The 288,358-nt window shown below is 37.4% G+C and overlaps 5 protein-coding genes and 1 long non-coding RNA gene across 7 annotated transcripts; 4 read left to right on the top strand and 2 right to left on the bottom strand.

Annotated features, from left to right (window-relative positions):
* The first annotated feature begins 280 nt into the window (after positions 1-280).
* rgs16 (regulator of G protein signaling 16) lies at positions 281-2,044 on the top strand. The gene is made up of 5 exons (XM_046852867.1): positions 281-391; positions 514-603; positions 726-787; positions 1,031-1,197; positions 1,294-2,044. The coding sequence occupies exons 1-5, from the start codon at positions 348-350 to the stop codon at positions 1,495-1,497; spliced, it is 567 nt and encodes a 188-aa protein (XP_046708823.1). The 5' UTR covers positions 281-347; the 3' UTR covers positions 1,498-2,044.
* A 26,011-nt stretch (positions 2,045-28,055) lies between these two features.
* rgs5a (regulator of G protein signaling 5a) lies at positions 28,056-46,968 on the top strand. The gene is made up of 5 exons (XM_046857909.1): positions 28,056-28,199; positions 32,259-32,372; positions 35,941-36,002; positions 44,567-44,733; positions 45,299-46,968. The coding sequence occupies exons 1-5, from the start codon at positions 28,156-28,158 to the stop codon at positions 45,458-45,460; spliced, it is 549 nt and encodes a 182-aa protein (XP_046713865.1). The 5' UTR covers positions 28,056-28,155; the 3' UTR covers positions 45,461-46,968.
* A 15,549-nt stretch (positions 46,969-62,517) lies between these two features.
* On the bottom strand, positions 62,518-65,672 carry rgs4 (regulator of G protein signaling 4). Its single transcript, XM_046845464.1, has 5 exons — positions 65,531-65,672; positions 65,188-65,292; positions 64,838-64,899; positions 64,157-64,320; positions 62,518-63,588 (listed from the first exon to the last, which is right to left on the bottom strand). The coding sequence occupies exons 1-5, from the start codon at positions 65,572-65,574 to the stop codon at positions 63,343-63,345; spliced, it is 621 nt and encodes a 206-aa protein (XP_046701420.1). The 5' UTR covers positions 65,575-65,672; the 3' UTR covers positions 62,518-63,342.
* A 43,400-nt stretch (positions 65,673-109,072) lies between these two features.
* Positions 109,073-117,441, bottom strand: LOC124402389. The gene is made up of 3 exons (XR_006928718.1): positions 117,307-117,441; positions 114,257-114,349; positions 109,073-109,249 (listed from the first exon to the last, which is right to left on the bottom strand). It is a non-coding gene; the product is annotated as an uncharacterized LOC124402389 (long non-coding RNA).
* nos1apa (nitric oxide synthase 1 (neuronal) adaptor protein a) lies at positions 116,341-250,741 on the top strand. 2 transcript variants are annotated; one of them, XM_046875098.1, is made up of 10 exons: positions 116,341-117,118; positions 117,343-117,414; positions 171,247-171,342; positions 176,558-176,616; positions 215,656-215,764; positions 221,473-221,614; positions 226,467-226,624; positions 244,619-244,780; positions 249,019-249,184; positions 249,968-250,741. In XM_046875098.1, exons 1-10 carry the CDS (start codon positions 117,014-117,016, stop codon positions 250,414-250,416), a joined length of 1,518 nt encoding a protein of 505 aa, XP_046731054.1. In that variant the 5' UTR covers positions 116,341-117,013; the 3' UTR covers positions 250,417-250,741. The 2 variants fall into 2 exon arrangements, with proteins under 2 accessions (XP_046731054.1, XP_046731139.1); XM_046875183.1 differs by having other exon boundaries at positions 116,342-117,118; positions 171,247-171,339.
* Positions 250,742-261,643: 10,902 nt separating this feature from the next.
* On the top strand, positions 261,644-269,379 carry LOC124402320 (uncharacterized protein C1orf226). Its single transcript, XM_046875308.1, has 3 exons — positions 261,644-262,368; positions 262,697-262,964; positions 265,161-269,379. The coding sequence occupies exons 2-3, from the start codon at positions 262,708-262,710 to the stop codon at positions 265,729-265,731; spliced, it is 828 nt and encodes a 275-aa protein (XP_046731264.1). The 5' UTR covers positions 261,644-262,368; positions 262,697-262,707; the 3' UTR covers positions 265,732-269,379.
* Positions 269,380-288,358: the final 18,979 nt, after the last annotated feature.

Genomic DNA, 288,358 nt, shown 5'->3' with positions numbered 1-288,358 from the left:
TTCTTCTTACCCCCAAGAAATGTTAAACAAGTTTGCTACCAGAATCTTAGATGTTGCATTTTTTTCCCATTTTTACAACACACACAAACACATACACACACACACACACACACACACACACACACACACACACACACAGGATACAGTCAGAAAGAAAGATAGAGAGTAAGCAAGCGAGAGAGAGAGAGAAAAAGACAGGCAGTGAGAGCTGCAGTGTGAGTGGTTGAGAGCAAAGATGACGATTTGCTTCCTGCTCTATATAAGCTCCCAGCTGCTCCTCCGTCGTCACACTGCTGATAAACTCGCACAACATTTATCTGGATATTTCAATCATCCTTGGACACACAATGTGCAGAGGACTAGCAGCACTGCCAAATAACTGCCTGGAAAGGTATAGAACTCATCCTCAACTCTCAATATTACACTTTTCTTTTTGTGAATACATCTTGCATAAGTGCAGACGGTGTATGTGTGTTCGTATTATATAACAGAATGTTCATGTCTACCCTGCAGGGCTAAAGGGTTAAAAGCACGCATGAGCAGCTTTCTGCAGAAGCATGACTGGAAGATTCTGTGCTATGCTTACAAGCTTAGAAAACCAAGGTGGGTATCATATTGCATATTGATTGTTGTGTTTCACTTATTATAAGGTGTGTTGTGCATAAACGAGGACGTGAAGGTTGTGTGTGCATGTAGTGACCCGGCTATTATGCCTCTTTCTGCAGACTGACCTTGGAGGAATGCTTGATGTGGAAGGAGTCTTTTGAAAATCTGTTATGTAGCAAACGTAAGTGACCTACAAAAACAGGATTGCTCAAAAAAAGGATTAAATGACCTTCAAGTGAATCAGTAAAATGACAGAGCTAAACAGGACAGGGGGATGATGCTGGGTTTATCGGAGTGTAGATTATTTTAATAATATTACAATCATGGTTGTGGCAGTGTAGTGCACAGATGTGCGTAGTCTGGGTAGGATATTGAAATGTTAATGCAGCATGTTATACAAGTTTTTTTTTTCTCTATTCGACAGATGGACTGTATGCCTTTAGAGCTTTCCTGGTGTCTGAATTTAGCGAGGAGAACATCGCCTTCTACCTGGCTTGCAAGGATTACAAAAACACAAAGTCCGAACCCAAACTACACGCCAAAGCTCAGAGGATTTACAATGAGTTCATTGGAAGTAAAGCTCCAAGAGAGGTGATTATTGTGCAGATTTCTGTATAATGTATATATTATATATAAGATGGCATAATTGTATTCCAATGCACCAGCTCACTATATTCTTTTAATCAGGTGAACATAGACCACGAGACTCGAGACATTACCCAAGCCAACGTCAAATACCCTACAGCAACCTCCTTCGATCAAGCACAGTATCTGATCTACATCCTCATGGAAAAGGACTGCTACCCACGATTCCTGCGCTCCAGTGCTTACCGTGACCTGGTGAGCCAGCTAACCAAAAAGAAAGCCAAAGCTGCTACCAAAAAAGCCTGAGCAGCTTAGAAGCTAAAGGGAAAAAAAGATGAAATGCTGAAACTCTAATGGACAGGAGTCCAGCCCTTTTTTTAGATGGCCCCTGTGCTGTTCCTGATTTAGGAAAGCAGGACTGTGATTGGGGAAGAAGTAAAAGAAGATGGTGGCTTCTGACCATAAATCGTAGCAGCCTAGATTGGGAGAAGACTTTCACATTGTGTCCTGTTATTAGGAAGAAAGAGAAAGCCATGGATAAGGACTTTGGTAGCACCGCCACCATTACCACAAGAAACATTCCAGGAGCAATCATCAACATTTTGGATATGCAAACAAGCATAAGCCCATTAAATATTTTGTATTTTGTATACACTCACATCCCGATAAGAAGGCGAATTCAATGCCGATTATTTATTTATTACTGATGCATTTATTTATTGATCTTCAATCTAATAAAACTGTATTTCATAAAAAAAAAAAATCTGAGGATGTGTGCAATGTTTTTTGTTGTGTTGTTGTTGAATGGCTGTACTTTCTGAAGTGATGATGTAAATAAATATGTACATACAGATCAAGATCCTGTTTTGTCCTGATTCTACAGTATGTGCCTCAAAAATTGCTTTCAAAATAAGTCAATATATATTTTTAAAAGGATTTAATGCTGAAATATGCCTGTATATCAGAATTCTCCCCCTGTGATAAACAAGTCTGTGCTGCTTCTTTCATATTCAATACTTGCTGCTGCTGCTGCTGCAAAAAAAAGAAATGGTGGATTTAAAAAGTCACCAAGGAAACAGAGCAGTTTGTTCCTGACACCAAACCCAAAAAAAAAAAACCACAGACAATTTCCTCACAACTTCTTGTCATCTCTTATGCACTGGGAAAAGATTTACACCCAGCTGTAAACGAATGTTGATTCTTCGAAAAAAAAAAAAAAAAAGGAAATGCGGCCGATAAGGCGTTTGCGTATTTGAATGCGTATCTGCTCTTTCTATGTTTGCTTTAACTATAACTCACATGGAATTAGTGTAATAAAGGTGCCGTTTGCAGGGCTGGTCGAAAGGTAAACATGGCGTAATGAGAGCTGTCTCTGCTACCGGTGTTTGAAAAAAAATGGGTCAAAAACAATCAAACCACAACAGTTGCTCTCATGTTAATGCAACACACTTAATATTCACGTTACTTCTGCCTCCAAGCGACATATCACAAAGGTAAAATGTTTAAGCCATTTTGAATCAGAATTGGTAAATATTTCAATTTCATCAGCTAAGAGGCCAGCGACAGATGGTACAGTAGACGTCTTTGTAATATTCAGGATTCACCACCCTGAGAACACGCAGACTCGGATCTAGATGTGTATTATACGTGGGTTTCAGTCTAAGCCATGTCTACCACAATTCAGATGCTCCAACCGATTAAACTGGGCGCGCACACACACACACACACACACACACACACACACACACACACACACACACACACACACGTTGTAAAGCAGATCATATTCTCTCTGAGAAATTCAATCACTAAAAAAATGCCACTGAATATGAAATGCCTTTGGGATGTATTAGATAAGAGTTAATGGAAGTTATGTAACCCCAGACTTACAGGTGTATTTTATAATCTGATGCCTGGTCTAGAATATAATTATTTCAAAGTTATGACAATGTCGAGAGAATGTTGGGTTCACCCAAGAATGTGACAAGATTAATTACTCTCAATAAGAGCTCAATAGCAGGCAACCACAAATTACATGATTAATCGTGTGTCCATATAGTGTATGATTTTTGACTGGAGATCTTAAAATTATGGCATATAATGCTACTGTATTTCAAAATATCCACTTATATCAATTTTAAAAGCTTTTCAGAAGTTGCAAGAAATCGCTGTTTCACATGCTAATGAGAAATTTCAACAAAACTGACTGAGAAAACATTAACAGAATTGATATTCTATCATTTTTATGGAATAAATAAGTTTATTTAACAGATTAATAGAATAAATATTCTATAAGATTAATAGAATAAATGAGTTTATTTAAATTGATATATTAATTAATATTATATTTAGTTAAAATAACTTCTTAAAATAAAAAGACGAGTAACCAGATGCTACATATAAATAGTCATTATGTCTAAAAACAATCATTTATTGGGTATACATTTTTATTATTGCAGCAATGAAATATCTGGAAACAAAACACGTTTTAAGCGGAAATAATGATGATAAATATAAAAGGCTGCATTTGAAGGATTTTGATTCAAGCCCTTACGAACACTTTTGCATTGTGGAAAAAACCCACTAACTGTTTATTACAAAGCCCTGATATCGGAGACTCCTTCCATAAGTATTAGATTTTTACATAATGTTTAAAATGCTTATTTTGTTTAAATCTCTTCAAACTAAGCCACATTCAGCAGTCCAATAGGACTATAAGAGCTGAGACAAAAAGAGTATGTACAGTTGCATCTGGACAGCCGAATCCTTCACAACCATCCACAAACAACTCAAAATTATTTTTTTTTTCTGTGACCATCTAGCCGCCTCTTATTCTTGATCACTTCCTGTCCTAGTTTTTACTATTTTCAACGATGACTGAAACTTATATAACAGGCACTTCTCGTGTTTATTGCCATCTAATGATGAATCGCTTGTTGTATTCCTCAAATGTAAGTCGCTTTGGACATAAGAGTCAAGTAATGCCTAAAGAATATATTTAAATGTAGTTGTACAAAACAAAACAGTGGGTCAAATTAGTTTTCTTCAAGCACAGTCCAACATCGCCACCTAGTGGGTAAACCGTAAGAAGGCCCCACTATGGACTGTAGTACCAATACAAGTCAGCAGTAGCAACACAGAGCACGTGTATGAATGAAAGGGAAGTTGTGTGGTTGCAAGGAGCAGAGGTGGTGAAGGTGGATCAGTTTAAGTACATGGTGTCAACTGACATTTTTAAATCATATGTTAACACACAGACTGCACAATTCTTAAATTCTTAAAATTCTATTGCATTCAGTATTATTGCATTTTACTTGCACACTACATATCCTTGTGTACTGTATTTTTGCACATATACTGTAAAATATACATTCTATTTACATTCTACATATTTTTTATAAATATGCTCATGCTAATGTCATATGTAAATATTCATATAATTCCTTTAATATGTACAGTATCTCACAAAAGTGAGTGCACCCTCACATTTCAGCAACCATTTTATTATATGTTGTCTATTCAATTCAGTTCAATTCATTTTTATTTGTATAGCGCTTTTAACAATGAACATTGTCTCAAAGCAGCTTTACACAGATAATGTGGTGATTAAATGTAAATATGTTCTTTGTAAGTATGTTTGTCCCTGATGAGCAACTGTGGCAAGGAAAAACTCCCCGAGATGGCATAAGGAAGAAACCTTGAGAGGAACCAGACTCAAGAGGGAACACATCCTCATCTGGGTTGCACCAAATGTCCATTTGAAGCAGATATACAAAGTTGCGGGGTACAGTGAGGACGATCAGAAGCAAACTGCACTCCCGAGTCAGTGCAGCAGACCGCCGACACCAACTACAGTCCAATCCGTCCTCAAAGCACCCGTTCTACTCCAGAATTACATGGAACCACCCAAGGTGTTGATGAGATACCGTCCCAAGCTGCACAGAAGTGTGAAGATCCACGGAGGGAGAGGGGCAGGAACAGTGGTCACTGGAGCCTCAGGAGCATGTTTAACTCGACCGAGAGAGAGAGAGAGAGAGAGAGAGAGAGAGAGAGAGAGAAAGAGAAGGATATGGATTATTAAGTGTCCCTATTGGTGTATGAAAGTTAATGTCACTGTGCAGTTTGGACTCCGGCAAGACTCGCTATGGCAGCATAACTAAAAGGGAGAACCAGAAGGTAACACAGACATGAGGGATCTCTGGGATAAGAGACGACCCACCACACCACCGTCAACAAACCTGAGTGAACGTGTGAATGTGAGGGGACGACAGCATACAAATATACCAGTTCACCAAACACTCTATATCCATGCTCCCTCCAGATCTGAGCCTTTACCTAAGAAAAATCTACTGATAAAAGGCTTGACTAAATAAATAAGTTTTCAACCTCGACTTGAACACTGAGACTGTGTCCGAGTCCCGAACACTGGTTGGAAGGCTGTTCCATAACTGTGGGGCTTTATAAGAGAAAGATCTGCCCCCTGCTGTAGTCTTCATTATTTGAGGAACCAACAGATAGCCAGCACCTTTTGATCTAAGTAGGCGTGGAGGATCATACTGGTACAGAAGTTCACTCAGATACTGCGGTGCGAGACCGTTAAGTGCTTTATACGTCAGCAGTAATATTTTACAATAGTCTACAGGAAGACCCCTCTTATATGGACCATAGCAGACAAACTGGGCAGTTCTGTGGATGTATTAAGCTTCTCCTGGTCAGGGTCCTGAAAGAGGGGAGGATAAAATGCCTGGAGTATGACTGGCTGTGGGGCAACAGAGGGCACATTGGGAACATACCCCGGCCTGGGATAGAGAAAGGCACTGGCCATGCTTTGGGTAAACTCCAGCAGAGAGGGGGCTACAGAAAGGGCCTGAAGGTCTCTTATGCAAGGGCACAAAGGGAGGCTTGGACAGGTCCTCCAGAACCACAGCCAGGTCCCAGGAAGGCACTCTAGGTTGTACCGGAAGCCTCGGTCTCCGGGTACTGCAGAGAAAACCTGTCAGTAACTGGGGTTTTCCCCAGCAATCCCTCAGCAAGTGGAGAATGATATGCTGCAATAGCAGACGTGTAAACCTGTAGGGTGGAGGGAGACAAACCTTTGGCGAACTGTTCTTGAAGAAATTCCAACACTGGACAAACCGGTCAGTTAACTGGATCTAACTGATGGTTCTGACACCATACAGTGAACAGTAGTCATTTTGTGGTATACGACCTCCTTGTGAAGGGAGCTCTGGACTGGAGAACGGTCTCTACAACCTTGACTGCAGGGGTCTCATGTGCAGGAGGCCAAGCGGTGTCACATTGGACGCAGCTGCCATTATACCCAGCAGTCTTTGAAAATGCTTCACAGTGAGTGACTGGCCTTCTCTCACAACCATGCAGATCAATTCAATCCAAGCAGGAGACAAATGCGCCTGAATGTACTTGAGAAAGTGCACTTTTCTTGCTGTTTAGTCTTAACTCCAACTCTTTGATGTTGGCAAGAACAACATTTTGATGTCGAATCGCCAACTGCTCCGACTGAGCTAGTATCAACCAATTGTCGATATAATACATTTACATTACATTTGCGGCATTTAGCAGACGCCCTTATCCAGAGCGACGTACAAAAGTGCTTTAAATCTCTAGTAATTCATAAATCTACACTGGTACGCAAGATTACAAACTTAATATAAATATAACTCCTGAATTCTACAAGTGCTAATTTAGGTATTTCAGGAAGAGGTAGGTCTTTAGTCGTCGCTTAAAGATAATCAGGGACTCTGCTGTACGGACATCTAGGGGAAGTTCATTCCACCACCTCGGTGCCAGAACAGAGAAGAGCCTTGAAGTGTAAGAGTAAGTGTAAATACAGTTTGCGGATGCACTGGAGCCTCAGAGGAGCAGCATCCATACACTCTGTGAAAGTGCAAGGTGAGAGTGCAAGGCCTAACCAAAGAGCCCGATATTGATACGCTTTGCCCTGGAAAGCAAACCTCAGGACATTTCTGTGTAGATGAAGAATGGGTATATGGAAGTATGCATCCCTATCTATTGTGACAAACCGGTCTTTGTACCAGATTTGAGACACAACTTGTTTCAGCGTAAGCATCTTGAACCTGAGCTTAATGAGTAAGCAGTTTAGCTGACACAGATCTACAATGGGATGCAGCCCCTATCATTCTTGGGAACTATGAAGTACCAGCTGTATAACCAGGACTCTCTGTTGGAGGGATGGACAACCTCGATGGCCTCCTTTCTCAAAAGAGTGTTTACTTGTTGTTCCATGACCAGTCAGCTCCCTTTAAAGCAGACCAAGCATGCTCTGCCCCCAGTCACTCGACAAACAAACTATGTGTTTGTCATTTGACATTTTGGCATTGACCAAAAAAAAAATAAGGTGGAGCTGGAGGCTGAAGAGTTATGCTATGATTTTCTTAGGGAGTGAAAAGTATAGACATGATTAGAAAGAAATCTATTAGGACTATACATGTAGGACATTATGGAGATAAGGTGAAAGAGGCATGATTGTGATGGTTTGGTTATGTGCCGAGGAGGGACATGGGGTATATCAGTAGAAAAATGCTGTAATTGGTGCCAAATAGGCGTTGAACAAAGTATTGAGCTAAGGCTGTGAATATTTTTGTACATGTGATTTTTTTTCATTTTTAATTTGTAATAAATCTGCAAAGATTTCAAAAGAGGGAGGGAAGGTTGAATGGGCGCAAAACATTATCTCAAATATCCCTTCAGCTATGTGGTAACGATATATTACACTCATAAAACAAGGACAATATATAATGCAGCTATTATATTATACATTTAATCTGTTGTTAAGATTAATGAAGCTTAATATTATAAATATTTTGCTCTTTTTTTAGCATATCACACCAGAACAGAATACTACTTTTCTTTACCAACAGAGGTCGCCATATCACAATACTTTTATAGCTCCCTCGTTCACTTGTAGTTTATTTCCGGGTTTAAGTGTATATAAACATAATGGTCTTGCAAAATCCTATATTCTAGTGTCATTTTATTATGTGACTGAATTGTAATTCAATGATTGGATCATTTTAATTTAGAGATTGGATTTGGCAAGATGAAGTCTTTAACCGTGCCTTACTGGAGGTTTGACACTATTCACTAGAGGCCTATAATGTTTAGAAATATCCTTCTGTGTAGTATATAAAAGTTATTTAGATAAAAGTCCTCTGTGTGTGTGTGTGTGTGTGTGTAAGGATTCCTCATAATATATGTTACAGTTTCCTGGTGGTAGAGCCTCTAAATTGACGTGTATTGTGCTTTACAATAGACCTTTCTTTAAATGTGTATTAAATGAAGCTTTGAAATTAAATATAAAGACTTTCTCAGAGGGTAATGAAGTACTTGTGTATTTTGGCATAAGTAAAATGCAATCCATCCATCAATTAATTTACATTAATGGCATTTGGCAGCAGTGGTGTAAAGCAGTGGCGGGCCGTGCTTTTGGTATGTGGGCCTTCAGTGGGGACTTACCTGAATAAATCCACCTCTCAATACCAAATCTACACTACCACCGCAACTGTGCACCTACATCATCTGGGGCAGTTCAGAATTAATATTTGTCTAATAACATGACAAAAACAAACATTTTTTAATAAAATCCAACCTACTCATCATTGATGCAGACTCATAATTTGCACCGCTCCTCAGAGGCTGTAATCCAGTGGTATCGCTCGTATTTACTGGTCTGGAAGTGGAGAAGAAACCCTTTCCCGGGCTGAGACAAGCTAGCTAGCTTCGGGGATAGCCGACCTCCTCACGATGTCTAGCTTTTTTTGAAAATGCATTTATCTCTCTCCGTAGACATAAAAAAGTCTAACTCAGATGTATTAATATGTGCAAAGCTACAGACATGTTTTGCCAGTCAAACTTGGCTGTAACTTTTCCCTCTGACCAACCAATCACAGGAAGGAAAAATGCTGACACTACTCTGGGCCAGCTAGCTGCCATGTGAGGGGAATTTGAAATCTGATTGGTTAAAGAAACAGGCTTATTGATAATATTCTCTAAGGTAAAAAGGCCAGCACTACAGACTTTGAAGGCCATGGGCAGATTAGATTTTGACATGGCAGCACATAGAGGCTGAAATCTGATTGGACAGGTTTTTCTTGGCAGTGCAGCCAAGAAAAACGCTACGAAATGAAGATAATAAACTGTTGGAATAAATTAATACAATTTATTGGAATAAATAATAGTATTTAGGTTGTAAATGTTAGTGCTTCTGATGTGTTTAGGCCAGGAGAGAAGGCTTTGCTGGCCCTGACTGCCAGCCATTGGTGTAAAGTATTTGAGTAATTTTTTGACTACTTTCTAGTTCTACTGAGTATTTAAAATATAAGCCACTTTTACTCTCTACTAAACTACATTTATGATACAGTTTATGTACTTTTTTACTCCACTATATTTGAATTGACAATGACCATCACCAATTACATTGTTAAAGATGTCATTAAGACTCTCCCCTAACTCTTAATACTTTGAGAACCAGCTTCTGTTGAAGTTGGATAAATATATTGTCCCTCTCTGTCACTGAGAAGGTTCATCAAATCACAGTCAGCTCTTAATATTTGTTTTTACTTTATCTAAAATGATTTTCTTTCATTTCATTTGTCCACTGAACACTAATATGGGTAAAATCGAGAAGTACGGCTAAAATCAGTTACTCTGAACTTCCATTCAAATCATATTAGAATTGATTGCTTTTAACTTGTAATAGAGTACGTCTTGAAGTAAGGTATCTATACTTTTAAATAATTATGATTTTCAGGTACTTTGTTTGGCAGACACGCTTATCAAGAGTATTATAATTTGTAATTTTAAATAACTGAGCAGGTGAGTGTTAAAGGCCTTGTTTAAGGGCCCATCATGGCATCTTATTGGTGCTGTGATGTGAACTCGAAAACATCTTACCTCAAAAAACTCATCACTCTTCGACTGCACCACGCTGCCTGCGATCGTCTAGCACTAATCGACTGGTCCCACCTTCTCTCAGGGTAAGTGGCAAGTATTCTCCACTCTATTCTGCCACCGTGATGGTGGAATGAACTTCTCCTAGATGTCTGAACAGCTGAGTCTATTGCTATCTTCAAGTGACAGATGAATTACAGATTAACTTAATTAGCACTTTTCAGTTTGTTTTGTTTATTTATGTTTATTTAAAAAAGAAAATTCCCTCAACAGAGTTGTAGGCTGATGGTATCTTAAAGTTTGTGATCTAGTGAATCACTGTTGATTTATTTATTGATAAAGACTCAAAGCACTTTATGTAAATGTAAATCCTAACCACTGAGCTACGCCTTCATTCATTCATCCATTCATACTATGCATCTTTGGGATTAATTGCTCTATAAAGAGTTTCCCTGCCCACCAGTTAAAACCCCCAGTTTAACCTAGACATGGTAGATATCATGTAATTGCAATGGTAGTAATGGTATTATTTATGATTATCATAGGAATGATCATTTCCAGTATTCATCATTAGGGTTGCACAAGCCAGTGCACTCTTAGTGCCGGTCCCAAGCCCGGATAAATAGGGAGGGTTGCGTTAGGAAGGGCATCCAGCGTAAAAACATGTGCCAAATCAAACATGCGGATCATGAATATGGATGATCCGCTGTGGCGACCCCTAATGGGAGAAGCCGAAAGAAAGTTTATTAGAGTTCGGATTAAACTAAAGTACTTGTAATTATGTTTGACACTAGAGGGCGTCACATGCCTGGGAAATATGACTTCAGATCAGACTGAATAGACCTAGTGCAGTATAATAAATATTGCGTGGCCTTAGTCAAACGTGGAGGTCATGTTATATGCATATAAATACACTCCTGAGATCCAATTAAAATAGTCATCACAGAAATCAACCAGGATCTATCATTTCCTTTTTTTTGTCCTATTATATATGCATGAGGTATTTACATATAGAGTGCAACAACTACAACAACAATACATTTCTGATTCCATACAATTGCTTTGGAGATTAAAGTTTAAAAAAGCAGGAAATAAATTGCTAGCTTGAATGCTTGGACCACACACTTTAAAGGATGGACATGTTTCTTAATGACAGTGCTCTTTGGGGACATGATGTCCCAGTGCAGCTGTCCAGGAGTTCATAATAAGGGCTTAAAACACTATAAAACGTATTATCTGCTCATCATTATGGCTTAATCAGATCCATACCTGGTATAACTAGCTTAATGTTATTAAGCTTTAAAGATTTGATTATCTACTCTTTTTGCGTGTGTGTGTGTGTGTGTGTGTGTGTGTGTGTGTGTGTGTGTGTAAAATCAGAGAATTAGGTTTATGATTAAGCCTATAAGCACATATATAAAATGTATGTTCTAATCATATTTCCATGATGATATTAAATACAATGTCAATATGTCAATATACTTATACATATACAAATATATACACAAGGATAACCAAAAATAAGGAAAAATATGTTGTCTTTTTGGTAAAATGTAAAACATTTCAATTCATTTTTGGATGTTTGGATAAAGAGTTCCTAACACTAGATGTCATTAAATGTTTGAGATAAAGTTCAGAACTCAAATTGTGGTTCAGTATCTCATTGGACTTCCACTGATCTACAGTGATTATTACTCTTAGATCAAAATATATACTGTGTGGAAAAAGGTTTTGGGACTTTTCCAACCAAATATGTTTCTTGCCCAAACTCTTACGACAGCGTTGGAGGCAAACGATTGTATAGGATGTCTTTAAACTGGGAGACTAAAATCTGTTCCAGCATGATAATGCCCAATGCACAAAGCAAACTCCATGAAGATATGCTTTATGTGGTTTAAAGTTTCTTTTGGTTTGGTACACGGACTGTCCCCCAGGCCTGCTCACCTCACAGTGAGTCAGTACATGACTTTACCACCAACCTTGTGGCTATATGAGCACAAATCTCCACAATCGCACTCCAAAATCTAGTGGAACATCTTTCAAGAAGAGTGGAGGTCATTAACAGCAAGTGTAGACTCAGTGTTGAATGGTATGTTCAACAAGCACATTGGCCAATCTGATTGGCCAATGTCTACAATTAGTATAAACAATTAAAATTATGCCTTTTATAATAGAACAAAGAAAAAAAGAAGTACTTGCTAGGGTAAGGTTGTCTGTAAGGAGATGTTGGAGTCTTTGCCTGTTATGGTTTCTTGGTATCATTGACACATATAATTTTTTTCCTACTTGTTTGTTAATTTTTCAACCTAGAAACAAAAAAAAGAATAAAACACTGCAGGATAAGCAGTTATTTGGAAACTACTTCCATTTTGGTGGTAGCTTCTTTGCTTCAAGCCACATGGCCAACTATTTCTTGATTATTGATTTAATAGTGTCCAAACAGTAGGAATAACTCCACTATGAATCTAAACACTAGAACTATGCAGAAACCTACAGATGGAGTTTAGCAGAGGGTTGATGATGAATGCATACATGAACAACATCAAACGGTCTCATGGGTGCAAGCTGCGGACCTCATAAGTACATACTGTACAAGTAGCAAAAAGAAGTGCATTCCAGGATGACCTTAGAAATTATACACTCTCTGCTTTATTACGTCACTTCCCGCCGTAACAGTTTGCGTTACAGTATGTGTGTGTCACATCATTATAGTCATCTGCAAATCCCCTCATGGTGACCATGTGTACAAAACAAGGGGGACAAAAGAATCTGTAATTTCAGGGGACAGAGTCTACAGTGTCCTGCACTGGGAAGCGTGGGAAAAGGGCCCACTGTTAGTCCCTTGCGATTGAGAAAAGCTGTGTTAGGCAATGACCCTCGTCCTCAAGGCTTTGGAGGCTCGGTCTCGAGTGGATTATTGTTCACAGTCACATTTCTAACCTTAATTTCCATCTCTCATTGCGATTAGAGCTTCATCGCCCCCTTGTGGTGAGGTGTAAATATTTTGGTTGATTTAAGTGACCAAGTGAAATTTGCATGATGCACATGTCTCAGTTATTCATCAACTTTAGTCAATGACATAATATTCATGAATATCTACACAAGACAGTTCAGAACACAAGTTTAAACTGAATAAGTGTGTTTTGCTGACAAGTGAACACTCCTATACCCAGTGCACGACCTGAGGGTCTGGGGGATCCAGGCATTAGGGACCCCTCATGACAAGTAAAATGGACTTAGGGGTTTTATTTTATAAAAAAATATATGAATTAAACATCAATGGATGGTGAATTAATTACTGTAATTTCCGGACTATAAAGTGCACCATATATAAGCCGCACCCACTGAATTTGACAAAGATTTTTATTTTAAACATAAATAAGCCGCACCTGTCTAAAAGCCGTCTATAAGCGTGTCTACACTGAAACTAATGAACTTTACACAGGCTTTAACAAAAGACAGTGTCTGTTACACGGGTGAAATATGTTGTGACTACTTTAAGAGCAGAGCGGCATTTTGGTACTAGCATGTCACTGAATTTTTCCGGTATTACTGCATGTGTGCAAGACCGAGGATTATGTCCTTATTATTTTCTGATGCTCATTTCTAAGTTTCTTTGACTAACCCACAACGCTGTTGCCAAGAAAAATAAAAAAGCACGAGTTTTGAAAACCTGTCTGTTCTTATATGATTTCTGTTGCAACCAGAGTTAGCTAGGTGCGGTGCGAACACAGGTGAGGTGCGTTTTTTTTGTTTCCGTTCGAAAATTTCATTGGTCTAATGTTATGGGGTTCAGTTTTTTGGCTTGAAGTTTGTGAAACCAGGAAAAACCCAGGAAAAATTCATAAATAAGCCGCTTCGTTGTTTAAGCCGCGGGGTTCAAAACGTGGGAAAAAAGTAGCGGCTTATAGTCCGAAAAATACAGTACTTACAATCATTCATGTGACATAAGCATGTTTAATTAAATAGTTGTCATGTCTCTATATGCAAACACCCCCACATCTAAAAATCACCATACGCGTGATATCATTTACTGCTTGTTAGGCGCTGCTAAGTGAAGCTGGCTATGAATGGAGAGTAATAAACCGCCACTTGGGAAGAGAAAACGTACTGATATGATACCTCATTTTTGAGGGGTAATTTTAACTTTCTGTTTTTCTAATACTCCATACTAATAGTCTAATTTACTCCATGTCATGAATTTTGTATTTAACATTAATTACTAATTTTTCGTTATTAATAGGCTATGGGCTATGGGCTATGGGTGCTCAGACGAAAGTAACCCTCATTTAAAGCTAGTAGCCTATATTTGTAGAAAGAATTTGGCAAAAATCCAAGACATATTTGAGTTTGTACTCAAAAGATGGCCATCGGCTGTCAACTGCAACCAAGACAAGAAGGCGAGCAGAGACAAAACCAGACAGATCACTATGGTCGGTTCTAGGTGGAACAGCTACGCATTAACATGTATTCTTCCCCTGACACTTTGCCTGATACTTTGCCATCCTTTTGATGTTTTAACTAATAAAAAGTTCCTTAAACAGGCCATTGAACACTTTCACAATGTTTTGTGTTACATTGTAAATAGATGAATCTGACAGAAAGACCCCCACCCCAATAACCGTGCACCCCCATAAGACTTGACTCAATTCGAGCACTGTCTATACCTCTCTGTGAGCAGGCTTAATCCTCTACAGTGATGACTTGAATGCTAGGGTGTAACCAATGTACAGTTGTGACAGTAATGCCCTGTTTGGTTTGCTTGATTGCCTGTATTGTCTGGAAGGAATATGTTTACAGAGATGAAGGTTGACAGGAAAAGGGCTTGGACACTGTTTGCATGTCCAAACCAACCAGCTGGTATTGACCCTGCCCTACAAAGCAAACAGAGACATGTGGAAATATCTTAAATATTGTCTTATTTATGTAGTAGTCCCTATTATAAGATTACAGTAAAATACAATCTAAAATGAATTAGAGCCTATTTAAAACCTTGTTATATTGGTTTGAAACATTTGAATTATACAATCATGAATCAAGACAGGTAAAGTGTATATTGAACTGTCTGTTTGATGAGATCCGTTTAGAAATCAGTGCTTTCTGATGGCGCAAAGCAATCTAACGTAAAATCAGTTGTTTCCCAGCTGCGATATTCATGCAGAGTCTCCTGAGTAGGATTCATTCATTATTTCCCATCAATTAGTTGTTTCCAGAATTTTTGTATTTTTATTCATTGTCTCAGCTTCTACATATCTACTTTATAGCATTTTATACTTCTGAATGAACCCAATAATGAACTCTGAATACAGCTAACACAGTGCATCATGTTTGAATTGCCGATCCTACATGAAGAACTGCAGTGAATCAAATAGCAGCATCTTTGATCATTAGATAGTGATAAAATCCAGGAAACATCTGACATTGAGGAATGTTTGACCTGCTGGTTACAGGCAGCTTAATTGAGAACATATGCTATTTGAAAAACACAAGCTTTGAGCGCATGCCTCATTACTATAAAAGGCGTGTTTTCAGGTTGCACAGGACAACCCGAGGGTGAAACCAAGTCAACCACATGTACTGTATGTTCAGAACTCACGTATCTCCAAAGCCAAGGTGGCCTGCTTTTAATTTAATGCTCTGTCTACTGACCTTAAAGAAACAAATACATAATTTCCAAAAATAAACATGCTTCATGATAAATATTTATTTAAACTTTAATGTTCCAAGAAATATACTAGTATGGCATGTATGTAGATTCGTGTGATTCAGAGTAAATAATTAAACCGAAAAAAGTTCAGAAGTAATAACAATCTATTACATCAGCTGAACAACGTGTGCTGTGTGCAGACAATCACAATGCAATCAGCCTCGGACTTGTTTTAGGCTTTTTTTTGTTTTTTAAAAGTGAGTCACTGCTTTTTTTTTACTTCCTTTAATTCCAGCCAAAGATAAAAGATTAGTGAGGTCCATGGGGTGGAGGATATTTATGTTTCCCACAGAAGGGCTGTTGGACAAAGATAAGACCTCTGTCTTCATCTACTCAATCTAATGAAAACCAAACTGGACAGCATCAGATTAGCTTTCGTGTAATTCTTTGAAAGCATCTCTTAATAATAATAATAATAATATTAAATAAAAATTATTATAAAAATGTATTAAATAAAGAAATTATATAATGTTTTATTATATATAAAACATTATATACATTTTTTATTTATTAGTAATTACAAAATATTAATTTCAAGTATATTTCACTGCATATTGTAGGTCTACTATCTAATTTATTAATTAATTAATCAGCAATCAGTTTAAATTATCAAAAGTATTCATGAAAACAGTTACAGAAACAGAAGTTACAGCAAATGTTACTGCAGATATGAAGTATGTATTGTTTAGTTATTTAGAACTGTCTAAGGCAGTGGCAGCTTAGTGGCAGCACAAACCATGTACTTGAGTAAAAGAGATACAGTAGGTAGAATATGATTCCAGTAAAAGTAAAACTTCACTTGTGTAAAATTATAAAAGTATTTGCCTTCAAATGTTATTAAGTATCCAAAGCACTATTATTTATTCTGGCTATAATGTTCCTATTATCATTATGGTCACAAGATTCTTTGCTTAATCAACTCATGTTATGTGAAAAGACTATAAATGTATTCTCAGTGCACAGTCTAGAATGATATTAATGAGTCAAACACTGATTGATATCTATGGCAATTATCATGAGCCCAAAATCTTGTTTTCAATTACTTAAAAAAATCGTGCAAATAAGTCAAGTCAAGTCAAGTTTATTTCTATAGCGCTTTTCACAACAGACATTGTCTCAAAGCAGCTTTACAGAAATCAACAGTCAAGGTGAACGGTGTGCATTTATCCCTGATGAGCAGCCATGGCGACTGTGGCAAGGAAAAACTCCATAAGATGTTATGAGGAAGAAACCTTGAGAGGAACCAGACTCAAAAGGGGAACCTCATCCTCATTTGGGTGACATCAAGAGTTTGATCAAATAAGACCAATAGTGTTGTCGCAAGTTAGAGTCAGACGTTTTTTCCATCATTTATTCCTCTCAAAATGTTCTGCTTGCTATTGAACTGATGCTGAACTGTATGTTTGTGCTAAATAGATAACACCAAGCGGCAATCAAAACAATTTCAAAACAGAGCGCGCGCTCTACCGTGATTGATGGCTTTATGCGTGCTTAAGCAGTTAAAGGTTTTATCCAGTCATAAATAAAAAAGGAACGACTGATTTACCAAATGCGAGTTGAGTTAAGCATAAGATATTTGAAATGTAGTGAAGTTAAAGTATCCCCAAATGGAAATACTTCAGTAATGTACAGATACGTGAAAAGGCTTCTTAAGTACAGTAACAAATTACTTTGTTCTAATTTATTTCATTTCTGTCCACCACTGGATTAGATTTCTGATCAGAAGGATGTGAGTTAAAACTCCTGTAGTCCCAGGTTGTCACTGCTGGAGCCCAGGCCCTTAAACCCATGACTGCTGAGTTGTGTCAATGTAAAGGATGTTAGTTCCTCTAGATAAGGAAAACCACAAAATGCTGTAAATGAGTAGGTTTCTATCCCAACCTGTTGTTTCTTTTACACAACAATTGCATTTTAATACTAATGTTTACTTTTACATTTACAGGACTTTGACCGATAGATAGATTCAGTTTAAGTCATATGTACTTGCCTGGATCATGTTAACAATTTGCACAGTCTTTTGTCAATACTCAGTGTTTACAGTTAGCTACTTTGTTTCAATAGGAGGATGCTCAACATCTTTTTTTCAAACAAAAAGGGCATTTTGTGCATGTATTTTACATTTAAAAAAATGTACATGCAAAATAAAAACAAATGTAAGTTATATAACATTAAATGAATGCCAATAGTAATAATTGTCAGTGTTATTATTAATAACCACTTATGCCACTGTGTTGTTTATGTTGATTAGTTATTAATAATTTGGTTATTAGTAATTTCATTTTGCTGGCTGTAATTCAAATCACACTTACCATGGATGAAGCATTCTTTACAAATGTGTCAACTAAAATGTAAAATCTTAGTGTAGTAGAAGATTCAAAAAGAAAGCATTGTGCTTTGACAATAGGTTCATATACTACACTCTTTATTATACATTAATGTTTATGTAGCGACAATTAACTGAGGTGGACAATCCACATAATCTAAGGCTAATAATATGCAATATAATGATAAAAGTATTGGGACACCTGACTTTTCCAGCCATCATCCGTAAAGTCCGTATCGGACTTTATTAGTACTCAAAAATCTAGATTTTCCCAGAAGAGTGAAGGTAATTATAACAGCAAATAAGGACCAAATATGGAATGGGATGTTCAAAAAGCACATAAGAATCATATGGTCAGGTGTCCAGAAGCATTTGTCTATATTGTGTATTTAATAATTTACATGGTTTCAGGTTTCTCAGTAATATAGCAGTTTTAACATGACACTTTTTTGTGTCATCTCCAGAAAATAGGAAGAAATCGTGAAAAGAAAGCACTTTTAAAGAAAGATTTTTATAGCTGCTGCATAATATGTAATAAATGTAAATGTGTCATTCAATAATAAGTATAATTATATATTATAAAGTATAAATAATTTCATTCAATCATTGGCGAAATTCTATAGAACTCAATGTGAGGCCACAGCACACAACCCTGTTATATGTTTACTTGATGACAGTCATATGTTGTTATTGTCTTTTTACTCTTTTTATTCATTCAGTAGGTTCAATATGTTCTTATCTTGGATATATTTTATACAAATAGAATGCAAAAATACTTTTTTTTAAGTATAGATAACATCCAAACAGATATTTTCAATTAATTTTTTTTTTCCTCTTGTCCCCTTCAATTACAGTAATATTAGTTTGGCTAGACCCAAGCTCATTTCCTCTTTATCCGTTTATTTATTGTTACATAATGTTATTTTAGTACAGAACAAATTATTTATGGACATAATCATTACTTTATTAGTAAAGGATTCACTGAAACAGCCGTAGCAAAATAAACTGCGAAATGGAAGCAATTAACAGCACTGTGGGAAAATATTTTTAATTTCCTCCAAGCGCCTCGTGTGAATACGAGGACTCTGAAACTCATCCTGCAGGGAATCTGGCAATGCGTACGACCATCGTTGTGTACTGTTTATGATCATGGAAATGACAATGGATCATCACAATCTGTTCGCTGACGGAGCTTGATAGATCCACTTAGCTGCTTGACCGAGCGCATGGCCTCTATTAGAGAGCAGCAATCGAAGCAAATGCATCATTTTCACTTAAACCCAATGCTCTTGAGGCCAATAATTCATTTCTCCTTTGTTCAGCGAAGCATGCAGAGACAACATGATTCATTCAGGACTTGACAAGGGGGTCGGATGCAAATGCAGGTTTATCGGCAAAGAGGGCACACGTAAAGGGCAGAGACAATGCGTTAGGGTCAAGGACTGGGCAATGATGGCTCAATAACTCAATAACTTACACAATCACTGTCAATCCTCATGCCAGGATGTGCTTAACAGAACACTTCAAACTGAAAAGGTTTCGGGTGTCTATATTTAGTAAACTGTGATTTGAACCAGATGTATCTGGGTTAAGAGTGGCGTAATGGCTCATGTGATCGATCAAGTCTTCTTTTTTTGTCATTCATTCTTATATACCTTATATACAAAACCATGTCTTCAGGCCTGTAGACAGTATTACAGAACAGAGGACTACATACGAAAGGACTGCATATAAATGGCAGTGAACAACAATTCAAAAATATTTATGGTGCAATAAATACACACGATAATGCACAGTAAATAATACAGCAGGACAGAGCAGGCTTGAGTGGAAGACACCCATGTGAGCTGTTGTCTGGAGCCTGTCGGAGCTCTATATTCAGTACCATTGGTGCCAATTTGAGCAAATAAAAACAAATGAGGAAAATTACATAAATAGTAAAACGTTTCCAATCCAATAATTAACCTTGCAGCAGAGGATTCTGGGAAGTTGATGTTACATGTTGTGAGCAACACGCAACAAAAAAAAAGATTTTTTTTTGGTATGATAGCACTATCTTTTTAGGTTTTCTATTTTTTTTTTTTTTACTTTCATTTATGGTATTTCTGACAATTAACCCTTCAGTATTAGCCAATACCTATCTAATATTGTTTTCTTTAAAAAATCATGATTTTTAAATATTTTATGGTTCTGCACATGATTTCTACTGTAATAAATGATAAATAATCAATACTCAATCCTAAATAAAATATATTGTATGAGGTGTGTGGCAAAGAAGTATGTGATGGTGGTGCAGGACATGTATGAGGACAGTGTGACAGCAGCAAAGTCTTCAGTAGGAACAACAGACTGGTTCAAGGTGGAGGTGGGACTACATCAAGGATCCATTCTGAGCCCTTTCCTGTTTGCAGTGGTGATGCACAGGTTGACGGACAAGGTCAGACAGGAGTCTCCATGGACTATGATCTTTACAGATAATATTGTGATAATATTTGTAGTGAGAGTAGAGAGCAGGTGGAAGAGAGCTTGGAGAGGTGAAGGTGGAGAGAAGGGGAATGAAAGTCAGTAGGAGTAAGGCAGTGTACATGTGTGTGAATGAGAGGGAGGGCAGTGGAGTGGTGCAGTTGCAAGGGGAACAGTGCAAATTAATAAAGAGTGTGTTAGAGAAGTAAAGAAAAAAGTGCAGGCAGGGTGGAGTGGGTGGAGAAGAGTGATTTTGACAGGAGTGATTTGTGATAGAAGGGCATATGATCATAAGTTGATAGAACTGTGGTGAGACCTGCGATGTTGTATGGTTTAGAGACATTGGCATTGAGTAAAATACAGGAGGCGGACCTGTAGGTAGCAGAGCTGAAAATGTTGAGGTTTTTGTTGGGAGGGACGACAATGGACAGGATTAGAAATTAGTTTATTAGAGGGACAGCGCATGTAGGACGTTTTGGAGACAAGGTGAGGGAGGCGAGATTGAGATGGTTTGGACATGTGCAGAGGATGGACATGGGGTATATAAGTAGGAGAATGTTGAGGATGGAGCCACCAGGAAGGAGGAAAAGAGGAAGGCCAAGGAGGAGGTTTATGGATGTGGTAAGGGAAGAGTTGAATGGAGACAGATGATGTTTTTTTCATATACAAACATTTCCTGTCCCAAAACTTTTTCAAATGCAATTGCATTTCAATTTCACCAATCAGATATTGTTTTTTTACTGTATTCTACATTTAAAATTCAAATACATTGAAAATGTAATAATCGTAAAACGATATAAATAAACAATAATAAAAAACAACCATGTCTCTTCTCATGTAAACTTTTCATGATCCAGAAATAAACACATTTTTTCCAAACCAATTCCAAGCTTTGATATTTGTTACTGTGTGAGTTCCTGTGTTTTACTTCAGCTGAATTCCTTCTACCTAAACTATTTGACTGAAGTACTCCTGGACATGCTAAGCAGCAAAGTTTTTTTTTATCTTTTGCTTGTTGGATAACTTGTTGGATAAATTGTTTACAGCTTCTGTTGCTGATTTAATCCACATGGCATTGCCTTGCTTGGTTTCATGGCCAGGTTTTCAGGTCTTGCTTTCAAAGTATTTAAAAAAAAAAGCTGGCTTCATACTTTCATTAGAAATCTGCTTCAAACACATACGTGGGAAAGGCTTTGATTTCTCATTGTCCATTCACATAAATTTGAAAGATTTCTCGCTGTACATATGGAATGTTTTCTAAATGGCAAGTGATTTCAGGGTTTTTTGAAAATAAATGACACTTTTAGGCACAAGAAATAATTTGTCTTGAATAGTTTAACTCTCACATGTAAAGAAAAATCTCATGACCTGGACAGTGAGTAATTCAATAAACTCCCATCATGTTTATGAGTTATGAGGCTGCAGTATTAATAACAAAATGTTTTCATGTTAATAGTTATATGTAGTTTCTTTTTTGTTGTTGTTGTTGTTGTTGTTGTTGTTGTTGTTTTGTTTTTAAGTTAACATTTAACCTGTCATTGATGTTTCCATCACAGTTTTACAAATCTTCTGCAGTTCCAGTAGAAACCCCTTGGAGTTCACAAATCTCTGGATAGGAAGCTTTCTGTTACACAATGCAGTGTCACATGCATATGTATTGATCTTATCAACCCTGTATCAATACTGACGCCATCAAATCAGACTGACGCCATCTCTAGTATTTCTGCATTAAATCCTAAGGAAGCTCTCAAATATAAAGTCCAGAAGAAAAAGCTATTAGCTTTTACAATTTGATAATATTTGCCTTTTTTTTTGTGACAAGTTTTCAGAGATCTTTTCCCAAAGATTTATGTATTGTTTATTTATATATTTACTGTTTGTTTGTTTGTTTGTTTGTTTGTTTGTTTGTTTTCTTTGCTCAACTATTTTACACATGTACGTATATGCTAATAAAAACCTGTTAGCATAACTAAAAATGATTTTTTTTTTTTATGGCTACAAGCTTGGATTGAATTTCACCTCATGTAGTACATTAGACAGATAAAAATGTCTGCCAGATGAATAAATCGTAAAATGCATGGTGCTTATTCACAAAGCCGTGTGTGAATTGTATGTATGTTAACCACTGAAAGAGGAATTTTGTTACTTAGTTTCCTAAATTTAGAGTCAGACCACACAGTAGTTAATTTTGGGTGTGTCTGTATTCATACTTATATTTATGCTATTTGGCATATGCGCTATTCCACCTTATCTAAAAGAGCAGTTGAGGGTTTAGGGCCTTGCTCAAGGGCCCAGCAGTGAAAGCTTAGTTGTGCTTGGATTTTAGATCTCATGACCTTCTGAAAAATTTGATTTCAAAACGTTTTCTATGTTGGAGCTTCTGTTGTCGAATTCACTTTGTGATGTTCTTTAAATGGTGTTCCAAAATTATTTACATTTAATTCCTTTAACCTTATTCCTACTAAAAAGTTCCAATTTTCAGCTTTTTAACTTCTACAAATGTTTAAGGTTTATTTTTACACAATCTTTTTTATAGCATTTCATTAAATTTTTTGAATTTGAGGAGTCATTTACCTGCTTATTTAAATAAGCAGGTAAAACTAACATTTTAATTCAGCAAACATACAGTAAGCCATAGTTATATTACACTTATAGTAAATGTGTTGAAATCTTGGGAAGCCATAATACATAGTATAATATACAATTTTATATATGTACTGTAGTATAGTAGTACTGAGACATATTTCTCTCAACTACTGTACAAACAATTCTTTGACATTTTGTCACAAACTGGTTATAATTTGAGCTTATTTTGATTAGGTTCTCTTCATAGTGTCACATAGATATTTAACAACCTGAACAAAGTCTAAGCTTCATTGTATGAGGAAATCATAGCTAGCTAAACTTTACACATCTTTACACACATATTTTTTACAACTTTTAACTCTTTTGATTAGAAAATTAATAATTTATGTTTTTTTATTGTTTGATGTGTCAGGGTTTTTTGGCTGATTGCCAGAATTTATCCACAGTTTTATCCAATGAGTTTTTTTTCAAGAATACACACATAAAAACCTATATTCGTTTAGAAAGATGTTCCACCAGATTTTTTAGTGTCACAAAGGTGTTAGTAACCTCACGTACTGATGTAGGTGATGTTTGGTGAGGAGGCCTGGTGCGCAGTCATTAAGTCTTGTATTGAAACAAACAGTATGTATTAATTTTATTTTGACAATTAGATACTTTTTGAAGTGTTAATGTCAGTGATATTAGAACCCTGGACCTTGGCTTTCACTTATGGTTGTCATTGCCTTTGTGTTTATATCCTAAAAGTATGCCTGGTATTTTTCTACAGCTAACACTATTAAACAATAGTTCCTATAACAATAACAAGTCTTTATTAAACAGTCCGGTGTTTATGCTTAATTTCTAGAGAAGTTATAGGCCAAGGGATAAACCCTGCGGAGGTGAAGCTGTTGGAAAGGTCTAAAGCTGGAATTCCTGAAGACATTATAATAAAGTTAAAAAATAACGTTTTGGCAGCCGTCCATTTCTGGCCTGGTATCATATCTGATAGGTCTGTGTTTTATTTAGCTGCAGACGAGATGGTAATTTTGGTGCACACTGATGTTTTTTTTGTGTTGCAAATAATTGACATCATTGCTTTAAAATCACAAGTTAACGAAGTCTTGATATCTTAGAGACCATATTTGGGGTTAAGAACAACACTGCAGTTATACAAACAAGATCAAATCTGTAGCAGGTTTAATGAGAATATGTGCTGTCAATGAAACTATATCAGTGCAGAATAATTATATATAACTAATCATAAACATATGGAGGTTGCAGCATAAGATGGTTAAGATGTCAGACTTTTGATTGGATGGTTGAGTTCAAAATGAAGCACCATCAAGCTGATATTTCTGGGACCATAAGCAAGGCTTTTAACCATCAGCTACTTTGTTGTATCAATCGGATAATTGTTGTAAATGTGTGTAATTCATGTGTAAATACATTTTTCTTTAACTATTACAGCACAATTTGTTGTAAATGACATTCAGAGAACTGTACCAACACAGCACACCTTGACATAATAATTTATAATTATAATTTTGATGTAAATGTATACTGTTCAAATGAAATGCTGCAAAGTGATCTCCTGTAAACTGACCTCTTCCCATTGCCACAGGTTTTGGATAGGCTTTGGGTCTGGGATTAAACTCGGCTAATCCAAAATGTTGATCATCTTCATGTAAGGTGTTCTTGCTGACTTGAATGTGTTCTTTAGCTCATTATCTCATACATGAAGTATTGAGTGGAATCTTTCACTGCTTGTTTGCTGATTTAAGCTTCTAAAAAGAAAACTTTACTCCAAATGTTACTCATTATACGATTTTTTACTGTTTCTGTAACTGAAGCTAATAATCTATAGAAGTAAAATCATTAATACAAAATGTTTTTAATTTAAATGTCGCCTCTTTTTTCTACCACCTTAATGTTTTTTTCCTTTAGCTTTGCATTAAACTTCAATATTTCATTATGTTTCAATCCCCATGATTTATACTTTGATTTTCTGGTTCGTCTAGTGTAGCAACCTGTAGCATTCATGGACAATAATGTTGACTCTATTTCCTATGTTTACTCACGTTTTTTTTTTTCTGTGTGTCCTTCGAGTTGTATTTCTGGCCACTAGTGTAAATTCAGGCACTTTTATTACTCTAAGCAGCTCATTAAACAGCTAAAAGCTTGGACTGCATTCTGAAAATTCTCACAGTTCTCACAAAAACAACATTTGCCAAATGAAATCTAAATAGAGCAGCATCCTGTCAAGCAGTGATGTGTGCGACAAAAGCATTTCTAAGGAGAAAACAACTTGTTGATGTTAGTTAAAGTACACCTTTGCACTGCTGGCTCCGTCGCCAAACGAGCTCACGTCACAGATGAGTGGAGCCTCACCAAACGTTTAAACATGCACTCTTGCAAATCGTGCAGTCGTTCAATAGGGCAGAATCCATCAACAGCTCCTTAAATGGTCCATTGTGGCAGGAAGCTGGTTGATATCCTCTGCAATGAGGCAAACAAGCCACTCAGAAGGTAGCTGCTCCATGTTTGTTCAGGCTCCACAACTGCAACTACAGCCTGCTAAACACGGCTTTAGAGTGCAATCATTACTTTCGCCTGGCAAACTTCGACTACTGCTTGATGCTTTTTATACACCTCAATATCATAATGATTTCCCTTTAACCACATTTATATGCGAAACAAAGAGTCGGCTAAGTAGGAAGCTTCTGTTTGTCTATGGCTTAGTGCTCGAGTTTTATCACAACTGTTAGAGACGGGTGGTGCTGCCAGGCATATTGTTCATGTTTCATCAAGATAAACCAAGAGTTACAGCACAGGGAAAGAATGGAACAGGGTTATGGGCAAGTCTAGGATTAGGTTTGTGTCTCGTTTCACGATCAGTCCCACTGATATTTTATTATTAAATATGCATGTAAAAAAATGTTTTATATATACAAATAACTGCATTTTATGCATTTTGGCTGCAAACATCACAAATATCTGTCCTTTTTAATAAGTCGTTCATTATAGTTTAAAGAAAACACATAGTTCTAGAACATGCATTTTTCCATATTAAAATATTGAAAATATATTCCACAATTCACAAAAAAGAGGTTGTACTTCTTGTCTACTTCTTCTCCTCTCTCTTATCCCTTCTTTTTTTGATATGAGATTATATGAGATTAAATGAGATTACTTTTACCCTTACATTTACATTTGTGGCATTTAGCAGACTCCCTTGTCCAGAGCGACGTACAACAGTGCTTTGAGTCTCTAGCAAATGAATAAATCTACACTGGTATGATAGATTACAACTATAGATTAGATTAGATTAGATTAGATTAGATTAGATTAGATTAGATTAGATTTGATTTGATTTGATTAGAGTAGATATGATTAGAGTAGATTAAAGAAATAAAAATGAAAAGCAGTTAGCATCTAACCAGTACTGCATAGGTTATAACAATTTATAACAAACAGCAATGTGGTAAATAAGGGTACGGATGTGAGAGTGATTAATGTACAGAAGGTGCAGTAGGTAATATTATATGGTATATGGTATACATATTCCAGCGATGATAGGAAGCTGGAGTTCAGTGCCCCTGGAATACAGAGTGTTTGAAGGCCTTGCTCAAGGCTTAAGAGAGGCAGCTTGGCAATACAGATTTTAATGCCTATTTTAATGCCTAATTATTTGTTTTATTGTTATTTAGAGATATATATTACAAATACACAAATATGTATAGAAATAGCACATCTTGCTGTATGTCATCAAAAGCAGCACAAACAGCTGCAGTGCAGTATACTGTAGTGTAATGTAAAGCTTATTTTATATTGTTCTACTGATTGACCTATGAGCAGCAAAAGAGCCCCAAAAGAGCCCCAGCTGTCATTTATACCGCTGCTGTCATTTATACCGCTTCATCCCATCTGTTTACATTTAACTGTTTCAGCAGCAAATCCAATGCACTACAAAGCATTCCGTTTTATTTATAGGCTATTCGTCTGATGTTAACAAGGGCCTATGTCTGAATTTGTCTGGTTATATACTTTTTTTTGTGGTTTTGTGGTATCTGACTGTACAGTTATCATCTATTTATCTATCTATCTATCTATCTATCTATCTATCTATCTATCTATCTATCTATCTATCTGTCTGTCTGTCTGTCTGTCTGTCTGTCTGTCTGTCTGTCTGTCTGTCTGCCTGCCTGTCTGTCTGTCTGTCTGTCTGTTATTAATTAGCATAATAATAATCATAATCATGGAAGTTTCAGAATGTAGTCTCTTTTGTGATCTATCTATCTATCTATCTATCTATCTATCTATCTATCTATCTATCTATCTATCTATCTATCTATCTATCTATCTATCTATCTATCTATCTATCTGTCTGTCTATCTGTCTCTCTATCAATAATCTAAATCTATCTTTGGTATCTATATATCCCCTCATTTATGGTCTCTCTCTCTCTCTCTTTCTCTCTCTCTCTCTCTCTTTTTTTTTTTCTCTCTCTCTTTCTTTTACATCATATATATGCACACATTATTAATTATTTATCCAAACATCAGAGTTTATGATGTACACCAATTCCAGGCGGGTTTCTCTCTGTCCAGCTCCAGTATCTTCAATGTAACTTCTACCAGATCTGAACAAACTCTGGCTCTAAAGATGAAACTGAACTGCAAGCCGCTCAATCAGCATCATGTTTCTGATTTGGTATGAACTCAGAAAGTGTTCAGTCAATTTGTCCAGGGGTTTGAGGAAATTCAAGCTGCGCTGCACTTGTTGACATCTCCAGAGCACACGCTCGGCTCTGGCGTAATCGTAAACTGCAAGTCAATTGGCTGTAGAACTGCTGGCTTCGATCCAATAAGTGGTCTCCTTATAACAGAGCGGAGCACAGAGACAAATTCAAAAAGGAAAAGGAAACGCTCATGGTGGTGGATTAACCCTGTGAAGCCAGTACTAAAGAGTCCAAACCATGTGTAAAGGATTAGCTGCCCTGCCTCAGACATGTCTGGAGAGGTAAGCAGATAGATAACTGTGTTAAATGTGCTGGATTATACTTTCTGCTTCAAATTTAGGAAATAAATACAATAAAAAAAATCTATTGCAAATTTATAAGCAATGCTAAACTGTTCTTGTCAGGAAATGAGTTTTTTCAAAGGTTTCTTGAATGCTCCATTGCGTAACACAGCTGAAATAACACTTGATAGAAATGAATCTCAGTAGTGGAATCAGAAATGCAAATAAAACTCTTTACTGTATTCCTCATTACTATAATCTCTGTATAATGCTGTGATTTGGAGTTTTGATTTGATCAAAAGTTGATGCCCTCTGCTTTTGGAAAAAGTTTCATTATAACATTCATTCTAAAGTAGCATTACATTTCTGCACTCTATCATTTAAGACTATATATTTTAATTCTGATGTATAACTTAAAATAAAACTTTTTCTTAAGTAGGACAGTGCATTTTATTTCAACCTACGTTCCAAACCAAATCCTTTCTAGTATCCTGAATCAACATATTGTGCTTCTGCAATCATGTGAAAAGCAGGGATGTCTCAGTTACCATCCAGCATGAATGTTGTGAGAGCTGTAATAAAATTTAAAACTCACGTGTTTAAAATAACTGCCAAGCGTGATCAAAGGGGGAGTTTTCTCCTTCCATCTCCGCAAAGCACAAACTGGTATAGAGGGTCTGTTTTTAATAATGCAAGGTATGGTTTTAATAACACAGAGTGACAGAAACTTAAATTACCAAGTATAAAAAAAGGAATAAGCATGGCGGAGAAAGGAATTTGAACAGTGAAGGTTTCTCGTGTTAGTTTAGAGTGAGACAGAAAGCCTTTTCTGGTGTTTCAGAAATGCTTGACAAAAATGTACTGCTATGTGCTCTGGAAAAACAAAAGTAGTTTCTTCCTCTCATGATTTTTTACTGTTGATGCTTATTGGGATTGTTCAGAATAAAATGTTTCAGATGTTTGGATTAAGCTTAGTATTGGGCAAATGGAACCCTGGGGGTAGCAATAATAATAATAATAATAATAAAAACAATAATAATAATAATAATAAAAAATAATAATAATAATAATAAAAAATAATAATAATAATAATAATAATAATAATAATAATAATAATAATAATAATAATAATATTAATAATATTAATAATTTCTTAAACTTAATGTTGCTTAACAAACTGCAACAATTGTAAGAATGAAACATACAAAAACTGAAAATGTTCTTTCTTTCTCTCTTTCTTTCTTTCTTTCTTTCTTTCTTTCTTTCTTCTTTCTTTCTTTCTTTCTTTCTTTCTTTCTTACTATCATTCTTTGTTTATTTCTTACCATCATTCTATCATTCTTTCTTTCTTTCTTTCTTTCTTTCTTTCTTTCTTTCTTTCTTTCTTTCTTTCTTTTTACCATCATTCTTTGTTTATTTCCAACCATCGTTCTTTCTTTCTTTCTTTCTTTCTTTCTTTCTTTCTTTCTTTCTTTCTTTCTTTCTTTCTTTCTTTCTTTCTTTCTTACCATCATTCTATCTTTCCTCCATTCTTTCTTTTTACCATCATTCTTTGTTTATTTTTTCAACCATCGTTCTTTCTTTCTTTCTTTCTTTCTTACTATCATTCTTTGTTTATTTCTTACCATCATTCTTTCTTTCTTTTCTTTCTTTCTTTCTTTCTTTCTTTCTTTCTTTCTTTTTCTTTCTTTCTTTCTTACCATCATTCTATCTTTCCTCCATACTTTCTTTTTACCATCATTCTTTGTTTATTTCTTACCATCATTCTATCATTCTTTCTTTCTTTCTTTCTTTCTTTCTTTCTTTCTTTCTTTCTTTCTTTCTTTCTTTTTACCATCATTCTTTGTTTATTTTCCAACCATCGTTCTTTCTTTCTTTCTTTCTTTCTTTCTTTCTTTCTTTCTTTCTTTCTTTCTTTCTTTCTTTCTTTCTTTCTTTCTTACCATCATTCTATCTTTCCTCCATTCTTTCTTTTTACCATCATTCTTTGTTTATTTTTTCAACCATCGTTCTTTCTTTCTTTCTTTCTTTCTTACTATCATTCTTTGTTTATTTCTTACCATCATTCTATCTTTCTTTCTTTCTTTCTTTCTTTCTTTCTTTCTTTCTTTCTTTCTTTCTTTCTTTCTTACCATCATTCTATCTTTCCTCCATACTTTCTTTTTACCATCATTCTTTGTTTATTTTCCAACCATCCTTCTTTCTTTCTTTCTTTCTTTCTTTCTTTCTTTCTTTCTTTCTTTCTTTCTTTCTTTCTTTCTTTCTTTCTTTCTTTCTTTTTACCATCATTCTTTGTTTATTTTCCAACCATCCTTCTTTCTTTCTTTCTTTCTTTCTTTCTTTCTCTTTCTTTCTTTCTTTCTTTCTTTCTTTCTTTCTTTCTTTCTTTCTTTCTTTCTTTCTTTCTTTCTTTCTTTCTTTCTTTCTTTCTTTCTTTCTTTGTTTCTTTCTTTCTTTCTTACCATCATTCTATCTTTCCTCCATTCTTTCTTTTTACCATCATTCTTTGTTTATTTTCCAACCATCATTCTTTCTTTCTTTCTTTCTTTCTTTCTTTCTTTCTTTCTTTCTTTCTTTCTTTCTCTCTTTCTTTTTTTTCCTTATTTATTTTCTTCCTTTTGCTTCCTTTTTGTTTTTTCTTCCTTCCTGCCTTCCTTCCATCTACTTTTATTTTCTTTTTCATTTGATTTCTTCCCATTTTTTTCATACTCACTTAAGAACTTTCTTTTCTTCCTTCATTCCCTCGTTCCTTCTTTGATTTTTTATATAAGCACACACAACCAAATGCTTCCTTTCAATTATGAGCTCAAGTTACTCTTAGACTTTCACCTCTTCCCTCTGTACTGTAGGTTTTACCTCAGGTTATCAGGTTTCTTCCCACTTCCCCAAAACCTGCTAAGAGAATTGTGTTGGTGACCCTAAATTGCTTCCTAGGTGTGAATATGTACCCTGAAACCCTGTGCTGGCCTTCATTCCAGAGTGCATCCTGCCTTGCATTCAGTATTCATGAAACAGCCCCAACAGCTTCATTCTCAAGATGAATAAATGAATAAGATCACTTCATCTTGTTCAATATCAATCTGCATCGTCACTGTTGAAGAATTTCAGCCCACACTTCTGAGCAGAATTCTTTTTAGATTAGATAGACTGGCTGGTTTTTAACACCATTTCCTGTCCTATCTCATTATAGCTATTTAGTTCAAGTCAGGATTTCGACTAGGTCATTTCAATTCATTTTTGCCTTGTGGATTTTGTTTTGTCCTTTGGATCATTGTTTTGCTGCATAACATTTAACATTTTTGTGGTACAGCACAGATTTCATGCTCCTTTCAACAATATGAGCACATCCAGCTCTGAGCAATGCATCTGCATCACTGTTTATCTGATGTTCTTAGTTTTAAGACAGTCATAAATGTCTTACATACATGTCATATAAATATCATATTGTCCTAGAATGTTATGGCGAAAGGAATTGGTGTCATCCAGATGGTTTCAATTTTACCCTTGTTGATATTTATCTTGGTTAATTTGGTGGTTTTCCGCCATGCTACTCTCCCATGAATCCAATTTTTGGATCTTGCTCCCTTTCTTTCTGTGGATTCTTCATACTGACCTTGGCTGAGGTTAAAGCAGCCTGAAGTTTCCTTGGGTGCTCTTTTGGGATCTTTGGTCACTTCCTGCATGAGTTGTCACTGCAGCCTTGGAGAAATCTTAGCCTACCAGACAGTCCTGGGAAGATTCATCACTGTTGTCTCTTTAGACACGATCGCTCTCCGTGCAGTTCCAAAACGATTTCATAAACCCTTTCCAGACAATGATTTTGACAGTTTTCTTATCTCATGTGGCTGCTGATAAGGTTCAGCATGAATGACTTCAATCAAGCTCAGATGTGTTCAATCAGCTGTGTTTACTCAGGCTTCCTGTATCTAATATTATTGTGTCTACGCTTCAGAAAGCATTCAATATCTCAAGCAAGCAAGGAGAAAGGAAGTCAGGGAAGAGCAAACAATTTGTACTGTAAATGTCATGTATGTATTTGTGTGTTTGTTATGGATCTAGGGCTAAAGGGATCAAGACTAAGTTGGGAACTCTGCTCCAAAAGCCAGATAATGCCGTTGACCTCATCATCCCATACCCTGAAAAGCCGGAGAAGAAACCAGAAAAGCTTCAGAAGTGAGTCTCTCTTACTCTTTCGCTCCATCACACAGTATTATTACACCTACAATATTAATCTTCCTTCACCTCTACCATTAATGGCCATGAAACAGCTGAATGTCAAATGAATAAACAAAGAAATGCACACATATAAATATTTATAAATAAAATGTTTAGGTTTTTTGTCCCAAAATTTTTTTCATTACAAATACATTAGAATCTATACAAACAATCCAGCTGCATACTAAAATGTCAGAATGATTCATGTCGGAAATAAGAGCCGCGTCGGCAATAATGGCCCTTGCATATTATGTAATTTGTTATATCAACTAGGAATTTCCTCAAGAATAAAAAAAGTTAATTTTACATGCAATCATTAAACACATTTTGTTCACTTCTTGTTATTTTATGCCCGGAGGTTTTCGTGTGAGTTCAGGTCATACACATGAGACAAGGAACAAAATGTATTCATGTAAAGAAATCAAATTGAGTGTGGAAATAAATAAATATATCATGTGAAGTGTCTAAGAAGCACACATAAATTTCATGCAAATGCTTGCAATTATACTTCAGGACTGAACACTGATGATGCAAGATGTACATCTTTCTCCAGTGTCATACTGTAAATTATGATAGTCGGTTGGAAAGCAGGAAATTAAAGCTCTGTCATTATCAATTTAATAAAACTGTATTGCCCCTAAGACATACACACAGCATTTTCACAGAACTAGTGCCTAAAGTCTGCACAATATTGACCCAATTTATCAATGTTCTAAATATTTATGCAAAAAAATAATAATTTGATCGTTTTACCTAAATACATTGGAGTCCAAAAATCTGTGAGCATTGATAAAATTTGATATAATTTTCCATTTTCTTCTTTGATTTAATGTAACAATTTTCGAATTATAATATTCACAAAAACTTGAGTGAAAACTGGAGACTAGAAAGTTTCCATTTATATAGTAGACACATTTTTTGCTCTAATCACAGCAAACATTTGAACTGGCACAACCTCCGAAACTCATTGTCTTCTCTGAACACATCCCAAAATAGAAGAGTTTAGACATGAAGACAATCTGACCTCTTGTACAAAGCAATTAACATTTTACAAGCTTTTGCAAACAAATGTTCTCTTTCTTTGTTTGAAATACGTCAAACTTTTCAAACCTTCTGCTGAATTCAAATGGAAAACCAATCCCAGATTTCCAATGTGGTCTCAGACTTTTCAATCCCGCTGTACATTTGTAATCTATTTCCACATTGCTATCCTTTAAAATACAAATAAAGCATTTGCTCTTCACTATCAATCACAGAATCTGTAACAGTCCTTTTATTAGTACCAGACCTTTGAGAAAACGTGCAGTTCGAGGGACATTAGTTACAGTTGAAGAACAAATGAAAGAGAGATTACGTGTTAGTCCATTCTGCAATAAAGAAGAAGTGCCAAAGAATTGTTTATACCATAAAACCCAAAAGTCAATGAAAAGCCAGGCTGCCCTTATGTAACTCTTAACATTTCCGGATGGATTGAATGTGCCAGGAGTGCTAGAAAGTGTTAATGATGACTTATTTGGGCATCTTGAAATCGACAAGCACCTGTGTATATTCAATTATACAGTGTTTGAAGTGTTTTGTGAAGAAAAATACTACAATTCGAGGTGGTATCAAAAGGTTTTACTAACAAAGGTTTACGCACTATCACCTACAAAACAGTCCCCTTGCATGGCATTACAGCGCTCCCAGCATGATATGTCCGTGAAATATGTCCTTCTTTTTTTGTGCGAGTCAAGCGCCTTCTGCGATTCGTGCTCCATCTCTGCAACATTGTCAAAATGGTGACATTTGAGCTGGATCTTTATATTCAGGAAGAGGGCAAAGTTCGCAGAAGCCAAATCTGGCTAGTAGAGTGAGTGCGGAAGTGAGATCATTTGGATCATTTTCCGATGACCACTATGTGCAAATTACTGAATGGTTTCAACATTTTCGTAAGTTTAGCCATTTGGTCTTCCAGATCACTCTTCGTCTTCCAGTCATGTTCTACCACTGTTGAAGCGTGCATGCTACTCAAAACACCTCAAACAACTTGTCGCAGCATGCCATATGTCAATTGTATGTCATATCCAACGTCTATGTGGCAGATTTGCCAGGTTTCACACAAAATTTCACTTTGTTCTTTGCTCTAACTTGCTGTCCATGAGGACATCACAGATGTGGTAACACACGTAGTCAGAACAGCACCAGTTAGCACCATTAATCTCCAATCTTTTTATTACCACCTTGTTTAATTTCTTTTGTACACAGAAGAGTAACATTCCTTAGTAGCTCTGTATATTCCTTTAACTATAAGTTTAGCTTGGTGGTATATCATAGGTGCAATACTAATTTGTTCCAAATATGCTATATGGACAAATACGGACAAAAAAACAGTGTTAGCACAGACATATGTGGCTGTAGATGTTCTCCCCCAAACTGTTACCATAATGGTGGAGGCACATAATAGGGCGTTGTTAGATGCAGTAGCATTGAATTTTCTCTTTACTTTAATGAGGAGACCCAAACCTGTTCCAGCATGACAATGCACCTGTGAACAAAGCCAGCACCATGAAGTTATGCTTTACACAGGTTAAAGTTGAAGACCACAACCCTACTGACATCGTTCTAGAAAAGTGGCGGTTATTAGAAATATTATAATATTATATTGTATGTGTTATATATGTTCAAAAAACACACATATACTCACACACAAATGTATCCAAAACTTTAAAGTCTTAACGTATCAAAGCATGTCTCGAAAACTTACAGAGCTGATGGTCCACATGTCAACCAGATAGCTGAATCCTAATTACACAAGGAGCATCATGGAATTAAGGAAATCGCTCAGCAAATTGCCATGTACTGAAGTTAAGACTCAACTGATATAATTGTTATGTCCTAGAGGCTCCATGCAGTATATGTTAGTTATATCTATTTTAGTATGAAATCTAATTGTATGTAATTATGGAAATTATAACCTGTGTCACATCCAGCTCCATGCCATCAGTGATCCCCTACTCCTTTTTCATCACCCAAACACTTCTTAGTTACAGACTACAGTATATAACAGCAGTTTAATCTTTCCTTTAGTGCGAAAGTCGTGCCAACTTCAGAGTTCTGAGACGTGTATTCTGGGATTGCTATTTAACCTCATATTAATCAGCTATTTGTTGGATTTCGACGTTTTTTTTTTTTTTTTTGCTTGAGCTTTGAATTTGTCCTTTTTTATTCTGTTTTGAACTTTGTAAAGAAACCTTCTGCACATGGATTCTTACCCCTTCTCTAATTCTTATTATCTTCTCATCTCCTGAGTTCTGATGCGAATCCTTTTGAGAATGTCATTAATCTTCCTTTATTTTCAGAGTCTGTATTATCTCTCTCTCACTCTCTCTCTCTCTCTCTCTCTCTCTCTCTCCCTTTAGTCTAATTAGATGTTTACAAATTGCCTGAGTGTTACTTATCAAAGTCTAAAATAAATGCACAGATTTGTCTAAATGAGATTCTGTGAGCTTTTACACTGTGATAATAACAGCTATTCGTTGTTTTTCAGGCCAACCCCTGAAGAGGCTGCGCAGTGGCGTGAATCTCTGGATCGAGTTCTTAACAACAGCTGTAAGTACACAAGACCTCCATCTCTGTTTCTTCCATTATTTATGTATATATGGATTTTAAAAAATGCTTGTTTAAGGTCGAATGGCTGTCAATAAGGCTTGGTAAGCATCTTGGTTTGCAATTAGTATCACTGAGTGGTCATCAAAGGCATTTTTCCAATTACTTTCATATTACACAAAACCTACCTCCTACCTTCCAATTCTACCAAATCATTTAAACAAATATAGGAGATATCACAGAGAAAACCACAGAGAAAAAACATACACAAGTGAACAGCCAAAACACTGCCATGATTCATTATTAGACTAAAATAAGATAAATGATCATGGGTCAAATGTCAGAAAAACTGAAGAAAAAAAAAAAAAAAGCGAATAAGAAATAGAATGGTGTAATTGGTATTGAAAATATGTCAGCACTTCATTTTTTAACAAGATAGCCATCTCAGTCCAAAGTTCTTGAGTAGAATGTGCCAAGCAGCATGACGGGTTTCAAATAAATTGTACCAGTAATAGTACAAGGCATTTATGTTCTATTCTAGAGAGACTGAATGATGTACGGATCCAATATTGTTTTTTAAATTAAAAATTTCAATCAATTAAATGTTATAAAGTTCAACTGCATGTTGTGGATTTTAAAAATAAGTAGAAAAGCAGTATTGTGGTCCCATCCAATACTTTCAAAGAGAGCAATTATTCTGCCAAAGTTGCACAATGAGATGATGGACATAGTTATTGAGAAAGCATGTACATCAAGGAGAGTGGCTTCTTTACCCAGAAGTGGCAGCCCAGATCTGAGTTAAAAGACCAATGGAGAGTGGACAAAAATACAAATGAAAACAAGAGTGGTGGAGTCAATACCTCTGTAATTGTTGTTCTCCCTGTCAGAATCTGACAGCCTGTTGTAGAAATACAATATAGCCTACAACCGGATGTGAACTTTGGTATAGCCTGTAATCAGCAACATTCTGTTCCAAATAGCAAAGAAAGTACAAAAATCTTAGAATGTATTATTGGCCAGATAATTCTGGGTTGACCTTGGTCCTATTACTCAATTTAGTGAATCAGTCAACTAATCTTATACCATAATTATGTGTTTTTTTAGATAAACATTACAAATCATTTCTGTTTGCCAAATCGCATAAATTTTAATGTAAGATTTAGCAACCCTGCCCAGTCTCCTGTGTCCACGTTTTTGGTTCTTGCACAACAGGCTTGGATGTTAGAATCTAGTTTACTGAACATGGGACATTGCCTGATTCCCAAGATCCTGACTTTTTGTCAAGGACTTTTAAGCAGGAAAAGGTTACCATCTACAAGGAAAGTTGGACAGAATGTGGCAGCCATGGTTGCACACCATAGCACAATGGATTGTATATCTGGGATGTCAAAAGCTTATACCTGCTTTTCTGTAAGAATGAATGTGCTTCTGTGTACAATGATCCCTGAGGAACCCACTATAAATGAGAGCCCCCTATAGATGACTATAAAGGATGCTGAAAAAAAAGTAGTCATTTTGGCTAAACTAGATGGGGAATTATACTGTATGCTTTGACAGAACGTTTGCCTTGCATGCACTGGTGGCCCATTGACTCTGGGATGAGCTTTTGGTTGAATCTGTTCAATTTAATTCAATTTCCATAGCGCTTTTCACAATGGACATTGTCTTGAAGCAGCTTTACAAAATTTAAGAATTATAAAACAAAAACTTTATTGAATGGTATGAGGAAGAAACCTTGAGAAGAACCAAACTTAAAAGGGAAACCCATCCTCATTTGGGTGACACCAGTAGTGTGATTATAAATCATTAAAAACTATAAAAACATTAGAGAGTGAGAAGCATCATGAGCACTTGAGTGTGTGATTATGAGTAATGTCCTTTCTACAGTCTGTTTGAGTTGTAGAACCAGGCAAGGCTGGACAGGGACAAAAAATCTTTGCCCAAGACCGGCCCACTACATACATACGATCACAAATACAACCCATATTTGCACGGCCTTGAATATGAATACCAGATCCTATTACATAAAAGCACTATTATAAAACTATTATCCACGCTGATGACATCCATCTTGTGTGTGCATGTGTTTGAGGGGGAAAGAGAAGAGACATGATAAATTGTTGATAAGTGCCACCACCACCACCACCACTATCATCATCAGCAACGGCAGCTGATGAAGGTCCTGCTGCAGCAGAAAACGTCTGTTATTTGCACACACTTTGCAGCATCTGTCTGATGGGCCTGTTCATTAAATCATGTGATTTGGTCAGCCCAATTTCAATTAGGAAAAGAAATAATGGGCTGCTGATTAAATGTCTCATGGGTTGTTTTGTCTGCAAAAAACCCAAGCTGACTTTTTCCGACAAATACATTACATCGCCGCAAGGACCCCAGCCTTATCAACTAATTAAACAGAAAAAATAATAGACTGAAAAGAGTTTTATGGGCCAATCGACAAAAAGGTAATCAGGCACAGATGGGAAAATGTCCCATCTGCCAAATGACAAGTCCACCCCTAGAACCAGGTGCCCCTGAGCAAAACATTTGCTCAACATCTGAGTTCATTTTAGATTCACCACCAACTCCTCTGTGCTGGAGTCATGTCCAAATGTTTAATGTGGGAGAAACAGCATATGTAGAATGTTATTTTATTTTTTTTAAGAGTTTGTTTAACTCCAATGTCTGAGATATTTCACCAAATTTCTACCAAACAATTTAGGGAATCAATCAAATAACATTCTACCATTCAATAAATGAGACCCTGCAGAGTATTTTACTCCCTATGGTGTTATTTAGACTGGACAGTGGCTATCTAAGTCTGCCTTGTCCTCCTGCCTAAAAGGAAAAGCATTGGGGATTCCTTGTCTAAACAGAGACTAGCCCACTGCATGGCAGATGTCACAACACAAGACTTATAATGGGCTGAACACCCAGAATACTTTGACATGCCACTCCCCTTGGGCACTATTTACAGGAATTATCAGCCCACGCCAGTGTATTGAGAAATAAGCCGCTCACATCTGCATGCATAAATTTGAACACTGTTTGTAGCTTTTGGATGATGATGTTGCTCTTGCCCAAACAGTGTTTTTGCACTGCAAAAAAACCACAAAAAAGTCACAAGGTCATTTCGAACTGATGATCTTCTACTTTACAGACTTTCATGAAAACTTAAAATTTGCATAAACATCTTGCTGTTGCATATATATAAATGGAGTTTTGAATAGGCATAGTGACATTTAAAGGTCATTGTACACAAAGTGTATCTTAAGCTTCTTATTATAAAACCACACAAAATAAGTTATTATTATTCAGGACCGTGGATTCAGCCAAATGTGAAAATTGTAAATGTCAAAAATTCGGACTAAATGGCTATTAGCATCGCTATGGGAGTATGAAGAAATGCATAAAGTTGTTCTGAGGGTTTTAAAGTAAACAACATCGTGAGGAAAACGTTTTAATGTCACATTTATTTTGTTACTTTGCAATAAGCTTCTCAAGACAGTGAGATGGTTGATTATTTTCTAGTACTCTACCTGTGTGAAGTGGGATACAAATGAAAAATTGCAGTTGATTGATGAGTAACAAGCCAGAAGCCTGGAAAGATATAAGAGTGTGATTTCACCAGGCATCACAGACAAACACTTTCAGGTACACATCAACCTTTATTCCTGTAACTGGGGAAGGACATGCAGGGTAGAGAGGTACGTTCAGAGATGTGTAAGGAAAAGCAGTAAAAGAGATGTTTTGATGCGTCACATGAAATAAAAGAGGGAGACAAGGAGACAAGAAGACATTGACATTCGTAGTTTTTTTACTACCGTGTGCAACAAAGTTATAGAATGATCTGAAACAGGAAAACTTTGATTGGCAGATGTGGTATATTTTCAGGATCTGTCAGTATGGCTTAGTTTGAATTCAAAGGGGTCTCTTTTTTTTATTCCTAGCAGGCCCTATAGTCGCATCACTCATCAACTTTATTCCCTCCTGCACTCCTGTAGCATCGTTAAATAGGCTATATTTTTTCCACAGACTGCAAGGTGCACTGCACAATTTGAGCATTTGTCATGTCCATCATCTCATTAAATTGGGGCATTGCAGAGCCTAAAACTTGACATTGAGCCCTGAAATGCAGGTGAGTGGGCAAGGTTGAAAGAAATCCACACTTTAAACTTTTTTTAAGTCAGTGACAAATATTGGAAAAAACTAATTGCACACACACACAAACACTATTATTATTATAATTCACTATACTGCATTCTCCTTGACTCCTGAATGCAATCGAATTGGAATTCCCACCCAGGTGCATTCCTACCTCCTGCCCAGTGTACACAGGATTGGTTCCAGATTCACCACAACTCTGACCAAGATAAATTGGATACTCTTAAAATGATGCTTCAGAAAGATTCCTGTGTGCTCACTTATTATATTGCTTTCAGTTTCAGCTTTTTTCTATTCCTTGGCAAAAGAAGAATGGGAAACAGGATGAACAGGATGTAACTACAGACTTTTATAAGCAAAACAAATGAGGTCAAGGTCACAAAGTGATGACTATGAGTACTCAATGAGGAAAAAGCACAATAGAAAACTACACTAATGTACTAAGTAAACCTTGGTGGTCCACAATATATGGTGCTACAATAAAATATTCCAAATACATATTCAATTTATTTATTTTATTGTTTTGCAGTTGGGGATGTTTTCTCACTTAGATGAATAAAAATACTCTGCATGACTGTTTCCTTTTTATACAGCAGTGCACTTCTAGGACATGGCCCTTGACTGCTATTAATAAAGTAGCAGAAGTCAAACTGTTGAATTCCAGCTGTCATGTCAGTCTCCAGAGAGAATGTTTCACATTACTTTGTGGGAATTGGGATTTGTCTAATTAATCGTTTCTCCATTTTAATGTATCCATGCTTCCTCTATGGACCACCAGGATTTAAAAAGACCTCCTTACTAAGGACCTTGTGCTGTCGAGAAAAGTAGCAAAAATGTGCTTGGTGGGTTGTTTTTATTTGCTGAATCATTGATTTAACCTTTTTAGATTAATAGTAATTGTGGATAAACAGAAGTAAAATTTTTTTTTTATTTAATATTTTAGTAACAAAAAAGGTTTCTGTGTAAACCTTTGATGTCATCACGCGACCCGGCGTTTGACTCCCCTCGCTGTGCCAAGCATTTATATGTGTCTGTCACAGGAGTTTTGCCATTTCTAATTTTTTTCTTATTTTTTGCGTGTTCTTGCAGTAAGCTAATAGGGTTGCATGGTGGCCGTGGGTGTGGCCTATGTCGTCACATGATGGTGAAAATTCACCTGTGGTTCAACTCCCACCACCGAGTGTTTTGACATTTACATTTACATTTGCGGCATTTTGCAGATGCCCTTATCCAGAGCGACGTACAAAAGCGACGTTTCCAGGCGGCTAATGGCCGGGGCATGGCTTTAGGTGACATCACGTGGCGTCACTACATTACCCACAGTGCAACTCCCTATGCTGGGCTGAGTCCGTTGATGTATCACATGTCCCTTTCCTGTATTTTTTCACCCTGCCCACTTTGTTGCCCCTACCCCCCTTCCCCCCTATTCAGTGTGGCATTATAGCATTTCTTATAATGCAATTCTCCCCACCGGCCTGTTCGGATTGATGTATGGCATGCCTGGGGTCTGTGGGCTTTGCCCCGGCTCGTTTACTCTGTGTGTCAGTGTATGTGAATTCTTGCTTTTTCCCATTAATTTCTGTGGGGGTAATTAATTGCCCCCTACCTGTCATTCCCGGGTAATAAATGAATGCAGGCACGATCTGCTCGCCACCCCGGACGAGAGGATACGTTGTACGAGCGTGTGGGGAGAACGCCGGCCAAACCGTGGTGGGTCGGATTTCCTTTTTTATACATTTTCTATGGAGGCCAGCATGATGCAAAATTCCCAGAATTCTGAGAAGGTCCGGGGTTCAAGAGGCATATGATTGTGACCCGCTGCAGACTCCCTACGAGTGGATATGCCATATGTGCATGTCGGACAGTCAAGGGCCGAGATATGACGCACAAACTTTCTGCCCCGTTCATTTTCTATAAGGAAACAAATGCGCTTTTTGGTCACGTAATCGAAAATGGCCAGGGCAAATCCTTAGAAAAAAAATAGCACGCCTCCCCTGAACAGGTCTCTAGATTTGAGACTAGTTACACGCCAAAAACTTGGCGGGAGAAAAAAAAATGTATGCAGGATTGTAATAGTAGTTCTGCTTCACACCACTAAATATAGATTTCTTTGACAGAAGAAGATAAAAGGATAGCAGAGCATTCATAAGAAATTTGTCCAACAGTAAAAACTATCATTAAAAATGAAAGAAACATTTGGAGATGAATGAAATGACTGAAGTGACATTCACAAAATGTCATTATGTCAAAATGTCACTATTAATATAGTCACATAGACCATTCTTTTTTAAAGTAAAGGAACATCTCAAAAACCTAATTAGCATTTAATGATATGTCTTTCAAAGAAATATTGATATCAGACTTCTCACATTGGCTATGAATGTCTATTTTAATTAAGCTTTCAAATGAACCTCCAATGTTCTGGGAAAAAGCTCTGTTATTAACTGACATCAGCACCATCAAAAAACAACAATAATTAATTACAGAATGCTGGTGGATACACGCAGAGGCATCATACAGTCAACATGAATCCAAAGCTTTCATAAAACCTTGGCATATAAGCCTATTAATCATTTTATACTAAAAATTATATTTTCACATTTAAAAACTTCACAACATACAATATATGTGCAAAAAAAATGTTTGGCAACCTGACTATAAGATTCCCATCATCCCATCCATTTCCACAATTAGCCCCATTCCATAATCTTAGATGATGTTCCACTAGATTTTAGAACATTCTTATGGAGATTTGTGCTTATTCAGCAGTCAGCATTCCAATTCATCCCAAAGGTGTTCAATAGGATTGTGAGCAGGTCACTTAAAATCTTTTATTCCACCCCATGTAAAGCATATCTTCATGTAGCTGGCTTTGTGCACAGGGGCATCAGCATGCTGGAACAGTTTTGGGTCTCCTAGTTCAAGTTCAACTCAAGACATCATGCACAGCTCTCTTGTGTGTTTGATTGGACTTTGCTTGTTTTGCCTGTTCCAGTATACTATATCTAATCCACCACTACCTGGCTGATAAAAGTGAATATAACAACACTAAGGGACTCTGGAAAACTCTCTCTTAAACCCACCTTGTTATTTTATCCTATCAAAATATCACTTTATTAATATAAAAGTGAAATCCTTTGACATAACTGAAAAACTGAGTTGTGTGACTGGACTGTACTCTACTCGGTCCGTGGGTCAATTGTTACATAACTTACATTATTTCCATTTTATTTATTTTCTGATTCTGAATAATGTTTAATTTTGGAAAATGACCGGATACTCTCCACCACATCTGTCTATGACTCACTCTTGATGCATGTCATGATTAAAGGGGCTGCTCCGGCCACTAACACATAATACATTACCGCTAAATTAAAACCCCCAAGCTAGCAAAATGAACAACACAGTGGATTTACAATTATTATTATATTTAGAAAATACCAGTTTGTATGCCGGTTGTATCATTTTATTTTGTTGAATTTATCCACCACACCTTAAAGGCCGGTCCGTGAAAATATTGTCTGACATTAAACCGGTCTGTGGCGCAAAAAAAAAAAATAATTGGGGACCACTGATGTAGAACATTTAGTGTATTTTTATGTACAAACTATTGTGAATGCTATTGTTTATGTGTCAATGTAAAAGCAATGGAAAATTATTGACTTTTTTATTCGTTTTTTTTTTTTTTCAATAAAGAAACATTTTTACATTTATTTATACACACCCAACCCTGAGTATAATAATGACATATATTTTAACAATGGACATTTTTACAAAGCAGATTCACAGAAATAATTATAATAATAATAATAATAATAATAATAATAATAATAATAATAATAATAATTTGAATTCAAATGGCATTCTCTAAATGAATTGTAATGTAAAGCTACGTTTGCATGCACATAATATCTGAAAAGTATTTAGAGATCAGCTGGTCTCCTGCAGAACACTGTAATGGAACACGGACATAGTGAACGGGGTTTTGAATGCCTGTGAAGACAAATACATTTAGAAAGACAAAATAAATGCCTTTGCTTGTAGTGTTATTTTTTATGTTGTTATTGCCTGTCAGACCATTTTGTTTTCTGCCTGAATTGTAATTAAATCCGGTGCACTCTGCAGACAAGCATTCAATCTACTTCAAGCAAATTGAAGGTTACAGCCATGGTTTTTAAAGAAAACATCGCAATACAATAAAATCCTTTTTTCCCCCTCATCTAATTGTAGTCAGTCACTCCAAGCAATGATTTTTGCACAGATCACTGAATAGGCACGTGTGCACGGAATTGGAGTGGAGTGTGGCGGGAAATGTGTGAATAAACCCTAATGAGATATTCCTGAAATGTTTAATGCAAGTGCCTACATTAGTATAAAGTGCTTTCTGACATTCTTTTTTCATGCAGATGGACTCGCTACATTCAAGAGTTTCTTGAGATCTGAGTTCAGCGAGGAGAATGTTGAGTTCTGGTTGGCTTGCGAGGATTTTAAGAAGACCAAATCACCACTGAAAATGTCCACCAAGGCCAAGAAGATTTATGAAGACTTTATTCAGACTGGAGGACACAAAGAGGTTGGTAAATTTCATCTCTTGAATGATGAAATGCTTGTGTTTGTGGTCACCTCTGAAAAGTGCAGTCAGAGGTGTAGTGTGAAAAGAATTTGCCCATCTCTTCATCTGTAAACATTTTCATACTCACTAGATGTTCTGGTTTAATTGGCCTCCTATAAGATTAATACAGATAAACATCTGATCCAGTTCTTCTCTGGTCACCTGGGAGTGTGGAAATGTTTTTTTTCTTCTCCTCTCTATTGGCTTCGACATCCAATTTACTCTTATTATTGTCAAAGTCAAAAATTGTTGTAGGTCAAAAGTTGGGAAGACACAAAGAGAGTTTTATTTCCTGTCATTGAAAGTAAGCCAACATTCTATAAATGAATGGAGTTAATTTCATTTTTGTCTAATCCGCTATAATCCTATTCCCATTGTCATTCTGTAAACAACCTGAATTTTAATGAATGTCTGAAACTGCGTTCTGTTTGGAAGTTAATTGCATTAATCTCCTTCCTAATCTTGTAATCATTTTCCCCAAGTGACCCCCCCCGCTATAACATCCTCAATGTTCTTCACTCTGCAGGTGAACATTGATCATTTCACCAAAGACGTGACTCTAAGGAACCTGGTTGACCTTTCTCCTGCCACCTTTGACCTGGCTCAGAGCCGCATCTACAACCTGATGGAGAAGGATTCTTTCGGCCGCTTCCTCAAAACTGAGCAATATCTGGAGCTCATCAAGTAAACCAAAGAAGTTATCCAGCTGTAGGGAGACAACAACTCAAAACATCCTTAGTGGTATTGATTTGGAAACTATTTTTAATCCACTATTAGTCCACGTTTATGAATCCAATTCTTATTCGTTAGTTATTTCATAGATAATGATGGAGCTTCAAAATCTGAGTCGAAAAATCTCATTAAAAAGATACAAAAGCCAAACTGTCTCCCTAACAGCATTGATAAATAACTTGATGATGACAAAAAGACCAGTTATTCCATCAACCAATGTTTTGCCATTAAAATAAAATAAATCGAATTGTTCTTATGCATATTGCTCAAAGTACCATTCACCATTTGTGTTTGCATAACCTGTTAGCTGGGATGGATTTTAAATTCTTTGTCTGCGAAATAAAATGGAAAATCCTTGTCAGCCTAATTCCCACTTGTAATTCATTAGACCTGACAAGTGTCTCATGTTTGTGAAGAGGGGACATCCTGGCCGCAGAGACGCAGATCTGAGCACGGCGTCTGCTGTAAAGTGAGATACGGCTGGTGTGGGGACGGGAGCGAATGACAAGTGCTTTTTCTTGGAAACGTCCACATTAATGTTAACACTCATATATAAAAGCAATGGAGGGTTGGGGATGGGGAGGGGGGATACACTTAAGCCCTAAAAAGGCCCACCATCATTCACAGTAATAGAAAAGAGGGACGTGTTTAAATGCACCGAGTCTCTGGGAAAAGCCAGGAAGCACGCTTGTTGTGGTGTGTACGTTGCTAAGATGGGAAAATCAAGTAAGAGTGGATCTCCATAGAGCATTGGATAACTTACAAAGGGAACGCTTTTCCAAGAACGTATAAAGGATCATGGAGGAAAAAAAGTAAAGCAAAACCCAATGATTAGTCTGTTTAAGTCAAAATCATTAAAATCATGGATATTATTATTATTATTATTATTATTATCATTATTATTATTATTATTATTATTATTATTATTATTATTATTATTAATGACCACATGCCTATTGCCCATTGCATGTTACCTAAATTTGTCCTATGTATGAAATATTTCCCTTATTAAACTTTGCATGTGTGAATCTCACAATATGCACTTACAATATACTATTGCATGTTTTTTGTTGGTTTGTTTTCACCATATTATTGTGCATTTAAAACATATATAGCATATAGTAATATATGCAGCAATAGGTGGTCCATAAGTCCTTATTGTTATGCCACAGAAACAAAACTATTAGAACACTGCAGGTCAGAAAATCATCAATTATTTGACATTCCTTTTAAAAGTTTATAAAAAAAATTCTATTGTTTTTTTTTTTTATTGTTGTTTTGTTTTTTGAACATTGGGAAAGAAAGTTCATTTCCTCAGCCAAAATGAAATCAAATTAAATTGTAATGGCTCCTAAGGACTTATAGTGCACCTTATTTAAAAGTCAATTCAATCCTATACGTTTGTATGTACTAATGTAGCCACACATAAAAATGTATAAGTGCATTAAAAGTTGTGAACACCTATTTATTTTTTCAGAAGTAAATACCTTTTTCTTTCCCAGGATTCACAATTTTATTTTTATTTTTTTTGGTGAATACACATGCTGAGGAGCGTGAAATATATAATATATATATTTAGGATCATTAGTCAAAAAAGTAATGACTTATATCAAGGGCAGCTGAGGCAAATATGCTAGCGGGAATAACACCCTACTGCTATACTACTTATACCAGAACCAAGCAAAACAGAACCAACAATAATCATAACAAAACACTCAGAATGGTAAAAAGATTTAGGCTCGGGCTGATTTCTTTTTAGTCCAGACTGTAGATATACACACTAACAGTTGTGGCAGGAGGTAACACTGAGTGAAAATGCCTTTAAAGGAGAAACTAAAAGTAGAATGACTAAGCACAGATTGTACAATTAAAATAAAAATTAAACCAAAGGACAGATGACAGAAGCTGTTTTGTAAATACAGCCTGAAGTCCAGTAGGGCATTGAGGACATTGCTGCATTGTTGTCAGTAGAAATTTAAGTCATCCAATCTAATTTAATGAGCAGATGTCACTGATTATATAGTTTTTTGTTTTTACGCAATTTACACTCTGGTCTTTAAATAGCTAAAATAATAGCATTTTCAAAATGTCTAAAAAGGTTCTACATCAAACATTTGAGGGGCAAAGCAAACATATAACTAGTGGCACTTATTAAAGACTACGACAAGAATACCCGAAAACATTTTGACCTTCCTGAATCATTAGTACGTGCTTTGCCAAGAGCAAAGTAGATCACAGTCACAGTAGATCCAAAGTTTATTCCAGGAATTCTCACAGTTTTTGTTCTTCAGAAGAAAGTTAAAACTAGAAAACAGGACCTGGACAGAGGTCAAGCCAGTGACCATGGAGCTTAGATGGACAGACTGAGCAACCACAAAGTTATATACAGTAATGTATTAAAAATATAAAACTTTTTTATAAACAGCAGGCTTCAACCAAATTTTCCTCACTGCCTAATCACTGTCCACCAATACCCAGGAAATCACTGGTCCACAAAATCAAGTTTACTGACTAATAGCAGCTTTTTTTTATTAAGTGACCTATAAATGAGGATACTGGTCTTTTCAAGCACTTAAACAATGGAATAATAAAATCCTTAGTGGCAGGATGGACAATATATCTTCTGATCCAGGTCAGACTAAAACGTTCACTACAAGGGGTGTTTAAGTCAATCTGGGATTTTTAATCTTACAGGTATAAAACACACGCAGTAGCAGGTGGCCGACCAGTCCAGAGACTGTTAATGAAGATATCAGACAACAGTGTTAGTGTGTGTGCATGGAACTGCGGGTGGTGATGAAGTTTCTTTTGAATGAAAGCATAAAACTCGTTGATATCCACAAAAGGTTTACGCACAGTACGGTGATGAGACGCTCAATTGCAGTAAAACATTTGAATGGTGTAAACGTTGATGCCTATAACGTCCGCCAGTGAAAATTCAGGTCGTAGTGGTTCACTAGTGATGAAATGAAGCAGGCTGCCTAGGATGGTTCAGGCGTAACGACAAATCTTTCTGTGCCGAATCTTTCCAGGCATTAGATAAACGATGGGATAAGTATATAAATGCAGCAGGGGAGGATGTCAAAAAATTTGTTCCTTTATTTTATAAAAAATAAAAATAAAAAAAGTTTCGCTCCATTGTCTTGAACGCCCCCCTATCGCATTCTATCGTCTTTAAAATGGATATATGTATTTTCTACTTCCAGGAACAATAATGCATGAAATAGGCGTACATGGGTGGCACAATTTTTTTTTCCGATATCACAGTTTATTAAAGAGCACTTTCAGGAAAAGAAACACCATCTCAGCAAGGAACAAACAAGCTACTTTCTGCCTTCCCTTTCACAGCCTGTTCAATTTTCTACACTAACAAGGTGGGCTTTCATTATTTCACCATACAGAAATGACCTAAAGTGGAAGAGAGAAACAGGAGGGAGAGAGTGTGTGAGAGAGAGAGAGAGAGAGAGAGAGAGAGAGAGAGAGAGAGAGAGTGTGAGAGAGAGAAAGAAAAGGGGGATGAGATGAAGCAGAAGGACAGAAGGCGAAAAACGTTGCCAACACAAACATGTCTGAGGTGAATATATTCTCCTCCGTTATATAATGTTTTCGTAAAAGCAAGCTCATATATATGTCTTGTGCATATGAGTTGAGACCCGGGGCATTTTCTTTTTGTGCTAATGGAAATAAATTTTTGCGAATGTAAACATCAGAAAGCGTTTTTGCATTCTGTCTATATAGTAGACTCTGGGGTGTTTTTATCTTCTGAGTTAGCAGCCACGAGCAATGAACAGAAAGCACAAAATGTTTTTCAGTGGCTTAAACAAAAAAAGAAAAAATAAGGAAACACACAGCAAAACACTTAGCTAACCTGGTAAAATGTTTAAATGTGTTCTTAATCCTGTAATAACACTGACTCAAGCCTAAATTTTGTTTTTTTAGGAGTTTATTGGTTGGATAATTCTTGCATCTGACACAAAAGGGGTTTAAGATTGCTCTTGAAAACTGGAATATGTGTAATACAGGAAGCATAACATCAGAGGTCTAACTTTTATGCTATCTATTATTTAGAGATTATCCACAGCAACAGGAAATTAGTCACAACTTCCAAACAAAGAAGCTGGGGAAAAAAAATCTGAAGGATCGATCAAACAGGCAGGGTCAAGAAGAGGCATAGGAGGAGAAATGTGCCCAAAAAAAAACTGAAAGCATGGAAAGAACAAAAAACACACAGCTAAAATCTACTCTTACATACTTTTGGATATATTACATCAGAAACAGTATGAGAAGAAGATAAAGTATGTATGTATGTTAGGGATGTGCATCTCCAGGGCCGATTCAATTCGCATCTTGATGCATAGCTAATTCACCACATTACAATGCAGTGTGATCCGATTTGGATTGGATTCAACACAGTAAATTGCATTTAACACATTAGCATAATTAGCACATTTGGTATGTGATTAAATGCAATACGATACAATGCAAATAATATGATGTTAGGCAATTCAATATGGTACAGATAGTATATTTTTTTCTTAGGTTCAGACAGACAGCAAATCATACATTTATTTAAGTGTCTTCTGACTTCTAAAGCATATAATATATTTTATATAATATATATAAAATGAAACAGACATTCTCTGTTCTGTCTCCAGGAGGATGCAGCTCTACCTCTGCCATGTTAATCTATTCTATGTGACTCTCAGGACATACCTCGGTCTCTGTAGTGTTGTGATACATCATATTTACATAGCAGCAGAAATCAATCTACATATCAAATATTGGTCACAGTTTATTGGTCAATTTCTTCTTCTTATTTCGGCTGCTCCCATTAGGGGTCGTCACAGTGGATCATCCGTCTCCATACTACTCTGTCCTCTACATCTGCCTCTTTTAACCCAACTAACTGCATGTCTTTCTTCACCACATCCATAAACCTCCTCCTTGGTCTTCTTCTTTTCCTCCTTTCTGGTGGCTCCATCCTCAGAATTCTTCTACCGATATACCCCATGTCCCTCCTCTGTACATGCCAAGCCATCTCAATCGCGCCTCCTTCAAGTTGTTTCCAAAACGTCCTACATGCTGCGCTGTTCCTCTAATAAACTTGTTTCTAATCCTGTCCATCGTCGTCACTTCCAATGAAAATCTCGGCATCTTCAGCTCTGCTACCTCCAGCTCCACCTCCTGTCTTTTACTCAATGCCACTGTCTCTAAACCATACAACTTTCTAAATAATAAAAATAAAGTGCATCTACTAATAATTATATATAAATAAATATTTTTTTAACAATGCAAAAATGTTAAATACTAGGCATTGAGATACAAATGGCAACTTGTATCCGATGCACACTTTTATAAATCGAGGAATCACATTGTTAACTTTTATTCCTATGCACCGATGTGAATCAATGAATCCTACCAATCCTACTGTATGTATGCATGTAGTCACGACTGTACACCTGTATATTTATGCAATTATCCAATCAGCCAGTCACATGGCAGCAGGACATTGCATAAAGTCATGAAGAGCTCAACACTGAAGTTAATGTTCATATCTAGTTGAAGTCATTGGGAAAACATTGCCCAGTGGAAGTCAGGCATAAACGCTAATGTGGCTTTCTACTGTTGAAGCTCATCCCTCAAAAGATTCAGCATGTTTGTGTTTTAAATTCTTTTCTGTGCACCACGTCTATAAAGAGCGACTAATTACTGTAGCTTTCTCAATAAATGGAACCAATTCTTCTGTCTCAACATCAAGAGGGTTTCAGTCTGTAAATTTGCTTCTCACTGGATGTTTTGTTTTTTGTATTTTCACACAGTTCTGGGAAACTTCTTTGGAAATTCCAGGAGAGCAGCAGTTTCTGAAACCAGCCTGTCTGGCACTAGTAATCATGCCACCATGGTCAAAGTCACTGAGATCCCAAATGATACCTATTCTAATGTTTGATGTGAACTGAAACGCTCAGCAAATTTGTGCACTGCACATCGACCACATTATCAGCTGATCTGATTCTATTCTGTCCTTTTTCTCTAACACTATTGTCTATTTTTAACCATGATCCTGCAGAGCCTGCTTACTTGGGTGCTTAATCATTTAGGTTTGCTTTTCATATGTCATGACTTCAGTTTCTGTGAATCTCTTGGTACTCAGTTATTATTTCAATTCAATAACATTAAATATAATGAACACGTTAACTAACCCTAAACTAAAACAAATTATGTTCGCTGCCCATTTTTTATCCTAATCTTAATTTAAGTCTTACTAAAAAAGTAAAGAAAAAGATATGGGAATGTCTTCAAACACCTTTAAATATTCATTTGTACAGAGAGCTTGTTATTAATGAATGTATGATCTCTCTAGCGTTACCATGACAGAACGTCATTTCTCCTGTTCGTCCATTTGTTTAGTACAGATGAAAGTGTGTTTTTTTATTTTCAGCACAAATTTATTTGGTTCTTGAAAAACTAAAATACATAGTAAGAGAAGCATGTGGGAATGTGATAGATCTCAAGTGATAGATCTTTTAGTTATTGGTCAATTATATGGCTCGCTTTTCCTTAAAAACAGAGCTCTAATATCATGAATAATAAATCAAAAGAAATATATTGCATTTCAGATATTAATTTAGCAGCTTATAAATATTCTGCAACCCAATATAAATTAAGCTGCCTTTTGGTCTTGTTATGAATGTTTTTTGGCTTACACTCGAGTGCAGAAGCCACAAAAGAATCTACACCCGACTATGAAGCTTCAAACTGCACATGTAAAAGCATCTACTTACTTCCAAACATTCTGAATAATCCTAATGAATAAAAGATTAATGAATACAAATTTAATATGCCACTTTAAGCATGGCACAGACCTGTTTCTGTGGTGCCAGACTTGGTTTGTTGTACGATCCAGACGGAAACTAAGGCATATTTCATAGCCAGAGCAAAAAAACTACTTGTTTATAAAGTCCCATTTCTCCCAAGGACACTCTCTCTGAGCAAGCAGGCGGATTTCCAAAGCAAGTTATACGGAAATGTGTCTGAATCTCGGTGAAAGATTGGGTTTGAGATCTTCTTCCATATGTGTCTGGGTGCAAGAGTGTAAACCCTTGCTGTCAAGCTGAGCACAACAGCGCACTGCCAGCTCATTATGAGACCTCACAAATGAAAACAAATGTGCTCGGGGCACACTCACACAACACACACACACACAAAACAAAACCTGAACCAAACTGCAAACTGTGGATGCACAAAGCCCAGATGTGAGGCTAGATAAATGGTTGTAAACAACCCATTCGTAGAAAGACCTAGACGTCTCAGCATGCAGAAAGAGAGCATCGGGTTCAAATGAATACAATGTTATTATGCACTTTTTATGCCCTTTGTGTAGTCCATTATTGATTTTAACTAATCAATATAAAACATATCCCACCCCATTTAATTGTTATACATGGCATGGGAAGGATGGCACATGGGTTTATTTAGATATACACAGTTAGTAATGTGTTTATAAATCGCTGCATGTAAAGTCGTACAAGTCGCAGGCATCTAATGAGAAGACTGGGCTTTTGTGCCACATGGCAGATAATCAAATTCAGGAGGTCAATAGTGTGTAGCACATCTACACACAGTTGTTCCACCCAAAGGTTCTGAACTCTCAAAAATAAGCGCTAGAAATTTGTCGGTTTGTCGAGATTATGTAACGTGTTTTATATGCTTATGTTAATATAGCACATGAAAAACAAACAAATAAACCTGTACATTTGTATATTCCTGGAATAATCTGATCATAAGGCAGCAGTACGAGATACAGGCTGAAACAGTGAGTCAGATCATGATTGCATGTGCCAGATGGGTTGGTTTAAGCATTTTAGAAACTGCCCATCTCCTGGGACTTTCACACACAACAGTCTTCTAGAGTTTACCCTGAATGGTGTGAAAAGGAAAAAAATTGAGTCCTGCAGTCCTGCAAACAAAACAACCATTTACAACCACAGTAAGCAAAAAAGTAAGTAGTTCACAACACACAATATGACACATCTTAAGGTAGGTACACTACCATCTAACACCACTCCTGCCTACAATAGACTCACAAAAGTGGATAGCTGTATTAACTGTGGATAACTGTAGTAACTATTCTGAATTTCAATATGTTTCTCCTTTGATTGTATATTGTCATCTTTTTTTTGGTCCTTCTTCCATGAATCCTGACTGACCACTTCCCCAATTCATATCCTGAGCTGAGGGTGACGTCACAAGCTAAATGATAGACGTGAGAACAGCAAATGTGGTTTGAGGATCATATTAAGGAGGCCGTATACTACATTAGTATAGACTAGATCATTGGTAAAACCTGGGACAACTAGCAATGATGCAATGATTTAGCTAGCAGATCACATTGTGTCTAGCTCCAACAAAAACGCTTCAGGCCAAATGCTATCGTAATGAGATTATATAAGGGATAATATTGTTAGGGCTGGAAGAAATAGATTTTTTTTTAGCTTTTTCTAAGATCTTGTTCTTGCTCTAGCTCACCAACAGAGTGCTGGCTTTTAATGATTCTGGATTATTTGCTGTTTGTCTTTGCAGCATTAAGATTCGAATGAGTGTGCTCTAGTTAAAGATTATAAACCTTGAGTTGAAATTGCAAATCTTGGATAATTATGAACTAGGCTACGATACCGCATATATATATATAGGGTAGTGAATACGACTTAGCGGTATGTCCATTTAAGTGTGTGTGTGTATGTGTGTGTGTCAGGCTGACATTTCAAAAGCTAACCACTCCAATGTTCCAGCAGGCCCTGTCACACCTAAAGCTACAAGGCAGCTTGTAATTGCATCAAGGCCAGTGTTCCACTATAATGAGTAGCCTGCAGACTGCTTACAACATCCAGCCACGAGAGAAACCAGAGAACAGACAGAGATAAAACATTCAAGAAAAAAAAATCTAGGACTCTGTTCTGCCAGAACCTTATTTATTCATCCACTTAGCCATCCCAGGTTATCCTGTTTCCTTTGAAGCTGTAGAGCACTTGAACTAAAAGCAATCTTCTCACCAAAGATGTCAAAGCCTGATTTAATAAAACCTCCATATGCACTCACAGAGTTAATTGAATTTGGGCTGTTGATTAGAGATACACCCAGTACTAATTAGACATAATTCAATTTTTTGGGGTTAGCGCTTTTTAACAATGGGCATTGTCAAAGCAAAGCTGCTTTACAGGAAAAAATGGTTTACAATTATTAATCTTAAATGTGTGTATTTATGTATATAAGTTTATCACTAATTAGCAAGTCAAGGGCAAGAATGGAAAGGAAAATCTTTTTGAGATGATTCTGGATATTCAGTCATTATATTTTCAACATTGCTGAAATTATCAAGTGTTTAATAAAGGAGAATTGAAGGCAAATTCTTTCATAGTAATTGCAGTCAGAATCTATTTTCAAGAGTGTTAAAGTGGTACAATCCAGGGTAATCTCAAGTGGGGTTTTTTTTTCCGGCTGTCCATTTGGAGGCCATCCTTCGCAATGGTTTTTAATTAATGAGATCTCCATCCAGAAGTAGGTCATTGGGATATATATTGAGCTCTGTGTAGAAGGGGTCCAAATTATGGTACCTCAGTAAATTGTAGAGCAAGACACAGAGCGACAGAGAGAGAGAGAGAGAGAGAGAGAGAGAGAGAGAGAGAGAGAGAAATGGAGAATAAACCAGATTATTAGGTATAGGTGTAAACCAAAAGGATCGAAGATTCAATGCTTCAATACGAGGAGCCTGATTCGACTATCAATCTCACAGTCAATTCTTCGCACGGATGAAACAAGTATCATGTCATTTTGGTTATATGAGGGTGTTCGATGTCTGATTTTACATAGTTTCACTGTTTTTTTCTTAGTAAATTAATATATCTTATTATAATGCTGTACTTAGAGAGCGTTCACACATGCAATGTAGCCGATTTAATTTGATTTGCCAAAATGTAAAATGCAAATCCTGTCTGCAGTGTGGCCTTTCTGCTGTTATAGGGTTATTTATCCAAAAAGTTTGTATACATTTTTTCTCTATATATTTGTGTGATGTTTTGTACATTGTGGCTTAAAAATGTTTTAAGATTTATTCACGAATACCTGGTCGTCCAGTATCCCCGCACTCCCTCCCCCAACCACACCCAAAACACAAACACACACACACACACACACACACACACACACACGATTCAACTATCACTCAACTATATGCAATACTTAATGATTCTAATTTGACTATGTAAATTCTTATTCGGGGACACCCCTTATTAATTATTCTTATTGTAATATAATGAATATGATAATTGCAGATTGCAAACAGAAACTTTGGCAAGACTGGAAAAGGAAAAGGAAAAGAAGGTAACTCAGACATGAAAGATATAAAATTATTTATATTAAGTGTTATCAAATATTAAACTAGTTAGCATGTCCGTTTTGTTTTACTGATGGAGTTCACTCTGAACTTATCAATTATAATATCATATGATTTGGGAAAGTAAATTTGGTAGACATCAGCATAGCACTTATGACTCATTATTTTACAGTCTAAACAGCTCAAGGGCGATTTCCAGTAAAACAGATTTTCAGTATCATAGAATTGTTCGCCTACGCATAATATTAACTAATAACTCTTTTCCATCCACTATGGTTTATAAACTGGAATTGTAGCTGAATCCACTTCATTGTTATTTATACATTCTAAAGATCAACAATTCCCTCTTAGTAACAAGCTGAATCAAATATTTTGGATTGTGCTCAGTGTCCTTTTGAGACCCTGGTAAACCACAAAAATTTGGGAAATTGTGTCTTATTGGGGAAAGATTTTATAAAGAGAAATAAACTTTCATAGAAACACCAGTAAACCAGCATGTTCTTAGAGTTATCAAACCAGCTACTACTCTGTTCCCACATAAATGGAGGAAAAAACACTTGAAGTTCACATCAAACACCCTAATGAAGAAAAAGTGTAATCTTTAACTGTAGTACCAGGAAATGTTGCATGTAATTATACCAACATACCATGTGAAATATCATATTCTGTGTAATATGTTCTTAATTTACAGAGGAACTGAGCTGGGAAGGATGTGCTGCAAGTTAGAGCAATAAAGGATGCAGATGGAAATGTGTTGACTAGTGAAGAGGGTGTGTTGAGAAGATGGAGGGAGTATTTTAAGCAAATGATGAATAAGGAAAAAGAGAGAAAGAGAAGGTTGGATGATATGGAGATGATGAAGCAGGAAGTGGATAGGAATAGCAAGGAGATAATGAAAACAGTTATTATGAGGATGAAGAGTGGAAAGTTGGTAGGACCAGATGACATACCGGTAGAAGAGTGGAGATGTTTAGGAGAGATGGCAGTGGAGTTTTTAAGATTCTGGAAGGTGAGAGGATGCATGAGGAATGGAATAGGAGTCTGCTGATACCATTTTTTAAGAAAAAGGGAGATGTGCAGACCTGCAGTAACTACATTAGAATAAAATTGATCTGTCACACCATGAAGTTATGGGAAAGAGTAGTGGAAGCCAGGCTGAGAGAAGAGGTGACCATCTGTGAGCAACAGTATGGTTTCATGCAGAGGAAAAGCACATTGGATGCATTATTTGCGTTGAGAATGTTGATGGAGAAGTAAAGAGAAGGTCAGAATCAATTGCATTGTGTGTTTGTAGATTTAGAGAAAGTGTACAACAGGGTGCAGAGAGAGGAGTGGTGGTATTGTATGATGAAGTCAGGTGTGTCAGAAAAGTATATGAGGGTGGTGCAGGACATGTATGAGAACAGTGTGACAGCAGTGAAGTGTGTAGTAGGAACAACAGACTGGTAATTCAGACTCCAGAGGGTTAAGGTGAATGTTGGACTGCATCAAGGATTGGCTCTGTGCCTTTTCTTGATTGCAGTGGTGATGGACAGGTTGACGGACAAGGCCAATCAGGAGTCTCCCTGGACTATGATGTTTGTTATTGTGATTTGTGGTGAGAGTAGGGAGCAGGTTTAGAAGATCCTAGAGAGGTAGAGGTACATGCTTGAAAGAAGGGGAATGAAAGTCAGTAAGAGTAAGTCAGAGTACATGTGTGTGAATGAGAGGGAGGGCAGTGGAGTGGTGTGGTTGCATGGAGAAGAGGTGGAGAAGGTGGAGTAGGTGGTACCTGGGGTCAGCAGTGCAAAGTAATGGAGAGTGTGTTAGAGAAGTGAAGAAAAGAGTGCAGGCAGGGTGGAGTGGGTGGAGAAGAGTGGCAGGAGTGATTTGTGATAGAAGAGTATCTTCAAGAGTAAAAGGGAAAGTTTATAGAACTGTGGTGAAACCTGCGATGTTGTATGGTTTAGAGACAGTGGCATTGACTAAAAGACAGGAGGTGAAGCTGGAGGTAGCAGAGCTAAAGATGGTGAGATTTACATTTGGATGGACAGGATTAGCAATGAGTTTATTAGAGGGACAGTGCATGTAGGACGTTTTGAAAACAACTTGAGGGAGGTGTGATTGAGATGGTTTGGACATGTGCAGAGGAGGGACATGGGGTATATTGGTAGAAGAATGCTGAGGATGGAGCCACCAGTAGGGAGGAATTGAGGAAGGCCAAGGAGTAGGTTTATGAATGTGGTGAGAGAAGACATGCAGGTAGTTGGTTTAAAAGAGGCATATGTAGAGGACAGGGGGGTATGGAGACGGATTATCCGCTGTGGCGACCCCTAATGGAACCAGCAGAAGGAAGAAGTAGAGGCTCATGCAAACATTATAGGAAATAAAAAAAGCTAAATGAGGCTTATTGTTAGCTTCCTCCAAATATAAACAGCAGGGAGCAAATAACTTTGAAACCTGAATTATGTGGAAATACGTACTTCCTCTGGAAATTTTAGATTTGAAAAAAAGTCCTAAAACTATAGAGGCCTGCTGGCACAGCAGGTAGCGTTCTCACCTCCGAGGTCCAACTTCCTTTTTAAATTGTCTCGCATTTCTGCCTCTGAACTTGAGCACATTTTTCTTGCATGATTTTAGCTCAAGAGAATATAAAGCCCAGCTCGACTGTCTGAATGCATGACATAACGACATTACGTCTTGTTATAGTTTATTTTCTGTGCTGCAAATATACTCAAAACAATTATAGAAAGCCATCTCAGGCTAATATTAAATACATTAAAAATGATTTGATTAATTCAGGAATTTTTTGGGGGGGAAAACTGAGGAGACAGCAATTAATATGATACAATATTTCACACAATTATATACAATTTAAATGATTATTTAGGTTAAGAAGATGACTGCTTGGTTAGCTGAATCTTTGTTTGGGATTTTTTGGCAATTACAGGGATCATTTAGCACAAACTAATTAAACTGTGCAAAGGGTGAAAGCACTTCACATACAAATCATATGAAATGCATTGGATTCGGGGGTTGTAGGTTGGACTCCCTGCCATACTAGGCTGCCACTCTTGGTCTCTTGAGCAAGACCCTTAACCCCTATGAGTGCTCAGTTGTGGGAATGAGGGTATAGTAATCCGCCATGGCCGGTCCCAAGCCCAGCCGCGAAAGGAGGTAACAAAACTCCTAATACTTTTCCTGCTTCTAACACATCAGCATTAAGGACAAAAGGTTCACTTGCTGCCTGATATATTCCCACCCACTAACAGGTGCCATGATGAAGAGATAATCATTATTCACTTCACCAGTCATAATGTTATAATTTCATAATGTTATGCTTGATCGGTGTATTTATGCATACACGCGTTTTTAAAAAAGTGTACTTTAACACTCTAAAAAGACAATGATATTATCATCAGGTTGTTAATTTACCATTCCAAAACTTAACAGCAAATTAAATAGTGTGACTGAAAACTCATATCACCATCCCTACATGTTATGATGTTATAAACTCAATTGAGATTTATATCAATAAAGTCTCCACACATTGAACAAACATGTAAAAAAGTAGGATTTAGTGTATCCAGTTATCTCATAAGCAATCAAATAACGATTGTTGGAAGCAAGCTTTTTTATGTCAAATAGGTTTTATTGTCATTTCAACCATATACAGTGCAGTGCACAGTGAAACAAAACAACATCAATAAGTTAACAAAAGGAATACATAACTACACAGAACTTTAAACTAACACCACAAAGTGCACATGTCAAACATTAAGAGCAAAAGAACAGACAAGTGACAACACAAGACAAGGAAAAACAGTAACACAGAAGCGCCGAACATTACGGTACAAAAGGGTGTGCAAATGGATTGTCTGTATGTAAATCAAAAATAAATACTGCACATGTCACCATTTGGTTGTAGGTAAACTTTAGGTTCAACTAAAGTGTGCAAACAGCAGTTGTGCAAACATAGAGGTTTTCCCGTTAATTTTGTGTGTGTATCCATCCATTTCCTTTATGTTAAGTAGTCTGATGACTTGTGGAAAGAAACTGTTACACAGTCTGGATGTGAGGCCCGAATGTTTCTGTACCTCTTTCTAGACGGCAGGAGAGTGAAGAAGGTGTGTGAGGGGTGTGTTTGGTCAGCCACAATGCTGGTGGCTTTACAGATGCAGCATGCAGTGTAAATGTCCATGATGGAAGGAAAATCTTCTCAGTCGCTGTCATTATCCGCTGTAGGGTCTTGCGATTGAAGACGATGCAATTCCCAAACCAGGCATTGATGCAGCTGCTCAGGATGCTTTTGATGTTCCCTCTGCAGAAGGTTGTAAGGATGTGTGGTGAAAGCTGTGTCTTACTCAGCTTTCTCAGAAAGTAGAGACCCTGAGGAAGCCGGTGTTGGGGGACCAGGTGAGGTTCTCCGCCAGGTGAACACCAAGCTAGTTGGTGCTCTTCACAATTTCCATGGAGGAGTTGTTGATGTTCAGCGGGAAACGGTCAATTGTGTCCTCCTGAAGTCAACCATCTCTTTTGTTTTGTCTACGTTCAGAGACAGGTTGTTGGCTCTACACCAGTCTGTCAACCTCTGCACCTCCTCTCTGTATGCTGACTCGTCGTTTTTGCTGATGAGACCCACAACAGTCGTATCATCAGCAAACCTAATGATGTGGTTTGAGCTGTGCATTGCTACACAGTCGTGAGTCAGCAGGGTGAACAGCAGGGGATTGAGTACACAGCTCTGAGGGGCCACAGTGCTCAGTGTGATGGGTTTGGAAATGCTGTTCGTGATCTCTACTGCCTGAGGTCATCTTGTTCAATGAAACCAAATGAATCAGAATCCTTTTTATTTCCAGGTATCATGGGTTGCATGTACAAGGAATCTGATGGTGTGCTGGTGCTATAAAATATAAAAAAAAGAAATAAATATAAAAAAAAAAGTAAAGTAGAATAAAGTAATTAATAAAGACAAAGATTTTAATAGTATGTAAAGTGAGGCAGTGCAAGTGTAAATACTTTCCAAATAAGTTCAAGGTTGCAGGATTGTAATATAGTATTCCTTGTTATTTGCGTTAATGTAAAACATGTGAGATGACAGTGAGAGGTATGCAGTAATAGCTTCTTTTGGCAATTTGCAGTGGTTATGCATTAGGATTAGGACTGGATTTTATTTTCAAGCCCATTCATGTACACAATTACTCAAAAATATCCCACTATTTCAGGGGTGTGAACTTTCCCAGTGTGATTTTTCGATTCCATTCACCAAATATGTAGTGAGAAAGTTTTTTTGGTTATTTATCTCTGAAGGATGGAGCATCAAATAATAATCCTCTGAATTGAGATCACTATAACAAATAAAAGAATCATCAACCTCTCAGATATGAAACGCTATTTAGTACTTACTTGTTTCCAATTCCACTTGTGTTTTTTTGATCAGAGATGCGGGTTGCTACGCTTCTGCCTGGAGTCACAATACTGCATCTCTTGTCCTTGTCACATGTCACTTATCACTCACACCTGTTCCTTGTCACCGTTAATTAGTACTTGTATTTATATTGCACTTCGCACCTCACTCACTCCATGTCTCATACTTGTCACCTTGTGATTCTTGTTCCATTGTTCAGGTTATTCTCTTTGACTCATTTATATGAATACATCTGGCACACATTAATATACAGATATACAATATCACAATATTATAGTTATCTCATTCCTTCAACTCGGTTAAGGGTTTTGCTTAAAGGCCTAAATTGGTGCAATTGAGATCTTTCAATTATAAGTCTAACATCTAAACCACTGAACTCTTGCTTCTTACCACTTCCCACTTTTCTGTTGGTTTGTATTTGTTTTTTAATTAAGTTTATTTTGTACTATAGAATAAGTAAATTCTCTACAGTTGTGTTTCATTGTTGTGTTTCCCCATTATTATTTGGCAAAGTTTCCATTTCTTATACAGTCTGTTTCTCTAAATGGATAAAGTAAGTTTAAGTCAATATTTATTAATGTAATATCTGTATTTAGATCTGACTCAATTAAGTGTTTAAGGGTTCTGCTTGATATCCCTGATATTTATTCTGCTTATTTCTTGCTAGCTACACTGGACTAAAGGTTTTGCATGAATGCCTCAATAAATAAAATTACAGAGCCTGCATACATTACACCGAATGGAGAATTCTGTAAAACAGCTTATTACTACATCTGGCTATCAAGTGTAAAGTGTACTGAAGTAGCAGATTTCGGGGCAAACAACAAGTTTGAATCAGGTTTTGGGAATCAGACCTCTGTGTACTTTGGTAATGGTTTGTAAAAAAAAAAGTATAAACCTTGTATGTGTACAAAGCTTGCCTGGAAACAGTCAGTTGTTGCTCTGGAGCAAGGCAAAATATTCTCAGGAGACTAAATGACAAGATCGTTACTGTTAGATTTTTTTTTTTTTTTAAGTGTCTCTTCTTAGGTTAACATTTTAAAAAACTCACATGTGTAGCAGGTGAGGAATAGATTCCTGCTCTGAGTCACAGGTTTCCCCCTGTTCCATAAATGTGAGTACATTATTAAATCCCATTAAAAAAACCCAATAATAATAATAACCAGATGTGAAATGTAAAAAGCTGTAGAGGGAATGGAAATGATACCAGGCATGATGATATAGAATACATTTATTATTTGGTTTTGACATGCATCCCAATGGACACGCTCTCATCCGTCGGATTGTCTGCATGATGTAGTCTCAAAAACTGTGTTGTGTTTGGACATTTTTATTCATAAATATCACAATAAATATGTCATACATGCGAGTAAACAAAATATGTAAACAGCTTGAATCCATTTATTCTAATAAGACTTAAAGTGACATTACAAGAGGACAGACGTATTCGATTCACAGCACTGTACAACAAATGGACAGAGTCACTTTTTTTCGTAAATGAAACTTGTCACATTTGTTTTGTAGTTAATATTCCAGAGTTTTGTTGGTTTATTACTAAGATGATTATTATTGTTATGATTTTAATCTGGTGGCAAAAGGTACATAGAACATATAGAGACAGATTAAATAGTACTGCAGCCCATGGCTTTCTTTATCTTCTGTAACAGGTTTTCACTTATGTCACTGTAAACTTTCTTCCCACAAAAAACATCTGAAAGGGTTTCAAAAGTGGCTTCTTTGATTTTTTTTTGTATTTATTCATTTTTATTTCTTTTGTTTTGCGTACAAAATGCATTAATAGACAAAAATGCTACACTGGAGGTTTCCGAATAATTTTCTCAAATTATTATAAACACATTAAAGCCACGTACACCTAAAAAAAAAAAAAACTGAAAACATCCTCCTTACTTGCTGTTTCTGGTGTTTGACCAATTTGCATTTACATCAGTGACTTAACCCTTTACCTCTAACTCACTTGCTCTTCTCATAGGCGTGACCTCATCACAGTAATCTAAGCATAAGAATGATCTCTATCATAGATTTAAGCACAATGAGACAGGAGACACTGGCTAAACTCAGTGAAAGTCCCTTTCCTCTCCAGACCGCAGTGTTTATTGTCATGGGACGGCAGAGAGAGGTCAAGGAAGAGTTTAGACTTCAGAAAGCGTCTGTAAGAGTCCTTTTCCATCAGGGTGAAAATCTTACTCTGGGCCTCGTCAAAACAGGTCACATCACACTTTTCCAAGTTCCTTCGGGTTTCTTCTCTTGTTGCAGAGTCCAAGTTAACCTGGAAGATTTGAAAATAGTTTATATTTTATTATATTATATTATACCATGTTATTAATATAATATATATTATATAATGGTAATTTATATATATATATATATATATATATATATATATATATATATATATATATATATATATATATATATATATATATGTGTGTGTTTCACGAGTGATATATTTTTCATGTGGATTGTTTTATTCATTAGTTTGAACACATGATTGATTAGTTTCTCTTTCCAGCATTACATTTATATCAATTTGATGGCAGGTGTTGATTTATTTAATACTTTCACATTTTTCTTGATTACATTTCTATACCTGTGCTTTTTTAATATCATTTCCTTTCACGTGTCCATTCTTCACATACAGGGCTTTTGGCTATTATATATAATTCCTGTGATTGAATACAAGCCTGCAGTTTCATAAAGCCTCAGGTGTTGGAATGTCACTTGTGCCTTGTTTGTTACATGTGATTACAAATGACTCACTTAATCACTTGTAGAAAGCTTTTCTACCTCACCCATGTGTTAATAATGTAATGGGTTAGTATTAGGACCTGTCTTACCTCATTCGGGGAATCGACATCGATGTACTGTTTAAAAATCTGCTTGGCTTTGGCTTGCATCTGTGGCGGAGGCGCTCTCTTGAAGTCCTCGCACGCAACCCAGAACTCGATGTTCTCCTGGCTGAACTCAGACTTAAGAAAGGCGGTGAAGGCAGTCCGGCCAACTGGAATAGAAAAAAGGAAAACGTATGATTACCTGGATGATTGATTCAGGTGGAAAATTATCACTATCTCAGTTGTCCTCACAATTACTCAATGCAACTTGCATAACTATGCCATGTATATGGACTTTGCTTCTATCTATCTGACTTCAGTCTCTAGAGAAGGGAGTGGAGGGGGTTGGAAGCCTTTAAGGACATTCAGTATGTAGAGGTCACTGCTCCGTCTCAGAGGAGATTCCCAGAAAGCTCTGCTCTTCAGTTTTGTCCCTGTGGTGCCTGACCCCTAAAAGACTAACAGAGCAGAACACTAGGACTGTTTGGAGGCCACTTAGGGCAGGATGTGGACACGTAGCACACGTCCAATGGCATGAGAATGTAGCCACGAGGTCGGCCCCATCTCAGACGCACTCACACTTGTCAATTAGTCTAAACTTCAATAAGTCTCACTCAAGATCTGACTTTTACTTCTGTTTTCTTGATGGACCATTAATGGTACGTGATAATAAAAAGACTCACTTACCATCATTATTAATCAGGTTGGTAAATGACGCTTTCCATTTCTCAGTGTCAATAGGTGTAGAGCTGCAATTATTAAAAAAATAATATTTGTACATATTGTTTATCATACATTCAGAATTTGTTCATTATTATAAACAATAGTATTTACTATATATATATAATATATAAATAAATTAATTTTAGCATTTGGAAAATTCAAATCATCTGCATTTTAAAACTTTCAATACTATAATAAATTGTATGGATATTTCTTTTAAAAAAAAGGCATTGTTATAGTAAAATAAAGGTTCAGATCCTGGAATAAGCTCATTAAACATTAGACAATGTGACCTTTTTCTTTTCGATTCTCACCTTTTCTCCACAGCAGGCTTTTCCTTCTCCTTGACAGCCTTTTGCTCTTGAACCGGCTCAGCCTTCTGTAGCAGGAACCCAATCTTATGCTTTATGTCTTTTGCGCTGCAAAGGAAATGTGTGTGAAATCATTTGCCAAAAAGGAAATCTTACGAATAAATAAAAAACTAGACTTTTTATCCGGTGTACTTAAACAAATGTCATGTCACCCACTTCATAACCATAATCTCTAGTTCTTTTTTTGTTATAAACACTGATCACATTTTGTTTTTAAATAAAGTGAAATTAATTACATTTACACATAAGCAAGCTCAATGTTTGACAAGGGAAAAAAATGCCATACCTTTTTAAGCAGGTTGCAGGTAGGGCTGCGAGACCCTTACACATGTTGGCAGTGAAGGGAAAACAAATCCAACACACACAGAAAAAAATGTATGATTCGTCAAGGAAAGGATCGCTACGGACTTAGAGCAGTCTCCTCCTCTCTGTCTGGTTTTATACGCCTCAGTCCTGCCTGCAGTGTGACTAACCAATCATGATCGAGTGTGTGTTTACACTCTGACGCAGGCTCACAAAAAAATAAAAAGTCTTTGCACTGAAGTACTTCTAGAATAAAATGGATTGTCCCAAAGGGTTCCCTAAAGAACATGTGATTATCTCTAAGTGAATATAAATGATTTTGGATATGTTACGCAAGCCTTCGGAGATCTTAAAAAATATTTTTTTTGTATCAAATTGAAGGTGAATTATGGTTGTTATGTGATGCAGGAAAAAAAATTATGTAATCATTTATTATAAGAAAAATTACGCATTTTAACATTTTATTCCATCTTTCAAAATTGCATACAGAGACTGCTCACACACACACACACACACACACACACACACACACACACACACATACACACACACAAACAAACACACACACCATTAGAACCATATGCTTCTTTTCCCAGAGTCCAAAAAGTCTAAAGAGGTAAAGTTATAAATCACATCAGCAAATCAATCAATAAATCAAACACAAAATCAGACACTTTATCAAAAGTGACTGATCCTAAAAATTCCATCATCATATATTTACAGCGATTTGTATTTTGTCGATATTTTGATATCTCATTGCTTGTCAATCATTTTATTATATTTAACAGTCATTCAAAGTGTGTGGCTATAATTCATTTAAAAGAGTCAACAAAAGTGATAAAAATAAGGATTATAATATTTTTGTGTAAGTTTTGATCTGTAATTTGTGGTGATTAATTAATAATTAATTATATATAAGACTCAACTATAATAATCATAAATACAGGTTTGCTTTTCATGTTACATGTTGAATCTTTTTGTCTGAATTTTTGTTTGCTGAATGAAATGCATGGTTGGATTTATAACGATTCAGTTTTTGGCAAATCAGTTAATTAGTACTTTAGAATCGTTCAATTATTGCTACATTTGTAGATTTGCATTGCAATACCCCTTTGGTAACACTTTATTTAGATATGCAGACTCATCGAACCATTTAGCAATTGTCCTGAAGAAGCCTATCAGCTGTTAAACAACAGCTCATAAAATAAATCAATATCTAACAAGGATCAGTATTTAACAGTTGTGAGAGCTGTAAGGAGTGCTGACGAGCAGTCTATAGATGAATTACTCAACACCAGGAGCTGTACACTAGATCGTCCATATACTGCATACAAAACTGACACTATATATACTATATAACCATTAGATTGGTATGTACTTCTTGAGCATCCAATTCAACATCTAGTCCCCATCTGCTGTAATAATAACTCTCACTCTTCTTAGATGTTCCACCAGATTGTGTAGAACTTGTGGCGATTTGTGCTCATTCAGCCAGAAGGGCATTAGTAAAGTCAAGTACTGATGTAAGGCGAGGAGAAAGGAGAGCAATTTATCCCAAGAGTGTCCAGTAGGGTTGGTGTCAGAGTTCTATAGCAGCCCACTCAAGATCTTCCACTCCAACCCACGCAATGCATATCTTCATGTTGCTGGCTTTGTGCACGGGGAACAAGGGCATAATTCCACCAAATCCAAAAACATTTTATACAGTTGTGTGCCTCCAACTTTGTGGTACCAATTTGGGAAAGAACCACACATGACTGGAAAAGTCAGATGTCTCAATACCTTTGTCAGTATCTTCTTCGTCTTTCAGCTGCTCCCATTAGTGGTCACCACAGCTGATTAACCGTCTCCATACCCCCCTGTCCTCTACATCTGCCTCTTTAATACCAACTACCTGCATGTCTTCTCTCACCACATCCATAAACCTCTTCCTTGGCCTTCCTCTTTTCCTCCTTTCTGGTGGCTCCATCCTCAGTATTCTCCTACTGATATACCCCATGTCCCTCCTCTGCACATGTCCAAACCATCTCAATCTCACCTCTTTCATCTTGTCTCTTGTCTCCAAAACGTCCTACATGCACTGTCTATCTAATAAATTCATTTCTAAACTATACTATATATATATATATATATATATATATATATATATATATATATATATATATATATATATATATATATATATATATATATATACAGTGGAACCCGGTTATGTCGATGTAAGCAAAAAGCATCGAGGTAACCGATGATCGAGATAAACGAAAACAAAATGGCGGCAGTATATTAATGTGCTTGAAATGTCTTTATGTACATGATGTGCGTTAATAAATGAGAATGTGCATGCACATGTTTTTGGAGGGGTTTTTTACACAACAGCGTTGCCGTGATTTGTTTGATGAAGGCATGCTATAAAAATGTACATACGTTTGTTAACAACAAAAGGCATAAGTGCACCAACTAACAGCAGAGATTTACCAGTATACAATACAAACCACCGTCCATTCTCCATACAAACCTTTATTATATTCTCCAACATTATAAACACACAGATCGCTCAAAAAAAAAAAAAAAACAGCGGCTGCACAGTGCCGTCTCACATTTAGTCCACATGTGGAAAGAAAAAAAAAAACATAACTAAGTGTCTGAAAACTTATGACAATCAGGCTGAAGTAATCCGCACAAACACACAAAGCAAAGTGTCCGAAAAAGCCGACCGACGGCACGGCGCGAAGCCGGAAAAAACCCCAGAAGATCCAAAACCGAACCCGAAACCAAAAACGAGGGACAGAAAAGTCTCAAACGTGAACGGCCGAAGGGGGCGTGGCAGGTGCTTTCTCGGCCGCTTTCTCTGAAGCTCACGGTTTCAACTCCTTACCGAGAGAGCCGTGCTCCTTACCGGCCGCGTCGCTCCTACCGAGAGCCGTGCTCCTTACCCTGCTCGCGCGTGCACTCAGTAAGGAGCACGGCTTTCTCGGTAAGGAGCAGCGCGCGCGCGCTCGGTAAGGAGCTGAAGCCGGGAGCGCCGCGCTCCCGTTCATCGCATAACATTTGACAAAAAAATATGTGCACTTACTAACAGCAGAGATTCACCAGTATACAATACAAACACCTGTAGTATCTGTAAGGTTTGATTTTTCCGCCACTTTCGCGAGTTCTTCTGCGGCTGCACAGTGCCGATCGACATAACTGACGTTAAAATTTCAAATTTTTCCCCCCCTGTGCTCGAGATATTAGGGTTCCGCGACATAAAAAAAGTCGACATAACCGATAAAAAATGCGTAGAAAAAGCCAGAATTTGGCGGTTCCACTACAAAAACGTCGACTTAATAGGGTTGTCGAGTTAACCGAGGGCGAGATAACCGGGTTCCACTGTATATATTCTCTACTAACTTTTATACAACATAGTTCAGTTATCAAATGTCCTCTGTCATCAGGTTCCAGTAATTGGATGTTCTCAGTGGGTATAGACACCTGAATCAGTGAATAAGTTTGGTTTAAGATCAGTCAGGACACTGTTGGGCTTCTGTATGTAGTGTACTGTGACTAAGTTCAGCTGCTGGTGTGTATGGTTATACAGTCGAAGTGTGAGCTCCATTATAGGCAAACAATTCACACCTCCCCAAAGCAGTATTTATATAGCGAAAAAAACAGCACAATTAAAGCTATTGTTAACATCGAAACACTCTATACAACCTAGTAGTCTATGTATAAAAATACTTATGTAAAGCTGCAAAATTCTAAAAGGCCGGAGTGTCTATTCTCATATCAGTATTAATCACTAATGTGGAGTGTGACATCACAAATAAAAGCATTGCAACAACAGGCAGAAATACCCTTTTCTGTAATCTAGTAAAAATAGTTTATTTGCTTGTTTGACTACATTATCATTTATATAGTAACAATATACGCATTTTCAAACATGTCTATAATCATTCATATGGTCAGGATTTTTACATCTCATTTATTAACTTCATGAAAGAGGGATTTGAAAATCATTAGATTACAGATGTTATAATGTCAAATATAACAGGAACTAAGTTAAGTATTTCAATATGAACAGCTGGTGATGTCTAGTATGTCTAGCTAGTATGTTCACACACAACATTCAGACAGAATAGTGGAATATTGGTGAATATTTGGTGAAAAAAGAAACACTTTTAAACAAGAATAAATACATTGTTGATGATGAATTGATAAAGACTTGTTTGAGCTGACGGAGAGAGTAAACTAATGGAAGCACTCTGTACAATCAGGGTGAGCAAAAAATCATCTAATAACAAAATAACACAGATAACAAGAGCACATTAAGGCATATTGGGGCACAGGATGATGAAAAATATGCAAATTAGATGATTAAAAAAAAAGATCAGTTCATTAAGATGTGTTCTTTATGGTGGTAGTTCATGGTGAAGGTGGTAGCTCAGTGGTTAAGGCTTTTAGACTCTGAATGAGAAGGTCATAAGTTCAAATCCCAGCACTTCCAAGGGCCTTTGAACAAGGCCCTTAACTCTCAACTGCTCAGAGTGTGTTCGGTAAAATTTATATACAAGATATAAAAAAGTGCTTCGAAATGTCCAATTGAGCAGGTTTGAGTTTATTGATTTGTTGTCATTGCAACAAGTATGAACAATAGCTTGTCTACACAACATTACATGTGAATGGCACTAAATAAAAAGTGTTGCGTTGAAAAATGTGGTATAAGTGGAATAATTATAGGAAAATACTGTTGATTCTGTATTGAACAAACAGACAGCAAACATTTCAAATAAAGTCAAAGAGAAAGTAAAGATAGTGTCTAGAGTGTGTGCAGATTTTTAGAAACAAATAAAAACCATCAGAACATAAAATTTTGACATTTGATATACAAATGATTTAAAAGTAGGTCATTATTTAGTCATGTGACAGGTTGTAATGTGGGTGGTGTGTAGTTTGACCACTGTTTTGCACAACATTTCGACCTGTTATATGTAGTATATAAACTTGTAGACAATATGATGAGTTCCCTTTTGAGTCTGGTTCCTCTCAAGGTTTCTTCCTGCCATCTCAGTTTTTCCTTGCGACAGTCGCTACTTGCTCAACTTACAATTGGGACATATTTATAGGCAGTAAACTAATACACCCTTTTTACAACTTTATAATCTCTATAAAGCTGCTTTAAGACAATGTCCATTGTTAGAAGCGTTTAACGAATAAAAATGAATTGAGTTAAATTGAAATGTACGGTATATAGGCTGAAAGATGTATTAAAGCAGACAGCACGATTTTACTTTCAGGCTTATTGTACTGTATGTATTTCTGTATTTCCTCTCCTCAATGACCTTTGAAAGCTGGCTTAGTCATTAGTGCAGAATCTGACACCAGTGATTCTCAGAGAACCTGATGGTTGTCCCTTGTCTGTGGCCTTCAGGGAGGGTTAACCTGAGAGCCATTATTTAGGCTCTATGGCACCTGGAGATTATGTCATTATTAGAGAATTAGCATTACCTCAGGGTAGCGTCTATCCAATAAGCGACAATAAATAAGAAGCATTTTGCTATGAATTATCCTACGTGGTGACTCACACGTTACCCCCCTACACACACACACACACACACACACACACACACACACACACACACACACACACACACACACACACCACCACCCCCACCCCACCACTACCTTCTCTCTGCTCTCCTGCTCAATGGTGCTGTTGAATGATAAAACATGTGGGCGGTGATACAGAAAAGCCTGCAGTCCTAATATGACCTGGACAGGGACTTACAATTTTATTTGAGAACATGGTGTCTTTATTGCCCCTTTCTCCAATGTTGATTCCGAGCAAATGAATAGTTGAGACGGCAGGATTGCAAAAAAAGGAGACGTTTAATCACTGACGTGCGTCGTCATTTCCTTATGTCTTTCATAAGGACATAATAAGCAATTTATTGTTTTTATAATTGAATCAGCAGGTGAACAGGTCCAAAGTGTTTCTTGCATATTTTTTTATCATTAAATAATAGAAGGTCCAAAATAAAAATCGTGGCTTTAACGTTATTCGATTTTATCTCCCATTTATTTTTTTATTTCAGAAAGAACATTATAATGCTAAGGTCACAGAATGATATATATCAGATTTGCTGTTTATTTATAACAGGATAATTTGGTTGTTTTTCAGACGCATCTGGAAACTGAATTAGCAGGAGGATGTGACTTGTTTGAGGTAAACGCACACTCCTATTTGTACTGAAAATGACAGATCTATCGAGACACAAAACATTTATCAATGAGTTGGTTAATGCAAATGGTCTGAAAGTCTGGAGCCGTGATTAAAAGTTTATTCTTTTTCCTTTTCATCCACACAAGGCACACAACACTCCAGGTATTGGCTTTGTGGCTACAAGATATATATGATAAATGATTTATTATTAATTATAATAAAATGTATTACATATATACATAATTTATAAATGTCAAGAATATAAATGTAATATATTCTTCTTCTTCTTCTTCTTCTTTCGGCTGCTCCCATTAGGGGTCGCCACAACGGATCATCCGTCTCCATACCACCCTGTCCTCTGCATCTGCCTCTTTCACACCAACTACCTGCATGTCTTCCCTCACCACATCCATGAACCTCCTCCTTGGCCTTCCTCTTTTCCTCCTTCCTGGTGGCTCCATCTTCAGCATTCTTCTACCAATATAATTCATGTCCCTCCTCTGAACATGTCTAAACTATCTCAATCTCGCCTCCCTCACCTTGTCACCAAAACATCCTACATGTGCTGTCCCTCTAATAAACTCATTTCTAATCTTGTCCATCCTCGTCACTCCCAAAGAAAACCTTAACATCTTCAGCTCTGCTACCTCCAGCTCCACCTCCTGTCTTTTACTCAATGCCACTGTCTCTAATCCATACAACATCGCAGGTCTCACCACAGTCCTATAAACTTTCCCTTTCATTCTTGCAGATACCCTACTATCACAAATCACTCCTGTCACTCTTCTCCACCACTCCACCCTGCCTGCACTCTTTTCTTTACTTCTCTAACACACTCTCCATTACTTTGCACTGTTGACCCCAGGTACCTGAACTCCTCCACCTTCTCCACCTCTTCTCCCTGCAACCGCATCACTCCACTGCCCTCCCTCTCATTCACACACATGTACTCTGTCTTACTCCTACTGACTTTCATTCCCCTTCTCTCCAGCGCATATCTCCACCTCTCCAGGCTCTTCTCAACCTGCTCTCTACTCTCACCACAAATCACAATATCATCTGCAAACATCATAGTCCAGGAGACTCCTGTCTGACCTCGTCCGTCAACCTGTCCATCACCACTGCAAACAGGAAAGGGCTCAGGGCCGATCCTTGATGCAGTCCAACCTTCACCCTGAACCAGTCTGTCGTACCTACTGCACACTTCACTGCCGTCACACTGTCCTCATACATGTCCTGCACCACCCTCACATACTTCTCTGACACACCTGACTTCCTCATACAATACCACAACTCCTCTCTTGGCATTCTGTCGACGCTTTCTAAATCCACAAATACACAATGCAATTCCTTCTGTCCTTCTCTATACTTCTCCATCAACATCCTCAAAGCAAATAAGGCATCTGTGGTGCTCTTCCTCGGCATGAAACCATACTGTTGCTCACAGATGGTCACCTCTTCTCTCAGCCTGGCTTCCACTACTCTTTCCCATAACTTCATGGTGTGACTGATCAACTTAATTCCCCTGTAGTTACTGCAGGTCTGCACATCTCCCTTATGCTTAAAGATCGGTACCAGCACACTCCTTCTCCATTCCTCAGGCATCCTCTCCCCTTCCAGAATCCTGTTAAACAATCTGGTTAAAAACTCCACTGCCATCTCTCCTAAACATCTCACGCTTCTACCGGTATGTCATCTGGTCCAACCGACTTTCCATTCTTCATCCTCTTAATCGCTGCTCTCACTTCCTCCTTACTAATCCTATCTACATCCTGCTTCACCAACTCCACATCCTCCAACCTTCTCTCTCTGTGATTTTCCTCATTCATCAGCTGCTCAAAATACTCCCTCCACCTTCTCAACACACTCTCCTCACTAGTCAACACATTTCCCTTTCCATCCTTTATTGCTCTAACTTGCAGTACATCCTTCCCAGCTCGGTCCCCTTCAGTTTCCACCATCTTATTCTTCTTTCAATCCTTACTTTCCTCCTCTTCTTCTTCCCTCCAAAACCATCCTACAGACCACCATCCGATGTTGTCTAGCTACACAGTCCCCCGCCAACACCTTACAGTCTCCAATCTCCTTCAGGTTGCATCTCCTGCATAGCACATAGTCCACCTGTGTGCACCTTCTTCCACTCTTATACGTCACCCTATGATCCTCCTTCTTCTTAAAATACGTGTTCACCACTGCCATGTCCATCCTTTTAGCAAAATCTACCACCATCTGCCCTTCCACATTCCTCTCCTTAAAACCATACCTACCCATCACCTCCTCATCACCTCTGTTCCCTTCACCTACATGCCCATTAAAGTCTGCCCCAATCACCAATTGTTCTTTCCTAGGTACACCATCTACCACTTCATCTAATTCACTCCAGAATCTTTCCTTCTCCTCCATCTCACAGCCAACTTGTGGAGCATAGGCACTGATGACATTTATCATCATCCTTCAACTTCCACCTTCACGATCATCACCCTATCAGAAACTCTCTTCACCTCCACTACACTCTTACTGTACTCTTCCTTCAGAATCACCCCTACACCATTTCTCTTCCCATCCACACCATGATAAAACAGTTTAAACCCACCTTCAATGTTCCTGGCCTTACTCCCTTTCCACTTGGTCTCCTGAACACACAGCATATCTACCTTTCTCCTCTCCATCATATCAGCTACCTCTCTCCCTTTACCGTCATAGTACCAACATTTGAAGTACCAACCCGAACCTCTACTCTCCTACACTGCTCCTTTTCCTGCCGTCTCTGTAGGCGTCTTCCTCCTCTCCTTCTCCTCCTTGACCAACAGTAGCCCAATTTCACGGTACCCTGTCGGCTAACGATACCTGTGGCAGACGTTGTTAACCCGGGCCTCGACCGATCCGGTATGAATGATCCGCATATTTGATTTGGCACATGTTTTACGCTGGATGCCCTTCCTAACGCAACCCTCCATATTTACCCAGGCTTGGGACCGGCACTAAGAGTGCACTGGCTTGTGCCCCCCTAATAGCTGGGTTTAAATGTAATATATTAAAAGTTATAACTATATTTGATTGCACAATTATTATTATATATATATAAAATAGTAATTATATATATTTATTCATTTATCAATGTAATATATGCTAAATGGACAAACGTTTTTGGACATCTGACCATAAAATCTTTGAACATACCATTCCACATTTAGTCCACTCTTCTGGGAAGATGTTTCACTAGATTTTGAAATGTGTTCTTGTGGAAATTTGTGCTGATGTAGTGTGAGGTGATGAGGCCTGGGGTGCAGTCAGCGTTCCAATTAATCCCAAAAGCATTCAATAAGGTTGAGGTCAGAGCTCTAAAGCAGGACATTCACTCCAACCCATGTAAAGCATATCTGCAGGAATCTGCCTTTGTGTACATTGGTATTGTCATGCTGGAATAGATTTTGGTGTTCTAGTTCAAGTGTAGGGAAAACATGCTACTGCAGCCAATGGCCTTCTATATAGCTGTGTGCCTTGAACTTTGTGGTAACAGTTTGGGGAAGAATCACATTCTGTATCACTGGAAATTCAGGTGTCCAAATACTCTATTTCCATATAGTCTATTTCTGCCTAGGGTTCACTTTTTGCTCAGAAATGGTGTGAAAGTCTTATTTAAATATGTAGGGTTTTATCTATATTATTTGATCTAAATCTTTGTACAACTCTGCTTCTCATCTATCATTCTGAAGCTAACATTTTATCCACAATTATAACACCATAGTGGATACAAACTACATTATCTAAACTGATTTGTACAATTATCTCATTTATCTCATTTATCTCAATTATCTCAATTATCTCATTTTCATCCGAACATTTGGGATCAATGCAGTGCATAAACTTCAGGCAGGTCAAGAACGTCAGTTAATGCTCTTATCATTCATCAGAGTGCCAAGAAAGGATGATTTCTTTCATTTGAACTGAGTCTTTCATGATTATGCTGAAATCAGCACGAGTACATTAACCATCAGCTCCTGCCAGGACCAAGTCACCCCTACTTAAGTTCAGGATTTTATCCAGAACTGCTTTTATCTTGGATTTGTGTCTTTGCGTGTTCCACAGCATTGCTCATAGTTTTTGCGCGAAGGTTTTGTTGAATATCCAGTCCTTGTTAATGTTTATTGCTTCATGCTTTTGGTTTTTGGTTTGTTACTGGTTTACTGAAATAAAATCTGCACTTGCATGCACCATGTCCTGAATTATCTGATATTCAGCATGAGCAAGTGCTGATCTCCAGGGATGTTCACATGCAAGAGCTATAGTGAATTGTGGAATATGTTTTTTTTAAAAAAAGCACCATTTATTGAACAGTTTTGCAAGAAGATTATAAACACCTTGGTGAGAGAAGTGAAAGAAAAATGGACAAACTGGTTCAAGCAGAGAGAAAAGCTTTGGCAAATTTAAATAAGAACACTCCTGCTGTGGTGAGCAAAAAGGCATCTCCGAACACATAACACTTGACAATTTATGGGCAACAGAAAAAGACTGCATCAGTTTTCACTCTTGTCACTCAAAAACACACTGCAGAGAAAAGGTTGGGTTGAAAAAAAAAGGTGTTCCTGATAAACATTGTGCAACCGAGTCTTGTTTACATGGATTGCTGTTCCGGAAAAGGTTTCAGTTTACAGACTTGTTGTCTTGGCAACAAGTGCAACAACAGGTTTGAAGATCTGACAAATGGTTAGCAGTTCAGTCCAGCATTCAACATATAGGATGAGCCATTAGAAGCATTAGTATATTATTATGAATTGTATGTAATTATCAGTTTTTACCTCATACAGCTTCAGAAGCTTTATCCAGACATTTGATTCAAATATACGCTTCTACCAAATCAGATGCGTATACACTAAAAATATACGTTTCTTTAAATAAATTCAGCATTAACATGAATCATGTGTCATTCCACTGAGTTAAGGTTTTTAGAATGAAACCGTGTTGAAGCCGAGAGTAGGAAGAGGTGGCAATGAAATTACTGTCACATGTCATGTCACATGTCTCACAGTCAGAGTTCATTCCCTCATCACCTTATCATCTGTCACATGACCAGGAATCCTCAGAGAGTCTTACTGCACTGTAGTATTGAATAATGTGATGGTCTGAGAAATCAATATCAACTCCGTGTAATCAGAAAAGGAAAGATCTCTATCTGTATCTGATCAGGAATTCAGGCTGAAAGGAATGTCTTCGGTTTATTTTACACTTGGAGATTGAAAGCGCCAGGTTTTATGAGTGGAACCGGCATTTTTCATTACGCAGGAAAACATGGTCAAACTGATGAAATCATTTAAAATAGTATTTTTGAACAATTTCTATTAAGAAGGGGAAATTTGTTTATGGATCCGAACATCAGGATCTGAATCTAGATTTGGAAAAAACCTGAAGTGGGTGTGGCCTAGATGTCTGAATACACTGTAGTTCATAACTGGGCTGAATTAGAGTGTGTGCAGAGGTTTCCTTAATTCCACAATTATTATTATTTTGGTTTGTACATACCTACAAAAGTCCTAAGAGCCATGCAGTCCTAAGAGCCCTGTTTTCTTGTGATTTTGACATAATTAGTGTTTTTTTCCCATTATCACAACTTTCTCATGATCTTGACATAACAAACATTGTTTCCTCGTGATCAGTACTTAATTTTTCTGTTTACTCCGCATAAGATCATGTTCTAGAGGCGGCATCATGGATGATCGCATTCGCTGTTGATCAGGGACTCACTCAAGCTGATATAGCTCTGTCTCTGTCAGTGATTGACAACTTACACATTGGTGTCGGATACTTGAGAAGGGCCGAGACATCTGCATGAAACCTAGATTGTGATGAGAAAACCACATCTGTTATGTCAAGATCATGAGAAAAATTTGGTCGTGATCACGAGAAAACAAGAACGAAAAAAGATTATAATGCATGGCCTTTAAGGACTTCCGTACATACCTGTGGTATTTTTTAATAATATTTTGGCTGTAATTCCCAAAATATGAATCAATTTGTATCCTTATTAAAAAAGACCATGACCCACCATACTGTTTTAATGTGTTTATCAGAATCAGAATCAGATCAGAATCAGGTTTATTGGCCAAGTGTGTTGACACACACAAGGAATTTGGTTCCAGCTGTTTGTTACTCTCAAAAGTACAGACATAAATAAAAACCTATACATGACAAAACAGACACAACAAGACAAAAACAGACTATACAAGACAATACAGACAATACAGACAATATGAGACAGTATAGACAGTGTGGGTAATAAATAGGGATACAGACCAGTAATGTACATAAAGTGTGGGAGTGCATGGTAGTGCAAATGACAGTATTGTGTGTCAGGTATGATGAGAGAGGTTACTATAAAACTTTGTACAGTATATAGAAGCAATAGTGTGTGCAACATATACAGATAATGTGATGAGTGACAGTTCTGTGACAGTTCTGTGCAGTACTCATAGATATGAGCATGGAATTTAATTATGGTCAGTTGTTAGTGAGGGTGATTGCTTGGGGAAAGAAACTGTTCCTGTGTCTGGCAGTCTTAGTGAACAAAGTTCTGTAGCGCCTGCCAGAAGGGAGGAGCTGAAAGATGTTGTGTCCAGGGTGTGAAGGGTCATTAATGATTTTTCCTGCCCGGTTTCTGGTTCTTGTATGGTACAAGTCCTGGAGAGTGGGCAGGGGGCACCAATGATTTTTCAGCTGTTTTAACAGTTTTCTGCAGTCTGTTTCTGTCCTGTTTTGTTGCTGCTCCAAACCAGATGGTGATTGATGAGCACAGGACAGATTCAATGACTGCAGTGTAGAACTGTATCAACAGCTCCTGTGGCAGACTGTACTTCCTTAATTGCCTTAGAAAGTACATCCTCTGCTGGGCCTTTTTCAGAATTGAGTTTATGTTTGATTCCCATTTCAGGTCTTGGGAAATGGTAGTGCCCAGAAACTTGAAGTTCTCCACAGGTGACACAGGAATGTTGGATATTGTGAGGGGGAGTAGTGTTGAAGGATGTTTCCTAAAGTCCACTATCATCTCCACAGTTTTGAGTGTGTTTAGCTCAAGGTTGTTCTGACTGCACCATAGCACCAGCTGCTTCACCTCCTGCTTATATGCAGACTCGTCACCATCTTGGATTAGTCCAATGAGCGTGGTGTCATCTGCAAATTTCAGGAGTTTGACAGTTGGGTCACTTGATATGCAGTCATTCGTATAAAGGGAGAATAGCAGTGGGGAAAGGACACACCCCTGAGGAGCACCAGTGCTGACTGTCTGAATACCGGAGGTAACACCTCCCAGTCTCACCTGTTGTTTCCTGCCTGTCAGGAAGCTGGTGATCCATTGACAGATGGCAGGGGTATAGTAAGGTTTAGGAGTTTGAGTGGAGGATTCCCGGAATTATTGTATTGAAAGCCGAACTAAAGTCAACAAACAAAATCCGGGCATATGTTCCTGGGCAGTCAAGGTGTTGCAGAATGTAGTTTAGCCCCATGTTGACTGCGTCATCCACCGATCTGTTTGCTCGGTATGCAAACTGTAGGGGATCCAGCAGCTGTTCTGTCACCTTCTTTAGATGGGCCAATACCAGCTTTTCAAAGGTTTTCATGACGACAGATGTCAGAGCGACAGGCCTGTAGTCATTCAGTCCAGTAATGGAGGGTTTCTTGGGGACTGGGATGATAGTGGAGAGTTTAAAGCAGGAGGGGACCTCACACAACTCCAGTGATCTGTTGAAGATAGAGGTGAAAATGGGAGCCAGTTGGTCAGCACATGCTTTGAGACAGGAGGGGGAGACACCGTCTGGGCCGGGAGCCTTCCTTGTCTTCTGTCTCTGAAAGAGCCGATACACATCCTTTTCACGATTCGTGAGCGCAACTTGAGTGCTGGAAGGAGTTGTAAGAGAGAAATCCAGAGGTGTGATGGGGGCAGACATTGGGCTTTACAGATATTAACACTGAATTCTACAAATCATTCTACCTTAACATTGTTTCAGTTATTAATATCCTATTGGACTACGTTTCGCATCAACTCTGTCACATGATTTTTTTCAGCACCTCACATTTAAGATTAATAGCATTTATATTTAAGTCCCACCCTGCACCTCACTGCCTTTTCCATGGTTGTTTTTTTTTATTGTCCACAATCCTTGTCTTTATGCTCAGGTAATAATTTCTTTTTTTTTTCCCTTTGTTTTCTTTATAAAAAGAATCAACATTTGCAATGTGTAAGTATCCACACTTGCATCTCCTACTCTCTTTATTACATGACACCCATCATAAATTGATGAGCTTCTAGTTATAAAGCTTTCAACATTTCTTTCCAACCAGGTAAAGAAAAAATCAGTCTGTCTTGATTAGATCCCAGTTAAATGCCGTAATACATTTACTATCCTTTTTTCGCATGCACATGAACAGGTAGGTACTTAGGATGAGTAAATGGATGCTGTAAATAAACTATGAATACTTTTCCAGCATGCTTTATTAAAACTTTTTTGTCCTGTTTTTTAAAAAGTGTTTTTGGCCTGCTTTCAAAAAAAAAAAAAAAAGGTGTTTTTGCATCTGTTAAGCATAAACTTCATTATGAATAATGTATTTGTATAAGTTTTCTGCATACAGTCACCAAAAAAGTGCATTCATTTGCGAAATAAAGATTTCCCATGTTACTGGAGTGATATGATTTGTAGCTTTAGTGTGGATCTTTTAAAGGGAATTTTCCATGTTATGGGGTATCCTTCAGAATAATAGCTAAAGATATAACAATTACATCAATTTATACCTTATTTAAATATAACGCATTCATGCGATGTAAGCTAGCATGCTTGTATATCTATGTAACATGTCAACACAGTTTCACAGCATTTCGTGATTATAGTCACAAACTTTGATCTATTGATTCGTGTCCATGGACACAAATGTCTCTTTTTTCGTGTCACTTCGCACCACTGCCTCCTCTGGCTATGTCTCCGCAGCAATTATGGGTAATGCTGACAGAAATGTCAACGGTATTTTTTTTTCTCCCATTTCCCCCATGGCGCATAGTGTTAGGGTTATACTGTAATAAATGTGTGTGTCTCTAATTAACGCAATCTCCTGAATTAATCAGGAGAAAATATTTACTGTATTTTCACTATTTTGACTGATGATTTCTTTTAAGAGTGAGGAGCTTACTGAGTGTAAAGCGATAAAAACAGGGATATAATCTCCTGCTTAAATGTTGAGTTATGGTGCTTGAAGATAAAAAAAAGTCAATAAGAAACAAGAAAAAAACAATACAGCCACTTGGTATCCAGTGGCAGAAAGAAAACTTTAGCAGAGGCACCAAAAACACTTCCTATTGAAATACATTACATAGAAAGTCGTCCTCAGTGACACGAAAAAAAGATGGAAATTCGTGTCTATGAACACAAATCAATAGACTATATCACAAAATGGCGTGAGACTGGGCTAGTATATGCTAATGTTTTTTTCTTGAACGTACCACTGTAGCAACAAGGTAAAGCAAGCAGGGCTGGACCAAAACTGAAGTTGGTGTAGGACCTCAGCTATCTAAATAATAGATTCTTCTCTCTGTTTTAAGGTCAGGTAAACACTTCCGCTGAGTGACGGAGAGAGAATGAGTAGGAGCTTCCTCCCACAGGCCATGTGGGCCCTCAACAAGGACAACACCCATGACTAGACCTTGGACTCGTTGCACAACTTCAACTACCTTGGACTGATTTTGCAACACACACTACATATATAAAGTCATCATTTATCTGCTACACAGCCTTGAATTTTTTTTTTTCAGATTATAGTTTCATCATTTATATTTTCTCTATTTTTCTCCTTTCTCCCTTCAAATTCTGGTTAATGTTTTCAGATAGTCGGAAAAAACTTTATGAAGTATGTCCTCCATTACACTCGACTAATATATTCAGCGAATAGGCGATTATTTAATGTTTATAAAGTTCTAACAAAAGAATTAGGAATCAATCGGAAATGAAAGCATTCAAAATTCATCCGAGGGGAAACAGTTCTGCAAATGGAAATGGAAAAGATTGCATAATACTCTTCTAATGTGTTTACAGCTATTAATAACGAGCTCCACAAATCATTTGCCATTTCTTTGTTACAGCCATTAATATTCTATCATGAACCGGTAAACTTTCAAGCTTTTAACATTTCCGTTCGACCGCCGTGCCATGAAAATCAACCTACCTTGCTTTGATCTCGGAGTAAAAGCTTAATACTGTTGAATACCTTTTTCCTCATACACATGGAGATGTTTAAATGCTGGACATGAGCCCGGTACAAAATGGGAGGTTAAAGAAAATTACGTAAGCCTCCAGAATGGAGCCATTTTGGAAAATTGCACCCTTATGCAACAGGCTGGATCATCAGAGCGAAAGAGGATGAGGTATTGCTGCTTTGCTGATTTCCCTGACCGCCTATTATTAACATTAGTTCCTTGTTTACTTATTCATTATTTTGTTTTGCAGCTAATCCAAAGCTAAAAATAGACAAACAACAAGCACAACGTTGAGATACTGCTCTTTATGAGCAGGGATGTAAATCAGATAAATATATTTACCAAATCGCTGTACAGAATTTCTTGCTTTACATGCTATGAGAAATTAAATAACTGCCTTATAATCTGCTGTTTCATGTGTCCTTTTGGTAATTTGAACAAAGAGTAATTATAAGGGTCATATGAAGCCCTCCTGATTACATATTCTTAACATCTGGTTGATGTCTTTTAATAGCATTACAGTGGTAGTGACTTATTGTATGTTCTATATATGTTATTTGGTTATTATACAGTTATACAGCCATTGGATTGTAAAGATTAATCATACATTATATGGATAAAAGTATTGGGACATATGACCTTTACAGCCATATGTGGTTCTTCCCCAAGTCATTTATAGAGGCACACAATTGTATAGGATGCATGACAATGCCCCTGTAGTGTAGATATGGTTTACATGAGTTGGAGTGGAAGATCTTGAGTGGCCTGCTATAGCTCTGAACTTCAATCTAGTGAACACCTTTGGGATGAATTGAAACACTGATTGCACACCGGGCCTCCTTACAATACATCAGTACCTGACTGTACTAACAATCTTGTGGTTGAATGAGCACATATGTCCACGAGCACACTCTGGCCATGTCCACACTGATACGTTTTTGTTTGGAAACACGTATTTTTTTTGTCATTAGTTTTTTCCTGCCATCCACACTGAGACGGCGTTTTCAGTCAACAAAAACATAGCTTTTTGAAAACGCACTCCGAAGTGAATAAATCTGAAAAAACAGTTTTCGCACTGCAGCGTGGACTGTGAAAACTAAGGCTTTCGAAAACGCTGCTGCATTTTTTGTCTCGTATGCCTTCCCTCGACGTTTCAAAAGGACGGGAAAGTAAATACAAAGCTGGCGGAAATGACAAAGTACAGGGGTGTAATCATTTACAGGGGCGTAATCAGCAACAATTTTGAAATGACTGAAAACGAAAGTGTGGATGCTGTGCGTTTTTAGACGAGAACACTTTTTTCAAATGTATCCAGATTAGCATAGACTCCAAAATCTAGTATAACACTCCCAAAAGAGTGGAACTTATTATAACAGGAAATAGGGACTACATGTAGAAAAAGCACATACGAATCTTGTTGTCAGATGTCCACAAACCTTTGTCTATAAAGGGTTTATACTGTGCATTAAATTGAATTGAATATCAAACTGCATGTAAAAGCTTTTTCTTGAGTCTGATCAGCTGCTTTGATTTGATTTCACTACTATCACCATTCAACCACAAGGTGTTTGGCCTTTTATACAATCAGCCTCAATCCTTTTAAACTAAGTAACTTCCTGAGAACATCACTGATTTGAAGAGAGTCCAACATTAATACCAAAGATCATCATCACTCACATCTTATCTTGTTTTTTTTACCTCACTTCTAAAAATATTTGAAATATCTAAAATAATGTTTCAAGAGCACAAGTGGTGTTTTAAAAGCCAGATTAAAAATAATTATTTTAACATTCTTGTATATATTGTCCAATTCTTTAAAGCATCCACTCGTAGAAAGCTTCTTTTGACATTAAAAAAATATGGTGCACAAATTAAAATGTTAACATTTTTTATCTGATTTATTTCTTTATTCTTATTAAAAAATGTATAATAATAATACAACGTAATAAAAGATCAATTTGGGTGCTGTTGGTGGAAAACTCAATGCAATGCAATGCAACAATGCATATTTATCCAACACACAAATACACATGCTCCTTGTTTCTAAAATAAATGTGTGTTGTGACCATAAAGGGCTCAGTGGTTTGAGAACCCTATGATTTAACATCACTCTCCAGTTTCATCACGTACGTCACAACATAAATTTTAAAATAATAAACTCCATGGTTACAGTAGGTCATCGCAAATTAGCCCTTGATATAAGATATAAGTGCAGGGAAGTTTGTGTCACGTTGCTCATTATTTATGTTCATACTGTAATTACAGCTGTTTATATTCAAGTTTGAGATAAAGTTACTGCTGTGGTGATTAGCATCACGCTCAGAAGGGTCACATGAGAACTGCTGAAAAGAATGAACGCAACACATTGTTGGAAATGTTTCGATAAAATTTGTTTAAATGATGAAAAACAGTATTGTATACAATTTTGTTTGTTTATTTCAAACCATTCTGTGTTTAGTGAATAACAATGGGAGCATTTTTTATCTCGAAATGAATATGCAAATGTTCTGACAGAAGATTTTCCTTTTTGAAGGTTTAGAAAGAGCTTCTACAGCAAGCTTGAGAGATATGGTAAACCCAGTGGAACCCTTATTGATATTATTTATATATATTTATATGCAAATTCATTTTAACTGCACTAATTTTATTAACGCGCCATTAAATAAATAGATAAAAGAGGCAAAATTAACAACTTCAGCGCAACACACATTTATTCAAAGGTCCTTTTTTTACTCAGATATTAAAAACATTTCAACAAAAAAATATTTTTTACCCATTAAACATTTTTTTACTGAGTCTCAAATCAAGCACCAAAATCCAACATGATCCGGCAATTAAATCCGGCCGTGTAGAAACATAGCAAAAGTTTTATTTGGTGTCCTGATGATTTACGTCATTTAAAACACCACAATTACTTTAAAACATTTACAAGAATATTTTGTCTTCATGCTCTATGTTGAGTTTGGTTTCACTGATAATAAACATTAATTTGCATAAAGCATTCATATTTGACAATATTTGACATTTAAGGTACATTTGGAACTGATAAAAATGTGCTATTTCTTGCGATTAATCACGAGCGATAAACCACTTCAATATTTTAATCGATTGACAGCACTAATATATATTTATTTATATTTACCTTATACACTATGTGCTAAGAAAATTCACATGTAGATATTGGTAAATATTTGTACAGTTGCACACACAATTTACATATTTAATGTTTTTATAATGTATATATTCCATATTTCTGCACATTTCTATCATTTTTACTGCTCTTCATATTATTTTGTTGTACATATATTTACATCTATCTATCAATCAGTAAATGTTAGAGTTATGGTAATGGTATGTGCAATTTTATGTTGAGGAACATTATTTTGAAATTGTTCCACATTTTGTAGACACAGATTTTCACAGATTGGTGAACCTCAGCCCATCGTTACTCTCATGATTCTATCAGATGCTCTTTTTTCCTGCTGTCTGACCTGCTGCCGATTAAACGAATTAGTCACAAAATGTTCTTCCAGCTCTTCCTTGATAATAACACACTTTTCCACCCCTTTTGTTTCCTCTGCCCCAACTTTTTTGAGACATGTTGCTGCAATCAATTTGAAATTGACCTTATTTATTTATGAAAATGGCACATTTTCTCAGTTTAAACATGTTCTATTGTAAATAAAATATGGGATTATGCAAATAATTTGATTCTGTTTTTATTTACATTTTACACAGCATTCCAACTTTTTTATAATTGGGGCTATATATTTATTTCTATTTCCAGTATATATTATATACAGAAAATTCATATGTCTGTAGTGTTACATTTTTGTATAGTTGTATATACAATCTATCTATCTATCTATCTATCTATCTATCTATCTATCTATCTATCTATCTATCTATCTATCTATCTATCTATCTATCCATATTTTGGTGAATGTTAGTAAGTAGTTAGAATACAGAGAGTTTTCCCAACAGTCTAAGGGAAGAATCTATAGATATGTATTACAGATGGACAAACAGGCTTCTAAAAATGTGATGGCCAAGACATTATCACACGTGCAATGTTTGTACTCTGGCTTGTTCTCGAAGAATCTCTAAGGAATAGGACCATGTTCCTAGACATATTTCGGCTTCCTGTGTGTATATGTGTGTGTGTGAGACTTTTCCCACTCTCCCAGTGGTTATCCCAAAAGTGAACAAAATTTGGCACAGGGATTAACCATTCAGTCATTGTGTAGAATGATATAAAAAGAGGAATGCTTGTGTCTAAGGCAGCATATTTAAACCCCATTGATCCTCACGTAACACAGCCAACACAACACTCGTTGTACATTCCAGCATTGTGCAAGTAAAACCATCAGGCTGCACGTCGAACTTTGAATTCTGTGAATTCCTATGCTAATTTAGCACTTTATTGATTTCTAACTCTATCCTTTGTCGAATCTGTGCTCTGGTTTTTAAATTGTATGCTCCAGCTTTTTAGTTTTAGACTGGAATAAAATAAAGGTGGAACAGCCCAGAGCCTATATCACTCTTCATTTTCACACATTTCTGAATTTATTGTAGCTCGTAGCGTAGCGAATACCGCGTATAGTATGGTCTCAGGTTACTTAATTAAATCTGACAAACAGCAGCTCTTTGGAAATATCTGAAGGGTCGTTACAATGAACTGCCATCTATATGTGTGCTTCAGTTTCTACTGCTGTTGGCTTGACTGCAGTCTGAATGCAGGCTGTTTGCTGCACATTAAATCATCAAACAATCTTTCGAAATTCAGCAGCTCTCACTTCCATACACTACTGGGCAAAAAAAAATCTCAAAATGGCAAAGTATTGCTGGTAATAACAACAAATTATTGAACAAGATCTGAACAAGAAATGCACCCTCAAGACCACCCTTTGCTCATTTCTTTATTCACGTGTGCAGTCTTTTTGTGTGTGAAGATAAAATCATGATAAAGATTAATTGATGTAAAATAAACACTCAAAGCTTGTCTGGGTGTGCAATTTGTCTTCTATAATAGCTATGGGATGTTTTTGATCATAATTTGGTTATCTGCCACACCTCAGGCAGTCCATCAAGGTTCTGATAACAAGCTCATAAATGGAGCCAAGACTGATAGGAAAAAGGGCAATCTACACTATTTGTTGAATTCATGACCAATGATCGTGACCAGTGATGTGTTTTTAGGACAATTACATGGTTAATATTTTGCCATGTTGGGCTAATTGTTTTTTGTTTGTTTGTTTGTTTTATGTTTTTTGGCTCATACGTGTACTCTATATATATTTATCTCAGAAAGCTGCGTTCTGTAAATACCAGATAATTGTGCCCTTTAATGCTGCCGGTCCACTGTAGGGTTGCCACACTACAAAAACTCCTCACCTACTTATGACTTACACTCTTATTTCTAACCATTAAAATCTTAATTATCTTATTTTTAGAATAAAATACTGAAAGTTTACCCACAAAAAAAAAAAAAAAAACAATAATTACACTTAGGACTTTATTGCTATTATTTTTTCCAAATGCTTGTTTTATGTCAACAACAACAATTTTGAAATGAATAGGAATTTTCTTGATATCAATTATAATTGTATAACTGACAATCTCCTGACTAAAAAAATGCGCTGCAAAAAATGACCATCTAAATATAAGAAACTAGAAACAAGTCAAATTATCTGTAAGATAATTGCTCTTGGTAAGATTTTTGGAATAAGAAAACATCTAGATTTGACAAATAAATAAATAAATAAATAAATAAATAAATAAATAAATAAATAAATAAATAATTTAAATAATTTAAAAAAAGAAGACAAAAGAAAAAAAAATCTTACAAATAAGCATTAAAACACTTATTCCAAACAACCTATTTAGTCTAATAAACTTAAAACAAGCTTGTTTTTTTTAAGTTTGCTTTTCTTAATTTGTTAATTTGTATTTTCCAAAATTGTTGCCAAGTTTGGTGCAAACGCATTCGGTATATTTCAGAATATTGCTTATGTGTTATAATGTGTGGAGGTCTGTGTGAAGAACGCTTCACAAGGTAAAATATTCTATAGTAAATAAAATATAATAGTTCTAAATTTAATGAATTTATAAAATATGCTTTTGATTTCTGTTTTTTTATGAATTTTAACTAAAATTAAAGTCGCATTAAATTTTTTTTTTTAAATCTACAATTCCAGAGCATTTAAAGATTTCACTCCACTGCAAACTTCAAGAACATTTCCACAGCCAATATCTGATTACACACTGAATCGATCAGGCCTGTGTCTGAAGTGTGTGAGGAAATCACACAGCTAACAACCTTATAGAGATTATTATAATCTTTGTCCGATAATATCTGATCCAAGACTTGATTTAAAAGCTTTTCACATCACTTTTTTTAAAATATGCATCTTAAACTTCAGTTGATCAAATATACCATAAAAAATTCATCCACGCAGATAAGTTTTTACAGACCAACATACAGGGAGTGCAGAATTATTAGGCAAGTTGTATTTTTGAGGATTAATTTTATTTGAGGATTTAATTTGAACAACAACCATGTTCTCAATGAACACAAAAAACTCATTAATATCAAAGCTGAATATTTTTGGAAGTAGTTTTTAGTTTTAGCTATTTTAGGGGGATATCTGTGTGTGCAGGTGACTATTACTGTGCATAATTATTAGGCAACAACAAAAACAAATTCATACCCATTTCAATTATTTATTTTACCAGTGAAACCAATATAACATCTCAACATTCACAAATATACATTTCTGACATTCAAAAACCAAACAAAAACAAATCAGTGACCAATATAGCCACCTTTCTTTGCAAGGACACTCAAAAGCCTGCCATCCATGGATTCTGTCAGTGTTTTGATCTGTTCACCATCAACATTGCGTGCAGCAGCAACCACAACCTCCCAGACACTGTTCAGAGAGGTGTACTGTTTTCCTCCTTGTAAATCGCACATTTGATGATGGACCACAGGTTCTCAATGGGGTTCAGATCAGGTGAACAAGGAGGCCATATCATTAGATTTTCTTCTTTTATACCCTTTCTTGCCAGCCACGCTGTGGAGTACTTGGGCGTGTGTGATGGAGCATTGTCCTGCATGAAAATCATGTTTTTCTTGAAGGATGCAGACTTCTTCCTGTACCACTGCTTGAAGAAGGTGTCTTCCAGAAACTGGCAGTAGGACTGGGAGTTCAGCTTGACTCCATCCTCAACCCGAAAAGGCCCCACAAGCTCATCTTTGATGATACCAGCCCAAACCAGTACTCCACCTCCACCTTGCTGGCGTCTGAGTCGGACTGGAGCTCTCTGCCCTTTACCAATCCAGCCACGGGCCCATCCATCTGGCCCATCAAGACTCACTCTCATTTCATCAGTCCATAAAACCTTAGAAAAATCAGTCTTGAGATATTTCTTGGCCCAGTCTTGACGTTTCAGCTTGTGTGTCTTGTTCAGTGGTGGTCGACTTTCTGCCTTTCTTACCTTGGCCATGTCTCTGAGTATTGCACACCTTGTGCTTTTGGGCACTCAGTGATGTTGCAGCTCTGAAATATGGCCAAACTGGTGGCAAGTGGCATCTTGGCAGCTGCACGCTTGACTTTTCTCAGTTCACGGGCAGTTATTTTGCGCCTTGGTTTTTCCACACGCTTCCTGCGACCCTGTCGACTATTTTGAATGAAACGCTTGATTGTTCGATGATCACGCTTCAGAAGCTTGGCTATTTTAAGACTGCTGCATCCCTCTGCAATATATCTCACTATTTTTGACTTTTCTGAGCCTGTCAAGTCCTTCTTTTGACCCATTTTGCCAAAGGAAAGGAAGTTGCCTAATAATTATGCACACCTGATATAGGGTGTTGATGTCATTAGACCACACCCCTTCTCATTACAGAGATGCACATCACCTAATATGCTTAATTTGTAGTAGGCTTTCCAGCCTATACAGCTTGGAGTAAGACAACATGCATAACGAGGATGATGTGGTCAAAATACTCATTTGCCTAATAATTCTGCACTCCCTGTATTACATACTACATGTGCTCATATTTACAACCTAATCTCATGACTAGCACTGAGATATGTAACACTTCATACAGATTGAGCTGTGTGTGAGCCCATGTGGGAAAACTCACAGATATAATCCAGCTGTGCCAAAACAAACTCCTGATAGACTGCAATACAGCAGCTGCTATTAAATGTAATGATGAGCGATACGTGAGCTATGTGGAACAGGGTAAGTTGTAGATTAAAAGAGGAAGTCATAAAAGTCGGTGCAGAGATGCTGCATGAAGATAGCTGAGATAAAGAAGTAATAGCCAGAGTAGTATTTATAATCAGCGTTGTACTAAAAGTTATGAAAGTAATCATTTTATTCTTATCGACGCTCAATCAGAAAAAGAATAGAGCTTTGCAGTTTGTTCTCATCACCCGGGAATAGGAGATACTCTGTACACAGACTGATTAGCAGGTGTTATTCAGGTGCAGGGGCTTATCAGCAGACCATCTTTCTGCATCAGGTTGAAAAAAACACACCGGTGAGAGCGAACTCGATTAATCAAGGCTTTTCAGGGCCATAATGTTCAGTCGTGGCCTCGTTCCTGTCTAGCTACAGCAAGTCTTTTCAGTCCCCTGTGAGTTTATAATAAGTGTGTGCGTACGTGTGTGTGTGTGTGCGCATTTGTCATCTTTAAAATGAAATTTGGAACCAAAATGTCAGCGAGTTCAAACGCTAAAGAATGGAGGTCCATCCATCAGTGTCAGACGTAAATGACATTTTTCTGGCTATATCATTTTAATGGCTACAAGCACACACACACACACACACACACACACTCAGAGCAGTTCACGTTTCTGAACTCCATGACAGCAGAGGTGTAAAGAGTACCAAAAAATCCTGCTTGAGTTAAAGTATCAATACAGTCTGCAAAACTTAATCCATCACAAGTTAAAATTCACCAAAACCAATATGAATTTTGTCAGTCTTAGATTATCTGATTTATACAGTATGTGAGTAATTTAACCATATTTAACATAGACTCAAAGATGCACTAATCCTCATCATGTTAGTGAAAAGCCAAAAACAGTTGATTTGTGAGGTTTTATTCTCTAAAATACAAATAAAATTGTACACTTCAACACTGCATTAACCAAAAGATCAACACAACAGTCTTTTCAACATGCCAGACTGAAACAAGGATCATACAAGACGCTCAAAAAAAAAGACAAAGTAAAGTCAAGTCAAGTCAAGTTTATTTCTATAGCGCTTTTCACAACAGACATTGTCTCAAAGCAGCTTTACAGAATTTTAAGAGTTAAAGTGAATGGTGTGCATTTATCCCTGATGAGCAGCCATGCCGAGTGTGGCAAGAAAACTCCCTTAGATGTTATGAGGAAGAAACCTTGAGAGGAACCAGACTCAAAAGGGAACCCATCCTCATTTGGGTGACATCAAGAGTGTGATTTTAGACTTTAAACAATACAGAACACTGGAGAGTGAGAACTAACATGAGCACTGGAGTGTAAGATTATAAGTAATGTTCTTTCTACAGTCTTATACAGTCATTATGGGTAGAAAACTAGGAGCTTCTGAGCAACTCTGATCATCACAGATCCAACACCAGTTTCTCCATGCCAGAGCCTTTAAACACCTCAGGAGGTCCAATGTTAAAACTCCACACATGTAGTGGGATCCAATTAGCACTGGTACGTCTCTAGATGGTAGGGGAAAGCTATCTTTAAAAAAGGTATCTTTAATTAATAAATAAAAGGACAGTATCATAACACAAAGTAAAAGAACCTTTAGTATTCAATGCACAAATACAATAAAAGTAGATTATTTTAGATAGCGTAAAAACCAAATATTTAGAGCTGAATGTGAATTGATGCAGCTCTCAGTCTTAGAGAAGGGCGCCATTTTTATTCAACTTCAACAACAGCTGGTTCTTAAAGTTTCTGGATTTATTCTAGCTCTTTATGGACTGAAAATGAGAAGCGGGTAGAGGAGTGTTGAGCCGTAATGACATTTTCAACAGAGGTGCAAAATGTAATTGTTAATGCTTACTGTCAATGAAAATATAATGGTGTAAAAAGTATGTCTATTGAATCATAAATGTGGTTGAGTATACAATATATGTTGCTTATATCTTTGATATTTATTAAAACTAGCTAAAAAAATGACTTAAGTACAGTAATGAAGTACTTCTTCTCAAACACTTTACACCACTGATGACACCATTGCCTGAAAGTGAAAGCTGGAACTGAAACACACATTTCAAACACGCCCATTTCCATACTATAGAATGATAGTGGTTCTACGAGAGTTTCCTCATGAGGGCAAAACATTAGCCCGTCTGTTTGGTTGTAAACAAATCCCGGTATATTTGTATCACCTCCCAGAAATTTGACTGCCATATTTCCAGTCGCATGCTATTACAGGGCAAGGCAATCATGTTACAAGCTGATAAAGGAAATCCCCCTAGGATTCCATTGCTGTTCAGGTGCAAAGTTCGTACCTCAGTGAAATATCTGCGCTGTAAAAGTCAGCAGGTGCCAAGCGCCGCTTTCTCCGTATGACGTGACTCTTGATTTACAGCCGAGTCTTTTTTTTTTTCTTTTTTTTCTTACTTTTGCTGTATGCCAAGGACAAATTTAAAAAACGACTTCATGGCAGAACATTGTTTTCCTTTTGCTCAGACAGTAAATTGATGCCAGTTGCGTTACACAGCTTACACTGATTAGCACATCTTGTGTAACTGCACTACTTTATAAAGCAGGAGAGGCTTAAATGAAGCAAAGATCAACACAAGTTGTTGAAAAACAATAGCTGGTGTGTGTGTGTGTGTGTGTGTGTGTGTGTGTGTGTGTGTGTGTGTGTGTGTGTGTGTGTGTCTATATATGAGAGTCTGGAACTACGTGCTTTCCTGTACCCAAGAGAGATTCATATCTAACCAGATGGTGCTTAAAGACACATTGCCTCCTTTCATCTCATATCTGGTGTGTGTGTGTGTGTGTGTGTGTGTGTGTGTGTGTGTGTGTGTGTGTGTGTGTGTGTGTGTGTGTGTCTGCAGCCTATCTAGCCCCCACACTTGTCAATAAAAATCTCAAATGAACAAACCCAGAGCTGGTAGAAGGTTAGTGCTCTCTGTCTCTGGTTATTATGTTCCAGAACGAGGATTAACTTTGTCTTTAGCTATCAAACATGTTTGTTTCTAACTATCAAACATTTGTAAACACCACAACAATGTTGAATTGTTGATTCGTTTTTCTCATGCAGCAGCTCTGATAGAATCGGTGCTTCTGCACGGAGATGTTCAATGTTTGACACGCAACATAATCTTAGAGTAGATTGATATGTAGTTTTGTATGTTATGATAGTTTTAATGACATTTTACTATATGGAGATGTTTATTTTGCATTTTGGGAGTAGTCTCCAGTGTACAGAGGTTGGCAAGCACTTTTGTTTTACTATGGAAGTTTGTCACAATGGGAAGGTCTAAGGCAGCAAACCCCTAATCTTTTAGCATCAACAACCAGTGGACCACACAATACACTTTTATCCGTAGACCAGGGGTTGAAATAATGCAAAAATGTGAATATTATCTTACTAGTGTACATATTCTATAATTTTAATTGTTAAAAATATACTGAAAATGTAGTTTAACTCACCATAATGCAGAATCAGTGGGAGCTTCATTTATTGATGCATTTTCAGTATTTTTGTAATAATAAAAATAATATTGTTGCAAATATTATTAGTAGTAAATTAAATAAATGTAAATATTAATGAATATTAATCAATCTAAAGTTATTTGAATTGATTAATATTCATAAATGTAAATATTAATGAAGATTAATCAATTTGAAACTTTAACATTAAATGTTTTGTGCAGCCTGGTCAGTAAATGGTACCAAATAATTGAGGACTCCTAGTCCAGGTGATTTTGTAATATAACTAGCTGCTTTTTTTTTAATTACTATCTTCATAAGAGAGGAAAACCATGCTGCTGCTGAATAATGAACGTTTCCAGTTTCTCTAACAGCTATATGTAAGTATTTCTCATAAACATCAATTACAAGAACTAACCATTGTCATGACCATCAATCATAACTATATACTTAAAAACTATTGTATAAATTTTAAATATAACACTTCAGGATTTGTCGTAATTGGAAAGTAAGAGGTGGTAAGAGGTGGTAAAAGTAACTCCACCCAGACACTGATCATCTTCCTGTCATGTGTAACTACTGAGAAGTTTTATGCGTGCTTGTAAAATGTTATAAAATCCTAAATGGATTAAAGTCATGATAGTGATTTGAGCAATACATTGTCACTTCATTTCACTCAAATGTATTGTAAACATTAATCACGTTGATGATTTATGGAATGCGGGAAAGCCAGGTGAATCAGACACAGACAGAAAACAGTCAAAACACAAATTGTTTTGGCAACTGAAGCGAGGTCACGTTGAAGACACTTTTGTGTTCACATTTTTGTGTTTATTTCCATCCCTCATTTTCCATAACTGCTCTGAATAGTATAGTATAGTATAGTATAGTATAGTATAGTATAGTATAGTATAGTATAGTATAGTATAGTAAAATACAGTGTAGTATTCTTAACATAGTATTGTAAATCAATGTATAGTACAGTATTGAGTATCACAGCATAGTATAACACAGCATCAAATAATAAAGTATCATACAATACAATACAGTGCTGTACAGCATAGAACAGTGCAGTAAAGCATTACATACAGTGCAGTATAGTGCAGTATAGTATAGTATAATATAGTATAGCATAGCATAGTATAGCATAGTGTAGTATAGTAAAGTATAATATAGTGTTGTGTAGTGAAGCATTACATGCAGTGCAGTGCAGTGCAGTATAGTATAGTATAGTATAGTATAGTATAGTATAGTATAGTATAGTGTAGTAAAGCATTACATTCAGTGCAGTATAGTATAGTATAGTATAGTATAGTATAGTATAGTATAGTATAGTATAGTGTTGTGTAGTGAAGCATTACATACAGTGCAGTATAGTATAGCATAAGATAGTATAGTATAGTAAAGTATTGTATAGTGAAGCATTACATGCAGTGCAGTATAGTATAGTATAGTACTGTGTAGTACATCTTTATATACAGTGCAGTATAGTATAGTATAGTATAGTATAGTATAGTATAGTATAGTATAGTATAGTGCTGTGTAAAAAGCACTACATACAGTATAGTATAGTATAGTATAGTATAGTATAGTATAGTGTTGTGTTGTGTATTAAAGCATTACATACAGTGCAGTATAGTATAGTATAGTATGGTATAGTATAGTATAGTATAGTATAGTATAGTATGATATAGTATAGTATAGTGTTGTGTATTAAGCAGTACATACAGTGCAGTATAGTATAGCATAGTATAGTATAGTATAGTATAGTATAGTATAGCATAGTATAGTATAGTATAGTATAGTATAGCATTACATACAGTGCAGTATAGTATAGTATAGTATGGTATAGTATAGTATAGTATAGTAAAGCATTACATACAGTGCAGTATAGTATAGTATAGTATAGTATAGTATAGTATAGTATAGTATAGTATAGTATAGTATAGTAAAGCATTACATACAGTGCAGTATAGTATAGTATAGTATGGTATAGTATAGTATAGTGTTGTGTATTAAGCAGTACATACAGTGCAGTATAGTAGTATAGTATAGTATAGTATAGTATAGCATAGTATAGTATAGTATAGTAAAGCATTACATACAGTGCAGTATAGTGCAGTATATTATACTATAGTATAGAACAACACAGTATAGTACACTCATAAAAGCATTACATACAGTGCAGTGCAGTATAGTATAGTATAGTATAGTATAGTATAGTATTAGTATAGAACAATAAAGTATAGTATACTTGTAGCATAGTATATATTGTTTAGCACAACATAGTATAGCACAGCATCAAATATTACACTATCGTACAATACAATACAATACAGTATTGTATAGAATTCTTATAGCATAATATTGTATATCATAGTGGAGTATTAATTGTTACAGCATAGTATTCAGGATGGTATTTTTTTTTATAGCATTTTATAGCATAGCATAGTATTCTTGTAGTATCGTAAAAAAAAAAATTAAAGTACAGTATATTATTTTATAGCAGTTCAGTGTAGTAGAACATTGCATTGTATGATACAGTATAGATGACATACAACATCACATAAGACATGGATTGCACTGGAAATTTAATTTATTCTAAACACCATATTGTTTGTGATCATCTTTTAGTACAGTATCATATTGAATACACTTCTGTATAAAATGGTCCAAGCAAATAATGGTAAAATATAAAACTTTTAATGGTTTCGAGAACGAATAATAATTCATCATCAATAACTCATCATAATTCTTAACACAAGTTTATTTTTGCCCTTATTTCACACTAATGTGCCCATTAAAAAAGCCATTTCACATCAAGTAATTGACATTAAATACAGAAACACAATATTGCAGCCAAACAAACTGGGACATCTATTTATATGTTCGTATTTTACCAAACGGTCAGTACACAGTGAAATTAATTCTGACGATGAACCATAGTTCAGGCAAAAACATGAGTCTCTTTATGTATGCTGATTTGAAACTTGTGTAATACTTGCAATGGTGAAAGGGATTTAATACACTATATTAGAAAAGGTTTGTGGACACCGGATCATAAGATGTGCTTTTTGAGCATCCTATTCCACATTTACTCCACAGTCCATATTTGCTGTTATAATATCTGGAAATTTCTAATATCTAGTGGAAAATTTCTGAAACTGTTCCACCAGACTTTGAAATGTGCATGTTGAGATTTGTGCTCATTTAGCCCTAAGGGTGTTCGTAAAATCAAGTACTGATGTAGGTGAGGTGAGGAGACCTTAAATGTGTTCCATCTAATCCCAAAGGTGTTTAATAGCATTGAGGTAAAAGATATATATAGCAGATCACTCAAGATGTTCCATTTCAACCCATCTAAAGCATATGTTAATGGAGCTGGCTTTGTGCACATGGGTATTGTCATGCTGGAACAGGTTTGAGTCTCCTAGTTCAAGTTAAAGGAAAATTTTATCCTGCCGCATCCAAAAACATCCTATACAATGGTGTGTCTCCAACTTTGTGGATGAAGTCCATCTGCCTGGAAGGAGTCTCCAGCGTCATTGTTTTGCAACAGGTATAGACACATCTTTAAGGTTTCTGACACAAAGACTTCAAGATAGAGATTTTTGTACCGTCTTACTTTTTTGGTCTTAATAATTTAAGAGAAAGAAATGAGAAAGAACAGTAATAAAATTAATATTATAGTTATAATGTTAAATTAGTTCAAATGTAGTTAACATTTAGTTTCCAGAAAATAATTTACGCTGCGTATATTTCACAGCATTAAACATAACAATAAACAGAACATAAAATATGAAATTCTTCAGCTTCTGAACAATACAACAGTTTACACTGTGTTGCTATTGTAAAATTATAACTCAAGTGCTCTGCACTATCATGCTGTAGTCAAAAAAAGGTGTATTAAAATAAGCCATAAAATTACAGCTGACCTCTTTTCCTTTCATTTCCATAAAATTTCTTGTAAAGTTGAATCATCTTCTCAGAATGCAGAAAAGCCTGATGAACGAGGCAGCAAACACAAAACAGTCAACATATCACAAATTGTTGTGACAACTAAGCAAGGTTGTAACCAGTCATGTCCCTGTGTATTTTACCGTTATTTTCAGTTTATTACTGTCAGTATAGGGAAATGGGTTATGGGGGAAATTCACATATCGGATATGACAAATATTTTCTGTCAAAATGTGGCTGATTTTTAGTTTGTATGAGTTTTACGTTGAGTTGAGATTAACCCCTGCAATTATTAAATCATGATAAACCAAGTGCAAGTCACAGCTCAAATAAAATCTAATACAGTGTTCAGAAAAAGTTCTGTTCTTTTTATACAACTAAAAACAAAAACGTCAGTCATTCATATCAGTCATTTTGTGAAATTTGTACTTTCACTGGAAAGTGTGTTTTTTCTATGCTTTTATTTTCTCCTTCACTTAAATTTTGATGGGGAAAACAGAAGATAAAGTTGAAAAAAAGAATTGACCTTGTTCATGTTCATCACACCCACGACTGTATTTCCACAACATGTGTCTTCTCAGCCACTGCGGATGACAAGTTAAAGATGTGACAACGAAGCGAGCTGAAAAATGTCAGCCCAAATAGAGATCAAATCTGGGTCACTGTTTCATGGGCACATTTGTACAATATACAACAATAAAACAGTCTGAAGTTGGGCTTTTTAATAGTCTAATTAATTCATCACATTTCCCAGTAATGGTACAAGGTGGCCATTAAAGAGCGGTTTCACATCAAGTAATGGACATTATATAAAGAGAAAAATTTTCCCCACATTAGGTTCAGTGGTTCATATTGCGCTAAATGGCTCTTACACATCGCACTTCATTCGGATGTGATGAACCATAAACAGCAAGGGGGAACACTCATACTCATGGCTGCCATGTGTAGGTCATTCCAAAAAAAAAAGAACCCTTTATTTGTCACATATACTTTATCGCACAGTGAAATTATTTTCTTTGTATATCCCATTGCAGGCTGAGCCATGATACAGTGCCCCCGAAGCATCGAGGGTTGAGGAGCCCAACAGTGTCAGCTTGAAGATGCTGGTGCTTGAATCGTCAATAGTGGAACCCAAAGCCTTAATTATTAAGCCTCTGCTAACAAAGTGAAACACTAATGTACTAAAAAATTAAATAGAACCAACTCATGAACTTTAAGGATGAAATACTAACTTACAATCTTAACAAATGTATTAGCAATTGTAACATGTATGTGCCCATTTTAATAGTGAACTGAATAAGGAATAAAGCAGCCCATAGTATTGTTGCAGCAAATCTTTGTATTATAGGTTGCATGTTTCACTCAGCTGAGTCTGGTGCTCATGCAGCTGTATTTGTTTGTGCTTGTAAATGACAGAACAGGCATGATGAATGGAAACTAACTGGGCGCAGTGTTGCCACATCAGTTACTTTATCACTAGATTTGGTTATTTTTACACCTGAGTTTTGTTTTTACACACTGAGTAATCGATTGGCTATTTTTTAATCTGTGTCTGAGTGTGCTGCACTTGATACGACGAATTATTGACCACCGCTGTTTCCTATTAAAATAATTGTATAAGTTTATCTATAATGAGTGAGTCAGTGCCGACTGTGACAAGGAAACATTCACTGAGATGGCATAGACTCAAAGGGAAGCCCATCCTCATCTGGGTGCCCTTAAATGTCCATTTATTACAGATCCATCATTGTTAACGTGTGCAGTAATAGACAGTTAAATGCAACATGTGTTCCTGGGCCATTGTAGTAGATTGTTGATATTAATTTCAAATTAATCCTCAAAGTTCTCGAGTTGCTCAGTAATTTCATGGGTCTTTGGGCAGTTGATGTGGAACCATCCTCAGCTGCACAGAGTGGACTCTAATTGAAGAGAACTCCATCCAGAGGTAGGATAATAATCAAATAACGCAGCTTGAAACTCAGATCAGAGCACAGGAAAAGACAGTGCCCTAGGGGGACAGAGAGGGTTAGAGCCTCTTGCTCATGGGCATGACAGTTTGGTTAAGATGACGCTGATGCTCTGATATTCCCAACAATTACCGATCACCCCTGTTCCCAAACCAGTTATAAATTACCAGTTTTACAACAAGTGACTCACAACTGGTGAGTAATAATATAATAAAAACTTTTGTTTATTTCCCCAAATACTAACCACCATGGTTACATTTTTCCTCATTCTTTTTATATGAAATGTTACAATCTGTTATGTTCTTCAGATGAACACATTTTAATATGCAAATGATCATGACATTTTAGTTCCTATGGAAATTCGTATAAACAATATTGCTATTTGTGCTTTGAATAGTTTTGTGGGTTTATATCTGTCCTCCCACAGTGGAGTGATGCGGTTGCAGGGAGAAGAGATGGAGAAGGTGGAGGAGTTCAGGTACCTGGGGGTCAACAGTGCAAAGTAATGGAGAGAGTGTTAGAGAAGTGAAGAAAAGAGTGCAGGCAGGGTGGAGTGGGTGGAGAAGAGTGGCATGAGTGATTTGTGATAGAAGAGTATCTGCAAGAAAGAAAGGGAAAGTTTATAGGACTGTGGTGAGACCTGCGATGTTGTTTGGTTTAGAGACAGTGGCATTGACTAAAAGACAGGAGGTGGAGCTGGAGGTAGCAGAGCTGAAGATGTTGAGGTTTTTGGGAGTGACGAAGATGGACAGGATTAGAAATTGAGTTTATTAGAGGGACAGTGCATGTAGGATGTTTTGGTGACAAGGTGAGGAAGGAGAGATTGAGATGGTTTAGACATGTGCAGAGGAGGGACATGAGTTATATTGGTAGGAGAATGCTGAGGATGGAGCCATCAGGAAGGAGGAAAAGGGGAAGACCAAGGAGGAGGTTTATGGATGTGGTGAGGGAAGACATGCAGGTGGTTGGGGTGAAAGAGGCAGATGTAGAGGACAGAGGGGTATGGAAACGGATGATCCGCTGTGGCGACCCCTAATGAGAGAAGCTAAAAGAAGAAGAAGAAGAAGAAGAATGTCTGTCCGCCCACACTGCAGGGGAAGCCATCATCATATTGGGCTGCTGTGTGCTAAAGAGTGGCAGTTCCTGGGAGAGAAAAAAATATATATATATAAAAGAAAATGTCAGGCTCTAATTTTCTGGTGTTACTGTTGCTCTGTTCTCACTGTGGTAAAAATAAAACTTGTGTGTTGATTATATAGTAGAATACATAGTTACTAAATATTGGGAGTTTATATAAATATCTGCATACTTGTTAATGCCACTGCTGGATATAATGTAAGTGATGTGATATACGTTTTAGCTTGTTTCTGCTTTGTTCTGGGAGTTCTTTCTTTTTTGTTTGTGTGTAAATAAGGTGGGGAAGTTTGTTTTGGGATCAGAGAATGAAGGAGTGAATGGGGAGTGGTAGCTTAGTGGCTAAGGTGTTGGGTTGCTTATTGGCAGGTTGAGGGTTGCTGTATCATGGCTAAACCTGCGTTCTGACCTCAGGGTTCAAACAAAGAGAAGAATTTCACTGTACTGTAATGAATATTTGAAAATAAAGACTTTTCAATGACTTCATGTTTCTTAGGTGTATTATTTAAATGGCAGTAAACTTTAAAAAAAAATCTTTCAATAGCTTATAATAGTTTTAAAAACACCCAAAAGAGGTGGATTATTGTGTCACTTAATGTCAAATTGGATAAACACTGGTGTATTCATTCATTAGAAATAAAAGAAACCTGCTTTTTAGTTTTTACATGTACTTTACATCACAGTAAAATTATTTCTTCACATATCCCAGGAATGTTAGGCAGCACAGGGTCAGTGATGATACAGTGCACCTGGAGCAGGTTAAGAACCTTCCTCAAGTGCTCCAAGAGTGACAGATTGGCAATACTGGGCCTTGAACCCCCGAACTTTCAATCAGTACACCAGAGCCTTAAGCACTGATCTACTTGCTATAATACAAACTGGCACAGTCTGAGCAAACAATTTCGCCCAAACATCTTTGCAGTTTCTGTGAACTCTCTTCTTGCATGTATGTCTGCTTATTGATTTATTCATTGGGGGTCACAGGTTGAGCAGTTTGAACGGCCTTCGTGCTAGGAAACATCTTCCGTCTGACGTCTTTCCTCACTACAGGCGGGGGAAACAAATCATGAATAGGAAGAAATGTTGGTACGGTTGGATAGTTACTGCTTACATACAAATAGTCAAGTCATAATAAAAGGTATGAAGGCAAGCTCAAATTCAAAGGTTTTCATAAGTGTGAGTGTGTTTTTATGTATTTATTTTAAAATCCAAGATTACTTGCAAGCAGTCAGAATCTTATCAAAGGCTTTTCAAGGACTTGGCTGTCAATGCACCCACTCACTGACCCAGAAGCAGGTGCAAAACCTTGTAATGAAAATGCAGGATTGGCAAAAGAACAGGAAGTAAATATTGTACATGCATTAAGTGTGAACCCAGAACAGCTCCAGATGTCACACTTCATCATGCACTACATGGCCTAAAGTATGCGGTTGCCTGATTAGCGTAAAAGGTTCGTGTGGTGCACCGCAAGGTGTTTAAAAATAAATAAATAAAAGAGAGAATGTGGTGTGGACACATGCTGTGTATTCAGAAAGTATTCAAACTCTTTTATTCTTTAAAAAGTACTCATTATTATCAGAAAGTATGATTTTCTATCACAATATTTTGCAGCTTTATTTTAAAACATCTTTTTTTTAAAAATGAGAATTGTGAAAAATGTGATAATTTTGTAAATACATCGATCAGGCATAACATTATGACATTATAACATTACCACTGGTGAAGTGAATAACACTGATTATCTTTTCATCATGGCACCTGTTACTGGGTAGGAATATATTAGACAACAAGTGAACATTTTGTCTTTAAAGTTGATGTGATCAAAGCAGGAAAAACTGTGTAAGGATTTGACGAGGGCCAAATTGTGATGTCTAGACGACAGTCAGAGCATCTCCAAAACTACAGCTCTTTTGGGATGTTTCTGGTCTGCAGGGGTCAGAATCTGTCAAAAGTGGTTGAAGGAAGGAACAGTGGTAAACCGGCGACAGGGTCGTGAGCGGCCGAGGCTCAATGGTGCATGTGTGGAGCGAAGGCTGGTCCGTGTGGTCCGATCCAACAGCCAAGCAACTGTAGCTCAAACTGCTGAAAAAGTTCATGCTGTTAATGTTCGACTGGTCAGAACTGTTTGGGCAGATAAAGGGGGACCAACACAATATTAGGCAGGTGGTCATAATGTTATGTCTGATCTGTGTATATTCTAAAAGGGAAAAAAAGAGATATCACACTGACCTTAGTATTCAGAGCCTTTGTTATGACACTTGAAATTTAGTTGTTGTGCATTTTATTTCTCTGGATTGTCTTTGGGATGTTTTTCCACTTTTTTCTTCACTTAATTGCATAAAAATTCTCATATATATATATATATATATATATATATATATATATATATATATATATATATATATATATAAGATTGTTCCCGAGTTACGACGGTTCGACTTACGATTTTTCGATCTTACAATGACGATAGAGATACGACAAAATTGTAATACGACAATACGTTGGACGTGCAGCTGGGATAGGCGTATCTCTCTCTCTTGCTAGCGGTCGACAGAGTAAAGTTGTCTCGTGTGTATTTCTTTCTGTTTCAAACGGTTTCAAACAGCAATTTTAGTTATAAAAGCATGTCTTAAAAGCGCCCAAGTATGTCTCCCTAAAATAGTGAAAAAAAAGAAGAGGAAAACTATAAGTTTGGGGCAGAAAATAAAAATATTATAAATCAGCATGAAGCAGGAAAGACTGTCACAGTCATAGCACCATCTTCGACCTACAATATTTTTGACTTATGGTGGGGTCATCGTAGCGTATGTCCATTATAAGATAGATAGATAGATAGATAGATAGATAGATAGATAGATAGATAGATAGATAGATAGATAGATAGATAGACAGACAGACAGACAGACAGACAGACAGACAGACAGACAGACAGACAGACAGACAGACAGACAGACAGACAGACAGATAGATAGATAGATAGATAGATAGATAGATAGATAGATAGATAGATAGATAGATAGATAGAAGTTGGAATTACATATAAGAGCAAAACCCAAACCATGTGGTCAAAGGAGTTCGGAGGCAAAAATCGTTACTGGACTTAAATTGGTTTTGGTCTTCCTAATGAATTGTCTTCAACAATCCCTAAAGAATTTCTTTGAACACATTTCCAGAAGTACCAAAAACAACTCTTGTTCATAAAATCTACACATGCGAAGTGTCGACTATCTGTTGCAATCTCTAGGAATGTTAGTTTGCTTGAATGCTTTCGTTACTAATTGAAAACGTGAAGAGATGTTAAAACAGTGACTAAACCCAAACAAACAATACAAAAACCAACTCGTTCTAATGCTAACAGAACGCTCCGTTTCAACACTTAAGACACTAAGCAGACTCAAATTACATTTTTACATGCTGAAAGGACGCCACTGCTTTGTGTCACCGTGAGTTTGTTCTGTCGAGTGCGTAAACACAATTCGCTTCAACAGCAGAAACATTATCAGGAGAGGATAAAGTCTTTGATTGCATAAAATTCGCTTGTCTCGGGGACTCGAATACTCGCTTATTCTCCATACTCCTTTAATGATACACCTTATTAGCTTGCCATAGTTTAGTGTTATAAACATTAGCTACAGTACATTAGCGGATGCTTGTTAATCTAGTTAAATGGGCTTCGGTGTAAATAAATAGTGAGGCTGAGCAACACAGTGGAGTTTTGACCTGTCTGGATAGACTGGTGAAGGAATAGGTTCCTCTAAATTACAGATTATAGCTGTGAAAATACATATAGGGCAGTCTACATGAGTATAATTGTTTTATTGTAGTATGGAGAACAGCAGAAACGCCATTGTTTCTTTTGACCCTTTGTGGAATCAGTGACAGTCTCTTAATATATTCATTCTCTCTCTCTCTCTCTCTCTCTCTCTCTCTCTCTCTCTCTCACTCTCTCTCTTTCTTACTCTCTCTTTCTCTCTCTTGGGCTGAGAAATGAGGGATGGATACAGAGTGGAGCCATAGTCCCTGACGGTAAAGAAAAATTGGAGGAATGAGACCACAGGTCAGTGTTCAGTACATATGATTGAGTACACACGTAGACACTGGGACATGACCTATAGAGATTACGCCATCACCCGATAGCAGTCCAGTTTAGTGCTTAATTTCATCGCTGGTAATTTGCAAAGGAGGAAAGTAACGAAGCACAAATACTTCGTTACTGTACTTAAGTAGATTTTTCTGGTATCAGTACTTTATTTCATTTTTTGGACTACTTTTTACTTTCACTCAACACATTTCTTTACACAAATATCTGTATTTTCTACTGTTTACATTTTTACAACAGGCTCATTACTTTGGTTTTAATCTATTTGGTGGCATGATCAAAATTTTTCTTCTCGTTGCACACCGTTTCCAGCCCATCAACCTGTTTCTTGTCATTGCGTGGCTTCTTCAATCTACCACTGGTGTATTATTTCCTGGCTATCAATGTATTCAGTACTTTAACGTTTACCAGTCTTTTAAAACATAAGTATCTGTATTTCTACTTGAGTGAAGGATGTGTATACTTTTGCCATCTCTAATCCTCTGTGATGTAACTGATATAAAGTCATTGTGCATCTTTTGATCGGCGATGTCCTCATTATCCGTCTAGTCCTGGTGTGGCCCTTGCAATTCATGAGACACTGTGGGAAAGTACAGTATATAGTGATTTTGTGGTTGGGGGGGTTTCTGTTTGCTGGGATCTGGGCATTGTTTGGGTTTGAGTGACACCTTGTGGTGAAGCAGACAAATGCAAATCCTTTTTTCATAAAACATGCAAACTAATATATACAACTACATACAAGCAGAATTTACATGTGAAACTTCGGCTGAAAAATCTGAATATTTATTCAGAATTATATACTTTGTATAGTGTGTACCACAACACAACAATGTCATGGCATTTTTATTATAAAAACTCTAAACCCGAGGTGAACAAAGCAAGAAAGGCAGTAGCTACAGGCCTACAGGCAATGTTTACATCTAAGTTATGTAAAATACCTTAGCTAATTTGAAATAAATAGTTAGTTATTCTGCTATATTGTAGTCATTCAATAATAGATTTATCTCTAATTATCATATTTTACCTCAGAAAATCTCTCCTTGAAACAAAGTTTTCTATTTACGTTCCTTTTACTATTGTGTTTGCATTGAAGTACTGTTCCAAAGATTATGCTAAAACATTTTTTGATTGCCATGAAGTCTTTCATCACATCCTTAAGAGATTGTTTTAGCCAGTAAAGTTTAACACGTTTGGGATATTCTGTAATGTTTTGTAAAGCAGTTTGTTGTAATTGGGGTAAAGCATGGTGGTGTTAGTATGATAAAGAGGAATGGTTTTCATCAACAGGGCAAATTAGTTTTAGAAATAAACAGAGGACATTTCAATAAATCATCTTTTGCAGATTTCAATTCAAGAGACTTCAGATTGGTCAAAAGTTTTACTTTCAGAAAGACATTGACAAGACATAATAAACGAGAATAGATAAAAATATCTGGATCCAGATTTACAACACTGAAGGAAATTTATTCTCGCAAAAAGACTTGCAAGAGTAAGTGCCACCCAAGATGTTCACAGCTTTTGGCCTAGAGACATGAATACTTAGGACCAATAAATATAAGATATTTCTTATTTAAATAAGCATTTTGTCATAATAATAAATAAAAGATTGTACCTTCATTTGTTTGTTAAGACATTTTTTAAACCAAGTACTAAAATTCACAATTGCATTCATTCCATACCAAGTTGTAAGACTTGTGGGCACAGTAAATTATAGCCAAATGCCAAAATGTGCATACACTTGCAAGACAAAGAAGAAAATATAAATTGTGACAGCACTATTAATGTGTTGCTTCTTTAAAATTGCTTTATACAAGTTCAAGTTTAATTTTTAGACTGAAATAACATTAAAAAGATTAAAAAAATAAATGAATAAAAGTATTTCATAGATAAGTAGATAGATAGATAGATAGATAGATAGATAGATAGATAGATAGATAGATAGATAGATAGATAGATAGATAGATAGATAGATAGATAGATAGATAGATGATAGATAGATAGTCAAAATGATAGATAGATAGATAGATAGATAGATAGATAGATAGATAGATAGACAGACAGACAGACAGACAGACAGACAGACAGACAGACAGACAGACAGACAGATAGATAGATAGACAGATAGATAGATAGATAGTCAAAATGATAGATAGATAGATAGATAGATAGATAGATAGATAGATAGATAGATAGATAGACAGACAGACAGACAGACAGACAGACAGACAGACAGACAGACAGACAGACAGATAGATAGATAGATAGATAGATAGATAGATAGATAGATGATCAAAATGATAGATAGATAGACAGACAGACAGACAGACAGACAGACAGACAGACAGACAGACAGACAGACAGATAGATAGATAGATAGATAGATAGATAGATAGATAGATAGATAGATAGATAGATAGATAGATAGATAGATAGATAGAACTTTGTCATTGCATCTGCAGCCAAAAGAACAAGAAGTATGCAGTCTAAGTATGTCATTCTCGACACTGCCCTCATGTGGTTAGAGGGCACTTTGCATAAACTCAAATGCACATTACTATCCATTAACCATTGAAGTGTTTGGAACACATGCACGTCATTAAAGTTTGAGCGTATTATAGAATGCTGGTTTCCTAAAAAATATATAAAGATATCGAGAGAGCTTGATGTGTTTAAGCACACCGGTGAAACATGACTGATTATTCAGTGCTGTTCTTAAGCTCACTTTTTGGCCCTTTGGAATGTTTAGCACGCTACTGAAAAAAATAGCAGCCATTTTGATTTTGTGGTGAATGAATTGACTGGAGGAGGCTGTTTGTCATGTTGTGTGTGGGTGGGTGTATATAGAGTTTTTGCTCCTACTTCCTTGTACATATGGCAAAGAAAGGAAGTACATTGTTGATGTGAAACATTTATTCAGTCACTGAAACCATTTCGATGTCGAACAGATCTGTGGTTTGTCGAATATGTCGGCATCTGCACATTGTGAATGTCTGTGTTTGTGCTACTGCAGGCCTTTGAATCTATGTCCATTTTTCACAGGGGCATTTTACACATCTGATACATGACTGCCCCTTTGTGGCTATTGATTGAATTACATAATCTCTAGTAGTAGGTTTGTTGGGAGATGAGTCATTATTGACCTAATGTTAAGTCAATACACCTGGCAGGATGTTCCTGTCTGGTGTTTGTTTCTCATGATCTTACTGTGATCAGATCTTTTCAGGGTGAAGTGCTAGAAGGAAATATTGGACTATTTTGACCTTCAATGATGCACAATACACAACATAAATCACACTTTATCATTATTTTTAAGTCAGATCCTATAGGCTTAGATCATCTGAACTGGAGCTCATGAGCAGGATTTAAACTCCAAAGGGAATTTTAGCTTGACCTACTGGCCTGCATTCTCCTTGCAGGGTAACAACACAGCTACAGCCCAAGCCAGATGAAACCCTCTGTAGGTTTAGTGAAAGAAACTTCCATTTCAGAGGATATTGGCATGTTGGCACATACAATTCAATTCAAAAGCAGTGTATGAGTGTAGACTTGTCTAAACTCTCTATTCTTCATAAACCAAATACTAACTATACTATATAAACTATATAAACAACTTCCCTACGGATCAATATTTGGGTTCTAACACACATATTCTATTAATGTCAGCAAATAATCAGTTTTGCTAATGGAGAAAGAAAGAATGCATTAGTGAATGAATATAACAAGAGCATCAGAAACAGAATCAACAATAATAACAAGAATGGTCTTATTATTATTCATGACTAATAATAATTATAGAAATGAGAAAATTAATAATGATGAATAAAATAATTCAATCAATGAACATAAAGACAGTTTTAGAACATTATATATACTGTGTGTGTGTGTGTGTGTGTGTGTGTGTGTGTGTGTGTGTGTGTGTGTGTGTGTGTGTGTGTATAAATAGATAGATATATGTATATATGTATAAATATGTGTGTGTGTGTGTGTGTGTGTGTATAAATAGATAGATATATGTATATATGTATAAATGTGTGTGTGTGTGTATACAGTGTATATATATATATATATATATATATATATATATATATATATATATATATATATATATATAGTAAACAAACAGTAAAATAAGTCACAGTTACTCCACATATAAATAAAGTTATAAATATTGATTAATAGTCAAATTAATTATTAGTGAGAAACATTTATGTATACAAACTTAAACCACGTGAGACTTTAATTTCTTACACTCTTTATTTGTGTTGTAAGAGGAAGTGAAATTATGGCTGTTGGTGTTCATGTGGTAACGTTGTTTGTACAGAAGCTCATAACTTCACCATGGTGACATGATGCATGGATGGACTGGATATCTGTCAAAGTGCTCAGACAGTGATGAGTTATTGGTAAGCATTTGATCTCCTCCTGTTCTTCTCTCTGGAGACGTAATATGGTAATGCATTATTTAAGTAAAGGGGAATATTTCATTTTTCTGCCTTAATAGTTAGATTTGATATAGTTATAATGATGCTAAATATTTTCCCTTAAGGCAACTCTAATTATTTATTTTCATTTAATATTGCAACAAATAATGAGAAGACCATGTTTATTTCAATGTTTTTATGCTCACATCCACTACATTATTGTAATTAGAATAATATGGAGAAAAGCGTTGCCCACTGGGCACAACCACACATCACATACCACTGAAATGTACTAATGCTGTACTATATTTCAGTTGATGTGTTATAAAGAAATATTAAATGTAGACAAAAATATTGGGTTCCTTCCCAAACTGTTATCATTGAAGCCAAGTTTAAAGAACACAATTGTATAGGTTGTGTTTAGATGTGGTAGCATGAAATTTTCCTTTTGCTTGAACTATAAGACCCAAACCTGTTACTGCATAATAATGCCCGTGTCAGCTCCATGAAGATATACTTTACATGGGTTGGAGTAGAAGATCTTGAGTGGCCTGCTATAGAGTTTTGACCTCAACCCTATTAAAAAACCAGTTGGGATCAGTTGGAACGCTGAATGGACCCAAGGACCCATCACCCTACACCAGTACTTGATTTAAAGGTGACTAAATGAGCACAAATCTACATACCCAGACTTCAAAATCTAGTGCAGTATCTTGCCTGATGACTGGAGGTTATTATATCAGCAAATGGGGACTAAATGTGGAGTAAGATGTTCCAAAATTACATACAAATCTTATTGTCAGGTGTCCACAAACCTTGTGGTTGTTTTTTTTTTAAATAGACTAATTTGAATAAAAATGCATATTACAATATTATTCTTGTTAACTGTCAGTTTTCTTTTTTAAGATTAAAACCCATGATCTTGGATTCCAGATTATGGTCACATGGTCATATGTTAAAGAGCATTTTCTCAAGGTGTAGATATTGAAAAAACCTTCTCTACAAGTTTTTCTTCACAAGCCTCTTGTCAGGCGGAAGAACGTGCCGGAAACTGAAGTGCAACACAACGAAGGTTTTAATGACATGCAAAAAGCAAAGGAACGGTAACTAAACGGAACACCTAGGTTCAGCTAAACCTGGTGAATACTATGAACAGCGAGTTCGTAGAACTTGAAAAGTCCAGCAAACAAAAGTAATCCAACACGAGGCAGGGTATCTGTGGCTTGGGTAGTCCGACTTGGTTCTCCAGCCTAAACTGTAAAACGGACGGTGAGCTAGTTGGAGAAAGGAGGTTATATAGGGTGGAGGCTGATGAGTGCCAGGTGCAGGTGGTTAGTAGGATGGAGAGCTACTTGGAGTAATAGGTGGGTTTGGTGAAGGTGTGGCTGGTGGATCCCTGACACCTCTTCACTTTGACTTTAAATATATAAAAGTATTTATATGTATTTAAATATCAAAAGCTTGATTTGCATAAATACATTTACATTTTTGTAATACATTTTTATTATGTTGCTATACAGGTAGTCCTCGACTTACGACCACGATTGGGACCGACAGACCGGTCGTAACACGATTTGGTCATAAGTAGAGTAGGCTATATGTACAGTACTGTGAAATCATGGCGGAAGCTGGTACGCACTGTCGTACGCCGCTGCTAGCGATTGTGGTCGAATGGTCAGTTGCATAGGTCGTAAGTCGACGACTACCTGTATTTTGTCCAATATTATAAAAAAAAACATATTAATTAGGAGACTTTTGGAAAACCAACTTGTTTACTGTTAACCATTTCGATGTTGAGGTCAGTCTGGGACAATGATATGGCTTGGAGGCAAAAAGAAATCGTGTTTCAGCCTGAAAATGTTTACTAGGCAACCCAAAGGAATTACACAAAACCGGATCAGCACTGCTGTTTTTTTATAAACACTGTGGAAAAAAATTCTTTTAAAATCAGCAGCTGAAGGGTCCAACACACTGCCATGGAATTATTCAATGTTTTTATAATTTAATTTATTATGAGAATACTGAATATTTTTTATAGATGCACTTAATGATGAAGTAAATGTAAATAGGATGATTCTGGGCAGTTAATTATTTAAATTTAACACATTCTGATCATCTCATAAGGTTCCATTCTGAATGTAGAAGATTCTGTGCCAAGAGTTTTATTTCTTTTTTAAATCATAAGTCAACCCTGATAAGTGTTCAGTAGTGACATTATCTTCTAATATGAGAACATTCTAAGGTAAAAGTATTAGCACCTCTAAAAATTGCCATCATACCCCATTATTTTTATACTTTAACTGTCAGGCTGAAGGACTCGTGCAATGTGCCAGTGAACTCTATTGTGGATTAACCACAATGTGGAATTGCTGGGGCAAAACTTTGGGTTTAAAGCTCTTGTTTGTCTTTTCCATGGCAGAATGGTTGAAATCTTCTTCTTCTTCTTCTTTCGGCTGCTCCCATTAGGGGTCCCCACAGCGGATCATCCGTCTCCACCCCCCCCATCCTCCACATCTGCCTCTGTCTCCTCAACTACCTGCATGTCTTCCCTCACCACATCCATTACCCTTCTCCTTGGTCTTCCTCTTTTCCTCCTACCTGGAGGCTCCTCAGCATTCTCCTACCGATATACACCATGTCCCTCCTCTGCACATGTCCAAACCATCTCAATATTACCTCCCTCACCTTGCCTCCAAAATGTCCTACATGCACTACATGCGCTGTCCCTCTAATAAACTCAATTTCTAATCCTGTCGTCACTCCCAACAAAAACCTCAACATCTTCAGCTCTGCTACCTCCAGCTCCACCTCCTTTCTTTTACTCAGTGCCACTGTCTCTAAACCATACAACATCGCAGGTCTCACCACAGCCCTATAAACGTTCCCTTTCACTCTTGCAGATACTCTTCTATCACAAATCACTCCTGCTATCACTCTTCTTCACCCACTCCACCCTGCCTGCACTCTTTTCTTCATGGCAGAATGGTTGAAATGATGTGCTTAAATCTTTACACTAAATATAAAAGTGTTTTGTTTTTTTACTCTTGCTATTAAACATATCTCAATGCATGAATCATATGTTGCATCAAAATTCTGCTTGGTTTGCACAAAAGCATGTGAGAAAAACAATTTACGTGCGAATTGAAATAAAAGGTCATGAATCATTATTGCTTGCTAATGAGGTAATTTGTGCGTGTTTCTTTTTTTGTGACTTTTATTTATTCATTGGTTTCGAATCACTAATATTTCTGTCAAATGTTTTGGAGCATGGAGTGTCTTTTATTTGACCTTGGATGTGTTAAATGTGATTCATTGGTTCAATTATTGAGCATAGTTCTCTCAAGGATACATCTTTTCTACCTTTGTGTGTCTTTTACCTAGAAACATGCGGGCAAAGAACAAAATTTTCGATTTCCACCGAAATCTAACTGTGGTCCATTTATGCACCTTGAATTATTTTGAAAAGTGAGGAATGAATATTAGAGTTTAGTTCTATAAGCCAATCTGATAACATGCAGGCTGAAGTCTAACATCCTGATTAAATGTGGCTGTCTTTATTTTGCTAACAAGTGCACATTGACACGCTGAATGAAATAGCTATAGTTCTGTAAGTTGATGGACATCAAAGCTCACTGAAAGGATCAAATCGTCATCCCTGCTGTTATAATAACTTCCACTCTTCTGGGAAGATGTTCTACTAGATTTGTGCTCATTTAGCCACAAGGTCAGAAGTAAAGACAGGTACTGGTGTAAGGTAAGTTGAGGAGGCCCGGGGTCGCAGTCAGCATTCCAATTCATCCTAAAGGAGTTCGGTAGGGTTTAGATCAAAGCTCAAGGTCAGAGATCAAGATCTTCCTCTCTAATCCATTTACACCATATCTTCACGGAGCTCCCAATGCGCACATTGTCATGCAGGAACATGTTTTGATCTCCTAGTTCAAGTGAAGGGAAAGTCTAATGCTAAATGCATCCTATATAATTGTGATTCCAGAATTGTTGTAATGCTCTGGGGAAGGACCACATGCTCCAGGGACATAAACAGACATTTTTGAGGGGTCAGGAGTTCAAGTGGAAAAATATGTATTACATTTCTTGTCTAACCAAAACGTTAAATGATACTAACACAACTCTGACTTACCAATTTATATTCATTCCGTCACACACACCCAATAGTGTCATGTTGTTCATTTTTTTTAAAAGATGCCTACAAAATAATCAGTTTACATCGCGGCCATGGTACACATTCCATTTACACATCAAGATGTTCGTTTTATGACCCTCGTCTGTTTGCTACTGTAGATTTTTGCTAAATTAACCAAAACAACAAACTGCATATTTAATATAAGATTTCAAGGGAAAAGACTCTTTAACTAAAGTCATTAACTAATAAATAGGAAAGTTCTGTGGTGATATGCTTTAGTTGTTTTGTTTATCTTATTCATTTGCAATGCCTTGTGTCAAATGTATGCAAATTAGCGCATCTTAATTATGCCTGATTTGCATATCAGTGTGCAACAGTAATTTTACTGTATTCGGCTTTCCATTAAGTTAGCCTGTATGCCCATGATATATTGGTTTGGAAAAACTTAAGCTAACTTATTACATGTTATCTCATGTGTCATGGATGTTAGCAGGACAAATTAATTATATTTGTCTTTTGGATAATTAGCTGTAAATTTGAGGCACAGGTAGCTTAGTCTTTTGTTTATCAACACTCATTTACATTTTACATTTACATTTGCGGCATTTACAGACGCTCTTATCCAGAGCGACGTACAAAAAGTGCTTTGAGTCTCTAGTAATGAATAAATCTACACTGGTACGCCAGATTACAAACTTAATATAAATATAACTCTTAAATTCTTCAAACTTGGAAAGTGCTAATTTAAGTGTTTCAGGAAGAGGTAGGTCTTCAGTCATCGCTTGAAGATAGTCAGGGACTCGGCTGTACGGACATCTAGGGGAAGTTCATTCCACCACCTCGGTGCCAGAACAGAGAAGAGCCTTGAAGTGTACTTACCTCTCATTCTGAGAGAAGGTGGTACCAGTCGAGCAGTGCTGGAGCATCTCAGACAGCGACAGACCACTCACCTCCACACCAAGACAAACACAACTGAAAAGGGAGGGAGGCCTTTTACTTCTACTAGTAATGAACATTCTACCGAAATGAACATAACAAGATCATAAAATAACAGCGTGATTACAAAAGTGCACTGAAGTCTCTATCAATAAATATATTGTAATGCTGGTTCATTAGGATACAGACTAATAATAACATCTGCCTAAGGGAGAGAAAATAACACTGACGTACCGAGATCATTCAAAGCAATGAGATCTCTAGAAATTAGTCGATAAATCATAAGGCAATAAGTTCACACACACACAACTTATCTGGAAATAAGAAGTGAAGTCAAACCAACATCCTGAAATAGCATATTACTTTTAAATAATAGCTTCTAACAGATAGATAATACAGCAAAATAACGATACGCTCTCCTGATTAAATATTAATGTCATATTTATTAAGACGATGCATTAAAATGTTGACATTATCATAAAATAACGGATCGTAAATCAAATTATTAGATTAGATTCAACTTTAGTCATCGCACGTGGTTACAGTACAAGGTGACGAAACCAGAAGAGCTTTAGTAGCAGTGTAAAATATTGTACAGGTTTGTAAGGCTATGATATATGTAATAAACAATGATAAATAAATGCAGAATATGATATTAATAATATTAATAAACAGTACATGGAAAGGGGACTATATACAATAAGTACAATGGTTATGGATAGTGCAAATTAGGAGATATTGTATTTAGTGTTTATTAAAATGTTATATACAGTAAATATGTGCAAAATTATATGGAAAGTGCAAAAAAGGAGGCTATTATATACAGGATGTATTGTTTCCTATACATTACAGCTATAATAATAATTTTAACATGGTTCCTTCACTGCTTTTCTCAACACACAATAACCAGTTTAAACAAAAGCAGGGTTTTTTCCTGCTCCCTTGAGATGAGTTGAAGCTGTGTTCCAATGGCAGCAGGTGGGATTCCCCAAACCTAATGATGCTTACCCAGAGTGAGAGAGGGAGAGAGAGCGAGAGAGAGAGAGAGAGAGAGAGAGAGAGAGAGATGGATGTATGCATGCTCCACATATATATTGAGTGTGTAAATGAGGTGTGTGTATTTATGTGAAAGAATGAACGTGAGAAAAAGAGAGAGAGGCAGTGAGTGTGTGTATGCATGTGTCTGTGTGTGTGATAGAGAGAGATCCTAAAAATGTTTGAAAGAAAGATAGAGACACAGTGAGAGTCTGAGTGTAAGAAAGAGAGATACAGTGTGGGGAGAGAGTGCAGGTGTGTGTGTGTGTGTGTGTGATAGAGAGAGAGCTTGTGTGTGTGTGTGTGTGTGTGTGTGTGTGTGAGTGTGAGAAAGAGAGAGGCAAAAGTGAGCTTGTGTGTGTGTGAGAGAGAGATCGAGAGAGAGAGTGAGCTTGTACGTGTGTGTGTGTGTGTGTGTGTGAGTGCAAGAGAGTGGAATGGATGCATGAACGCACATATTGAGTGTGTGTGTGTGTGTGTGTGTGTGTAAGTGAGAGAGAAAGAGAGAGAAAGAGAGAGAGTGGGATGGATGGATAAATGCATGAACGCACGTGTGTGTGTGTGTGTGTGTGTGTGTGTGTGTGTGTGAGAGAGAGAGAGAGAGAGAGAGTGAGCTTGTACGTGTGTGTGTGTGTGTGTGTGTGTGTGTGTGTGTGTGAGTGCGAGAGTGGAATGGATGCATGAACGCACATATTGAGTGTGTGTGTGTGTGTGTAAGTGACAGAGAAATAGAGAGAGAGAGAGAGAGAGAGAGAGAGAGAGAGAGAGAGAGAGAAAGAGTGGGATGGATGGATAAATGCATGAACGCACGTGTGTGTGTGTGAGAGAGAGAGAGAGAGAGAGAGAGAGAGAGAGAGAGAGAGAGAGACGGCGTGAGAGCCTGAGAATTTTGAAAGAAAGATAGAGAGCAGTGAGAGTCTGTGTGTTAAAGAGAGATAGAGGGAGTATGCGCGTGTGTGGGTGAGAGAGAGAGAGAGAGAGAGAGAGAGAGAGAGAGAGAACGTGAGCTTGTATGCGTACTTAAAAGAGATAAATAGTGTGAGAGTCTGTGTGTGTTTGTGCGCGAGAAAAAGAGCTGCAATGTAAAAAAAAAAAAAAAAGATGCACGGATCGAGCGCGTGAAAGAAAGAAAAAGAGACCGAGAGATACCGAGAGTGTGTGTATGAGGGAAACGTGTGTGTGCGCGGAAAAGAGATCCCGAGAGAGGGAGTGCGTGTGCACTGACTGAGTGAGTGAGAGAGAGAGAAATAGAGATAGAGAGGGGGAATAAGTCAGCTCGCGCGGGCGCGCGCGCGCTACACAGAGAAAGAGAAACATTGGCGTGCTATGGCGCTCGGAATGCGCGAGCTCCGCGTTGTCGGCACCGCGCTCGCGCCAGGTTCTTCACGAGCACGACCGCGGAAAGCGTTCAAACCGGAAATAAGCGACAGCCGCCGGTGAGACACTGGAGAAAAAAAAAAACAACAAAAAAATATACAAAGGGAAACGGTGGAGTTCCGGAGAAGGAAAACAGAGACAAGGGGAGGAAACTGGATATAAAGTTGCCGTGACTGTTTAAAGAAACCAGGACCGAGCTAAACCGAGCGTCCCCGTCCTTATCACTGGACTTTCCTCTGATTTATTTTGCTTTATTTTTTAATAATATTATCACTTAAAGGCGCAAACATGCCCGCAAAAACGAAGTATAATCTAGTAGACGACGGACACGACCTGAGAATTCCTCTACACAACGAGGAGGCTTTCCAACACGGCATTAATTTCGAGGCGAAGGTGAGCTGCTTCCAAAAAACACCTACAAGAAAACTTCTTTTCCTGCACTTCATGAAGTCAAGACTAATAGCTTTTGGGTTTAAAGGAGAAAAAAAAAGCATAGTGATACTAAGCAGCTTGTTTACCAACAACGAATTAAACAAACATGTGCAACAAAGTTACATTGAAACATTGTGTTGATTGTTTACATCCTGTTGTTCTTGTTGTTGTGGTGTCTTTGGCAGTATATTGGAAGTCTGGATGTCGCTCGACCCAACAGCCGTGTGGAAATAGTAGCTGCCATGAGAAGGATTCGGGTAAGTTTCCATCCTGGTCGAGTCATTTCCTGTTCCTGTGAATCTGTTGGAGGTACAGCCATGCTTGATTTATTTGACAGATCTTGGAAAACTGAAGGCAACACAGGATCCATATGCGTTCCTTTGCCAGGTTTTAAGATGTGTTACAGGATCTGACCCAGGTTGATCCAAACTGATCTGATCATTACCTTTTTTTTTTACACGTAGTTCTCTGAGATCCCTCACCAATTTCTTAGTTTTTTGCAACGGTTCCATGAACCAAAAAAAACCATCTCTCACCAGATTCATAGCAACACAAGGTGGACTGCTATGGTCCAAGTGTATGATTTGATTCATTATTCCTTCACCAGGTTTGTCCAAACAATGCTTTCTGCAATAGGATCTGACCCAGGTTGTTTCACCGGTCATGGATTCGTATTCATTACATTTTTTTCAGCACACTTACTACTTTTGTGGTGCTTCTCTCCAGAGCTTTCAGCACTTAGGGCGCATTTTCCTCATTCGCAATCCTGAATAGATGTAAGAACCACAAAACAATTCTCATTCTTGCTTCAGGCGGACGTTTCATACTCAGGTTATTGTAGATTTAAACCCAAGAACGTGCTTTTGTCACCAATCTCATCCCAGGACTTTTATTCCTGATTTGCTCACGCTGAAAATTCTCTTCGCATGATTTATAAGTCGTTAAAAAAACGGTACTATGCTGTAATTTAGATGAGTGGTTTCCCTTTTTTCTTTTTTTTTGGATTCTGCTGCATCATGATGTCTCAAGGAGTCTCCTTCGGGGATTTCGGGTTACTGTACATCCATTTTCAAGTAGATGATTTCGGTTGTATCGTATCACAAACGTTGTTTGGAACGTTTTATTTACCTGCTAAAGTTCTATATCCTATGTACATCCGGAGGATTAAATGCAGCCCACTAGATGGCATTGTCAGAGCCAAAACATCTGTCCATCATCTGTCCATCAGCCCCCTGACTCTGAACTTCTATTGTACATTGGAAAATCTGCACATCCACAACTTAAACAGATTTTCAGTAGGTGCAAAAGGGTCAATTCGATACCTTTGACCTGTAATAGCAAAGCCAGTGGTGTTGGTTGTACATAAGCATGTGACTTGTAACATGACATTTGGATTTGGTTGGTTTGAAATGCATCCTAAATCACTAAACTACTTCCCTATTCACACTTTGAAGGCTCCATGCTGATTTGTGTTAGTTTTATTTATTAGCATGGACGAAAGCGACACTCCAAATGGTTACAGGATACATGTCTTTAGATTTCAGTCACAGGAGTTGCTTGTACTTGTGCACTATATTTTTTCAAAGATTTCAACGAGAAGCCGTTCTCTTTGTAGGCTGCACACTAAGAATGATAAGATTCACCGAATTGCAGTGGCATAAAAGTTGAGGATTAAGTGATGCATCAATGAAACAAAAAAGTGCATAAAATACAAGTTGGCAATTGTATTGCGATGTAGAATTTTTTAACATATTAGCATCTGTAAAAAACGTATATTTATAAATAATTATTAGTAGATGCGCTATACTTTGTTTAATGATTTAGAAAGTGACCAAAATTTTACATGTAGATCGATTTTCTCCTCATTTAACAGTTTCTCAATCGCAACACTCCGAGACGTTTCCTGAGAGTCAGAATACAGATTGACATGGCAGAGGTAGAGCTGTATCTTCCTGTAGACAATAGGAAAGTAACATCTGGTTTTATTTCATCTTTTTTTTTTCTTTTCTTTTTTTTATTGCACTACAAAGGCCTGTTTGTGAAAGGGCCATGCGTTAGAAGCCAGATGGCACTAAAGTAAATTTATGATTTGCTGTCTTAGACATAAAAGCAAACGGTACCATATTAAATTGCATAGCAGCATATTTTTTTTCTTCATTGAATCGCATTATGTTGAAGGAGAATGAAATCGTATGAGTCTTTTTAACGTATCGTAACATTGGCCTCAGTAACGGAGATGCACATCCCTAATACAGACTGTTGTGTACTTCTTTGCAAAGTCTTTATAGACATGAAGTAAGAGATCATATTACATGTTTAAACAGTAAATAGGAACTAAATGCGTGTCGAAACAAAAGGCTGTACGAGTGGGGAACCGAAGACAACACAGGCTTGCGAACTTACACAAGGCAATTGTTTTGGATTTACTCTGGCACACCTCATTTGCGTAGAATTGAGGAAATCTCCAACCCACTGACACTTGTTGAGTTGTAGTTTTGTTTCTTGCTGCTAACGCTGGCATTCGAGGACTTTCATATTCGCTTCGATCGTCTCGGCTGTGAGATACAATTTTCTAATTCACCAGAGATAAGTGTGTGATATTTGAAAGGAAATCAGATGGAGCCCTGACTAATCGCAACAAAGGAAATAAAAAACAACAACATTCCCAGCTCTTATAAACTCCAGCTTAGTCATCGGCTGAGTAACAGGGTACAGTGTGTACGCCAGGTGTGGCACTGCGAGGCCACGGGTTTAGAGAATAACCTTTTGGACTGCCGCTGTCATTTAAGAAAATCCTTTCCTGCAGTGTAATGCATGCTGCTTCTGCCAATCTATATTCACACCCAACCTCCCCTTATCAAATATTCATACGAATCTGAGCGAATGACAATATTACAACCAGCTTGTAGGTGAAGCTGATAAAACCATGCCGAGGTTAACCTTTAAAACGCTTAATTAGCTTTTTTTTCTTATTCAGAGAAATAATTTGTTGTATTGATTCACTACATGTGTATTTTGCTTCATGTCTGTATTCAGTATTGCTGGAACACGTCAGCTTTTCATGTGCACATATAACTCAGAGAGAAGAACCCACGGCACAGGCGTAGTCAATCTTTTGCAGTAAATGAAGGAAAACCCCTTCATTTGTGTGTGTCCCCCTCTCGCAAGACTCTCCTTCTTCCCCCCAGTCACTATTCATAGTTTAAGGCAATGTCTTTACAGTTAAACATTGTTCTATGGAGAGGTGTCAGGGTGTAAAAGCTTTGTTTTTTTTCCAGTACCGTGGTTTCCATCACACCGGCACACATTGAGTGCAAATGATCCTATTAACCTTTTCAGCGTGTCGGACCCCCTACAGTGGCGGGGCAGCTGCTGGAGGAGAGCCAGGCGTTCGTAACGCATACATTTAAAGAGCGCTAGTGTTTTTTCCACTGAGAGAAAGTTGTAAAAGCTCCAAAGTAGGACATCTTTTAGACAGATGGTAAACGGACAGCTCGAACTCTTCGTGCGGCGGAGGGGGAAAGGGATCCAGATAGATCCATTTCAACATGAAGAAGCTCTTAAACGGTATAAAAGAAAGAAAAGAAACTTTTTGAAAGTCCGGTGGAATTCCTTTCCGACTGCAGTGCTAACGTAATGTGGTTAGAAAGCGCTTTTTATTGCAGCTATCCAACAACTTTGTGACGTTCATCGAGCGAGTATTAATGCGCTAGCCACCTTGCAGTTTACTCCCAGCGTTATAATGCATCTCTAGTGGCCATGTGTGATTGTATGTCATCCATCTTTTCCACTGGAGAATGACCTTCCAATGAACTTTATAACGTTATTCCTTCACTGCACTCATTTTCAGGCGGAAACCGGGTTGTGATGATTTTGAGTCACGGATCGGATGATTTTACGTATCAGAAAAGGGGAGGAGAAATGATTCGCTTTCGATTTTAGCACAAGAAAAGTTACAGCAAGGAACTGCACCCATACATGCGATTTGAATTATGCGAATTATTTCAAGTTCTTCCGCTCCTCCACAAGCCGTTGTTGCTGACTGATTAACATAACAGGTTTTTTCAAATTACTGGTATTTAAATTTTAATAGTTTAATTAGACTAAATTAATTAAAAAGCCATATAAAACGTAAAACATTTTTACAATTTTGCAATCGCAAGATCGAAACGAAAAATCGTAGGTTGAACCATCGTAACTCAGGGAACATCCGTACTTGGTTTTATCTCGCTGTCCAGGACACATCAAGACACCAGAATGTTAACGCGTACATTTATGCCTCCCAGAACACTTCCAAATACGGTCTGAGTGATCACAAGGCACATTTGACAGCATTGACACCTATACTTAGCACTGTCTACTTACCCCATGTGATCCGATTACCCCGGGTGCATGTTAAAGCCCGGCATTAACATAGCGTTTAAAACGGACGCTCTGCCTAAAGATGTCGATCACTACATGCTTTGTTAAAATCGCTTATCCAGTTTGATACATTTTTTTTAAAAACTTGAGCATTAACCAAATTTGGGGTAAAACAATTTCTTTTTTTGTTTTTGGCTGGTTGCCAGAGCTAAATCAGATGGGTTTTCCCAGCCTGCCACTCACATCTCAACATAATTCAATTTCCTCAATGGTCTTGTTTACTACTTAGAATTTATGGAACCCATGACTTTTCTTGTTAAGAAGCTGTCTTTAAAATATATTGACCAGGCTTTGACTCATGCTTATTGTAAAATGTTTGCAACATCAGTATATTTTCAGCTTTTTCTATAGAAAATCTACTTTAAGTTGCCTGCAAGAAAATCTTTTTCTTCTTCTAGTACTTCATGTAGTTTCTTCTAGTTCTTTATGTAGTACAGAGACTTTGCACTGGGGAGGTCAATAATCTGTATGCAAAGTGTACTTTCATGGATCAAACCGAACACTAAAAAAGTGTAGAAGAAACGATCAATGCGCAGAAGAAAAACGGTCTTCACTTCAGTGACTCGCCGACATCAATCTTCACAGCTTCTGTAGCAGACCTTCGGTTACAGCCAATCACGTGCATTTATCTAAATGATTTAGCTGAAGGCAGATTGTTGAGAAAGTCAAGAAGTTTCACAGATTGTGAGCTGGTGTAATTAGTGAACAAATCACAGGTCTTCACAGAGGAAGATGATATTTTCGAATCGATAGTTATGTGAAGCACCAGTTTGAAAACAAAGCATAAGCACTTTAATGCTTTATACATACAGCCATGAAATACTCACTTAGACTTCAAGCGTCACTGTGGTTCAGTCATTTTAGATGGAAATATATACAATTTAATAAGGCGAATAATTTTATATAGCTGAAGTTTTACAAATGTAAGAGTCCTCTGTGAAATTTTGCTCTTTTTGCTGAATAGTGTAATTTTGATCATGATCTAGAGCTATTTAGATCAGAGATGCTGAAACTATGTGGCATGTGGTGGCCCATGGTATCCTTTCATTTGGCCCACCATGAAAAATATGGAAGGGGCGATTTATTTTTTTTCCAAAAACTATAAACTTTTGGAAGAAAATATGAACCAGCATCATGTATTTCATTAAAGGTCACTGAAAAGCTAATCAATATATTTGATCAGTTTCACTGAACCAGAACTTTAAAATGAGTTTATATCCCAACCGTATGAAGCTGCCACTTCTGGGCCCCTGAGCAAGGCCCTTAACTCCAAAGCTGCTCGATTGTATGGGTGAGAAAAATTTAAAGCTCTCTGGATAAGGGTGTCTGTCAAATGCCATAAATGTGAAGGAAAATAAAACTGCATTAGTTAAACAGAGTCGGATTACAGAGATTTCTGTTTACATATGTTTACAATTTTTATTCAATCATAAATGAAAGCCGCCATGGCAACTTCAATTATAACATGATGGCAATTTTCAGCCCCAGTCAAGTTTTTGGCCCTGCAGTATTTGGGCACCCCTGCTTCAGATGTTCATTGACAGACTAGTCTACTTGTTAGTCTGTTATAGGAATGTAATATTGTGTATCGAGATACACGTCTTGGGTCTGCATGAAACTTATTAAAAGTGTCCTCTGGTAGACTCCCTACTGGTGCAGTTGTCCAGGGTTTTACAATGATTTCAGGAAAAAACGCAGGTTTGGGCCTAGCAGTTATTAAGAGCATAATTGCCGCTACTCTTCGCATAGTAGCCGGTTTTCCTTTTGTTCTTGGACATGCAGTGTTCAAACGAAGCATCTGATGTAACTTTCCATCCAGACGGGCCTTGTGTGTGCACACTGTATGCTGTGAATCAAATGTTATTAAGCTGCTAAAAGAGCAGGCTCCAAAATCATAAATCTTCATAGGAAAAGCAGAAACAAAGTTGTTCTCGTGCTCATTTCTCCTTCCAGAAGCATAACGGACTGAGACCTTTTCCTGGCCTGAAAGATTAATTTCTTGCTAATCAAACATTGCTTTGTTAATTGCCATCGATTTTATGAAACAGTTGAAAAGATAACAGGGAACGAGTGTCTGAAATACGCTAATTGGCTAAATTATGGCAAACTCTCTGATCCAAAATCTCCCTCACAACAATGTCAGTAAGCAGTAGAATCAGAGAGCATAGATCCCCATCATGCATAATTAAATATTGAATATGAAAGCCTAAAGGCGCTGAAGATATCTCAGTATGGGAAATGGGTGTAGAGCCTGTTGGGAAATTAAAGCCTTAAAGGGAAACAATGGCTGGCTGTTTTCATTACACCGCCTTGGATTATATATCAACCACTTTACCACTTCTGTATAAGCGTTGGGTATGTGCACACCTGCGATCTGAAAAGACAATAATTTTTCAGTGCTTGATTAGTGATGCCATGTAAACAATAATAAAAAAAAATGCCCCCAACACCCCTGGACATATTAGTTAAGAATCATGTTCAGTGTTTTTTTTCTTCTTATGCCACAGATGTTTGCATTACACCGACCAGGCATTATGACATTAAAACATTATAACACTGATTAGCTATTTATCATGGCACCTGTTAGTGAGTGAGACAGTAAGTGAAGATTTTGTCCTCAATGTTGACGTGTTAGAAGCAGGAAAAATGGGCAAGCGTAAGGATTTGAGTGAGTTTGACGAGGGCCAAATTGTGACGTCTAGACGACTGGGTCTGAGCATCTCTAAAACGGCAGCTCTAGTGCTCAGTATCTATCAAAAGTGGTCCAAGGAAGGAACAGTGGTGAACCGGCGACAGGGTCATGGCCGACCAAAGCTTTTTGATGCACGTGGGGAGCAAAGCCTGCCCCGTGTGGTGAAATCCAACAGACGCGCTCCTGTAGCTCACATTGCTGAAGTAGTTAAAGCTTTTAATTCTCGATGGGTCAGAACTGTTTATGCAGCAAAAGGGGGACAATGTTAGGCAGGTGGTCATAATGTTAAGCCTGATCAATGGTCAATGTACATCATTCGATTGATCAGCTTTATCAGTTATGCCATAGAAGATCCATTAGACAATTCCTGTAAACCAGAGAGCTCTCTATCCTGAGGGCTTTCTTATGGTGAAAATATTATGGTTACAAAGACCTGACAATGGAGACTGCCTTCCATGAATATTAAACAAACAGAAAGAAATCACTATAAGATGAAATATATTTAGGCTAAATAGCCACATGGTTTTCATTTTCCTAAAGAGAAGCATCTGTGCTACAAGTCCTTGACACCCTCTATTTTTCCTCCTCAAATGTTCTTGGATCCTGTTTGGAACGCGTGCGATTGAGATTATCAGGAGTATATTCTCATTCGTCTAAGCAGCAGTAAAGCTTCGCTGAGCTCCCCGTAGTTTTTTTAAGAGGCAGCTTTGAGAGTAATGATCTTTATTCCTTTTTTTTTTGGAAATAATTAACTCCTGATTCATTTGTGATTCACTGGTTGATTTTCTTGTGAGTAAATAATGCAAAGCAAGAAAAAATTGCCTTAAAGTGTTTATTTCATTGTCAGAAATAAATGGAGTTGTTTTACAATTACAGATGGTTTCCGTTTGCTTTCTTTATCTACTACCTTGTGGGATCGAACATCATAAATGCCTCCACATAGACATTTATTTTTTTTTATCAGCTTCACCCCTAGTTACTGTATCTTAATACCCTTATGAACTTTGGAGGTGGACTTGGACCTTTCCAAGAGTCTGATGATGGCATTGAAACACTCCTTAAGTGAGATCATGAATAACGTTATATCTGAATTGCTGTTCGTGTTGGTTCTTTTCAATAGATAAAGTTTTGCAACTACTTGTCTGGGATTGTGCTGTGTAACAGTTAGTTAGGGCGTATGATTAAAATGCCATGTTTTATGTTTTTTTATCCTGTTTAGTTTTCTGGACTCAAAATGCAGCATTTTTTTTTTTAACATCAGTGCTGTGAACTGTAATGAAAACTCATTTACTGTGGAATCTTTTCTGGGGTTACCTTTGGCCGTCATCGTGTACATGCTTGTAACTTTAACACCCACAATGGCCACCCTGTGAAAACTAGATCATGGATTTGCTGCCAGGCCTGAAAACAAGCAGCTGTTTGGTTTTGGTTATGTAGTAGCTCAGTTTTTGTTGTTGTTGTTGTTGTTGTTGTTATTACGATGGTTTTGGCTCCCTTCCCTGCCTTTTCTCACAAGCGCTCTTTCCACAGATTTGTCCTCAGGGATGAATAGAGTCAGTACATCCATCCACTTAAAACAACAGCATGACAAATACTGATTAATGTCCAGAAAACAACAATAATTTACTGTAAGACTGTGATATACAGATGGTCCCTGAGTTTCAATCTTACGATGACGATAGTGATACTATAAAATTGTACAAATATAACAGGCACAGGCAGCAGCATACGATACGTTGGCCGTGCAGCTGATATGAGCGTATCTCTCCCCTGTGAGATGCCCCACTCTTGCTAGCGGTCAGTGAGTAAAGTTGTATCAGTGTGTGTTTTTTTTTTTTCTGTTTCAAATAGCAATTTTAGTTATAAAAGCATGTCTTCCAACCGCCCAAGTATGTCTCCTGCTGGTAGTGGAAAAAAGAAGAGGAAAACCATCAGTTTGGAGGAGAAAATGAAAATTATAAATCAGCATGAAGCAGGAAAGCCTGTCACAGTCATAGCATCATCTTCAACTTTTGACTTACGATGGGTTCGCCGTAAGGTATCTCCATCATAAGTAGAGGACGACCAGTATTTAGAATACATTGACATACTATACACAGTTTCAACCATAGCACGCCTGGACCTAAGTATTTGTTTAACTTTTTTTGTCTTTTCCCTACAGCTTTTTTTTCTTTATCTGGGGGGAAAAAATTCTTAAAAAAAAAAAAAAAAGAAATTGGGGGAAATGAACTTCCCAACAAAATTTTGGACACCTGACCATAAGATTCGATTAAACATCCCATTCCACATTTAGATTTGTTATCTGGGAAGATGTTCCACTAGATTGTGGAGTGTGTTTGTGGAGATTTGTGCTGGATAAGCCACAAGGACGGTAGTAAAGTCAGGTACTGATGGTGGAGGTGAGGAGGCCTGGGCTGCAACCAAGATTTCCCATTAATTCCTAAGGTATTCAATAGGCACGTCAGTGCTTTATAGTAGGCCACTCGAGCTCTTCCACTCCAACCCATATAAAGCATATCTTCATGGATCTGGCTTTGTGCACAGGAACGTTGTCATGCTACAGCAGGTTTGAATCTTTTGGTTCAAGTAAAAATTAAATTAGATCGCAACCAAAGACGTTGTGTGGAAACAGATTGAGGAACCCATGTGTTTTGGAAAAGAGACTTTTTTTATAGAATAAAAACATACACTTGTTTTAAAGGTGCTGTAGGTATGATTAGTTAAAAAAATCTTTAAAGATTCAATCTCTGAAATCAGCATGGAATGATCCCACCCCTCTTTCTAAAGCCCCACCCACAGATCCGATTATATTCTGTAGAGTACAGTGTATATCAAATTATTGCAGTAGGTGCAGTCAAACTCAACTCAACTTAGCATAGCGGATTGGAAGTCCATTTTCCTAATGTTTTTTCAGCCATTTAATACACGTTTTTTTCTCCTTGTTCCACAGTTTAGTGTGTTTTGAAATATTGGTCTGCAAATGATCTTCCAGGCTATTAAAGAATGAGTCAAGTCAAGTTTATTTCTATAGCGCTTTTCACAACAGACATTGTCTCAAAGCAGCTTTACAGAAATTAACAGTCAAGGTGAATGATGTGTGTTTATCCCTGATGAGCAGCCGTGACGTCTGTGGCAAGAAAAAACTCCCTTAGATGTTATGAGGAAGAAACCTTGAGAGGAACCAGACTCAAAAGGGAACCCATCCTCATTTGGGTGACATCAAGAGTGTGATCATAAATCTTTCAACAATACAGAACACTGGAGAGTGAGAACTAACATGAGCACTGGAGTGTAAGATTATAAGTAAATGTTCTTTCTACAGTCTTTGGTATAAAAGTAGGAGCTACTGAGCTCAACATTTGTGATCATCACAGAGTAAGAATGTATGAGTAAGAATAATAAACTATTTAATGGTCAATTTATACCATGAAACAGTGAAATCATTTAAAAACCAATCAATGGATTATACTTGTGTAATTGAAGCTTGGAAAAAAAGTGTTTTTTAAATGGCGTCTCAAACTTCTGTTTATTGGTCTCATTCTATCTGAGTATGTGATATGTGCTCTGAATCAGAACAGTTTTCTTTTCTTTCAGAAAGTAATGCTGTTTTAGCTACAAGAAATTTCCTGTGGCAAGACTTAGTCCACATGTGGTGAACCGGAGAACGTGTTCACTTTCAGAAATACGGAATTAAACATTCGAGCAGTGGTTGACCTCAATTTTCCTTGCAGCACAACGTGATCTGTATTAGTTATGGGAATCGCAGGGTATCTGATGAACCAATTGAATTTCTTTGTAAGGTTTTTTTTTAACGACTTCTTTATTAAGTACGCCTTTCTTCCTGTGTCTTTTAATAAAATCATTTGACATATACTTACTACAATTCTTATTTTCCTTTTCCTTTTTTTATTTCTTTCCCAGTTTTCCCAGTATGTGGACCAGGTTGTAGATGGGCTTTTACTTCCTGAAGTAGTTATGTTAGACAGATTTGGTGCTTTTTACTTTATTCACAACTCAAATATTTAAATAACCACATTTTTATCCATATTATGCTAATGGTTATGATTTTCTTTTTTTTTGTATATCTTTAATAATACCTTAAGAATGAGATGGATTGGAATGAACGAATGTCATAGAATAAAATAAAATGGACTGGAACAATGAAATCGAACGGAAAGGAACGAGTGGTGTAAAATAGTGAGATGTGGAAAATATGTATATTTTAAACAAATTGTATGGAATAAATTGGAATTTTATGGAATATAATAGACTACAACAAAGAGTAATGGGATGTATAGAATATATTGGAATGGGGTGGAAGTGAATTATTTTTTTAATGGAATATACGGAAACAGGGTTGAATGGAATAAAATTAAATAGTCAGTAATTGATAGAAGGTTCCCTGGTGGTCTAGTGGTTAGGATGTGGCGCTCTCATCGCTGTATCCCGGGTTCGATCTCCGGTCAGGGAACCAACCCCAGCCGTTAGGGTTGCTCAAGCCTTAGTGCCCGGATAAATAGGGAGGGTTGCGTTAGGAAGGGCATCCAGCGTAAAAACGTGCCAAATTAAACATGCGGATGGTCCGCTGTGGCGACCCCTAATGGGAGAAGCCGAAAGAAAGAAAGAAAGTCAGTAATTGATAGAAATGGACTTGGGCAGAACAGAGTGTAGATGGGGATGGACTATGGGATGGAAAGGAATGAAATTAACTAGTCTGGGTTTGGTTGGGGTGGAATAAAAATGAAATGAATAGAGTACAGACAGAGTGAATGGAATTGATTGGAATAGAATGTTGGAGTGGCAAACAAATGGATTGGAAGCAAATGGAGTGAAATGAAATCCAGGTGACTGTAAAGGAATGGGATTTAATAGAATGTTAAGTTTGGCTTCAGATGCTGATGAACTCTGTTGAATTCCTTGGATTTCCTAGTTGTTTCCTTTGTCGTGTGACGCGGTTCCCTGATTTAACTCCGAGAGGAAAAGCTTGTCCATGAAAAGAGTTGAATAGTTCAGTGTCACTGAATGTGGTGATGTCTAGAGAATCAGGAATTCCATGTTTTCTTTTGCTTTTGTAGCCCTAATTATTTACATTTTTTGGCCTTTTCACTTTTTTAGCGCTGTCTTGTTTTTTCTTTTTTGTCTCTTTCCTGTTTTCCTCTCTCACCCTTCCTTCTTTCTCTTCTCCACACACACTTTACTTCTACTGAAGACTGAATAAAAAGCCAAGGGATAGTCCAGGCACTTCCCTGCTTAGCCATAGTAACTGCAATCTCCCTGCACCTAAAATGCGATTATCATAAGTTCTCAGTTTTCTCACGCCACTGCACTGGTGAACAGTCTGCCTCTGCACACCGGCTCCAGCGTTTCCTTCCTTTGCTGTAATAAACGAAGTCCATGTGAATCTAATCTGATTCTCCGTTTTAATTAATTTCCAGAGTCCATAAAATTAAAGCTCGTTTTCTTTGTTCTTGTTTCTCTCTCGGGATCATTAAATAACCCGGAGATAAATATCCAGGAAGCAGACACTGCGGCCCACACACATTTTCTGCTTAACATCCAATCATCAATCAGCCACAACAAATTGGTTAGAAAAATACGCTAATGTTACTTTCCAGTCTGCTGAATTGGACATGCTTAATAGAACTGTGCTTTTTAACATTCTCCATTTTGATTGGTCAGAAGAAGTCAGGAATACTTTTCTTTTATCTGGGTGTTTCCATACTATTGCCCTATTTGGTTTTCTAAAATATAAAAAAAATTTAATGCATTTTTATATTTTTATAAAGCAAAGACTATGTCTACACTAATCCGGATCAATTTGAAAATGGCGCCTAAAAACTCTCCGCCTCCACACATTGTGAAAACACTTTTCAAATTTCCACTGTATCGAACGTTTTTCACAAAGCTGCCTCTTTGTGGACGGAAGACCAAAACAGAGAGAAAAATATATAAGTTTTCATACGCAAACTAAACACGTGGGAAACATCAGAGATTGTAGCCTAACCTGAAGTTTTTGTATATTCTGCATATTTGAGTGTGGAAATGTGTGGAATTTTTTTAATGAAAAATGTGTAGGAACCCTGTATAACAGCTGCTCCGTTTGTAATTCCTACAATGTTTCTGTTTGTGCACTCGTTCTTGTTCTTTTAGTTACTGCTCGGGACTTCTATAGCAAAAACTATTTGTAATATACGAGTAATAATAAACAGATTAATAAAGGTGTCGGCACAAAAAAAATAAATAAGAAAATCGGCATAATTCAACTCAAATTCAACACTGAAATATGGATTCCAGGCTCAGTTTTAAGACTTTCCATTACATTGGATGAAGCTCTGAACTGTCATTTATGTTAGTGAAAATCCTGTACTATGTAAAAGCAATAAATCACTTCATAAAATGCTTTTATAGGAGAATAATCCACTCCGGAGTGGCAGCAGTAGCTCAGCTTTTGCGCCAAACTGCATCACGCGCATTACCACCATAATAATTATTTTCCTATTCCAGGCGAAGTGTTTTATTCCTCACTTATTATAACTGGAATTTTTCCTTTGGTTCTTGAGTGTCTGTGGGATTCAGTTTCAGTCTGTTAACACGGATATGCGCCGGCTTGTCTTTCGACACAGCATTAACGTTTCTCACCGTCTGGATCGCAATGTCGATTTTATATTCTCTCATAAGACCTTCATCCGACGTAGCATTTCATTTCCTAGTGTCCGATTAGTTTTACGAAGGTATTTTCATACTCCTTCATTACTAAGATTTAAGCTTGCTGTGTAAATTTCATTTCCCCCAATGATAAGTGAGGAATTTATTCCATATTTCTCATCAATTCTAATCTACGATCGAATACATACATACATTATTGTCAGAACGTCCAGCTATCGAGATATATTTTTAATCTAGAAGTTGTTTGATGCATATTTTTTTAATATACATCAAGCAGCAGGAACCATCCACCAGTAGCAGTCCTGGTTATTCAGTATCACTCGGTTGTTTACATGAATCAAAAGGATGGTTGAGGATTTTTCTACACCAGCTCCATGAATTCAAGTCTGTTCAATTCAATACATTACATTATTTTTTTTTTAGTGCTTTGCTGTTATGCCTAGAATTAGTTTTTGCAAGTTTTTGGAGCGCAATAAGGATCACACTGTAGTAGCCAGGAGATGCTCTTAGACAGGTAGTGTGATTCAGAGTTACAGTGATGTCCCGAGAGCTATGATTTATAGCTGCAGCAAGGTTTTTTTTTTCCCCCTTCAGCTCACAGCCAGACTTGAGCTCTGTTTGCTTCATGGAACAAGTTATAGGACACTGCACTGTTATTTTGACAATGCTATAAAAGCCATCAGCTCTGCAGAGCTGTAATTAGCATCGGTATGCTCGGCTTGGAGCTTCTGTAGAAGCACGGGTACTACTGCAGGACGATGTTTTGTATTTTCAATGTTCTCCACTTTGTATCGTAGCTCTGTCGGATTCTCATATTCGGCTACTACTTTATTTTCTATTACAGCAGCTTGAAAACAGGTCTGGCTGCAAGGTTTATATCAATGCCGATATCGTTTCTATCCACCCGTTTCCTCCGCCCCATGAGGCTTTTTACGTGCCATTGTAGCAAACCATTTATATTAATTACAGACCAAATCCATCTTCATGGTTCTTGAGTTTAACTCGCCACAGCGATCTTTAGGCTGTTCATGTGGAGCCATGTAGTTCATATGGAGACAGATCAATGTCCGGATTATTGTTGTGCTAAAGAGGGGTAGCTCAGTGGTTAGGATGGTGGACTTTTCCTCAGTAGGTCATGAGTTGAAATTCCACCACCATTAAGCTGCCACTGTTCAGTTGTACGAATTAGATAATTGTAAGTTACTCTTGATAAAGGCACCTGACAAATGACCTACATGTCATTCATGTCCTTGTTTGGGAGGTGGTAGTTTAGTGGTTAAGACATTCATCTTAGAAGAGCACAAGTTCACTTTCCAGCACCACCAAGCTGCTACTGCTGGGCCCTTCAGCAAGGCTCTTAACCCTCAACTGCTTGGTTGTAAGTTGCTCTGGATAAGGGCATTTGCTAAATCTGCAGTGAATGACTTTCCCAGCCACAGAATACTTTTGTCCTGACATTTTGGCTTATACCATTTTATTATTACCGTAAGTTCTACATATTTCAAGGGCTAAAGCGAATAAAAATGCGATGACCACCCCATCATATGTGACTCCTTACATAATGTACATTGAAAATGTATAAAAGAAGTGAAGTTTGGGTTTTCTTGCCCTACCTGATCTTGGTCACATGGCCGTGACAAAGTCTTCAATACACTTTCTGTCCAGCAGTTGTGCCACCTCTGACAGCGTGGGAACTGCATTGCACAAAGAATTATTGTTCGAGAATGACCTTCCAGCTGCAGTCCTGTAAAGATTTGAACACAATGAAATGGACGTCAACTAGCATTAGGTTTTAAAACCAGTTCAGCAGGCACGAGTGGCGTTTCAGGCGCAATTTATTACAGCATTAGAAGCATCAGTGCTTCGCTTTCAAAAGCGTACTTGGCGTCGAGTCGAAGCAGAGTTCTGTCTGACTAGAGGCACTTAATTTTCATAGACTTTGCGCCGTGGGGTTTTCATGTGCGTGTTTTTAACGTCATGGTACTTTAGGGGTTTTTAAACAGCCGAATATTTAGAACAGCGAATTCAATTGTTAATGAATAATATTCAAAAGAAAACTGTGCGGTGGATCTTTTTATATTTAATCTGAGTTTTAAGTGTGGCAGCTTTCATTTCTTTTTGTTCAGTTTTCACCAGTTTGATTTTGCAGTGTTGCTTCTTTGTTCAGGATTCAGCCGTGGTGTGCTTTGATGGATGCTATTTTAGACACATTCTTCGTTAGGATGATGTAATACTGCTCAAATAGTATTTTTAATAACACTATATGGAGGAGAGATTTCTGTGCAATTCTATTCTATGTGCGTTTCAGAAATAATGCATTTTGTTCACCAGTACACAGTGACCTTTATTTATCAGTAACATAATTGTAGTCTCACAGAAATTCAAGATACTCACGGTCACTTGTTCATCATTACTCCACCTACTGCAGTGCACTTATGTGCTTTTTATAGTTTAAAAGTCTTATTTTAGATATGAAAATAAATTTACCTCAGGCAGTTCACACCAGTAAGGATCTAAATCGGGATTAATTAAGAGAAGAAAATAACACCAACAGGAAAGACTGTTTGCTGAGGCTACATTCACATTTCTCTTGATTAATTTAAAAAGGCATAATGCCTACATCTCTCTGTGCCTTTTCGTCCACACTGTTTGTCTTTTCCAAGTGGATACAGGCAATAAATTAATGGCAATTATGTGACCAGTACATGTGACCTGTTCAAGTCCAAACCAAAAGTTTTATATAGAGGCTGACCGCATTTTTGTTTTTTTCCAGATTAATCAGCACCGATTGTTAATAGCTGGACAAAATCGACAAAAATCCAGACCTATAGTTTTTCCGGGTTGGGTTATACAGCTTGAGAGCAGCCTCTAGAGGCCAATCATCGACATCACATGCCGTTTGATTTTTTTAACGTATTTTTTATATATTTTGGATGTAACTGCTTTACTTAGTGTTTCTATTTGTTTGTCTGTATGCATGTTTTTCCCCCCTCCTATTAATTCTTATAATTATATATTATATGTATTTTATTTAGCACATTTGAATGATTGTCCTTTTTTTTATTTTTTGCAATACAGTTTTTTTTGTATCGGTTTTTAATTTATCCATTAAAAAAAAATATAAAATATAAAAAGATTTGATCAGTTGATTCATTAATTACAAGTACAAGGATGATCCAACCTAGCTATTGCTATTGGTAAAATCAACTACCTCTAGTTTTATAGTTTGGGTTACTCACAGTAAGAATTTCACCTCTTTGTTTGTCCGTTGTAAAGTTAATGCTTTTCCTAGTCATTACTGCATCATTTCGAAGAGATGGAAAGTAAATCAGTGCCTTACAACTCTTCTTGATATACATACTCAGTATAGACCTTTTGCAGCATTTGGCAGACTCGCGTTTACACCATTTATGCATGTGACAGTTGAGTTCAGGTGCAATGTTTAAGTACTCAGCAGTGGCAGCTTGGTGTTGTTTGGATTTGAACTCGCAACCATCCAATCCAAAGTCAAACATCTACTGCGTTAATCAGATTTTTTAAAAAGTTGTAGAGCGTTTTTAACCGAAACCACAGTTTTCAGGTCTATCCTGATTAATATAGACGTCGCCTAATCTGCTCTGAGGGTATTCTGTTTAAGAGCCTCTAAACCCCTTTCACATTCCCTCTGGGGTTTCTCAATTCTTACGCATGCCTTAATATCACATCAAACGCATTCTATACTTTAATCGACTCGACACGGCGAGACGTGCTTTCATGTCGGAATCAGAGTCCGGTATCAGAGTATCCGCTGTAAGCCTTTTTTACAGCCTCTGAATGATCCAGTGTCGTCCTGACTGAGTGCTGTTTTTATTCTTTAAATGCCTGCAGCAAATCCTTGTACTCAATGCGATACAGAGAGAGACCCGGCTCCTTCTTTTGAGAGGTTCTGAAGTTTTTCCCTCCTGCACCTATGCTAGAAAGCGAGCCGGCTAAGCAGGGCACTTGAAATCAAGCAGCCATGTCGAGTGCGAGTTCTCGAGGGAGTTCAAGCGTAGCCATTACTCAGCATTGAGTCGTAATTCGGCGATTATGTCTGTCTCTGAGCTGCCCTCTGGTCTGTAGGAAAAAACGCTGGGGTTAGGGTTTGGCTACAAATTGATTTTCATTTCATGGTGCTGCACATGATGAGTAATGACACGCCAGCATCTTGTTTTAGGGAACAGCGCGAGTCTGACAGTCGTGTGCGAATCTACCAAGCCTTTAATAATGTTTAAGGATGACAGCTTTTCTATTGTGTTCAGATTATTTTGCACATGATGATTATTTATACCACAAATTTATTTTTTTGTGGTTTTAATTAAAACATTTTTTCGTTCTCAGTTGTAAAAACATTCCTGTATGCCATTTTTATGAAGTAACTGCTCAGCGGTTGAGGTTTCGATTTCCAAACAAAGGGTTTTTAACCATTCAGGTGGCGCGGACGAATCACAGAGCTAGAAAACATTTAACCCACAACCGCTTGCTTGTATTTTGGATTAGTTGCCACAAACATAACTGAATAGCAAAAGTTGCTTTGGATAAAATTGCCAAAGAAGTGCTACTTAAACAGTCAACGTTTTTTTTTGTCTTTTTTTCTGTCATTTTTACTTTCAACAATTTTACTTTTTCAGTTGTTGGTGGTTGAAATTTTTGTGCTCTAGTTTCAACATCCATTTCTCCATTGTTTACAGAAACACATGTTGACAAGGGAGGAAATAAATAATTTCGTACAAATCCAGATTTCCTTCAGAATGAGTCAGTCAGTGTTAACAATTTCTCTCAGAACAGTGCATCATTGGAAGATTTGTTGGGCTACTGGTGACCATATTATAGAAGACTAAATGAAAGTGATTTGTTGTCTCAAATAACAAATATCAGTACCGTAATTTTCAGACTATAAAGCGCACACATATATAAGCCGCACCCACTGAATTTTACAAATATTTTTATTTTTAACATAAATAAGTCGCACTGATGTCTACACTAATGTACTTTACACAGGCTTTAACGAAAGACACGTTACACACGGTGTAACAGGTGAAATATGTTGCGCTTCCTTTAGGGGGATAGCGGTATTTTGGGAATAGCATGCCACTGCAATTTTTACGCTATTACTGCGTGTGTGGAGACCGAGGAATATGTCCTTATTATTTTCTGATGCTCATTTCTAAGTTTCTTTGACTAACCCGTAACGCTGTTGCCAAGAAAAATAAAAAAGCACGAGTTTTGGAAACCTGTCTGTGCTTATATGATTTCTGTTGCAACTGGAGTTAGCGAGCTCTCCCATGACCCAGACTCAACGTTACAACGGCTTGTATCTAAAGAGTAGCCTTCCAAGAAAGTCATTGTTCACTGTCTTCCTCCTTCCTTTCACAACAATTTCTCTGGGGAGTTTATCTTTTGGCATCGTCGTGCGTTTAAAAATCAACACCGGTGGAAGTTTTTTTCCCGAAGCCATCCAGCTCAGAACACAGGTGAGGTGCGTTTTTTTTCGTTTCGTTTGGAAATTTCATTGGTCTAATGTTATGGGGTTCAGTTTTTTGGCTTGAAGTTTGTGAAACAGGGAAAAACCCAGGAAAAATCCATAAATAAGCCACTTTGTTGTTTAAGCCACGGGGTTCAAAAAGTGGGGAAAAAAGTAGCGGCTTATAGTCCGAAAAATACGGTTATATGATTTTTACGCTGGTGTTGAACCACAGAAACAGATTCAACCCTCTCGTCTTTTATTTTCTGTATAAAACTGTACACAGCTTGTACATTACACCTGGAATGAATCTCTTCAGGACCAATCAACATAACCGCACAGAACTACATGAGACTAGACAGAATAAAGACCTAAAAGGAATAAATAAACTGCACATGTGCAAAACTGTACAATAGTTACTAAATCAGGATAGTAGACACAATAAGAGAAGTTACAACACTGATTGGTACATAGCTCAGTTCAATTCATTCATTTATTTGCATATCGCTTTCAACAATGGACATGGTCTCATAGCAGCTTTACACAGACAAAGAGGTTATAAAGGAATTCACAAGATTAGGGACAATCACTGAGCCAGTGGTGACTGTGGCAAAGAAGAACTCCCTGAGATGGCATGAGAAAGAAACCTTGCGAGGAACCAGACTCAAAACAGAACCCATCTTCGTCCGGGCGGCACCAGACCTGTGGTCTTCAGTTAAATTAATCCTCTTGAGTTGCTCAGTAATTTAATGGATCTTTAAACATGGACCAAACATGGATCATAGTTCTTGTGAGGATATAACAAATAACAATATAACAATATAATGATTATGCGGTGGAGGTAATGAACAAAACAGATTCCACTACATACTGCGGAGGGACTTTTTGAGCGCACGGTATATAAAAAAAAAGATGTATTTAAAAAATCTATTACAAATGACTTATAAAACATTAACCGCACTTCATAGAGTTTTCGTTATCCATTAGTTTAAAATGATAGGACTGTGGTGAGACCTGCGATGTTGTATGGATTAGAGACAGTGGCATTGAGTAAAAGACAGGAGGTGGAGCTGGAGGTAGCAGAGCTGAAGATGTTAAGGTTTTTGTTGGGAGTGACGAGGATGGACAAGATTAGAAATGAGTTTATTAGAGGGACAGCACATGTAGCATGTTTTGGTGATAAGGTGAGGGAGGCGAGATTGAGATGGTTTGGACATGTTCAGAGGAGGGACATGAATTATATTGGTAGAAGAATGCTGAAGATGGAGCCACCAGGTAGGAGGAAAAGAGGAAGGCCAAGGAGGAGGTTCATGGATGTGGTGAGGGAAGACATGCAGGTAGTTGGTGTGAAAGAGGCAGATGTAGAGGACAGGGTGGTATGGAGAAGGATGATCCGCTGTGGCGACCCCTAATGGGAGCAGCCGAAAGAAGAAGAAGAAGATTAGTTTAAAATGATCCCAAACTTTGAAAACTTTCTTGCATTGTCTTTGGTTTGGACCTTCTCCTCAACCCTCTCTGTTTTCTTTCCCCGTTCCTCCCTTTTTCATTTTGCAGCGTCTTCTGTATTTACCTGTCCACAACGCTTCAGAGTTTAGCGGGTGGTGCGTCAGTAATAATGGTCCGTGGGAAACACAATGCTCTGTGTGTAGTTGGACTAAGCGAAGCCTCGATTAGTTTTTGTAATTGAAATTTTGTAATTACAGCCCTGCTATATAGTGTAGTAGTGAAATAAAGTCAATATTTTTTTTATACAATGTCAGGCAGTGATTTTGACAGAAATGTAATTGTGTTTATGAGCTTGATGAATGTGACAGAATTTATATATGGAGTCACCACTATTATCTATATTATATATCATACAATAAGATGTCTACAGCCCTTAACCGACAGGAGAAGTTGATGTCCTCAAGTCAGTAAGGATTAGTAGCACTTTCCTGTACTCTCTCCATGCAGTGCCATCATTCACAAACTCAACCAACTCAGCTTCACTTGCTTGATCCAAGTTACATCAGATATACAGTATGTAAGTTGATTAGACATTGTGCTTTATGTATTTTATAAGATATATGGATTGGCAGGTCTGACTGGCAGCAGGAGATTCCTGGCCTGTAGTCCAGCTTTGTTTTGGGAAAATTTTAGATACCCCTCTCTGAGAGCACACCTTTTTCAGGAAAGACTGATAGGCATTGATTAAAAAGCTGTGTTGGCATAAAAGAGCAGAAAGCAGTGTTGTGTGTGTGCGTGTGTGCGTGCGTGTGTGCGTGCGTGTGTGCGTGTGTGTGTGTGTGTGTGTACACACCACAATATCCCACACTGTCAATCCACTATGCAGACCAGCTTTCAAAGACAACTGATGCTTGGCAGGAGGCCATATCCGGGTCCTGTCAAATCTGAGGTTGTCATGGGAACAGACTCGTCCAAACTGGACAGTTGAAGATTAGAGAAAAGTAAATAAACACTTGGTCTTGTATCAGACTTCAGTTGTCCAGCTGCAGAGTCTTGTTCTTGGCTGATAAGAGTGGAACCTACCACTGTTGTATCTCCTCCAGTTCTGATGTGTATTTCTGCATTATGAAATGAGCTGCTTTAGAGTTCTTGTGACCTTAAACCAGTTCGTTCATTCTTCTCTGATCGTTCTTAACAACAAGAAAGCATGCAGGTCCTCTGTTTACTGGATGTGTCAGTTTTACACACCATTCTGTATAAACTCTAAAGGGTGTTTTGTGTCACAAGCCCAGGAGAGGTTTCTGAAATACTCAAACCAGACTATCTGGTACCAACAAGTGTTCTATGGTTAAAGTCATAGAGATCTACTGTACCTAACCGTAACCTCTTACCTCTTGTTCTATTATACCATACTTGGTCTCAGAAGGGGTTGTAATGAAAAAACGTATTATTTATGGTTGCATTTATGAATTTCTTAGCATTTTTAAACAATTACGTGAACGTGTATTTGTTCACATTTCCTCCATTAGATTTGTGTATTATCAGGCATAACATTGACATTATAATATTATGAATGGTGAAGTTTAAAACACTAATTATCTCTTAATTCTGGCACTTGTTAGTGGGTTAGATATGAATAAGCAGCAAGTAAACATTTTGTCCTTAAATTTGATGTGGTAGAAGCAGGAAAAATGGCCGAGCGTAAGGATTTGACGAGTGCCAAATTGTGATGTCTAGACGTCTGGGTCAGAGCATCTCCAAAAATGCAGCTCCTGTGGGATGTTCTCGGTCTGCAGTGGTCAGAATCTATCAAAAGTGCTCCAAGCAACAAACAGTGGTGAAGCGTGGACGAGCTCGTGTAGCTCAAACTGCTGAAGACGTTTATGATGTTATTGCTCAATGGGTCAGAACGGTTTGAGCAGTCTGTAGTGATTAAGAGTAAACTTGTGTAAGTAGAAATTAAGGCCGTGTTAGAAATGGGAGGAGTTATGTTAATCTGTATGTGTTTTATTTATTTTCTTTGTGACTAAGTGATGTGCAAATTATTCTTTTAGCAGTGTGTCTAGTGCAAAGTCACTTTATAACGCATAGTTAAGATAAGAGTGGCTGTTGTAAGGTATCCGTCAGGCCAGACTCATTCTTAAATTAATACATATTTGAATGACGGATGAAGTTCCAATTTAGGGATCACATTGATCATCATCATCGTGATGCTCCATGCTTAACGTTTCATAAGCTCCTTCATACCTTACTTAACATACTCTCTCAATCTCCTGCATGCTAGCTGTTCTCTTTACAGAACGAACACTTCACTTTGCTGCATTATTCCTTGTTTTCTAGTGCAGCTTGACCTCACTTATACCCTTGAGACTTGAAGGCAGGAACTACTCCACAAATCTCCATGCACACACTTCAGATAGTAAAAGTGAACAGCATGTTTATCTATTTCTGTGAGGGGAAGAAAAAAAAGAAATGCTCTGTGGAAATATGTGCACTATTTCATGATTGCACCTGTAGACTATACACTGACTCATTCAACACATTAAACGGGAGTTCTTGTTGTCGTTGTAGACGGTGTTACATATTCAGCTACTGTATGAGATCGCTGAATGGAACACTGTTAAAGCGCTGAATGACATTATTAAAGGAGACAAGCCTCAAATGAAAACCCAGAAAGCACTCATTTGACTGAATAATATGAATAACCTACATAAATCAGCTTGCTATTTGACTGAGATATATGTACAGCAGTATGTTTTGTTGAATAGTTGTTTAGAGCAGTTTTAGATCTAGAGGACTTTTGTTCGACTTTGACGCTTGAAGCTGCTTGCTGTGGGAACGTCAGAGCGGAAAGTTGTGTTTTATGATCAGGTACAGATCAGTGCGTGGGATTGAATTATCCCTGAACACTTACAGTACTCACAATAAGCCCATGACTTTATGTCCATGCTGCTTATTCACTTATTGTACTTTACACAGATTCAGGTTTTTTACCAAGTTAAAATTTTCTATGGCTTATAATGTGCAAGAGTAAATCTTAATGTATTCAATTCATTTTTTTGTATAGTGATGTTTTTCTCTGGCCGATGCTGATATTTTAAAAATCAGGGCAGCCGATGAATATATGATGCTGATATGTTTGGCCGATTGTTTTTCTTTTTTTCTCCCCTTCATATCAAAAATCTAAAAGTTTATTAACAAGATGTGATACAGAAAATTGCTTAAATTAAACATTTACTGAACAACACACACACTCTCCCATAAATGAGCTTGTTAGCAGTTTTGGTCCTCGTGTCTACCTGTAGCCTAAACTGCATAAAATGGCCAAAATTTCCCTGATCAATTGGTCGACCTCCTGCTTTTTAAGAATGGACGTTGTCTTAAGGCAGTTTAACAGATATAAAGAGTTTATAAAAGAATGTACAAGTTTAGTGTCTATAAGTTTGTTGCTTATGATTGTTTTGTAAGTTTATCTGTAATGAGCGAGCCAAGGTATTAATGTCTAAATAGCTTACATTAAAAAAAATAAACCCTAAGTCTTAAAAGCTGTACGTTGTGTAACTATGCAAAGCCACATGTTCTATGCATCATGTTTTTGTCTGCTTGACACGACCATACAAATTTGTGTATCTTGTATAAGAGCATATAAGATTTGGTGCTTTGAGTACAATTCTCTCATACTGACTACTCAATGTTAAACAAGGCACCTCATGGTAAAGAACTCGCTGAGGATGTGAGAATTAAAATTTTTGCTCTCCACAAAGATGGCCGAGGCTATAAGAAGATAGTTAACACACTTTTTTGGCTGAGATGGCGTCCAGCATGTGTAGCGATGCCCTGGTGAGGTGTACCAAAGGAAATTGTGTCTTGCCTACAGTCAAGCATGGTGGTGGTACCCTAATGGTCTGGGGCTGCATGAGTGCTGCCGCTACTGGTGAATTGCGGTTTATTGAGGGGAAAACATGGATTCCAACATGTACTGTGACATTCTGAAACAGAACATGATGCCCTCCTTTCAGAAACTGGGCCAAACGGCAGTTTTCCAACATGCAAATGACCCCAAACACAACACCAAGATGACAACTGCCTTGCTGAAGGTAAAGGTGATGGATTGACCAAGTATGTTTCCAGACCTTTTGAGCACCTGCGGGGCATCATCTAGTGGAAAGTGTAGAAGCTCCATGTGTCTAACATCCAGCAGCACCATGGTGTCATTATGGAGGAGTGAAAAAGGATCCCAGCAACAACCTGTGCAGCCCTGGTGAATTCCATGTCTAGGAGGATTTAGACAGTGCTGGATAACAATGGTGCTCACACAAAATATTAACAATTTAGACACAATTTTGACATGTTCACTTAGGGTGTACTCACTTTTGTTGCCAGTTATTAAGACAATAATGGCTGTATGTTGAGTTATTTTCAGAGGACAGTAAATCTGTACTGCTACACAAGCTGCACACAAAAATGCGTCAGGCTTATTCCCTTAAAAAACATCTAACGGTCATATTTTGTGAATAGAGAATAATAGTGTTGTTCCTGAAAGCATTGCCCCCTTCCCCTTATCTCACACACACTGGTTCCTTTGCGTTCTGTAAAAATAGACAATGTTATGAGTTTTTGAAGACTGACAGTATACAAGGTGGTATAAAAAATACCACCAACAGATGGCAGCACGAGGCGGCACGCAGAGTCACAGAGAGCACCGACCATCATAAGTCAGTGTGCTGAAAGACATCGTCCTGTGTACTTCGTGAGCTGTGCAACTGGTGCTGTTTTGAACCTGTGCGTAACCACGTCTGCTATTCTGACCACGTGGGCACTCTGTCACCAAGCTCTCCTCACACGTGTGTTTCTCATGATCTCACTTCTGCACCCACCCTACTCGCCAGTTTCGGCTCCTGCAGACTTCGCCCTCTTCCCGAAGATGAAGATCCAGCTCAGCTGAGATTCAGTGCGAATAGCAGAAGGTGCTCGACATGCTCCGAGAAAACTTGCAGGACACGTTCCAGAAGTGGCAGGAACGCTGTGAGGGCTGTATTGCTGTGCAAGGGGACTATTTTGAAAGTGATGGTGTGTAAACGTATTAGCAAACAGAGTGAGTTTTAAAAGTTTGATACCACCTCGTATGTTTATCATTGGTGAACTAGTGCTATTCGAGAGCTGCTATGAAAGATTTTCACCTAAAAAATGTTCCCCATATGTGATAACGCTGACTTTGGTGTCTCTTTGAACTTCTGAATGGTTCAATTATTTAGTATGATATTTTCAAATAGGGAATTGCAAACAGGGAGATAATAATCTCCCACCTGCCTCCCAAATGGGATACAGAACTAAAGATAAATGAGGAATGAATCTGACTAACATTCAGCTGATGTAGGGTGTTGGAGTCCATTTATCATATTCCTGCCCATCATAAGTCGATTAGCCCAGTTGACTGTAAATGATAGTACAGCAGTATATAAGCATTGTTTCAAGAAGCTACAGTCTGCCTGGTTTAATGATTGTCGTGTAATAGAAGCTAATCATTCAGGGTAACTTGGCAGAAAAATGGCTTGCCTAGCAAAAATGTTTAATCTCTCTTCCTTTTTTAAAACTCTTTTTGAGTTTTATTCTTGACGATTTTTGGCATGTTTTAATTAATCGGCATCGACCGATTGTGCTGCAAATTAGGCCAGTTATCAGGCAGGCGCATCTGACATACGTTCTGTGCTTACTTGAGAGACATAACTTTCCCATTCCAGCAGGTGGCAGTAGCCTGTATTCCGCATCCAAACAGGGAAATCGGAAGAACCAGAGCAAGCAGCTTTAATACCTGCCGCGGCTATTACAGATTAAATTGACTTTTTTGTAGTTTTAGTTAAGTTACAAAGACAAGCATAAGCATTTTTTTTTCTATTGTGCTCATTTGCTAAGTTGAATGGCTAATGGTGCGGGGTGAAAAAAGAAACTAAAGCCAACTAAAACCCACCAGACATTCCCAGACGGCCGACTGTCAGCTTGGCGTGTCCCGGGCTCTTATCAGTTCTTATCATTTGTTTTCAATCTAGCCTTATATATCATTGGTTAAATTATGATAGCTTCTTTTGGAGAGAAACTAAAAATTAAATTTAGAGAGAGAAAAGGTAAAGTTTAGGCTACAGGTAGTCACGGGGACCAAAACCCACTAACAAGTGCTCCGATTGGAGAGGCTTGTGTTGTTTAATAAATGTTTAGGCATTTTTCTGTATCACATCTTGTTTATTAACTATTCGATTTTATTAGATGAAGGGGAAGAAAATCGGCTAATTATATCAGCCAAAAAATTCGGCATCATATATCAGTCATTGGCTGCCCTGATTTCTAAATATCGGCCAGAGAAAAACCCGTATCCGCCAAACCCTAAAAAAAGTGAAGCACTTTTTGTGTCTGTAATCGTGCAAACGTAAAAGTGCCATGGAGGCTGTGCCCTGACTTCCTCAAAACTCCCCCAAGCCATCTGTGTACTTCTGTTCAGAGTTTAAAGAACAGGAGCAGAAGTGGGAACATCTGACCAGGACAGGAAACAAAAGGACAATGAGCGAAGATGAAGTGTGTCAAGGGAAGCCGTTTGCATGAATTTACAGTAGATGAGGATGCTTATCAGAGCAGTTAGTTAAGCATCAGGCCAGGAAGGAAGGAAGGAAGGTATGGGCTAAAAGGGCTTGGTGGCTAATTCTCAGTTATCCTAGTCCGCATGGTCATTGTGAAAACAATGGATTTACCTCCTATCCATGATGTGTAATGGCTTCAGTTTGCATACAAATGCAAATTTCCTGGAACTTCTATTTATTTTTAGTTCAAAACCTGTTTTGTAAATGTTATGTAAGATAACATTTTCTAGTCCAATGTAAATGAGGTGAGGGGGAAAATTTAAATCTGGAAGGTCTGCAGTAATTATGAAAGCAGCCGCTAGAGGCCGAATCATTGACTGTACATGCTGATTGTTTTTCATTCGTGACTACGCGCTGCACAGAGAGAGCACAGTGCCTGGAGAGAGAATGGTGCACGAGAGTGCTATATAAACCGTATTATTTATAATTTATTAATATATTTATATTTATTTTATTTTGCACATTTTCATCAGTACTATTTATTTATTTATTTATTTATTTTAAAGATCATGGCACTTTTTAGTGGGTGGGGTATATTATGCAGCAAGTGAGCATTTTGTCCTCAATGTTGATGTGTCAGAAGCAGGAAAAATGGGGGAAAATTTAAGGATTTGAGCGAGTTTTACAAGGGCCAAATTGTGACGGCTAGACGACTGGGTCGGAGCATCTCCAAAACTGCATCTGTTGTGGGATGTTCCTGGTCTGCAGTGGTCAGTATCTATCAGAAGTGTTCCAAGGAAGGAACAGTGATTAACCGGCAACAGGGTCACGGGCAGCCAAGGCTCATTAATGCACGTGAGGAGCGAAGGCTGGACTGTGTGTTGAAATCCAACAGACGAGCTCCTGTAGCTCACATTGCTAAAGAAGTTCATGCTGTTAATGCTCGAAGGGTCAGAACTGTTTTGTCAGCAAAAGGGAAACAACACAATATTAGGCAGGTGGTCATAAATAATAGTTATTACTTAAAAGTTATGCCTGTATAATGCATGCAGTTACCGGGCGCCACAGCGGATCATCCATCTCCATACTACTGTCTTCTACATCTGACTCCTTCAAACCAACTATTTTTCTTTTTCTCCTTCCTCAGCATTCTTCTTCCTATAATACCCCATGTCCCTCCTCTGCACATGACCAAACCATCTCAATCACGCCGTTCTCACCATGTCTCCATAATATATAAATAATTTTCAGATATTAGACTGCTGTATACTTGATTATCACGTTTGATTTGGACTGTCTACCAAAATATAAGTGTGTGGTAGAACATTGCATGCATCAATGTGCTCTTACTTTTATGTATTTATATTTTCCATACAATTCTCTTGGAAATCATTTGCATAAATTGGTATGCAAAGTGTTTGGCCAGGCTAATGACTTCCCTGCCTTTCTGAATCAGCCTCCTTTTTTTGCCATTAGTCATTTGTTGTCCGCTTAAGATCCAATTTATTTAAAAGTCTAAAAATTATTTTGAGACATTTTATACTATACATATAAGGAGAGGTGTAATTGAGTACAGTGTTCTGCCCTGTGAGCGGTAATTTCTAATATATTTACACATTCAGAAGCAAGCAAGGTTACTGTGAAGACATTTGACAGCCTCCGCTGAGTTCCTGTCAGATTTGTAGCACGTTGCCTGCCGTCCCAGAGGCTTTAACTGAATAACGCAGCCTTTGCGCAAAAAAAAAAAAAAAACAAAAACAATCCCATTACTCCTGAGAGTAATACAACATAAACCAATTAGCCTCACTGTCAGCAAAAGATTGGAACTGAAAGCAGATAATAACCATTATAAGTAGCATGAAATTCAACAGAACCTCCTATGTAGTAAGTGCACCTGTTTATGTGAATTGGGGGGGGGTGTCCATTTGCATTTAAGCAGGACTAATGCACTTTTTTATTTAGAAAGAGTTTTTATTATATAAAAAGCAAGCTCAATTGAAATGCTCTGGTGACTTACTTAGAATTAACAAGTAGGCAAGGAAAGGATTTGATTAGATTATAAATGTTATCAAACAATTACATGCTTCCTTATGATGGTATAACATTTTCTATGTCTAGTAAGACAATATTTAAAGAAGGAATAGAAGGATAATAGTGAACAACTTAGTTCTTATTGGTCCTCTTACTGAGAAATCACAGTCAGTGTGAAAAAACAAACTTTCCACTTTACCTCTAACAAAAAAGTATTGACACTTGCTATAGCAACAGGGGAGTAATTATGAGAATAGTATGCAGAAATATAACCCCCGCAACCATAACCAAGTGTCCGAGCTCCTGTGTAACAGAAAATTCATCAACCAGAATCAAGAACTTGACAGCGCTGTAGTATAATAAAGCGAGATTTAAGATATTTCCAAGAAACAGTCTGTTACACTGTACAATACTACACTATTATACTCAGTAAATCCTCCCAGTAGACTATGACATAAATTAAGGACATAAGGAAAGGACATAAGTGCATAAGGATGTACATGTATAAAGTGTACAGTGTGGAATGTAATTATATATTTATTTAAAAAGTTTACAGTGTGCAATGTGAGTCCTGCACACATAGATTGGGTTCATATTGTTGGTAACATTTGTAAAGAGGTGTGTGTGTGTGTGTGTGTGTGTGTGTGTTATAGATTCTGTTTTTGTGTACAAAGCGTTTCTCGCCATTTGGAGCTCTCGGAGGCGGAGCTTGTCGGTAATGAAGGCAACTCTAGCTATTCAGCTATTAAAAAAAAAACGGACCACGCTTGTTGTCATTCTTGCTATTGTCTTTGCATCTTAGCAGACACGATTGAAAAAACCTACACGAATCCTTGGCAGGTGTAAATTCTGCTTGCTTTATATATTCACAGTTGTAACTCTGACGGTTTCCCTGTTTGGATGCTAAATACAGACTACTGCCACCTGCTGGTATGGGAGAGTTATGTTCTCTTACGCAAGTGCCGAACATACATTGCTTTCATACATACGTTGCTTTCATATATGAGCTGTTGTTCTCCTATTGGCCTCTCTTTAAAAATCGCGCTCCCTGTTCAGATTTTCCATGTTATTACGCAAATGTTGTCATACTGCCCTTTGTACAAATGTGCCTTTATGTAAAGCTTTACTGGTAATTTGCTTGCGATGAAATCATTAGAGAAATGGATACCTTAAAAGCATTTCTCATTTCTTCCAGCCAGCAAAAAAAAAAAAAAAAATTTGATTAAAAAATTCCTGCACATAATTTCTCTTTCCTCTGTTGGCAGAGAAAAGCTCGGGAATATGTCACCAACAACACGGAGTACAAGTGTTAAACCGTCAACCTGTATATTCAGCAGATCTTGTGAAAAGCAATTATTTCGATCGCGCTAAACAGAATATTCGCTGTAGTTGTACATTTTTTTATTGGCAGGAGAACGTTTCCTGTTATCAAGTTTCCATAGAGTTTAATTCATAACCCCTTAATCAGTGGAAATGAACTCCTTTAATTTTGCAGTAATTGCACCATGATGCAAAAGGAGTCCCGAATTGGCAATGCCCAGAGTTACTTTAGTGTGAAATGAGGAGATGTTGGCAGAAGCTGTCGAGATGTGATAGTGAAGTAGGTAGTGAACCGTGTTTCCTTGTTGCTGGGGTGCACCATCAAGAGATTGAACTTTGAAGTGTATCTTGTTGCTAAGAACTTTTTCAGGTAAAAGATGTTCCCTTTGGACAAATAGCTACTTAATTTCTGAATTTAGAGCTCTGGTGTTTTCCCTCCTGCACCCAGTCTTCACTTTCAGCCCTCGCACATTAGTAGTTAGCGACACGAATCAGGTGGAGTGCTAAACTGGTTAGCTCACGTGTCACAGTATTTAACCTCAGACCTTTGTTCTGCAAACTGAATCTGGGAAATTGAATCGGGTGTAATTTGAACAATTACTTGGATTCAGGTTATATGTTCAAGAATTGAGTGTAATTTAAGAATGTTGAACCTGTGAGTAATCAGCCTGTACAAGCTGAGAGCTTTTCCTCAGTAGCACGTTTGCAGATGCTAATTATGATATGGAGCCACAGCTAACAATCAAGGACCAAAATTTCATTATATAGGAACATTGTGCTGAAGAAATTTTTTTTTCCTGTGGTTCCTGAAGTACAATTGAAAAAAAAAATTTTCCGGCAGGAAAACATTAAGAAGCAAATACAAGGGAATGAAACATGGGTGGGTGATACTGCCAGATGTCCTGCATTGTGCCTCTTGTCCTGCATAATAATTTTGTATTTAATTTATTATAAGGATATAAATAGTAATTTATTAGTCATTTAAATGAGTATAGTATATTTATAATTTTTTTATTAATTATTTAATTATATTTAATAATTTACAATTGTATTAATTATTTAATTATATTTAATATTTTTTAATAGCAATTATTATTAATTATAAAATGTATTATTATTTATTATTAATAGTTACTTATAATAACTAATAATAAATAATATTTTATTATAAAGATATAAATAGTAATTTATTAGTAATTTAAATTAGTTAATAATAAATAGTATATTTATAATTTTTTATTAATTATTTAATTATATTTAATAATTTACAATTGTTTAAATTATTTAATTATATTTAATATTTTTTATTATAGCAATTATTATTAATTATAAAATGTATTATTTATTATTAATAGTTACTTATAATAACTAATAATAAATAGTAATTTATTATAAAGATATAAATATTAATTTATTAGTAATTTAAATTAGTTAATAGTATATATATTTTTTTATTAATTATTTAATTATTTATTAATTTACAATTGTATTAAAGATTTAATTATATTGAATAATTTTAATAATTATTAATTATTATAAAATGTATTATTTATTATTAATAGTTACTTATAATAACTAATAATAAATAGTATATATTTTTTAGTTATATTTAATCATTTACAATTGTATTAATTATTTAATTATATTGAATAATTTCTAATAGCAATTATTAATTCTAAAATATTTATTAATATTAAGCGTTATTTATAATAACTAATAATAAATAGTAATTTATTATAAGATTATAAATAGTTTTATAACCTAGGTTATATATAAGTTATAAAACCTCACTGTTCCTCACCGGTCTCTCTGTTTATAATATTAGTAATAATACTAACATTAAACTTAGAAGCTTCAGTATCTGTCTTCACTTTCAAACTGTTACAAAGCACTGACAGGGGAGACTCCATCCAAAAATGCTAAATAAACACCATCTCACATTATATCAGTAGAAAATATTTGGGGAAAGAATATGTTCTTTTGGGTTATTACTTAAAATCTTAGAGATATTTAATTACAAGTAGATGCTTCCACTGTAGTTGGGAGTTAGTCAGCATATGAAGCTTCCAGTGCAAATATACTGAGCTAAAAGGGCAAAGCAGCACGTGAGCATGTGTTTTTTTAACACTGGAGGTATTTGATGGAATTACGCAGTAAGAAGGAATGAGCTAATAAGACAGACATCTGTTAATAAAAACGGGCTCCTTTAAAGAGCAGATTTTATGTTTACTGTTATGTGTGTAGTGTATAATCCCATAGATCACTGACATTCACAGCTTATAAAGCCTGTGTGCATTCTTTCTGCATATCTTTCTGCTGGGCAGCTTTCAATACGGACCATTTTTCTTTTTTTTCCACAGAAGAACCCTTGTGCTGTTAGGAGCGAAAAACTGGATCGTATTAGCACTATAACACTCTTTCTGTTTTTTGCTAGATTGACAGGGCTTGTAATGTAAATTCATTAACAGTAATAAAATCACAGATCCCAACATTATCTTTTTTTATATTTATTGTACATACCGTATTTTCCGGACTATAAGCAGCTACTTTTTTCCCACGCTTTGAACCACGCGGCTTAAACAATGAAGCGGCTAATTTATGGATTTTTCCTGGGTTTTTCCGGTTTCACAAACTTCAAGCCAAAAAAACTGAGCCCCATAACATTAGACCAATGAAATTGCAGAATGGGTTCAGGTAAACCAGTGAAACTCTTTATATTAAATCAGATGCGCTCCCACTGAATCGGGCCGCACCACATCATAAATATGGGTGATGTTCCTCTGACGTTTGACCTGCCACTCACTCGGACTGTCTACAGGAAATGCGAATCATTCGTCACGCTGAAAACAACCGGGCATGAAAACACACTTCACCTGTGTTCTGAGCTGCACGGCATCGGGAGAAAAGCTTCACCGATGGTGATTTTTAAACGCACGACGATGCCAAAACAAAGAACCCAAAAGTCTTAACATGTTCCAGCATGACAATATCACTGTGCTCCATGAAGATATGGTTTACATGGGTTGGAGTGGAAGATCTTGAGTGGCCTGCTATTGAGCTCTGATCTCAACCCTATTGAATACCTATGGGATGATCTGGAACACTCACTGCACCTCAGGCCTCCTCATCTCACCTACAACAGTACCTGACTTTATGAACACCCTTGTGGCTGAATGAGCACAAATCTCCACAAAGAACATCATCCCAGAAGTGTAGAGGATAATATAACTTTAAAATCTGGAATATGATGTTTAAACAGCTTCTATATATTGTATTGATTATAACCTTGTGCTATGAAGAAGGTCTGTCTGCACTTCTGTCAGATTAGGTATTAGGGAAAATAAATTCTGACCTGATAGAATCTTGAACGCATCTAAACCATCATTTTTACTGTTCTATTTGTTTTTCCTTAGTGCGTGTGGCTCATTCATAAATCGTGCTCCTCGTTCTCCAACTTCAGTCATGTAGAGCACGGTGCATAAGGGTTCATTAAACAGTTCCCTGTACTTTTTTCCTGCCGTAAAATCACTCAGTAATGTTTAGGCTGTGAACATCGGGGTACCACTGCACATCTTGTTCAAGGATCTGTAATATAAAATTGGTCTCTCGTCAAAAGGGTGCAGTTTTTTCCTTTCTTTTTTTCTTTTCCAACTAAAGGACACTGTTCGGATATCATTCACATTGAGGTCCTGGCACCTTGTCTTCATTTCCACACTCGGGTCTAACGTGAACGTTTTTGGAGGTGGCACCTCATTCATCTTGTCTCTTTTCTCAGTGATATGCAAAAATAGTTTCATGGGAAATGTGGGGGTAAAAAAAGCAGCTAATAAAATAGGAGTTTGCGTTGTAACCATGGCAACTCCAAAATGAATGGGCAGAAACAGTAGGAATGAAGGAGATCTCAGTGATTGAGCATCTTTTGATTAGCTGTAAGTGGTATGTGTGGAGAAAGACAAGCTGTTCAGAGGAGAGCTTGTCTAATATATATGTATATATATATATATATATATATATATATATATATATATATATATATATATATATATATATATATATATATATATATTTTGTGTGTGTGTGTGTGTGTCGTACAAAGCCTATGGAGGGTATGCTGAAATATGAAGAAATATATATAAATATGATCTAAAAGTATTTAATTATATAATTAGCACTCGCTATACTTTCATCATTTAGAAAGACAGCAATAGTTTGTGACCAATATTTTGTATGTAGACGGATTTCTTCTCGCTAAACAGTTTTTGAAGCGCGTTCTCTCAGCTGCTGCTACGTAAATATGACGTATCATAACACTACAGAGACCGAGGCGTGTTCCCTGAGAGTCACATAGAATACAGATTAACATGGCAGAGGTAGAGCTGCATCTTCCTGGAGACGGAAAAGAAAGGTTTGGTTTTATTACATTCTTCAAAGTTCGGTTGTTCTATTCTTTTCTTTCTCCACTACGAAGGTCTGTTTGTGAAAGGGCCATGCGTTAGAAGATAGAAGGCACTTTTCATTTATGATTTGCTGTCTGCCTGAAACAAAGAACTATCTGCACTAAATCAAAATATGAAAATCAATTTCAAATGACTCGCACTGGTAACCGCACTGTACAGTGTTTTCTTTATGTTTTAGTTTGAAATTATTCCAAACTTTGGGAACCTTCTGTTGTTTTCTTTGGCCTGAATTTTCCCTTCGTCCCTCGCTGTTTTCTCTCCGTTCCTCCATTTTTTTTTTTTGTGTGTGTCTTCTGTGTTATCTGTTTAGGGGTCTCTTTATACATAAGAAGTCTAAAAACGTGCGGACGCCATAAAGGCAAGTAATTTTTTGTGCTTTTTTTTTGTATTCGAATTACTCAAGCTACTCGAGGAACTGTTCAGCCCTAATCTGTACCATATTAAATTTCATAGCAGCATATTTTTCCCATTGAATCGTAATGCAGTGAATCGCAGTGTGTCGAATCAAATTGAAATCGGATCACACTGCATCGTGATAGGGGTGAATCTTTTCACGTATCGCTTAAAATCTATCTATAATGTAATCATATCATTGATTGCATCAAATTGCATCTGCCTCAGTTATGGAGATGCACATTCCTTGTCTGCCCTATCTATCTATCTATCTATCTATCTATCTATCTATCTATCTATCTATCTATCTATCTATCTATCTATCTATCTATCGATCGATCGATCGATCGATCGATCGATCGTGAAAAGATTCACCCCTATCACGATGCAGTGTGATCCGATTTCAATTTGATTGATCGATCGATCGATCGTCTCCTTTTTTATTTCGAACTCTTCATGATCACAGAAATCATGCTAACTGACTGCTTTGGTACATCTCTCTCTCTCTCTCTCTCTCTCTCTCTCTCTCTCTCTCTCTCTCTCTCTCACATACACACACAGGAGAAGTGTTTGAAAAGTGATCAGAGGAGCTACGTCTGCTTTGTTCAGAGAATCAAACAGATGAGAACAGATGAATGGCAGCATAAATACATTTAGAGACACTTCTGTCAGCTTTTCAGAGGAACTCGCTTTTTCTTCCACTCAACATGCCATGTATCTTCCACTCATCTCTCTAATAAGTCTGCTGATGCGAGGTTGACATGCGGTTCATGGTATAAATTATGCTTGGGGCTGCAAAAAGCAGTCATTAGGGCAGAGGCCTGACTACAGTGGAGGCTCTGACATGTACTCTGCATCTGTTTTTATTCCCTGACATGGTGTAATAGTCCTTTTTTTTCATTTTGGATTTATATATATATATATATATATATATATATATATATATATATATATATACTTGTGATATCTCTACAGATTTGACCTTCAGACAGGATGTTTAGCCATTACAGGGATTTTCCTGTAATGTGTAGAATGATTTGATTTATCTGTGTGTAATTTTATTTTATTTATGTCCAGGCATCTCAAATTTGTTAGGCCCGTAGTACAGGGCCAATGTAAGTGCAATAAAAGTGCAAATATTAACATATATAAATAAATGTGTATGTATGTGTGTTTATTTATATATATATATATGTGTGTGTGTGTGTGTGTGTGTGTGTGTGTGTGTGTGTGTGTGTGTGTGTGTGTGTGTGTGTGTGTGTGTGTGTATATTAGGGATGCACTGAAATGAAAATTCTTGCCCGAAACCGAAAAAGAGGAAAGCAAGGCCGAAAACCGAAACACCGAAAGAAATAATGCCAATTATTATTAATTATTATTTTTTCAATTGCATAAATTAATATTAAAGCTTCAAAGAATAAATCAATTACAAATTATGAAAATATTTATTTATAGCACATTGCAACAATGCACAGGATAAAATAAAATTCAAACAATGTCTGTCGTGAAACTGATTGCTGAAATATCTGCAGTTATATGCTTATGAACGTGAGTTGCAACAACATTAAACAGCTCAGGTAAACACACCTCTGAAAAATGTCGTCTGCTCGGTATGGCATAACGGGGCTCAATGTGCTCGATCAGCCTGCGAAACCTCACATCTTCTTCGACAGAGAATTGCTGATCATCTAAGGCAATGAATTCCATAATCTTTTTGTGTAATGACCTTTGCCTTGACACTATCACTGGGAAACTTCCTTGCCTTCCTTCCTTGATTAATTACACCCGACGTGCAGACGCACCTCCTCTTGAAATTTCGGCATTACATGTTTTGCAAATCGCTATCCGTGGGTCTTTCTCAGATATACTGAAATACGTCCACACATGTTGCTGCAGGCTCGGTTTCTGTTTGCGTCATCACAACAAGCTGTTTCGGCCGTGTTGTTTCGGTGATCAAAGTGTTTCGGCACTTTTGGGCCATTTTCGGCCGAAAATTTTCGGTGGCCGAATATTCGGTGCATCCCTAATATATATATCATCTTATACACAGGTGCGGCTTATTTATGGTCTCAGTGGTCTCAGTGGCCCTGTAGTAAGTGTGCTGTGTGCATGTGATTGGTGGAGGTACAGGGTAAAAATTCAACTGAAATTGCACTAAATCTGTTTGTTTTAACCAAAATTATCCTGCAAGATTATTATTTTTTTTTCAACTACATTTAATTTTCCTTTTCTGGGCCAACCTTTTTTACATTACCAATTTATTCCTGTTAATTCCCATTAAAAGTTTCAAGTCTTGAAAACTCCTGGAATTTAGCAACCCTAACAGCACACCATGACTTGTACATGCAACCCATGATACATGACCATAAAGATGTTTCCGATTCTTATTTAGTGCGTGTGTGTTTGCTGTTCCTCTGCATTTTCAATTATTTTCCATTACTGAGGTTGTGGGTGTTTGGGAGTGTGTGTGTGTGTGTGTGTGTGTGTGTGTGTGTGTGTGTGTGTTTGGCTAATGTGAAGTTTTTGTGTCTCGGTATCATGTTTCTGCAGTCCTGGCACTGGAATGTTGATCTTCCCGCTGAGAAGGGCCGAGCAGATGAGTGCGAGCGTGTGAGAGAGCAGAGTGTCTCTGCTGCGTACCGCATTTTTCCGTAATAATAACACGCCGCTTACAGCTGCGAAAATAAAAAGATGTATAATGTGAATAATACAGCTGATGTTTGGATTTGAGCAGTGAAACCCTGGACATGAAAACAAATCATTTGTTTTGAAGCCTGAAACTCGTACTGCTTAGCGGGATCGTGATTGGTCAGTGTTAATAAAACAAGCTGAGGCAGGAAGAGGAAGTCATGTTTTGTGTAAGATACAGTAGCGATGTATGGAATTCCATGTTTTGTTGTCGATTACAACCAAAGCTCCATTTAAGAAAGTGAATTTAGATTTGAACAATAGACATTGTTGCAAAGCAGCTTGACAGAAATCCAGATGTAGATTAAGAACGAGAGAACCAGATGTGAGAGTGGCAAGAAAAACTCCCTGAGTGGACATGAGGACATGAAAAAGAAGCACACTCAGAACAGGAGACGTCATCAGGAAAAAAATTGTCTTGATGTTGGACAGATGATATCGGTCATGTTGTTACTCAGTATCTAAATAGTCTCAAGAGTCACGTGAACTGTTTTTCTTTTGTTTGTCTGTATATATTTTGTAAAATTCTATACGACTAATCTGACCCTTCCAGGCCTCTAACTCCTTTAGATCCAAAGTCTATTGCCTAAACCACAAAGCTACTACCTCCTTAGCTACCATGTCAAGTCACAGCTTCACTATGTTCAGCCAAACTTAGGATCTACAATTCAACATTGAAGAAATTGAAGAAAGGAAAAAAGAAAATATCTAAATATATATATCCAGTTTAACTGTCAGTTTCATTTCATCACACTGCAGAGTTGAAGCACCAACCAGTCATGTAACTGACCAGTCACTGCAGAGACTGTGCATCCGTTCCATTTCAGAGAACAGAATCACTTCCTGAACCTGATCCTTCACCTCTGCATGTCCTACATCTTTTTCCAGCCTTCTCACAGAGAGTGTGTTTGACAGAGAGAGCGAGAGGGACATTCTGATCCTGTCATTCTCCTAGGGTTTACACCGATCCCTGTTACCCTCTACGCCTCTTTAGTATTGCGTTTCTGCAGGTTTTACTGAACACATAATACAGCCTGAAATAAACGTTTTTAAATTCTGTTCAAAAGCCTGTAGTGTCAAAGCCGGCTGTATTAAATAAGGGGTTATATGACTTGCATGGTTTTATTTTTATATATAGTCCTGTGCAGTCCTCTGTGATTGTTGCTTGTTGCTCAGACTGTATAAACGTGTTCCCCATGTCACAATAGAATCTCAGTTGTCATAACGTCAGACTGTACGACAGTCAGGAAGTGACGTACACAAGAAAAAGGCTGGTCCGAAAGTTTAACGTCATCAATCCGTGACACGTTCAGACCCGTGTTCTCTCGCTAATGGTAGCAAACAGCAAACAGTGAGATGCCTTGATAATTAAAATATCATACACACACTCCCTACCCCTCCATTAATCAATAAGTTTTTATTCTTGCTGTACTGTCCACCTGACTCGTTTCAACATTTTCCCTGAGCTGGTTTGAAGTTTTGCAGGAAAGAGTCTGAATTCTTCTAATGCTGCAGGAGTTTCATCAGAGGAAAAAAATGATCGTAACGGCTGTTAATCTGGAACATAGAAGATAAATACTGTTTTTTTTTTTGTCTAGGATTACAGGAATCTTTTAGGATTTTCGAAATTTGACGATGAAACGTAGCCAAAACTGCACAGTGTGCACCAGACTTTAGTGACCTGTGAGGAATCAATTATGCAACTTCTTGTCAATTCTAGACTGTGAAGGCGCAAGCGGTGTCTGTCCTACTTATGAGCAACCCACAGCAGATGATTATGTTCTGTGTGGTAGACTAGATTATGGTGGTATTTTTATTCTGGGAAAACCAGCACTCACTGATAAATGTATTCCTTTCGTAAGACAGAACATAATGTTTTTGAAGCTCTAGAGTCAAAGAGCAACAAAATAATGATTATGGGGTAGAGGGTAACTCTCAGGGGTTGACTGTTGCCTTCTAAAAAGAAAAAAGCTTTCCAAATTGTACAAGAAATGTGAAATATCGTAGGGCTGCACGATTTGTTTTTGTGGTGTTTTTGCGATATGCGACTGTGATATAATCGAGTATCACGAGTCCGCTTGATTGGTTATCAAGGAAATTGCACCCAGATTGGTGACAATGCTGAAATGTCTATTTTTTATAAAAAAAAAAAATTCTCAAAGGTACAGCTGAACAACATAAAACAATAAATAAAAACATATACATTTTCACAAAAATAAGATATTTGAAACGTTATCCAAAAAAAACAGGGACTGCCCTGCCGTTGCCCTCAGCCCATTTCAATTATTTACCCATTTTTCATTTTTTTTAAGATACAGTATATGTTTACATACTTCAATTCAGGCAATTTTGCAATAATTTGTAACCGTTTTTTTTAATAATGATTGCTAATGATTTGTATGGCGTGGTAGTGGAGCATTGTGGTGGGAGGGCAGACCCGGGGGGACAATAGGAGTCTTGCCCAGTGTTACAAACAGCCCTGTTTACACAGAATGTAACAGAAACTGGAGAGAGAGAGAGAGAGAGAGAGAGAGAGAGAGAGAGATACCGGGCAGAGCTGACGGCATGTGTGGGGATGTAAAAAACTGCGACCTTTGAGTTGGATCTTTATCTTCAGGAAGAGGGCGAAGTCCACTGGAGACAATTCTGGTAAATAGGGTGGGTGCGGAACTGAGATAGTTTGGATTGTTCGACGATTGTCATGCACAAGTTGCCGAATGGTTCCAAAGTTTTGGGGGGGTTGAGCTCCTTGAAGGTAACACAGGTAGTCAAAACAGCACCAGTTATCGCTATTAGTCCTGAAACTTTTTGATATACTACTAGGAGTCAAAATGGATCTCACAGACACAATCATTATTATCTTTCAGTTATTGTACTTTTAAAATGCCACCTGTTTCCTTTCAGGTAAAAGTAGCACTTGAGACGATGCTTATTTTTGCTTGCTGTCTCAACTCATGTGACCCCCTAATACACTGACATTTTCTATAAGTAGAAGTTTTGAAAGCTTGTTCTACACACAAAGGGACTTTTTTCTCATTTGAATCCCTGTAATTCTTCTGCAAACGGCAAAAAATATTGGCAAAGAAAAAGGAAGCATCCACCCACATACAGAGCATACAAGAAGTAAATAACCAAGCAGTACAACTCCAACACCACTGAAGGAAACTGGGCTGAAGAAAAGCAGGAAGAAGGGGAAAAGGTCATGAAGGTCAAGTCTTTCTAGATTCCTTCCGGTTTATTTTCACTAATATTTCCTTTCAGCAAATGTCATTGAAATGACATAATAGCTACAGTAGCTGCATTTCAAAACTTGTTCCAACAAAGTGCTGAGCCGGAGTCTATTCTACAGGTCTATAAGATCTGTAAACCTCCACTCTTCTGGGAAGATGTTCCGACAGATTTGTTGAATAGGGTTGAGGACTATAGCAAGCCACTCAAGATTTTCCACTCCAACCCATGTAAAGCATATTTTCACGGCTTTGTGCACAGGGACATTGTCATGCTGGAACAGGTTTGGGTTCAAATAAAGGTACAATTTAATGCTCCTGCATTCAGAGACATCTTATATAATTGTGTGCTTCCAACTTTGTGGTAACATTCTGGGTAAGAACCACAAGTGGCTAAAAAAGTAATTTGTCCCAATACTGTTCTCCATCTTCTGTAGATGTGTAAGGGGGTCACATCCTGATTGCATCGAGTAGGCATAACAATATGGTCCCCATTTTGCTGCAAAAACACTGGTCGAGCATTAACAGCATTAACCTCTTTAGCAATTTGAGCTACAGGAGCTCATCTGTTGGATCGGACCACACAGGTCACCCTTCACTCCCCATATGCATTAATCATCCTTGGCTGCCCATGAGCCTGTCACCAGTTCACCACTCTTACTTCTTTGGACCACTTTTAAAAGATACTGCAGACCGGGAACAGCCCACAAGAGCTGCAGCTTTGGAGATGCTCTGACCCAGACGTCTAGCCATCAAAATTTAAAACTCTGTATTGTCCATGATGAAATAGCAATGGTGTGGTAACTCACGTGGTCAGAACAGCACGTTGGCGCCATTAGTCTTGAAACCTTTTGATACCACCTTGTAAGAGTAAAGTTTCACACTCATTGGTGTTTCTCCGGTTTTCTCCAACCTCCCAAAAACCTGATGGTTGGTGGAGGAAATACAAAAATCATAGCTTTGTGTGCGCTCATGTTGAGATGTCATATTCCGCCCTCCCACTCAGGGTGTATTCCCGCCTCTTATCTAGTGTCCCTTGGATAGACTTCAGAACCCCTGGGATCCCTGACCAGGATAAAGCCCCAAAATAAAGATGAATGTAAGACTGATTGATTTGTGTTTAGTCGTGACAGATGCTGTTATCCAGAGCGACTTACAGAATTGCACAGATAGCTGTTAGCATTATTATATAAAGTAGGTTTTGGTAGATTGTGAGGATTCCTGGCCTGAAAGTATAAAGATGAAAGCCACTTTATGTTGGCGTTAGTTCTATAGAGAGTCGAGAACAACTTCAAAGGACAGTTAAGAGGAAAAAAAAAAATACAAAGAAGCGCTGAGAAGCAATGCCTTTATACCTTCTGAAAAAGAAATGAAGACACAGGGCTATTCTGTCAGTAGGCTGAAATCCATTTCAGTGCTGAAGAGCCAGGACACTAAAGCAAAATGATCTCTCCTCAATAGAATGCTCAGATCTCAGGGAAAACATGCTCTCCAGGGGTACTGAGGTTGGTGTGTGGGCGTGCAATTGTGAACCAGATAAAGTGGTGCAGATTCCTCTGAGACCTGAAATGCGAAGGTAAGGGTTTAGAAAGTCTTGTGTGGGAGTCCCATGGGAGAGCGCTTTTGGAGATTATGAAGCAGGTGAGCAGCAGAGCTCTGAACGTACAAGAGATATCTTGAATGGGATGAGACCGAGACGTTGAGAGGTCGCTATATTAGAGCATTTAGAGGTATTTTTTTCTGTTAGGAAACGTGATGTTTAGAAACGTAGATGGACTAGTTTGGGACAAGAAGTGATCATAACCTCTGAAGCAAATATAGTTTAATAAAACTGTTTAGCAAATATTTAACCTGGAAAAATTCACACAGAATATTCACACACTATAGTGACTATAGGACCAAACGCTTGTGAACATCTCAGCACGATGCCAATGTCCTGCAAACGCACAATTGTAAAGGATGTCTTTCCATGTATATAATGTATATAATTCCATATGTGTTAATTCATAGTTTTGATGCTTTCAGTGTGAATCTACAATTTTCATAGTCATGAAAATAAAGAAAACTCTTTGAATGAGGTGTGTCCAAACTTTTGGTCTGTACTGTATATATAATTTATATTATAGGGCTGCAACAACTAAAGTAATTTCCGGACTATAAAGCGCACCCATATATAAGCCGAACTGAATTTTACAAAGATTTTTATTTTAAGCATAAATAAGCCGCACCTGTCTATAAGCACCTGTCTACATTGAAACTAATGAACTTTACACAGGCTTTAACGAAAGACAGTTCGTTGCATACTCAATGAGTGAATATGTTTAAAGGAGAAGTCCCCCATGTACTCCTTAACAAGCAGCCACTATGAAATAAAGATTTAAATTTCAATATGTGGCTTTTGCATTTATTAAGTACAGGTTTATACATAATATACCTGGAATTAGGGGTTTATATATTTATAATATAATATAACAACTAATTTAAAAATGCCATTTTTATTCTTTTAATCAACAAAAAAAAACGGTCTGATTAATCGATTATCAAAATAATCGTTAGTTGCAGCGATGTGTTCTCTCTGCTACTTGAATATGACGTATCTCAACACTACTGAGACCAAGGTGTGTCCTGAGAGTCACGTTGAATACACATTAACATGTTAGAGGTAGAGCTGCATCTTTCTGGAGACAGAGCAGAAAAAGAACGTCTGGATTTTTAAAAATATTTTTTCTTTTCTTTTCTTTTCTTTCCTTTTTTTTTTTTTTTACAATACAAAGGCTTTTTGTGAAAGGGGCCATGCGTTAGAATTTAGAAGGCATTTAAGTAAATTGATGATTTGCTGTCTGTCTGAACCAAAGAAAAAAAAATCTGTACTATATTAAATTGCATATTTTTCCATTGCATTGTATTAAATAAAAACGCATTGTGTTGAATCAAACCGAAATCGGATCACACTGCATTGTGCATCGCATCGCATTGGTAGCTGTTTCATATGTATCTTTAATGTATCGTATCTTTGGTTATGCATCATGATGCGAGTCGCATCGGCCCACTTTTTATACTGGACCATTACCATTCTTCTCTTGAACTAAGAGGCCTAGACTTGTTCTAGCAGAACGGTCCCCATGAAGACTTGGTCCGCCAAAGTTGGTGTGGAAAAACTTGACAATTCTGACCTCAATTTCACCGACTAGATAAACGAGATTTTTTGTTGTTGTTGTTGTTTGGCCAACCACACATTTTGATGATGGCTAATTTAGTTTTATTTCATTTTGCTTTTGAAAATATCCCCAAGAAACAACACAGTAATTTGTTTTTCTATAAGAGTTTTTGGGATTTGCCTCAATTTTCTTTTTATTTATTAAGCGTGTCCATATGTTAAAACTGATCTCCCCAGTCCATCTTAAAGATATGAGTGCGTATTAATACATTACACAGTTTTAACATATAAAACTGTATTAATACATTAATACAGTTTTATATGGTAAAACTGTGTAATGTATTAATACGCACTCATATCTTTAAGATGGACTGGGGAGATCCCCTAGACGCATTTTATTCAGACCCAACTTTCAAAAGTGTGATTGTTCTAATCATGCGAGATTAAGTTGTTTGCTGCCTCTTTTATAGATTGATTGCATCAACAGCGCTCCGTGTTTGGTGTCTCGCGAATCCACGAGATGCGGTGCATGGAGGATTTCATTGAATCGGAATGATGTCAGTTTAAGGCAAATTGCTCTTCCCTCCCTTTGTTCTGGTAGATGTCTCGGGCAGCACTCAACAAGTCGCTATGGAAACACAATCCACTGTTACATCCTTAGTATCCATGGACACGGAAGAAATTTCTGTTTCTTTTTAACCAGATCTCATAACACAGCTGCTTTTATAATTCAGCGAAACATTTGTGTCAGAGAGACGTAGTAGATAAATATCACTACAAGCCCATCTTAATACGGAAGAGGTGTATCAGATGGTTTACACTTAAGAGCGCTCCAGCTTTGAAGGGGGGTGGGGGAGAGTAGGGGGTCTTGGAAGTGCTCCATAAGTCTGTGAACTCTGAGATTCCTCTTTGCTGTTTGTTTCTCTTACTTGATCTGGGAGTTTGCCAAAGAACACTGCTGCCCGTTAAAGCCCAGACGTCGTCACTGTGATTCACTATGTCTGATGATGTGCTGACACAACGTCTGTCTGCATGCCAGCCGCAGATCGTAATCCTAGACAGCTGTACCATTAAAGTCTTATGACTTGGGCGCAGTCTGGTTTAGCAGAGTCCGTCAACACAAGCGTGTGTAAAGTAAACGCAACATGGCATTTGATTTTGAAATAACCAGGAAGTGTTTTTATGTCGGAGCTTGGAAGAAGCAGCGTTTGCCTTCAGAAGGCATGAGCTTCAATAACCTATAAATAATAAAGGAGTGTCTGGGCTCTTGATTGTTATCTATTTGAAGTAACCCAGCGTAAGTAGGTTCAACAACCGGGAAGAAATGGCACTACAACTTTTTATTGACTTTGAGTTTCCGACATCTGTACAGTAAAGTATAGCCTGTGGTGGGCCGTGCATTTCACAACTAGGATTAGGGTTGCAAAGGGGCGGGAACTTTCTGGGAAAATTTCCATGAGAACTTCATAAGGGGGATTTTTAAAATATACCAAGTTGGAAACTTACCAGGAATTTATGAGAATGTACAGAAATTTATGGGAATTGAGTAGAAATAAAAATAAAAAAAAACGGTCTCATATATAAACATATAAACACATAAATATAAACATTTTGTTTGGTCATAAGCTGACATGCACGCAAATACAGATTTAAAACATGAAATATTTTACTTTGATTTAATTTTTAGTTTCATTTAGTTGCACAATAGCTTACACACAGCACAAGAAAGTTTTAAACATAAATGTATGTAGTATTTATGTAATTAGGTGAATTACTCAGTAGCTCTGCAGTAACTGTGCTGTGTGCATGTGACTGATAAATGTGCAGTGTAGAAATGCAACTAATATTGCTTTAAATCTGGTTGTTTTAACCAACAAAAATTACATATACAGACTACATTTAAATTCCCTGTTATAGGCTCACCTGCAATTTTGTAAATTCCCATTAATTCCTGTAATTTCTATTTCTGTTAATTCCCATGACAATTTTCCAGTCTTGAAAAGTCTTTCAGCAGTCCTTCCTTAGCCTTCTGTGGTGTCCTACCTGAATCAATCCCGCTCTTAATACCATCATTATGATGCCACGGCTATAGAAATCATTGATATATATATATATATATATATATATATATATATATATATATATATAGAAACGCAGTATAACCGAGCGCTGCTTCACTTATTCAGTGTGAATGAATGCCATTACTAAAGCAAAATAACCAATAAACACAATTTAACAAGTCTTCGTCTGCATACATCATCTCTAGCAAAAGCATCAATAATATCCTTATAAAATGGCCCTGGGTGTCCTGTGCATTTTTTTTATGTGCATTATGGTTTTCCTGGGGATTTAAAATGAAGGCAAATTGAGCAAATTCTTTAAGAAAGAAAATTCATAAAAAGCTTAAAATCTGTTTTGGCTGATCTGTCAGTCATGTAAATATGCTTGTGATTGAATTTGCGACCAAATCAATTTCTTCTCTGTCATCCATTGTGGGGAAATATATTTGAAAAACTGAATATGTATTCAGTTTTTGCACATTTTTTTCAATGCCATCGCCTTATTCTTTCTATCCATCTATCCATCCATCCATCCATCCATCCATCCATCCATTCATCCATCCATTATAAAGTATAAGTATAAAAAATAGGGCTCAAAAAATAATATATTATATATAGTATATAAAATATACATAAATAAGAGGGTATGTAAATCGCACAGATATTGACAGTCCAGATGCCATTATTGATGCAGTGTCATTGTTATTAAAATGTTCATGTGCTGTGTCACTGACATGTACTACTACTACTACTACTACTACTACTACTACTACTCTACTTTTCAGACAATATCTTGTAATACAAAACAATTTATAAGAATCCAGCAAGACATGATGTGACTGTTGAAATCTGAGTGGGTTGAAACTCGAACCAAAAATTATACTACTCGAAGCAGTGCATCTGAGAGGAAAGCTAAAAACGTCAATTAGGGATAATTTAATACATGTCCATGCAGAGAAATATATAAAAACGTGTTTTTATTGAGTATAGGCCAGCATTGAGGCCTTCCTGACTCTGACGGCCTGACACTGAGGCCACGCCCAAACTAATACGTTTTTGTTCAGTCAACAAAAATGTAGCTTTTTGAAAACGACCTCCAAAGTGGATACATTTGAAAACGCTGTTGTCACGTGACAGTCTTTCGAAAACGATGACTCATTTGTAGTCATTGCTGCGACGTTTCAAAGAGCCAGAAAGTAAATACGGCAGGGATAAATGACGCACATTTTGCTTATATATGCAGTACAGGGACATAAGCGTTTTCAGACGTTTCAGCGCGGATGAGCAACTTTTGGGAAACGATTGAAAACAAGTACAGGTATAACTTTATGTTGGCCAGTAGATTTGCTTATAAATTATTAATAACCAGTCGGCGCGTTTTTTTATTTCGCCTCCTAGCCTTTCCTCAATCCCTGTATTAGCATACGTGTCTCAGGAGCGGTCTGCTCTAAGCTCTGGTCTTTGTTTAATCCCTACATCACAGCGAAACCTCTGAAATGTGGAAATATCACTACGTCCAGGAATGTCATTTCTGACTCCTAGCTACGCTTTTGTTGTTAGGAGTCCATTGTAATGAGTATAATGAACCTGACATTTTCATGTCGATCGAATTGGATGCACATTTCAGGCTGTTTTGGATACAACAAACCCAGCGACCGATATAAAATCTATACACATGCTAATCATGAAATGTTAGCCAATAACTTAAGCGTAATAACACCCCCACCTCTGTTCGGCTGATTCCATTTACGACTATTTTCTAGGAATAAATAACCTGATTACGGTGCTCTGATGGATCAACAGTTGAATTATATGCTGTATTTAAGAATGAAGTGCATAATTGTTGGACAGCAAAATGCTGCAACAGGTTACGGTCATTCCGCTCGCATTGCTATCACTGTTCCGACTCGCTATGCTATAACCGGTATTTACCCCGTATTTACCCAGACTTTTCACCTTGAAATACCCTCCTGGTGTGGTGCACCTTCGTGCTTCTGTTAGCTAATCGCAGTCAGGTTGCAGTGACCTTGTAGGTTGAAGCTTGAAGCAGAATTCGAGGCACGTTCAATGCGTTTATTGTTCGGCCATGGGAAACTCGAGCTCAGCTTTTTCTCACAGCTGTCAGCAAATCTTTATTATTATAGATTTACAGGTAATTAAATGTCTTTTGATAATGCAGAATTTTTTTTTTAAGCCACGCTGCAAATAAGTGTGTGTCTGTGTGAACGTTTCATTTCGCTTAATGTCGCAGATCAGAAATGTATTAGCTAGCCGAACGAGCTAAGTGCAAATTTTTTACTCTGTATCATGTTCTGGTTTTTATATCTTGTATAGAACTTATGAGTTTGAAGTGTGTTCATGATGGGAATTGATTGGAAAAAGTGTTGACAATATTATCACTTTGTTGCAAAGCTGTTGTTGGCAGTTACAGCTTCAGGACGCCTATGATGAGAAGCAATTCACTTATTTATTTTTTTTATTTTTGCACAATTTTGGCCCACTCTTCAACAGATTTCAGTTCCGAAGTTATTTGGGTATCACTAATTAATCATGTTCTTGGTATTTTCTTTTTTTTTTTTTTTTTTTGTACATTTTTGTTTTCCAACCTGTATTGGTATTTGGCTGTTTGGATGTTAAGGTTCTTCAATAGGATTAAATTCTTCTGTAACATGTTCTAGTGCATCGCTCCATCCATGATTTCTTTGACACATAAAGATCCAGAGAAGCACCCACACTGATCTGTATATAACTTTCTGCGAACATGACGGGCTGAATGCTTGCTGGTGTTTTTGTTCCTTCTGGTTTTGGTTTAAATTGGTTCTAAGATTATATAAATTAACCTTTTAACAAAGGAGATGTTCCTGCTGCTTTCAGGTTATCCTGCAACTCTTTTTTTTTTTTTTTTTTTTTTTTTTTTTTTTCAGTGACTCCAGCTTTCAGTCTTAACTTCCTTATAATTATTTAAGAGTCTGTACTTGAATAGAGACAATTAGCTGAGGGTGCATGAACTTTCTATCTGCATAGTAAGTAGCTTTTCCATTCCATGAGAACTTTGTGAATCTACCAAACCAATGGTCTTATCACATAACAGAACATATATCTAGATTTATTTGTAGGTAGCCTTTGTGTCCAAAAGTTTTTTCCCATATCAGTTTAATTGTGTTTAAGCCCATTTTTGGGTCTCATTTTGATTATGCATTCGAACATGAATATTCGGAAGTCGCATCACTTGGCGTGATATTTGAAGGGTTTCATGGAAATTTGGTGAAATTTACATGCAAATGCATCTTGCAAATGTCACTGCATCCTTTCATTTTCTACATAACACTAATCCTGTTTGTTTCCGAATCACTCGACTCCAGTCTTCAGTTCTCTGACTTCTCATCTCTCTTTTGCACCACTGTGCTAATGTATTAAATGAGCTGCCTCAAAAGGTGTCAGCATCCTTTAGAATAAACAATTAAGGCACCCGACTTTTTTCTGATAATGTGTCCAATTTCTGTTCACCCGAATCAAAATCCATTTCCCATTGCCAGGAATTGTGCTCGATTTCTCTGCCAACGTTCCTCACTTGTATTCACACCTAACCCGCTTCCCCATTAATTACAATATAATTTGTTAGACTCGCATGTGGGAAAGAGGAAGAGAGCCGGGCCTGAATCTGCAGCTGAAATTGGACGCTTTTGTTTTGATAGCTCTCTGTATGCATTTAGTGCTCATGCTTCAGACATTAGTCTACTGAGGGTAGATGATAATCTGCTATTGACCTGGACGAGAGCCAAACATAGCGGTGGTCTTTACTGTTTTATATTGTGTTGTTTTTTTCTCCTCATATCTGTGGTATTGCGTTTTTGTATTAATCACCTGCACCACAGAGCCCTGGGCATTACATTGCAGGTAATTGGAAGGATTTGGACAATCCAGCAAGCAAGTAGCATCTCATGATAATGCTACAATAGTAAACAAGAAGCACAATATGTGTTTTGAATGTTGGAGTTTTTTTAATTCTCATAAGGGACATTTTATATTCCTGTTCACCTGCAGAGAGAAATATTACATCAGAAACTTTCTCACACACACACACACACACACACACACACACACACACACACACACACTTACTCGACGTGAGCAGAACAAACGCACATGGTTCTCAGAAGTACGCCTATAACTAATTTAAAGCGAATCCAGTCATATGGCATCCGTGTGTTTTTGCTGTAGCTAACAAATCCTCAACGTCGAGTTTAAACAGATCTGATGATATATATTACTCAGCACTGTTGAATTCTTAGTTCAGATTGTTTCAAAGATCTAAATTTTTTTATAACAGTACCTCTTGACCGTAACTGCAACTGCAAAAATCAGATGGCGTATGAATGGTGTATTCTCTTTCCGGGTTGTACATCACCTCCAGGTTCGCCGATTATGGTGTCTGTGAGCTCATGAATGTGAAAGTGGGCGGATGGTGTCCCTCGCAGCATTAGCAGCAGTTCAGAGTGTTGCAGTTGGCCGTCTTTATGTGACTTGGAGGAAGCCGTTTTCACTCCCTGATGTATGATGGGGAGAGCTGACTCGTAGGAGGAAATCAGCCAAGACTAAATTGAGGCAAAAAATGGTCAACATTTTTCATAAAGCTATGAAGGTATTTCCCCAAAAAATAGAAGGGATTAAACTTAAGAAAATGAAGCATTCCTGTCAGAGCTGAACAGACATAGAGCTCAAACAGACCATTCATGCAACAGGCAAAAATGGTAATATATTACAATCTGATATATTCATAATAGCATTTTATTTATGAGCACCTTTCAGCATGCCTAAGGTCACTGTGCAGACAGATCACAGCACATAAGAGTGGAAAAATATTTAATACATGAAAAGCTAGTGAGAAACTATGAGATAATGTATATGTGTGTGTGAGTTTAGTTCATTTCTTTTTTATATTTTATATGAACATAAAATTGTCAAAAGATGATCATTTAAAACAATATAAAATGATTCGCATTTGTGCATCGGCATGAAGGTTAACCACGTGATGCATCGATTTAGTGTGAATGGGATAGAAGTTGCCGATTGTATCGCGTTGCATCGTTCTTAACACATTTGCATCGGTTTAAAAAACTGTTTATTTAAATAGAATTATTATTAGATGCGCTAAACTTTTATTGTTTAGAAAGTGAAAAATATTTTGTGACTGATATTTGATATGTAGATTGATTTCTCGTAGCTAAACTGTTTCTCGAGCGCGTTCTCTCAGCACCGCTGCTGCTACGTAAATGTGACGTGTCACTACTGAGGCGCGTCCTGAGTCACATAAAATACAGATTAACAGTAGAGCGTTAGAAGTGCATTAGAAGTCAGAAGCCACTTAAGTAAATGTATCATTTGCTGTCAGTCTGAACCAAATACGTAAAAGCGAACTGTCTATACCATCTGTGCCACTATCTGTACCATATTGAGTTGCATAGCATCATATATTTTTTTTCCATTGAATCACATTGTGGATCGCGCTGCATCCTAATAGAGGTGAATCATATTGCAATGCAATAGTAGCTGCTTAATTCGTATCTTTATTGTATCGTATTGTTGCATCGAAATGTGAATCACGTGAGTTAAGGAGATGCACATCCTCCATCTATATGCATGTGCTTTGTGTTGAGTGATGGAAATGAGCTCCACGTGCTCCTAAGGTTCCAGTGATCCTGTCCCTTTTCTCTTTCCTAACCTGCCTAAATCATACTGATATCCTAACTCTGGGTAGATGTTCTCTTCAATCGGAAATCACTCGCTGCTGCTGAGGATTTTCCACATGAACAGCCTAAAGATCCATATGGTTACTGATGAGGGTTAAACTCAAGAACCATGAGGATGGATTTGTACTGCAATTAATGTAAGCAGTTTGCTACAGTGGCTCACAGTGTGCTTTGAACAGCTTTTTAGAAAAAAGTCCAACAGTTTATGGTGTTAACAATGATTAAACTACAGTTCAACCTGGTTATGTCGCCGGCCTAGGGGGTTGCCAAAAAGCGCCGAGATAACCGATGATCGAGATAAACGAAAACCAATATGGAGGCAATATATTAACGTGCTTTATTTTTCCGCCACTTCCGCGAGTTGTTCTGCAGCTGCATGGCACTGTGCCTGAAACTCATGGCCACTAATATAAGACGCACCCTGGGTAAGGGATACGTAAAACTTTGTATAAGACCCGTCTTATATACGCGGTAGTGAGATGGTGAAGTGGCATCGATAACTAACATTTTCAAATGTCGGCGATTGGTCATTGGGATTGGGATAACCGACGTTAAGTGGCAAATTTGTCCCTCTTTTGTGCTCGAGATATCAGGGTTCGGCGACATAAAAGAATCCACATAACCGATGAGAAAATGCTAAGACAAAGCGAGAATTTGGCGGTTCCACTTCAAAAACGTCGACTTAATAGGGTTGGCGAGTTAACCGAGGTCGAGATAAGTGGGTTTGACTGTATAATGAAAGATGAGGATGGATTAACTTTTAACTTTGGTTCCTCCCAATTCCTCCCAGGGAGTTTTTTTTCTGCTTTCACCATTGGTTTGCTAATTATGGATTCATCTATAGGGACTAATTTGTGATGCTAAAATGTGAACCTGTTTAAATCTGTAAGGCTGCTTTGGGACAATGTTTATTTTTCGAAATGCTATGCAAATCAATTTGAATTGAAATGTGATGTGATGTTTATTAGATGCCTTGATACACACATCGATCCATTTCCCTAATTCAGATCATTGTTTATGTCGTAAGGTAATGCGTTCACGGTGTTATATGTTTGGCAGCACATACAAGGGAAGTTAATCTGTATTATTGAAAGGTGTCTAGTTGCGTAGCGAGCATTTCCATGAACAGCTACCAAGTGCAATTAAACAATTAGAATCAACTCCAGACTACTTATCTCCTGAATCTGTCATGAAATAAAGAGGAAGGAAACATGCCAAGAGCTTATCAGTCAAGTGTCCAAGTCCTTTTGAGCATGTGAAAACAGGTGTGTGTGTGTGTGTGTGTGTGTGTGTGTGTGTGTGTGTGTGTGTGTGTGTGTGTGTGTGTGTGTGGTGTGTAAAACCACAGAGCTCCAGATACAAAAAGGGATTTAAACTATACCTCCGATCTACTTTGTCAGGCTTTTTCCCCCTTTTATTTCCAATTAGACTGTAGATACATTTTAATTCAAGTTGGATCACCTATCCTTGCATTTTAATTACCTGAATATTCTCCTCTTGTATAGCACCTTAAAAAAGAGTGTTGGTTAAAGATCTTGTTTTATTCATATTAATTAAAGAAGAATAAGTGATGCAGAGGTAAAACTTTTCTCTTCAAGTGAAGTCTATTCCTGATACCTAATACTGTTTGTATTCTGTTTGTACAATTTCTGTGTCTGCTGAAAAGTATTGTTGTTTTGTAATCTTACTTTTTTCCTTCTTTTCTGTTTTTTTTTTTTTCTTATTCCAGTATGAGTTTAAAGTGAAGAACATCAAGAAGAAGAAAGTCAACATCATGGTCTCTGTGGATGGAGTGAAGGTTGTGCTGCGTAAAAAGAAAAAGGTGGTGAGGCTGTTTATCGGTTAGGATTTCTTTATATATATGGTATATAATGTCATTATTAATGTAATACATAGCTGTGTGTGTGTGTGTGTGTGTGTGTGTGTGTGTGTGTGTATATATATATATATATATATATATATATATATATATATATATATATATATATATACACACACACACAGTACAGACCAAAAGTTTCTCATTCAAAGAGTTTTCTTTATTTTCATGACTATGAAAATTGAAGATTCACACTGAAGGCATCAAAAATATGAATGAACACATGTGGAATTATATATGGAATTATTATACATAACAAAAAAGTGTGAAACAACTGAAAAATGTCATATTCTAGGTTCTTCAAAGTAGCCACCTTTTGCTTTGATTACTGCTTTGCACACTCTTGGCATTCTCTTGATGAGCTTCAAGAGGTAGTCACCTGAAATGGTCTTCCAACAGTCTTGAAGGAGTTCCCCGAGAGATGCTTGGCACTTGTTGGCCCTTTTGCCTTCACTCTGCGGTCCAGCTCACCCCTAAACCATCTCGATTGGGTTCAGGTCCGGTGACTGTGGACGCCAGGTCATCTGGCACAGCACCCCATCACTCTCCTTCTTGGTCAAATATAATATATATATATATATATATAATAAATAATATATATATATATAATATATAAAACAACTTAATGTATATTAAAAAAAATTATGATTGTTATGCTATTTGCATGTCTTTAAATGTTGATTTTTGTCATATTGTCCCAATTCTTGAACATTACAGGCAAGTCTGGGGGGGTTTCCTGGTCAGGAGAGGAAGCAACCATATGTAATTCATTGAATGGGTGGAGACTGGACTGTGTGTGTGTGTGTGTGTGTGTGTGTGTGTGTGTGTGTGAGAGAGCGAGAGAGATTACTATCTGTAACGTCCTTTCGTAAACAAACACTGTTTAACCCAGAACTCATTTTCCTTTTACAAAATATCATTAGAGTGTCTGTGGCTGTGTTTACACTTGGCATTAACATGTGATCACCGTGATTCCATCAAGCAGATTAAATCACTGGTCAGTCAGGACATGGCGCTTTTATACTTGGGAACATCAACTCACTCCTCTATCTGGATGACTGATCTTTCCTGCACAACATTTAAATAAGTCTAAAGAACATGGCCCCGGTGCAGAGTCAACCTGAAGTGGTGGGTTTTCTTTTGAAAACCATTTTCAGTTGTGGGAGATTTTACAAATCACCCAGAATGAGGAGGATGTAGAGGCTACAGTTATTAATAATGCGAATAGATTCCGTTGTGGAAACGGTAAAAAGAAACAAATGGATCCGAGAATGTTGCCAGCTGCGTTGGGGAAAATGCTCATTCTATACAGAGAATGAGTGGTTCTGCAACTAACGGGTGCGAATGGAAAACATAACACTATATTTACAATGTACTCTGCCCTTGATTGTACCGTGGACACGATGAATGCAGACACGATGGCTGGATTGTGTTTACATTACACAGGGATTCGATCACAACGCGTCCTCGACTCTATGTGTATGTGGACAACATCCGGATACAGGTCGCGTTGTTAATGCCAAGTGTAAACGCAGCCTGTATGGTTTTTGGGATGTACCCTTTCAACGGTCACTACTAGCCCGGTCTTCTTCTGGACATGTGAACATGTTTGGTTTTGAAATGTGTCTTAAAGCTTCGATCTTCGCCACAAACCTGGTAGGCTCATACAACAAATTTGGAGCAACAGTCAGGTCATTTTTTGGAAGAGCATCAGCTTTTCAGAACAGCGTCAATTGCCATCAACTCTTTTGTTTGCCTGCTGTCCATATATTATTCATTCTCAGAATAAAAAAATTGCTGGGGGGCTCCCGAGTGGTGCAACAAAAAAAAGCATTTACCCTTCCTATTCATGTTACAATCCTGATGAGTCCTAAATTCTCTCCCCTGTCAATCACACTAACCAGTCATGGGTGTTCGCAATCTCATCTACATGAGTGGGAAAGTGTTATGCTGCCCTGTGACACGGCTTTCTGGTGGATATTGGGGGGAAAAAACATGCTGTTGGGGTTTTGAAAAAAAAATATATTGAGGGTAGGGGAATCTATATGGCAAAACTATTATCAGTACACTGTTAGTAAGAGGCCCAAACTTGTCCTTGCACAATGCCAAGACATCAGACAAGGGTGGAGGAAAAACTTGTAGTGTCCTGCACATAGGCTTGACCCTCATCCTCAACACCTTTGGGATGAATTGAAACACTAAACGCACCCCAGACCTCCTCACGCAGTATCGAAGCCTGACCTCGCTAAAACTTCCTACACTTGCGCTCTATTACCTAGTGGAAAGCCTTCCCAACAAGAGTGGAGGTTATACAACAGTAAAGGAGTAGACCAACTTATTGGCACATATGAGGTGGTATCAAATAGTTTCTAGACTAATGGTGCTAACTGGTGCTGTTCTGACCACATGCATTACCACGTCTGCGATTTCATCATGGACAGCAAGTTAGAACAAAGAGCACACGTGAAATTCTGCGTGAAACTGGGCAAATCTGCCACAGAAACGTTCGAGACGACATATGTTTGACATACGGTGATGCTGCAACGAGTCGTTCGAGGTGTTTCGAGTTCGTCAAGAGTGGATCAACATCACCGGAAGACGACGAGAGATCAGGAAGACCCTCAACGAGCCCAACCTCGGAAAATATTTGCCCACTTGATGGTCGTTGGACTTTGCCCTCTTGATGAAGATCCAGCTCAGAGCTTGCCGTTTTGAGACCATCGCAGAGATACAGCACAAATAGCAGAAGCTGCTTGATGCGCTTCGAAAAAAAGACACTGGGGACGCTGTATTGCTGTGCAATGAAACTGTTAAGATAAAGTACTTTCTTATAAACAGATCTAGTTTCAAAACTTGCTGATGAGGTGTCCACATACTTGTGGTGCTTTTTTTTTTTTTTGCACACAATTGTAGAAAATCTAAATTTCAAACAATTCTAAGAAAACCTTATGTAGAACTGAAAAATTTATTCTTTGTGGTAGCAATCGGTAAACTGTCAGGAAAAAATACACTTCTATATACTAAAAGGGCTTTTCAGGGGAGAAGTAATGGGTTGACGGCAATTGTTACAATCTTCTGCAGCAACAGGAGTAAAATAAGCTTTGAAAGTTGATGCGAACAATCCCTAAAGCTGTTCCAACTTGTTGGCATTACAAAACCTCTGCCTGTATAGAAGCAGGTTTTGGACAGATTTTGTTGCTACACCCTTCTAAACAATATTTAGACGAGATGGCGAGAAAAAGGCAATTAACGTAGACAGAAAGACCATTAATAGCCTTAAAAGTGTAATGCCAGGTGCAAAGTGTACGATTCTTGACCACGATTTGGTCGTCAACTTTTGAAAATCCTGAAAGATTCCTATAACCATGGGGATCATGTTCGTGAAGTCTGACAAGCAACAATTGCAAAGGACTATTAATTAATCTATTAATTAAAGTCTTTCCTTTAGAGAAAAGCAAAAAAAGTTAAGGGGTCAGTGTGTACAGTTCCCTACAGGAAACTCTGACAGGAAGAAATCTGGCAGACTCAAAGCCACAACAGTATCAAAAGACAAGTTTCTAAGATTCAACAGCTTGTGATAGGCAGCTTAGAGTCCAACAGCTTCATGCACAGGTTACCTGCTTTTAAAGTAAGCGAGCTTTAGTCCCAGCTGTGAAGAGATTTCTTGCTGCAGGTTTGACAGGTTGAGTGTCAGTTAGAAAAGCCATTGTTAATACAGCAAAATAAGAAAAAGAGGATTTCTGGACCATGAAACACTGCCAGTGGACTATTAAAGATCAGAGGAAAGTCTTATGGATCATTCAATCAAAATTGAAATCTTCGGTTCATCACGCAGGGTATTTTGTATGCCATAGAGTAGGTGAAAGGATGGGTACTCATTGTCTGAGTCCAGAGTTTTGCCTAAAGTGATTGGCACCATAAAACAAAACCTACTACCTCAGCATTTTTCAGCACCATGCAATAACCACTGGTGTACACCTAGTTGGTCAGAGAATCACACAGCAAGATAATGACTACCTCCAGGCAGTCAGAACACAGGTGGAAGGGGGTGGTAGCTTAGTGGGTAAGGGATTGGACTTCGGCTGTAAAGGTCATGTGTTCAAATCCCAGTTACACCAATCAGCCACTCTAGGGCCCCTGAGCAAGGACTTTAACCCCATAGCTGCTCAGTTGTATGAAAGAGTAACTCACTCTGAATAAGGGTGTCTGCCAAATGCCTTAAATGTAAGATAAAAAAAATACCTTAAAAGAAAAGAACAAAACTGTAGGCAAAATCTGGTGAGTAATGTGGGAGAGGAAGTGAGCTTATGTTTCACGTGTGAGGCGAGCTCTGTAACAGAGCGTGCATGTGGTCAGAATAGCATCATTTACACAGTTCCCGATGTACACAGGACGATGTCTTGGCACACCGATTTATGAAAATCAGTGCTTCTTGTGACTGTGCGTGCAACCTTGTGCTGCCACTTGTTGGCGTGTTACAAAACTACTCTGGAAACTTTTTGATACCACCTCATATTTGTCTTATTAAATCTGCGAAAGATGGCTACTTTAAGTCAACAAATTTCGATTCAAATTTTCTTTTTTTTTTTTTTATGTCTAATTGTTTATTTGTTATTAGCTGAACCTCTTGTAAGGGTCGAAATTATTTGTACTGAAATCACGCCATATGTAAATATGGATCTTGCTCTTAATGCGCACAATAAATTAAACATTATTTGTAGACATTTTCCCCAGAACACTTTTTTCACTCTTTCATGGGCTGGTCCTAGGATGTGACCCAGTGGTTAATGGACCAGTGCTATTTATTTGAACATTAACATAAACGTCAGACAGTATTTTTCAGAACAACATGAAAGACTGCATCCTGATCTCGTTCTGTATGGCTGAGAATGCACAAGGTCATTGAGGGTTTTTATTTTTTTAATAAGTTTATAGTTTTAATACAGTTTAAAACTTAAATCTAAGCATGTCCTCCAGGTGATTGTGATTTGATGCGAAATCATTTACTGGCCCTCACCGGGAACGCCAACTTTTTATTCATGCATGATGTGGACCTTGTGCCTCTGCCATCATTAATCATCTCTTAAAAGCAGTAGAGTTATTAGGAGCATCGGTGGCCGTATTAGTCATTCTCTAAAACTCTTTCCTTCTTTGTCTGTAGAAAAAAGAATGGATGTGGGATGAGAGCAAGATGATGGTGATGCAGGACCCCATTTACAGGCAAGTTTCCAATCATTCAAAAATACACATGCAATTCATGGTTCAGATCTCAGCAGGATTTCTGCCTTTGTACAACAGCAAGGAGCAAATCTTAGTTATTCTTAGTGCTGTGCTGCTTGCAGTTGAAACAAAGGAAATGTCTGGAAATGTCTTTGTGTTGTGGGATTATTTAGTGCCAGGTCTTGGTTTTTAATACCGAACAAACGAAAAGGATGTGACTTTCGCTAGATCATTAGTAGGAAATCTAAAGATTTCTCAGTATATAGTGGTCATGTTTTAATGCCTGGTAGCTGGTTGCATTCCACTAGTATATAACAGTAGATCGCTGTGATGTGACATTACAAGGGGATGCATCCAGCCAGCATCCAGTACCAGCTATTAGAAGAACCTGTCTATAATGTGTAAGCAATGCAATCTGTGATTTTCATTAGGAGCAACTGAGGGAAAAAAAACAAAAACAGGACACAGGAGGGTTAAATAAGCAAAGCAGGATATTTAATTAAGATGCCGTCTTTTCTAAAGTGTGCGGAAAAGGACGTGGGAGATGTAAGCACACGCTTCATTAAGACCTGAAGCAAGCAGAGGGCAATCAGTCAGATTTCCAAAACATGTTCAAGTCAAGCGGCTTTATCATATCAACCCCTATACAGTACAGTACACAGCAAAACGAAACAGCTTTACTCCAGGGCCATGGTGCTACACGATACAGCATACACTTACAAAAGATAACACAAAAATGACAAACAAACCTATACACAGAAGAGCCACTCAAACAACATTTACTGCAACACAATAATTCAATTAATTTTCATTTGTATTGCGCTTTTAGCAATAAACATTGTCTCAAAGCAGCTTTACACAGATAATGTGGTGCTAAAAATAAATATGTTCTTTATAAGTAAGTTTGTCCCTGATGAGTGAGCCGGCGGCGACTGTGGCAAGGAAAAACTCCCCGAGATGACATAAGGAAGAAACCTTGAGAGGAACCAGACTCAAGAGGGAACCCATCCTTATCTGGGTTGCACCAAATGTCCATTTATTACAGATATACGATGTTGAGGGGTGCAGTGATGGTGATCAGATGCAAACTGTAGTCCTGAGTCAGTGTAGCAGACTGTTGACATTAACTACAGTCCAAATCCATCCTCAAAGCTCCTGTTCTTACTCCATAATTTAATGGATCCCAGTATAATAATACAATAACCATATAACAGTGCAGCACTGACCAGTACACAGATCCTAGTTGGTCAGAGAATTACACAGCAAGATAATGACCCAGAATATACCTCCAGGCTGTGTCAGAACTACCTTAAAGAAAAAAGAACAATACTGTAGACTTCAACTCATGAAATGGCCAGAATAGTCTCCAGAAAGCAAAGTAGTCGATAACTACAAGACATTTGTAGAAACTTTTGCAATAGGGTTGGGAAGAACTTTCTGAACAATATTTGATTTTAGGTGTAGAAAGAATGCAATAAATGTATAAGGCTTTTTGGCTATTTGCAAAAGGTCACAGTTTGAGAGAAAAACTTTGATTAATATGTGTTTTTATATTTATGCCCAGTTGTTTGTTTGTTATGAGCCGATTTAAAATCACTATCTTTGTCACCCAAATCAGGATGAGGTTCCCCTTTGAGTCTGGTTCCTCTCCAAGTTTCTTCCTCATAACATCTAAGGGAGTTTTTCCTTGCCACAGTCGCCCCAGGCTGCTCATCAGGGATAAAAACACATCATTCACTTATATTAAAAAGTATTGTTCTATAATTTGTACAGTCTGTAAATCTGCTTTGAGACAATGTCCGCTGTGAAAAGGGCTATAGAAATAAACTTGAACTTGAAGCACAGAGCAGTCCAGATTCTTGTTGAGGAGTCTGCTGATGGCTGTGAGGGTCTGAATGCTTCGGACACACAACCTTAAATACAATGCAAAAGTTCAAGAAACCAGAACAAGCTAATTAAGAAAACAATGCTCAGCGATGCATACATGAAATTAGCAAGAACCTCACAAAGATTAGAGCTCAGAGTCAAAGGGATCGATGGGTTACAATGCAGCATGTGGAAGCACAGTCGTTAAGGCTAGAGGTGGACCTATATGGGTTTGTCTCCTGCCGATATTTCTAATTAAATCATTGGCTCCAGTTGGCTGGCGTCAGCTGTTCTTTTGCCAAATTCTGCATGTTTAATTGGACGTGGAGCTAGTCAGTGAAAGAGAAAACTCTGACTGGCTATTAAGCTTAGTGAATGAGCACACGAGAAAAATACCTAAACAAACAACAGTGGAATAAAGAGGAAACGCACAGACACTTGTCTGTCTTGCTCTTGTGCTTAGGTGACATTGAAAAAAGCTACACAAATCCGTTAGTAATGATCGCGGCAGGTGTAAATGCTGCTTGCTTTATATATTCACCGTTAGAATGCCAAATACTGACTACTGCCACCTGCTGGTTAGGGAGAGTTATGTTCTGTTACAGTGTGTATCGGATGCACCTGCTTAATAATCAGACTAATTTGCAGCACAATCGGTCAAAAATTAGCCTGATCAAACGACCGATCGATCAATCGACCTCTAGTTTTGAGTTCAATCCCAGCAACACTAAGCTGCCACTACTGGGCCCTTGAGTACGGCTCTGAACTGCTTTTAATTCGCTCTGGATAGGGGGCATCTGCCTATTGCCATAAATGTATAAGAATGAGAAGTGGCTTCAGGATCACTGATGAATCTGGAGCACAATGTGTTCAATGTGACCACAAACTCCTAATGGACCTCATAGGGATGATGCGCTCAATTAATTGTATTTTCTATTGGGCTGAAATGGAAGTCCATTGATTCTTTGTGTGACTTTACAACCAAATAAATTCCAAGCCACATATTGAGATTGGATCCGATTTCTCAACAGCGGCTCGCTCTGGACTTAATGTTGTTTCTTGCAACAGGCTAATATCCTACAAGAAAAAACAAAATCTAATTTACTCCAAGGTCAGATTTTCGCATTTTTTACCACAGTTTTGTCTGAGATACGAATACAGATGCGGTCAGGTTGAGCTTTAACTCTTTTACCTCTGAATAAGTCACACTGATTCCAGGTGAGATTAGAACTTATTTCTAGGGTGAATAAAAATGCAAGCAGCTTGTCTCCGAACACTCGCGGCATTTTTATCTGCGCTCACTAGAAACCCAATGCATTCTTAATTTAAAGCTTGCACATTTCACATGCACTTGAGTGTTTAATCTGGTCTGCAGTGGAACAGCTCTACATAAACATCCCACTCACCGGTCAGAGATAAGAATGGAATGTTACCTAGCATTTTTTCTAAGTGCCCACATTACAAACTGTGTTTCTTAGCAACGCTAATTAAAACAAAAGGGATGATGAACTCTCTTTATTTTCGCACGTCAAGATAGCATTGTGAGCTGGCGCACTTTGCAAAATATAATAGGGGTGTCATTATAGCCTTTTTCGGTACGATATGAACTCAATGCCATTTCTCTTTAATGCGGTTCAGTTTGTTTCACATCCATTATACAGCATAATGAAATTTCACTCTGTTCTGATGCCGCCAAGGTTGTTTTTTCTGTACGGCGGTTAAGACTCGAGGAGAGCCACTACAAAATGCTGCAGCACAGGATTACCTAATTTGTTCAGAAAGTCTGGAAAATGAACCGAGCCGCCCCTCCAGTGCCGCATTTTAGCCTCATTTACCATGTACATGTCATTACTGAGACGTACCATTTCTCAAGGTGAACTGAAGCCTGTTGTCAGCTGAGTCAGGCAGTGGGTGGTGTTTACACATCATGTCTGACCATGGGCTCGGTTAATGAGGGATTGTGGTTGGCCTTTAAATGACTGGATTAGCAACAGGGAAACATGAAACTTCAGGGTGACCATGAAGCTTCCAGACAATTAGTTTTTCCTGTTCCCCAGCATGGGACTATACCATATTTAACAAAAAGCAGTCAGTAATAATGCTGGTTCTCGTTATGGATTTGATACACTGTTTGTCCTGATCCTCCATGGTTTTCTTGGCATGGCTGAACGTCCATGGGTTTTTCTGATTGAAATGAACAGTGCGATTGGTGTGATGCAACACTTGCACATCATTTCCAATGAGAATTTAGGGCAAAGCAAGTAATTGCCCTGTGCCACATGTGATGTGGTGTTTGTAGTTTCTGTTGTGCCATTCTTTTTTCCTCTCTTTTCTTTCGCTCTCTCTGTCTCTCTCCGTCCCTTCCCTCAGATCCTATGCTTTGTTTCTATTCCTATAATGTGTTGTCTAGGAATGGATTGGAAATAAATGATATGTTTAATAGGCAAGATGTATTTAACCAGTCATCAATACATCTGTGTGTGTGTGTGTGTGTGTGTGTGTGTGTGTGTGTGTGTGTGTGTAATTGTCAGAATTGTCTTATTTCAGCATACTTTAATAAGTGTGTGCATTTAAGAAGTGTATATATACAAGAATATACAAGTTATTTATTTATTTATTTATTTATTCATTTGTTCATGAATGAGTTTATTCCTTCCGTCCTTCATTCATTCACTCCCTCAATATGCGGATTTTTTCGAGATTTTCTCCTTTTAAGAGAAAAATTGTTGAAGACGGAGAATCCGAAAAAACTTTGGCGATTTCGCACATGCACAGTACAAATCGCGTTTCTGTTTTGGATCGAGAGGTACAGTGACACGAGGCAGAGACCAAACAAACAGCTGTGCAGCACTTAATGTGTAACTACAGTGGTGTGAAAAAGTGTTTGCCCCCTTCCTGATTTCTTTTTTTTTTTGCATGTTTGTCACACTTTAATGTTTCACACTTTTTTCACACAGGGCCATGTAGTTTTGGATTGTGTTTTCCCTCAATAATTAAAACCTTCATTTAAAAACTGCATGTTGTGTTCACTTGTGTTCTCTTTTACTTATATTTGAATTAGTTTGATGATCTGAAAGTGTGATATACATGCAAAAAAAATAAGCAATCAGGAAGGGGGCAAACACTTTTTCACACCACTGTATATTCCACACGTAAAAACAAGGATTGCGTTCCGTGCACACGTGTGCATTGTAGCGAAATTCCGGTATCGAAACGGTACAAATACGTGTACTGTTACATCTCTGCTAGACAGCGATTCAAAACGAAATTATTGGACTTTTAAAGCAATTAAAACACCTGTAACTAGCTGCCATTCACTTATTAAACCTTGCTAGCAGAGCAGTGCTACAAAGGGTAGGGTTCAGACCAGCCACAAACTGTGCTGCTCATTGGGTATTACAGAAATAGGTTTTGCTTAGTTAGAAAAATCAAATTAGAGTGCGCATCGACCAGATTTATTGATGTAGGTAAAATATTTTTATCGATCCAAACAACAACACCGGCTATAAGATTAAGCACTGATTCATCATTAGTGGCTATAAAAATAAACATTCCTTTTATTCTCCAGTAAAGATCTACAGCGCTCCAGCGTCACAGTGCAGATTATCCAAACCTTTTTTGTTTCTTTTAATTACTCACCGCCGGCTAATTGCAACACCTGAAGTGCAGTCAGGGTTCTAATTCATCACAAAGAAAGTGTTCAATAGGGTCGCAATCAAAGTTTTAGAGCAGGTCACTCAAGATCTTCCACACCATAAAGATATATGATACTCCAACCATATCTTTATATTTATCTGTATATTATATTCATAGTACTGTCTATTATGTTAGGTTCCCTGGTGGTTTAGTGGTTAGGATGCGGCGCTCTCACCGCTGCGGCCCGGGTTCGATCCCCGGTCAGGGAACCAACCCCAGCCATTAGGGTTGCACAAGCCCTAAATGGGGAGGGTTGCGTTAGGAAGGGCATCCAGCGTAAAAACATGTGCCAAATCAAACATGCGGATGGTCCGCTGTGGCGCCCCCTAACGGGAGAAGCCGAAAGAAAGTTTAGTACTGTATATTATGTTCACAGTACATACACATCTGTAAATCACTCCTATAATAACATTTTATTTAATTTATGTAACTTATGTAAACACTGTATATCCTGCACTTGCTGTTATTGCACACTGGTTAGACCTAAACTGCATTTCGTTGGCTTGTACTTGTACATGTGTAATGACAATAAAGTTGAATCGAATCGAATCTAATCTATAGCGCCGGCATTGTGCATCGTCATGTTGGAACAGGTTTGGGCCTCCTAGTTCAAGTGAAGGGAACTTTTAATGTTGGCGCATCCAAAGACATCTTGTACTGTTGAACGCCTCTAGTTTGGTGGCAACAATTTAGAAAAGAAGGAAAAAGTTAGGTGAACATCTCGTATATTTTACCTCAGTGTATATCATTTTTCTTTTCATGTCCAAAATTGAAGAAAGAGTCAATCTGTGCTTTACGAATAAGTAACTTTCATACTATTCACTGCCGTACCCAAGTATCACCTGCGTATGAGAACACGATGAAGCGATCAGCACAGGGAATGACATTTGTAGGGTTTAGTAAATTAGCCGCCTGCTGCTACTCGAATATGCGCAAATCTTGTGTGTGATCAGTTTTAACATCTGTGTCAATTAGATGATGATTTTTGTGTTTGCGTTAATGATAGTTGATTAAGCCTTTATTAGATTTTCTATTTAAGTGCTTAATATTGTGCAGATTTTCTCTGCGTGATCCATTTGGTTAAGAATGTGACGTGTATTTTTTATTTTTTTTATTTTTGTCATTGTATAAATTTTCAAGTGTTTTTCAGCCCAATCTTTTCTAATGGGCGTAATTTATGTACGATAAAAAAAAACGAAGAATTTTGACACGTTTAAAGAACGCGAAAGTAATAACATCATTAAATACAAAACATTTTATTTATTTTTTTTTAAAGCTTTTATGAAGTCAGTGTTATTTATAAGTTAAACTGTAAATTTATATCGGAGGGGGGGCTTTTTTTTTCTGGAAGGAAAATTTATTGTTCTGTTTAACCAACATAATCACAGAAGTGCTTTTCAGCTCGATGGTGCATGCATGAAACAAAAGCCTCAGGAAAGCATTAATCTTTCATTCTTTTTTTTTTCTTTTCTTTTTTTCCCTTGATTTTCAAATTTTTTTTTTTTATAAATACACTCATTATTATTGTGCACTTCTGTGTCAGAGAGAGTTTGGAAAAAAAAAAATCAATACGCATTTGTATTATTGCTTGGGATCCGTGTAGAAGCTCACATTAGATATGTAACTGAATGAAGAACATATGTAATAAAATTCTAATGTGTTCTAAATAGATCTATAAACAGGAGCTCGACACGAGGCGTCTGGTTGAGACTAAAGATATGCAAAGAAAAAAAATCTGATCTTGCAAACAAAGCAACAAAAGATTTGTCTGATCGAGACTTTTTTTTGTTTTCATGAGGACACAATTGGTTTGTGAGAACAGGCTTGTTGAATCTGTCCAAGGTTCCAGATCATGGACTAATAAAAATGGGCAGATACTGTAGGAAGCTCACAGGGCAGAGAGAGAGATTACATGCAGTGCTGTAGAATGAATTGATAATAATAATCTTTTTTTTATATAGCATCTTTAAAAGCTGCATCTCAATGCCCTTTCCAAGCCTATACATAAGATATAAATAAATAAAATAATAATTATAATTATAATAATAGTCAAAAGATACAATAAATAGACATCAGATACTTCACCGAAAAAAGAATCACCTTAACGCTATTTTAATAAAGTTTCAAGAGCAGATTTAAAAAACACTAAAAGATTCAGCCTGTCTAATCTCAATCTCAAATTTCGAGGTATTAGTGCACAAGTGGAAAAATCTTGAGCGCTCATAGAACGTAAATGGGTTGGAGGAGCATCTAAAAGATCAGAATTAGAGGTGCAAAGATCACGCCTTGAAGTGTATACAGTTAAAAGCTGCCATACCATGTAGGGGTTTGTACACTTTATTGCCAAAAGTATTAGGTGACCTGGTCATTAGTTTGGTATGTGCTTTTTGAGCTTCGCATTTCACATTTAGTTCCGATGTGCTCTTCTAATTCCCTCCACTTTTCTGGGAAGATGTTCCACTAGATTTTGGAGTTTGCTTGTGGACATTTGTGTTGATCAGCCACAAGGGTTTTAGTAAAGTCAGGTACTGATGTAGGTGAGGAGGCCTGGGGTGCAGTTAGCATTCAAATTTATTACTCCCTTTTCAAAGCATGTATACCAGATCTTCAAGGAGCTCACTTTGTGCACAGGGGCATTGCCATGCTGAAGGTTCGGGTGAATGCTAAATTTTATTACATACAATTGTGTGCCTCCAGCGTTGTGGTAACAGTTTAGAGGAGAACCATATATGGCAGGAAAGGTCAGGTGGCAAATAGTTTTGTCCATATTGTGTGGGTCAGCACGAGAATTTTTAAATCAATCCAAAATCTAACAGTGAACCAATGCAATGACTCCAAAACTGAAGAAATTTGAACAACCTGCAATTTGTTTAAAGCCCCAACAAGCAAAGTGTTACAGTATTTGGTGCATAATATAAGCAAAAGTATTGATAAATCTTTCAGCAGCCACAAAAAGATAACTTAGGGTGCACTTTATAATGTTTCTGAGATGGAGAAACTAAATTTGAACTATTTTTGAACTGTATTTATAATATCCTTAGTAACTGCCTGGGTAGATCACAGTGGTTTAGATTGTTTTTTTTGTTTTATTTCAGCAGATTGTGATTTACAATCCTTTTTTTTTCGTTCTCTTTACACAACCTGGTCATCACACAACATGCCCTCAAGTCCCTGAGGTAGAAAAAGAACTGGGCATGTGCCCATTAGCATAGAAGAGCCATAACCTCTTGGCTGCTCCCAGCTTATTAGGTTGTGTCTGGCACAACATGCTGTAACTCACAAATACCCACACTGTTGTTCCTCCTCGCAGTCTTACTGGAGTGCTCATTAGCACAAGGGCTTAAATAAACCACTGTGTGCAGAATGAGAAATGAAATGCAGTGCACCAGCAGGGAAGCTCGTAATCTGCGAATGATAAATTACAGGTGTGTGTGAGGTTGGGGGGTCATGGGGGTGGGGAGCTGTGGGTTGTAATCCGTGAGGTTCTGAAGCTCTCACGGGCCACGTGCTTTGTATGGTAGGATGCTTCAAATGCTTTTCAAGACAATACTGTGTTCCATCAAAGTGCGGTGTGGAGCGAGTAGGTGTACTTGATTTAACCTTAAGATGGAGGACTAGGAATGATCAATCTCCAGAGCAGCTCCAGCAGGCTTTTTGTTTAGAGAGAATAGGAAAAAAGAGGAGATAAGTCACCCAGTCCTATCTCGCTTACACAAAACACACAGATAGAGGATGCAGAGACACCTGACAGCTTATCAGCATGCCTGAACAATTTGTCTTGTCTCCAGGGAGTCGTGCTGAATCAAAACAACATGGAGCCTGTCACGGTACTGCTGAAACCAGAATTCACAAGTCATGGCAGGATTAACATGACTCCAGCAACACCCCCCCTTTTCTCAATTTCCAAGTTACCGCTCTAATGGATTCCCATGTGTGTTTGCACTTCTTGCACACGCTGTTCATGTCTTGTGCCTGCTTTAGAGGACAGTCTTACCTCTGCACTGTGGGTTTGTCCTGTGCTCTCGCCAGGACGTTTATTCATTTATTTGCTCATACTGAAAATCCTTTCAACACACTTACTGTTCAAAAACAAAGTGGGACATTGTGTTTACATTCATGGCATTTGGCAGATGCCCTTATCCAGATCACCTTATATTTATCTCATTCATACAACTGAGCAGCTATGGGGTTTAAAGGGCCTTGCTCAGGGGCCCAGGAGTTGCATCTTTAGTGTGGCTGGGAACTCATGACCTTTGGATCCAAACTACTAAAAATGTTGGTCATCATCAAGAGGGAGTTTTTAGAGTCAATTGTGCAATATACAATATGTGTATACATTCAATATACTAAGTTTAATTCTTAGACAGTAGTTTGAAGTTTGCTACAATACACTATAATAGATAGACAGATAGACAGACATACATATACATATATTTATATATTTACATATAGGTTGATGGGTATATAGGTTTAATCATCCCATAGGGAAATTCACAATTATAGGATTACAAATTAATAGGATTTTCAAGTTATACAGCAATATCTGACATTAGTTCTATTTACAAAGATCTAGTTGGTATGTGATCAACAGTTTCAAGCTTTTGTGTACATTGATGGCACTTTGTGGATGTTTGTATTCAGATGTTTTTACATTTATCTCATTCATACATATAAATAGGTAAAAGGCCCAGCAGTCGCAGTGTAAGGCTTTTGGTAATTGGTATTTTTGACCAGTATTGGGACTTCTAACCCAATGCTATATTCACTAAACCCCTACTTTCCTCACAGGCTACGTCTGCACCGATCCAGATAAATTCTAAAATCTAAAAACACTCCACGTTCACACTTTGGTATTCACTCATTTCCAATCCACACCGAAACGTCTAAAAACGCTTATGTCCCTGTCGTAAGACGCTTCAACCGGCATCATTTCCGCCTGCGGTTTATTTACTTTACGTTTAAAACGTCGATGCAATGACTAAAACCGCGTCATCGATTTCGAAAGCCTCCGTTTTCACAGTCCACACTGGGACGCAAAAGGACCCGAAAACTCAATTGTGTTGAGATCGTTTTTGAAAATCTACATTTTCGTTGACTGCAAACGGCCAAAACGAAGAGAAAAAATATGCGTTTTCAAACGAAAAACATATGTGGAGATGGCCAGAATTACACACACACACACACACACACACACACGCACACACACACACACACAAAATAACCCAAGCTCAGTTTTCTAAATGAGACCCTGGCACTATGAGACCATCACCTCCTCTGACAGGTATACATTTTGAATAGCAGCTATTTGTAAGAAGTAAGCAACATGTCAGTTCAGCTTTAAATAGTTTTTGCCGGAAGTGTTATACGAGCATGTTAAGTCTTTAAGCTGCAAGAGCAGAGCGCAACCCAGCATAGCAATCTATATGTCTCAATGTAAACACCTCTTTGAGAGCTCCTGTGGCTGTATTCCCACAGAGCCTGGCCTTTTTACGCTTTATCCGATCTTATGCGCTCAGTTTGAAGGCCATCAGCTTCCCTTACTGCACTATTTGTTTAAATCAAACTGGAGAATTCAAAGTTTCCTTCCAAATGCCACGACACACACGTGACCATCTCTCTCTCACACACACACACACACACACACACACACACACACACACACACACACACACACACTTCTTTTTGCACCTAAATCTTTGAGAGAAAAATTTGGACTTTGATTCAGAAGTTTTCAACATTAGTTTTACAGCACGCCTTTATATTACTGCGTACTGTATCATTTTGTGGTGCAAAATAAAAATAAATGTACTGCCTTTTAAGATTTATTTGTCACAAATGTTATATAGTTATATACAGACTTTCAGCTAAATGGAAACCTGATCGGCTGCTCAGAAAATTGTGTGTTGCTTCATGCGAACTATAAATTTCAAATATGAGAAAATATAAGAAAAAAAAATATATATATATATATATATATATATATATTGTACGAAAATATTAGGTAATTAAATATATTCCCCCCTCCCTAGTTTCAGACATGCTCACTATGCACTTCATGTTCCATCAGTTGTGGCACAGAAAAGTGATTTGCTCGATTTTACACTACATGACTCCCTCCATGATGATCCTTCCATATTACAGTAATAAAACAATTTGTCAGCATCGTGCCTTATTTAAAGTTGACCTTTTTTTTTTTACGCTGCCAGCTCTCTCATGTCCCCGCCAGCGCTGACGAGTTTAACTTTCCAAAATTACCACCATTAATCTTGTAAAGCAACAACAAAATCAATACTCTGTTCTTAATAGATTTATTAAGTTGTAGAGTCTCAGTGCTGAATACAATAGAACTGGTTGTTCTAATATATATTTTAGATCTCTTAATACACAAAGGATCTTTTTTATTTTTTATTTTATTTTTTTAAAAGCACTCAAAGATCTCGGTCGCTTTCACCGTCATTATTGTTAATGCCACCCTTTTTTTTTTCTCCTAAATTAGCAAATTATTTTGGATTTTTTCTCACTGAGTGTGTTGTAGATCAGTGGGAAGAAATGCTCTGTTGATGAGAGAGGTCAGAGTTAGAAAGCCCAGGCTGCTTAGAGAAGACTGCAAGGTTACAGCGATTCAAGTAATCCCATTTGTTTAAGCAGAAAAGCTCATTAGGATGCACAACATATTGAGGTGGACGGGTTACAACTGCAGAAAAACACATCAGATTGGACTCCTATTAGCCAGGGACAGGATGCTGAGGTTTGCAGTGAGCACAACTGTTTGAACTGTTGCAGCCTGGAAAAAAAAGAAAAAACAACCAGGTGAAGTTTAACTAATTTTCAGATGTCCACTATTCAGGGTTCAAAGTCCAGCAATACGATATATTAAAGATACAGCTATTACGATGCAGTGCGATTCCGATTTGATTCAACGCAATACGATGCAATGGAACAAATACGACGCTATGCAGATCAGTTTGGTTCGGATAGTTCGCTTGTATTCATTTGGTTCAGACAGACAGCAAATCATACATTTTTCTTAAGTGCTGTAAGAAATGGCAGTCTGCCCTAACCTAGATTCCACCCCAAGATACATCAGAATTAGCTCATCCACAAAAATATCTTAAATATCACAAAGGATAATTATGTAGTTTGTTCATAATATCAGTCGAATCAATTTAATCTAATCAGTCTGGAAGAGGCAGCAAACCATCAGGAACAATGACCATTTTAAACAATACCCTAATCCGACCTGTTGGGGGCAAAGCCAGCAAAAGTGTAAGCACCGGCGATTACCATTTGCAGACCTCCAGCTAGACAGCAGTATCACCCAATTATTTTACCCCTTACTCATTTCCTACAGGTAATTAACATTAAAGCTAAATCCTACTTATATTACAAGAGGAAGAGCAGTATAAAATGTCTGAGCAGTGTTCTTTTTAACTCCGATGAACCCGAAGAACTTTTTGTGTTTTGTGACAGCTACACTGTTATAAACTTCATTACTAACTTTGTCGTCCTCATCATTTTTTCCTTCTGACTTCTAACACATGGCTCTTTTCACACACAGGCCTTTGTGATGCGACAAACAAAAGATTGAATAAAACCTTTATTTTATTTTCCTGTTCTGTCTCCAGGAAAATGCAGCTCTACCTCTGCCATGTTAATCTGTATTCTGTTTGACTCTCAGGACACGCCTCGGTTTTTGTAGAGAACGCGCATTAGAAACCTTTCAGCCTTACCTTCTGCTTCATGTTGTGTATCAGATATACGAAGTGCTTCGGGTCACATATTTACGACGTGCCACAGAGTGGATTTGTATCCCGCTAAGCCCTTTATCACCAGCGCATGTCTTTGTATGCAAAGTGTTCATCAGGGGAAGGGTGTAAAACACCAAACAGGCCAAAAATAGTGGGCAGTAAACACTTTGATCTTTGAGTAAATGTAGTAATTAAGGAGATTTTTTTTTTCATGGCTGAGTGTAGTTTAAATGAGCTCAGTTTAAATCTCCACCTCTGTAGTTAGTCATGGTGACTGCATTCCCAACAGCATTTCCCAATCTTACTGTTCTATGTTTTCTACCTCTCTCTCTCTCTCTCTCTCTCTCTCTCAATCTTTCTCTCTTCCTTTTCACTGATAACACACACAAACCCACATGCTTCAGACCCTGTATGCAACATCTTATATCTTTGAGCACACCCTGATAGTAGAGGCCAGAAATAGAATTGTCTGAGGCTTTATTCCTCCCTACATCCTGCATCAAAGAATGGTGAATAGAATTGCGCTGCAACTGTGCGGCTAAGAAACAAGAAGGATTTTTTTTCTACAGTGATATGAGTTAGAGTTAAATACTGGCAGGTTTCTACATTTCCTTGATTTTCCTGAGCCAAAAGTCTGGTTGTTTTTATTATTATTTTTTTTATTTTGGCTAAGACGAGGATGTTTCACTGACACCGTACTGTAAATGGCAGCCACTTTCACTTGCCGCCCACTCATTGCTGGCAAATTCTCCATTCTGACTGTTCAGAAAGTGTTGTCATTTTCTGTAATATGTTTATATTAATTGGCTTATTTCAATATGATGTTGTTTCATGTATATTCTGGATGCAAGTCAAAAATGGCAGGATTTTGTGAAGGAAAAAAAAATGCTTAAAATGTTAAAATACAGCATGCAAATTTTAAAATACAAATGTATAGTTTTTCCGGGTAGCGTCCGTTGATAGAGCTGCTGAGCAGGTGAAATTTACTATCCCTCAACCTTTATTATAAAGCAATAACCTAGTTGCATAAGTTTGCACATTCCTAAACTTTGTTGAATCTCCTCCTGATTTTTTTATCCACTCAGTCTTTTTGGGGAAGAGTTTTTTGCCATGTAGCACAGCTCTACTTGCCAATATTTTCCAACTCTTTCTTGCCATAGACAAACTTTCTCGATCGATCAAATTATAAGCGCATCTCTTGTGCACAGACCACTTCAGGTCACCCCACAGATTATTGTATTTATTTGTTGGAATCAAAACTGGGTTCTGGCAACATCTTCCACAAACATTGATCTTTTATTGAAACCGTTCCTTTGTTGATTTAAATGTATGCTGTGCGGCATTGTGATGCTAAAATGTGAAATTCCTTTTCATCTCCAGCTTTCTAGCAGACACCTGAAGTTTTTGCACCAAAATTGACTATTAATGATTCCCCACAGTTATGGGTGAAGAGAAGCAGCTCTAAAGCTTGGTTCTGTCACCTTCATAATGCATATTGTGCCATTTTGGTGAGGATTTTTTTTTTTTTGTATAAAAAGACATTGATTTTCTTCATTATTGAATTATTATTTTGGAAATGTTTCACTCAGACCATAATAAATTCTGCCACGTAGTTTGGGGTGATTTATTGTGGATTCTGTCCAGCCACCCTGCTATTATTAAAATCAGCTGGACTTTTTATGCATTTATTTTTTTTTATTTATAGTCTTGGCAGATGCTCTTATCCAGAATGACATGACATAGTATCAAAAAGGTTCGAGACTCACTTTGTTTGTAAGAAAGTACTTTATTTATCTACTTGAACACATTATCACATTCAAAAAAGTCCCCACGCTGGATTTCTGCAATGGTGTCAAAAACTGTGACCTGTGAGCTGGATTTTCATCTTCGTGAAGAAGGCGCAGGAGCCAAATCTGTTGATACCGACTCGTACAATTGTCTCATTTACAACCGAGCAATTAAGGGCCTTGCTCAAGGGCCCAGCAGTTGCAGCTTGATCATACTGGTATTTGAACTCATGACCTTCCGATCAAAAGTCCAACATCTTAACCCTTGAGCTTCCACTACCATTTCGCTCCTGTTGAATAAACGGATGAATGTCAGTATATTAGTGTGGTCAGTTTTTACCCCGTGGCTCAGTCCATGCAGTTATGCTGAACATAAATAAGGTGATGAAAAGAACTGGCTGTTTACCCCCTCTCTCTCTCTCTCTCTCTCTCTTGTGGATAGATTGCATTTTCCCAGCAGGCCCCCCCCAATGTAGTAGCACAAAGGCCCATAGCAATCTCATCTTTTTAAAATTATTCAGCTCGAATTCAAGTTACAAGCTGCAACGAGCTGACCATTTCATCTTGGAAACTACTTCACCGTGAATTTTGATGATTAGCTGTTTGTGTCTGAGATGGATTAATTTTTGCTCGCTTTTTTTTTTTTTTTAATTAAATGAATTAAGCAAAAAGGGGTTATTAACAATAATGCACTCGGATGAGTAAAGAGCGCTATCCATGCTCAAACCAGCAATCCTGGACACATCGCATTTATCTGTTTGTCTGTGAGTGAGAGAGAGTGAGAGACATGGAGATGGAGATAGAAGGAGCACCTTCAACCCCACTATCAAACAAATGCAGGCGTTTTCTTTAACATAATGAACCTAACCGGAGCAGCAAATAAAGTTTGGTCAGATTTGCAATAATGTGCTTGTTTTCTTAAAACCCGAAAAACTGCTTGGCCAAGCGTCATTTTCTTTTTAATACATCCTACATGGTGATGAGATTCGGGGATGTACCTGAACTGATTATCGTGATTGCAACATTTTTGTGTTCATCACATCGTCTCCTTTATTATATACTTCAGTCTCTAATGATAATAAAATATACTTAAAATCATACAATCATTGGAAACATTTTCTATAGTTTCTTACTATTTTATTTGAATCATAAAGTCTGAAGATGCTATCATAGAGCAGCTTATAATTGGATAGAATAATGTTTTTTTTTCTACTGTCTCAAGCCAGATGTGTTATTGAGATGTTTTTGTCTGTAACTTTTTTTTTATGGACACGGTTGTACAGCTTGGTGTTGGGGTTTCTCATGACTGGTGGTTGTGTTATGTCAGTAACAGGTGGATTAAAAGGTCAGGCCACGGAGTACCCAAGCCCATGGCACATGTGTGATCTGTCAGATGTGAATTTGGCTTCTGCCAATTGAATTAATTGACTTTAATCCCTTTGAACTGCTGGGATTAGTCAGCTATACACAGTGTTTGCCTTTTTAGAGGAAAGTAATTAAAAGTAGCAAGAAGTAGCCAGATGATAAAGTGGACTTTATATAAGATTAGAGTTTATACAAATTCTTTTTACAGAGTAGAGATATTCATATTCACAAAATCATTTTTATTAGGAATCCAGATAAAAGAGAAAAAAGACATAAAGGAAGCATGAAGAACTCACTTTTATTACACAATACTGTAATTATTGGTTAGAAATTTGAAACAATGATCTGTGGTTGGTAATTGGGAACAATATTGATTAGTGATTGGCAGTTATTGGCTTTAAGAATAAAAGTGATCAGGGATTGGTTGTTGTGACGATGGTGATTAATGATTGGTCATTGAGAACGATGATGATTAGTGATTAGTCATTTGGGGCCAGCGGTGAATAATAATTGTTTGTTGTTGGCTGTTTTTTTATGGTGATCAATAATTGGCACAATTTGTTATGAACCATGGTGATTAGTGATTGGTCATTGGGGACAATGATGATGTTTAGTGAGTGGTCTTAGAGAAAATGGTCATTGGCTTTGAGAACACTGGTGACCAGTGACTGGTTGGAAACATATGCGGAGAGTTTCAGAAATAGTTTAGAAAGATAAAAAACTAAATAAAATAAAGTAAATAAATCAAAGCTTGTTCCCAAAGATGCAACCGAATTCTGAAACACCGAATAAATGAATAAAAAAACACCTAGATGTGAACCCATTATGTAACTGCCATAATTTGTTATTTGTTGGACACTTTCCTACTATTCCACTACTTTTACTCTTCTTTGCTCCCATTTACTCTGAATTGCTCTCCAAGCATATTTAAAATGTAGCATTGCAGCCGCTATTCACTAAAAGCATAAAAAGAGCTTTCACACAGGACTAGCAAATTAGCCACGGGAGAGTGTACACTGGGGCATGGTTAATGAATTGTGCCGAGCTGGCTCTGTAGCTTTGTGATTATGAACAGAATTCTCTGGAGAACAGATGATAAAGTAGAAGCTTAGGGCAAACCATTTCTCCAAGGAATGGCTTTTCTCCGGTTTGGGTGAAAAACCTATGGACATGAATTTCCAGGAAATTTAGAAAACTACAAGAAGAGTTATGTGGCTTTTTGGTTAGAGGTTTATGATGCTAAATGTAGCGTGTGTCTGACCACGTTCGTGAGCAATATATGTTTATCTTAATGTTTAATTCGAGAGCTACAGCATCTGGTTGTTTATTCCAAGCTGAGTGCAAAATGTCCCAAATAGACATTGTGTTGGACTTGAACTTTACCTGTCTGTTCAGTAGCCTGGGATTAAACTCGTGTATTAACATAATGTTGAAATGTCTATACTGAATTGTTACTATAGCAACAATATATATATTTTTCTGTACTTCTTAACTAGGTTAGGAGTCTTTTTTTTTTTTTTTGAGATTAGCATTATCATAGACACGACCACAATTCACTGATTTAATGTACATTAATTTTTGTGTAGTTGTAAAGTGACTGTCAGGATCAAAAACATTTTAATATGCAACCAGTAATAGTTGACTAATTCACTATTCTCAATCACTAGAAACATTATTGTGACATTAGTTAATTGGTAAAACAATATACCAAAAACGCTATTTTACATGAGTTAACAAGAAGTTTTTTTCCGAGTTTGGCCTTTCCTGATGTCATGAAGGACGGAACTCCTTGTACGGGCACTTTTCCAGAAACTAGAACGACTAATATTTAAAATAACTATAGACTTATACTATATACTGTATTACTATAATATTCAAAGTAACTATAGACTTATACTACCATAATTTTCGGACTATTAAGCGCACCCAAATATAAGCCGTACCACTGAATTTTACAAAGATTTTTATTTTGAACATAAATACGCCGCACCTGTCTATAAGCCTGTCTACACTGAAACTAATGAACTTTACACAGGCTTTAACGAAAGACATTGTCTGTTACATGGCTTGTATCTAAACAGTAGCCTACCAAGAAAGTCATTGTTCACTGTCTTCCTCCTTCCTTTCACAACTATTTCTCTCGGGAGTTTATCTTTTGGCATCGTCGTGCGTTTAAAAATCACCATCGGTGAAGCTTTTCTCCCGATGCCGTGCAGCTCAGAACACAGGTGAAGTGTGTTTTTTCATGCCCGGTTGTTTTCAGCGTGACGAATGATTCACATTTCCTGTAGACAGTCCGAGTGAGCGGCAGGTCAAACGTCAGAGGAACCTCATCCATGTTTATGATGTGGTGCGGCCTGATTCAGTGGGAGCGCATCTGATTTAATATAAAGAATTTCATTGGTTCACCTGAACCCATTCTGCAATTTCATTGGTCTAATGTTATGGTGCTGGGTTTTTTTGGCTTGAAGTTTGTGAAACCGGGAAAAACCCAGGAAAAATCCATTAATTAGCCGCTTCATTGTTTAAGCCACGGGGTTCAAAGCGTGGGAAAAAAGTAGCGGCTTACAGTCCGGAAAATACGGTATATACTGTATTACTATAATATTCAGAGTAACTATAGACTTATACTATATACACACGACTCGTTGAGAACAATGTCTCCAAAGAAGTGTGTTTTCTGTTGAAACTAAAGACTCTTCAGAGATATGAAGGATGTAATACAGAGTAGTAAGTCTCAAGATTACAAGAGAGGCTGTGTGTTATGTCATCTTTAATATACTAAAGCATATGTGTCAAACTCAAGGCCCGACGTACAATTATATCCGGCCCGCAAGATCATTTTACAAAGATAATTGTCATTAATGGCCCGGCGATATGAAGCGCTGATAACACAAACTACAGATCCCATAATGCAGTGCTTCAGCTGCCTTGGCGAACGCTAGGCTACCTGGGAACATTCCAGCGTCAATCAAGTCAAGCTTCTGTTGATGTTTACAACCCTATTGTAAAGTTATTGGGAAGCTAGCGCCTCACAATGGCACAGAGAAAAGTTGATTCTGAAAACAGAACCTTTCAAAACCAATGGGATTCTGAGTAGATGTTTACTGACACTGGCGGTAAACACGTGCGTCTTATTATTGGAGCGAATGTGACTGAAATTAAGGAACTTAATCTTAAAGACGCACTACGGGACAAAACATCAGGATAAGCTGAAAAACGCTTTTTCATTAGAGCAAAATCACAAAGTGAAGCTGGTGTGAAAGTGAAAATCAGCCCGGTAATTTACAGAGGGAGAGTTTCTGAAGAGCTGCATGATGAAGGCGACGTCTGGTGTTTGTCAGATGTTTTTATGGAGAGCAAAATATTTTAAGGTTTTTAAAGTTTAAGTTGGTTTATTCTGGAATAATATTCCTGTCTGTTTTTATTCATATTTATGTTCAAAAAACATTGTTTTATTGTGTTCAATAAATGTTTATCCTGTTCGGCCCGTGACCTAAAGTGTGCTTTGAGTTTTGGCCCCCTGTGCAATTGAGTTCGACACCCCTGTACCAAATAATCTCCATGGGGGGGGGAAAGGTTTCCTAAGGTGGTTAAATACTCTGCTCTTCTGTAGATCTCTCAGCTGAGAGATGAAAAACTAAAAACCTTTTAACATTCAGCTTCTTTTTTTTTTTTTTTTTTTTTTTTTTTTATAAAGAAATGTGCTTTCAGAATTGATTGTCGGAAAAATGTCCTGAAACTAATTTTGCTCGAATTGAAGACCTCAAAACTACAGGAAATATAAACACTTCCAGAAATTGGTGCTGTTCAATTTCACACTGTGCAGGACTCGCAGGAGTGCCGCTTTATTTTAAGGGCCTGTTACTGCAGTGCATTCAGTTTGCACACCATGCCTGAGATATAGAGTTACACTGATTAATGCAGGAGCATAGTGGAAGTGACACTTGTACGGATAGCACTAACGTATTTTTCGGACTATGAGCCGCTACTTTTTTCCCACGTTTTGAACCCCGCGGCTTAAACAACGAAGCGGCTAATTTATGTATTTTTCCTGGGTTTTTTCCGGTTTCACAAACTTCAAGCCAAAACACTGAACCCCATAACATTAGACCAATAAAATTTCCGAACGGAAACGAAAAAACGCACTTCACCTGTGTTCTGAGCTGCACGGCATCGGGAGAAAAGCTTTCACCGGTGTTGATTTTTAAATGCACGACCATGCCAAAAGATAAACTCCAGAGAGAAATAGTTGTGAAAGGAAGCAGGAAGCGAGTGAACTATGACTTACTTGGTCAGCTACTGTTTAGATACAAGCTGTTGTAACGCGTTGAGTCTGGGTGAAGGGAGAGCTCGCTAACTCCAGTTGCAAATGAAATCATATAAGCACAGACAGGTTTCTGTTTTTGCTTTTTTATTTTTCTTGGCAACAGCGTTATGGGTTAGTCAAAGAAACTTAGAAATGAGCATCAGAAAATAATGAGCACATAATCCTCAGTCTCACACGCACACACACGCAGTAATACCGGGAGAATGCAGTGGCGAGCTGTTCCCAAAATGCCGCTCTGCTCTTAAAGGAGCCACAACATATTTCACCTGTTACACTGTGTAACAGACACTGTCTTTCGGTAAAGCCTGTGTAAAGTTCATAAGTTTCAGTGTAGATCTGCGGCTTATACACAAGGTGTGGTTTATTTATGTTAAAAATAAAAATATTTGTAAAATTCAGTGGGTGCGGCTTATACAAGGGTGCGCTTTATAGTCCGGAAATTACGGTAGTTACAGTTAAATAAAGATCTGCAGTGATTGTCCAATCTGTAGCAATTCACAGATTCTGCACTGCCTCATGCAGTCTGGTGCATTGTTTTATTTAGCTGTGTCTTAATAACAAGTGTCCGCCTTTCGCTTATTGACATGTTTCATTGACAGGGATGGAAATGATTGTTTGTTTGTTATATTGGGGTTGTAACGGTTGTTCATTTCTTTTGCTTCTAACACATCAACTTAGAGGACAAAATGTTCACTTGTTGCCTAATAAATCCATAACGCTACTTTAACGGTCGTAAAAATTTGGCAATGTCAGGAAGTGGCGACGATTTGTAGTGCATGTGCAAAAACGCTGCCGCTTCCTGACATTGCCAACGTTTTTACAACAGTCTAGTGATCTAGACTTTTATGTCTAGCTTCAAGAATTTTTCAAGAATCCTATAAATTATGCATATCGAGGGAGTGAATGAATGTGTGATGGAAGGAATGAAGAGATTTGTAAAGTTTTCTGAAATAAATAGAACAGTTAAGTAGATCTTAACTTTAGAAAATCAAAATCATATATTAAAATGTAAATAAATTGCCTTATATACACATCTGTATTACTCAAACAGGGGCTAACAAATGTAAACTAATTCAATTTGTCCGTTTATTTAAACTCTTGAATTAATGCGAATTTAATTGCTTACTCTATTGTAATTTATTCTATTTTATTTTTATATATAAATATTTTCGTATAAAATATTGTTTTCGATATTATTTAACCGAACAGGCATTTGATTTAAAATTGCTTTAAAGAACTCTTGATGTTCGCAAATGTTGATGATTAACGGCGTTAATTAAAAAAAAAAAAACGACACGCAATATTATGTTTTGGATTTCTTCCCCAAAAAATATCGAAATTGAACAGAACCGCGATTTAAAAACCGAAAGATACTGTACATACCGAGTCGTGAATTCTGTGTAGCGTTGCACCACGACTAGATAATAACGAGGCATAGAGGTGCATGATATTGAAAAAGAAATCTCTATATTTTCAGGAATTTTACCAATAATGATAATTAGACGATATTTTGCATAGCTCTAAAATATATATATTCTATATTGTATTGGCTCCTGTTTACCATGTCAGAAGGATACTGATGAATTGAAACAATATATTGAAGGACAGGGTATTTATTGTTAAAAACTGATTATTTTAATAATCGATTATTCTAACGATTACTTCATTAATCGGATTAAGACAAGAAGTACTTTTTAATTTATTAAAGAGCAATATTAATTAAGAGAGAAAATATAAGAAATTAACAAGTAATCAGTTTTTCTTATTAAAATTTACATATTTATTGCTGGAATTAGATAAAAGAATATCAGAGAACACTAAACCCATTCAGTGCATTTAATTGCCATATTACATCAAAATACGAATACATTTGCTTTCAAAAGGTTGCGCCGCAGTGGGCGAGTGGAGTAAGTTATAGGAAAATATTAGTTTAATGAAACTTATAATTATTCTCACTCATGTATTTATTGATTAAATCTCGCACAGGATGTGGTTTTCTGGTCTCCGGAATATTTTCCACGAACTAAATCCATGTATTTATCGCCAGGCTTTAAAAACATGCCACTGCAGAGAGACTTTTTAAACGCATTGAATATAAATACAAATATGATCATCTATTTCAAATAATTCATTTTCTTTGAAATGATCCAAAACATTGGAAAAGTCTCCTTTGTTCTGAATCTTCTTCTCATGAGTTGCACACTGTTGGGGTTGTTCTTTAATGGTACTACGGAGACACACGATTCCATTCACAAAGCTTAAAACATGTAAGGAGATATTTTCTCACTCAGTAACCACCTGAGTACCAAAATACAACCAAAGTTCACAAGATCTGATCCTGAGCTTCTTTAAGAGTTTCAGTTCTCCACAGCAGTAGATGGTGACCGCTGTGTGGTTGTGTGTGTGTGTTGGAGGAACATGGACATCTAAACAGACAGAAGAAGGTGTCATTAGCCGTGTGAGTGGGAGTGCAGCTGCGTGGGCGTGGAGACGTTAATTACTGATCTCTTGGGCAGCTGATGAGAATAAGTGAAAGACCCAAGCCATGTTTTTACACTGAACACAATGATTAAGTGACAATCAAGAGAGAGATAAAAAGCAGGAATTACACTTCAAATTGCTCTCCAATGCTAAATGTGATGCGCTGACGTCCTGGTAGACATCTGTGTGTTCCGTTTTTAGGTCTTTCACTGTCCATGTCATGACACCTGTGTATGTATGTAGTTGGCGAGAAGTGGCTCCATAGTTCGGAGTAACATTTCAAAACAGAGTTTGTACTGATAAACTACATAAAAATGTTTGAATAAACGATTTTATTATTTATTTCAAGTAGTAAATAAAACAATGACAAGTAATTCACAATTCTTGTTGCAATTTTTTTGTTACTCGTGAGGGGGTCATAGACTGTAACCCCCATGAGTATCGAGGTTGCACTGTCTATACAGTGGTGTGAAAAAGTGTCCTGATTTCTTTTTTTTTTTTTTCTTCTTTTTTTTTTGCATGTTTGTCACACTTTTTTTTTGTTTGTTTTAGATCACCAAACTAAAGTGTGACAAACATGCAAAAAAAAAATTCAGGAAGGGGGCAAAATTTTTTTTACACCACTGGATTCATACATATTATAGGAACAATTAGAGCACTAGGTTTATTTATGGTTACAGTGTAAACATGTGTCCTAATTACAATCATCGTTGTTTATATTTCGATTAACAGCAGTCCAAAGTTATTTATTTCTCATATATCACAATTTGTAGTTTGCCAATGATCAGATTTCACTATAATCTCATGTATGCTATGCCTTTATAGTTGTATATGGGAGGTGCAAGCTTAGTTTTTAAGACACTAGACTCTGGATCATAGGGTCACAAGTTCAAATCCCAGCACCAGCAAGCTATCACTGCTGGGCCCTTGAGCGAGGCCCCTAACTCTTAACTGCTTAGTTGTAAGTCGTGCTGGAAAAGGGTGTCTGACAAATGCCATAAATCCTGCCATGTCTGGAAAACTTGTACTGACACAGAAACTCCTTCCAATAATGTTTACTTTAGAGAAAAACGAATCAATAATTCACATTTTTTTTCTTTGATTAAATACAATTATATGCTAATTCTTAATATAAACTCAAGATTGTTGTTTATTTCTGTAATAGCTTGTTTCAGAAGCTCAGATTCTTTATTGAATTGATGTTAAATGGACAGTGACAATGTGTGCCTTATTGAAATCTTTTGTAACTAGAGGCACTTTAATTGAGACAGAATCCTGCTGTTTAGTTGTGAAGCAGCTCCTCAGTTTGATTTTTTTAGATTTATGTCTTTGTGAGCTGTACTTCGCTATGAATCTATGGTGTGTGTGTGTTGGGAAAGTGTGAAAGGCAGTTGAAAAAGGGGCGCAGTAAGCATGCTGTACACACGGCTGGCTTTCAGTGCCTACATTCTTGTGGCTGTGTTGCTGTTCAGTGGTCTCTGTTGTGCCAGATTCCTGGAGGTTTAAAAGGCCAGCCAGCTGTTTGCATGATTTGTGGCACTCTGAGCTCTGCTAATGAAAAGCATAAATGTTTAGGGGATGCTCTGCTTCCGTCCCTCCCTACTGATAACCTCCCACCAACCCTCCCACTGAAGAATGTCCGAGTCCAAAAAAGCCTGGCTTTCATTATATCTGCTCACACAGCAAATCACACAGCGGCAGAAGATCAAGTGCAGCTCACAAACAAAACTTTTCTTTCAGTGGGATTTCATCTGCTGCTGACAATCACAACAATGCTGCTGTTATGAACAGCATGTATTTAGAAGACATGGAATGTGACTGAGGAAACATTTCCCAGTCTTACTGTTCCTCATGGTAGCACATGAGAGCCGACCTTTTCTTTCTTTCTTTCTTTCTTTCTTTCTTTCTTTCTTTCTTTCTTTCTTTCTTTCTTTCTTCCTTCCTTTTTCCTTTCTTTCTTTCTTTCTTTCTTTCTTTCTATCTTTCTTTATCTTTCCTTTCTTTCTTTCTTTCTTTCTTTCTTTCTTTCTTTCTTTCTTTCTTTCTTTCTTTCTTTCTATCTTTCCTTTCTTTCTTTCTTTCTTCCTTCCTTCCTTTCTTTCTTTCTTTCTTTCTTTCTTTCTTTCTTTCTTTCTTTCTTTCTTTCTTTTTACTTTCTTTCTTTCTTTCTTTCTTTCTTTCTTTCTTTCTTTCTTTCTTTCTTTCTTTCTTTCTTCCTTCCTTCCTTTCTATCTTTCCCTCCTTTCTTTCTCTCTTTCTTTCTTTCTTTCTTTCTTCCTTCCTTTCTTTCTTTCTTTCTTTCTTTCTTTCTTCCTTCCTTTCTCTCTTTCCTTCCTTCCTTTCTTTCTTTCTTTCTTTCTTTCTTTCTTTCTTTCTTTCTTTCTTTCTTTCTTTCTTTCTACCTTCCTTTCTCTCTTTCTTTCTTTCTTTCTTTCTTTCTTTCTTTCTTTCTTCCTTCCTTTCTCTCTTTCCTTTCTTTCTTTCTTTCTGTCTTTCTTTCCTTTTTCTTTCTTCCTTCTTTCTTTCTTTCCTTTTTCTTTCTTCCTTCTTTCTTTCTTTAATTTCTTTTATTGCTGTTGTAATCATTAAACCTGTTCTGTGTTCATCCCAACACTCCTATTCCCATTTTTTAAACAAACTCAGTACTACATATTTACTGTATATTTAATCCAGCGAACTATGCGCCACCCAGAAAAACACACACACACACACACACACACACACACACACACACACACACACACACAGCCATCAGACCAGTCTGTCAGTTCACTGATGATATTGCTATGTAGGCATCCTGTGTAATGTGTCGGGTATTATTTGTTGTGTCTACCACTTTACTATATACTGTGTATATATATATATATACAGGAGTGCAGAATTATTAGGCAAGTTGTATTTTTGAGGATTAATTTTATTTGAGGATTTAATTTGAACAACAACCATGTTCTCAATGAACACAAAAAACTCATTAATATCAAAGCTGAATATTTTTGGAAGTAGTTTTAGTTTTAGCTATTTTAGGGGATATCTGTGTGCAGGTGACTATTACTGTGCATAATTATTAGGCAACTTAACAAAAAACAAATTTATACCCATTTCAATTATTTATTTTTACCAGTGAAACCAATATAACATCTCAACATTCACAAATATACATTTCTGACATTCAAAACCAAACAAAACAAATCAGTGACCAATATAGCCACCTTTCTTTGCAAGGACACTCAAAAGCCTGCCATCCATGGATTCTGTCAGTGTTTTGATCTGTTCACCATCAACATTGCGTGCAGCAGCAACCACAGCCTCCCAGACACTGTTCAGAGAGGTGTACTGTTTTCCTCCTTGTAAATCGCACATTTGATGATGGACCACAGGTTCTCAATGGGGTTCAGATCAGGTGAACAAGGAGGCCATATCATTAGATTTTCTTCTTTTATACCCTTTCTTGCCAGCCACGCTGTGGAGTACTTGGGCGTGTGTGATGGAGCATTGTCCTGCATGAAAATCATGTTTTTCTTGAAGGATGCAGACTTCTTCCTGTACCACTGCTTGAAGAAGGTGTCTTCCAGAAACTGGCAGTAGGACTGGGAGTTCAGCTTGACTCCATCCTCAACCCGAAAAGGCCCCACAAGCTCATCTTTGATGATACCAGCCCAAACCAGTACTCCACCTCCACCTTGCTGGCGCCTGAGTCGGACTGGAGCTCTCTGCCTTTCTTTCTATCTTTCCTTCTTTCTTTCTTTCTTTCTTTCTTTCTTTCTTTCTTTCTTTCTTTCTTTCTTTCTTTCTATCTTTCCTTCTTTCTTTCTTTCTTCCTTCCTTCCTTTCTTTCTTTCTTTCTTTCTTTCTTTCTTTCTTTCTTTCTTTCTTTCTTTCTTTTTACTTTCTTTCTTTCTTTCTTTCTTTCTTTCTTTCTTTCTTTCTTTCTTTCTTTCTTTCTTTCTTCCTTCCTTCCTTTCTATCTTTCCCTCCTTTCTTTCTCTCTTTCTTTCTTTCTTTCTTTCTTCCTTCCTTTCTTTCTTTCTTTCTTTCTTTCTTTCTTCCTTCCTTTCTCTCTTTCCTTCCTTCCTTTCTTTCTTTCTTTCTTTCTTTCTTTCTTTCTTTCTTTCTTTCTTTCTTTTCTTTCTTTCTACCTTCCTTTCTCTCTTTCTTTCTTTCTTTCTTTCTTTCTTTCTTTCTTTCTTCCTTCCTTTCTCTCTTTCCTTCTTTCTTTCTTTCTGTCTTTCTTTCCTTTTTCTTTCTTTCCTTCTTTCTTTCTTTCCTTTTTCTTTCTTTCCTTCTTTCTTTCTTTAATTTCTTTTATTGCTGTTGTAATCATTAAACCTGTTCTGTGTTCATCCCAACACTCCTATTCCCATTTTTAAACAAACTCAGTACTACATATTTACTGTATATTTAATCCAGCGAACTATGCGCCACCCAGAAAACACACACACACACACACACACACACACACACACACACACACACACAGCCATCAGACCAGTCTGTCAGTTCACTGATGATATTGCTATGTAGGCATCCTGTGTAATGTGTCGGGTATTATTTGTTGTGTCTACCACTTTACTATATACTGTGTATATATATATATATATACAGGAGTGCAGAATTATTAGGCAAGTTGTATTTTTGAGGATTAATTTTATTTGAGGATTTAATTTGAACAACAACCATGTTCTCAATGAACACAAAAAACTCATTAATATCAAAGCTGAATATTTTTGGAAGTAGTTTTAGTTTTAGCTATTTTAGGGGATATCTGTGTGCAGGTGACTATTACTGTGCATAATTATTAGGCAACTTAACAAAAAACAAATTCATACCCATTTCAATTATTTATTTTTACCAGTGAAACCAATATAACATCTCAACATTCACAAATATACATTTCTGACATTCAAAACCAAACAAAACAAATCAGTGACCAATATAGCCACCTTTCTTTGCAAGGACACTCAAAAGCCTGCCATCCATGGATTCTGTCAGTGTTTTGATCTGTTCACCATCAACATTGCGTGCAGCAGCAACCACAGCCTCCCAGACACTGTTCAGAGAGGTGTACTGTTTTCCTCCTTGTAAATCGCACATTTGATGATGGACCACAGGTTCTCAATGGGGTTCAGATCAGGTGAACAAGGAGGCCATATCATTAGATTTTCTTCTTTTATACCCTTTCTTGCCAGCCACGCTGTGGAGTACTTGGACGTGTGTGATGGAGCATTGTCCTGCATGAAAATCATGTTTTTCTTGAAGGATGCAGACTTCTTCCTGTACCACTGCTTGAAGAAGGTGTCTTCCAGAAACTGGCAGTAGGACTGGGAGTTCAGCTTGACTCCATCCTCAACCCGAAAAGGCCCCACAAGCTCATCTTTGATGATACCAGCCCAAACCAGTACTCCACCTCCACCTTGCTGGCGCCTGAGTCGGACTGGAGCTCTCTGCCCTTTACCAATCCAGCCACGGGCCCATCCATCTGGCCCATCAAGACTCACTCTCATTTCATCAGTCCATAAAACCTTAGAAAATCAGTCTTGAGATATTTCTTGGCCCAGTCTTGACGTTTCAGCTTGTGTGTCTTGTTCAGTGGTGGTCGACTTTCTGCCTTTCTTACCTTGGCCATGTCTCTGAGTATTGCACACCTTGTGCTTTTGGGCACCCAGTGATGTTGCAGCTCTGAAATATGGCCAAACTGGTGGCAAGTGGCATCTTGGCAGCTGCACGCTTGACTTTTCTCAGTTCACGGGCAGTTATTTTGCGCCTTGGTTTTCCACACGCTTCTTGCGACCCTGTTGACTATTTTGAATGAAACGCTTGATTGTTCGATGATCACGCTCAGAAGCTTGGCTATTTTAAGACTGCTGCATCCCTCTGCAATATATCTCACTATTTTTGACTTTTCTGAGCCTGTCAAGTCCTTCTTTTGACCCATTTTGCCAAAGGAAAGGAAGTTGCCTAATAATTATGCACACCTGATATAGGGTGTTGATGTCATTAGACCACACCCTTCTCATTACAGAGATGCACATCACCTAATATGCTTAATTGGTAGTAGGCTTTCCAGCCTATACAGCTTGGAGTAAGACAACATGCATAACGAGGATGATGTGGTCAAAATACTCATTTGCCTAATAATTCTGCACTCCCTGTATATATATATATATATATATATATATATATATATATATATATATATATATATATATATATATATATATATAATGTGTGTGTATATGTACACAGAGCACGTATAGTAAATAGGATGCCATTTTGAATGTGAACTCACCGTGCATTTTATGTGGATCATGATTTGCTTGCAGGAATTGTGTGTTTATGAGCACAGTAATGAGCAGCAGTGGAATTTCTTGACATTTTATTCCACACATTTAGAGATCTTTATAAATCTCCCAGTCACCTTAAAGCCAGGGAAGAAACGAGTCCCCAGTTATGGAGCGTGTACTGTTTGGAACGTATTAATCACATTAAAATTGAAAGGAGCTTATTTGGGTTAGGGCCCTTTTTTGTTTTAAAAAAAAAACACTAGCTACAGGCATGCAGACTTTATAAGCACGATTGGCCTCCCTCAGACTCTTCTCCGCCAGCCCAATCAACACGCATTAATCATCCTGGCGGGGATTCACTGCTGGAACTTGACAACTTGTCTGTCCAATATTCTGACATTGGCTGAGGCGGCTGAAACGTCAGAGCGGTGTTTATTTTTATCAGGCTGTGGAAATGTTTTTTTTTTTTCACAAACTATACTGTGAATGCTTGTTAAGACGTTCTGATTCATATCACGGTCGACTTCAATGCGGTTGATTAGTTTTCCATAACAGCATCTTTGAAAGAAGTGTCAGCTGTAAAGCAGGTTGTGGTTTTACATTAATACACTACATCTATTGCATGTTATTGTTTCTATGGTAACGAGTTACAGGATCTTTTCTTGGCGACATGCCACATAACCGGATTTGCAACATGGGCTGTTTGCATTGAGACTTTTGTTTAGAATTATATGAAGGAGACTACACTGGGATCAATACCTGGATGAATGAATAGATCAGTAGATAGAGCTATAGCTGGGTGAATAGATATACAATATATTACAAAAGTAAGTACAACCTCTTACATATGCGCTATCGCTATGGATTTTTTTGCATCTTGCATCCAGTTTTAAGAATTTCTCTCAAAAGGAGAAAATCCTGACAATTCCGCATATCGAGGGAGTGAATGAATGAAGGATGGAAGGAATGAAGACCATTGTTAAAGTATGCTGAAATAAGTAGAACAGTTAAGTAGATCATATCTTTAGAAAATATTCAATATAAAACACACCCACACTTACATGCACTTCTCTATTCCCAAATAGGGTCAAACAAATGTGAAACATTTAGTAAAATTTTTCCATTTATTTAATTTTATTTAATCAATTTAAATTTTGCCAATTTAATTGATTACTTTAAGTTATCAATAAAAAAAAGTAAATAGCAATAATTTGATTTATTCGATTTTATTTTTATAAAATATTATAAAATATTATTTGATATAACCAAGCAGATAATTTATTTTAAATATTCGCCACAGCGGATTACCCCTAGTATCTTGTATTGAGCAGTTACAATTTGGTGTTTTGAGTACAATTCTCTTATACTGACCACTGGCCGTTCAACATTGCACCTCATGGCAAAGAACTCTGAGAATTTGAGAATTAGAATTGTTGCTCTCCACAAAGATGCCGAGGCTATAAGAAGATCAGTAACACCCTGAAACTGAGTTACAGTACAGTGACCAGGGTCATACAGAGGTTTTCCAAGACGGGTGCTGTGTGTTAGGAGCAGAAGTTGGCTTAAAAAAAAAAACAGATGCATGAGTGCTGGCAGCATTGCTTTACAGGTTGCAGAAGCGAAAGGTCCTTGTGGTTTGATGAGACTAAGATAAACTTGTTACCAAGAAAATTGTGTCTTGCCTGCATGGTGGTGGTAGCATCATGGTCTGGGGCTGCATGAGTGCTGCTGGTACTGGGGAGCTACGGTTCATTGAGGGAAACATGGATTCCAACATGTACTGAAGCAGAACATGATTTCCTTCAGAAACTGGTTTGTTAACATAACGGCCCCAAACACACCAGCAAGATGACAAAAGCCTTGCTGAGGAAGGTGAAGGTGATGGAGTGGAGAAGTATGTCTCAAGACTTATTGAGCACCTGTGGGGCTTCCTGAGGAGGAAGGTGGAGAAGCGCCATGTGTCTTTCACACATGGCATTATAGAGGAGTGAAAGAGGATCCCAGTAACAACCTGTGCAGCTCTGGTGAATTCCATTACAAAGAGGATTAAGGCAGTGCTACATAACAGTGGTGCTTAAACTTATTTTAGGGTTTTTTGAGCGTTTGTCGGCTTTAGTTTATTACCGCACCGTTGGCTCTGGTCGGACAGCGGAGCTCATTGGCGAGAAAGAGAACTTCGATTAGCTATTCAGCTTAGCGAATGAGCAAACGAGAAAGAAAAAGCCTTTGCAACTTACGAACACGATTGCAAAAAGCTTCAGAATCTGTTCGTAATGATCGCGGCAGGTATTAAAGCTGCTTGGTTTATATATTCACAGTTCGAGCTCTTCCGGTTTCCCTGTTTGGATGCGCAATACAGACTACTGCCACCTGCTGGAATGGGAAAGCTATGTCTCTTTTAATGCCAGCACAGAACGTACACACACAGTGTCAGACGCGCCTGCCTGATAATTGCCCAAATTTGCAGCACGATCGGCCGATGCCGATTGATTAAAACATGCCAAAAATCATTATGATTGCTGCCAGTAGAAACATTAAAGCACCAGTGAGCCAGGACCGGTGTCCTAAATGCGTAGTGTAGCAAAGCATTCTGTTCAAGCACAGGAACAGTATGTTATATGCTATTATAATTAATATTATAATTTATCATTAATAATATTATAATTGAGATACCAGGAAGTCACTTGTTTTACTGCCATTACACAATATTAAGTGAATAAAGTGTGTGCGTTATCGGTAAATCATGAATTACAGAATAGGGTCATGGGCTCCAACACAGGGCTGCGTTTTATTTGCTATTTATTAAGCTGTTCCTGGTCGTAAAACACACGCACACACACGTCACGGTCATTTTACAATCCAGTGTGCTGCAAATTGAATCCATTCAGATGAAGTATTATCCCTAAGCAAATCTTCACTGATCCATTCTGGTATTCCCAGTCATTTACATTTAACTTTGATTTGACTTCTTATTGCAGTAGATAATGTGCGATCAGCGTGAGGAATGTTAACGTCGGTAACGTAAGTGAGCGTGTAAAATGAAGCAAAGGGGAGGGGCCGAGGCGGCAGAGCCGAACGAGGAGGGTATGATGGCATTTAAAAAGCCTCTTTCTGTCTCAGATCCTTCACCGTGTGAGCATGCCATTCCCAAAAGAGCCATGATGACATTTCTTTCCCTTTGCCAGTCAACCGAAACTAAGCACCAGCATCAGGGTTGCGTTTGACAAGCAGAAGTAAAGCCAAACATTAGAAATCAGACTCTTCATTTTCTTATGATTCACATTGCATGTCTGCTTTTGTGATCCCAAGCCCTTTTCCGCTGGTTACACCAGTTCTGTGAAAGATTCATGAGGTCCTCTGTGTTGTACTGCTTTAGGACTGAAGGAGGATTATTGCATGTCAGATCTCGTACAGGAGATACACAGATCTGATCACAGCTACAAATACACTGCTGTAGGGAAGAAAACGGAGCATGTGCGGGGTTTTTTATTATTAGTTTATAAAATATTGCTGTGGGTTGCTGGTAAAGGGGGCGCAAAAACATTTGGAAAAATGACTGCTTCGGATATTCTTCTTATATTTATTTTTATAATAATTATTTATTCTCTTTATAAAAGTTGCTGTATCATAATACAGTAATCCTGAGTTGCTTCGTCAAAATATTTCTTGTAAAAAAAATTTGGGGCAACTCTGTGGTTGACTGATCAGAAGGTTGGGGATTTAATCTCTGGTATTGCCAAGCTGCCACTTTTGGGCCCTTGAGCATGGCCCTTGAGCCTCTGTGCTCCAGGGGTGCTGTTTCCTGGCTGACCCTACATTCCCACCCCAGCCTATTAATATGAAGAATCTGTGCTGTAAAAGTACATGCGAAAAGCACCTGTTTTTTTTCTTCTTTCTTTTCTTTTCTTTTATATTAATGCTTATTTATTTTAAATAAATTGCATATAAATTATTGCCTAAGAAAACGATATAAATTTGCATACAAATAATAGGTTAGAGGTTATAGATTTATATCATAAAGATAGAATGAATAGTAGTGATAAAAAAAAATGTAAAACAAAATAAATATTTATTTTTTTCCACTCTCCAATGCAAACCAACTTAAATCCCAGCTGATTCTTTTATAATGTTTACTATATACTACACAGGATATTCCACAGTTAACATTCTTAAACCTCGATCAAAAAACATTTAAGATTCAACCACTGACAAAATATAAACTTCAATAAGAGACGTGAAAATTAAACCGTCAAATGGCTGGATATAAAGAAAAAATTTATAAATACAATTGATTGATTGATTGATTGATTGATTGATTGTAATGCAGACACCAGACAAAATGAGTCACAGAGACAAAGAAATTTCCACATCTAAAAGAAACGTTATGCGGTATTACACAGGATTTCAGCAGCAATGTCAGTTTTCTGTTGTTCTTTTTGCCTTAAAACAAATAAAATATAAACATTTTGGTTGTTGATTAGTACAGTTAAGTTTTGTATATAAACAGAGAACTTGCAGTGTAATTATTTATACCACAGTCCTGCTGTACTCGCTCTAATACATGATCATTTTTATTATGTATTATTGCACCATAAGTTGCAGACAAGTGCCACGTAAACAGATCGAAAAATCGCTTATAATGTGTAGATGTTTGTTTGGAATCACATATTAAATGTAAAGGAACAACAACCAACAAACACACATATACACACTTTTGTATTTTTTAAAATGGGGTCTAACAAATATAAACTATTTAATAAAAATATTCTATTTATTTAATTTGATTTCATCAAAGAAATTTGTGCCTATTTAATTGATTATGCAATTACATTTTATATATATATTTTTTTTAAGCCAAGCAAGCAATTTAATTAAAATAGTAAAAAAAAAAAAAAAATCTCGATGCTCACACGTGTTAATAATAATAAATGATGTTAATAAAAAACAGCGGATTTATTTATTTTATTTTATTTTATTTTGCATTTCTTTTCCTTTAACTGTACAAAGACTTAAAAACCAAGTTAAGTATTAAACTGTGAATTTTGTGCATAGGTTATATGCTTTAAAGATAATAATGAGTATACTGTAGTTTCTCTAACTGGTAAATATCGTTTTCTTTCATTCAGAACGGTTGCTAAAATGCCACTGTGCTCAGCTCAAATTCAGCCTGCTGCGTCACACTAAGTCATGATTAAAAAAATAGATAGAGGAGGAAATTGTGGCTCTACAGCTGGTAGTTTGATTACTGATGCACCACATCACCCCAGTGATGCTGAACACACACTTCTCCTGCTCACTCATTTTAAATGCAGGTCTATTCAGAGGGTTTCGAGCACAATGCAAAAATAATTCAATCTCAATTTCTGAGTAAATTACTAAGGAAGTGGGTCAGAGATTAATCTGCTTATGCAGGAAAGAAAATGTGAACCCCAAGGAAAAAATAAAATAAATCTCCTGACCGGAAAGGTCAGATGGGTCTGCAGTGATGCCATGAATCTCAGTATCCTGCCTGAAATAATGAGCCGTGACTCAGCAGAGCGGCAATTTAATAAAGTTACTTTGATCCGCGGCTTTATATCGACAGTTATACCTCTGCGCTGTTGAATTAGTAATACTGATGGGGCAGAAGGTGTTGAGTTTTACTCGCATGCAGCATCTAATGAACATAACAATTGCCATTGATTTGCATATTTAAGTGATGGCAAGTGTTTCATAGATTCAATGATGTGGAACAACTAAGTGTTAATGGGTAAAAAAAAAAGTCCATTAATAGTGTCCATTAATGACGTCCATTAATAAGTAAACACAACTTTTGGTGTTGTACTTTAAAATGGGCTCTGATCAGCTTGAGGGTTGTAACAGTAATTCTTCATGGTGTCAGGCCACTTTACAGCACCCCCGTCATTGATTATCAGCCCACTGTATTGAGCTTCATTCTTTAAAAAGCAGATGCCAGTGACGATGTGTTAAAAAGCGACGATTAAGAATGGCGAATCCTTTCAGGAATGTAAACGTCTTGGAAATGGAGGCTGCGTAAAGCTGGGCCTTATACAAGTCTCCTTTTCCTCCTCCGCACTTCCTTCATTTTTCATCCTCTGACACAATGACGGTAAACTGTTCCTCCAGGCTTCACTGAAACACAAACCTGCACACCGTCAAGCACTTTCCAGCTGTCCAGCTTTTTAACCTCCTCAGTACACTCGCCACATTTTCCACCATCACATTTACTACGTTATTCATTTTTTCATGTTAGATTGCCCTCTTAGTAACTGAGTGCTTCTGATGTGTGAAGCATATACACCTGACTCTGCTTCGACATTTTCCCTGAGGTGGCTCGAAGTTGTGGCGCTAATTGCGTCATCGGGTTCGCATCTTCTTGCTTTTGATGGTGGTTGTAGGAGAAGTCACACGGCAGGAAAGAGCCTTCTGACGCTCGGAGGAAAAAAAATGTCGCAATGGCTATTAATCGGCTGTTAGTGAACATGTCCAACCGGCAAAGAAATACTCCAGATTTTAGTCTCGGATTATAGGAATCTTTCGGGTTTTCAAAGATTTCTCAGATGACCACATCGTGGTAGCAGCATTATGATATATATATATATATATATATATATATATATATATATATATATATATATATATATATATATATATAATATGTGCTGCACTGAACAACAAGAGCAACCGAGTGATACGTCATCAACTTAAGCGACTGATGCGACCCTCCGCCGAAAACGGGGAACCAGCAGCGTGGGTTTGCTCGTGCCTTTGTAATTTGCCCGTGAAACAGGGCAAAATTTTGCGAGCAAGGCCGCTCATATCTCCTTTTGCTCGTACTATAGGTTGCTCGTACAGCGGGGTTTTACTGTGTGTGTGTGTGTGTGTGTGTGTGTGTATATATATATATATATATATATATATATATATATATATATATATATATATATATATATATATAAATAGAAAAATAATGCTGCTCATTTTTTTTTTTATTATTATATATCCAGGGTTGTGTGTGTAAAGCCTAAACGCACCCAAGAGTTGTGAAGTATAAACAGAGGATCCCTAATTTTCTCATTTTGTAACAGTGTTTTTTCTTTCTCTCAACGTATGCTTAAAAATAAACTTAACAGGGCATCTGGTTAAGACTAGAATTGTCCATCATGAATGGAATTCAGTATAATGCAAAAAAAAAAAAATTATAAATGAATAAACCATGTGAGTTGCTGCGACAAACCGATATCATGTCAGTAAACTTTTAGTACTTTAGTAACACTCTTGTCTGCATCGTGGTGCTTTAAATTAGAGTTCTAGGTTTTTAAATAGAACCAAATCTATTAATTAGAACACATTTTAAGCTAAGAGAAGTAGAGATACTGCACGACCCATGGAAGTGGGTTCAAGTGAAAAGCACCTCTCTCACAACAAATATGAGCTGGAGTCATGTAGCTGAAGCTGACCTGCAATAACCTTACAGTTTCCTCCACTTCTGGTTTGAAGTCAAATTGAGATGTAGATATTCAGAGCAGTTAATGTACAGATGGAGGCACTGCATTACCCACTTAATGTCTATAAATATATTCTAATGGATCCTAATAGTTTTTGGTGAAAATAAAATAGTTCTAGAAAGTGGTGGATGAAGTACACAAACCATGTAAAGTAGGCAAAATATGACTCCAGTAAAAGTAAAAGTGCGTCCTTTACACTTTCACTTGAGTACAAAAGTGTTTACCTTCAAATGTGCGTAAGTATCCAAAGTGCTATCATTTATTATGGCTGTTACGTTCCTATTATTATTTTGGTCACCAGACTCTTTACTTAATCAACTTAGTTTATGTAAAAAGACTCCAAAGTTACTCTTAGCGCACAAATCTATGAATAGAATGATACTAATGAGTCAAACACTAATTGATTTCTATTCAAATGAAATACTTTGACTTAACTACTTACAAAAAAAACAAATTTTACTGTATTTGAGTAAAAAGGAAGATATGAAATATATTAAAGTCTCCCCAAATGGAAATACTTCAGAAATGTACAGATACGTGAAAAACTTACTTAAGTACAGTAACGAATTACATTTAATTTGCTCTTGTCCTCCACTGATTATAGCAACAAAGAAATATTACTACTTGTATATTTAGATTATTTGTTAAAAATTCTTCACTGAAGGACATAATCTTCATCTCAGTATCTGTAAACTGTAATTGCTGCGGATATGTAACAGTTCTGCGGTCTACTGTTAGTACACTGTACTGGCATGTACATGTAGAGCATGGTTCAATATATATATTTTAGTACAGTTTTACTGATTATTCCAATGATATATGAAGGGAAAACAGCTCACTCTCATACAATGCTTAGAAGTTGCATTATAAACCAGGTGATTGATGGCCATCAGGGTGATTGTGATAAATAAAGCAGGTTTACTGATGCACAGAAGATTGACACTGGTATTATTGCGTGCGCGCACACACACACACACACACACACACACACACACACACACACACACACACACACACACACGTTGTGTGCCTTTTTTAATAACGCACTGCAACCACCAGGCAGAATAACAAACACTAAAATCACAGCAAACATCTCCGCTCTTCTATTTATTTATTTTTAAAGAAAGGCACCCGAAGTCACTTGATGAGCAACAGCTCGAGAAGAAGTGACTGATAGCAGTTATTTTCTCTTGTAGACATTTTATTTCACTCACTCTGAGGCATCTGAGGCAGCTTTTGCCGATGCCATATTTTGCTTGCAATCTACTCTTCATACTGACTTGTGGTCACAATGGTTTTTCAGCCAACTTGTATTGGTAATGGTGTATGATATTTTCACAGGAATTTGCTTAGATTTGAATATGTCCAGACTAAAGGTCGACCAATAGTGGATTTTATTTGATACCAATAGCTCGGTTCGATCGTACTTACCAATAACCGATTTATCAACCGCTAGTTTTTAAAATGGATACTGGATAAAAAAACAAACATAACACTTTGTGTAAAATAATGCTAAACTTTATTACACACACAAAAAAATACAGTACTGAATTATGAAAATGTGCTAAATGAAATAAATATGAATGTTAATTAATAAATATAATTATTTAAATTATAAAAAATAAATATAATATAGCGGTCCCTGTGCATAAACGTGTAAAAACAAACAGCACTTCTAGTCAGCGATTCGTCTCTAGAGGCCACTTCACTAACGGACGCAACCCGGAAAAACTATCTGTATGGGTTTTTGCCAATAGTTCCAGCAATAAACTATCGGTGACAATTAATTGGCAAAGCTAATCAATCGGTCGACCTTAAGTCCAGACCACTGTCCTATTGATGTTGGGATGAGTGTTGGTCTCGAAGCATTTTCACTTTTGAGAAGTAATTAATGTATAAAATGATGTGTGATTTTGTTATCAACACAAATTCCCACGAGCACCGATGCCATTCTGAATCCATTTTTTGTTTTCACAGGATCTTCTACGTGTCACACGATTCACAGGATCTTAAAATCTTCAGTTATATAGCCAGAGACGGGCAGAGCAACGTGTTCAGATGCAACGTCTTCAAATCCAAAAAGAAGGTACGTCGCTTTTCGGGGCGGCTGCATAATTGGTTTATTTTCCAAAGGTTTAAAGAAAAACTAATTATTACCTAAGGGAATTGTTGAGCCGGTAAAAGGCAGTGCAGGAAAACCAGAAAGAGAGAAATCCAGTGTTTTCAAGCCATCTATGTGCTGATCTCTGGCTTGTTTCAGCAAATCAGCTCTCTTTGTACCATGAAAATACCCCCCCTAGTTCAACATGCTGAAAACACTCATGTTCTTCTAGAAATGAGAGAGGCTGCACTGAACAGGATGGACTCACTTCCTTTAACAGTTCTGAATTACAGTATGTATAGGCTGACTTGTGTAGCTCAGGAGACACGTCTGGCCTTTTCCACCGATTCTCCGCAGAGAACTGAGCTCCAGGAACACACTGTTTTATGGTCCACTATTATTAATTGGTGTGTGGTTATGGGGAGCAGTTAAAGAGGGTGACACCCTAGGGGATCAATTAAAGAGCAAGAAGCCACCGAGCAGACCTTCTGCGTTTTAATAGACTGCGAGCGGCAAGAGATCTTTCCGCTGATCTGTCATCGGGTATGATCGTTTCTGCTGAGCTGAGATGAGTTCAGATGAGCAGCACTGTTATTCAATGAACCTTGTGGTTTCACCGATTATTCGCATGAACAGCCGCTGTGCGCTTCAGGCATTCTCCAGTCTGAAAATGAGTTACCCTTGAGTTAATTAGATGTAGATTAAGAGCCCAGGCAGTTCAGAATTCTGTTGTTGAGAAACCATTTTGGCCGGGTGCAGAAAACTGTTCATTACTTTCTTCCTCAGCAACACTTCTGTACTTTGCTGGTTTACTTGTTGGTAATTAATCTCTCCGGTGTGGTGTGGACTGGTGTGGGAAGATGGCGCAGCAGGTAGCACAGCTCCAGAGTCCACCGTATGATGCGACACTCGGGTTAGGCCAGGTGCACAGTGTGCGAATTTGGCCACGATGTGGTCATCTGAGGTATCTTTAATAATCCTTAAAATTCCTATAATCCAAGACTAAAATCTGGAGTAATTGTTCGACATGTTTACTGACAGCCGATTTATAGCAATTTTTTTCCTCCGAGCGTCAGAAGGCTCTTTCCTGCCGTGTGACTTCTCCTACAAAAAGCATCAAAGCAAGAAGCGGCGAACCCGATGATGCAATTAGCGCCACAACTTTGAGTCACCTCAGGGAAAATGTCGACAGTACAGCAAAAAGAGAAACGTATTGAGTTGTGAAGCAAAAAGGAGTGTTATATTATTAAGGCATGTCATGAACCAAATGAATGCTACAGATCGTTTTTTTGTTTGCTGCTCGCTACCATTGGCGAAAGAAAACAAGGGTCTGAACGAGTCACAGATCGATGACGTAAAACTTTAGAGAAGTATTTTTCTTGTTTTTGACCATCGTACAGTCTGACGTTATGACAAATGAGATCCTACAGTGTTACAATAGATTGTACAGCCTGACAAGCAACAAGCACAAAGGACTATTAAAGTGGGCACTCAGCAATACTTTTCTAATGTTCACTTTGCATTAACAGGGGTTTCCTCCTGGTTCTTGGTTTCATCCCACCTTTTAAAAACTACTAGGTGTTTGAAAATGCCCCCTAGTTGTGATGCTTTACCATTAAATGGTGTCTCATATACCATGGATTCCCACCTCACTTCTAGTTCTGAAGAGTAAAGATGGAAGGATGGAGGTATGGATGGATAGATGGAAGGAAAAAAAATAATGAATTGCTTGCATTGATTTTGCTTTCATTTTATCCAAATAACTAAACCATGAACCTTTGCCTGATAAACAGTTCATTATTGCAAAATCCAAATGATGGGGAAATATATCTGATATTTCAGATATATCAGATTAAGATTTTCTGTTTAAAAAAATAGAGATTAGGCTCTGCCCAGAGAGAGCGATGAACGGAGGATTTTCTCACAATTGGCTTAGGCACCATCAGCAAACAACATGATCCAGGGCTCTTTCCAACTGAGTAAGGCCACAAATTGACAGCTATAAATACACCTCTGACGCAAGTTATTAGTTTGGCACTAACCGGCTGCGTAAATGCCAACACTGAAAAAGCTTTTCTCTTCATTCTGGAAACTGACATGTTTTGATGATTGGGATATGATGGTCATGTAGAGCTTTGCAAACTGTTACAGGACATATATGCTGTCAGCTTAGACCTAAATTGTCCTGTTCCTTTTTTTAAAATCAGCTTACATATTCAAATAGCTCATTTGATTCCCATTTCTGCCCGTTTGTTGTATTCTGTATAAGGCTACTATGGCTATTTTTTGTGGACTTGAACTGGGAAAGCTCAGGATGTGCCATCTGGCCAATATACATATTTAAATATGTGAACGATTTGCACTGCATTTGACAGAAATCTGCAACTCCAACAATGTCCACTCGACTGGCTGCTCAGCATCAACGTTAAACAGTAGGAATCTGTAACACATCTAAAAATCTATAACATTGACTTAAAAGTTTATTGTTCTTAAGGTCGAACATTAATGGATTTTACCGATAGCTAGGTTGGATCGTACTTGTCAATAACCAGTTAATCAACTGAGTTTTTTTTTTAATGGATACATTAAAATTTATGCATTAATGGATGCATTTAAAATAATACTGAACTTTATACCAAAAATTACATACCCTACTGAATCAGGAAAATGTGCTAAATTAAATAAATATGAATGTATACATTTTATTAATAAATATTGAGGCAAAAAAACAACCATGCATTCAAACCGAAACAAAAAGTAACAAATGATAAAAACAGTTACATACAAAATGAATAATAATAAAAATAAATCACTTCAAATAAACAGCACATGCCGTCACCTCTATAGGCTGCTTTTGTAATTTATAACCTAACCCGGAAAAACTATCAGTAGGGTTTTTTGCAGAAAGTTCTATTAACCAACTATCAGTTGTTTTTTTTTAAAACATAATAATAATAATAATAATAATTATTATTATTATTATTATTATTATTATTATTATTCAGAGAAACTGATTTTGTCAGTTCTGACGCAAATTTACTGTTAATGAGGGCGTATTGAGTTCATTAGAAGGAGAAGGAGGTGGTTGCTAGCCTCTTATCTTTTCAGTATTTTCTTTCACAACTTCTTTCACCTGTACACTATAGTTTAGTCCTCAGGCTTCAGTGAAATTGGCTTTGCTCCTAGCTGGTAATTTTCAGAAAGAAAGAGTTTATTCTCTTGGCATTGTCTCACTTCAAAATACAAAGCAATGGATTAAAAAGACAGAGGAAGTAATTACTGCATCCTGGCACATGCAGGTTCATTTATGCTTCTTGGTCAGATTCTGTGCTTTTGTAAGGTGAAAATGTGGCCATTTTGGACCTCAGTGACTCAGAAATAGTCCAGTGTTTTAGGCAGGAATCTGTGGAACATAATTGTTCATCAGAGACTGGAGCGTCTCCTGGCTTACGGCTTCATTTCATTCCCCAGCATCAGCGCTCATCACTGTAAAGCACATTTTCAGTGGCGTTGTGAGTCATTGCACATCACCAGCTGGAGCTGGCCTGCAATAAGGGGAGATGCAATCACACCGTAGTGATATCAACTTTGCCGTCGGTCTCATTCAGTCAAGCCATATTTTTGGGTAAATGCGTTGTTAAACTGTGTTTTTGTGCTGCTTCTTCAAGGACAAAGTGTGCATATGTGAAACATCCACAGAAGCACACTATTATAATCAGTTATAATTATAATCACAGTCTTGATGTCACCCAAATGAAGCATGGGTTTCCCCTTTTAAATCTGGTTCCTCTTAAGGTTTCTTCCTCAGGACATCGAAGGGAGATTTTCCTTGCCACAGTCGCCATGGCTGCACATCAGGGATAAATAAAACATCATTCACCTTAACTGTTAAATTCTGTAAAGCTGCTTAGAGACAATGTCTGTTGTGAAAAGCGCTGAATAAACTTGACTTGACTTGAATATATATTTGTTTAAAGGGTTGTCGGAAAATATCGGTACACGTGGGTATCACGATATTTAGTTTGCTGATACTGTATCGATTCTCAAAAACGCAATATCAATATTTACTTTTCTTTTTTTCTTTTTTTTTAAGATTCATGGCAATTTTTTAGTTTTACGTTTATATCCTGATCGCTAGACAGATAGCAGTCTTCTTATCTCTGAACTTAAACAGTGACAGGAAATACTAGCATAAGGGCATGCCACCAATGTAAGCATTAGAATATCCACGTGTTTCCTGGGGGTGCTGCTGGGAAAACGGTTAGTATTATAACTTCTGCCGGAAGTGCTGGCAGAGTTGACTGCAGAGAAACGCCATGTGCGGTTTGTTGGGAATTCGTTAAAATGCCACTATCCCACTTAATATTATGTGTCTTTAACATCTATGTGCATATGTTTAAAAAAAGCTTGTATTTTTTTAAATGACCATGTTGGGTGCAATGATACTAATCGTGTTCACGTGTTGCATTAAACCTTATGCCGTGAAAGTGTGGTACGGGTAAGGCTGGCACAGGTCTCATGGTATGGGTAGGTTTAAGGTATCCTGATGCGTATGATGATGCCAGATTTTTGCCGATACGCAGCCCTAAGTTGGTGCTTACTGTCTATAGACAGAATTGAGAGAAATTGATGTGTGTGTATACAAAAATATTTTTTACCTTTTTATTTTCAAGGAAAATCCATCAAATTTCGTCTGCATTAATGACCCAGAGATGTGATGGTCAGAGTGTAGGTAGTAAAAAGAAAGAAAGAAATGAAAGCTGGAAAATTCTTTTGAAATGTTTTATGTAACCGTGCTCATTTTCATAGCCGAAAGCTCAGCACGGTGTCTCGCTCGATTCTTTTAGGCTTTTTTTTTTTTTTTGATGAAGTGTGCAGCGTTCACAAAGGCGTCCATTGTTCTCTGAGACCCTGGCTGTCTCACACGCCTGACCCCCTCGGCTAAACGGTAAAGAATATTATCAGAGCTCTGCGGAGATGAAGGAGACAAAGCACGGTGTTTACTGATTTTTTCAGCCCACTTATTTATTCTTCTGTTCACACCGTATTATTATTATTATTATTATTATTATTAATTAATATATGATTAAGTATTATTAACGATCCTCTACTATATTGTAATTAGTTTTTAATGGTGTCAAAATAGAATGTTTTTTTTTTCTTTTCTCAACCACATGATGTCTCGGGGAGTTTTTGTTTGACCCATGTCCTCTGATCTTTCTGTAAAGTTGCTCTGCGACAATGTATGTTGTTTAAAGTGTTTAAAGTTGAACTAAATTGAACTTTGTGTGAGGAAATCTGACAGAGAAGTTTTTAAATGCACGCACACACACACACACACACACACACACCTCTGCACCTGTCCATTTATCTTGACATCATTTTGGGTAAAAGAGACAGGCGCAAAAATTGTGTTCCTGCACACAACCTTACATCTAAAACTAATCTGTCGCTTTGACAGCATCAGCATCAGCATTTTTCTGTTTTTCCACTTGTTAGCGAGCCAGCCAATTTGTCAAGCATGCACACACACACACACACACACACACACACACACACACACACACACACACACACACTCGCACTGTCCGCTCACTCTCTCCACATCCTCAGAACATTAAAAAATAAATGACTCATTAGTTTTACATTTAAAAAGAAATACTGAGGTTAGTGGTGTGTTTTGCGGTTCACAGAGCCAGGCCATGCGCATCGTGCGGACAGTGGGTCAAGCGTTCGAGGTGTGTCACAAACTCAGCCTGCAGCACACACAGCAAAACGCAGACGGCCAAGAGGACGCTGACAGCCCCAAGACCTGCACAGACTCCGGCTTACAAGGTGAAACATACACACGGCGCCTCAGCAATTCACTTTCCGATCTCAATGTTTAACACACGCATCAAGATCACATGACTGGAGATCTGACCATGTGCAGATGGAGGTTGAAATATGAGATGGATAAAACAGGTTTCTGTGTAGTAGCACAGCATATTACTGTTAAACAAGACGATGCTAATCTTAAAGAATAGACTTTTGCACTTGTCAGATTAAATATTATGTGGGGCTTTTAGTTAAAGGGCTCAAGTGATAAGGAAGACGTCTGCTACCACCAGGAGATTTGAGAATTGTGAGTTTGGTCCTGCTCTCTGGATGAAAAGCATGATGTTGCCCTTTCTGACCTGTCAGTCACAGTGGCACAAACCAATCATGGCCATCTGTAGGCTCAGGTATGTGGATGCAATGCTTCATAATGTAGCATGAGAAAGGGTAGGACTGGATTTACAAGTCCCTGAGGTGAAAACTTGGAAAAGAAATGGCATATAAGTATGTGTTTCATGCTGCTTTTTGTAGGAATATCAGGAGCTAATTGTTATATATGGAAATTCATATGGAAATCTGTTATGTAAAGCTTAACAATACAATATAATTTTATTTAGAGGTCTATAACTAATTTTATTAACGTGCGATTAATGCAGCGCTCATTTGATATTGTGGTCTGTGGTGAGAGTAGGGAGCAGCGCTTATTTCTGTTTGACCATTTATATAAATATATATATATATATAATGTGTATATATATATATATATATATATATATATATATATATATATATATATATATATATATGTGTGTGTGAAAGAGGCAAAATTAAAACCTTCAACGCAACACACATTTATTCACGACTTCCTTTCTTTACTCAGATATAAAAAAACTCTACCGAAAAATAATTTGTAATTGCTAAACATTGTTTTACTGCCAATTTTCAAATCATGCACCAAAATCCACCATGATGCAACACATCCGTCAATTTAAACCGTTTGTGTGGAAACATTATAATACATTATAAATTATAATAAATTATATAAATTACATTATTATAATTTTATTAAATAATTTACAAGTATATTTTGTCTTCATGCTCTATGTTGGGTTTGGTTTTACTAATAATAAACATACATTTGCATAAATCCTCCATATTTGTCCATGCACATGTTGATTAGAGTATTAAAAACGTGAATTTATGGTGCATTTAGAACTGATAAAAATGTGCTAATAAGTTGCGATTAACCTTATGACTATCACGCAATTAATCTCGATGAAATATTTTCATAGATTGACAGCTCTAATATATATATATATATATATATATATATATATATATATATATATATATATATATATATATATATATATATATTCTGATGGGTTTGAAAAATCTATAATGTACATCTTAATTTTTTTGTTATATACGTTGTCTTACTCATAGTAAAAATATAAAGTTGGTCCTTTTCAGCTGAGAAAAAAAATAAAAAACGCCAAAATGAGAAGTTGTGAAATTGCTTCAGTGAATATAATTAAACAGGCCCTTCACATTCATCCCCTGGGATCATACAGATTACGCCTATTTTTCAGTCTTATGCTCGGCACAGTCAGACGTAACGACTGGGAATTACTGAGACACTGCTTGTGATGATCAGTGGCTCCTTTTTCTTCCACTCCTCAAGTCATGAGTTCAGGCTTATTATATTATCCTGCTCGGTGCTCTTCACTCCCTCAGGACCTCCTTCCCTTTGAAATGCATGAGTTCGCCATCACCCACGCACCAGCACTCAGCCACACAAGAGTCACCCAGCCCCGGTCCCAGCGCTAGTGTAACAATCACTGTCACAGGGATGTGACGTACACGTGTTAGCATCGGCTCCGCTACAATGCTCGACTCGCAACTTTGGGGACAATGTTAAGAGGATCACTAGGCTCCAGTGGGCCGGTAGTGAACGTGGAGAGAGCATGCAGCTTTAATTCTCGCTGCAGTTATTTCGGTGAACATGAAAAAGTCTTTTTCTGTATCATATCTGTTCATCTGCCGTTAGACTTTCCAGACGTCATGCACGTGTAAATTCGTTTACTGAAACAATGCAGTTTGGTGCACAAATTAAAAATTTTCCCATTTAAAGAGAAAAGAAATAAGATTATTACAACATCTGTTGAATATGTGCAAATGTGTAAGATTTAGAAACCACTAGAGACATCTTTAAAAAGCCCGTCAGAAAATACTTTATTGGCATATTTGTCCCCCAGTTCTGCCTTATCTCTATATATGTCTTTGTTTATTATTATTAAATAGGAGTGATTTGGTAACTCACTAAGCTGCCACTTTTGGTGCATTTAAACAAAGCCCTTAACCCTCTGTGCTCTGAGGCACACACCCCAGCTTCATTACATCACTGCGATATGAAAAGAATTTCACTGTGCTGTAAAGCGTTAATCGGTTTTGACGATTAATCGGCACTGATAGTTGATTGCTTGAGCTTTCGACAAAAATCCATACCGGTCCCCTGTCATTACAAAAGTGTCCTCTAGAGGCGAATCACGGATGCCACTTGCTGTTTGTTTTTGCACGTGAGACTGCGTGCTGCACGAACAGCGCTATATTATGTTTATTATTTATAATTGATTAATTATATAATTATATTTATTCATTTATATATCCATATTTATTTCATTTAGCACATTTTCAGTTCAGTATAAAGTTTAGTACAATTTTACATGGAGTGTTATGATTGGTTGTTTTTTGATCCAGTATCCATTTAAAAAACTATCGGTTAATTAATTGGTTATCGGCAAATACGATCCACACTATCTATCGGTATCTGTAAAATCCACTATTGTTTGACGTCTACTGTAAAGTAGATGTGACAAGTAATGTCTTATGTATAATATATTATCCACTTGTACATGTCTTGCCTGTCCATGGCATACAGCGTGTAAAATAGGTATTGGACACATCACCATTTTTTTCAGTATATATATTTCTAAAGGTGCCATTGACATGAAATCTTTACCAGAAGTTGGTAACAACCAACATATAAATCCACACATATAAAGAAATCAAACCATACATGTCCATAAATGAAGTTATGTGAAATAATGTGAAAAAGTATTGAACACATGAAGGAAGGGAGGTAAAAAAAAGACATGGAAAGCCAAGACACCAGCTGAAATCGATCAGTAATTAGAAAGCAGTCCTGCCCCGTGTCAGTGCAAATTAATATCAGCTGTTTCAGTCCCAACTAATGGCCCATATAACGATGTCCCATTACCAAGCTGTCTCACAAGAAACATCTCATGATGGGTAAAAACAAAGATCGCTCTCAAGAACTTTGTAGCCTTATTGCAGCAAAACATACTGATGGAATTGGTTGCAGAAGGATTTCAAAACTTCTGAATGTTGGGGCCATAATCTGGAAAGAACATTTCAACATAAACTGGCCATGAGCAGGTGCTCCTCGCAAGATTTCTGACAAAGGAGAAAAAAGAATATGAGACGAGTTGCCCAAGAGCCAAGGACCACTTGTAGATAGCTTCAGAAGGACCTGGAATTAGCAGGTGCAATTGTTTCAAAGAAAACAAAAAGTAATTTAACCGCCATGACCTGTGTGCACGCTCACCATGTCTCCAAGACTCCGTTTCTGAAGAAAAAACAAGTTCATTTAAACAACACTTGGACAAGCCTGTGAAATACTGGGAGAATAGTCTGGTCTCTTTGGATGCCATAATACACACCGTGTTTGGAGGACAAATGGCACTGCACATCACCCCATCAACACCATACCAACAAACATCATGGTGTGGGGCTGTTTTCTGAATATGAATGGAAAAATGTACTGAGACATTCTTGAAAAATCTGCTGCCATCTACCATGATGATGAAGATGAAACAAGGGTGGACATTTCAGCAAGACAACGATCCCAAACACACAGCCAAGGAAACTCTCAGTTGGTTTCAGAGAAAGAAAATAAAGCTGCTAGAATGGTCCAGCCAATCACCTAACTTGAATCCAATTCAAAATCTATGGCAAAAACTAAAGATCAGAGTTCATAGAAGAGGCCACAGAACCTTCCAAGATTCGAAGTGGGTTTGTGTAGAAGAATGCCAAAATCACACGTGAGCAATGTGTGCGACTAGTTTCTCCATACAGGAGGCATTTTAAAGCTGCCATTACCAACAAAGGCTTTTGTTTTTTTCACTGAGAAAAATGTTGACGTGTTCAATATTTATTTTACCCGCTGTATTTAAAAAAAAACTAAATAAAATCTGGAAATTAAAGGATGAAATTACATTGTATGGACCCTATTTTTCACAACTGAACTATGCACATGAAATGAAGTCTTGTCTCTAATAGCACAGCACTGCTGCTTTCCTGCGTTTGTTTGCTCAGAAGGTTTCAGCAGCTCTCACAGTAGTCCCAGATACAATGCTTCATAATAATGCGTCTCTTATTGTTTCCATAGTAACAGCTCATTCACAGGGACATGTGTGCAGAACGCTGCACAGAACCACATATAAACCTGCAAACTTTTCCGAAAAATTACATTTACTACGAGGATGCTTTATGATTTTAGGAAGGAGTCTCCAGTGTCAGGCAAAACATAGGAAAGTCTTTAGTTTGTGCTTTTTTCCTAAAATCACGTTGAGAAAAAATTGCCAATCGTACGAGAAACCGTTTATTAAAGCAGCTATAATGTAAGTGAATCCAGAAACTCGCTTGTTACATAAACAAATATTTAAATAAATTACACAAATTCTATAGTTTAGAGGTTTGGAAAGAAAAGAAGGGAAAAAAAGATCTCAGATATTTTTGGTGATTATTGTGCCTTGGATGAAGAACCCTGATGCTAAATTGTGTGCAGATCGGGAGTTGACTGGGGCTGAGAAGACGCTGGCTGAGGAGACGGACATCGACGCAGAGGAGTTGCCGCTCCCTGACAGCACAGTGGACGAGTTCAGCCGGGGCGTCACTGACCTGGACGCTGCCAATGAAGACGATGATGGACTAAAGGACAATAAGGTGAACCTGCTTTCCAACCCTGATTTCTTGTTCTTTTTTCTTTTTTTTTTTCTTTTTAGAACAACCAGATCAGTGCGTGTATGCATTCTGAGATTAAGAAGTATTTCTGATAGCCGAGGTAAGTCATGCAGGTCTCTGAAAGCTGTAAGTGAAACTCACCAGGCTGTTGCATGACTGCGTGTCAGGTTGATTAAAGGCAGTGAAGCTCTCATAATACAGTATGGATGTGTAGAATAGGAGTGTAGGCATGTATGGTAGTGCGCTGTGTATAAGAGATTTGTACAGATGTTAAATAATGGGGTTTTTTTTTATGCTTGTTTATTTGCTGTTTCTGATACAAAAAAAAAAAAAACACTTACTGCAGGGCCACTGACGCCACACCACCTTTATTCTCTAACACAATTTCTTGAATCCTGCACACAAAATAATGTAAAAAAAAAATAACTCAGTGAGAATTTACATAAATGTTTAATATTTGTGTTTAAATTTTTCTTGTGCTTTTTGTTATTGTGCAGCAAAAATGTACAAACAATTAAATAAAAGTAAAAAATATTTTTTTTTAAATCTGCATTAGTTTGCATGCATGTCAGCTTATGATCAAACAATGTTTATAGGTTGTTTTTTTTTTTAAGAAACCTTGAAGAAATTTTTTTTTAAGATTTCGTAGTGTGCGCCACTTGCTGTTTGTGTTTACACGCGAGACAGCGTGCTGCACGGAGAGCGCTATATTATATTTATCATTTATAATTTATTAATAATATAATTATTTTTATAAATATAATTCATATATTCATTTTTATATCGTTTAGCACATTTTTATTTCTTGTTTTTTTTTTTTTTTTTGTAACAAAATTCAGTACTATTTTACATGGAGTGTAAAATAGTGTCCATTTTAAAAACCGTCGGTTGATTAATCGGTAATCAGCAAGTACGATCCAACCACTTACCTCGATGACCTCTACTTACACATGTCCATGATTACCGAGTGCCGCCTATACCTTATGTAATTTATTAATCTAATAAAAATTAAATGTTACAATATGCACTTTATTATAAATTACAGTAATAATGTAATAAAGTGATATTGAGGAAAACTTATACTTTTGAGATGGTGAACCAAAATCAATTGAGAAACCTGCAACTTTGAGAAATCTCACTTGTTTGTTAAATCAGCTTGGAATTAAATAATTGATTACATAGATTGTAATAGACAGATATTACATAAAAATATTAGCTATTTGCCTTGTTGTAGGTGAGTGGTATAGTCTCTCTCAGATATGCATTCCTAACCTTTGCTTTGTGATATTGCTCTGAATTCCCCTCAGCAACATTTCCTTCTATATAGCTGCTACCTTTAGATGTGTGTGTATGTGCAGGCACATGTATTTCTGCCTGTGGTTTTTGGGTCTTGTTTCGTGCCGGGATGAGATTTGTACTCTGGGGTGATGAAATTCTGATCATGTTGTCAGCTGATAAGATGCAATTTTGCTATTCAGAAAATTCGAAGGCAGAGAGTCGCATTAAATGCGCATTCGTTTACGCAGGTTAGCATTTAAGTAGAAATGAAAGTGCCGGCTACTCAAGCGGTCCATTGCTGGACTTGAACAATCGTGAGTCCATCATATAGATCCTTTTTGTTTTTTAGAGTGCTGTAAAAGTATTTGCCCCCTTCCTGTTTTTTTTCATATTTGTCACACTTAAATGATCCAGATCATCAATTTTAATAAAAAGATAAATACAAAATGCAGTTTTTTAATTAATTCATTTGTTAAAGGGAAAATAGCTGTCCAACTCTATGCGTGGCTCTATGTAAAAAATTCATTGCTTAAATAATAATTCATGCTCAAATGCTCTCCAGAGTGGATGAATAAAACAATTTTGCAAAGAAAAGTGGCCCAAAGTTCCTCCACAGAGATACGAAACACTCATTGCCGGTTATTGCAAACTCTCGAATTGCAGTTGTTGCTGCTAAGAGTGGCACAACCAGCTTTTAGGTTTAGGGGCAATTACTTTTTCACAGGTTTAGGCAGTTTTTTTTTAAAACTAATAAATGAAAAATTCATTTACAAAACTGCATTTGGTAGCTTAGTGTTTAAGGCGTTAGACTTTGGATCCAAACGACGTGAGTTCAAATCCCAGACACACCACGCTGTCGATCCTGGGCCCCTGAGCAAGGCCCTTAATCCCCACTTGTGTGAATGTGACTAATAATAATATGTGCTGTGGATTGGTAAGGTGAGCGCCACCATGCTGTTACTCCTGGGCCCCTTAGCAAGGCCCTTAACCCTCAACTGCTCAGTTGTCAGTCAGTCTGGATGAGTGCGTCTGCTAAATGTCAGAAATGTAAAATGCATTCTTTATTAAATTGGTTTATCTTTGTGCATTATCAAAATTTGTTTGAATCATTTAAGTGTGACAAAGATGCAAAAACAAAAATACTTTTCCACAACACTGTACAAATCTGCAATTTATAATTTATACAGCTTACAGTGTCATGTGATGAATTTGTATGCAGTGCAGCATAAACTTCCTACATTTCAAACAGCATCAGGGCTGTAAAGGAGCAGCTGTTTGGGAATGGCCCTGAAACATCTGCTGATCCACTGCTGTCTTACAAATGCTCTTTAATCATTCAGAATCATTCTGTGTGTGTGTGTGTGTGTGTGTGTGTGTGTGTGTGTGTGTGTGTGTGTGTGTGTGTGTCCTATAGACAATAGCTTGGCTCTTCATGATGATTTTTCCTTGTAGTGCAGTTACTGACGAGCAGCTTTGGCTTGGAAAACCTTTCCATTAATTACTCAGGACAAAAGCTAATGTTGCTGCAGTTTCATTATTCCTGTGAGACATTGGCAGTTGTCTGCTGAAGGTGTAATAGAGTTTTTTTCAGGTGAAAACTTTTTCCTGTTTCAATGTTCACTCTCAAAAATATATGGACAGACCAAAGGAGTAAAAACGCTGTTACGTCACTCTATTTACCTAGAAATGGAGCGAGGGTTAAAATCCACCGAACTCATTAATAGCAGTTTGGCATTGGAGGTAAAATGTGTTTATCTGACAGCGTCTAATCCGGGTCAATTTGAAAAACGGCGTTTTCCGGGTCCACGCTATCATTTTCAATAGTTTAAAAATTGTTTTAAAAGAGGGAGGCCAGGTTGTGATGGTTTGGACATGTGCAGAGGGGGAACATGGGGTATATCAGTAGGAGAATGCTGAGGATGGAGCCACCAGGAAGGAGGAAAAGAGGAAGACCAAGGAGGAGGTTTATGGATGTGGTGAGGGAAGACATGCAGGTGGTTGGGTTGAAAGAGGCAGACGTAGAGAACAGGGGGGTATGGAGACGGATGATCCACTGTAGCGACCCCTAATGGGAGCAGCTAAAAGATGGTGTGTTAGTTGAACTATAGTTATAGTTTGTGTATGTAGATGTGTTGGTGTATCTGCTTATTGAAAATGTAACATTTTATTTTTATTGGTGTTCAAAGGAGCAAAATGAAATAAAATGACTCAAAAGAAAAAGATTTGTTCTGGAAACGCTTACATCCCCGTACCGCGCACAAGCAAAAAATATCGATCTGAGTCATTTCAGCCTGATATTTATTTACTTTCTGACTCTTTGAAACTTTGAGTCAATGTCAGATAAAGGCCATGTGCACACTAATACGTTTTCCTTTAAAAAATGCATATTTACTCTTTTAGCCTTTTAGAAAAAAGAGCTTTTTAGTCAACGTAACCGTTGCTTTTTGAAAACCCTCTCCAAAGTGGATACCATTCGAAACAAAGTGTTCGTGTTGTAGTGTATACTGTGACATACATATGTGTGACGGTGTCTTTCCTGAACATTGGCACGTACGTTTGAAAGAGCCAGAAAGTAAATAAACGCCAGGCAGAAATGACCCCTACGTCTTACAGTACGTTTTGCTCATGCGCAATACAGCGACATAAACATTTTCGCATGGACGAGCGACTTTTTGGAAATGATAAAAAAAAAATAATAAAAAAATGATAGTATAACTTTTAGATGAAACCGCCGTTTGCAAATTTATCCATATAAGTGTAGGTGTAGCTACAGTCACATGACTAAAAATGCGTTCTCGAAAACCCTCGTTTTTCAAATGTATCCGTTTTCAAAAAGCTACGTGTTGACTAAAAGCGACATCTCGGTGTGAAAAAATATGCACTTTCATGCCAAATCGTAATTGTGTGAACATGACCTAAGGCTTTTAGCTGGAGAGCATAAACAACTACTGCATCTTATTCTGTCCACACAACGACTATAACCTTCCTGGCCAGGTGAATATCAACACACTGACACTGACGAACATACCTCGCCTTTTGTTTCTCAGTGTTCGTAAGGAAATAAAGTTATAGCAATAAATAGTTAAAGCAAGGAGAGATATGAACTGACATTCAAAGCCGATAATCGAGCTGCCTCCATGCTAATGAGCTACAGTGGCATTTCACTTTGCTAGGACTTTGAAGATACTTTTCCTCACCCTTTTAGACTTCTGAGCGCTAAGTAAATGGCATGCATGCAGTTAGCTGCCAAATACTGTTCTCTTTAAAGCCGCATCAATAAACTGGATACATGTGAACTGTTAGAGGTGGAGTTGGAGTTCTTTGAATTGAAAGATTTACTGGCTTGGTGCTGCTAGACCATGTTATCGAAATAAGGGACAGTAGTTTGTCCTCTGAGCCAGAGCATCTGTAATATCTGATACACCTGGTGATTCTCTGGTTTTTGTACAAAGGGTAAATCTTATTCACTTTTATTACAATGTCCTTAATTTTTTTTTTTATTATTATACAATATGGAGGCAACAGTTTTAAACCAGTCATTTGGGGATCTGCTTGTCTTCCCCCTTCTTCCTGAGAACAAACAGTAGTTTTATAGTGTTATTACAGTATCGTATTACAGATTACAGTAGGCTGATAAATGACAGAGCAGTTCTTCACTCTGCTGTAGGTAACAGAGTTTCACATGATACAATAAGAAATGTCAACTGCTTTTCTGCAAGTAAGCAAGAAAGAGTATATTTTATCAGATATTTTTTCATTTCTGGCTGTATATTTGATGATACAAGAGAGATCTGGGGCCTTGGCAAAAGAAGCATTCTGTAAAACTGAATAAAAAAAATGTATTTTCACCGTTTTTTTGGATAGTTCGAGGATTCTTCACTTCCTAAAAAAAAGTTACATAATAGGTTATTACGTTTATGGCATTTGGCAGACACTGTTATCCAAAGCAACTTTCATTTATTTCAATCATACAACAGCAGTTGTGGGGTTAAGGGCCTCGCTCAGGGGCCCAGGAGTAGCAGCTTGGTGCTTGGATTTAAATTCATGAGCTTTGGGTCCAATGCCTGAATTATATAATGCACAGTGTTTAAAAGTGATTGGCGCTTCATATTTCTGTCAGCATTTACGACAAATGAAATGGCATATATTCAGACTATGTATATTTACTATGCCCATGCTTTTTGTTCATTTCTGGTGCTAAATTTAGGTTGTGCAGATGACCTGTGTCTTTCCAGTAAACACAAATACATTGGGGCATAGACAGCGAATGAAGCACTGTTTTTAAAAAAATGTGAAGTCAAGTAGATTTTTATTGTCTTTCCATCCATATACAGTAGAGTACACAGTGAAAAAAAAATAACATTCCCAAAGGACCGAGGTGCTGCATAGGACAAAATAAAGAAAAAACTAGAAAAACAGAACTATACAAAAACTACTCAACATGCAGGTGTGCAATATTTACCGCAAAAACACTATGACAGTGAGACATAGACAGAATGACTCTGCAGCACCGACCAGTACAGAAGATATGTGATTTGTATGTTTACTTGCATGGCATTTGGCAGACACCCTTATCCAGAGCGATCTACACAGTAACTGAGCAGGTAAGGGTGAAGGGCCTTGCTCAAAAGCCCAGCAGTGGCAGCCTGGTGATGCTGGGATTTACACCCCTAACCTTCTGATGAGTAACCCAAAGCCTTAACCAAGATCTTTTACCTAATGATCTACCACCTCTTTGTATATATATATATATATATAAATAATAATAATAAATACTGTACATGTAAACACACAGATTTAACAGCAGTTTGCACAAAAATAGTAATTTTGTACAAACAGTTGCAAAATGTCCTGATCCTAATGCAATAAAATATGAATAAAATGATAGTAAGCCTTGAAATATGCATCTAAAGACAGGCTAGTATTAGGTCACATTAAGATCTAAACACAACAGATAGAACAAATGAAACAAAACAATTTTTAAACCTTAAACCAAAAGCATTATATTTAAAATAATAATTAAAAAAAATGTACATTTCTAAATGATTTTTTAATTGTCACAGCCATTGTCCATAAATAATTCCTGAGATATTGATTTGTTTATAGTCAAAGTTTATCGACATGTGGCCAGCTAATCCAGTTCTACAGCTAAAGAAGTCTCTGTTAATGCCAGCTCTGTTCTTGGTATCCTGAGAGCTCACCTCCTGTTTGTGTGTTCGGGTTCCTGTGGAACAGAAAGCATTGTAATTTTAGCAGCGCTGGAAGCCTGGGCCACCTTAAAGCTACCCCACCTTCAGCGCATAGTGTACATGAGTTCCTCTCCGCCTCGCCATTGTTTTCACTTCAGCTCTAAATGGAAAATTCGCCGGTGCCCTCATGTTTCCATCCTGCACCCTGGCAGCTGCTGATCACTCGCACAGAGTGCAGTGTTATAACACAGTGAGCGAGCCCTCGTTTTCTCCTTCTCTTTTCCCCCTTCGCCATACGGACATCTGTACAGCAAGACAGATGCTTGGAGTTACTTTGCCAAAACACATATCTGTACTAAATGAACTGGGGTTAGGTTGAGGCAGCCATGTGTTTTAAAAAATTCAAGCCAGAACACATTGGCATTACATCAGGACGGCATTTAGTGAGCTGAGAAATTCAACAATGGTGTTGTTTTTTTTTTCTTTTTTATTCTTCTACAGTACACACTGCAATACACCTAATTCAATAGAAAGCTGATCTCAAGTTGGCTTCTTATGCGGAAAAAAAATAAATAAATAACTGTGCTAATGTACAGGTAGTCCAAAGGGTTCCAATTGTTTTCTTGATCTTAGGATGACAATAGCAATAGGACAAAAATTTTAATCGAATATTCGATGTTTCGAGCAGCAGGAAAATGTAGCAGCGCTACGATACGTTGGGACGCTGGTAGGATGTACGCATCTTCCGCCTCTTGAGATGCCTTACTCTCACCAGCGGTCCACTGAGTTCAGTTGTCTGTGTTTTCGGTGTTTTATCGGCACCACTGGACACCGAAACAAAACACACTGATTAGTTTTATCAGCTATGTGCTGGTTACCGATCGTCTCGTCCAGCTGCACATTTTACTCACGAACTGTCGCTCGTCCACACCCCTGGTGCCACATACATATAATATTGTACATTTTTTACATTACGGTACTGTAAATTGCTCCGTTTTTGCTTTCATTGGGAGTGACAAGAATGGACAGGATTATTAATGAGTTTATTAGAGGGACAGGGCATGTAGGACATTTTGGGAACAAACTGAAAGAGGTCTGATTGAGATGGTTTGGACATGTGAAGAGGAGGGAACTTGGGGTATATCGGTAGGAGAATGCTGAAGATGGAGCCACCAGGAAGAAAGAAAAAAGAAAGACCAAGGTTATGGATGTGGTGAGGGAAGACATACAGGTAGTTGGTTTGAAAGAGGCAGATGTAGAGGACAGAGGGGTATGGAGACATGATCCGCTGTGGCCGAAAGAAGATGATGAACTTATTATGTCATACCGATCACCATTCTTTAAGACCCCTAGGTAGGTGTGGCCATGTTTTGACTTACTATAAGTTAGGATGGTGTCCTGAGAACGCATCTTTATTTTATGTTGGGGACTTTCCTGTCTATGTGAAGGCTAATTAAGGCTAGTACAGCATTAGCTTCTTTCTTGAGCCTGTTTTGTCAGTGCCTTATGTTACAGCATTGAATTATCCATTCTGATTGTTGTGTAGTACATACATTATTCCTTCCATAGTAACTGTTTACGTAACACTATAATCATTAACATTTATAGGAAATGTTTAAGAAATTAAATCAACATTGACTTTAAAGTTTTGAGTTTTTTGGAAGGAGACATTTATTTATTGTGAATTTATCATTTATGGAGTTTACAGTGGTAGAGGTTATTAACTCTAGATTTGGACGGTTTATTTTCCCTGTCATGGGCACGTTTTCAGCACTTTATTTTGTTTTTTGTTTTGTTTTTTTAGCTGTGTTAAAAATATAGGCTGTTTATAGCTGATAACATGAGTGATGATTTACAGAAATCAAATAAACAGAATGCTGTATAAAGTATTCATAAATTAAATTTAGAAAAATCTATATGTAAATTTCTTTTGAATGATAATTGTTAGGAAATTATTCTAGAATAAAACACTCCATAATATTCCGTTATTGGAAAGAAAAATTGAACTTTAAGGTTATTCATTGAAGAAGTAGCTCCACTTTACATCAAGCTGTATCATATTACCTTGTTATTTAAGATTTTTCTGATCCTAGCACACCACAACAGGTTTTATGTTCTTTAGATAACCCAAATGAAGAACCTGTGGGATTTTATTCCTGTGTCGGTTCCACAGGGACCCGTACCTACTGCTACGCTATAATTTTTTTTCCACATTACATCTAGTCCTAAATTGCTCTTACAATTACATAACAGATAACAGTTTGGGACAGAACCACATATGACTGGCAAAGTCAGGTGTCCCAATACTTTTGTCCATAAAGTCTATATTAGCAAATGACAAAACTCTTATGATGACTTTTTACGTTACAACTTATACATAATTTTAACGTAATATGACTTAAAAATTTAATTAAACTGCGAGTTTATACAAACATCGGAATGATGCATTAAAGTAATGCAACTCAGGTTTAAGATTATTGCTGCCACATGAAACGATGTATATTACTGCACTGCATTAATTGAATCTCAGTTAGATTAACATCACACATCGCTTTTTCCCCGGTGCTTATTGCTTTCTTTGATTTGCGCCAGAGTTTCTGAGACGTTCAGGGTCAAGGATGGAGTTCATTACGTACTTATTTGCCGAATCTGCTTATTTCACAAGCTATGAGCAACACTGATGAAGCTCAAAAGAATCAATGGTAGCCATAATGATAGCTGACAGGCAGAAGCTAAGCTTGGCCTTTTAGCAGACGTAGAGAACATCAGCCCAGATAAATCTAAGTAGGAGAGAGGGTACTTTATAGCTTTTTTTTTTTTCTTTTTTTTTTTTCCCCTCTTGGTACTGCTTCAGGGTACAATGAAAGCAGTCTCAGAAGTAAGACATAAAAACTGGTCATGCTTAAAGCACTTTGTTATTACATGCAATTCTCATGCGAATCTCTCAATATTTACTCCTTTTTTAATGTTCTGCTGTGTTTGTAAGTAATTACGCTCCTTCAGTAAGCAGCTCGCATAAAACCTACGGCGCAGAATCACGGGGACATTTATTTTATGGTCGTTTTTTTATTTTATGTTTTTAAAACGTAATTAATTTCTTTAGTTAATCATCTGTTGTAAATCTCTTCCTCTAATATTTGTCTCTTGCTCCAATGTAAAAATATCCTGCAGGCATTTCAGGCTTCATTAAGTCCCTAAGCCTGGGGGAAAGGAGACTGCAAAAGTGAAGGTTGGAGCCAAAGCCTCTGTTTAATGCATGACTTAGTGAGTCATTTCGATTCTGAACTAGCGGAGTGGAGTCTGGGCGGCCTGATGGACCTTGACATATTGTATCTCATTAGCCTCCGTCTACTAATGATCGTGCCATCATTTATGCCAGCCACAGGTACAAGTACCTGTTACTCCATAAATACACTTCATTTCAGCTTGGAAACCTGTCAAGACACCAAGAGGCCATTTCATCACACACTTTCAATTATTCTCTTTGGGACGTAAATCAGTGCATACAATTATCAGCACTTACTAAAATCTAGGGTTAGGGTTAGGGTTATTTAATTTCTTTGTACATGCTAATGGTTACATATTTATTCATATATTAATATAGTTGCTTAGTAGCTCCTAGTTTTATTACCACAATGACTGTATAAGACTGTAGAAAGAACATTACTTATAATCTTACACTCCAGTGCTCATGTTAGTTCTCACTCTCCAGTGTTCTGTATTGTTGAAAGATTTATGATCAAACTCTTGATGTCACCCAAATGAGGATGAGGTTCCCCTTTTGAGTCTGTTTCCTCTTAAAGTTTCTTCCTCATAACATCTAAGGGAGTTTTTCCTTGCCACAGTCTCCATGGCTGCTCATCAGGGATAAATGCACACCATTCACTTTAACTCTTAAAATTCTGTGTAGCTGCTTTGAGACAATGTCTGTTGTGAAAAGCGCTTTACAAATAAACTTGACTCGACTTAAAATATACAGTGGAACCCGCTTATCTCGACCTCGGTTACCTCGACAACCCTATTAAGTCAACGTTTTTGAAGTGGAACCGCCAAATTCTCGCTTTGTCTAAGTATTTTTCAATCGGTTATGTCGACTTTTTTTATGTCGCTGAACCCTGATATATCGAGCACAAGGGGGGAAAAATTTACCATTTAACGTCGGTTATCTCGGTGCAGCCGCAGAAGAACTCGCGAAAGTGGCGGAAAAATCAAGGCTTACAGCTGCTACAGGTGTTGTATTGTATACTGGTGAATCTCTGCTGTTAGTTAGTGCACATATGCCTTTTGTTGTTAAATGTTATGTGATGAACGGGAGGCGAAAGTAGAAGCGCGGCGCTGAACAGCACACGGGAGAACGTGGGATGAGCAGCAAAAGCATAGAATGAACCGGGATCGGGGGGGGGAATCCGCGATGCGCTTTGGGAAGAAAAGCGCAGCCGTTGAGAAAGTGCCGGTGGGAAGACACGTACCGGGATACGCATGAGCGATAACAACGACCGCCGTGAACCAACATATACCAACAATAACGGACGGTGAGTGTGGAAGTTTAAATAGGAGCTGGTGATGATGATAAACGAGCACCATATGTGCGCGATTGAAGCCGGAAGCTTCAGAGAAAGCGGCCGAGAAGGCACCTGACACGCTGAAGGGGGCGCCGAAGGGGGCGTGGCAGGTGGAGTCCTGACAGATAAACATGTACTGTATGTATTTTTATAACATGCCTTCATCAAACAAATCGCGGCAACGCTGTTGTGTAAAAACCCCTTCAATAACACGTGCATGCACATTCTCATTTATTAACGCACATCATGTACATAAAGAAATTTCAAGCACGTTAATATACTGCCGCCATTTTGATTTTTGTTTATCTCGATCATCGGTTATCTCAATGCTTTTTGGCGACCCCATCGACATAACCGGGTTCCACTGTATATGTATATATACTCTACAGTATATTGTAGATAATGAAACCCTATTTATACGTGAATCCCTCACGTTAACACCTTCACAGTTATCCGATCTAAAAGCAGCTGAACATTTATGACATTGTAGAATAACATTTTAGACTGCATTCTCTACCAGCATCAGCAACTCAGAGAATACACTTTGGGAAAATGGTATTAATTTGTACATCAAGTTCCAGATTCATTGAATCTCTTTCCAAGAAGCACAGAAGTAGCTCTGATTGCTTATGGGGGTCAAACATATTAAAAGCCTACATACACACACGTGCGTGCACACACACACACACACACACTAGGGATGGTAAGATTTACTGCATCGGCATAAACGTTAACAATGACATGCATTGATTAAACTAAATTTGTGTATTGGATACAAGTTGGAAAAAACTATTTGTATATAATTATCGAGAGATGCGCTGTACTTTTATTAGTTGGAAAGTAACCAATTATTTGATATGTAGATCGATTTCTCCTCGCTAAACTGTTTCCTGAGAGCGTTTTCTCAGCACCGCTGCTGCTGCACGAATGTGACGTATCGCAACACTACGGTGACCGAGGCGTGTCCTGAGAGTCACATAGAATACAGATTAACATGGCAGAGGTAGAGCTGCATCTTCCTGGAGACACAACAGGAAATATATGATTTCCAAAGAAATAAAAGTCTGTCTGTAACATATTAAATCATATTACTTTTTCCTAAAGTGGATCACAGTGCATCGTAATAGGGGTTGAATCGTATGATATCACATCAGTAGCTGCTTCATATGTATTTTTTATGTATCCTATCATTGGCTATGCATCCCTTCACTTCCTTCATGGTGCATCAGAGGGTTGTTTAGCCAAAACGCTGTAAAAAGAGCTACATGTCACCATTGTGAAATCCTGTGCAGCTCTTCTGGCCACTGTGCTCCTGTCCTCAGTGAACATGTGCATCTGAATGGTCAGTGCCATCCATCTCGAGTCCCCCAGGTTTAGTCATGCGTCTCATTCAGCAGTGTCTCTGAATGACTGAGGACAGGACAAGCTAAGGACAAGCTTTTTGGCTTCATGACTGTGCACCAACAAAGTGGTTATTTCTCTCCCTGGTCCCCATTTCTCTCTGCTCATTTATCTTCTTCCTCTGTCATTCAGTCCATGTCTTTCTGGAGGCCAGTGAGCAGCTACGTATGCGTATGCTTTCCTCACATAAGTACAAGATAACAAATATATCAGTGTAAAGGCACTGCCCGCTGACATCCACACTCAATCCCCCCTCATGGCCCATTAGTCACATGAGCTTAAATCTTCTGTGTGCTGCTTCTTGGCTCATGTGGGATCAGGAATCATTTAAAAACAAAGAAAGCACAATTTAATAGAGCTGAGTTTCAGACAGCAGAGACGATCCGATTGATTCATTTTACTCTCAAACAAATTGGATTTGCTTCCATGTCCATATGAACACAGTGTAATGCAGGAAAGAAATGAGCTACTTATCCCCGACTCATCATGAGCTTTCAGTCTTAGATGATGTTCACAAGAAGATACGCTTCAGTAATCTCTCTAAACATTTTCTCCATACACGTCCTTTCTTTTGTCCTTTCTCTCTTTCTTTCTTTTTCTGTATCTCTTTTTCTTTCATCACTCCTTTCTATCTCTAGGTCCCCTGGTGGTCTAGTGGTCTAAGATGCAGCGCTCTCACCGCTGCGACCCGGGTTCGATTCCCGGTCAGGGAACCATCCCCAGCCACTTTCAGTGCCGGTCCCAAGCCCGGATAAATTGGGGAGGGTTGCGTTAGGAAGGGCATCCAGCGTAAAACATGTGCCAAATCAAACGTGCGGAGGATCCGCTGTGGCGACCCCTAACGGGAGAAGCCGAAAGAAACAGCAACTCCTTTCTATCTCTATTTTTCTTTCTTTCTTTCTTTCTTTTTCTTTCTTTCTTTCTTTCTTTCTTTCGCTCTTTCTCTCTCTCTCTTTTTATTTTTTCCTGTATGTTACTTTCTTTCTTTCTTTCTTTCTTTTTCTCTTTATTTCATTATCTCTTTCTTTCTATCTTTCTCTCTTTCTTTTTTATCTTTCTTTACTTTATATTTCTTTCTTGTTTTTCTTTCTTTCTTTCTCTCTCCTTTCTTTATTTTTTCATCATTCCTTTCTTTCTATCTTTCTCTTTTTCTTACTTTTTCTCTATATTTTTATCTATCTGTCTGTCTGTCTGTCTGTCTGTCTGTCTGTCTGTCTGTCTGTCTGTCTATCTATCTATCTATCTATCTATCTATCTATCTATCTATCTCTATCTAATTTCTTTTCTTTCATTTTTTCTTTCTTTCTTTCTATCTTTCTTTCATCATCTCTTTCTTTCTTTATTTCTCTCTTTTTTTCTATTTTTCTTTACTTGTCTTTCTTTCTTTCTTTCTTTTTCTTTCTATCTTTCTCTCTTTTTCTCATTTCTATCTATCTATCTATCTAGCTAGCTAGCTAGCTAGCTTTCTATCTAGCTATCTAGCTATCTATCTATCTATCTAGCTCCTCTGCTTTATCTCTTTCTTTGGGGTTGTTTTTAGCCGTGAGATTGCGCTTGTCACAAATTTGACATTAAGAAACATCGTGAATCAAATAACAGAATGTTCATAACCATGAAAAATGAAAAAGAATGGCATGTGTAATCAGATTCGGGTGGCCAAACCCAATTGACAAATCAGAAATAAGGGGAATAACTCTCAAACAAATTGGATTTGCTTCCATGTCCATATTTTTTGGGCAGAAAATCTGCCCAAAAAAAAAAAAAAAAAAGTGCATGATATATCGGCCATTGGCCAATATATCATGCACTTTTTCTTTTTTTTTTTTTTTGTCCCACTTCAATACATGAATCTGACAGTTTATGATTAAATTATAATAATAAACTGATAATTATTATACAATTATTATACAATTATAAAATTATAATTAATAAGAATTCTCATTCTCTCTCCAGATCTTATTCTCATTCTCTCTCCAGATCTTATTCTCATTCTCTCTCCAAATCTTATTCTCATTCTCTCTCCAGATCTTATTCTCATTCTCTCTCCAGATCTTATTCTCATTCTCTCTCCAGATCTTATTCTCATTCTCTCTCCAGATCTTATTCTCATTCTCTCTCCAGATCTTAATCTCATTCTCTCTCCAAATCTGAATCTCATTCTCTCTCCAAATCTGAATCTCATTCTCTCTCCAAATCTTATTCTCATTCTCTTTCCAAAAGTAGTTAACCAATGAAATATATATTTTTTTGGTGTGTTCCGCACCGTTGGCTCCAGTCGGACGCCGCTCCTGTTTTTTAGGCAATTCTGTATGTCTTAAAGGAGGCGGAGCTAATTGGTGAGAAAGACAACCCCGACTGGCTATTCAGCTTAGCAAATGAGCACACGAGAAAAATAACCTAACTAAAGGAAGCAAACAACAACAAAGTAAAGAGAAGACGAATAAACAAATCCGTTATAAAAGATTGTGTAAACTCCGCTCTCTTTATATAGTTCTAGCTCTTTCGGATTCCCAGTTTAGATGCCGAGTACAGACTACTGACACCTGCTGGTATGGGAGAGTTATGTTTTCTCAGGCAAGCGCAGAACGTACAGTACATGCACCGTTTGGTGTGTCAGATGCGTCTGCCCAATAAGCAGACCAATTTGCATCACAATCTTTCGGTGCCAATTATTTGAAAAATGCCAAAATCCAGCCAATTTAACGACCGGCTGATCAATCGATCGACCTCTAATTACATCATTTACAAAATGTGTTTTGCTGGGCAGAAAAGATCTTTAATCAGAGCTTCTCACTTGTAAACTGCATTTAAATCATTTTCCCTTTTACCCAGATGACATCACTAGAACACAGTGTCTCACAACTCAGCTCAGCTTCATCATCTCACAAGTGATGAGTTCAACCAATTAGGTTTTTATTATTATTATTAATTGTAAACTGTAAATTGTGGCTCTCTAACACACCTGATTTCAACCAGCCTGAGACCAGCCTTTAAATCAGTGAGAAATGCTTAATCAATGTGATCCAATACGTCCCCTCTAAGTGATTTGTAGCTGTCTACGCTAACGTTTTCGCTCCGGTCCGGCTAATTTTCTCTGATCACTTCTTGGCCGCACTCTCCCAGGCTCTGGTCACGGATATGAAAGTCACAGACTCAGGAAGTCGTCTGAAGGAGCAGGTGGTGTTTACAATGCGCCGTTCTCCGGGGCTGTTTGAATAAACAGCTGTTGTGTTGGGTGTCATGGCAAAAAAAAAAAAAAAAGTGCTGGCCTCATTAGCATGCGTTTCCAGCCTCTGGCTTGGCCTGTGTTTTCCTCTCCTGCGTTAGTCTCATGAGGAGTATGAAGAATGACTTTTAGCGTTCAGCAACATGTTCTGGCAAGAGCTAAAGATATGTGTGTGTGTGTGTGTGTGTGTGTGTGTGTGTGTGTGTGTGTGTGTTTATATCAGAGAGAAAGGGAGTAGTCACACCTTGAAATGAAGCCTCATCCATCACGTTAGCAGAAGCATGAGACGTTTCTCTAATAGAAAGCTCTGCATAAGTAGCCTGGCTGTTGTTTTGAGATGCGCCTTCCTTTTTTGGTCGTTGTTCAGAGCCGAGGTGTTTAATCCGTAGGCTTTATAGGGCTGGAGATGTGTGGGCGATGGTTTTAAAACATTTTTAGGAAGAAATCCAGCATATTTAAAAACTCTAGTGTTCGAAACTCATCAGGCGCTGAGGGGGAAAAATCCACCGCTTTGCTCTCATTTGTGAGTGATGCATTACTTTGTTGTCTTTTGTTCATTAGGTGTTTTTTTTATTTTTTTTTTTTTTATTATCTGACTCCTGCCCTTACTTTATTTTCTCCTCAGAACCTAAAACCTAAAAGCACATCTTTAATAACCAGGACTGCCTCTGTATGGCCTGCTGCACACCTGCGGCGTTACACACCAGAACATCGCTAGCTTTAATAAGGCAGACGCGAGTGAGGTGCTTTGCAGAAGGCGTTTTGATACTGAGACAGTAACACCGAGCTTCCAGTCGAGTGTTTTAATGACCAAATGACAGCAAGTTAGAACAAATTCGGTGTGAGTCTGAACAAATTTTCTTTGATAGCGAGCCTATGTAATACCTATTAGTTATCAAAATATAATATTTTGCCATACTGCATATCTGTCAGTCTGACAATTTATCTGGCTAGATGTCTTCTCAATATCAATACAAAAAAAATGTATTTTTGATTATCTATCGGCATGTGTATCGGTCTGACACTGTTTATTAGTGTCTGACTACTGATCATACTCAATACGATCTATTGGTCTATCTGACAGTCTGCCAATGCTTTGATTTATTCAACTATTGATCAATAGATCTGTCTGGCTATGACTGACTGACTGACTGTATTTTTGTATATTCTCGTATATTATCAGTCTGTTCCTATGTATTACTCATAAGTCTTTATGTCTAAGCCTGATGTGTTAATACAAGGTAGGCCTTGTATTGTTGCGCTGATGAATACACTTCTTCTTCTTCTTCTTCTTCTTCTTTCAGCTGCTCCCATTAGGGGTCACCACAGCGGATCATCCGTCCCCATACCACCCTGTCCTCTACATCTGCCTCTTTCACCCAAACTACCTGCATGTCTTCCCTCACCACATCCATAAACCTCCTCCTTGGCCTTCCTCTTTTCCTCCTACCTGGTGGCTCCATCCTCAACATTCTCTTACCAATATACCCCATGTCCCTCCTCTGCACATGTCCAAACCATCCCAATCACACCTCCCTCACCTTGTCTCCAAAACGTCCTACATGCACTGTCCCTCTAATAAACTTATTTCTAATCCTGTCCATCGTCATCACCCCCAACGAAAACCTCAACATCTTCAGCTCTGCTACCTCCAGCTCCACCTCCTGCCTTTTACTCAATGCCACTGTCTCTACACCAGACAACATCGCCGGTCTCACCACAGTCCTATGAACTTTCCCTTTCACTCTCACAGATACTCTTCTATCACAAATCACTCCTGCTATCACTCTTCTCCACCCAGTCCACCCTGCCTGCACTCTTTTCTTCACTTTTCTAAGACAACATTGATGAATACACTATATGGATAAAAGTATTGGGACCCCTGACTACAAAGCTGAAGGCACACAGGTGTATAGAATGTCTTTGGATGCGGTAGCTATCATTTTTCTTTCACTTGAACTTGGAGACCCGAACCTGTTTCAGCTTGGCAATGCCCCTTATCAACATTATGTATTCTTTATTGTTTTTTGCCTCACAGAAGTAAAGCATGTGTTCATTTTAAATAGAATCAGTACCCTAGAGGAGTGAGTTATGTTATGTTACATAAAGCGATGTTAAATCTAGCATCTCGAGCGGGACTCAGATGGCACAGTGTGAGGTAGATTAATATGTTTAGATCAGGTTATTATGAAGTTAAGAGGATTAGTGCACAGCATGTCTGCCGTGTTTACGGAATACAAAATATATTTGTTGTATCAAACTCCCATCCAGTGCTTATCAGCAAGTCTCTCTCCCTCTCTGTCTCTCTTATGTGCTGCAGGTGTGTGAAGACGCCTCTATCCTGCTGGCTTCGCCAAAGATGCTGCTTCCATCGTGCAGCGAGTTGGCAGCCAACACGCCGCTCTCCATGCATCACCAGCTCCAGCTTCTTCAGCAGCAGCTCAGCCAACAGCAGCAGCAGACTCAAGTGGCTGTAGCTCAGGTAAGAGGGATTATACACATAGTGAAGCTGCTTTGTAATGTACTATACATCACAATGAAATTATCACAGCGATGTTAGGGATGTGGGTCCAGTCATGATATCACAGAGGGCTAAGGGCCTTGTTTAAGGGCCCAAGAGTGGCAGCTTGGTGATACTGGGGCTTGAACCCGCAACCTTCTAATCAGTAACCCTGATCCTAATTACTGAGCTACCACTTCCCCATACTTAATGCATGAATTGATAGTATAAGAATTTTTCAATTTGGAGGTAAACATCTGATATGCAGACTTTTGGGAAAGAATATAAAAAAAAAAATGTGGCTAAAATTATGATACAGAAGTATGATACATTGCAGGAACTTCAGCAGTCAGTAGCATTTTTACTAAGAAGTGAGCAATCAAAGTGTATTAGTTGTAGCTTATTAATGAATCTCTTCTTGTGTTCGTGTGGTGTTATCTTCTGGGAAAATCGAAGATGAAATTATAATGGAACTTTGGTTCCTGGTTTAGAGTTGCTTTTTCTACATATGTGAGCATAGAAGAAAAAAATGTTATGCTCAAAGTCCTTTTAAAAAGTATAGTAGCATGTAGTTGTGGTTAGCTTATTTGCTATTTGCAAGGCATTTGTTCTACATTACCTCAGTGTCGTTGAGTGCAGTAATGGCGCCCGAAGTTGATTTTCAGCTCAGCATCTTGTGTGTTGATTGTTATGCAGCAAGGTGACTTTTTATAAGCAGCTCATAATGAGCCTTTCTGAAATGAGCTCCAAACAATATAACCTTCATTGCTCTAGGAAAGAAAAAAAAACTTGTTCTTCAACACTCAATCAAAAAGTTTTAGCCTTGTCTACATTCATTTATTCCCCATTACACTGGAGAGAGTTTTTCTCTTTCTTCATTGTGGTAGAAAACCAGTCTTTTAGCCTGTACGTTGGATCTTTTAACCTGCACTAGATTCGGAGACAGGTACAGACATGGACATGGCCAGACTTCCAGATGAGACCCAGATCAGGAGATCAGCTGTGTCCAAATCACACTGCTGGGAGCAACGATGTACAGAATGTACTGAGCACTGGATTAATATATAGAGCAAAACAAAAATACTTGCCTGATGATAAACAACATAAATAGTGTTGAGATATTGTGTATATATGAGGTCGATGCAATTTGCCTCTCAATGCACAGCCAGTGCATATGAAGCAGTTACTGATGTGATGTGATACGATTCACCCTTATTGCAATACGATGGAAAAAATATGATGCTTTGCAAATCATTGTGACTCAGATAATTAGCTTTTATTACTTTGTTTCAGACAGACAGCAAATCAAACCTTTACTTAAGTGCTTTCTGACTTCTAACGCATGGCCCTTTCACAAATAGGCCTTTGTAGTGGAACAAAAAAGAAAAAGAAAAATGATCAAATAAAACCAGACATTCTTTTTTTCTATTTTGTCTTGAGGAAGATGCGGCTCTGCCTTTGCCATTTATATGTATTCTATGTGATTCTCAGGACACACCTCTGTAGTGTTGGGATATGTTATATCCATGTAGCAGCAGCGGTGCTGAGAGAACGTGCTCGAGAAACAGTTTAGTGAGGAGAAATCAATCTACATATCAAATATCTTCTTCTGGGTGGCTTTATGCCAAGTCATACTACATTGCACCCTTGTTGATTATTTTCCTAAAACTACGCATTAATAAACATTTCACTTTTTTACTTTTTTGCTTTTATGTAAATTGTAAGTTTTAGTTTTTATAACATAAAATATGTTTTGGGGAGAAATTTAATTGCAATAGTGTGCAATGAAATGAAATACGAACCAAGCTGTGAATACTAAATACTAAGTATCTAAATGAATTTGAATGTGTCCTGAATATGAGTTGAATATATCCTTTAGAGAATGTCCTCATTTGTCATTCTGCATTGTATAGGACTTTGAAGTGTGATCATTTGTTTTATTTATTTTTTTCTGTTTTTGTTCATCAGCATTATGTGGCTTTGTGTATCCATGTTCTCTCTTTATGCTGTATGATCAATCTCTGCTTTAGATGAATCCCATTGTATCCTGTTAAGAACACACAGGCTCTTAGATGCTGCTCGCTAATGGTCACGACAGCATATAGACAAACGTTGTATCAGTGCGTCTTATCTTAAGGACGCCAGAAGGACAGGACTGCATAATCATTTAGTTTCCTGTTCCAGATAGTTACCATTGTAAGCTTTTAAATAATGGCGCTTGGCAGTGTGCTAGAGATTTGCTTTAACCAGTTAGGAGTTTCAGATCAATAAATGCGACATGCATGTCTCACTGGAGTGAAATTGTATAGCATAATCCCAGTGTTTATGCATCAGTAAAAGCTGGCCATGTTTTGAACAAACTGCCTTGCTCTAATGAACATGGCTAACATAGAAAAACGTCTCCTCCTTTACACCTTTCTAATGTAAAGCTTTATAATCCAAATATCCCGGTGTCCCTTAGAAGAGTAGGGGTTTTCTTTTGAACCTGTTCCTTTGATAGATTATTTTTCTAAATTTTTTTGTTTGTATAGCGCTTTAACAGTGGGCATTTTCTCAAAGCAACTTTACAGCGATAAAAAGGTTATAAAGTCATAAAAATAAGAAGAATGTTTTGTGTCTATAAGCTTGGTCCTTATAATTGTACGTTTATTCCTAATGACTGAGCCAGTGGTGACTGTGGCAAGTAAAAACCTCCGGAGATGGCATGAGGAAGAAACCAGACTCAAAAGGGAACCCATCCTCATTTGGGTGGCACCGAATGTCCATTAATTGAAGTCCCATCATTGTTGAGGTGTGCTGTTCATCTCTGACTTGCTCTTTAGGTAGTAATCCATATTTAGATATTCCGTTCAGTTTTATTTATATAGTGCTTTTAACAAAGCTGTTTATCCAGAATTGCAGACCTAGGTTTAGATATCTACTATAAAAGTAAGAGGTGATGGTAAAAAGGGAAAACTCACACGAAGAGGACAAGTGTTATTGATTAGCAAGAGAGTTTGACAGACCAAATGAACGATGGATCTGCTGCTGTGGGTTTGCGCAAGTTATATTTTTCAGTTTTCCACGTGCTGTTAACATGCCGTTAGTCACAGTTAAGTAATTTTATTTAACGACTCCCCGTGCAACTGAACATTTCATATACAGTTCTGCTCACAGGTTGAAAAAACAGGCCTGTCTCTCTGAATATGATCATGTAGGTTGCAGATTGAAATGTCAATTGAAAGCTGTCTGCGGTTTGCCCCTGCCATGGTTAAATTATTTATTGTTCCCTGAATCTGTGGGTTGCCTTTAATGGAAAGTCAGACTCTCTTTTACTCCTGAAAATTGATAGCATTTTTTATTTATTTTTGTATAAAGAAGTGGGAATTTTATAGGTGCCGGCATGATGATGATGTAATTCGTGTTGGTGGAACACTCTTGGCACATGCTCTTTTAAAAATGGGTCACTTGGAATGTAAGCAGAAGATGAGCCCTTTATATCCCTTCTTTATTTATTAACCTTTGAATTGACTTTTAATAATACTACATGGATCAGTAAGTGTGTAAGAGGTGATCTGTCTGCAGGTACGATGAAAATTATATATCGAAATATATGTATTTCAAAACAGCACCCATAATAATCAATGAATGTCTTCACACTAGCCACCTTGGTCACCTATTTTTCCTGCCTCTATCTATTTTTTCAGGCTAAAGGTAATCTGTATGTCTTTAATCAGGTTGCTGCTGAATGGCTGTTGCACTGTGGCGTAAATATATATATATAAGACTTTAAGCACAGTACGGTGATGAGACGCTCAGCCACAGTAAGACATATAAATGTATGTACACATCTCAAAAGTGGCCATATGTCTGTCAGTGATGTTCCCGCTCGTCGAGGTTCTCGTGTGGAACGCTTGATCCTAGTTAATCAATGAGTTTCTTGGAGATCAGCATCTCATCACTGGTGACTAAGTGAAGCAGGCTGTCCTAGAATGTTTCAAGCATACTGACAAATCTTTCTATGCCGAATCTTTCCACACATTAGTTAAACTCTGGGATAAGTGTATAAATGTAGCAGATGAGCATGACGAAATGCAGTTTACACTTCTTTAAAATGTATTAATTTCTTTAATAAACTCAGAAGTCCGGGTTTGACATGAATGCTCCTCGGATATAGAGTTACCATCCAATTATTGGAAAGTATAACGAAGGATGGTGTGTGTGTGTGTGTGTTGTCTCAGGTTCACCTGTTGAAGGATCAGCTCTCAGCAGAAGCAGCAGCCAGGATAGAAGCTCAGGCTCGGGTGCACCAGCTGCTGCTGCAGAATAAAGACCTTCTGCAACATATCTCACTGCTGGTCAAGCAGATCCAGGAGTTAGAGCTCAAACTGACTGGCAATGGCTCAAGTGAGTATCTCTCTCTCTCTCTCTCTCTCTCTCTCTCTCTCTCTCTCTCCCTGCTATTCTCATTCCATAACTCTATCACTCCCTCTGCCAGGGATGCTCTCGTTTCATTACTTGTTTCATCCATCTCTGCCATGTTAACCCACAGGGTTCCCAGATCAGCAGCATACCCTGGCCTTCCGTTTGAGCGCCGTTGTGTTTTATTTTCTTTGAACGCATTACAAAAGTACAGTAGCCTGCGGTATAGCCAGTCAGACCCAATATTTGAGTCCTGAGTTTAATGTAATTAGAATAAAAGTTTGAGATATTAGTGGAGTAAAAACACAAATCATGCTTGTGCTCCTGGAGGAACACATGATAAATTCCTATGGGACTGCACATGTCTTTTTTTTATGTCGCATCTCCCTACTGTCTTATTTTGTTTAGTATGTTTTACAGTGAAGCTTCTTCACTTCCCTATTCTGTATTTTCTTTTTCAAGTTCTGTCGCCTGTCTCAGATTTTATTTTTCCCCACATCAAAGCCCATTTTACAGAATGTTAGAGAGTTAAAACTCTCCTAGGTCAACCAGCACATCGAGCACATTGGCCAAGAAATGGTAAATTACATCCGTACTTTGCTAATAAAATAACCTTTATTTTTTTGGGAAGACTTTTCGCTTAATTCAGGACCGAGGCTCTTAGGATTTTTTATACTTAAGCCACAAGAGCATTAGCGATCTTGTTTAATACCATAATGTGTTTTTTTAACTCCTACATTATTCTTTTCCCTTTTTGTTTCTGTACAGTGGGATCTCAGGACAGTCTACTGGAGATCACTTTCCGTGCCAACGTACCCCCGGTCATCTGCGATGCCACGACACCGCGTCCCGAAGACATGCTCCTGCCCCCACTCAACGACGGCACGCAACTCGCTCTGCCCCTGAGCAGTCCTTTAGGTAGGGATCAAAGTCTGGTTAAGTTTGAGTGTTTCCGTTTTCTCCCTGGACCGCCCCAGCAGGAGCAGAGCCCCACCATCTCCGAGGAGACATCGCCCTTTTCCCGGGACGAGCTGCTGGGGAGCTTGGAGCTGCTCAAGTTCCGCGAGTCAGGCATCGCTTCAGAATACGAGTCCAACACGGACGAGAGTGACGAGCGGGACAGCTGGGGGCTGCAAGACGACAGCAGCCTGCGTCTGCTCAACGTGCTGAACCGGCACGCCCCCTCTGACTGCCTGGACGATGAAATCGCTGTTTAGGCTGAGGGATGTGCTAATGGATAAAGCTAAGTGCGCTAACTGCTCATCTGTGTCAAACTGCTATACTCACAGCTGATTCTCAGAGACTGAATTAGGTGGGGGGTTTTGTCTCATGTTATGTGTCCCAAGGCCTTTATCAGTTGCTCGGCACGAGGTAAAAGGGAAGATTTGGAAAAAATAGTACTTGGAGTCACGGTTCATTTCTAGTTGGTTTTGCATAATGTGACAACCTATACACAAAATACCATAGTATAAAATGTACCTTGTAAATAATAGAAAGGAGGAGAAAATGAGAGGAGAGAAATATACTGGTTTGTTAATGTCAGCATTGTAATGTTTTGTTTCTTGACCATCATTTATGTCCTGTTTCTCAAAACAGCACAAAACCTTTTTACAGCACAAATGCAGCATACGTGAACTTGTTCATATCAGATACAACACTTTTGTTTTGTTTAGTAGCTATGCTGTTTTTGCATTGTCACATTTCAGTCAACAGTTTACTGAAATTGTTGGTGAAATTTTGAAAACTTTATCTCATCACGCTTTTATTCCCCCCACAGCAGTCAGTAGGAGCCAAACGGCTATTCAGGGAGTAATAATATTCGTCCAGCAGTCCTGAAACTGCTTGTCACTGCATACAGTGTTGTCTCTTAGACCACTGTGGTCATCTTTCAAAATGAAATTGAACTAAACCCCTAATTCCTTTGCTTCCTTCTAGTTATGGAAAAACACCATTGTATTTTCCAAGCAATGCTAACTGGCTACACCACATGATAAATGAGCGGTGAGAGTATGAGTGAAATGTATTATAAATGTATTGTTTAACAATCTGTGTCATCATGGTAACTCTCTCAGTTTCAGGTTTTTTATTTTATTACAGTGAAGCATATTCTTATGTGCCGAACCAAAAAAAAGCATATTCGGTATATGTGCTTGTTAAAGCTGTGTCATGTTAGTGTTCCTCCTGTTGTATTATTACTGCACAGTTATAATGCATGTGTACACTGCTATGCACACCACTACCATTAGCTTTACCACTTTAACATCTGTTTTATGATGGAAGTGAGACAGTGATGCTAAAGATAGCAAAGATGCTTTAATTGTGTGTCGAAGTCTGTTCAGTGGAGTGCATGGAGATTTTGGTTTAAATTAAAGAAATGGTATTTTAACTATAGAGTCAGAAGCATGTTCACCTAATTAAGGCCCGAGGTGAACAAGGCAGCGTTGAGTCAGGGAATGTAATTAGCTATCCAGGCGGAGGCTTTGTCAGCTCTCCTCCACTGTATTGGCTCTTGAATAGTTAGCAAGCTGACACTCCTAAGGCACAACATAAGTGTACAGGTGATTCCATGACTGCAGCACTATTTAGTGTTTGTATCTCTATTTTTTCAAATAGAATCGAAGAAAACAGTTATTCAACATATTATACACAGGTTCTTGGTTTTTAAAATGATTGAAACAGGTACTTTTTAAATGACATTATCACTCAATACAACATCCCATTACTAAGAGAGAAAAGATCGATAGGACTTCATTTTTACCCTTATCTAAATTTTCAGGAAATGCACGAGTCTGGAATTTGGGCTTTAAAACACCAAAAAACACAGAAATAAATTCACATACTCGCACCAAGACAACTGAACTCTGGCAAGCACTGGCTAAAGAAAAGTATCCTGAAGTATCGTATGAAAATTGAAAATGCTCTGCGAAAAATGTATTGTTTTTTTACCATTTGGGACTTGTCAGGAATGCGGGTGTGACTGGGTAAGTGAGGACCCAAATGCAGGATGCATACAGAAGAACAGAGAAAACAGCAGCAGAGCAAAACACAACCAAAAACAGTCCAGAGTCAGAAACACAGGCAGCAGGGCAGTGCATGGAATACGGAACCAAATCCAAAAAAAAACAGTCCAAAATATCAAAGAGCCGGCAAACAGAACAAATCTCAGAGGCTAAGGAGCCGTTACGATAATGTGGCCCCGAGCTAAGTCTTGGCTGTCCTTAAATAACTGGAGGCACGGGAAAAACAGCAAGATGGCTGCCGACCCGGAAGTGCGCTCCGCGGCCAAATCTGGCCAATTTGATGAGGCATAGCGACGCCCTCTGCGGAGGTCGGAGGCGGAGCAACACACTCTGCAGCAGCGACGCCCTCTGCGGAGGTCTGAGGCGGAGCGACGCCCTCTGTGGAGGTCTGAGGCGGAGCGGCGCCCTCTGTAGAGGTCTTGACCACGTAGTCAGCAAAACCCAGGGGCCAGGTGAACACCTTGGAGAAACCCGGGGGTGGAGCAACGTAGTCAGCAAGGATTGGGCGCTCGGCGGGACTCTGGAGCGGAGCGGCACCCTCGACGGGACTCTGGACAGGCTTGGGGGCATGCTTGGCAGGGCAGACAGGTATAGAGGTGATCTTGGCAGGTCAGAAGAGCGGGCGACATCTACAGTCAGGTAGGAAGGCTGAGCTTGGGCAGCCCCCCAGCAGAGTTCAGGGCTGGAGGGACAGTCCACTTAGGAGGTTATTTAAAACTTTTTGGTTTGCCAGAGATTGTTCATGACGCACCCGAAAATACTCAGTTCTCTGCTGGGTGCTGAGCTTCAAAATATCGACCGTCTCGGTTGGGTCCCTAGATTGCCGGTCTGCGGCGGAGCAAGCCCAACGCTTTAATACATCCGCTATTCTGTCAGTGAGTCAGGTTCCCTGTTGGTCTAGTGGTTAGGATGCGCCGCTCTCACCGCTGTAGCCTGGGTTCGATCCCCGGTCAGGAAACCAACCCCAACCACTTTCAGTGCCGGTCCCAAGCCCGGATAAATGGGGAGGGTGGTGTTAGGAAGGGCTTCCAGCGTAAAAACGTGCCAAATCAAACGTGCAGAGGATCCGCTGTGGCGACCCCTAACGGGAGAAGCCGAAAAAAAGTTTATTCTGTCAGTGAGTCGGCGGGACATGATACACGGCCAGATTATTCTGTCAGGGATCTCACGGGTGAGACTGGGTGAGTGGAGACTGGATGAAAGGACCCAAATGCAGGATGCGACAGGGAGTAAGAAAAATACAGGCTTTAATGAAGAAACAAACTGAGCAAAGGGGGAAGGCAAAAACACAGTCCAAAATCAGAGCAGAACAGGGGTCAGGAACAGGAATCTGGCCCTGAGCTAAAGTCTTGGGTGTCATTAAATAATAGGAGGCGCGGGAAAAACAGCAAGATGGCTGCCGACACAGAAGTGCACGCCGCAAAACCGGAAGTGCCTGGCAGGGACTGTATGTATATATATATATATATATGTGTGTGTGTGTGTGTGTATTTCTCTGAAAGTAACTCAACATACAGCCATTATTGTATAAATAAGAGCATTTTGTGTGAGCACTGCTTTAATCAGTTTTAGATATCAATGGTGCACAAAATATGGCAATTTAGACAGTTTTGAGATGTTCACTAAGGGTGCTCTCTTTTGTTGCCAGTTATTTTAACAATAATGGCTGAATGTTGAGTTATTTCCAGAGGACAGTAAATCTGTACTGCTATACAAGCTACACATTTACTACACTAAAATATGAGTTTTATTTCTATAATATTTTCCCTTGAGAAGATACTAAAATGTTTGCTGAAATGCAAGGGGTGTACTCACTTGAACACCCCTTACATTACCCCTTTTTCTTAATTGATATAACAACCTTTTCTTTCAGTTCAGTACAGAAGACATAATCTATTCTCTGAGACATTGCTGTGTTCTCCACCCTTTTGCCCTGAGTCACTGTAAATTGCTGTGGTTAATAACTGCTTATGGGGAATGGGGAATTAATGTCTGCAGTGTTATTTCACTCATCTGTGTGGCTAGATGGTGGTGTGTGTGAGTAGTGAGACTGCGAGCACTCGGGAATCCCAGGTGACTGTAGGAGAGAGCATGCAAGAGAAAACTCCAGGAAGGCGTGAGATACTTTGAATTAACACATTCCCTCTCTGACACTGAAGAAGCTCATTTTTTCCCCACACAAACCAGAGTGGTTTCAAGTTTGACTTTAAAACAGAGCTTTTGATTAAATAAGTAAGAATTGCCCTGAGTCAATTTATAATTGACTTTCATATAAAGAAGTTAAATGAAGTACATCAACGGCTTTTTTTTTTTGTTTTTTTTTTGTTTTTTAGCAAGGTTTCAGTGGCTGATTCATTTCTGCTGCCATTTCTGCTGGAGCTTGATGTGTTCAGTGAAGCAGAAATATACGAAGTTTAATAAGTGATGAGCTCAAATTTCAAGCTTCTAGCTTCGTTGGCACAGATATTTCAGGAGATCAGCTGTTTGTCAGATCTGGTCTTTTCTGCTGGCTTTAATGAGCATATATAAAGCTGTCAGCAGCCAAGGTGAGAGCAGCTTTGTGACTGTGAATGACCATTGTATATCTTTATTGGCCTTCAGAGAAAGCGAGATGGATTGTCACTTTCTGATCTACCTGTCATATCATGGTTTCGTCACATGTTTTTTGAAAGCAGGTTTTAGTTTGGAGGGTTACAATTACTGATTATTTTTTCAAAGTGTTTATCTTAAAGCTACAGGAAGAGAGGGTTTGTCAGAATGCCTAGATCTCGAAACACATAATCTGTGGAAGCCATCTGGTTAAATTATACAGCAGTTTGTTCCTTGGAATCATTAGGGTACTTTCATACTTTGTTTTTCTTACCAGGCACAAAGGGCTATTTTCTGCTTGTTCCTAACTAGCCTTCAATTAAGAAGTTGTCTGCCTTTGCCTGTGGTATCAAAGGAACATTACATAGAGCTGAATACTAAACCTATTATTTACAGAAACTTTGTTCTTATTTTTTTGTTTTGTTTAGTTTTTTTAAAGCATTTAGTAGACCTGATTTAGTAGACCAGGTGTAGACCTGATTTAGTAGACCAGGGGTAGACCCTCATAGCGATACAACAAAATTGTAAAAGATTTTCGTGCAGCAGGCAAACGTAGCAGTGTGTATGAGGTACGATACATTAGGACTTCTGTGAGATGCCTTACTCTCCCCAGCAGCCGACGGAGTTCAGTTGTCTCAGTGTTAGGGTGCGTATTTTTTTGTGTGTTTTTAAGCTCGATTTTAGCTTTGAAACACCAAACATTTATACTGTGAATTGTATACATTACAATACTGCAATTGATCTCTTCTGCTAAATTATGTACTTTTTAAATTATTAAAAAATTACAGTATACTTCCCCAAACTGATCACCACTCTTTAAGATTACTGAGTAGGCTCGGTCATGTCTCGATGTAACGATGGGGTCATCAGAACACATCTCCTTCGTAAGTCGGGGTCTACCTGTTTATATGAAAGCCTCCTCAGGCCACTCTGTTCATGTGATTTGCTGTCAAAGTAAAAATGCTTGTTTGTAATGCAGCAGCTTTTAAATGCTTAAATTGTATGATTAGTTGCAGTATTCGAAACGAATGTCAAGTATAAGTCCATTGACCAAGTTCAGTTTTGTATTTCTTGTTTTTTTTGTACGCTAGTTCTTCAGCAGGAGGTTTTGATGCACTGTGTTGATTGAAAAGAAAATGCAGCAGTTGTTTTTCATGTCCAGTAACACACTCTTTTGACTGAAAGCTAATCAAAGACCAGAAGTAGGACAGATGGGGTGGAGGGGAGGCAATTGACAATTTTTGATTTTCCAGAAATTTTGAAAGCGTAATAAGCCAGTTGATTATTTCACTGCTTTGAGAGCCCATTTGCATTTGCTTGTTCTTCTGAGTGCCGCTTTTTCACCCACTTGTCTTTGAAAGATCCACTCGATATGTTTCTGAGGTAATTCAAGTAAATGCAGATGTTTTTTGAACTTCCTCTTGTTAGGGTGCACCTCTGTCCTGCTGCATGTTAGAGTGCTAACAGTGAAAATCTACACAAATCAATGTTTTGGGTTTTTTTTGGCTGTCCACACTTCCAGAAAAAGCAAGACTTACCTGCCAACACATCATATCAAAGAACCCAGAGTTTTGAAGCAGTTGCTGTAAATTCACTGCTTGATTCGCACTAATTTCAGATACAAGCTGCCACTGGCTTCATATTGTACATGTAAAACCATCAGAATGGAACATCTTGTTTAGCACAGCTGCCTGCTTATGGAATGAGGAGGCAGTTGCCACAGGGGGTAGAAGCAGGGAGTCAGGAATGTGTCCTAATCCTGAAGGCAATCTTCAATCTTCTCATGGGCTCCTGAATGGCACGACAGAAAAGCATTTGACCTGTTGTCCAGATATCTGTAGTAAAGATCTTGATAATACCACCACAATCTGTAGCCTAGAGCAAAACTGTTTATGCTCTCTGGGCAGGAGAAATTTCTTTTCCCCTGTCAATCACAGTCTCATGTATGAGGAGAGCAGCCTCTTCCTCACTATGTGCAATATGAGCAGAAGTGTCTCAGAGGAAACTTTATAGCCCTGTATTTATTCTAAACTTCTGAATTATTTATCCAGAGTGCCAATATGGCACAAAAAAACTCGAGAAAGTCTGAAAGTATGACTTTTATTAATGATTTTCATCATCATATACCTGAAGCATCAGACTGCATTCACATTGCAATGAGGGTTCCAAAGGGCATGTTCACATTTGGCATTTTTGGTTTTGATCACACAAGTTTAAGCATCATTTTATGCGCTGTGAGTGGAGTTGATATGCTTTTGAAAACACTGTTGCTTTGGTCACAGTTCATTTTTTTTTTAGAAAAATGCAGATTGAAGTGAACCTTTTTTTTAAGTAAAATAAAAAAAAAAACACACAGATGGAACATGAGGAAAATAAATATGGAGGTGATGGTGATTTGTAATATGCTGAATTGATAAAAAAAAAAAATAGTTGACTGACTTTGCAACATTCACCAGTACATGATGTGGTGTCCCACTTTTACTCTGAACTTAAATTATTAGACCAAAATTTATTTATCTTCATTATTATTTATTTATTTAACTGATAACATCACCACAAAATGCACAAAAATTATTTTAGATAATAAAATCTCTATACATATATTACACTGAGAAAATAAGTTATTTGATTGATGCAAACACTTTAGAATGTAATGTAAATGCAGCATTGTATAAAGAGATTTGTTTAAGTTTTAAAGACATCAAAACTAAAAAAAACTAAATGGCTAAACGTTTTTTAACACCAAACCATCACACCCATCTGTGCTTTCTAAAAAAAACCCATTCAAAAACCAGTCCCCCTTTGCTGATAAAACAGCATATACTCGTTAGGGAGGACATTCCTGTGGAGATTTACGCTGATTCAACCACAGAGAATGATTGAGTTTAGGCACTGATGTTTGACATGGAGATATAAAGTGCTTTTGGTGGTCCAGTTCATTCCAAATTTAAGGTCGGGATCAGGACCTTCAACTCCATCCTTGTTAAACCATGTCTTCAATGAGCTGGCATTGTGCACAGAGGGAACAGGATAGGGATCCTTATTTCCCCTTTTTACTGCTACAGCATAGAATTTATACAGTTGTATGCTTCTATCTTCGAGACAACCGTTCTTGAAGGAACCACATATGGATGTATGCTCAGATGAACATTTGGCCATACAGTGTAGAATTAAAATACATTCAAACTTGAATTTATTTTGCTTTATTGATCATTTTGTAAATACATACATGAAAAAGCTTTTTTAATGGAATTAATTAGATTAATTAGATTTGTTTTGTCTATGTTCAAGATAATTTCCAGACATTGTTGTCTCTCTGGTTGTTTCCTCACTGATTTTCTCCCACTGAAGAAATCTCACAAGTTTTAAGCTAAAACTGTTCTCCAAACAGAACACATTTAAGTATCTAGAACCTTTAACCAACCAAAAGAAACACATTTTTGTTGAAGAATATGTGAAATTGCTGCTATTATCACAGTCTAATTGAACCAGTATAACATTTAACCTGTATAAAGTCAACAGCACCTCCTTCTAACTGCACATTAAGCCTCTGACACACTGACATGGCCAGGGCAGATCATTTAATGAAATATTGATTTGAAGTCAGACAAAAATTGAGGTGTACAGACTTGTCTGGCAAGCTAGTGTCCCCTGTGGGTTCTGCTAATGTAACACTGTTTCTCAGCAAGTTCCAACTCACCCAAGCAATACCTCTGCCATAATCCAACCTGGAGTACATTATATGCTGCACACATATTGTTGTAAACTTGTTTCTGCTAAACTTTTCTTGGTGACAGTTCTAACGAGCATCCCAAAATGTAATCCATAAAGCTTATATTTGAGCTCTTTAGACGGCGAGTCTGTGTGTGGTGGTCCGAAATGCACTGTGGAAAATCTCATCCCTCCGATGTAGCTCAACTATGACCTTTCAATTCACAACCCAGACTCCGCTGCGTTTAATCAAATGCTACAGAGCAATTCAACTCCCATCCCCCAACACAAAGACACACATGTTAAAGATTTTATCCAGGCAGAAGGTCACAATTAAATATTTATGGCTGACCCATCAGCACACAAACCTGGTCATCTGGTAAACCAGATATGACACAAAATGGGCTAAACTAATTTATTTTCATTGTTTCGACAAGCAGATTTTTGCCTCTGGAACTCCATAGCCATATAAACTAAACTATTCATTTCACCATAAAAATGTTAATAAACAGGGTTAAACTTCAAGGTAATTTCAGTCTGTCAGTAATTGTTGGTGATTTGCTTATGCAAAAAAAAATTTAATATTTTATGAATGCAATCGGGATTTTATTCTAATTTAATCGTTCACACCTACACTTTAAAATGTGGATTGATTTTCCAACAGCTACAGTATAACCAGAGCATTTTAGATTTATTTTGATTTTAATTTCTTTTAGTAGTAGTAGCTAAAAGTGAAAAGACCGATCGCAAAATAAAATTCACCTGAGGGGGTGGGGGTTCAGTGAAATGTGAAATGACACAGAATATGAAAAAATACTTTCTCCGAAAAAAACAACTTTTCCGGGTTCATTAGATGAAGCTGGCAACTAGAAAATCCTAGCAAGCCCAGAGAAAACACTAGTAGGTCAACTTTGATCTTTGAGTTCACAAGTCTGTTTCGTGAGCCCGAGAAACAAGGGGGCCAGAACTGTCACGTCGTTGGTTGGTGGGGAAAAAGAAATTGAGCCATTAAATTTTAATTAGACATTTGCATTGTTATTTTTTTACTCTTGCTTGTCTGGCAGGGGGGATGCCATCTTGTTTACAGGTATACTCTAAGAATTCTGTGGTAAAATTTTTATTTTCTTCTCTCTGACTGACAGGATTTTCTTGTTAGCAGTTTATGAAGTGTGTGTAAATCGTGTATTGCTAGTTTACTTTTGATTAATGATTCGGGTTTGAGACACGAGTTTGATCAAAGTTAAAAACGGTCCAAGGAAAATGGGGATTATATAAATCAGTAAGAGCTCCAGTAAAAGGAGTGCTCTAGGCTCATGTCCTGTTGTGTAATTGAGTTGACTGAGTGGTCAGTGAAGCGTGTCTGAGTGTTCTCATGAACCCAGTGGGAACGGGCCGTCCTGTGGCGTTTGAGAGCTATGAACTCTAACTCCATCCTTCCCCGCTACTGCTCCTTGTGGCCTATTGACGTCACTCCACGGCTTCTGTCTCTGTAAAATGTTTCTCTAGACTTTGTTACACACAAAAAAACAGTGTATCTGTGGGACTGGAAGTGCATTTACTGTGTTATTTGTCATTGACCCTTGCTTTCACCTTAATAAACTATTTTCATCTTTCCTTTCCCTCTTTCCTCTTTTCTGGCTTGAAGGATTCAATTTTACATTGTAGTAGGAATCAAAGCCCTAAGAAAACTGTTTGCATTTCCAGGCAAATCTGCTGTCCAGACTTTTTTTTTTTAAACAAAGTTTGCACTTTATTTCATTTTTTTTTCCCCAAAAAATATCTGACACTGAGGATACTTGTACATTGCAGATGTTTTTATTTTAACTAAACAACCTAAACCAAAAAACCTATAAACTACCTATAACTAACTAACTGCTGCACTGCCCTCAGTTGAACCATAGGGTTTGGAATAATAATAAAAAAATGTGCCATTTTATATTTAGACTTTAGACTGAAAACATCGATTCACCCTGAAGTCCATTTATCAGCTACTCATCTGTTTGTGTGGGTTCAAAGTCATTTCCTCAGTGTTCTGATCAGGCTTCATTTTTTTTCCACCATTAATTTTCATACACAGATTGAGACCAGATGCTGAAGAAAGCCTGTAGAAGAGAACAAATCTTACCACATCACTGACCCTGGCCTCCTCACCAGATAATTCTGACCGGAGCCACAGTTCATAGCTGCATGTTTAAGATGCCAGTATACACAGGAATTAATTTGCATAATGAAATATCAATTTTAATGCATCCGAAGCCATTTTGTGTTTCATTTTAAAGTTCCTAGGAAGGAATATTACATTTGTAAACCAGGCTACAGATGCAGTAAATATAAAAGTTGGCTTTATGTAAACATGAGCAGTAGAATATTTGCTTTGTTTGGGAACAAAGTAGACCTAGAAACCTGCCTCCAGGGGTCCATACCAACAACCTGATATACGCACTTACAATGTACCTCGAAATATTGCCATAAGCCACGATTTTCTCTGCACCATAAAATGTCACTCGATGAAATCCAAAAGTCTGAGACTACAGAAAATCTGATATTTCTTTTTAAACTGGAAATGAAATTGTTTTTTCTGAAAAAAGGTTTGTATTGACCATGTTAGCACCTGCTTTCTGAAAATCAGTGTGTCTGCTTCAAAGTTCAGATTTCCCACTACTCCTATCCCTTCTATTGAACTATGTGTTCGGATGAAAAGCTGATGGATCTGATCTAACATAAATCAATTTTTCTAACAAGTTTGTGTGGGGTTGGTATAAGATGGAATCCAAGAATTCACAAAAAAGAAGAATGTGTCATATCGTAAGAAACTCTAAAATTCATATAAAGATTTTAAAGATTTTACTTTTTCATAATGTGAGGAAAGTAATACATTTTTTGGGTGGTAACAGTAACATCACACCACCACAGTGTGAATCATTTGTCTAAAACAGCATGGCCTACTGCATGTTTTATTTATATATATATATATATATATATATATATATATATATATATATATATATATATATATATATATATATATATATATATATATATATATATATATATATATATATATATATATATATATATATATATATATATGCATGTGTTTGTGTGTATACATGCATTTCTCTTTATGGAAAATGACGACTGTTTCTATCTTTATAATTCACCCTCATCCACTTTATGAGCAGAACAAAGACTGAATTTGGTATGTGAGAGTTGTTTATTGTCCATGAATCCTAAATAGAAATTCTGTCTGTTGTTTTTTTATTATGCAAATATTTCTCTAGCTCTTCCCGCTGGTTTGCCCATCCAAATATTTTCACTGCATTTCAATGACTCCTCTGTCAAACATTTGCATTGCATGATTGTACAAGAGGCTGCTCCAGTGTGCAGTGCTGATAACATAAAAAATAAGAAAGAATCTTTGAAAGTGCTTGTTATCAGGGGAAAAACTGGGTTAGGCTAATGAGCTTTCTCTGGCTCAGGCTATCATCCTTCAGCAAATTCTCTGAAAGCTGCTTGGGGTAACGGGCTCTGCGTACATTAGACACATTAATCTCCTGCTTGGCTTTCTAACGGTGAAGAATTGTCAAAAAAGAATGGGAAGTTTGTGGGTTTTCAGCCACATGATTTTGTTATGGCGTGTTTATTCTATTTTCTACCTCCCACTTGGCTGTCTGAGAGGAACCAGCCGCAGATGAACGGTATAAAGGTAACCGACTTGCTCTGTGAACAAAGTGTCTCCATGGGGAAATACGTTTACAAGCCTATTTTATAACTACTGTATGTATATGTCTTTGTGCTATTATTAACATTCCTTGTCTCTCTTAAATGCTTTCAAAGAATTATCAGGAGGTAAGAATGCATCGGAAATACAGTGTGAAACGTTATTCATGCTGTATTGTAATGGCTGAGCTTTGTGCTGAATATTATCATGCATGTGTTTTTGCTTTATTTCATTGTAAGAGTGTCGATTTTTGGTCTTTAAAAATGATACGCGATGAATGATTACTGTTGAAACCTGGTTTTTTTCCATCTACAGCATTATTATTTGTTCACCATTCTTTCAATGCTTGTGTATTTGTATATTAATAACACAAAATAATGAATAAAAAAAAAACTTGAAACATGATACTGACATATTGCCCGTTTTTCTTTTTTTCTTCCTCTCTTTTCTCTACAGTTGACCAAAGCATGTTTGAGAACTCGAGTGCAGGTGAGCAGCTGAAACAGGGATTGAAGCTGAGCTCCATCTCTGGTCGCCGTGACTTCTCCTCTACAGTGGGCCAAAAAAGCAGCACACCCCTGAAGAACCTGGGTAAAGCCATGGGGGCCAAAGTCAACGACCTACTGCGACGCAAAGAACCCGGCAGCCTGGGAGACATTGGTGTTACGGAGGTCAACAAAAACGTAGGAGCAGTGTGGTCCAGCCACAAAGTGACTGCTAACAGGTAAATTATAATACTAGGTACAGGTATATAATAGGTATATAAGGTACCACTCAGGTATACCACTCAGGTATATAATAATATGCAGCACCCCATCACTCTCCTTCTTGGTCAAATAGCCCTTGATGCCTTCAGTGTGACTCTACAATTTTCACAGTCATGAAAATAAAGAAAACTCTTTGAATGAGAATGTTTGTCCAAACTTTTGGTCTGTACTGTACATGACAATGAAATTATGTCAGTCTGAACTTATGGATTTCTAATGGTGACTCATAAGCATTATATAGGCTCAGTCATAACATTTGAATGGCAGCTACATTACTTTTACATGTAAAAATGCAGGGTTTTTGTCCAGTCAGCATAAATATTTGCACCTTTTTTTGCCCAGTAGGAAAAGATTTCATATAAACCCTTTCCTACAAGAAACCATAATCCATAACACACAGGCACAAAAGATATTACAAATATTAAATATTGTGATATTTATTGTCTATTGTTGTTTTAACAATGTGCAATTCGACATTATCAAGTATAGAACAAAAAAAAGGGCAGATTCTTTTATTTAAAAATCTTATTTTTTTAAATGTATCATATATTATACTATTATAAAATATAGATTTATTTTGCTTGGTAACAGCAAAAATGTCCCATTGTTCAAGTTGACGGATTAATTGTAAGAATTTGTCTTAAAAAAAAAAAACATGCACAGTAAGAAAAAACAGGCTTTATAATGGTATAAAATATATATATAACATGCCCATAAAAGGTAAAAATATATTTAAACTTATGGAAAAAAAAATTCAAGTCTATCACTGTTGTGAACTGACCACCAAATTCTAAGAAGTCAGCTGTCCACAGGAGTCTTTAAGCTACAGCACAATAACACACTCAGCAATATATTGTCTAATTATCATTATCTGTAAAAAAAAATAAATAAAAAAAAAGAGAGAGATATAATTTCCCCCTAACGTACATAAAATCCCCTAATGTACATAAAGAAAGGAAGATTGGCATCGTTCCACTCAGAGACAAGGGCTAATTTTGCTCCCTTGGCAGTGGCGTTATTAGGATTCGAACTCTCAGTAATCAATGCTTAGGCCATTGCACCACTCAGGAGACATTAATAGGCTTTCTTACACTGAGTGTTTATGTTCAACTGCAGAACACTGCCCTTTTCATTAGAGGAGCAAGTGAGGATGGTATATTCATTAGGCTACTTATTGATGTGCTGTGGAAATTCATCTGCTCTCCTGTGAAAGTCCCCCAGCAGGAAAGTGAAGATAAGAGTCCTAATGCAGAGATCACAGAGATCCATTTATTCTGCCTTTACAAGCACTTTGTTCATCACATCTGTTTATTGAGCCAGTTTGAGCATATAGCTGATATGAGCAAGTCTTGAATCACTCGAGCTTTGACTGGCATCCCTTTGAGTGAAAGAAAAAGCCTCAAGCGGAGTGTGTGAGTGGGTGGGTGGAGAATTGGAGAAGGTTTTTCACTAGCAAATTTGCAAACTTTGATGACTGACTTAATTGGGAGACAAACAACCGTGAAACATATTTCCTTATATTTATGTGCCTGTGGCCTTAGTTGGTGCAGACCGACTTTTATTCAATACCCTTTGAAAGACTGATGAGGTCTTGTAAGCCCATACAGGTGCAGGTTTTGGTATTTCATGTCATTACATTTGATCAATCGACTAGTGGTAGGTTGTTTTGCTGCTGTAAATACAATTTATTTAGGCCTCAGTCTGAGATTAATGCCCCTAAAGTCATAAAAATCCTTAATGATGTACAATAATACGAGGCTTTACTACCTCTGATTGACTGATAAGGTCATTATAGTAGTCATTATTTAAAAGGAGCTTAAAATAAAATTTAGAACTGCATCCATCACGAATAAACCTCTGGCTAACAGTGTGATCGGAGCCATTGCTCGTAATTTTAGCTTCTTATCCTCATTTATGAAACGAGACAGGCTTTAACGCGTTGGATTATAAAAGAGGCGGCATACGAGTTTTACCAGAGCTGCCTGTCTCACTGCTCCCACACAAACCACTCACTCAAACACAAATCAATTCTCTTAGGTCGACAGAAGACAGACTTATAGGATTTTCTTCACGAGCGTTATGATTTAATACACACTTGTATTATGTGAGGTGATATTTTTCAGCAACAGTACACTCTATTTTTCCTCCAACAGCCACATTCCAATGGACTCATTCCCTCGCTTGGATCCTCCACCTCCCAACAACAAGAAGCGTCTCCCTCGCGCTTTGAAGACCACACAGGAAATGATGATCTCCTCTGACCCTGTGGTGGCCTCTCCAGAGGTCTCGGACTCCTCCTTCCAGTCCTCCCCAGAAAAGATCCACCAAGTCAAAGTGCCCAAGCAACCTGAAGTGCCTGCAGATCTCGAGAAACCCTCAGAAACTGATAATGTTCTGGGGAACAGTTCGGGGGTGAAAGGCCAGTCTGCTGATATGGAGGACATTCAAACAGCAGATGAGCGTAAGGAACACGGCACCGTGGATGAAGGCCAGTCACACATGCTGCTTTCTGTTCCTGACCTGATCCACAAAGATAGCCTAGATCTCAAGCAGAAACTGAGCAGCTCCGAGAGTAGAATGGCGTCCACAACACATCCAGGGAAAGGAGACCGTCACATCAGCATGAGCGAGGCAGGGCTACTTCAGAACGGCTCAGTGGAACACATGAGAAGCTCCAGCGGGGACAACGAGGAACCACACCCAGACCTGCTTTCATTTGAGTAGAAACATGTTTGAGAAGTCATGATGTTCATTCTGATCAATCCAATCTCCTCCACAGAAGTGTTCTCTGTGAAATGTTGGTTTTGCTAAAAAAAGGCAGTCTCTGATTATTGTTGAAGAAAACTGCAGACCTTAAGGGAACCAAGCAAAAGTGGAATTATGATCATGACTTCATCAGCATATCTGTTAACCACTGTATTTTCAGCATATGCACTATAACGTGTTTATGCTTCACTTTATGTATTACTACATACATATCCTGAATATTTTAGTCTTATTTCTTTTATTTTATTAATGAAATCACTACTTTAGATTTTTATAAGCTTTTTCTGCACCTGTCTATACGTCTAGCCATTTCTGAGATTCTTATTTTTGTGCATTGTATACTAAATAATTCAAACATCTCATCACTACAAACCAAAGTGAGAACATTTTATTTGCTGTAGTACTTCGAAAGCAGTGTATGTTCTCCAGATCCTGTTTCCATGTAACTACACCATGTAGAGAGCCTTAATATCACCACAGTGCCACACAATTTCATTCAATTTTAAGAAACCATCATCCTTTAGTTTAGTACGGTAATCATAAGAGGACTTTATTTTCTCATGATCGTGGACCGTTATGGTACAAATTGTTATGGTTAATTATCCTTAATGATGCTTCTAGAACGTGCTCTTGTGCCGAATACACAGAAAAATGAATTACTGGAATGTTCTTGACGCAGCATCATGGATAATACGCGGACGTATGGACGTATCATATCCACGATGCTGCCACTAGAACATGCTTTCATGCCGAATACACAGAAAAATAAAGTACTGATCTTGAGAAAAGAAAGAATAAATAACGCATGACCTCTTAGGACTTCCTTAGTTTAGTGCTTTATTAACACAAATTAAACATTAGCCATTTGCTATCCAAATGATTGCTTACATTTTGTAATAAAATCGTATGTAATATTTTACATATCACCGTAACTGTTCAAACTTTAATGCGTTTCATCACTTGACACTCTCAGAATAATGAAAACTAGGCTAGGTCGACTGGTAAATGAAATGAAGTGAAAAGGATGACCCGTGTGCACTCCCAAAGCTACTCATAGTATTGAATAATGGCACACAGGCTGAGATTTTTTTTGTTTTTTGTTGCTCCTCTATGAAGGCCTGATGGTGACATCCCTGTTAAATAATGCATGACCATGACATATTAATGCATTAGACTCTCTCCACTGCTACCGGTGCAAGTCAGGGGTTTTGTAACAGTCATATTACTGCTGTTTAGAGCACTTTAAATTACATCTTTGTCGGGCATTATAAGAATATAATAAATATACACAGACAACCTATAAACTTTATATTAATCTCTACAGAATTTCCCAGGCTCTATTGAAAAAAGGTGGATTGCCTACAAGCAGGCAACTCTGGAGTGAAACCCCCACCCTCAGTGTCAGTTCCAAAGATGTGTGTACCATCAGTCTGATAGAAGACGCTTGAAAGGTGAGAAGGATGCATAAACGTAGGGGCTGAATTATCAGAAAAGTTGTTATGGTCTTTTCAAGTGATTAACATAGTGATTATGGTAAATGGTAGACAGTATGTCTGATGGAACTAGGAAGTAAGACCTGTGTTTGTCTAACCAAAGCATGGGCCAGTTAGCAGGCTGCTCCGTAAGTCTGACTATCCAGAGAAGGGAGGAGAGATAAAGCAGGGCAGAATGAGGCCCAGGACTATGAGAGTAGAATTTGTGAGAGACGATTTGCAGCACAGAGCTTCGAATGCTGCTGCTGAGTGATGGCTGGTTTGAAGGAAAGGCGCCAATGAGGCACAAGAACAGCACCGATGGTAAGCACCAATGATTTTGTATCTCCACTTAAACCGTAGTGCTTTTGAATTCTGATTCTGATGGGACAGAAGGTGTTGATTGTTTGTTTTATCATAAACAGCAGCTTTAGCAGCATACATTAGTGTTCTATTTATGTGCAAGAAAGTGCACAACTTTTAAAGTCTTCAGTAAGTTGGCTTTGGAAGGAGTCTCCAGTGTCAATGTTTTGTAAGTCTTTAGAGGAAGGATTTTGCAGTTTCTCAGTACCGAATACAACTTTTCTTTTCGTGTGCATTTGTTTTAAGAGACAAGACGAGAGGGAACAACTGTTTATAGCTGCTATAACAAAGAAAAAACACAAAGAACTACCTTCATTTGCAGACGTTTCATAAATATTGCATACATACATTCATTCATAAAATCTACATTTTGTTTTTTAATAAATATTTTAAAAATATATTGCTGTTATTGGAAAATACTCATTTGCTTTGCATCCCACAGCCCACCATTATTACTGATTATTTTCCTATAACAGCACAATTCCAGATGTTTTATTCCCAGTCTGATTTCCCTTCAGACTTCCATGATCCTGTAGAACTTCCGTGATCCTGGAACGTTATCCCAATGCTACAGAAGCGTTTTATGCTGTTTTATGAGGGACATCATGCAATGCTTAGCAGTACATTTAGAATATGCGCAAATGTAATTTTATATGATGAGGTGAAGAGCAGAGGAACTCAAACAGAACCCAAATGTAATGCTTTTCGTCCCCTTTTGATCCACAGTTCTTTTATAACCCCTTTTTTCCTGCTATTTTATAAGAATGAAAAGATTTGTGGAAAAAAAAAACAGGTCAAACTAATGAAAAGAATTACATAAGTGTTCTGTTTGAGTGATGGATTTATTTTTCGGTTCAAACTGTCCTTCAACATAATGGAAAACTTCAACCTCAATACATGATGTCACACAATTCTGTGTTTCTCTTGCTGGATTTGCTACTCGGTCATTTATTGAAATGAAATTTTTATTCAATGAATATCAATACCTATACATGTATATATGCGGGGGTCAACTAAAACAAAATATTAAAACAAATTTTAATCAGATTTGAAGATGATTATTGTAACGGGAATGTATTAAAAAAAAATAGTTATTGTATTTTTTCTTTAGATTTTTTTTTTTTCTTTTTGTTTTTTAAACCATCACATCTCTCACTTTAATAACGATTTAAATGAAGGAAGGGAAATGTTGAAGGAATGTTGTGTTTGTGAAGGTTTTATGAGCACAAAAAAAATTTAATAAAATACAAGACCTCAAATAGTAGAGTTTCTATTAAAGACATTTTTCAGAATAAAGCTTTGTATGTTTCTTCTTAATGCAGCTGTTCTTCAGGAAATGGTTCGGTCCATTAGTGCAACAAACTGATCGGAATGTAAGCGAGTTTGCGTTGCAATATTTTGTACGACAAAAATGCAATATGATGTTTAATCCTGCTTTCACCATCTGTGTTCTCAATTCAGATGCTGTCACATGACAAGCTGTTTTTAAATAGCTTCAGGCAGATGTGAAATATTTTATCTCTGGAAGCAGGAGGTTTATTATATAAGGTTGCATTAAAAAGCTGTTATTTGTTTGATCTTTGGATGTGATGTTTTTGTATGTTGTGTAAAATGCAGCTGTATGAATCAGCATTAATGAATCTCACATTCTCAACATTTGCTACTATTAAATTCCATTGTATTTGTTTTACTGCTTTTATTATTGGAAATTGTCCCAAAGCAGCTTCACAGAAGGAAATAGATTCTGAATAAAAAGTTTTCTAAATATAAATCAGTCCCTATGACTTTATTCCTCATGAGAGAGCCAGTGGTGACATTGGCAGGAAAAACTACCAGGGATCGTATGAGGAAGAAATCAGAATCAGAAATAGAAATGTATTAGCAAGAACGTTTACACACACGAGGAATTTGACTTGGTGACAGGAGCTTCCAGTGCAGGTTAAAGTACAAACACTGTGCAACATATGATAGTGCAGACATACATAGAAATACACAGTAGAGATGGAATATAACAAAATCTAAGAAAAACGGAAAATGTAATAATGTACTATATACAGAAATAAAAATAAATGAACTGATCAATTCAGAGGATCCAGACTCTAAAGGGATTCCACCAGATGTCTATTCATTATAGTTTCATCACTGTTGAGGATATCAACTGTTCACTGTTTGCATTTAAATGCAAAAACTGAATATTAATTCATAATTAATTATTACATTAATTACATTAATCTCAGTCCAAATCCAATGGTTACAAAATCACAAACGGGAATTATTTATCCATTATTAATTTTTTTTCTCCATTATTTTATTTTTGGTTTTTTATGACCCCAAGCTCAAACAGGAGCTCATAGCCAGAAGATGATGAATGAATAGAAGAGCATGGGTGTATGATCTATAATGCATTTGCATCACTAAGGAACGCAAAACCTTTTTTTTTTCTCCTGTTATCTATTTTGGTCACATCCTGTGCTTCAGTCTCTTCCTCACACACAAAACTATGCATCCTTTTACTCACTGCCAGCCAGATATCCTGTGTAGAAAAGGATTCATGACGTATTTTTTTCCCTCTTGAAGAGCTGAGAGGTTTATGTACAACACACTACTGCAGCGTGGAACAATCGAACATAAGCACGACAAACCGGGGGACAGGTTTAGTATTTTCTCTGATGGAGAGAATATTACATATAATAAAGCAGCCGTAAAGTGCTAGTGCAGGTGAATCCTTTGCGGTTTTATTGTATCTGTTAAATCAGGGGGGAAGTAATTGCATTGTGTGAGTGCAGGAGACAACCTCTGCTGGGCTTTTGTGAGCGATGGTGGAACTGTAAAGCTGTGTGTGTGTGTGTGTGTTAGAGAGGGAGAGAGCGAGCGTAAGAACTTGGGCTGGAAACAGAGTAGCTTCTGCTTTATGCCAAAAGAGACATAAAACTTCATTATGTGAAATGTATATGGAGTGTGGTGGTGTGGTTATGAAGGGAAACTGCTGCATGTGTGATAGCAGTTACTACACTGATCAGGCATAACATTATGACCACCTGCCTAATATTGTGTTGGTCCCCTTTTGCTGCTAAAACAGTTCTGACCCATCGAGCATTAACAGCATGAACTTCTTCGTTTGAGCTACAGGAGCTCGTCTGTTGGATTTCACCACACGGGGCAGCCTTCGCTCCCCACGTGGATTAATGACCCTCTGCCGCTCGTGACCCTGTCGCCGGTTCACCACTGTTCCTTCTTCGGAGCACTTTTGAAAGATTCTGACCATTGCAGACCAGGAAGATCCTACAAGAGCTGCAGTTTTGGAGATGCTCTGACCCAGTCATCTAGACATCACAATTTGGCCCTTGTCAAATCCTTACGCTCGGCCATTTTTCACCTGCTGCCTCATTTAGTATCTGACATAAGTAAGTACACCCCTCACATTTCGCCAAACATTTTGTTTTATGTTCTCAACAGACAATACTATAGATATTAAACTTAAACTGAGTACACCCTAAGTGAACATCTCAAAACTCTCAATAAAACGTCCAAAGTGTCAATATTTTGTGTGAACACCATTGTCATGTAGCACTGCCTTAATCCTACTGGGCCTGGAATTCACCAGAGCTGCACAGGTTGTTGCTGGGATCCTCTTCCACTCCTTCATATTGACATCACAATGCTGCTGGAGTGACACATGGAGCTTCTCTGCTTGAAGATGCTCCACAGGTGGCAATAATTGCCAGTTATTTTGACAATGAAGACTATGTTGAGTTATTTTTAGAGGACAGTAAATCTGTACTGCTACACAAGCTGCACATTGATTAAATATATCCAAGTTACATGAAGTTATTGAACAAATTAAGAACTTTGAGGATGGATTTATATGAATGGACATTTGGTGTCACCCAGATGAGGATGTCCAATTCCTCTCAAGGGTTCTTCCTCAGGCTTCAGGGAGTTTTTCCTTGTCATCACTGGTTGATCATCAGGGACACACTTATAAGGAACAAACAACCAAACTTATAGCCATTAAACATGTACATTAGAGCTTCATAACCACTTTATTTCTGTGTAAGTTTAGTCTCTTGACTCCAAAAGACTCATCCCACTCGTTCTTGTTCAGTCTCTCCAATACAAATTTGGGGAAATCAGTCACACAAGACACCAGGACATGTATAAAAAGACTCACACACAAAATACCACATATATACTGTGGTAACAACTATAAGACCACTGCTTGTATATCGGTGCATGACAAATAAAAACATTGTTGAAGGTCATACTGTTCATGGTACAAATGTAAATGTAAATGTCGCAGCATCACGATATGCAACAAAAGATATGAAGTGAAATAAACTGAGTGAATTACTCCTTGTAGAATAACTAAATTAGTCATTTGGAATATTACCTACAACTCTGTAAAGCTGCTTTGGGGCGATATCCATTATTAAATGTGCTATGCAAATAAAACTGAACAGGCTTTATCTGGAGAAATTAGGATTGATTTGCACAGGATTTCTGAAAATTAGAGCATTTTCCTGATGTATGCCTGGGCATCAGATGTAAATCATGGGTACCTCAATCTAATGCAAAAAATCTACCTTTAATATTAAATAATTTGGAACAATTAGGTAACTGTCTAATCATACACTGGCACTAAACTCCAGTTTTATTCATATAACACTTTTAACTATGCTGTCAAACTGGAATAGAAATGTTAGATATCAATTATTTTATCCCTAATGAGTGAGCCAGGAGCTAAACAGAGTGTGAGTGAGGGACCAATCGTATCCTCAGATCCATATTGACTCCCACTGAATCCGAATAAAAAACAAGAATTCACTAAATCTAAGATGCAGAATATCAAAATGACATATTTATATGGAGAAGCAACACTTCCAGAGAGTTTAAGCCAGCAATTAGGTTCTGAGCAATGATTATATAATAATAATCAAGCTAATTGTCAATCTTTACAGCAGCCAGTAAGTCTTAAAAATGGGGTACATTTAATACACAAACTTAGTGACGACCGTGTGCAAATTATCTTATCTGACTTCCACAAAGAGTGAATTAATTACTATTCAGACAAGATTTCCAGACGTGGCTATTAAGTAATTAGTTCACTGAAAAAGACACCAGTTAAATAAGTTTAAAGCAAAAGGCCAGAAATAATACATTTAAAATAGATTTATAGGAGCATAAAAAGCTAAGGAGTAATTGTCGAGACACTCCAAATACAAGGCACTCGTGTGCGCCATTATAGGAAATGATGTGTGAAAGCAAATTTGCGATAAAAGCTGCAAGAAGAACTAAGAGCCGATACTAATGAATGTAACAAACACAAAGAAAAAATGATATGAATACAAATACCCTATACCCACAAATAATTTGGGGTAAATCCAACAAAACGAACCTGCAACATTATGCCACTAAGACACAAACACTGAAACAGAAGGGACTCTGCACCTTTATTGGCTTATCTACACATTCAACACAATTAGTGCTAAAAATGAGATCCTAATACTAAATGTCAGTTTTGCACAACAATAAGAATTGCCCTTTCCAGTCTTCCAGTCCGGCTCTGATATGTCACAATCAGTGGAAGCAGTGGACATTTCCAGCAGGCTCTCATCACGCAGGCTGAAGATTGAACTGTCAGAAGTCATTGGCATGCTTGTACATCTCTATAAAGTGCCTGAAATATGTGTCAGTCTCACGAGCCAGAATTTGAATGCACTGACTATCTCGACAAGTTTTCTACATCTTAGCGTTTCTGGTGCTGTACAGATTGCAGATTGAAGCAAGCAATCAGCTTTAGAGTGCAAGTCGTGTGTCATTTTCAGAGCCCGTTCCTGTGTGTGAGGTGAAGGCCAATTCTATGTCGATGCACAGGATTAAACGGGACATACAGTAGATTGCAGATGAGAACAAACCATCTTTGTGTAGCAGATTTCTGTTCATTGCAGATGTACTGATTCAGACATCAGTTATTAGCACGTGTATAAGATATGTACTGTAAATCCTGCGCAGAATCATGAGTTAATCGGCTTGCGTTCACAGACTACCGTAATTTCTGGACTATAAAGCGCACCCATATATAAGCCGCACCCACTGAATTTGACAAAGATTTTTATTTTTAACATAAATAAGCCGCAGGTGTCTACACTGAAACTAATGAACTTTACACAGGCTTTAACAAAAAACACTAAATGCAATATGTTGCATTTAGGGAATTTGTATTTTGGGAATAGCATTCCACTGCATGCTTCCGGTATTACTGCGTGTGTTGAGACCGAGGATTATGTCATTTTTATTTTCTGATGCTCGTTTCTAAGCATATATGATTTCTGTTGCAACTGGAGCTAGTGAGCTCTCCCTTCACCCAGACTCAACGCGTTACAACGGCTTGTATCTAAACAGTAGCTGACCAAGTGAGTCATTGTTTACTGTCTTCCTCCTTCCTTTCACAACTACTGTATTTCTCTGGGGAGTTGGTCTAATGTTATGTTGCTCAGTTTTTTGGCTTGAAGTTTGTGAAACCGGGAAAAATCCAGGAATTCATAAATTAGCCACTTCGTTGTTCAAGCCGCGAGGTTCAAAACGTGGAGAAAAAGTACCGGCTTATATTCCAAAAAAATACGGTAAATCTAAAGCCGCAGCCCACTCTGTTGAAACTGCATATGAATCCTAAAATTGGATTCTAAGAAGAAGCAGAACAGCTACTTTTTCCATGGAAATCACACCAATATCTAGATCATAATACTGTAAATCCAGAATCGTAAAGACTACATGAAAATCACAAGTAAAAGTATAGATACCTCGCTGCAAAACTTTACTCTATTACAAGTTAATTCACAGATTCCAATATGACTTGAGTAAAAGTCTTGGAGTATCTGATTTGAACAGTAAGTAACAGTATGGTATGTGGTGAACGTAGTCTCAAAGATGCACTAGTCCAAGACAAATGATAGTGAAAAGCTAAAAACAGTTAATTTATGAAGTTTCACTTCCAAAAACACAAATCAAATTTTACACCTTAACAATGCATTACCCAGGATTAACACAACAGAACACAACAAAGTACAAACAAGTTGGTCATAAATGAAGAAAGAGTAGTAAAGCTATAAAAAAATGAACATTTTGTAAATCTTTGAAAAATGCATCTTCATTTTTCAAATAAAATTACAGAACATGAAACACCTGCCATTTAGCCAGATGCTAATTCGCCTTCATGTGGAGTAGCTTTATTTATAAAAGACAAATCTCTTCTTGTAACATTAACGCTGTGTAAATGGCAATGCCCCCTCTTCTGCAGAATAAATAAGCCACGGCAGGTCAATTTAAATATAGTGGAATAAGAAGTACATATATTGAATCATAAATGTAGTTGTGTAGAGAGTAAATGTTTCTCACATCTTTGATATTTAATAAAACTATAAATTAACCAAAAAATTACTTAAGTACAGTAATAAATGCATTTACTGCATAACACTGAAACAAAAGCGTTTTCCGTACCAGAAGTCTGTTTTTCAGACTGCTTTTCTTAGAGGCTTAATACTATGGTTGGGTGAAATTATGTTCTTGTCGATGTTCAATTAAATTCAATTCATTTTTATTTGTATTGCACTTTTCACAATGAACATTGTCTCAAAGCAGCTTTACACAGATAATGTGATGATTAAAAGCGAATATGTTCCTTATAAGTAAGTTGTCCCTGGCCCACCCTGATGAACGAGCCGGTGGCGACTGTGGCAAGGAAAAACTCCATGAGATGGCATAAGAAAAAAACTTTTAGAGGAACCAGATTTATAGGGGAACCAATCCTCATCTGGGTTGCACCGAATGTCCATTTATAGCAGATATACGATGTTGCGGGGTGCAGTGATGGTGACACCAAGTACAGCACCAGTTTGTCAATTTTGACACAATTGCCAGTATTTTAAAAGCCAATATTATTAGTAGTAAATACAGCACAATGCACAGACTTCTTTACCATTATTCACTTAAATTTATCTTTTTTTGTATACTGAATTTACTATAGTATGGAGAAGGATGAACCCCTAATGGGAGCAGCCGAAAGAAGATATAGACTTAGATATATATTTAGAAGATATAACTATAGGCATTGTCCAATTGCAGCTTCATGGAAATAAGTAGATTATACAATTTAAATGTATGCATTAGTAAACTTTCTCTCAGCTTCTCCCGTTAGGGGTCTCCACAGCGGATCATCCGCATGTTTGATTTGCCACATGTTTTTACGCTGGATGCCCTTCCTAACGTAACCCTCCCCATTTATCCGGGCTTGGGACCGGCACTAAGGCTTGTGCAACCCTAATGGCTGGAGTTGGTAATGTATGCATTAGTAACTACATGTTTATGCCTAATGAGCGAGCTAGTGATGACAGTGACAAGAAAAAAACCTCCTGAGGTGGTATGAGGAAGAAAACATGAGATAATCCAGACTCAATTCACATCAATGCTTTTGATCAATCAAACCTTCAGTCAAATCTTATTACTATAGTCACTATAAGTTCACTCTCAGGGACTGAGATAAAGTACTGGGAGGACCGACCAAACAAACAAAAAAATAATTAATCAATAAATTAAACAATCCTATAAATGTTGGTGCACTGATCTGCCCAAGACTTATTTTTTCATACTTTTTTTTTTTTTGTTATAAAAAGAATGCGTAATTGAGCTGCTGAACTGCTAGAAAAGAGCAACTTCAAACCCGAAAAAACTAATATAATTGGACTAATTAACCTTCGAACTCACCTGAATTCATTTTAATGTGCACTATTAGCTATTACAGACCTCAGTTCTACATTTTTTGTAAAGTTTATAATGTTTTTTAGGCTAAATAAAAAAAAAAAACTAAATGTTTCTAAATTATTATATTTAATAGATTGTTTTGCATACTCATGTTTATTTCTCAACCAGCCACCAATAAGCAGGTTGTTTATTGGCTGTTTTACAGAGTCACTTTACAGCGACTAGGGTAAATGGTGATGCCTTCAAATCTCCTTTAAAAGCAACAAAAAAAATCCAACATAAAATAAATACAAAATATCGACTAAAGTGTGAAAGAGCGCCTCCTAATGTTGCAAATTCATTGTATAGCATCTAGGGATAGCATCTGTGGGATTTTCTTGGACCTGTACTTAATTGGTGCAATACCAGACTACCAATAAGTTTCAGGACAAACGGTTCGGCGATACTTGTATTGTTTTATCTCTGAATAGGTCGGTATTAATGGCGAATTAGAAGCTGTTGCTTGTAATTTTTTTTTACCCAATGCTGTTTGTTTGCCGCACGTGCGATATCTCAAAAGTGTGTGTTTTGAAACATTTCAAAAGTGTGGGCTCTTGTTACAAAACTAAGCGACACAAGTGTCATATGCAATATATGCAGTAGCGTAATAGTGAATAAAGGAGGCAACCCTAGTAATATAATGAAACATTTACAAACAAAACAACCTTGTAACTCCAGCAGTGCGCTGTATTTGCTATGTCTCCATCACCTCCCATGTCCAACTGCGACTATCCTGCATCAGCCTCAAGCACAGGTAACATTCATTACAAAAATCTTTAGTTAGTACACCATTTATTGCCATTTCATTGCTTGAAATATCGGCAAAAATCTATACCAATAGTTTTTCCGGCTTCCGGTCCACTTTTATTACGAGAGCGGCCTCTAGAGGCGAATTACTCACTCCAAGCGCAGTTTGTTTTTGCCAGAAGTGGATAGTAATGAAGTAAATGTGATTTGTTACTGTACTTAAATAGCTTTTTTGTGTATTTGTACTTCACTGAAGTATTTCCCTTTAGGGAGACGTTTACTTTAATTTCACTTCATTTCAAAGTCCAATATATTACTTTTGAATCTTAAACTAACTGTTTCATCATGCAGCCAGCAATCACGATAGATTGCGTGCTCTGGCATTTTATCTTAAGTTCATGAAGGTGTACTTCATCCAACACTGTTTTTTACACTTGAGACTGCGCTCTGCACTGAGAGTGCTATATTATATTCATTATCTATAATTGATTATTTATATAATTGCATTTATTAATGAATAGATTACAATTGATCTCCTTTAGCGCAATTTTATAAAAAAGTACTTTATTTTCTTTTTGTAATAAATTCAGTACTCCAAAATATACTATCCAATATACAGTTAAAAAACTGTCAATTGATTAATTGGTTATTAGCAAGTACAATCCAATCTAGCTATCGGTATTGGTAAAATCGGTTGACCTTCAAATATTCAAATATGTGCTGTGACATGCTGAGGAATTCTCTCATTCTTATTCTCTCTCTCTCTCTCTCTCTCTCTCTCTCTCTCTCTCTTTCTTTTATGGGCCTTTTCATTTTTAAAATGTGCTTTATGTGCCTTTTTCTGTTTGCTTAGAGGTATTTGTAAACTGCAGTACTAAAGTTCAGCAGTAAAAGAATAACTTGAAATTTTTAACATTTTTTCACATCATGTATTTTTCCAACAAATTATAGAGAACCACCAGGACTTTTCCAAAAGCGAGCCGTCTGGTCAAACTGAGCAATCGGGGGAGAAGGGCTCTAATCAGGAAGGTGACCAGGAACCCGATGGTCACTGAAAGACCTCCAGCTTTTCTTTGTAGAGAGAGGATAATCCTCCAGAACCACAACCATCTCTGCAGCACTCCACCAATCAGGCCTGTACAGTAGAGTGGCCAGATGGAAGCCACTCTTTAGTAAAAGGCACATGACAGCCCGCCTGGAGTTTGCCAAAAGGCTCCTTAAGGACTCTCAGACTATGAGAAACAAAAATTTAACTCTTTGGCATGAATGCCAAGCGTCATGTCTGAAAGGAAACCAGGCACCGCTCATCACCTGGCCAATATCATCCCTACAGTGAAGCATGGTGGGGGCAGCATCATGCTGTGGGGATGTTTTTCAGCAGCAGGAACTTGGGGACTAGTCAGGATTGAGGGAAAGATGAATGCAGCAATGTAAAAAAGACATCCATAATAAAAACCTGCTCCAGAGTGCTCTGGACCTCAGACTGGGGCGACGGCTCATCTTTCAAAAGGACAGCGACCCTAAACACACAGCCAAGATTACAAAGGAGTGGCTACGGGACGACTCTGTGAATGTCCTTGAGTGGTCCAGCCAGATCCCAGAATTGAACCTTATAAAACATCTTTGGAGAAACCTGAAAATGGCGCTGCACCTGCACTTCATATTCAACCTGATGGATCTTGAGAGGTTTTGCAAGAAGAATTGGAGAAACTGCCCAAAAATAGATTGTAGCTTGTAGTGTCATACTTTAAAAGACTTGAGGCTGTAATTGGTGCCAAAGGTGTTTCAACAAAGTATTGAGAAAAGCCTGTAAATATTTGTGATTGTTTTTTCTATCTCTTTTTTTCTTTTGAATAAATTTGCAATGATTTTAAACACACTTCTTTCACACTGTCATTATGGTTTATTGTTTGTAGAATTTTGAGGAAAAAAAATGAATGTAATAAATTTTGGAATAAGGCTGTAACTTAAAAAAATGTGTGGAAAAGTGAAGCGCTTTGAATACTTTCCAGATGCACTGTATCAAGGTTTCTTCCTCATAGCGGCTCAGGGAGGTTTTTCCGTGCCACGGTCAATTATAAGGAACAAACCAATAGGAATTAATCTTGTACATTCTTTTATACAATGTTTAAGCTGCTTTGAGACAATGCCCACTGCTATACAAATAAAAATTAATAGAATTGGAATCAAATTAAATATGCAATAAATAAAACATAACTGGAAATGTAGCTGATTATTTTCAGTTACAATACAGCAAGTATTAGCTACAATTTTGTACTAATCAATGAAAAGAATGGCAACATTAAATGTTGTGGAATGTCACAGGCAAGTCGGATTCTGTTCCCAAATGCATTTTATATATATATATAAAGTGGTAAAGCTTTACAGTAATCCCCACTTTACCGCGATTTAAAACTCGTGCTCTCGGTTTAACGTGGAATTGCTTTTGCCACATAACTAATTTGTTTGGCTGATTTTCCCGGTCTCTTGCGGATAGCACTATAGACCAAAAACTTATAGGGAATTGTTTTATGGAGTTTCATGTTGTATTAATGAGATGTATTAATAAAATATAATTATTAATTACAAAATGAAGTAAAATGTTAATACAGTACAGTACTGTATATGTAAAATAGCGTTTTGGGTGGCAGTTTTTCGTTTATCGTGGGCGGTTTTGGAATGTAACCACCTGGATAAACAGGGATTACTGTATATATATATATATATATATATATATATATATATATATATATATATATACAGTGCAACCTGGATACTAACTTACAAACAAAAACAACAAAAATTAACAAATTTACAAAATTAACAAAAATCGAGAGGTTTTGACTCTCCTTTGATGGTTTCTTTTTCAAAAGGAATTGTACATGTGCTGTAGTGTAAACACAAAATTGTGAATTACTTGTCATAAATGTTTTATTTACTACTTTAAATGAATAATACAATAATAAAATAGTTTTACAAACATTTCTATGTAATTTATTAGTACAAACCTTTAAAATGTTACTCCAAACTTTCAAACCACTTGTGAACTATCAGATATATATATATATATATACAGTGCAACCTGGATACTAACTTACAAACAAAAACAACAAAAATTAACAAATTTACAAAATTAACAAAAATCGAGAGGTTTTGACTCTCCTTTGATGGTTTCTTTTTCAAAAGGAATTGTACATGTGCTGTAGTGTAAACACAAAAATTGTGAATTACTTGTCATAAATGTTTTATTTACTACTTTAAATGAATAATACAATAATAAAATAGTTTTACAAACATTTCTATGTAATTTATTAGTACAAACCTTTAAAATGTTACTCCAAACTTTCAAACCACTTGTGAACTATCATATATATATATATATATATATATATATATATATATATATATATATATATATATATATATATATATATATATATATATATATAAAGTGGTAAAGCTTTTACAGTAATCCCCCACTTTACCGCGATTTAAAACTCGTGCTCTCGGTTTAACGTGGAATTGCTTTTGCCACATAACTAATTTGTTTGGCTGATTTTCCCGGTCTCTTGCGGATAGCACTATAGACCAAAAACTTATAGGGAATTGTTTTATGGAGTTTCATGTTGTATTAATGAGATGTATTAATAAAAATATAATTATTAATTACAAAATGAAGTAAAATGTTAATACAGTACAGTACTGTATATGTAAAATAGCGTTTTGGGGTGGCAGTTTTTCGTTTATCGTGGGCGGTTTTGGAATGTAACCACCTGGATAAACAGGGGATTACTGTATATATCTATACATATCTTATTGCCAAGAAAACTAGAACATGTCAAATCCTTTAATTTGATTTTCCTGTCAAAAAAACTTAAATAACACGTATTTTATTTAATCCAGTTATTCATGGATCAGTCCTGTTTTAGGTATAGCCTACCAGAAAAGGAAGCTGCAACCATGCAGATGATTTATGATGCATTTGACTTTCATTGCCTGCTTTTAACAGGGAGAGGGAAAGAGCTGGAACAGTTAAACGGGGTGATTTTCCTATTAGTGTCATTATCCATGCTTCTACAGGTCACAGTAAGCAATTAGCCACTCAAGCCCACCTGAGTCACAGACCTGGTGAAAGTGCACCAGCCGGCATTTAGTGTAACTCATTATTATGGCTGAGGATTAAAAATACAACCCTGAATAGGGGATGGTATTTCACCTCATCCAACATAAAGACCTTGAATACCATGAACACCAATACCAAAAGATTCCTGAAAATGTGAATTAGATAAAAGATGTCCGTGCTCCACATTACAGTCTTTAAAAAAAAAAAATCATATGTATTGACAGTTCTGTTGCTCTTTAATGACCTTTTCTGTAAATACAGAAAGTGAGATAATAAAAGCTCCAGTAGGTTTAGCTGTTGCCTTGTTTTCCTCGTTTATTTATATTGAATTAATATTTTCGGTGATTAGAAATGGAACTTGCATATCATAAATAACTCATTTGTTCCAAATAATAAACCCTTAAGGGTGGACATGTGATATATGATTATCTACTGAATGCATGCACAAAAATAAATCTGTTAGAACACCTAGAGGAAATAAAATAAATGCATTAAAGCCTCGCTACATATTCAGAAGAAATCTCGAGGCATTCCATCTCAGCCTGCTTTTGTCTCTTTTGTTTTGCTTCTGTTTTTTCGTTGTTGTTGTTCTTTTGACCAAAGCACACTCAGTTTGTCTTTTTGAAGAGCTTTCTAAAACATGGACATGCTTCATTTTAGTAAATCCAGACACATAAATATTTGCAGATGTGCACATTTTAGAGTGGCCTTTTATTGTGGCCAGCCTGAGGCACACCTGTGAGGTCAATGAATTATCTCGGCAAAGGAGAAGTGCTCACTAACACAGATTTAGTCAGATTTACGTAGAAAAAATCTTAGATTTGTAATCTTATAATCACACTCTTGATGTCACCCAAATGAGGATGGGTTCCCTTTTGAGTCTGGTTCCTCTCAAGGTTTCTTCCTCATAACATTTAAGGAAGTTTTTCCTATCCACAGTCACCACGGCTGTTCATCAGGGATAAATGCACACCATTCACCTTAACGCTTACAATTCTGTAAAGCTGCTTTGAGACAATGTCTGTTGTGAAAAGCGTATAGAAATAAACTTGACTTGACTTTGAGTGAAGCTTGTTATACATTATATTGGCAAAACTTTGTAGACATCTGAACATAAAATTGTGTGTTTTTTTTAACATCCTATTCCACATTTAGTACCCATTCGCTGTTAAAGGAACCTCCACTCTTCTGGGAAGATGTTCAACTAGATTTTGGAGTGTGTTTTGGAGATTTGTGCTCATTCAGCCACAAGGGTCTTAGTAAAGTCAGGTAGGTGAGGTGAGGAAGCCTGTGGTGCAGTCAGTGTTCCAATTCATTCCAAAGGTGTTCAATAGGGTTGAGGTCAGAGCTCTCTAGAGGAGATCATTCTCTCTAAACCATGTAAAGCATATATTCATAGAGTTTGATTTGTGCTTTGTTCACAGTTCAGTTCACACGAGTTCAAGTGAAGGGAAAATGTAATGCTACAGAATCCAAAGATGTGTCTCTCCAACTTTGTGGTTTGGAGAAGCATCACACATGGCTGTGGTCCAAATACTTTTTCTCCATATAGTGTATCTACCTAATATCTCCATTATTATATAAAAACAGATCAGACATCTAATTATTGAACTTATTTCTACACATTTTTTAATAATTTCGAACAAAGTGACTACATTTAGCAGCTCTGCAGAGAAACTAAACTTTGAGAAATAGTTTCAATCGGAAACTGTGATCAGAAATGAGACAAATCTCACAAATATTGAGCAATTCAGGCTACTCTATTGATCACACATGACAAGTAATGACAACTATGTTAGTTTTATAACTCAAACAAACAAACAAACTAATGACAAACTTGGCTTTAAAAATCAGTCATCATTCAGCATCCTTCACGCTGACACTCTTCCTGAAAATATCTTTCTTCGTCCTGCAAGCGAACTTCACGAAGCTTTCTTGTTGTCCTGATGCGCAGTTTCCTGTAAACCATAGCGCAGCACGGCGAATCCAAAACTAATAAACAGGTAGGCAGTATGCCACGGAGGGATTCCTGATCTGCTCTGATATCTCCTAACTTAATAAAACATTAGAGCCCTGTAGATACTAGCATGCACTCCTCATCCCTTCTTCCTGTAGTGATCGATGTCATCAGTGATGTTTCGAGCTCCATCACGTGAACTGATCTTCACGCCTATTCAAGGATCCATAATTTTTTTTTTTCTTCATGTTTTTATAAATCATGGTATCTGTACATGGTGACCAGACTGTCATGGGCCATATCTCTCTCAGTGTAGTAATGCATTGTATACGAGTGCGTATGACAGAGTCAGGAAAGTATTTTATGTTCTTATTTCAGCATCTTCTGTTATCTCCACCATGATAAACACTTCAGGTTTGGTGTTTTTTTTTTTTTCTTCTTTCAGATTTCAAATTTCTTCTCACAGTTCCTACATGCACTACAAAGCCAAGCGCCACTATGCTTTCCACTAGATTTGTGTAGGAAGGTCTGTGGTGCATTCTGTGTTTCAGTTCATTCAAAAAGGTAGACTGGGATTGGGGTCAGGACTCTCAAGAAACTCAAGTTATTCCACTCCAACCTTCACACACACACACACACACACACACACACACACACACACACCTGCATGGAGCATCTTTTATGCACAATTAAACCTTTTAGTTCCAATAAAAGGAAAATGTAGTGATGTAGACATTGTATACTAGTGTGAGCAACTTTGTGGTAAAAGTAAAAAAAAAAAAAAAAGAAAAAGCTTTTTATTTTTTAACAGAACTATAAGTTCAAAAGCAATATTTAGTTAGTATTATAATATAAAAACATTTATGTTTGATATTTAATACTTACAAGTGAAATTCTTTAAAACCTGAACAGAATAATGACTTTTTGAAAAAAAGAAAAACGATGGAGCGATTTTTCATATCATACACCTTTATATTTGCAGGTAATACATACATGCAGCTCTTTAAACCTGTAAACTGGAATCTGTGTTGAGAATCTTGTTTGAATACATTTGTATGTAAAAACATTACAATTATTTTAAAGGGGGCCTTCAATTCTGGACTTCACCTTGGATTATAAATTCAAATACTAATAAATGTACTTGAGACGTCAAACACATTTAGCATAAGACTGGGGGCACACAGTTGCAGTAGCATTAAATTATCCTTTTGCTTGAGCAAGGAGACCCAGACCTCTTCTTGCATGACAATGTAAATTGCCCAAAGTGAGCTCCAAGCAGGAAGATCTTGAGTGGCCTGTGCTAGAGCTCTGACCTCAACCCTATCGAACATCTGTGGGATGAATTGGAACAATGACTGCACCCCAGGGCCCCTCACATTACCTACATCAGTACCTGATTTGTTTTACTTAAGTCCTTGTTGCTGAATAAGCACAAATCTCCACACTCTGAAGTGCGCATCTTTCCAGAAGAGTGAAGGTCATAATAACAGCAAATCCAAAAAGCACATATGAACCTTACGATCAAGTGTCCACAAACTTTTGTATGTAGAGAATATATTGTATATGATCAGAACTGGTTAAATTCACAAAAGTTCACAATGATCTCATTCAGATTCAAATACATTTTTGCCGACATGAATATTATTTGAAGCGGTATCTTTAGGAGCTTAAATTCTGCATTGCATTTTAAAATTCCTCAAGGAAAGCAGAAGTTTCAATTATCTTTTGCACAAAGTCAATTATTCTCCCTATGCAAGGCTACAAATCAACATTTTTGCATTCTGGTACAGTAAGCAGTGCCTCATCTCATCAATCATCCTACATCCGTCATCATTCAGTATCCTTCACGCTGACACTCTTCCTGAATCGATAGGAGCAGAAGTAGAAGGCAGTAGTAGGTGGTTCATTTGCGTGTGTGACAAAAGAATGCACGTATTGGCCTAATGTGTGAGTCACATGTACAACAATTACATTTTAAGTGGAACACAAATGCAGTATATGAACACAGGCATATGGTCTTACCCTTTACTTACTGATGATTCTGCTGCAACACACCCACCTATAGAGTCCTGCTGGAATCTCAGTCCTGGGTTGATATTGCAGGTCTAACAATCGAACTGCTTTTTAAATTCAACACAGCCATTTCTTGTAGTGTGTGTGTGTGTGTGTCAGCACAGTAAACAGCTCCTCTGTCATTGGTTATTCAGTGACAGGCAGTCTGTATAACTGGAGCCGCACTACTGCAATGAATACAAATACTAATATTACCATTACACAAGGCCTGAAATCTTACTCATATATCATTTCATAAAGAAATATAGGAATAACCAAGGAAACCTGTGACAACATAGGGCCTGCTGCATCATTATACATGCCCAAGGTGTCCATTAGTGTGGGGGGAAAAACACCTTTGTGAATAAGTTGATCCACAAAACGTTAATCTACTGTGTGACTCATGTGGCGCCATTATTCGTCTTTTGAATGTTAGCGCTGCCCCCTAGTGGCACTTAGAACACAGTGCAGTCTGTTAAGTGAACGTGAATAATGAATTAGATGACAAGTTTTCATTTCCAGTAATGCAGAGGTTAAAGTGTTCGAACCTGCTCAAATGGAAGGGATATATAAAGTATACACCTTTCAGTGTGTACAAGGAAAACAGAACAAGAATACTTTACAAGAATTAAAGATTTTTATTTTTTTTTATTTATTTAATGTATGATGAAGGAAATCATGTTAGATGAATGAAAAACCGAAATGTTGAAATCCACCTACGAGTATCTTGTGTTACTTACATTTTTATTACTCATAACAGGGGTCCCTAAACTTTTTTTTCTGTGAGGGCCACATAATTGTTCCTTTCTTTAATAGGGTCTGTGACGAAACATTACATATGCCGGAGTTAATACCTGTATTAATGTGGAGAATTAATTTAAATGTATTTTACGGTATGTACATATCGCCTATTAAAAGAGCATTATTACTATCATAATGACATTTATTTCATATTCATTGCTACTGAAATCAAAACGTTTACGTTATGTAGAATGTACCATTCTGTTGGTTGGTGAATCTAACAAATAATCAGGCTACGTCAATAACTAAGGGAAATCGAGTTTAAAAGCCAGCCATTATTATCAAATACAGATATGATGTGAGTAAAGTATATATTTAAAATTCGATTTTCCAAATATGTCTCTGGTATTGTTTAAAAGGCCGGTTCATGGGTGAGAGCCGGCCATTTTCGACCGTTTTTCAATCAGTAAGGCTGTTATATTCACCTAGGCACATTGCATACAATTCTACTTACCATGTTTGTAAAGGGTGGTTATTCAAGTTACCTTCCTTTCCCTTTAAAGCACTCCTGCTGTTCTCCTCTGTCCTTATCAACAGGGAATTTCTCTCCACAGCACTGAAACTCGCTGAATGATTTTTGGCCCATTGCCTTTAGTCTGCTGGATGTGATTGTTAGAACTCAAAGTCACTGAGGTAGCATTTCCCTCCTGTATGAGAGAACAAGGGCATTATTACAAACCTGTCATTTGCCTTGCAAGTGCTTCTGTTGTTCAACATTAAAATAAACGAACATGACAACACATTCAGTCAGACTTGTGTATTCAATAGGGAAAAAAATGTGCATAACTATTGTAAGGCCAAGCTCAAGCAATTCTCAATTATTGTGAAAATTGTTGAACGTCGTTAAAATTAGCGGTGCAGCTCTAAATTAATTAAGATCGTACTTGATTATTCTTGATAAGATCGCACACAAAATAATTCTGCTGCATTCAGGACCTTGGCTGAATATATCAATTCCAGTAAACACACAACACCTATGGAGGAGTTTGAGAGATTTTATTTGGAGAAACAGGAGCATCACTCGTTCAATACAAAGTCCCGGACACACAAACGCATGAGTTTAAGTACCTGCTTATGGAACAAGTTTCCTCCAAATATACTGTAGCTTCAAGCGGGACATGTGACAATAGAGAAATACTTCACGTATTAATTTCTCTAGGATAGAAATAAAATGTAGCTTTGCCAATAAACAAAAGATTTCTCTGAATTATATAATACATTTTGTGCTACTGTACTTTCAGGAAAACAAGCCCAAGTCAGACAACATATTTTTTGACATTCATAATCAACACATCTTTTATAGCATCAGGTTCTTACACCACACAGCAGTATATATAGTAAGGTAGGTGGTGGAAAACTGAAAAGCAGGGTGAGATCATGATTGTCAAAACACACAGATGCTCAAGGACTCGGCAAAGAACTGATAACGATGATGAACCTATTGATGTGTAACACGACACATCTACAAAACCTGTGAGTTTATTTCGAGGAATACTTATCCAGGACATCTGTTTTCAGTGTCTGTGTGACTTTTCTAACACAATTGTTGTTACATTAGTTTATGCAGTGTATATACTGTATGAAAACACTAAGATTTTTCATATAATCATTTGGATTTTCCATATAAAATGGTATGGAGACTATAATTTGTAACACCAAGAAGGAGGGAAAATATAATATACCCAAATGGCACACAAATGGACCCACATAGACCTGATTGTTGTGTTAGATTTTTAGATTTCATGAATCCTACAAAGACACATGAGATTATTTGGACCATTTAGCCACACCCACTGAAATTCATAATAATTTGCATCATTTGTCAAATCGATTTTTCCATGTTTACAAAATTGGTGTTAGAATATTTAAATAATTCGTAATAATTTTTATAGATTTATTAAAACAGCTCTGATAGAGGACTCTCGCTGTAAAGATTTAATGAAAGCTTGTGTTATTAGTAACTGGGTTTGGGTTATGGATGTGTTACCTTCAGTGAAATATTTTTTAGCAGACATTATTTATTTTCTCCTATAAATTCTGAGCAAAACTCAAATATTCATATTTTATACAGTGTAGTATTACAATCTTTTGAGTTTGCCATTCTAATAGAATTCATAAAATGAGTTTTAGTGTATAACGAGTATAAAAGTGTATATTTGGTAATCGCACACACACACACACACGCACACACAGAGGCTCTGGATCACGAGGTCGAATGTATAATTTCTGTATATTTTATTAACGTGAACGATCTCAGTCAGTGTTCTCGTTTAC

Source organism: Silurus meridionalis, chromosome 1 (genome assembly GCF_014805685.1).
Source record: "Silurus meridionalis isolate SWU-2019-XX chromosome 1, ASM1480568v1, whole genome shotgun sequence".
NCBI lineage: Eukaryota > Metazoa > Chordata > Actinopteri > Siluriformes > Siluridae > Silurus > Silurus meridionalis.
Note: the sequence above shows the minus strand (reverse complement) of the source record. Positions and strands in the feature narration are given on the sequence as shown.

Coding starts and splice junctions, on each gene's coding strand:
- rgs16 (XM_046852867.1), top strand. CDS start 348: ATGTGCAGAGGACTAGCAGCACTGCCAAATAACTGCCTGGAAAG. Junction 392..513: donor CCAAATAACTGCCTGGAAAG/GTATAGAACTCA, acceptor TCTACCCTGCAG/GGCTAAAGGGTTAAAAGCAC. Junction 604..725: donor TACAAGCTTAGAAAACCAAG/GTGGGTATCATA, acceptor CTCTTTCTGCAG/ACTGACCTTGGAGGAATGCT.
- rgs5a (XM_046857909.1), top strand. CDS start 28,156: ATGTGTAAAGGATTAGCTGCCCTGCCTCAGACATGTCTGGAGAG. Junction 36,003..44,566: donor TCGAGTTCTTAACAACAGCT/GTAAGTACACAA, acceptor TTTTTCATGCAG/ATGGACTCGCTACATTCAAG. Junction 44,734..45,298: donor AGACTGGAGGACACAAAGAG/GTTGGTAAATTT, acceptor TTCACTCTGCAG/GTGAACATTGATCATTTCAC.
- rgs4 (XM_046845464.1), bottom strand. CDS start 65,574: ATGTGTAAGGGTCTCGCAGCCCTACCTGCAACCTGCTTAAAAAG. Junction 65,293..65,530: donor CCTGCAACCTGCTTAAAAAG/GTATGGCATTTT, acceptor TTTCCTTTGCAG/CGCAAAAGACATAAAGCATA. Junction 64,900..65,187: donor AAGCCTGCTGTGGAGAAAAG/GTGAGAATCGAA, acceptor TAATAATTGCAG/CTCTACACCTATTGACACTG.
- nos1apa (XM_046875098.1), top strand. CDS start 117,014: ATGCCCGCAAAAACGAAGTATAATCTAGTAGACGACGGACACGACCTG. Junction 171,343..176,557: donor TGCGTAAAAAGAAAAAGGTG/GTGAGGCTGTTT, acceptor CTTTGTCTGTAG/AAAAAAGAATGGATGTGGGA. Junction 215,765..221,472: donor TCTTCAAATCCAAAAAGAAG/GTACGTCGCTTT, acceptor TGCGGTTCACAG/AGCCAGGCCATGCGCATCGT.
- LOC124402320 (XM_046875308.1), top strand. CDS start 262,708: ATGTTTGAGAACTCGAGTGCAGGTGAGCAGCTGAAACAGGGATTGAAG. Junction 262,965..265,160: donor CACAAAGTGACTGCTAACAG/GTAAATTATAAT, acceptor TTCCTCCAACAG/CCACATTCCAATGGACTCAT.